At 39.0% G+C, this 288,358-nt stretch overlaps 3 protein-coding genes, 1 long non-coding RNA gene and 1 pseudogene across 54 annotated transcripts; 3 read left to right on the top strand and 2 right to left on the bottom strand.

The window, feature by feature from the left end:
* The first annotated feature begins 22,002 nt into the window (after positions 1 to 22,002).
* Positions 22,003 to 23,936, top strand: LOC102136133 (BRCA1-A complex subunit Abraxas 1-like; annotated as a pseudogene).
* Positions 23,937 to 25,071: 1,135 nt separating this feature from the next.
* LOC135964683 (uncharacterized) lies at positions 25,072 to 28,059 on the bottom strand. Its single transcript, XR_010577208.2, has 3 exons — positions 27,505 to 28,059; positions 26,991 to 27,258; positions 25,072 to 25,330 (listed from the first exon to the last, which is right to left on the bottom strand). It is a non-coding gene; the product is annotated as an uncharacterized lncRNA (long non-coding RNA).
* Positions 28,060 to 28,324: 265 nt separating this feature from the next.
* ASAH1 (N-acylsphingosine amidohydrolase 1) lies at positions 28,325 to 58,495 on the top strand. Of its 2 annotated transcripts, XM_045397962.2 has the most exons (14): positions 28,325 to 28,472; positions 37,681 to 37,727; positions 41,901 to 41,991; positions 43,560 to 43,646; positions 46,154 to 46,232; positions 48,871 to 48,945; positions 50,516 to 50,561; positions 51,607 to 51,751; positions 52,290 to 52,344; positions 52,810 to 52,891; positions 54,878 to 55,009; positions 55,116 to 55,239; positions 56,018 to 56,074; positions 57,305 to 58,495. In XM_045397962.2, the coding sequence occupies exons 1-14, from the start codon at positions 28,395 to 28,397 to the stop codon at positions 57,392 to 57,394; spliced, it is 1,188 nt and encodes a 395-aa protein (XP_045253897.1). In that variant the 5' UTR covers positions 28,325 to 28,394; the 3' UTR covers positions 57,395 to 58,495. The 2 variants fall into 2 exon arrangements, with proteins under 2 accessions (XP_045253897.1, XP_073856488.1); XM_074000387.1 differs by lacking the exons at positions 54,878 to 55,009; positions 55,116 to 55,239.
* A 27,860-nt stretch (positions 58,496 to 86,355) lies between these two features.
* On the bottom strand, positions 86,356 to 195,387 carry PCM1 (pericentriolar material 1). 50 transcript variants are annotated; one of them, XM_045397923.2, is made up of 44 exons: positions 195,184 to 195,387; positions 193,603 to 193,673; positions 184,216 to 184,364; positions 183,756 to 183,937; positions 183,373 to 183,490; positions 181,705 to 181,950; positions 180,082 to 180,351; positions 179,223 to 179,393; positions 178,921 to 179,037; positions 171,381 to 171,558; positions 171,129 to 171,218; positions 167,739 to 167,848; positions 165,311 to 165,527; positions 162,879 to 163,062; positions 161,757 to 161,930; positions 161,099 to 161,256; positions 160,743 to 160,981; positions 158,329 to 158,480; positions 158,053 to 158,182; positions 156,343 to 156,483; positions 155,207 to 155,397; positions 153,712 to 153,912; positions 152,272 to 152,491; positions 152,017 to 152,162; positions 151,323 to 151,513; positions 148,699 to 148,870; positions 145,677 to 146,035; positions 137,511 to 137,675; positions 135,000 to 135,056; positions 132,485 to 132,657; positions 132,018 to 132,146; positions 128,166 to 128,286; positions 126,455 to 126,613; positions 124,601 to 124,737; positions 108,914 to 109,060; positions 105,784 to 105,981; positions 104,883 to 104,942; positions 104,172 to 104,301; positions 103,714 to 103,874; positions 101,250 to 101,322; positions 100,461 to 100,717; positions 89,604 to 89,696; positions 89,399 to 89,513; positions 86,356 to 88,443 (listed from the first exon to the last, which is right to left on the bottom strand). In XM_045397923.2, the coding sequence occupies exons 5-44, from the start codon at positions 183,466 to 183,468 to the stop codon at positions 88,418 to 88,420; spliced, it is 6,354 nt and encodes a 2,117-aa protein (XP_045253858.2). In that variant the 5' UTR covers positions 183,469 to 183,490; positions 183,756 to 183,937; positions 184,216 to 184,364; positions 193,603 to 193,673; positions 195,184 to 195,387; the 3' UTR covers positions 86,356 to 88,417. The 50 variants fall into 50 exon arrangements, with proteins under 50 accessions (XP_045253858.2, XP_045253853.2, XP_045253872.2 ...); XM_045397918.2 differs by having other exon boundaries at positions 193,603 to 193,670; XM_045397937.2 differs by having other exon boundaries at positions 160,743 to 160,978; positions 193,603 to 193,670.
* A 27,048-nt stretch (positions 195,388 to 222,435) lies between these two features.
* Positions 222,436 to 262,251, top strand: FGL1 (fibrinogen like 1). The gene is made up of 8 exons (XM_005562691.5): positions 222,436 to 222,504; positions 232,407 to 232,486; positions 235,017 to 235,197; positions 251,105 to 251,264; positions 251,510 to 251,607; positions 257,640 to 257,728; positions 257,910 to 258,097; positions 261,905 to 262,251. Exons 2-8 carry the CDS (start codon positions 232,424 to 232,426, stop codon positions 262,062 to 262,064), a joined length of 939 nt encoding a protein of 312 aa, XP_005562748.3. The 5' UTR covers positions 222,436 to 222,504; positions 232,407 to 232,423; the 3' UTR covers positions 262,065 to 262,251.
* Positions 262,252 to 288,358: the final 26,107 nt, after the last annotated feature.

The raw sequence follows: 288,358 nt of genomic DNA, 5'->3' as shown, positions 1-288,358 counted from the left end.
ACTCCATCTCAAAAAAAAAAAAAAAAAAAAAAAAGCACAGGCAGAAAAGCAAAAATAAACAAATGGATTATAGCAAACTAAAAAGCTTCTCTGCACAGCAAAGGAAATAGTCAACAAAGTGAAAATACAACATGCAGGATGGGATAAAATATTTGCAAACTACTCATCTGCCAGGAGATTAATATCCAGAATATACAAGGAACTCAAGCATTTAAACAGCAAATAAATCGGTTTAAAAAACAGCAAATGATATAAACAGACATTTCTCAAAATAAAACCTATATATGGCCAAGAAATATATTTTTAAAATGCTCAGCAACATCACTAATCATCAGGGAAATGCAAATCAAAACCACAATCAGATATAATCTTGCCCTGGTTAGGATGGCTATTACCAAAAATGCAAAAAATAAATGCTAGCAAGGGTGTAGAGAAAAGCGAATTCTTATACACTGTTGGTAGGAATGTGAATTAATACAGCCACTATGGAAAACAGTATAGAGGTTCCTTTCAAAGCTACAAATAGGGGCCAGGCGTGGTGGCTCACTCCTGTAATCCCAGCACTTTGGGAGGCCGAGGTGGGTTATCACTTGAGGTCAAGAGTTCAAGACCAGCCTGGCCAACATGGAGAAACTCTGTCTCTATTAAAAATACGAAAAATTAGCCAAGTGTGGTGGTGAGCACCTGTAATCCCATCTATTCAGGAGGCTGAGGCAGGAGAGTCACTTGAACCTGGGAGGCAGAAGTTGCAGTGAGCTGAGATCATGTCACTGCACTCCAGCCTGGGTGACAGAGTGAGATATCGTCTCAAAAAAAAAAAAAAAAAAAAGAATTCCATATGATCCAGATCTCTACTGGGCATTCCAAGAAGAAGGAAATCAGTATATGAAAAACATATCTGCACCCCCATGCTTTTTGCCACACTAAATTGACAATAGCCAAGATATGGAATCAACCTAGGTGTCCAGTGGATGAATGGATAAAGAAAATGTGTCATATATACATAATGGAATACCATTCAGCCATAAAAAAGAATAAAATTCTGACATTCATGACAACATGGATGAAACTGGAGGATATTATGTGAAGTGAGATAAACTAGGGACACCACATGTTCTTACTCTTTTGTAGAAACTGAAAAAAAAAAAGATGATCTCATAGATATAAAAACTAGAACAGAGGATATTAGAGGCAGAAAAGGGTAGAGGGAAGGGGGTGACATGAGAGATTTATTAAAGGACATAAATTACAACTAAATAGGAGGAATAGTTCTGATGTTCTATGGCACTATAGGGTGACTATAGTTAGTTAACAATAATATACAGTTTCAAATAGCTAGAAAGAGGATATTGAATTTCCAAACACAAAGAAGTGATAAATATATGAGATGATGAATATGCTAATTACCTTAATCTGATCATTATACATTACATGTATTACAACATACTTTGTACCCCATAATGAACAATTATGTGTAAATATTTTAAAACTTTAAAAATTTTTAAATATTTTAAAAAGAATGAAAAATGGTAAGTACACAGACAAACTCAGAATACTATAACACTGTAATTGTGGTATGCAATCCACTTATAACTCTAGAATGAAGACTAAAAGACAAGTCTATCAAAAATTACAATAGCTACAGCAACCTATTAAGAGACAGGCAATATAAACATCTGTAAATTGAGATGCCAGAAAGTGAAAATGTTGGAGGATGGCATTAAAGCCTAGAGTTTTGAAGTTTTTTCCCTGTTTGATTGTTTTTATTCTTTTCTCTGTGATCAATAATCAGCTGTTCAAAATAATTTGTTGTATCTTAGATGTTTTTGTAAGCCTCATGGTAACCACAAATCAAAAGCCTTCAAGAAATACACTAAAAATAAAAAATGACAAATTAAACCATACTACTAGAGAAAATCACTTAACCACAAAGGAATATGGTGACAAAGGAAGAGAAGAGTTACAAAACAACGAGAAAAGAGGTAACAAAATGGCATTAATGAGTTCTTACCTGTCAGTAATAACACTAAATGTAAATAGACTAAATTCTCCAATTAAAAGGTATAGAGTTATTGAATTGATACAGAAACAAACCCAACTATATGCTGTCTTAAAAAAAAAAAATCCCTCTTCACCCATAAAGACACACATAGACTGGAAGGGAGAGAATAGGAAAAGATATTCTATGTAAATCCAAACCAAGAAAGAGTAGGAGTAGCTATCCTTTCATCAGATAAGATAGACTACAAGTCGAAGACTATAACAACAGGCAAAGAAGGGTTACTATGTAATAATAAAGGAGTTGATTCATCAAGAGGTTAGAACGATTATAAATATGCACCCAACACAGGTGCACCCCAGTATATAAAGCAAACATTAATAGATCTAAAAGGAGAGGGAGAGTGTAAAACTCTAATAATGGTAGAGAATTTCAATACCATACTCTCAGTAATGCACAGATCTTCCAGATAGAAAATTAACAAACAAATAATCAGCATTAAATTCCACATGAGACCAAATAGGCCTAACTGACATTTACAGAACATTTCAGCCAAACACTTCAGAATACACATTCCTCTCATCAGAACATGAAACATTCTCTAGAATAGACCATTGTGAGGCCACAAAACAAGTCTCAGCAGTTTCAGAAGTCAAAATCATATAAATTATCTTTTCTGATCATAATGGAATAAAACTAGAGATCAATAACAGGAGGAACCTTGGAAACTACACAAGCACATGGAAATTAGACAACATGCTCCTAAATAATCAATGGGTCAATGAAGAAATTAAAAGAAAAATTATTACAAATGAGTATAAGAATGCAAAATACCATAATCTGTGGAATACAGCAAAAGTAGTGCCAAGAGAGAAGTTTATAACAATAAACACCCACATCAAAAAAGAAGAAAGGTCGAGTGTAGTGGCTCATGCCTGTAATCCCAGAACTTTGGGAGGCCAAGGTGGGTGGATCATTTGAGGTCAAGAATTCGAGACCAGCCTGGCCAACATGGAGAAACCCTGTCTCTAGTAAAAATAAAAAAATTAACTGGATGTGGTGGTAGATGCCTGTAATCCCAGCTACTAGGGAGGGTGAGGCAGGAGAATCGCTTGAACCCTGGAGGCAGAGATTGCAGTGAGCCACCATCATGCCACCTGAACTCCAGCCTGGATGACAGAGCAAGACTCCATCTCAAAAAAAAGGAAAAACTTCAATAAACAACCAAATTATGCACTTCCAGGAACTAAAAGTTCAAGAACAAACCCAACCCAAATTTATCAGAAGAAAAGATTTAATAAAAATTAGAGCAGAAATAAATGAAAATGAGGCTGCAAAAATACCAAAGATCAATGAAACATAAAGTCAGTTTTTTGAAATGACAAACAAAATTGACAAACCTTTAGCTAGACCAACAGAAGGAAGAAAGAAAAGAGACAAAGTCAGAAACAGAACAGGAGACTTAACAACTAATACCTAGGAATACAAAGAAGCATTAGAGAATATTATGAACAACTATACACCAATAAATTGGGAAACCTAGAAAAAAATGGAAAAATTCCTGGACACATTCAACCAACATATGACAATATTGAACCATAAGAAGTAGAAAATCTGGGGATTCCAATAATGAGTAACAAGATTAAAGCCATAATAGAAAATCTCTCATCCAATGAAATCCCAGGACCTGATGGCTACACTGCTGAATTCTACCAAGCAGTTAAAGAATAACTAATATCAATGGGATTTTCTTTTCCATCACATTTTCTGGCTGCAAATTTTCCAAACTTTTATGCTCTATTTTCCTTTTGAAACTGAATGCCTTTAACAGCACCCAAGTCACCTCTTGTATGCTTTGCTGCTTGGAAGTTTCTTTGGCCAGATACCCTAAATCATCTCTCTCAAGTTCAAAGTTTCCCATATCTCTAGGGCAGGGGAAAAATGCCACCAGTCTCTTTGCTAAAACATAACAAGAGTCACCTTTGCTCCAGTTCCCTTTGAATTCAAAGGAATTGAAATCAAAATCTCAAAGAGATATCTTCACACCCATGTTCATTGCAGCATTTTTCATAATAGTCAGGAGATGACAATGACCTAAATGTTCAAATGAATGACAAATGAATGAATTTGACACAATGGACTATTATTCGGCCTTAAAAAATGATGAAATCTTGTGTATTTTCTACACTGTGGACAAACCTGGAAGACATGCTAAGTGAAATAAACCAGATGCAAGGGGACAAATGCTACATAATGCCATTTGTATTAGGCTGTTTTTGCATGGCTATAAAGAAATACCTGAGACTGGGTAATTCATAAGAAAAGAAGTTTAATTGACTCACAGTTCTGCGGGATATACAGGAAGCATGGTGCTGGCATCTGCTTGGCTTAGGGAGGCCTCAGGAAGCTTACAATCATGGCATAAGCAAAGGGAGAGCAGGAGCAAAAAGGAGAGAAAGAAGATGGGGGAAGTACCACACACTGTTAAATGACCATATCTCACAAGAACACACTGTCATGAAGACAGCACCAAGCCATGAAGGGTCCAACCCTGTGATCTAAGCACCTCCCACCAGGTCCCACCTCCAGCGCTGGAGATTACGGTTCAACATGAGATGTGGGCAGGACATCTAAACTGTATTATTTCTTACCTGGCCCCTCCCAAATGTCCTTCTCACATTAATTGCAAAATAGAATCATGCCGTCCCAATTGTCTCCCAAAGTCTTAACTCATTTCAGCATTAACCCAAAAGTCCAAAGTCTCATCTGTGACAAAGCAAGTCCATTTCACCTATGAGTCTATAAAATCAAAGACAAGTTATTTACTTCCAAGGTACAATGGGAATATCAACACTGGGTCAACATTCCCATTCCAAAAAGGAGAAAGTAGTCAAAAGAAAGTGAGTATAGGCCCCATGCAAGTTCTAAACCCAGCAGGACAGTCATTAAATCTTAAAGCTCCACAATAATCTATTTTGACTCCATATCCCACATCCAGGGCACACTGATGAAAGGGGTGGACTCCTAAGGCCCTGGGAAGCTCTGCCTCTGTGGTTTGCAGGGTTCAGCCTCCACTGCTGCTCTCATGGTTTGTTGAGTATCTGCAGCTTTTCCAGGTGCAGGGCACAAGCTTCCAGTGGCTCTACCGCTCTGGGGTCTGGAGGACAGTAACCCCTTTCTAACAGCTCCACTAGGTAGTGCCCCACTGGGGACTCTGTGGAGGCTTCAGCCTCATGTTTCCCCTTGGCACTGCCCTAGTAGAAAACTCTCTGTGACAGCTCTGCCCTGCAGCAGACTTCTGCCTGGGCACCCAGGCTTTTCCATACATCCTCTGAAATCTAGGCAGAGGCTGCCATATCTCTTTTACTGTTGCATTCTGTGCACCTACAAGCTTAACACAACGTGGAAGCTGCCAAGGCTTAGAGCTTGCCCCCATGGAGCTATGGCCTGAGCTGTATTTGGGCTCCTTTGAACAAGGGCTAGAGCTAGAACAGTGGGAATGTGGGGAACAGTGTCTTGAGACTGAGCAGGGAAGTGGGGCCTTGGGCCTGGCCTGTGAAACCATTCTTCGCTCCTTGGCTTCTAGGTCTGTGAAGGGAGGGACTGCCGTGAAACTTTCTGAAATGCCTTCAAGGCCTTTTCTCCGTTATCTTGGCTATTAGCACTTGGCTCCCTTTCTCTTGGCAAATTTTTCTAGCAAGTGGTTACTCCACAGCCTCCTCAAATTTCTCTCCTGAGAAAAAGCTTTTTCTGTCTGCCAACGTCTGCTTGTTGCCACATGTCCAGGCTGCCAATTTTCCAAACTTTTACACTGTGCTTCCCTTTTAAAATTTAAATTCCAACTTTAAATCAATTTCTATGCTCCCACATCTGAACATAGGTTGTAAGAAGCAGCCAGACCACATTTTGAATACTTTGTGGCTTAGAAGTTTCTTCCTCCAGATACCCTAAATCATCAGGCTTTAGTTCAAACTTCCACAGATCCCTACGGCATGAACAGAATACAGCCAAGTTCTTTGCTAAGGCACAACATACATGACCTTTGTCCAGTTCCCAATAAATTCTTTATTTCCACCTGAGACCTCATCAGCATGGACTTCACTGTCCTTATCACTATCCAGCATTTTGGTCACAACCATTTAACCAGTCTATAAGAAGTTCTAAATTTTCCCTCATCTTCCTGTCTTTTTCTGAATCCTCCAAACTCTTCCAACCTCTGCTTGTTACCCAATTCTAAAGTCACTTCCATAATTTCAGGTATCTTTATATCAATGCCTCACTCCTTGATACCAATTTTATGCATTAGGCCATTTTTGCATCACTATAAGGAAATGCCTGAGACTAGGTAATTTATAAGAAAAGAGGTTTAGTTGGCTCATGGTTCTGCAGGCTGTAGAGGAAGTACAGCACCTTCAGCAGCTTCTGGGGAGGCCTTAGGAGGCTCACAATCATGGCAGAAGGCAAAGGGGGAGTAGGGATCTCATATAGCAAAAGCAATAGCAAGAGGGAAAGAAAGGGGGGAGGGTGTGCAACACAGTTTTACATGACCGGATATCATGAGAACTCACTATCACAAAAAGCACCATGCGTGAGGGGTCTACCCCCATGATCTAAACATTTCCCACAGGTCCCACCTCCAGCACTGGGGATTACAACTCAGCATGAGATTTGGGCAGCACATCCAAACCATATCACATTTCTATGATGAATCTAAAACAATCAAATTTATAGAAGGTGAGTAGAATGGTGGTTGCCAAAGGCTGAGAGAAGGGGAAATGGAAAGGTGTTAGTCAAACGGTACTGATATGGTTTGGCTGTGTCCCCACACCAATCTCATCTTGAATGGTAGCTCCCATAATACCCACATGTCACCGGAGGGCTCTAGTGGGAGGTAACTGAATCATGGGGACAGGTCTTTTCTGTGCTATTCTCATGATAGTGAATAAGTCTCATGAGATCTGATGGTTTTATAAAGAGGAGTTCCCCTGCACATACTCTCTTGCTTGCCACCATGTAGGATGTGACTTGCTCCTCTTTGCCTTCCGCCATTATTGTGAGACCTCCCCAGCCATGTGGAACTGTGAGTCAAATAAACCTGTTTCCTTTATTTGGAAATATTAAAGGCATTTCTTTATTAGCAGCATGAAAATGGACTAATAAAGGTATGAAGTGTTGTCCATACAAGATAAATAAGTCCTAGAGATCTACTGTACAGCATAGTGCCTATAGAAACAATACTATATTGTATGCTTAAAATTTTGCTAAAATGGTTGATCTTATATGAAGTCTTATCACAAAAACAATAATACTAATTAAGAGGTCAGAAGGAAACTTTTTGAGGTGACAGATAGGCTTATGGCATAGATTATAGTGATTATGCCATGGATATATGTTAATCTCTGAACTCACCAAGTTGTATGCATTAATAATGTAAAGATTTTCACATGTCCAAAATAATTTTTTAAGGATTATTTTTTAAATGACATGAGGAAGCAATGAAAATACAAGCTGCATTCTGGGAGAAGATATTGGCAGTACATTTAACTGATAAAGGATTAGTGTTTATGATACATAAAGAGCAACTGTGCATGAGTTACAAAGAAAAAATTAGCTTAATTTTAAAAAATAGGCCAAAACCAACAGGTATTTTAACAAGAGAAAACATGAAAGGCCATAAAGATATGAGTAAATATTCAGCCTTTTCAACAGCTGTGGACTGGTAATATTTAACAACTGGTCCTCCAGTGTGAGGAAGTCCTGACTTGTAGTATTTGCTTATTTCTGTGTGGTAAATATCATAGACTATTCAAGTTACCAGTGTTAAGAGCCAACTTCAACACCCAATGCTTTAATAACTAGGGAACTGCAAAATAAAGCTTCAGTGAGATAGCATTTGCAGTCACCAAACTGGTAAAAATTTAAAAGTCAGTTAAAACCAGAGTTGGCAAGAATAGGAAACAATGGGAACTTTCATCCATTGTTTGTCATAGTAAGTGGGATTCATCACTTTGGTTGATTATCTGCATATTCCACAACTCATAGATTCCACTTTTTTGAACCTTTGCATTTAAGTTATGGACTCAATGTTGGTGTCCAAGAATAGATTTTATCTTTCCTACACAATTCTGATAAAAGAAAATAAAGGGTTGTGGTTGGCTTAGCTGTGCTTCTGATTCTTTACTAGAGAAAAAACAAAAATCCAGAAACGTTAGAGCCTGGAGAATAGAGAAAAAACCTATCTCAGACATAAGATAAAAACCTAATCCCCAGGTATTTCACCCTTAGGTCTTTGACCTAACCCTTCTTCCAGAACCCACGCTTTTTCCAATGCCCATCACATTAGAGACTTTTTACATATAGGTCGGAGAATGAGAGCACCATTTCTATGTATATAAAGAGAGCAAGAGAGAGAAAAAAAGAAATTAAAGAAGTGTGGTTGAGGAAAGAAAAGTCGTGTTAGAATGTGAATGCATTTTTCCACAAAGTACTGTTATTTAGAGAGGCTAGTTCCTCAGCTCTAAAAATAGTCAATAAATCAATCATCAACATATTTATTATGCACCTAAGCTATGTCAGGCATTGTGCTAGATATTGCAAATATGCTGATAAATGACATAGACATGATTTCTGTCTTGATAGAGTTTACAGATTCTTAAGGAAGTCAGACATTAAACAATTCATAAATGACCAATCAAATAATTGTAAGTGTACAAAGTACTGACAAGGAAAATTACAGGATATTTGAGAATTGATTGATAGGGTGAACAAACTTGGTTTGGAGAAATGTAGGTCAGGGAAGGCTTCACTAAGGAGGGCAGGAATTAAGCTCAACTCTGAGGGATGAGTAGGAGTTATAAGTACGAAGACTCACATAGGAGAAAATATTCTGTGCATTGGAATCCCGTGAGCAGGAACACTGAGATAGGAGACAGCAGGGTGTCTTGGAGGAACTGCTTTTTGGCTGGAAGCGAATGAATGAAGAAGAGTGATAAAAAAGCCAGAGAGGAAGTCGGACCCAGTCTGGCTTCTGAGCAGAGCCTTTGGAGCCGTGTTGAGAATTCTGACTATGGTCATCAGAGTAAGGGGATATCACTAAAAGGCATTAAGCTGGGAAGTGATATTGTCAGATTTGCATTTCTAGAAGATCATTCTGGTTGCAGTTTAGAGGATGTTTTGAAGAGTGAGAGAGTCCATGTAGGAATTCACTGCAGTGGTAGGGAAAGAAACGATGGTAGCCTAGACCAGGATGTCGGCAGGGAGGGTGGAAAGAAGATGACAGATTTGAGAATTGTTTAAAACAATTAACTGTCTTAATGATTAGAATTAAATGTAGGTGATAAAGGAAAGATGGAAGTCAAGGCAACTTCTAAATTTCAGGCTTGAGCATGAAAGTAGATGATAATGCTATCTACTGAGATGGAGGATGAACAGATTTGAAAGGAGGGAAAACTGATGAACTCCTTTTCTGACTCATCTCAGGTCACTTATCAAATGTCACATAAAGAAATCAGACACAGAATCTAGACACAGAAGCTTTGAGAGGGAATGAAATCACCCTGGGAGACAATGTAGACTAATACAAGTTAGATAGGACAGAGACCAAGGATTTCCAGCACTAGTGTGATTTAGTAGAGGAGGAGGCTGTGAAAGACTATGGAAATGAAGTCAAGGAAAGGTGCAGAAAACCAGTAGATGGAGTATAATGGAAGCCATAAAAGGTAAACTTTTTATGGAAGAGGAAGTGGTCAATTTTATCCAATGTACCGAAGGATCTAATAAAATGAAAATTATCTTTTGCTTTACAGAGCTCACCAGGTACCTCAGTAACAGCATTTTTGGCAGAGTTGTTGGCGCAATATCCAGATGGAGAAGTATTGGTGGGTGAGTTAGAGGTGAGGAAATAAATATAATAAAGTCAGTTCAACACTTTTAAACTTAAAGCAACAGTAAATAAATGCAAAATATTTTTGTATTATGTAGACAGGGTAAGTTTTTATTTTGCCAAGCAGAAATGTTTTTAGTTCTACCTACTACTGTCATTATTTTATTAAAAAGCATTGAATTTCAGAAAACTGGGAAGGATATAAAAGAATAATGAACAGTCTTCAGGAGAAAATAGTAACCTTAATCTGACTCATATCTATAACTTGCTATATGAGTAAATATGGACAACATTAGCTCATTTCCTTTTTATTTTGCTACGGACACCTAAAAATATCTCCTGATGGTCTTATAGTCCATGAGTCAGTATTTGGGAATTTCCAGTGTAGTTTTCTTTTGAGGACTTTGGCTATGAATGAGGGAGAGTGAGGTTAGTAACAGATCCAGGGAAGACTTTTTCTTAACATAGAAGAGACTTGAGTATGTGTAAATGTTAATATCAAGAAGCCAGTAGAAAGCAAGAGGCTGAAGATGCAAGAAAGATAAGTCATAATTTATGGCATGGTATTCCAGAAAAGGAAGAAGAGATTGACCTTAAACAGAAGGGGCAACCTCTCCATTGTAGCAGGAGAGAAGTAGAAACGGATAGAGACACATGTAGACCATATGTAGAGTTGATGGCAGAAAATTGAGGCAATTCGCTTCTGAAATTTATATTTTCTCCATGAAGAAGACATTGTAATCTAAGAGCAATAGAAGAAATAATAGACAAAGTTTTGAGAAGGTTTCAAAGAGTTAAGAGAGATAACATGCCTGAGAATCACAGATTTGCTGCATAGTATTGAGGGCTCGGTAGATTGTCTGCCATAAATTTATAATGACACCTAATCTGCTGAATAGAAGTCAATAGTCCAGGTGTAGGTATACACAAGATATAGATAGTTGTATTCATCCAGGGTTGGGGTTTTACAGAATAGGCAGTGAAAGGACAAAACGGGAGAAAGTTTAATGTACTGGCAAGTTAGTGGTTAAAACGGTGGCCCATGGAACCTAAGCTGCAGAGGAGAGGAAGAAAGCAGATAGGTTGATGAAAACAGAAAAATCTATTGGAGGAGAATATTTCACTGACCCCTTTGCAGGACTGGCGACAGGGGTGCCTCATTTACTCTGCCTGCCATTCTCAATTTCTCACAGGAGGGAGCGCACGAGCAAACAAGGCAGGAACTGGGGTGCACAAGCACTGGAACCGACCAGCCACTTTGGCACCAGCGAGATCAAACTCCACTCACTCAGACCACTGTGTTCCACCCGACAGGAGCGAACACACAGGTGAGTAGGTACAGGAGCTACAGCGAGCGCTTTTGGGCACCCCAGGAGCAAACTCCATGCAGACCCCAGGCGGCAATGAACCGGCAGGGGTGCCTGCAACTCCCAAAGCCCCAGAGGGTATGTTACAGTGCTCTTTCAGCTCTGCCACCCGTGGACAGCTTGAGTGTTAAAAGCTCAGTGGGCCCTCTGCCCTTTTGCATGAGGTGGCTGCCCTCCTCTGGTGAGGGCAAAGGGCCAGTGTAACAGCCTTTTATATCAGCGCTGATGGTTCCTGAGCTCTTGTCTGGCATCCAGGAGAAATGAGGTCATACAAACAAATCGAAGGATGGTAAATGCAGGAATTTGATTGCCGATGAAAGTGGCTCTCAGCAGGAAGGGGAGCTGAAAAGAGGATGGTACTCTTTCCCCGGAGTCCACCCATCTCTGGCTGGATTCTTCTCCAAAGTTATGTCATCAAGCTGTCCCTCTGAAGTCCAGCTGCTTCTCTCTAACGTCCAGCTGTTTCTCCTCCCTGCTGGCTGAGTCTGGGGTCTTTATAGGCATAGGATGGGGTGGGGCAGGCCATCGTAGTTTAGGAAAAGACAACATTCAAGCAGGAAAACAGGGATATAAGTTCTCACTTTAGGCAGTGGTTTCAAGTTTTTCAGCTTGAGGGTGATGCTTCACCAGGGATCTGCCTGTCTGCCTAGAATTTCTCTGCCTCCTGCCTCTATCATTGTATCACTATCAAAGAACAGATATAATTGGGTGAAACATCTAGAAAGCTAAGAAGCCGATACTCTAGATATAGCTGTTTGTGTGTAAGATAGGTATCTTCCATTCTAGTCCTTCCTTTTTATAGACTACTTTATATCTGAATTTTATGGCTTACGTAAAGTTTTATGATCTGACCTGGAAATTTAGTAGAAGTGGTGAGGTACATACCTCAAAATCAGAAAACAGACACAGTAGCATAAGCTGAGTCTCAGATTTCTCATCCATAAGATGGGGATAATAACAGAACTTACTTTATATTTGTATGAAAAATGCATATTGACTTTCCAACACCCAACTTAAAGACATCTGGAAATTCATTTGCAGTCTAGTCATTTATTACATTATTTTAGACACTAGTTGGGTTAGGATGTCAATGCAGTTATTTTAGGTAGCTCATTTATTCAGTGAATATTCACTGAGTGCTACTACATGCCAAACATTGCTCTAGCTGCTGACAATATGGCAGTAAACAAAACAAAAATCTCTGTCCTCATGGAGCTTGCATTCTAGTCAGAGAGAGACAGATGCTAAACAAATAAAAAATATGTACTACATCAGGGGGTGATAGTGTTTGGAGTCAGGTAAAGTAGAGTAAGGAGGATAGGGAGTATGTTCTGAGTCCCACCTTATACCCGTCATCTACAATGCTATAGGAAGGCCTCACTAATAAGGGGCCACTCGAGCATTTGGGTGTGCCACATGGGCATCTGGGAAAGTACATTCCAAACAAAGGCAGCAGTAGGTGCGTCAAGGAGAGTATATTTGGCACATTTGAAGTCCAGAAAGAAGGCCAATGTGATTGGAGTACTGTGAGAAAACGGGAAAGTGGTAGAATATAAGATAGACTGGTTGGATCAAAGCAGCCTTGTGGGCCATGGTAAGATAATTGACTTTAGGCTGGGCATGATGGCTCACACCTGTAATCCCAGTACTTTGTGAGGCCAAGGTGGGTGGATCACCTGAGGTTAGGAGTTCGAGACCAGCCTGGCCAACATGGTAAAACCCTATTCTCAACTAAAAACATAAAAATTAACCAGGCGTGATGTGCACCTGTAGTCCCAGCTACTCAGGAGGCTGAGGCAGGAGAATCGCTTGAATCCAGGAGGTGGAGGTTGCAGTGAGCTGAGATAGCACCACTGCACTCTAGCCTAGGAGACAGAGCACGACTCTATCTCGAAAAAAAAAAAAAAAAAAAAAGATCTGAGTGGGGTGAGGTGGAGTCGTTGAGGGGACCTTGGGGCCAGGAGTGACATGCTCTGATTTTTGTGGAGATTAGATGGGGGATGGGAGAAAGCGGGGATACCGGTTACAAGGTGGCTACAATAATCCAGATAAGAGTAACCTGGAAGAAAAGCAGAAGTAGAAAGTGGTGAGAAGTGGTCGGATTCTGGGTATCATATATTTTGAAGGTAAAGCTAATAGGATTTGCTGGTGCATTAATTATGTGGTAAGAAAGGGAAAAATGAAAGTGACTGTAAGATTTTTTGGCCTAAACAAACTAGAAAGATGAACGTGCCATTTACTGAGATAGGGAAGATTTGGGAAAGAGACAGTGTATAAGAAAATAGGTTCTTTTTTATTTTTATTTATTTATTTATTTAGAGACCGAGTTTCATTCTTGTTGCCTTAGCTGGAGTGCAATGGCGCAGTCTTGGCTCACTGCAGCCTCCACGTACCGGGTTCAAGCGATTCTCTTCCCTCAACCTCCTGAGTAGCTGGGATTACAGGCACATGCCAGTCTTCCAGCTAATTTTTGTATTTTTTAGTAGAGACAGGGTTTTGCCACATTGGCCAGGCTGGTCTCGAACTCCTAACCTCAGGTGATCCACCTGCCTCAGCCTCCCAGCATGGTAGGATTACAGGCATGAGTCACTGTGCCTGGCCCATAAGTTCTTTTTTAGACAGGACACATTTAAGATGCCTATTAGATATCCAAAGTAGATGAGGCTGAGAAGCAGCTACATATAAGAATCTGAATTCAGAGGACAGGTCTGAGCTAGTGATATAAATTTGGAAATCACTGTCTTCGTCCATTTGTGCTGCTGTAACAGAGTACCTGACATTGGGCAATTTATAAAGAACAGATAATTATTTTCTCAGTTTTGGAGGTTAAGTCCAAGATCAAGAGCACAGCCTCTGGTGCAGCCTTCTTACTGTGTTCTCATCTGGTAGAAAGAAGAAGAGCAAAAGATGCCAAATGCTTGGTGAAGCCTTTTTATTTTTTATTTTTATTTTTGAGGTGAAACCCATTTTTATTTGTTAAATAACCATTTATATTTTCTTTTTTTTGTAAATTTTACTTTAAGTTCCAGGATACATGTGCAGAATAAGCAGGTTTGTTACATAGGTAAACATATGCCATAGTGGGTTGCCGCACCTATCAACCCATCACCTAGGTATTAAGCCCCACATGCATTATCTATTTATCCTGATGCTCTCCATCCCCTCACCCTACCCTGACAGGCCCCAGTGTGTGATGTTCCCCTCCCTATGTCCATGTGTTCTCATTGTTCAGCTCCCATTTATGAGTGAGAACATGCAGTGTTTGGTATTCTGTTCCTGTGTTAGTTTGCTGAGGATGATGGCTGAGAAGCCTTTTTAATAAAGGCCTTAATTCCATTCATAAGGGAGAAACCTTCATGACTTAATCACCTCTTCAAGAAGCCACCTCTTATTATCAGCACACTGGCAACACCTGAATTTTGGAGGGGATGCATTTAAACCATAGTTGTCATCAGTATTCAGATGGGACTAAAGTCATGAGAGTGAATGAGGTCACATTAAGTGGTGAGCACAGACAAAGAAAAAACGTCTGATGACCAGGCCCTAGGGTATCCCTGCATATAGAGGTCAGTTGATGAGGAGAAACCAACAGACTATTCAAAATGTGGCCAATGAGTAAGGGAAGAATCAAAAGAGTGGTACCCCAGAAGCAAAATGATGTAAATATTCCAGTGTCTAAGATATAACCATGGAACTGGGTATTTGAGGTAAAATGGCATCCAAGAACATTTTCAGAAGTCAAGAAACGAGAATACTGGAAAGGTTGTCTTTGTGGATGTTGAAATCACCAAGAATGTTGCCAAGAGTCACATTTAAAAGAGCGACAGTGAGTCAGGAGTCAAAACCTTCAAGGAGTGAGGAGAAGCAGGGTACCCCAGAGGTCTACAGGTAATTACAGCGTGATGGCAAGTCAAGTAATTGTGAATGTTCTGGAATGCTGAAGTTTCCAAGTCAAGTAATTGTGAATGTTCTGGAATTTGAAGTTTCCAAGTCGAGTAATTGTTAATGTTCTGGAATGTTGAAGTTTCCAAGTTGAGTAATTGTGAATGCTCTACAATGTTGAAGTTTCCAAGTCAAGTAACTGTGAATGTTCTGGAATGTTGAAGTTTCCAAGTCAAGTAACTGTGAATATTTTGGGTGATGGTAACAATTAGGTTGGCTATATGAAAGTGTTAATATTCAAATACATTTTACCTACAAAAATGGTAATTTTATATCTTCAACCACATATAACAGAACATGTATAAAATATGTTTCAGTTGAAGTTGCCTTTATAAGTCTATATATATAAGGGGACTTCAAAAAGTCCATGGAAAATGCATGCTACAAAAAAAACTATGCATGATTTCAAAATTTGTTTGCACCAAAATAAACTCATACTATCTTGCTGTAATATGTCTCAAAGGATCTAGCTGGAGGTACTAAGAAGAAGTAGTCAGTTAGAAAACAGTCTCTATCTGAGCAACACAAATTCTGTAAAATTGAAGCAAGAATATCAAATTTACAGTAAAGCTTTGGTGGAAGAACAGTGAAATCACAAATGCTTTACAAAAAGTTTATGGTGACAATGCCCCCAAAGAAAGCAGCAGTTCACAAACAAATAACTCAATTTAAAAACGGATGAGACAGAGTTGAAGAGGAAACCCACAGTGCCAGATCATTATATCCATTTGTGAGACAAAAATTCATCACCTTCATGCCCTAGTTGAAGAGGACTAACAATTAACAGCACAAATAACAGCCAACAGCATAGACATCTCACTGGTTCAGCTTACACAATTACAAATGAAAAATTAAAGTTGAGCAAACCTTCCACTCAGTGGATGCCAAAACCATTACACCCAGATCAGCTGCAGTCAACAGCAGATCTTTTAAATGAACTTATTTTTTAGGAGTTTCACTCTTGTTGTCCTGGCTGGAGTGCAATGGCACGATCTTGGCTCACCACAACCTCCGCCTCCCAGGTTCAAGCAATCCCCCCTAGTAGCTGGGATTATAGGCATGTGCCACCACACCTGGCTAATTATATATTTTTAGTAGAGACGGGGTTTCTCCATGTTGGTCAGGCTGGTCTCAAACTCCCAACCTCAGGTGATTCGCCTGCCTTGGCCTCCCAAAGTGCTGGGATTACAGGCGTGAGCCACTGCGCCCGGCCTTAAATGAACATTTTAAACAAGTGAGATCAAGATGCTGAAGCATTTATTTGAAGAACTATAACAGGATGGCTTTACCAGAAGGATCCTGAATACAAGGCACGATCAAAGCAGTGGCTTCCAAGAATTGCAAATGGTGCAGTCAAAGCAAAAGCAGACCAGGCCAGGCGCGGTGGCTTACACCTGTAATCCCAGCACTTTGGGAGGTGGAGGCAGGTGGACTTCCGGCCAGGAGTTTGAGACCAGCCTGGCCAACATGGTGAAGCCTCATCTCTCCTAAAAATACAAAAGTTAAGCCAGGTGCAGTGACTCACACCTGTAATCTCAGTACTTTGGGAGGCCGAGGCAGGTGGATCATTTGACGTCAGGAGTTTGAGACCCTGCTCGTCAACACGGTGAGAGCCTGTCTCTACTAAAAATACAAAAATTATCCAGGTGTGGTGGCACGCACCTGTAATCCCAGCTGCTCCGGAGGCTGAGGCATGAGAATTGCTTGAGCCTGGGAGACGGAGGTTGCTGTGAGCCGAGATGGCGCCACTGCACTCCAGCCTGGGTGACAGAGCGATACTCCATCTCCAAAAAATAATAATAAAATAAAAATATAAATATACAAAATTAGGAGTGCTGGTGCATGTCTGTAATCCCAGCTACTTGGGAGGCTGAGGCAGGTGAAGTGTTTGTATCTGGGAGGTGGAGAGTACAGGTGCAGTGAGCCAAGATTGCGCCACTGCACTCCAGCCGGGGCGACAGAACAAGACTCTCTCCAAAAACAAAGCAGTCAAGAGCAAAGATCATGGCAACAGTTCTTTGTGATGCTCAAGGCATTTCGCTTGTTGATTTTCTAGAGGGCCAAAAAATGACAACATCTCCTTATTATTAGAGTATTTTGAGAAAGCAAAGCTTTAGCAGAAAAATGCCCAGGAGATTCACCAGAGTCCTTCTTCACCATGACAATGCTCCTGCCCATTCATCTCATCAAACAAGGGCAATTTTGCAAGAGCTTCCACGGGAAATCTTTCTGACTTCTTTTTGTTTCCTAATCTTAAAAAATCTGTAAAGGGCACCCATTTTTCTACAGTTAATAAAGACTGCATTGACATGGTTAAATTCCCGGGACCCTCATTTTTTTTAAGGATGGACTAAATGGCTGGTATCGCTGACAATAGTGTCTTGACCTTGATGGTGCTTACGTTAAGAAATAAAGTTTATACTTTTTGTCCTTTAACTTCATTTTTCATGAACTTTTTGAAGTTCCCTTGTATATATGTTATATTCTTTTTCACTTGCAAACTCCCTGAGATCTGGAACTTGTATTTCACTGCATATGTATCATCCATAACACCTAGTAATCTGCTCTTCATTTAATGGTCGTTTAGTACTTTCTGTACACACATTATTACTATAATTGTTATTGTTGGCTTCTCTTGTCATTTCAGGGTGACTGTCATACTCCTCACCTTTCTGAGCCGGGAAACAGTTGAGAAATATACGCAGGCATTAGAAATATACACAGATTAGATTCTGCTTTCTTGTTCATTAAGCTGAAACAGAGAAAACAATTTTGACCTCAGGCCAAAATGGAATTCCAACACCTTCTACTTTGGAATGAACTTGTGTACTCAGTCATTAGACAAATGCAAATGACTTTTCAGGGGCACAGTCAATTTCTAACAGGAGGGGAGTGAGCTGAGGGCAGGGTGAGGATGGAGGCGTAGGGACCGGATGTGCACCCTGCTGGCAGGAAGTGCTTACAGGCGCCATTCCTTGACTGCCTTCTCTCTAGGTCTCCCAGAGCTCTCATTTTAGAGTGCTTTCTTCCAAATCTTCACAGCCATTATGTTATAACGTCATGATTTTAAAGTGTGTTGGTGATGTGTCACTTTGGGAAGATGTGGTCAAAGGCAACAACTACTTTCACGTCCACTCTTGTCATCCAAGGCTTCACTCATTGGATGACGTTCACTCTTGTCATCCAAGGCTTGCTGCAGTGGGATTACCACTGTGGGCAGGCAGATCTACTACTGTGGGTAGGCAGATCTGAATGAGAGTGCCAGAAGAGAAGCCAGGCCATGCATGTTCGGTGATCTTTTCAACTAATTACCAATTAGATACATCTCTCCTTCCCTAGGGAAACATGAATGGAGGAGATTGCAAAGAAAGGTGGACGTTTTTTTCCGAAAACATCTGATGCTAGATCCAGGTTTTGTGACACCTGAATCTTATGCAATTTGAGTGGTCCTCCTTAAGGAAAAGAATACAAAATTACAAGTATAAAATTTGGTAAAAGGCTGGGAAGGGGCATGAGCAAGTGAAGGTACTAAAACTTAAGCTTCATAGATTTACTGTATATCCACTTCTCAACAAGGGAGAAATGTCTATTTTTATGTATCAGTTAGGATGCTCTCAGATACAAAAATTTAACTTGCAAGCAAACCAACTTGTCCAAGCTTCAATAACAGAGTAGTGGCTGATGTAAATGAAGAGTCCAGTTGTTGGACAGGATCTGGGGTTGGTTGATCTAGCATCTTGACAATGTCATCAATGACCCAGTTTCTTTCCATCTTTCCACTGTGCACTCCACAGTATCAATTTCATCTTAGGCGGCTCCCTTCAGGTTTATAGCATGCATGCCAGCAGCAATGGGGATTCCTAGCTTCCTCTTTCATATTAGAAGAGAGAAGGCAAGGCCGAGCACGGTGGCTCACGCCTGTAACCCCAGTACTTTGGGAGGCCTAGGCAAGTGGATCACCTGAGGTCAGGAATTTGAGACCAGCCTGGCCAACATGGTGAAGCCCCATCTCTACTAAAAATACAAAAAATTAGCCAGGCGGGGTGGCGGGTGCCTGTAATCCCAGCTATTCAGGAGGCTGAGGTGGGAGAATTGCTTGAACCTGGGAGGCAGAGTTTGCAGTGAGCCAAGACTGTGCCACTGCACTCCAGCCTGGGCAACAAGAACAAAACTCTGCCTCAAAAAAAGAAAAAAAGAAAAAAAAAAAAAAGAGAGAGAGATGACAATTGCCTCAATTATAGAGCAAACATCCTGAGCTTCAAACCATGGCCTGTTTGGTTTAAGTGCCTGAGTGACTAAGGCCTAAGCCAAGCACTGTGGCAAGAGGTATAAGGAGACTTTAAATGTCGTAAGCCAATTGAGGCTCGCCCCGAGAGATAAGGGTAAGAATGTGTCTCATCTAAGTCACATACGGGCCACATAATGAACAGTGGAATTGAGGCTGGTGAAACATTCCCAATGTACAATATGCAACCAGATGGTAGAGCCTGGAAGAATGAGTGAAATGTATTGAAGTTTCAAGCTACTTTTTGGATTTACACGTTCTCCTCCATCTTTATTTTTCTCTACCACTAGACTGAAAGTCCAGGAGGGCAGGAATCATTTGATCACTGTTACCCAGCACCTACATTAAGAGATCAATATGTGTGACAGACTAAATGAATTTAGCATGAACTTATTACTCTAATTATTTTTGTAAAATGGAACTATGAAAAATGAAACTATGTGGAAATATGAAGTCCAAATGGCAAAAACATTGAGAGATGATCACATTTGAGTTAAACTGAAAATAATTTTGGGGTCAGAACCCTAGGTCTCATCAAGAAAAGTGGAAATAGAACAAAGTATTTTTTTAAGTGGCTCTTCAAATTCCAACATGTTTCGGGTGTCAGGTTCAATGAGACATGAAAAATGTTTCAATAGAAACAGAAAGGTAAGTGCAAAGTAAAGAATAATTAACATGGGGGGGAAGGGAGGGAGAGCATTAGGACAAATGCCTAATGTATGTAGGGCTTAAAACCTAGATGATAAGTTGATAGGTGCAGCAAACCACATGGCACATGTATACCTGTGTAACAAACATGCATGTTCTGCACATGTATCGCAGTATTTAAATTTTTTTTAAAAAGAATAATATAACTATTTTATTTTGATATCATATGGAGGAACAATTACATTAAATGTGAGCACTAAATTTATAGTTTTGTAGTGGAATAAAATACAGTATCAATATACCTCAAGCTGAAGGTGATGATTTAACATTTTTTATCATCTAAAAATAAAACAAGCTGGGCACAGTGGCTCACGCCTGTAATCCCAGCACTTTGGGAGGCCAAGGTGGGAGGATCACTTGAGCCCAGGAGTTCGAGACCAGCCTGGGCACCACAGGGAGACCCTGTCTGCAAATGAAAAAAATCAGCTGGGCATGGTGGCTTGTGCCTGTAGTCTCAACTACTCAGGAGGCTAAGGCGGGAGGATAGCTTGAGCCCAGGAGGTTGAAGCTCAAGCTATTCTCCTGTACCACTGTACTCCAGCCCGGGTGACAAAGTGAGAGAGACCCTGTCTCAAGAAAATAAAAGAGAACTAAAAATAAAACATCTTTTTTGGTGTGATAAAGCTGCTACAGAAAAAGAAACAATAATTTTGTATGGTTTCTGATTTTCCATTTTTAAACATCTTTTATCATCTAGATCCCTTCCTGAAGAGTTGAACAAAAACCTGTTTGAAACTCAGAATACATTTTAAATATATTAAGCCTTGAAAAAATTAAGTAACCCATTGGTGTGGGGAAAAGAAAGAGAGATCAGACTGTTACTGTGTCTATATAGAAAGTAGACATAAGAGACTCCATTTTGTTCTGTATTTGAGATGCTGTTAATCTGTGAGCCTACCCCCAACCCTGTCCTTGCAAGAGACACCTGCTGTGGTGACTCAAGGTTTAATGGATTTGGGCTGTGCAGGGTGTGCTTTGTTAAACAAGTGCCTGAAGGCAGCTTGCTGGTTAAAAGTCATCACCATTCTCTTAATCTCAAGTACCCAGGGACACATACACTGCGGAAGGTCACAGGGACCTCTGCCTAGGAAAGCTAGGTATTGTCCAAGGTTTCTCCCCATGTGATAGTCTGAAATATGGCCTCGTGGGAAGGGAAAGACCTGATTGTCCCCCAGCCTGACACCCGTGAAGGGTCTGTGCTGAGGAGGACTAGTGTAAGAGGAAAGAAGGCCTCTTGGCAGTTGAGATAGAGAAAAGCATCTGTCTCCTGCCCGTCCCTGGGCAATGGAACATCTCGGTGTAAAACCCCATTGTATGTTCTGTTTACTGAGATGGGAGAAAACTGCCTTAGGGCTGAAGGTGGGATGTGCTAACAGCAAGGCTACTCTTTATACACTAAAAAGGTTTATGGAGATGTTTGCATATGCGTATCAAGGCACAGCACTTTTCCTTAAACTTACTCATGTCACAGAGATCTTTATTCATATGTCTTACTGCTGACCTTCTCCCTGTGATGATCCTATTATCCTGCCACTTCCCTTTTCCTAAGATGGTAAAGATAATGATCAATAAGTACTGAGGGAACTCAGAGACCGGTGCTGGCGCGGGTCCTCTGTATGCTGAGCGCCGGTTCCCTGGGCCCACTTTTTCTTTCTCCATACTTTGTCTCTGTGTCTCATTTCTTTTCTCAAGTCTCTCGTTCCACCTAATGAGGAATGCCCACAGGTGTGAAGGGGCAGGCCACCCCTTCGTATTGGTGAATACTTCTGTTAAAATGTTTATTTCTTGGCCCTCTCCTGCAGCCTGAGGCGGCGGCAGCATGGAGGGCCAGAGCACGTCGGTGGCGCTCTCGGGCTTTGTGCTCAGCGTACTCCCCTTCCAGCACCTCAGTACGGACTCAGAGACAGTATTCTTGGGGAAGTAAAAATTGAAGCCAAAAATAGTATTACTGGGGCCGGGCACGGTGGCTCACTCTTGTAATCCCAGCACTTTGGGAGGCCGAGGTGGGCGTATCACAAGGTCAGGAGTTCGAGACCAGCCTGGCCAACACAGTGAAACGTTGTCTCTACTAAGAATACAAAAATTAGCTGGGCGTGGTGGCAGGCACCTGTAATCTCTGTAATCTCTACTAAGAATACAAAAATTAGCCGAGCGTGGTGGCGGGCGCCTGTAATCCCAGCTACTCAGGAGGCTGAGGCAGGAAAATTGCTTGAATCCGGGAGGCAGAGGTTGCAGTGAGCCAAGATCGGGCCACTGCACTCCAACCTGGGTGACAGAGCTAGACTCCACCTCAAAAAAAAAAAGCATTACTGATTCCCAAATGGATGATGTTGAAGTTGTTTATACAATTGACATTGAGAAATATATTCCATGCTATCAGCTTTTTAGCTTTGATAATTCTTCAGGTGAAGTAAAGGAGCAAGCACTGAAGAAAATATTATCAAATGTCACAGAATGTGGTAGGTTGGTACAAATTCCATCGTCATTCAGATCAGATCATCACATTTAGAGAGAGACTGCTTCACAAAAACTTGCAGGAGCGTTTTTCAAACCAAGACCTTGTTTTTCTGCTATGAACACCAAGTATCATAACAGAAAGCTGCTCTACTCATCGACTGGAACATGCCTTATATAAACCTCAAAAAGGACTTTTTCACAGGGTTTTAGTGGTTGCCAACCTGGGCATGTCTGAACAACTAGGTTATAAAACTGTATCATGTTCCTGTATGTCCGCTGGTTTTAGCCGAGCACTACAAACACACAGCTCTAAATTTTTGGAAGATGGATCCTTAAAGGAGGTACACAAGATAAAAGAAATGTATGCTTCATTACAAGAGGAATTAAGAGTATATGCAAAAAAGTGGAAGACAGTGAACAAGCAGTAGATAAACTAGTAAAGGATGTAAACAGATTAAAAAGAGAAATTGAAAAAAGGAGATGAGCCCAGAGTCAGGCAGCACAAGAGAAGAGAATCCAAAAACCCTCAGGAGAACATTTTTCTTTGTCAAGCATTACGGACCTTTTTTCCAGAATCTAAATTTCTTCATTCATGTGTTATGTCTTTAAAAAATAGACATGTTTCTAAAGGTAGCTGTAACAACAACCACTATCTCGATGTTGTAGACAATCTGAACTTAATGGTAGAACACACTGACATTCCTGAAGCTAGTCCAGCTAGTACACCACAAATGATTAAGCATAAAGCCTTAGACTTAGCTGGCAATTCAAGAGATCATGGCGGGCGGATCACGAGGTCAGGAGATCAAGACCATCCCGGCTAACACGGTGAAACCCCGTCTTTACTAAAAATAAAAAAATTAGCCGGGCGCGGTGGCGGGCGCCTGTACTCCCAGCTACTCGGGAGGCTGAGGCAGGAGAATGGTGTGAACCCAGAAGGTGGAGCTGGCAATGAGCCGAGATAGTGCCACTGCACTCCAGCCTGGACAACAGAGCAAGACTCGTGTCAAAAAAAAGAGATCATGGCTGTTAGACACACAAGACAAACCATCTAAAACAGATACTGATAGTAGTAACCAAAAAAAAAAAAAAAAAAAAAAGCATCCAAAATGAGCAGCCCAGAAACAGCTGAAGAGACTGAAAAAGATGAAGGTTTTGGTGAACATTCACCGTCTCCCACGTTTTGATCCTTTTAACCTTAAAAGGACATTTTTTAATTTGGCTGATGGGTAAAGCCAAACATTTTTATTGTTTTTACTAGGTTGAGCTACTTGCTTACCTAGTAAAGGTAAGTTCATTTGTTTTTACTATGTTCACCTGTTTGCAGTAATCCACAGATAAGTCTTAGTGCATTTATTTTACAAAGTACTTTTTTGAACATCAGATGCTTTTATTTCCAAACCTTTTTTCACCTTTCAATAAGTTGTTGGGGGAAAGGCTTACACAGACACATTCTTTAGAATTGGAAAAGTGAGGCCAGGCACAGTGGCTCACAGCTATACTCCCAGCACTTCGGGAAGACAAGGCAGGAGGACTGATTGAGGTCAGGATTTAGAGACCAGCCTGGGCAACACAGAACCATCTCATTAAAAAAGAAAAGTATCAGAAAAGCAAGAATAGCCTCATTTTCACAATGTGGGAAGAAATTTATATGAAAGTTTATCTGAGTCATTAAAATTCTCCTTAAGTGATAATTTTTTAGAAGTACACTATGGCTAGAGTTGCCAGATATAATGCTGTGTATCACGCAATAAATTTGCAAAACATGATCTAAAATTTAAATTTGTCCTACATTTGTACTTGCTAAATCTGGCAGCCTTAATTATTATGCAACTATAACCCAACACAAACAGTAATGTCTCCCCTACTTTAGAGTCCTTTGCCCGAAATTTAGCAAATCCATAATTTTGAGTACAGTATAAGCCTGGTAATCCAGTGTGTTTGGGACAGGTCAGTGGAACTCAGAACTGATACATATATACATACATGTTTATCACCTTCAGTGTCTATTAGATATAAATCATCTTTTTATGTAAAAGATACTACTGGTTTGAGGATAGACTTGTCTAGGAATATTTTGTCTTCTTGTTGACAGCACCACTATACATCCCAATGTAACATTTCTACAAAGGGAGGATCTCTTAACCAGGCGTACTTACATTTGCTAGTTAGAAAATCATTCTGAGCAGTTTTAACTCCCTTCAATTGAATGGTGTATTACATTATATGAGCTATCTGGGGACCAGATATAATGACAGTCATACAGAACCACTTTTATTCAACATATGTAAAATGTGATAACATTTTAAATAAGCGACCTGCTTAATGAACCTTGATTGATATGAAGGGGAAGTGTCATTCTTTATGTCACTCCTGAAACACTTTTCTATCCAAAGGTTGGTTTGAGTCAGTATTGGCATCATACAAGCACTTACTATAAAAAAAGTTTATTAGTGGCAATGTGATAGAATTTATTCCCGATATCTGATGTTATAAACTTTAGGGTCCCTAAAATATGCAGGATCCTTGTATGTAACCGGCATAAACCCCGTGAAGAGATAATTAAAGTTCTTGACAAAGCATAATAAGCACAATTTCAGCTAGCTCAATTCAGTTGTTGAGGTACTCTTACCCATTATTTGAGCTCTCTTAATTACTTTTGTGATTTCTTTGTTTCTTCCCACAAAGACCTGTAAAATAAAAAGCTTCCTTATTCATAAAAAATGTCAATAAAGTTAAAAAAATTTCTCTAACTGAAACATTATTTCCATATCTCTTGACCTTTTAGTACACATTTTTGTATATTCAGTTTTACTAAATCAAGTCAAACCTGTTCCAAGTAATGTGGTGTTATATGCGATAGGCTTCATTTAGGGTGGGGTGGCTAGGTTGCAATGCTTTTAAATCAAGGCTCCACCTCAGGAACCTAGGAATGTTAGGTGGGAGATTAGGAAGTCCATGGCTTGCCAAGAACTTCAGCTATTCCATAAACAATCTGATTACATATCCTGACTCTTGCACGCTAAACAGGTTATCCAAGTCTTAAACTTGATGCTTCTTTGCAGTATTGAGCCACCCTTTCCATGGACACAATCATGCATTTGTACATTTAAATACCATTTTCTATGAACAGATCAGTATGCCAAAAACCACTGCAAAGTCTCCTACACACACCTTGCCTTGACCTTCTGTACATTTCTAGTATTAAAGAATGGTGTAGGCAAAAAAAAAGATATATGTGTAAGAAAAAAAAGACATGCCGGGCGCAGTGGCTCACGCCTGTAATCCCCACATTTTGGGAGGCCGAGGCGGGCGTATCACGAGATCAGAGGATTGGGACCGTCCTGGCTAACACAGTGAAACCCTAAAAATTTAGTGAAACTACTAAAAATACAAAAAAATTAGCCAGGCGTGGTGGTGGGCGCCTGTAGTCCCAGCTACTCGGGAGGCAGGAGAATGGCGTGAACCTGGGGGGCAGAGCTTGCAGTGAGCCGAGATCACGCCACTGCACTCCAGCCTGGGCGACAAAGTGAGACTCCGTCTCAAAAAAAAGACATGCATAAAATGGTTTAATTTTAGGGAAGTAGATTTACATTTTATCTGAAAAGAATATCAGTATATAATAGGCCTTTGAAAGTTAGATGCATAGTTCTACGAAAGTGGTGCCTAAGAATAGTATGTCAATCGACACATTTTTTCCATAAAGAAACTGATTTTGCTAGACTACCTAATCACCAATTAACATCCTCTTGCACGGAAAAAATATGCTTGGTGACATGTTTAAATCACGCTTAAGAGTACTGAAGAGGAATGATCTTCAAATCAAATAGCTATTTGATTTAGTAATAACAACTAAAAGATGGGAATTTTCTTCTTGGCACACTTATTTTAAGCTCCAAGGTAATTCAATAGATTCAACATTTAACACGTGTATTCAACATTACACAATTTTTTTCTGGAGTGAAATGGCTCTGAATGCCTTACAGAATTTGCCCTGCTCTCCTTAACTCTCTTACTTGATCTATTAATACTTCTTTCTTCTTTTCCCCTTGTTCCTTCTGTGCCAGACCCACACACGTCTGCTGTAACTGAACATGCCAGGCACATTCTCCCTTTTAAGCCTTTTAACAGCTGCTGTCTCTGCCTAGAATACTCTTTCTTGGGCACACACAAAACTAGCTTCCTGGCCTCCCTCAAACTTCTGCTCAAACTTCACCTCCTTAATCATGTCTATCTGTCCCTCTTATTTAAAACTGTGACTCTACCACTTCTGATCTCCACATTTGATGCTCCTGGCCCCCCCTTTTTCTCCACAGCATTTATCACTAACATCCCATGTAATTTTCTTACCTATTATGTTTATTGCCCATTTCTCACCTAGAATATAAGCCTCAGCGTGGAAGAACTTTGTCTTTTTGTTGTTCACTGCTTATCCCCAGAGTCAGGAGACATGCTTGGCACATTGTAGGTCCGCAGTAAATATTTTTTGAATTAATAACGAGTATTTCTACCATCTGCTAGCTTACTGTTCATGCAGGAACTCAAATGTGTTTTAAGCATGTGGTATGTTTCAAAAGTCAAACTTCCTCCTTAAGGAGAACACTGTCATCTACTCCCCCTTTAAAAAAAAAATAGGAAAAAAAGTAAAACAAAACATCACCTTCTCATTTCCCCACCTCCAACAAAAAGATTGTTGAGTTTTCTAAAGAAATAATACAAATGGATAATGGAGATTTCGGTAGCGTGCTGAGCTTCATCAAAGCACTAAAACAATGCTGCTTGAGACTTCAGAGGCTCAACCAGGAAGTGCAACCCAGAGGGCAGGATTTCCTGCAGGACTTTGAAATCCAACCCGGTCACCTACCCTCGCGACTGCGTCCACGGACGGCACGAAAGCCAAGCGAGTCTCCCTGCCGAGCTACTCGCTTCCGCCGCCTCCCAGGCTGAGCTTTGCCCCGCCCACCTGAGTCCTTCGCCAGTTAGGAGGAAACGCAGCCGCTTAATGAACGGCAGAGTTTGGCTGGGAGATAAGGCTCGCGGGTCCCACCTGGCCTCCTCCCCAAGTCTAAGCGCGCTTTTCACCGAGGCCTCAATTCTGGAATTTGGCAGCTCTGCTGTGAAAGCCCAAGTGGGTAACCAACAGCCTGGAGGACCCGAGTGGATTCGTTTCTCTCTTCCTCCTCGGCCACTCAACTGCTTCTTGTCGCTGACCCCGCGGTGGGGATGAATAACTCAACTCATTTCGGGCCCGCTTTCCTCAGAGGGCAAAGATGGGTCAGGGTGGGATGTTACATTGGTGTTGAGACTCTTTGGATCCGTTTGGTGGGTATCGAGGACACTTGAATACCCGAGACAGGTTGCACCCCCCTGCCGGAGGCGCCCCGGCGAAGCTGCGCGGGTGATGCTCCCGGCCCCACCCACGGGGCGGGGCTCCGGCTCGGTCCGACCAGTGCCCGCGGTGGGGGAGGGCGATGGATCAGGCCACGCGCCAGGGGCGAGCGCGACTCTCCTGCTGCTGCTCCCTTCCCAGCCTGGAAGGCGCCCTCTCTCTCTATGCCACCCTTTTCACGGCACTGAAAAGCCCCGTCCTCTCCGTCCAGTCCTGCCTCCTCCGAGTGCTCCCCTACTGCCTGGGATGGTGCGGTCCCAGGTCGCGGGTCACGCGGCGGAGGGGGGCGTGGCCTGCCCTCGGCCCAGGCGGCTCTTCTGTTTGCCTCTGCTGGCGTCCGAGGAGTGGCGTTGGTCCCCGGAGCGATGCTGGGCCGGAGTCGCCTCGCCTTAGTCCTCCTGGCTGCCGCCGTCAGCTGTGCTGTCGCGCAGCACGCGCCGCCGGTGAGTGAGCTTGAGCCGAGGCGCAGAGAGGGGCGTGCAGGTGCGGGCGCGGATGGAGGCGCAGGTGTGGCGGGGCGGGCGGGGACGAGGAACACCTGGTGCTGGACAGCGTCTTTTCGGGGGTCTGCGGTTTCGTGCGCGGGGATGTGGGTTCAAAGCGGGCTGGTGAACTCCGTCCTCGGTTGATTCGGTGCTACCTGGATGGAACTAGAACACCTTTAAAGGAAATCCTGATCTCTGCAGGATACCTGGAAGTGATTCGCATATTCGCAAATTTGAGTGAGTGTACTTGAATAACCAGTTCCAGGCCCTTGCATTTTGAACTGTTTAAATAAAATGTTCCGGTAGACCTGTGTGCATTACTCACTCAAGGACAAACTGCCTGATGGCCAGGTGCTTTCTTCCGAAGTTCAGGAGCTCAGCTCAGGATACTGCAGGGCCCTGGGAAACGCTGAGTGGCCCCAAGCCTGGGCAGTGCTAGCAGCCCTGGGCATGCCCCATAGGGCCCCCTGTGGCCTTTTGCACCCAAGTCATGGGATCGCCTGTCCCGTGGCTCTTTCCCAAGAGCAAGTCACAGGGCCACGGACTTCCTAACTGCGAGAGACAGTGAGGGACTAGCGTGACCCTTTTATTTTACACAAGAGGAAGTAGACCTAGAGTGAGAAAATCTTTAGCCAGAGGTTACACTATTGTTTACTGAACATGCCTAACGCCCGAGTACTCTTGACGCTAGTACTCTTTCATAATTCATTTCTTTATAAAGCAGTCAGACTGCGTTTGTCTTTGCCAACAGACCGGATAAGTAGGAACCTGGCGCATCTGGCCTGAGGCTGAATATGAGATGGTCTTGAATAGCTTAGGTAGGTTATTGAAAGTGGAGGCAAGATGTACTTTCTCTTCTTTTATACCTGTAAGGAGAAATTCTTTAAAATCATGTTGGGATATGACTTAGCCTTTAAAACTGATATAATGTTTAGCAGATAAAAGTAGAATCCAGAATAGTATATACAGTTTTTCTTGTAATAGAAAAATGCACAGAACATATATGCGGACTCGATTGAAAGGCCGTAAAATAAAATTGCTCTACCGTGGGTAGGGAATTAATTTGCTTGAGGGTAGCTGGTATTACCGGAATTTTGAAAGAGTTTGATACTTTGCTACTGTCAGGGCCCTTCATTCAAAGACCACCAGGAACACACTATGAGTTGAACAAATTGGGTTTAGTGTTCTTTGAGGCAAATAAGAACACACACCACGAGCGACGGTGGATTATAGAAAAAAACCCATTACAGAATTTGAACTTTGGTTGCATGATTTGGGGTAAGACTAAGGAACCGGGCTTTGCTGTAGATAGAATGCTGTTAGACGAGTTGATGGGTGCAGCACACCAACATGGCACATGTATACATATGTAACAAACCTGCACGTTGTGCACATGTACCCTAGAACTTAAAGTATAATTAAAAAAAAAAAAAGGCAATTCTATGACTAAGGAAGCAATAGTCATTCTACTTAGCAAGAGAAGGGGATGCTTGGTGTTTTGTGCGTTGCAGGTGACCTTGTTTTTGTCTGTGCTTGGACAAAATCCTCAAGTGGCATTGCTTTGTCTTTCTTTGTCACGTCTCCAAATAATCTTATCCGAGGTAGCTATCTGTGAGATTGTTTATGTCCAGGAGGAAAACAGAGCTTACCGGGCTGTGAGTGTCAGATGGGCTTGTAATAATATTGAGATATAGCTGTGGAACTCAGAGCAGTTTCAGGTGTTGGAGGCTGTTTTTTCTTCTTTCTCAATAGCTTTATTTATTCTAGCAAAAGTATTTTGATAGCTATTTTCAGAAGAAGAATCAACAACCTCTCAATGGATGTAATAGTTCTTACCTAGAACAGCGATTAGCAAAGTCTAGTCTGGCCACTGGTGTCAGTTTGGGAAGCTGTTTTCAATGAAATCAGAAAAGTAAGAATGCAAAACTAAAATTATTAATTTAGAATGTTAATCTTTATTCTGATTGTATGGACTTCCAGTTTTCATTGTTACTAACACGTTCTTAAAAATCAGCTAACGGCAGAGGTAGATGTTGTGGGCATGGAATTTGTTTTGTTTTAACATCTCCATTTGACAGAATAAAAATTTGGACCCTCCTGTGCCAAGGCCTCATTAATTTTTTTTACTGGCCTGGAGAATCCTGGGATCCATGGGCCAAAAGGACCTTTAGAACCTTAGAGAAGTTCCATGACTTCATTCTCTGAGAAGAAGAAGCAGTTTTTTGGTTGGAGTCATTATATGATAAACTATTGCCTCGTGGTAGCAAAAGATATTTCAAAACTACTTTTGATAAATATGAATAATGAGAACTGGCTTTAAATTGGAAACAAGTCATTTGATTTGGAACATCTGTAGGGATTTTTTGTTTGTTTTTGAGACTTTTCACAATATTCATATGTTAAGGTCCTCCTGAGTTTTTCTTCGTTATTGAATTTTTTAGGAGCCTATTAAGAGATGATGGTGAAGACAGTGGCACAAGAACTGTCTGGAGAGACAGCACCAGATGACATCATCCAGGGTTCTTTAGACTCTTACTAAGGATTCAGAAATTTATCCTAAAAAATGGGAGAATCTGGAACCAGCCAATGGGAGGCCATTAAATGGTTTTAGCCAAGATAACATTTTCACTTTAAAAAGATGAGTCTGGATTGGAGGGCAGCAAGGGTAGATGTGAGGAGACTGGTCTAGAAAAGAAACAGGGTGCATTGAAGGATGGTGGCACCAGGGGTGAGGGAGAGAAGTAGATGTTCTAGAAAACAATCAGGAGGGCAAATGAGCAGAAGGAAGGATTGGGTGACGATGAGGGAGTGAGGTGTCAGCGTGACCTGCACATTACCGAAGTGCTTCACTGGGCGAATGGTGGCATCAGTGCCAGGGAACATGGGGAGGGGAAAGCTTGGGGGCTAAAGAATGGGGATCGTTTTCATTTGGGGTATGTGTTAAATCTCAGGTGGCAGAGAAACATTCAGCAGGCCACTCGTTCTGGCCCTCAGAAGAGAGACACTGAGAGTCATTGGCATAATGATATTATTTGAAGCCCTTGGAGCAGATGAACTCACCTAGAAAGAGGACTAGAGAAAGAGAAGAAAAGAGAACTAGGCAAAGGCTAAGTAACTTGCACATGTATGTGTCAGGAAGAGGAGAAATTGCCAAAGTTAAAACAGGGCAGGCTGGGCACGGTGGCTCACGCCTGTAATCCCAGCACTTTGGGAGGCCAACGCGGGTGGATCACCTGAGGTCAGGAGTTTGAGACCAGCCTGCCCAACATGGGGAAACCCCATCTCTACTAAAAATACAAAAATTAGCTGGGCATAGTGGCTCAGGCCTGTAGTCCCAGCTACTCAGGAGGCTGAGGCGGTAGAATTGCTTGAACCTGGAAGGCAGAGGTTGCAGTGAGCCAAGCCTGGGCAATGAGGGAGACTTCACACACACACACACACACACACACACACACACACACACACACAGCAAAGCAAAACAAAACAGAAGAGTAAGTGGGACAGGAAGTTCAGGGAAGAGACTAGGATGGGTTAACTATGTTGAATATTATTGAGATGTCAACAGTATTATGATACTAGGCAACTGGAGGTCATTGGTCACCTCGGCCAGAGCAGTGTTGGGGGCAGAAAATAGCTTGCAGTAGGCTGAGGGTGATCGGCAGGAAAGGAACTAGAGGGGAGAGATGGCTGCTCTCAGTAATAAGTCTGACCCACTTCTTTTATTTTTATTTTTATTTATTATTATTTATTTATTTATTTATTTTGAGACTGAGTCTTGCTCTGTCACCCAGGCTGGAGTGCAGTGGCCGGATCTCAGCTCAATGCAAGCTCCGCCTCCCGGGTTCACGCCATTCTCCTGCCTCAGCCTCTGGAGTAGCTAGGACTACAGGCGTCCGCCACCACGCCCGGCTAGTGTTTTGTATTTTTTTTTTTTTTTTTTTTTTTTTTTGAGAGGAAGTCTTGCTCTGTCGCCCGGGCTGGCGTGCAGTGGCCGGATCTCAGCTCACTGCAAGCTCCGCCTCCCGGGTTTACGCCATTCTCCTGCCTCAGCCTCCCGAGTAGCTGGGATTACAGGCGCCCGCCACCTCACCCGGCTAGTTTTTTGTATTTCTTTAGTAGAGATGGGGTTTCACCGTGTTAGCCAGGATGGTCTCGATCTCCTGACCTCGTGATCCGCCCGTCTCGGCCTCCCGAAGTGCTGGGATTACAGGCTTGAGCCACCGCGCCCGGCCCTGACCCACTTCTTAAGATGTGTGAAGATGAAACATAATGGCTTAGTAATTAATTGCCAAAGTAAACTTATTTTTATGCATCAACTTCTCATATGAGTTAACAGCATATGTCAACATTGTTGACATTGGCTATTGAATCAGCTTTAGCAATGATTTTCACACAGTTGCCAGAAATCTCATAGACCGCATCTGGCCGAGGAATTTATTGTGCTTCATCTGCTTTTCCCTACTTCTCCCAAAGAAGGAACACACAGGTGTAATCTTTTCACTTATTCAAAAATACTGCTTGCCTACTATGTGTGCCTGACTCCTACATGCTGGGAATGCGTCCGCCAATGAGATAGATGAGGTCCTTCCTCTCATGGAGGGTTTATTCACATTCCTTTGGCTTAAATATCAGTAGCGTAATAGGATGCCATTGCATCAAAGCCCAGAAGACAAGTGAAAACATTGACAAGCTCATGTGACTTGTTATACACATAAGAAACCTTCCTCTTCGCATTCAGTGTTTCTGCTGAGTTGTACATAAGAGGACATTATAGGAAAAACTTATCTGGAAAATAGTTGTTGATGAATTCAAGAATTGAATGAAAAATTGTCTTGCGAGAGTCGTTTGGCTTCTGATGGGTATGAAAACTGACGAGGTATATAATTTTAGATTATCTTTCATTGTCTCTTTCTGAGTATTTGAATAAGACAAGCACACAAGGGCTTTCTGGACTTTTAAAGTTCATTGTTAGACGCATACATTTCATTGAGGGTCTCCTAATTCTGTAGGGCTCAAATATTTTAAGGAGCTGTACAAGTTATGTCATTTTTTAAGGGTCTAGAGCATTCATTGAGACAATGAAATACTATTGTCTTTATATTTTTGTGTTTTTTAGAACGTTACGTTCAGTAGCTCTGTAATTAGTTTCTCTTAATGAATGGGGAGGACAAAGAGGCTTAAGTTTCTATCAAATAACCAGAAAAATTAGAGAATTTGCTGACCCAAGCAGTCTTTTAAAAACACTTTCCAGAGAGTTTCTTTCTTTCTTTTTTTTTTTTTTTTTTTGAGACAGAGTCTCGCTGTGTCACCCAGGCTGGAGCGCGGTGGTACTATCTTGTCTCACTGCAACCTCCACCTTCTGGGTTCAAGGGATTCTCCTACCTCAGCCTCCCGAGTACCTAGGATTACAGGCACATGCCACCACACCCAGCTAATTTTTGCATTTTTAGTAGTGACGAGGTTTTGCCATGTTGGCCAGACTAGCCTTGAACTCCTGACCTCAGGTGATCCACCCACCTCAGCCTCCCAAAGTGCTGGAATTACAGGCATGAACCACCACACCTGGCCTAGAGAGCTTCACATGCATGGAAACATCAGATTTTTACCAGTTCTGTCCACTCTGAGGAGACAACTAGGGGGCAGGGAGAAAGGCAGGGAAGGGGAGGGAGAGAGAGGGAAAGAGAAAGAGAGGGACTGGGGGGAGAGGGTTAGAGAGAATTAATTCTAAGTTGGATTTTGTTTCCTGTGATAGGGTGTAACATAGTATACCATCCCGACCACATAATCTCTGTTCATGTCATCTGTTTCTAATATTTATGTATCATCTATTTAAGTTTCTACTTACCTTAATAGAGTTGTCTGTAATCAAAAGTGTGTATAAAGTTGGGGATAGTAAGAAACTTTAAATAACATTAAATAAGTTCATTATAATTCTGTTTTAGGGCTACTCATGGGTTTTGAAGCTGTGTCTCCCTATAGAATTCTTTTTTGAGGGTGAAGAAGTAGCTCTTTTTTCCACCCTACCCCTAAAACTAACCATTTTGCATAAATGACTTAGGCGTTCATGCCATGTGAGTCCCTGAAATACTGTAGTCTCATAGCTGCTGACTTTCTTATTTTCTCTCACATTTATCCCGTTTTCTTGCCATCACATTCTATGCCGATTTCATGTTTGTTTATTGCAACCAAGAGTCATTATCAACCTCAGACTCCCACATGTATTGTTGCTAGCTTGCTCTTTAGCTGTTACTTCTGGGGCAGGTCACATTCTCTGCTAATCCTTGACAGAGCATTTTCAACTTTGCTCACAGTAAGGAATGTGCCTGTAATCTGATGTTTATTTTGGCTTTGGAACCCAGGGTGTGCAAATTTAATTATTAGGGAGGGATAGAAGTCATTAATTTGCCGAGTTGATTCTAGTGGTCATCAGAAGCCCTGAACTAAGTGCAGATTATTGTTAGGAATTAAAGTGAGGCATTGGTTTTATTATCTCTGTGGGAAGCTGTTCGATAGAGCAGGGGAAGCCATTGACTCTGATTCGGTCACCAGCTGTGTAACTTTCTGCAAGCCACTAATGGAGCAGGGTCTTATGTCCACAACGTGGTCATAAAATTAAGCACTTGGGTTAAGTACGCATCACAGTATTCCCAACTCATAGGAAAACAATGGTCAGATAAACAAGAAAATACAGAGCGGAGTATCTCATCACAGCAGCATTTATTTATAAATTTTACAAAGTAAAATTAAGCTGCAACCCAAATAAGTGTCTAAGTAGCTCATTTATTAGCAAAATAAGGAAAGCCATTTACCAACGGTGGGTTAACTAAATTGTATTCGATTGTAGCAGCAGAAGTATTGTGTCCAGGGAAAATGAAATTATTTTACATGTCGTTAAATGAGAACCCTTGTCCTGGACTTCGGGAGCAACATCAATATCAATTAAAGAACAAAGCATGTGATTTTGAATGATTTTTCTTGACTCTCAACGTACCGATAACTGATCAGTTGTTGATATTTATTAGATGATCAGTGCCAAGTTTGAAGTGACTGAAGAATTAGCCTCTGAATCTGTGTAAAACAACTATAGGCGAGGATGTTTTCAAAGAAGTTGAGAAAATAGTGATTCCCTTTAACCTGAAATGGAATCTGCCAAGATATATACAAATTGACAGTGGTAATATTTGTGAGTAGAAAATGCTGAGTTGAGTAAATTCACAAAACTTGGGAACATGCAAGGTGTTTAAAGCTTATGGTTATTTATTAGAGGATTCCTTTTCAGGTACTTTATGGAAAGTATTGGAATCTCATGTGTTATTGAACCAGCAGTGTAAACCATGAGCTTCATTTACTCTTGTGGATATAACTATCATCATTTCTGTGAATTTTTGTCAGAAATAGAGGCCAGATATCCTGATGTCTCTTGTGACAGAGCCATTAGATGTCTTGGTAGCTATGAAGTTTTGCAGTCTTCGAGTTCACATTTGAGACTGAAGTTTTTCTAAACAAGAACTGCCCCCAGCCACTATTATTGAACATGAATGGCTTTGGAAATTAGCTTTTGCTACAGACTTGTTATTGTTTCTTAATGAATTCAACCCAAAATTATAAGACAAAGCCACACATATATGAGAAACTTATACTGTGGTAAGGCAAATTTGACAGCTAATGTTTGAATCACAGGTAATGTCAACCTACTGTATATATTCCCCTTGTTACCAAAGTTAAAACAAGATGCTAGACCCCCATTCTTACACGGCTTTGCAGCAGATACATTTTCTGAGCTCAAGCTACAATTCCAAGACTTTTCTTACCTACTCTACTTTATCTTATTTTGGGTTTGTACTTTTTTAAAACAATTATTTTACTTTCACAGTACTGGTTCTCCAGAGGAAAGGAGATAAATACACTTGATACGTTGAATGAGTAACAAAAGAACCATAAATCTATGTGGACTTTTTTGGATAAGTTTAGGAGAAGATTCTATTTTGCCACGAAGCTTGGAGAACTCTCCCTAAAACAGTCTCGTTCATTCATTGTCTCAGGCAGTGACCTCAGTGTTGGGGGCCATCCTCGCCTCAAGGAGCACAGTCTGGTATTGATGAGGAACATGAACAAATGATTATAACGCAGTGTCATAAACGTGGTGATGTGCATGTGTACAAATGCTGTGAGAGTATAAATGAGGGTATGACTATTTTTATATGGAAGATAGATGGAGACTTCACAAGAAAGAAAATACTTGAACTGAATCTTGGAAGTTAGAACCAGCAGTAAGGAAAAGGCGTTCTAGCAAGAGGGAATAGCACAGGCACGGGCTTGGAAGGGTAAGAGATCATAGGAAGTGCTTGCATAAGTACTAAGGGGAGTGTCAGGAGATGAGGCTGGGATGGTAAGTTATGGAAAGATGATGAAGGGCCCTGTGCTGTGTGCCCTGAAAATCTGGTTTGGGAGGCAAATCCCAGGACAGGTTGCAATACACATGGCTGGTAAGTTCAGATAACACATCCTATCAGGTCATTTACTTTTAGTGCTAAGTCAGCCTCTCTAACATAAACATTTTCCATCTGCTTTGTTACATTTGTTTGTTACTCGATATATTTGCAATATTAGAGCCAAATTATAACACCTAGCACTTTCGCAAATTGAATTGAAACTGAAAATCCACTTAATGGTGTAGGATTTTACAAGTTTTCTTGGAAGGAAAAGACTTCTTTTAAGAGGCATTGAAGCCGGGCACGGTGGCTCACGCCTGTAATCCCAGCACTTTGGGAGGCTGAGGTGGGCGGATCACGAGGTCAGGAGATCGAGACCATCCTGGCAAACACGGTGAAACCCCATCTCTACGGAAAATACAAAAAAATTAGCTGGGCGTGGTGGCGGGCGCCTGTAGTCCCAGTTTCTAGAGAGGCTGAGGCAGGAGAATGGCATGAACCCCGGAGGTGACGGAGCTTGCAGTGAGCGGAGATCGCGCCACTGCATGCACTCCAGCCTGGGCAACAGAGCGAGACTCCGTCTCAAAAAAAAAAAAAAAAAAGAGGCATTGAAATGGTATAAAAGAGCAAAATCAGACTTGATTTTGTCTTCACAGATTAACTACTTTTGAAATTGCTTATTCCATTAGCAAGCATTTGTTATTTTCTGAAACTTAATTTTCTTTGCTTTTTAGTGGACAGAAGACTGCAGAAAATCAACCTATCCTCCGTCAGGACCAACGTGAGTAAACATCAGATGATGGAAACTCCCTTTGACCTTTGCGAAGTTTCTCCTCTCTGTAATAATTGCTCATAAACTAATGGTAGTGAATAAAATCTTAAGTCATGTTTTCCATTCTGAGACAGAGGTTTGTTTCTCAGGTTTGTGTATTATGCATTTGGCTGAGATCTTGGACAAATATGAAAATATCTTCCGATTCAAATGCCCATTGCTAGCCTATCACAATCAGCGGAAAGAAAAACATTTTCAGCCAGGCGCGGTGGCTCAGGCCTGTAATCACAGCACTTTGGGAGGCTGAGGCGGGTGGATCACGAGGTCAGGAGATCGAGACCATCCTGGCAAACGGTGAAATCCCGTGTCTACTAAAAATAAAAAAAATTATCCAGGCGTGGTGACGGGTGCCTGTAGTCCCAGCTACTTGGGAGGCTGCGGCAGGAGAATGGCGTGAACCTGGGAGGTGGAGCTTGCAGTGAGCAGAGATCACTCCACTGCACTCCAGCCTGGGCGACAGAGCGAGACTCCGTCTCCAAAAAAAGAAAAAAAGGATTTTCATTCTCCACTAAATTCTTCTGTCTACCACGAAGTGTTTTTCTCATCTTTGACAAATATAAGGGCTGTATTTGAAATAACCTGTGATTCTCTGTGGTGCCTGGATTATAAACCACCAAATTATTTTGGAACAAAAAAGCATAGGACCCCATATGTGATACGTTCTCAAAATAAAGCTTGGCACAACAGAGCTATCGAGGACAGAACAGGATTGGAACACCTAAGAGGAGGACCAGTGTCATGATTCACTGTGTTTAACATTAATATTTTTAGTCTAGATTTTGGTCTTTGCAAATCCTCAGTGTTTAAATGGGCCTGTGAGAAAGCCATAATAACAGCTTGCAGACCCAGAGGGTACAGAACAGAGAAAAGAAGGAACAAGTATAGGGGATGGTGATCTTACTCTCCTACACTGCCCTCTCGCTGAAAGTAGCCTGCTGGTTGTAGGGGAAAACAGTACAACTCTGTCAGGTGATATCAAGATGACATTCTCAGTTTCTGCAACGTTCCAAATTATATATGTTGTACTGCTGTTGTCTAAAGGATGTATTCTAAATAGCTTCTGTCCCGGATAGCGTGAAACTATAATAAACTAAATTATTTTGACTTACTCGCCTTTATGTAGAAAGAGGCCAGTATTTGGCAGGAAGTAATTTAGAGGTAACCCGTTTGGATGGTGTTCGGGGCCCGTGTTCATTCCAGTTCTTTCTTCAATGGCCTGCTCTCTGAAAGTCTTCCTTTCTGTCATCACTGGCATCCTTCTGGTCTTCAGTGACATGTTTGCCTTACCAATTGATTGTGTGTCTCAGCTGGTCTTACTGGCCCGATTCATTGAACATTTAATGAGGTGCCTTCCATGTTTAAGGCCGTTTCTACTCTCTTTTAGGTGCACTTTACATGTGTCTGTAAATTGAATGCCCTGTAATTGGAAACCATAAACCTTTGTTGATTGGGCATTTTACTGATTCCTTATTGCCATGTGCGTGTGAGTGTGTGTCTACATACGCACATACGTACCTACACATACACATACATATATACCCCTGAACACATACACATGTATACGTAGACATAACGTGTGTTTCTTTCCTTGCCTTCATTTTTCTGCTAGGTTACTTTTTACCACACCAGCCTGCTTTCCTACACAAAAAGCCCCAGCTTTGCTCTCATCCTTCTCCTCTCTGAACTCTTATCAGTGGATCTTGAGATCTAGGAGATAAGTGTGGTATTTATATACCTCTGAATGACAAACAGTTGTCCTGTCCTGTGAGATCATCCTTTTCAATTAAGCGCATAGATTTGAGCAGCATCCATGGGCAAATATGAGGAAAGAAAAAGATAACCTGTTTGGCCAGCATGGCTAGTCAAACCAATGCTGGAGATAAAGGAACTGATAGCCAGGTCACCCCTGAATCCATCTGAGTCGCATTCAGCATTTCTTTCCCACTGCTCACCGGGTGGCTAGCACCTGCTTTCTTATTTGTAAATGTGTGTGTTGTGTCACTTGGACTAGTTTCCATGCGACCCGGGTAGCCATGTGGGTTCAGGCGATGTTACTGATGTTATGAATCGCATGGACATTGCAAACACTAAGTCTCGAAAATGATGAAATGATATTTCTTGTTTGCAGTGAAGTAGGAAAATACACTGTGATAACTACCGTTGATTGAATGCCAGTGCTGCTAAGTGTTTTTTGTTTTGTTTTGGGTTTTTTTTGCATTTTTCATGTAGTGTCTTCGCTGCTATTATAAGGTGGATGCTCTTTTATTCTTATGGGGAAATTGAGGCGCACAAGTTAAATACTGAAATGTTTTAGAAAACTGTTTAATGAGACGTAAAATGTGCGATTGTGACTAAGCTTTAGCTATTAAAATAATTTTGTTTATTGGATTAACCAGTTCTCTCAAATTCTAATTAGCGCAGGTTTGATGGTAGAGAGGTCTGTGTAGTCTTATCCCCACTTCATTGTAATCCCTTCATTGTCTGTCCGTTGTGTTGCGTTCATCCCTCTTCATCGCCTCTGGGAGATCCATGAGCCTACCCAAGACTCGGCTGAAAAAGGATCAGGATTTTATGGCAGATACAGAGGCATGATTTGGGATTGGTTGTGTGTTATGAGGTGAGGAGCAGCTGATTGGAGTTCACAGGGACGACGTGCATTGCTCCAACAGGCCGCTGAGTTATCTGTGCTACTAAACATAGAAATCTAAGTGCACACTTGAAGGGAGAGGGAAGGCTAGTAACACCTGCCCGTAATATGGATGGGGAACAATAATTACTTACTGAATTGTGGGACAAAATTTTACATGCAAAATTATGGTCCATCAGAAATGGAATTAATTTGTCGTGATGAAAAGCTTTTTTTCTGGAATATAAGTATTGTAGTATTTCATGTAGATATCAGCTCCTAGACAATGGGGAACTTGAAAATGCTTTGAGAAGAAGAAAATTCATTCACTGTGATTTTGTTTAAATGTACGTTTCCAAAATTGAGTATGCTTTTCTTTTGTCTAAATCACAACCTGGGTGTCTGCTAGTTAACAGTTTCATAAAACCTCATACACGTACCAGGGCCCCCAGTTACACAGCATTATTTAGAGAACGAAGTAATTATTTATGACAGTGGAAATATAAATAGAACCACAGTTCATGACTTAGGTAATAGCCCATCTCCAGCTATGGACATAAATCTAGATAACATTTCTATTTAGGTGACTGGTGTCATTGTGGCACATACCAGAGTCACCCTACCCGTCTCAGGAGCAGATCAGTGGAACAGATGATGATTATTTTTAGGCATAGGTTTATACTGATAAACCACGAAATGGCACACCCTTAAAAGCTATTTCAGTTTAGTAACAAGGGCCGGAAAATAATATTCCTATAGCAACAAAAATAGTTATAGAATTCATCCACCAGAGATACGGCCCAGCTCCCTTGATAAGTGAGTGGATGTTGCTATATCCTCAGAAATTGCTACTCGTAAGTTAAAGAGTAGGAAGTTGGAGAAAGGATATGACAGAATATGGCTCGGGCTTGGACTTTGTACAGAAAAATGAGAAGAGAAGAGGTATATAATAGGGAAGATGAGGATGGCTGACAGAATCATGAAGGTTCTTGAAGCTGGTCATGGGAAGATAATACATGTTGCTACTCTGGGGCTTAGAGGGTGATGATCTTCCTGAAGCCAACACTGGAGACAATGGTTTGGCAATGGTGTTACACTCACTGAGAGAATTCTGAAACTGGAAATCAATTGGAGAATTGTCCAGAGCCTAGACTAAATCTTTGCAGATATTTAGGAGAAAAAAAATGGGAGGTATTTCCCATCAGTGATAATTAGGTTAGAGCTCTTAAGCCATAGTTGATTTTTTCATAGAAAACCAATTCACATGAACCTTCCCTACTAGATCATTCTATTCCAAGATTTCTGTGACCACTTACGATTGTGTGCTCAACCTAGAAGTACTAGGTAGAGAATGAACTGTCTTTCCAAATGTTGGTTTGGGTAATCAAATTGGACACTGTCGTTAAGACTATGCCTCTCATATATCCTTATAGATGTTATCTAACCCTCTCAAAAAACCCTTTCATCATTTCAAGATGATACACCTCTCATTACAGGTACAGAGGTCCAGCTCCATGGTACACCATAAATCTTGATTTACCACCCTACAAAAGATGGCATGAATTGATGGTTGACAAGGCACCAATGGTATGCTATGATGCTTAAATCTTTTATTTATTTTTTATTTTACTTATTTATTTATTTATTTATTTATTTGAGACAGAGTCTCACTCTGTCACCCAGGCTGGAGTGCAGTGGCACGATCTCAGCTCACCGCAACCTCCGCCTCTTGGGTTCAAGCAAGTCCCCCACCTCAGCTTCCCGAATAGCTGGAATTTACAGGCACCTGCCACCATGCCGGCTAATTTTTGTATTTTTAGTAGAGACAAGATTTTGCCATGTTGCCCAAGCTGATCTCCAACTCCTGACCTCAAGTGATCCTCCCGCCTTGGCCTGCCAAAGTGCTGGGATTATAGGCATGAGCCACCATGCCTGGCCATATTTTTTATTTTATTTATTTATTTTCCCCCCAAGGACTGTGAAGATTGAGTGTTAAATCTTTTATTTCTAACTTTATTAAATATTATTGTATTTTTAAAAGAACACTTCATGAAATTACCCACAGAATATGCTTTTGATACCTTTCTGCTACATACAGTAAATGACAGTAGAGGAAAAGAAGTCATTCCTCTGTAGCCTTTGTTCTGTTTTGTAAACTTTATCTTGGTTTCTTTCCCTTTATGTCATCTCCCTTCATGTAAATCATTAAGAATTAAATTCACTTTAAAGATAAAATTAGACTTACTGTATTAATATATTAATTGAGGCCAGGCATGGTGGCTCATGCCTGTAATCAATCCCAGTACTTTGGGAGGCTGAGGAAGGCGGATCACCTGAGGTCAGAAGTTCAAGACCAGCCTGGCCAACATGGTGAAACCCCATCTCTATTAAAAATACAAAAATTAAACCAGGCGCAGTGGCTCCCGCCTATAATCCCTGCACTTTGGAAGGCTGAGGTGGGTGGATCACAGGGTCAGGAGTTTGAGACCAGCCTAGCCAAGATGATGAAACCCTGTCTCTACTAAAAATACAAAAATTAGCCAGGTATGGTGGTGTATGCCTGTAGTCCCAGCTACTTGGGAGGCTGAGGCAAGAGAATTGCTTGAACCCGGGAGGCGGAGGTTGCGGTGAGCCAAGATCGTGCCATTGCACTCCAGCCTGGGTGGCAACAGTGAAACTCCATGTTGCCCAAGCTGATTTCCAACTCTTAAAAAAAAAAAAAATACAAAAATTAGCTGGGCATGGTGATGCACGCTTGTAATCCCAGCTACTTGGGAGGGTGAGGCAGGAGAATCCCTTGAACCCGGGAGGCAGAGATTGCAGTGAGCCGAGATGGTGCTACTGCACTCCAGCCTGGGTGACAGAGCGAGACCCTGTTTTAAAAATACATATATTTATATTTTTATATTTATATATATAAATATATATATTTAATTATATTTTTATATATTTAATTATATTTATATATATTTAATTATATTTATATATATTTAATTATTTATATATATTTATAAATATATATTTTATATTTATATTTTATATATATATAAAAATTGTCAAATAGCACTCTCTTTTACCTACATATGGGTAAGCCAAAAGGTAATCTTGACAGCATTTCATTATATCTTTTAGTAAGCATTTTATTTATTTTTCAGCTAAAAGTTATAGTGAATTCTCTGAAGAATATGGTAAATACATTCGTCCCAAGTGGAAAAGTTATGCAGATAGTGGATGAAAAATTGGTAAGAAATATTATTTCTCACAATAAATGTTAAGCACATACACATTACACACAAAAATCAGAAAATGCTCTGGTATTTATTTAAGGGCATAATTCAACAGCCTCTTCGCTGGGACTGGGATAGATGTGCGTGAATCTAGCTCACTGTGAGAACTTCAGAGGGACTTAAATTTGGGGGATTGGTCATATTAGGGTAACAGCATAGCAAATTATGGTTTCGTAAAAGGATGGGACTACATTACGACACTGGGCAGATAAACATCCTTCATCTGGGAATATGGTGTTTCCTTCCCTTTATCAGTGAGTTCACTATTGAAGACTTGGTTTTTTTTCTTAGGTATCTCAGGGACATTCAGAGATTTTTTTTCCTAGATATGACCAAATTATGACCAAATGATGTACTCAGCCTGGCCCCCTATTCTGTAGAGTTCCTTGATAGCTCTGACCCCAAAACTCATTTGGGTTGAGTGTTTCTGCGCAATCACCAAACCATTTCATTTTCATCCTGGTCATACAGGAAGACTCCCATTTCTCACTCCATTTCTCAGCCCCGTTTTTGTTAACGCAGAACCAATGAAACACCTAGGGCCTGGCCCCTAGAACTGTTAAAGGGATCCTCATTGCACTTGATGGCAGATTTTGGGCACTAATGACATTTGGGGTTGGGCAGCATTTTTTTTTTTTTTTTTTGAGACCTCACTCCTCTCACTCTGTAGCCCAAGCTGGAGTGCAGTGGCGTGATCATAGCTCATAGCTGCCTTGATCTGCCAGACTCAAGGGATCCTCCTGCCTCAACTTCCTGAGTAGCTGGAACTACAGTCATGTGCCACAACACCCAGCTAATTTTCTGAATTTTTAGTAGAGACGGAGGCTTGCTATGTCATCCAGGCTGGTCTCCCAACTCCTGGGCTCAAGCGATCCTCCCGCCTCAGCCTCCCAAAGTGTTCTCCCAAAGTGTTGGGATCATACGTGTGAACTGCCATGCCCCGCCTAGGTTGGATATTTCTTTGTCATGGGGCTGTCCTACACATTTCAGGATGCCCGGCCTGGGGTGGGTATCTCTTTGTGGCAGGGCTGTCCTCTACATTTCAGGATGCCCAGTCTGGAATGGGTATCTATCTCTTTGTTGCAGGGCTGTCCTCTACATTTCAGGATGCCCAACCTGGGGGTGGGTATCTCTTTGTCATGGGGCTGTCCTGTGCATTGCAGGATGGCCCTTACCCAGGGATGCTGGTAACACCCCCTCAGTTGTGACAACCAAAAATGTCCTTAGATATTTCCGAATCTCCCATGGTTGAGAATCATTGCCCTAGTGGCTGAGTGCTCTGGGCACATCCTCCCTATGACACTAGTACCTGCCAAGCACCAAACCCATTATCCCTCATGTTCATGCTCTCAGAGCTTTTGTTTCAGGCTATCCTTTATGTTCAAACTTACCAGACTTCCTCAAAACAAAAAACGCTGGCAGGAGCAAAAGAGGATGAGGTCCCCACGTACCCCATATGCCTTAATCTCCCCTCTACTCTGAATGTTATCAGGGAGGGCAGCATTGCAGAGTGTTTTTGTGCCACGCCTTGGAATCGGACAATACTGGGTTTTAAGGCTGGATCAGTCACATTGTAGCTGTGTGTCCTAGGGAAAGTTCCTTAACCTATGAAACCTCAGTTTTCTCATCAGGGAGAATAATACTTACTAATATGTATTTCATATGGGTGGTTGTAAGGATTAAATGACATACTGTGTATAAAGCATAGTGCTTGGATGTAATAAGTGTTTAATAAATACCCATTGTCACATTTGTTTGTTAAATGGCTGGAACATTCCACTTGGGCAATGCTTTGAGTTCCTAGGGGGAAAAAAAATAATATGCTTAGGTGACATTGCATATAATTACCAAGTTGGTTTAAAAAATGAGATTTGTGAATTTTAAACACATTATCTCAGCAAAAGGCTGTGAACTTAAGTTGTGATCTAGATGTTAATAGTTGCCATTGAGAATAAATATATGATGTCCACCACTGAATTTGCTTAAAGTCTATGGTTTGCTAAGAGAATGCAGTTACTTCATGTTAGCCAAAGATCAGCCATTAACCATGACACAAGGCTGTGGATAGACTAGTTCAGGTTTATCTCCGTGCGTGTGGGAAGGAAATGGTAAGAAGGGTATGTGCCAATGGCTACAGGGTGAATTCATGCAGAGACACAAGGAGTGCTTGTTTTGATGTTTTTGTGGTGTGGGTCAGGTTATGTCATCCAGGTGGAATTACTCTCGTTCCTGCCTTCGCTGGAGAACGATGGAAAAATAAGACAGGAAAAACAATCTGAGAATCTGGTCTATAGTATATTATATAGAATCTTTTTATAACCACATGATGTAAAAATGCTTTAAAAAATAACTCCTATCACTTATTGTGATAGCAGTATTTAGAACAAATTATATGTCAAAGAACTAGATTTCAAACTATGTTTTTTAGGTTAAATGCTTTTATTAATATATTTGTTTTCCAGCCTGGCCTACTTGGCAACTTTCCTGGCCCTTTTGAAGAGGAAATGAAGGGTATCGCCGCTGTTACTGATATACCTTTAGGTAAAGTTCACTTAGAAGCTTTTAAAAAAAAAGTAATTAAACTCTTTTACAAATTTCCATTGAGGTGTGATATACATACAGCAAAGTGCACAGGTCTCACGTATACAGCTCAGTGAAGCTTCAGAAATGCATACATGCACGTAGCCATGACTCAGATCAAGATACGGAAGAGCCCAGCACTCCACAGTGCTCCATCATGCCCCTTTGCAGAAAATACTGCCTCCTCCAGTAACCACTATTCTGACGCCACCGTAGATTAGTTTTGCCTCTTCGTGAACTTTATATAAGTAGAACTGAATGATATGAACTGTTGTGTGTGATTCTTGTGCTTTCGTTATGGGTAGTGTGCTACTCCATGAACAGGGTATTTGAGTTGTTTTCAGATATGCAATATTAAGAATAGATGAATTGTAAACATTCTAGTACATTTTTGGGGGTCTGTGTGCTCATTTTTCTGGATATATACCTAGGAAGTGAACCGTTGGGTTATAGAGTAATTGTATGTTTAGCCTTGTAGATTCTGCCAATTTTCCACAGTGATTCCAGCAGTTGACAATCAGCAGAGTGTGATTCAGTTTTCTCCACTTGATAATTCTCCTCGTAAGAGTGTCGGTCTTGTCTTTTTCCTTTTTTTCTTTGATAGTGTCAGTCTTTACTTGAGCCTTTTTGTTGAGTGTCACAGTATCCCATTTTAGTTTCAATTTGCATTTCCTCGATGACTAATGAGATTGAACACTTTCTTGACTTTTTTTTTTTTTTTGGTTTCTTTGTTTCTTTTAGAGAAGGGCTTGTTAAGGTCTTTTGCCCTTTTAAAAATTAGATTGAAGGAATTCTTTACATACTTTGAATATAAGCCCTTTGTCAGATGTATGGATTCTGAATATCTGCTCCTAGTCTGTGACTTTCATTTTTATTTTCTTACTGGTGTCTTTTGATGAACAGACATTTTTAATTTTAGTGAAGTCTAATACCTCAGTCTTCTCTTTTATGAGCAGTGCCTTTTGTATCCATTTAAGAAATCTTGGCCTAGGCCAAAGTCGTATATATGCTTATGTATTTTCTTCCAGATGTTTAATGTTTACTTTTGACATTTAGGCCTATGATCTATTTTGAATTATTTTTGTATATGCTATATGACTTGAGGGTCAAGGTTCAGGATTTTCTCATATGGTATATCCAGTTAAACACTATTAATTCGGAAGGCTATCCTTTCCTCAGCAAATTGCAGTGGTGTCTTTGATATAAGTGTACAATACACATATATACACACACACACACACATGTGTATATGTATATACAAACAGGTGATTATATATATGTTGTTTTGTTTGGAGAATTACTGTTAAGTTTCATTTACCTCTTTGTCTTTCCTTGTATCAATGCTATTCTACCTCAGTTACTAAAGCTTTATAGTAAGTCTTAAAATTAGGTAGTATAATTTTTCCAACTTTGTTTTTCTCAACATTTATTTAGGTTATTGATTTCTCTGAGCAGTATCTTTTGTTTTCAGGGAGAAGGCCTTGCATGTCATTCATTAAAATTATTCTTAGATATGGATGGTTTGGGAAGCTATTATTAAAATTTCAATTTAAGCTTCATGGCATGTAACGAAAAAGATTTTCCCCACGACCCCAAAAGTTTTATCTTTAAGCTACCAAAGCAGTAGTGTCGTTATTTTAAAAAGCCAATAGTACCTTCATTTTATAAGAGAGATGATTGAGAATTTGTGAAAATCAGTGGCCAGTTTTGTGTGCTGCTTCTTTAAAAAAATGATTTAAAAGATAGTCAACATACTGGAAATAGCTGCTAACTGCCTTTATGAAAAACACGTCTAATTCCTTTATTATGTAAAGAACTCTAGCAAATCAATACCAAATATAAATACCTTCTGGATTAAGAAGAATAACATGATGTATAAGTGATGTAAATTTATATAATTATAAATTATTATAAATTTATAATAAAATAAGTAGAATTTCACCAAATTAGAAATTTAATGGAAATAAAATAAGCATTGGATTCGGGTGAAAAAAACATGTTAAGCTTAACATGTTAATGTTAAATAGGATGGAAATGAAATGTATTACCTATCTTTGAATTAAATGCTAAATAGCAGTATTATACATTTTGGGAAAGTATTCAAAAAATAAAATGCCCTAGAATGGAGTGTCTTGGCAGCTCTGTACTAATTTTATTAATAGTTATTGATTAATAGTTCTTGAATATCTTTTTTCACCTTAGAAATTTTAGTCACAGTTTAAAAATCTGGGCAAAATATATTTCAAGCAAACAGCCAAGAGCCAGTTGTATTAAATGATCGTATTTATGCTCCCAAAAGAAAAATCAAAATGAAGCATGTTGACAAACATTTTTGACATGATGCTGGGGAACAGGTGCAACTTGCCCAGATGTTCAGCTGGTCCAAAGGGTGCCTCCTTGGTGACTTGTTTCATCTTGAGTCTAGAGAGTCCCAGCCGGGGAAGAAAACCACTGTCCAGCTGGCCGTTCCAGCACAGATCCACTGGCCAAAACACACACTCACACAATGAAAATACTTAAACTTTTTCTTAAAACAAATTTTTCTCCCATCGTCATGGTTCTGTATATTAACACAAAATTTTCCTTTCTTTTCTCATAGGAGAGATTATTTCATACAATATTTTTTACGAGTTTTTTACCCTTTGTACTTCGATAGTAGCAGAAGACAAAAAAGGTAATTGTGCACTCAGGGAGGGTGGGCAGTATGAAGCACTACATAAAGAAGAATCTTCTAAATAAATGGAATTAGAACTTCTAAACTTTGGGCTTGCTACATAAATTCTGTGTGTGTTGCATAGAGCTTTTTATTTCTTGGCAAATTTTTTTTTTTTTTTTTTTTTTTTTTGAGACGGAATCTCGCTCTGTCGCCCAGGCTGGAGTGCAGTGGCCGGATCTCAGGTCACTGCAAGCTCCGCCTCCCGGGTTCACGCCATTCTCCTGCCTCAGCCTCCTGAGTAGCTGGGACTACAGGCGCCCACCACCTCGCCCAGCTAGTTTTTTGTATTTTTCAGTAGAGACGGGGTTTCACCATGTTAGCCAGGATGGTCTCGATCTCCTGACCTCGTGATCCTCCCGCCTTGGCCTCCCAAAGTGCTGGGATTACAGGCGTGAGCCACCGCGCCCGGCCTATTTCTTGGTAAATTTTTATGAGTGTACTGAAAATTCTCCTTATTTTAAGACTACTATACTGCCTATTAAAGTTGAATTGAAACATGCCAAAAACCTGGAAGAAATGTTTCAGGGCTAGAAACATTCTTCTTTTCCTCATAGTCTATTTATACCCATCCACATGATTTAATAGAAGTGCTCGCAGGAAGTACTTCCTTATCTTCATGTATGTCATGACATCTGTCCTTTTCTTGAGGCCCAGAACACACATTCTCTCATCCTTTCCCAGCCAGGTGACCCAGTGTGTACCAGCCTCACTTTCTCATATTTTTCCTAACTGGTCCCCAGAGTACAAAGCACAGGACAACTTCGCTAACTCACCGTGATCTTCGACCTATTCTCTGGGTATAAATCTGCCTGTACCTTACCCTTGAGGTGTCCTGCTCTAGGGGATGATGCCTGAAGGGGAACATTGGATGAATCCCAGTAATTGAGGCTCAGATTTCTGTGTCCTGGTAGAACCATGTGATAGTGAAACAAAATAGGACCATTGATTCCTTTTCCCATATTCTGATCTTACCTGAAACCTGTGCTCTCAGATTTTGTGGGGTTGTCTGGCAGATTGACAGTGACAACAGTCCCATCTAGTGAAGGCTTAGGATATTAGGATGTTTCTTACTTCTTATTGTTTGAAGAAACAGTTGTAAATATAAATTAATCAAAATTAGAGGCCAGACATGGTGGCTTACACCTGTGATCCTAGCACTTTGGGAGGCCGAGGCGGGTGGATCATCTGAGGTCAGGAGTTTGAGACCAGCGTGGCCAACATGGTGAAACCCCATCTCTACTAAAAAAAAAAAAAAATACAAAAAAAAACTAGCCAGGTATGGTGACATGTGTCTGTAATCCCAACTATGTGGAAGGCTGAGGCACCAGAATTGCTTGAACCTGGGAGGCAAAGGTTGCAGTGAGCTGAGATCGCACCACTGCACTCCCGATCGCACCACTGCACTCCATTCTGGGCAACAGAATGAGACTCTGTCTCAAAAATAAATTAGTTAATCAAAGTTAATTGTCCAGCTTTGATTTAGAATCTTAACTGCTATTACACGTCTCTTTTGTCTACCTTTAAATAGGTCATCTAATACATGGGAGAAACATGGATTTTGGAGTATTTCTTGGGTAAGTAAAGAACACAGGGTCAGGCATGGTGGCTCACACCTGTAATCCCAGCACTTTGGGAGACTAAGGCCAGTGGATCACAAGATCAGGAGTTTAAGACCAGCCTGGCCAAGATGGTGAAATCCCATCTCTACTAAAAATACAAAAATTAGCCAGGTGTGGTGGCCGGCACCTGTAATCCCAGCTACTTGGGAGGCTGAGGCAGAGAATTGCTTGAACCTAGGAGGCAGAGGTTGCAGTGAGCCAAGATCCTGCCACTGAGCTCCAGCTTGGGTTATAGAGCCAGACTCCATCTAAAAAAAAAAAAAAAAAAAGCCGGGCGCGTGGCTCACGCCTGTAATCTCAGCACTTTGGGAGGCCGAGACGGGCAGATCATGAGGTCGGGAGATCAAGACCACCCTGGCTAACACGGTGAAACCCCGTCTCTACTAAAAATACAAAAATTAGCCGGGCGCGGTGGTGGGCACCTGTAGTCCCGGCTACTCGGGAGGCTGAGGCAGGAGAATGGCGTGAACCTGGGAGGCAGAGCTTGCAGTGAGTGGAGATCAGGCCGCTGCACTCCAGCCTGGGTGACAGAGCGAGACTCCATCTCAAAAAAAAAACCACAGGAACTGTTTAATTCTGTAAGAAGAGTAGTTTGTATTACATTAATGAAAAATAAGTCTCAAGTCACACCCAAAATGTGATCATAAGTGAAGATAAATGGATTACTGAGTGTTGAGACAAGAGGGGCACACTCTTCTATTGTATGTGTCCATCTTGACCTTTCTGAAAAAATAAGAGTGTTGTAATTAGCATTCTGTGTTTGAATCTGAGGCTCACTATTTATAAGCTGTGTGATATTGGGAGAGTTACCCGACTTCTGTGAACCTCAGTTTTATCGTTTGGAAAACAGGATAAAGGTATCATATTGTAAAGGTCTTGTTAGGATTGATCATGGTGACTCGGTAGATAAAGCTCCCAGTGTAATGCCTGGCCCTCATCATCATGTTCATCATTATTATCACTGTGTTTCTTAAATGCCACTGAAACTTGTCTTTTGTAGGTGGAACATAAATAATGATACCTGGGTCATAACTGAGGAACTAAAACCTTTAACGGTGAATTTGGACTTCCAAAGAAACAACAAAACTGTCTTCAAGGCTTCAAGCTTTGCTGGCTATGTGGGCATGTTAACAGGATTCAAACCAGTAAGGACTCTGTTGTTAAATAATTACACAGGTAGCTTTTTGTCCTATTACTGTTATGTAAAAGGTGAAATCTAAGAATATGAGGACCTAAAGGGAATATGAAGCCCCATTTCATCCCCTTGTACTTCTTGTCACTTCATAGGTATGAGATCCCGTGGTAGAGACGAGTAGAAAGGAAATGGAGGTTTCTGAGCCTGTTCTAGGATAAAGAGCATGTGGCCGGGTGTCAAGGGCTGGGAGTCACAATCTGGGATCTGGTCCTGGGTCTGCCACTCACTTAGGCAAGTCAGGCGTTCATTCTCTGACCTTCAGTTTCCTGTCCAAAAAACGTAGCCAGTGATACCCCACCTACTTATGTCACATACTAGAATCAGAAATGCTTTGAACTTTTTAAAAAGCCTTGCATGGTTTTGATTTTTTTTTTGCCTTCCCCATTACCCAAGCTAGGCCTTTATATCCCACTCTGAAGTACAGTGGTGACAGGGCCTTAAAGCTCATGGTTGATGTTTCTGACTTCGTTGCTTTGTCTTTTTCTCAGGGACTGTTCAGTCTTACACTGAATGAACGTTTCAGTGTAAATGGTGGTTATCTGGGTAAGTAGAGCATTCTCAAGTGAAATGGGAATCTCAGAGCTTTTTTTATGAAGATGACTGGACTGTGCTTTCTGGTTACATAGTCCAACCTCTTCCGGTTCCTAACTGGTTACAAAGTCTAACCTCTTCTGGTTCCCGACTGGTTACATTGTCCACCCTCTTCCGGTTCTTGACTGGTTACAAAGTCCAGCCACTTCCGGTTCCTGACTGGTTACATAGTCCAGCCTCTTCCGGTTCCTGACTGGTTACATAGTCCATCCTCTTCCGGTTCCTGATAGTTACATAGTCCAGCCTCTTCCGTTTCCTGACGGTTACATAGTCCAGCCTCTTCTGGTTCCTGACTGGTTACATAGTACAGCCTCTTCCGGTTGCTGACTGGTTACACTGTCCAGCCTCTTCCGGTTCCTGACTGGTTATATAGTCTAACCTCTTCGAGTTCCTGACAGTGTGTTCGATCTCTTCCAGGTATTCTAGAATGGATTTTGGGAAAGAAAGATGCCATGTGGATAGGGTTTCTCACTAGAACAGTTCTGGAAAATAGCACAAGGTAAAGTGTTTCGTTGCTTTACTATCAAATATTTATTTAAAATTACTCATATTTAAAAATAAAAATATTTGTTAAGCTCCAGCTTAACAATTCTTTGAGGAGCTATTGCAGAGTTTCTTAGGTGAACCTCTGAGACTCGTGGAATTGTTCATGTTTTCTTTGTGCATATTGTGTGTTTTATAGCAAAGAAATGAATTACTTAAAATTAGCACTAGGGATACTGACATTCTGAGAGGCACCTATGAATATTTTTGGTGTACAGAAAAAAAAATCACCCACACACAGAACAACATCGTACAGTAAAGTCTTCATTTAAATGGTAGTACAGACCAGGCACAGTGGCTTATGCCTGTAATCCTAACAATTTGGGAGGCTGAGACTGGCAGATCACTTGACCCCAGGGGTTTGAGACCAGTCTGAGCAACATGGCGAAATCCTGTCTCTACAGAAAATACAGAAATTAGCCAGGCATGGTGGCACATGCCTGTAGTCCCAGCTACTCAGGAGGCTGAGGTGGGAGGATCACCTGAGCCCAAGGAGGTCGAGACTGCAGTGAACTGGCATCAGTCCACTGCACTTCACCCTGGGTGACAGAGTAAGACTCTATCTCAAAAAAACAAAATAAATAAATACAAAATGTAGTACATATTAGCCTGTAAGTTATATCCTGCTTTGGTATAGAAATCTTACAATAGCAAAACTACCCTTTCCTTCATTCAGCCTGCACTGCGTCCAAATAAATGGGCATCAATCCTACTTTTAATACTTCCCAGGGAATAAGATTTAATGTTAGTAGTGTTCTTTGATAACCCACTTCAATTTTCTTTTCTTTTTTTTTTTTTTTTTTTTTTTGGAGACGGAGTCGCGCTCTGTCGCCCAGGTTGGAGTGCAGTGGCGGGATCTCGGCTCACTGCAAGCTCCGCCCCCCGGGTTCACGCCATTCTCCTGTCTCAGCCTCCCGAGTAGCTGGGACTACAGGCGCCCGCCACCTCGCCCGGCTAGTTTTTTTGTATTTTTTAGTAGAGACGGGGTTTCACCGTGTTAGCCAGGATGGTCTCGATCTCCTGACCTCGTGATCCGCCCGTCTCGGCCTCCCAAAGTGCTGGGATTACAGGCTTGCGCCACTGCGCCCGGCCACTTCAATTTTCAATAGTCCTAATTTTCAAGAAGGTTTACTTTCTATTCTCTAAGTCCTATATACTGTAATATTATTTCCCTTTGTTCTATTGTTCAGTGAAAGGCATGGACAGTAAGGGTGGAAGATGATCTCTGGAGGCCACTTTGTTTCTCCTTCAGATTAGAGGGACTTCCTAAGATTCCCACTTCCCATCTCAGTGTTCACCATACAGGGTCAGGGATTGGTTTTCCCAGAGTCATTGCTCACCATCCTTTTTTACAAATCACTTTGTGGCTGGGCGTGGTGGCTCATGCCTGTAATCCCAGCACTTTGGGAGGCAAAGGCAAGAGTATCGCACCCAGGAGTTCAAGACTAGCCTTGGCAACATAGTGAGACCCCATCTCTAAAAATAAAAATAAATAAAGAATACGTTCCTTAGATACTTGTTTTCCTTTAGTTTCTACAGAGCTAAACATTTCCATTCTAAGTCATCTAAAAATGTTTCCCACCATCATCCTCAGCAAACTAACACAGGAACTGAAAACCAAACACCGCATGTTCTCACTCATAATGGGAGCTGAACAAAGACAACATGTGAACACAGGGAGGGAAACATCATACACAGGGCCTTTCGGGGGGTGGGGTAAAAGGGGAAGGAGAGCATTAGGACAAATACCTAATGCATGTAGGGCTTGAAACCTAGATAATGGGTTGATGGGTGCAGCAAACCACCATAGCACATGTATACCTATGTAACAAACCTGCATGTTCAGCACATGTATCCCAGAACTTAAAGTAAAACTTATAAATGAAGTTATTTAGTGAATTTAAAAAAAGTTTCATTTTTCTTTTTAAATGTTTCTATATAGTTATGAGGAAGCCAAGAATATATTGACCAAGACCAAGATACTGGCCCCAGCCTACTTTATCCTGGGAGGCAACCAGTCTGGGGAGGGTTGTGTGATTACACGAGACAGAAAGGAATCATTGGATGTATATGAGTAAGTAGATTTGTTAAAGCGAAAGAAGTAGAAGCAAAAGCATATACTGACATACTTTGAGTTTTAAGGCTGTAGCCTAAAAGGGAATCTCTCTTTTTGTATCTAGACTCGATGCTAAGCAGGGTAGATGGTATGTGGTACAAACAAATTATGACCGTTGGAAAAATCCCTTCTTCCTTGATGATCGCAGAACGCCTGCAAAGATGTGTCTGAACCGCACCACCCAAGAGGTACCTTTGCAGGGTCATCTTTAGAAAGAAACTGTTGCCACGAAACGTTCTCTTGGTTCTCCATTTTTTTTTTGGCCTTCAAGTAATTTATAAACCTCCTGTTACTCGTAGTATCTCTGGTCACTCTCCACTGATTTTTTGTTTTGTTTTTTTAACTTAAAGAGCAAAGTCGTGCTGTACTTTCCCTTTCTGGTTCTAATGCGGGATACCACTCTGAAGTTAAATAACGAACAGGCATTTTTTTATTTTAAATTTAAGAATTTAAAAAGGGGAATGAGAGACAGGAAAGTAATCCATTAAAACTGTTACCTGTGTTTCTAACAGTGACTCCCATAGAAAGTCTACTGCAGGGATGGAGGGGAGGTTGATTAAAGAATGTCTGGACCGGGCGCGGTGGCTCATGCCTGTAATCCCATCACTTTGGGAGGCCGAGGCGGGTGGATCATGAGTTCAGGAGATTAAGACCATACTGGCTCACACAGTGATACCCCGTGTCTACTAAATATACAAAAAAAATTAGCCGGGCGTGGTGGCGGGCGCCTGTAGTCCCAGCTACTCGGGAGGCTGAGGCAGGAGAATGGCGTGAACCCGGGAGGCGGAGCTTGCAGTGAGCCGAGATCGCACCACTGCATTCCAGCCTGGGCGACAGAGTGAAACTCCGTCTCAAAAAAAAAAAAAAAAAAAAAGAATGTCTTGGTTTCTAGTGACCCATGTGTGTAGATAAGGCTGTTGACTTCGTATTTAACTTACTGAACAAAACCTTTTATGTGTGTTTTAGAATATCTCATTTGAAAACATGTATGATGTCCTGTCAACAAAACCTGTCCTCAACAAGGTATTTTAAATATTATATGTTTATTTGCCTTAAGGGAAAGAATTTGGCCCTGTGTTTTATCTTTCTCTGTTATCTTTGATCAGTTTGAACACAGAAATAATGTTCACCTTAGGGCTGATTTTCTACAAAATGTTTTTGTGTGGCTAAAACTCTATTTTGGAATACAACAAAGAAAATGATCACTGAGGCTTGATAGGTCAGAGTATTGTTTCTAGCTTTATTTACATGGCAACTGAATTAAGTCTAGCATTTTATTCTTAAGCGGTATCTATTAAAAATCTCACACTATATAACTAACACCTAAACGTCGACAAAGCAAAGTCTGAAGTCCATTTTCAGACGGAGCTCTGTGTCTTGGTGGGTTAGGGTTTCCCTTAAACTTTACTACATTTGTTTATCTTTTCCCTACACTATAGATTTTTAAACATGCAAAAAGTTTCCTAATCATCCCACCACTTGCTAACAGTCATTCCCTGAATGTTCTGAATATGCCCCCTTAATTATGCCATGTGTTCCTTCTTTTTTTGGTCCTTTTCCATAGCTCTCCCTAACGTAAACATGCCACCTTGCCAGGACAAATCCCTCCTGGCCTTTAGCATCCAGGTCATCCTGGCTCTCGCAGGAAGCCTGCCTTCAGTTCATGGGCCCTACCATACTTGGCGTTTTCCCTACATCATCTTTGAGCAAGTCACCATCTCGTGACCGTAGTTTGTGTGAACCATGAGTTTAGGTGTGTGCCTTGTGATCTGGGTGCCTGCAGTTTCCCCCACTGTATTGGAAATGCTTTAAGGATAGGGATAGCCAAAGCTCCACGGTTTATACTCCATAGGACACCCGGAGGCCTCCCAGGACTGCCAGCTGTGCGTCGAGGAGGGTTAAGGCAGTCTTCAAGCACTGGGGGTGAAGCAATGTGCTGTCAGGAATAAGCTCCTGTAAGGAGCTGGAGATCATTTCCTGAGCCTTTTTATATTCATTACGGGAAACAGTGATCCTGTTGAAGTTGGTTGCTTTAATTATTTGATGAGACTATATAATGATTAGCTAATTTTACATTATACTATATTAATATAAATATATATATTATATAACATGCTTTGCATATATTAACATTATATTATTTAATATTCAATAACTTCCTAAAGCAAATTCTGCAAGTATAGAAATGCTAATATATATCAGAACATCTCTGAATTGAAAACGTCCTTAAAGTAAAAATAACTTTTCTTTCAGCTGACCGTGTTCACAACCTTGATAGATGTTACCAAAGATCAATTTGAAACTTACATGCGGGACTGCCCTGACCCTTGTATAGGTTGGTGAGCACACGCCTGGTCTACAGAACGCGGCCTCTGAAACATGAAGACACCACCTCCATGTGACTGGATACTGCAGCTCTCTGATCCTCCGAAGACTAAGACTCGGGGCAGGTTCTCTTTGAGTCACAAGCTTGTCTTCCTGCAGCTGTTGACAATTGACAGACTTTTTTTTTTTTTTTTTGCCCTATCGGTTGATTTTTTTATCTTATTTACAGTAAGATTTTTATCTTATTTACAGATAACGTCTTTAGGGCAAGTAAAACAATCATCTAGAATTCATTGAGTTGTGTTTCACTTTGACATTTGGGGATCTGGTGGGCATTCGAACCACGGTGAGCTCCACCTCCGTGGAATAAATGGAGATTCAGCGTGGGTACTGAATCCAGCACATCTGTGTGAGTAACGGAACAGTAAACACTCCACATTCTTCCGTTTTTCACTTTCACCTACATATTTGTATGTTTTTCTGTATAACAGCCTTTTCCTTCCGGTTCTAACTACTGTTAAAATTAATATGCCATTACCTTTGCTGTTAGTGACAGCAGTATGATTTTATTACATATGATTAGAGGGATGAGACAGACATTCACCTGTATGTTACTTTTAATGGGCAAAAAATGGGCCTTTGATTCTAAATAGCACTTTCAGGGGTTCAAGAAGTAATCAGTATGCAAGGCAGTCTTTTATACAATAATTGAAGTGTTCCCTTTTTCATAATTCCTCTACATCCCAGTAACCCTAAGGAAGTTGCTAACTTAAAAAACCGCATCCTAGTTTCTGTGAATTTAGTAAATAAACAAAGACGTGGAAAATAGGAAGTGAACCCATTATTTTAAATTCTCGTAAGTAGCATTCATGTAATAAACAGGTTTTTAGTTTGTTCTTCATATTGACATGTCATTTGAAAGAAATGTTAGTAGTTACTAAAATTATGTTACTCTGTTTTTCAGAAATCAAAGTACTTATGAAAAGTACTAACAGAACTTGTTAACCTTTCTAACCTTCACCATTAACTGTGAAATATATGCCATTTGTGCACATGTGTCCACTTCATTTTGTATAATCACAGTTGTGTTCCTGACACTCAATAAACAGTCATTGGAAAGAGTGCCAGTCAGCAGTCATGCATGCTGATTGGGTGTGTACATCTGTGTTGGTTTGAAGGTGGGGGGTTATTATCGAGAAATACAAGCTGAACATCGTATCTGAATTAAATAACAAGGGTTATGTAAGTGGGTTATTAAATATGACTAAACGGTCACAATCTTACTCTTACATGACTAATACCACTTCTTAACCAGATACTATCAACCCAATTTGCAGGCCTTTAAAGGCAGTTTTTCCCCCAGACAGGAGGTGCTTCCACAAAACTTTAGTGATTCCAAGATTACTTTAGTGAAGCGAGAGGAATTATAAGAGGATTTACATTAAAATAGGATTCGATTAATGAAAAAAAAGTTTACTCAGATTTTCTACCTCTTATAAAAATGAAGTCAGGTAAACTTGTTGTGTTTTTTTATTAATGTAGTAATCTTTGATATGCCTGATAGTAAAGAGGTGAGATGCTCATTGTTTCAGACCAATTTCTCAGGAGTAAATCACAGTTCACAAGAAATAACAGGTGTTAAGATTTTAAGAAGTAATTGTTTAGTGGTAAAGCAGTTTTAAAATAGGATATACAGGATAAGCCTATTTATATAACACTTTATACATGTACTTATGCATAACTAGATACACATCTAGAATATCAAAAGATGACTGGGAGGATATTATCCAAAATGCCGACTGTAGTTCCCATTGGGTAATGGTAAGTGCTATTTTAATTTGGAGAGGACAAAACTTAGTAGCCATTGGACATTAATGAGACCATTTTTAGAAATACTATTAAAAAAAAAAAAAAGTCCAGGTTGAATCCAAAGCATGGGCTATATCTCATATCCCTGCCTAGGTTTTGGGAGTTTGATTTTGAATGGAAGGCTAAATCCTACCTGTATTCCTTCACACATGGAGCTCCTCAGTCACTCATCTTAATTAAAGCTCCTACTTACCCATTTATGTACCAGGCCTTGTGCTTGATAACATGCTTGACCTAGATTACCTCCTCAGCAAACCCCGGTATCACTTGTAATCACACTTGCCAACCATGGAACAAAGGGTAACTTGATGAAAGTTGCATTAATAGAAGGGCTTAGAGCCAGACTTTCAGCCAGGTGTGTCCAACTCCTGTGCTCTTATCATGACACCCGAGTTCTTTTTTTTTTTTTTTTTTTTTGAGACGGAGTCTCGCTCTGTCGCTCAGGCTGCAGTGCAGTGGCCAGATCTCAGCTCACAGCAAGCTCCGCCTCCCGGGTTCACACCATTCTCCTGCCTCAGCCTCCCGAGTAGCTGGGACTACAGGCGCCCACCACCTCACCTGGCTAGTTTTTTGTATTTTTTAGTAGAGACGGGGTTTCACCGTGTTAGCCAGGATGGTCTCGATCTCCTGACGTCGTGATCCGCCCATCTTGGCCTCCCAAAGTGCTAGAATAGGCTTGAGCCACTGCGCCCAGCCCCAAATTCTTTTTTTTTTTTTTTTTTTGAGACAGAGTCTCTCTCTGTTGCCCAGTCTGGAGTGCAGTGGCGTAATCTTGGCTCACTGCAAGCTCCACCTCCCCGGTTCACGCCATTCTCCTGCCTCAGCCTCCTGTCACCATGCCCAGCTTTTTTTTTTTTTTTTTTTTTTTTTTTTTGTATTTTTAGTAGAGACAGGGTTTCACCGTGTTCACCAGGATGGTCTCAACCTCCTGACCTCGTCATCCGCCTGCCTCGGCCTCCCAAAGTGCTGGGATTACAGGCATGAGCCATCACACCTGGCCCCCGGCCTGAATTCTTAACTTTGCAAGTAGGATTGAGAAACAGCTCTGTCCTGTGAGACCCACACTTCTTCTGCCGTGGACCAGGCCACCATGCTGAGCCTGGACACCACTGTGTCACTGCCTTCTACTTGTTCTATGTCGATTATTAATGTTCCCATAGGGATCAGAAACCCTTTGGTGTTAGGAGCTGACGGGTCACTTGTTTCTGACTACCCTGAGGCTGAATCATGCTCAGCTTGTGGGGAATGCGTTAAGAGCACCTCAGTCTTTCTGTGGCTGTGACCCAGGAGTACATGAAAAATATGAAACGTTCTGAAATTTTTAAAAAGTCACTGTAAAAGCTCACACAGTCATTATTGATAGTCTCACAAAGTGAAGGATAGTTTTTGTTTATTGGTGACAATTTACGAAATAGTTGCCAGCTTAGCATCACATATGACAGATGTGGCCAGCAGCTCCAGACCACACCGAGCTGCATGCTGGCCCCATCTACAAGCCTGGGGAAGTGTGGCTGGGCTCCTCAGCCTTCACAACCTGTGGAGGTTGGTCAACTCACATGAAAATCAGTCCTCTCTTTCCCTGGCACTCCCTCCCTCTTATGTTGATAAAGTGGGTTTCCCAGCCAGGTGGCACAGGGGATTCTAGACTGGTGTGTGTTGGGCAATTCTCTGGCGGTTCTTGACACCTTCAAGGATGCTTGTCTAGGCAGAGGACAGATTAGTTTCCTGACTACGGTAATAAAGGTCATCGTCTACCTGTAAGGCAAAGGTTGGATGAGTTGGTTGGACAAGAAGCCCGTCTTGTAACTCGAGGGGTTTCCTGAGCTTGGGGTTCCTCAGCTAGGATACAGATGATATATCATAAATTGGGTTGTCACACATCACCTCCTTGGGGGACTTAAAGGGTGGCACATGGAATTCCCAGAGTAATACAGTCCTTTGCCTTTGACCCAGGAGTCTGCCAGCATCCAGGAAGCTGTGGCAGGCTAGGTCACGAGCTTGCAAGCAGGGTAAAATCTCAGGCGTTTCACAGTGTCTCAGCCTTTGGGGCAGCTGGGCAGGGTCTAGGCATGCCAGCCCCCGGGTGGCTCCAACAGCCCTGGCTTCGTCTGGGGCTCCTTGAAGGGCAGGCTTGCACAGTGATATGGTTTGGCCCTGTGTCTCACCCAAATCTCATCTCGATTTGTCAGGGGAGGGACCAGGTGGAGTTGATTGGAGCATGGGGGTGGTTTCCCCCATGCTGTTCTCGTGATAGTGAGTGAGCTCTCGCCAGAGCTGATGGTTTTAAACTGTGGCACTTCCTCGTTCTCCGACTTGCTTCTCTCCTGCTGCCTTGTGAAGGTGTCTCCTTTCCCCCTTGCCTTCTGCCACGATGGTCAGTTTCCTGAGGCCTCCCCAGCCATGCGGAACTGTGAGTCAATTAAACCTCTTTCCTTTATAACTTAGCAGTGTGAAAACGGACTACTACAGAGTGGATAGACTGCACCTCTCTGTGGTCTCACAGGCTGGGAAAGGAGGTGTGGCGCATGCACGGTATGGAGAAAGTTAGTAAAAATCACTGGCCCTGTGGACCAGAAGAGACCTGGGCCAACTAGGTTTTGCCTCTGTCAAATATAAAATCCACGTAAAGATACCTAACCATTCAGCCCTCACTGGGGGCCCTCTCGATTGCTTTTCACCAAGACCCAAACCTGGCTTGGTCATCCCAGTCCTCAGTGGTAGCAATAACACCTGGAACTTGTTGCTCCCATTGCAAGGTTGAGCAATAGCACCTGTCCTGCAGATCTCACAGACAAGCAGCCTGTGGCACAGCTGGAGTTTGTTCCAGGTGCGCGGAGCCCAGCACACAGCCCCGCTGCAGAGGTTGGAGGGAGGTGCAGAGGCAGTGTGGGCTCCTGGTGGATTCAGCTCCAGGCAGTAGCCCAAACATTTACTTCACATGTGTCTGATTCCTGTGTCCATTTGTAGCTGACAGGCCAATCTGGAGGCATCTCAGCTGGCTGCTTGTGACTGTTGTAACATTTCAAATGCTATCTGCAAAATAGGACATTGTTATTTTAAAATACTTGATTGGTATTTTTTCTTTTCTCCTTTTATTTCCCCCCCCCCCCCTTTTTTTTTTTTTTTTGAGACAGTCATGCTCTGTTGCCCAGGCTGGAGCACAGTGGCGCCATCTTGGCTCACTGCAGCGGCCACCTCCCAGGTTCAAGCAATTCTCCTGCTTCATCCTCCAGAGTAGCTGGGATTACAGGCAGCCACCACAACGGCCAGCTAAATTTTGTGCTTTTAGTAGAGATGGAGTTTCACTGTGTTGGCCAGCTGATCTTGAATTCCTGACCTCAAGTGAGGTGTCCGCCTCAGCCTCCCAAAGTGCTGAGGTTACAGGCATGAGCCACCGCGCCTGGCCGATATGGAAATTTTGATTGAATTCAAAACTCTTCCCAAGGTAATTTAGTAGTACATGTATCAATGAAAGTAAAAAAAAAAAAAAAAAAATTAGTTTTCAAATGTAATTCCAGTTTCTGTAAATCCTTGAATGCTTATACAACAGTTTTAAATTTAGCAATTAGGCATACAAATTGATCCTTAATGATTTTTCTAAAATTTGAGGAGATCATAAAGTCGTGGCCAAGAATTGTGTATAGCAATTTCAAACGGAAAACAGGTTATAAAAGCATGTTAAGAAAATGGCTGGGCTCTGTTGCTCACGCCTGTAATCCTAGCACTTTGGGAGGCAGAGGTGGGTGCATTGCCTGAACTCAAGAGTTCAAGACAAGCTTGGGTAACATGGGGAAACCCAGTCTCTACATAAAATACAAAAAATCAGCTGGGCAAGGTGCCAGGCGTCTGTAATCCCAGCTACTCAGGAGGCTGAGGCACGAGAATTGCTTGAACCCAGGAGGCAGAGGTTGCAGTGAGCCAAGATCATGCCACTCCACTCCAGCCTGGGCAACAAAGTGAAACTCTGTCTCAAAAATAAATAAATAAAATAAAATAAAAAAAATATATATATATAGTTTTGCATTTTTGACATGTAATATCTCCCCTGATACCTTCTGTTCATGACTTAGACATTTCATAATTAATAAAAAGAAAATGTAATGAATTTTTCACCAAGTCCCTTATCCCCTGTCGTTTACAAACACGATCCTTTTCAGTATGTACTGCAACACGCAAACAGGCCAAAAGATAACCAATCTCTTATTGTTTCCATTGCTTCATCACCACCTGGGTGACCAGCGACGCATGACTTAACTCCTTGCATCCGCATGTCTGCCTTTGTAAAATGAGGGTTTAAATCCAGTTTTCTCTAAGGATTCCACTAGCTTGGTAAATCTCGATTCAAATTGCATCTCAGTTTGGCAGGGAATCCAGTAGAAGCCAACACCCAGATGTGGTTGGACTTGTCAGAACCGTTGGAGTCTTTGTTAGTCATACACGTGCATGGGTGAAATCCAATCAAAACTTTCATATCAAGTATTTAAAAATGATGCTCTACTTGGCAGAAAGCACACGGTTTGGGCAGTCATGGGCAAGTAGCCAAGATGCCTCCAAACTGGCCTGTGAGCTGCAAATGACATTTTATACATGTATAACATATACAAAATATGATGTATATTTTATATACATATATACAATTTATATATACACATACGTATAATTTGTACACACGCACATTTACAGTAAATATGCTTAAATGTGAAACCATAGTACCTAGTTCAATGCCAACCCTCGTTGAATGTCAGAAAAACACAGTAAGGCTGGGCATGGTGGCTCACACCTGTAATCCCAGCACTTTGGGAGGCCAAGGCAGGAACATTACATGAGGCCAGAAGTTTGAGACCAGCCTGGACAACATTGTGAGACTTCATGTCTACTAAAAATCAAAAAATAATTAGCTGGGCATTGCAGCGTGCACCTGTGTCCCGGCTACTCAGGAGGCTGAGGCGGGAGGAGCACTTGAGCCTGGGAGATGGAGGCTGCAGTGAACTATGATTGCGCCACTGCACTCCAGCCTGGGTGACACAGCAAGACTCTGTCTCAATTAAAAAAAAAAAAATATATATATATATATATATATAACATTATGTTCTATGATAGTTTAGTGGCCTACACAAATTCAGCTCTTCCCATGTTGTGGATATGAAATAATGAGGCGGGGTTGATAGCATTATTTCACAATATTATGATAAGAGGAGTTTTAAGAAGTCAACTGCAAGGCCATGCACGTCCAATGCTGTGTGTGGGTGAGTGAAATCTCCTTATGCCAAGGAGCTATAGCCAAGGGGAGATTACTTGATGCATACACCAGTTCTTGCTTTTCACCTGCTCGGTACAATGGGCCATACATGTTACTAAATGGAATAAGTAAGACTTTTCATCTTAGTTACTGAGAAAAAGTATTCCTTGGTAAAGCAAACACCCAGTGATTGGCTCTGTTATTAGAGAATTAAGTTTACTGTCTTAGTATAGAAAATCAAGTTTCAGTAGTTGAGTTTCATTACATTTTTGTTTCTGATTGTTATAGTTGCTGGGTGGGAACAATGTGTAAAGTTTTCACTTGTTTGCCTTCAAGGGTACTGACTTCATTTTATATATATATATACACATGCACACACTCTCATGTATGTGTGTGTATATGTCTCTCAGACACATATGCAGTAGTTTTTAAGTGACTACATTCATTGCCAATGAGCAATGGTGTATATAAGGGACTCGAGACTTGTTCTGGTGTTGTCTCTGCCACTCAGTTTTCCTATATTTAAAATGTGAGGAAACTAAGGCACTATGAAAGATCTTTGATACTTGCAAAATTTTTAGGGCTGTCAAAGACCAAGGGACCATGAAAAGTTGACAGCCCTTTGTTGTTTGGCTGGGTTTTTTTAACCAAAAGAATATAGAAATCTATAACAATCATATTAATATGTATTGAACAATACTACTGTTTTATAGACCAGATAAATTAATATTTTTCAAATCATTCTCCATGTGGAGAATCTGCCATGGCCAAAACAATCTAATAATATTAAAAATATTTCCCTATCATCTCCTTAAGTTCTCAATATGCTAAAAGCTAATATGATGGATTTTTTAAAATCTTAAGTGGTTGTTTAGGAAAAGATATTATAGTTCTCATTTTTTAAAATCATATAATCGATAGACTATTCTTCTGAACCCAAGATTTCAAAGGCTGAGTACAGGTGCTTAGTTAACTTGCATTTCTTTTTTCAACTTAATTACGTAAGAACAGTGACAAATCTAGCATTAAAAATAATGAAGCGTGACCAAGCATAGTGGCTCACGCCTGTAATCCTAACTTTGGGAGGCCAAGGCAGGTGGATCGCCTGAGCTCAGGAGTTCAAGACCAGCCCGGGCAATACAATGAAACCCCATCTCTACTAAAATACAAATCTTAGCTTGGTGCGCTGGAGGGTGCCTGTAGTCCCCGTTACTGGGGAGGCTAAGGCAAGAGAATGGCTTCAACCTGGGAGGCAGAGGTTACAGTGAGCCGAGATTGTGCCACAGAACTCCAGCCTGGGTGACAGAGCGAGACTCTGTCTCAAAAAAATAAAATACACAAGAGCTAATAAAAAAAATTCAAGTGGTTTATTAGAATCAAGACCAAAGCAATTGTTATTTGCTGTATCGTTCTGTATAAAATACTTTAAAATGAAATTTTAAAATAACCATTTGTAGACGTGCCAACATAGTGATAATACAAGTGTAAGATTTAAAAAATTATTTTATTTTTCCATAAATTATTGGGGTACAGGTAGTATTTGGTTACATGAGTACGTTTTTAGTGGTGAATTGTGAGATTCTGGTGCACCCATCACCTGAGCAGTATACACTGCACCGTATTTGTTGTCTTTTCTCTCTCACCACCTCCCACTCTTCCCCACAAGTTCCCACATTCCTGAGTTACTTCACTTAGAATAATAGTCTCCAGTCTCATCCAGGTCACTGCAAATGCTGTTAATTCATTCATTTTTATGGCTGAGTAGTATTCCATCATATATGTATATATATACACACACATATATATATACACACACACACACACACACCCATACCACAGTTTATCCACTTGCTGATTGATGGGCATTTGGATTGGTTCCACGATTTTGCAATTGTGAATTATGTGGCTATAAACATGCGTGTGCCAAGTATCTATTTCGAATATGACCTCTTTTCCCCTGAGTAGATACCCAGTAGTGGGATTGCTGGATCAAATGGTAGTTCTACTTTTAGCTCTTTAAGGCATCTCCACACTGTTTTCCATAGTGGCTGTACTAGTTTACATTCCCAGCAGTAGTGCAGAAGTGTTTGCTGATCACCACATCCATGCCAATATCTACTATTTCTGATTCTTTGATTACGGCCATTCTTGCAGGAGTGAGGTGGTATTGCCCTGTGGTTTTGATTTGCATTTCCCTGATCATTAGTGATGCTGAGCATTTTTTCATATGTTTGGCCATGTGTATATCTTCTTTTGAGAATTGTCTATTCATGTTCTTAGCCCACTTTTTGATGGGATTGGTTTTTTTTCTTACTAATTTGTTTGAGTTCGTTGTAAATTCTGGTTATTAGTCCATTGTCAGATACATAGATTGTGAAGATTTTCTCCCACTATGTGGGTTGTCTGTTTACTCTGCTGACTGTTGCTTTTGCCATGCAAAAGCTCTTTAGTTTAATTAGGTCCCAGCTATTTCTCTTTGTTTTAATTGCAATTGCTTTTGGTTTTTTTTTTTTTTTTTTTTTTTGAGATGGAGTCTCGCTCTGTCTCCCAGGCTGGAGTGCAGTGGCCGGATCTCAGCTCACTGCAAGCTCCGCCTCCCGGGTTCAGGCCATTCTCCTGCCTCAGCCTCCCGAGTAGCTGGGACTACAGGCACCCGCCACCTCGCCCGGATAGTTTTTTGTATTTTTTTTAGTAGAGACGGGGTTTCACTGTGTTAGCCAGGATGGTCTCGATCTCCCGACCTCGTGATCCACCCGTCTCGGCCTCCCAAAGTGCTGGGATTACAGGCTTGAGCCACCGCGCCCGGCCTGGGTTTTTGTTTTGTTTTGTTTTTTGTTTTTGTTTTTTTTTGAGACGGAGTCTCGCTGTGTGGCCCAGGCTGGAGTGCAGTGGCCCGATCTCGGCTCACTGCAGGCTCCACCTCCCGGGTTCACGCCATTCTCCCGCCTCAGCCTCCGAGTAGCTGGGACTACAGGCGCCCGCCACCACGCCCGGCTAGTTTTTTGTATTTTTAGTAGAGACGGGGTTTCACTGTGTTAGCCAGGATGGTCTCGATCTCCTGACCTTGTGATCCACCCACCTCGGCCTCCCAAAGTGCTGGGATTACAGACTTGAGCCACCGCGCCCGGCCGCTTTTGGGTTTTTGACCATGAAATCCTTGCCTAAGCCACTGTCAAGAAGGGTTTTTCCAATGTTATCTTCTAGAATTTTTATGGTTTTAGGTTTAAGTCCTTAATCCAACTTGAGTTGATTTTTGTATAAGGTGAGAGATGAGGATCCAGTTTAATTCTCCGACATGTGGCTAGCCAATTATCCCAGCACCATTTGTTGAAAAGGGTGTCCTTTCCCCACTATGTTTTTGTTTGCTTTGTTGAAGATCAGTTGGTTGTAAGTATTTCGGTTTATTTCTGGGTTGTCTATTCTATTCCATTGGTCTATGTGCCTATGACAAATTTATTTAGAAGAAATATTTTCTTATCTTTTCATGCTTTGCTTTAGATATTGCTACAAACTTTAATAGTAATTTCAAATTTTGACTAGTAAAGTTATGTGAACCACGTACAGCAAAATAAAGGATTTCATTTGTTAGACTTGTTTGCAGAGATAGCACCTTAAGCTTCCATTAGATCTGTTTTTATCAGGTTATCTTATCTCTGAGCTACTTGACACCCTCTCTGTCTCATCGAGCACAATCATTTAAAAACCACTGAGCTAGGTTGTCTTAAAATTTTCTTTAAAATATGCAAATAATATATTTATCTTTTTTGATACAACATTTAACAAAATAGAAGTCTCCCCCTTACTTAACTCTTCCAAATTCTACTCCCCTCCCCAGAGGAAACCTCTTACCCATATTCTCTGTTTGGCTTTGCGTTCCTGTTTGTTTGTTTTTGAGATGGAATCTCACTCTGTCACCTAGGCTGGAGTGCAATCGCACAATCTCGGTTCATTGCAACCTCCGCCTCCCGAGTTCAAGCGATTCTCTTGCCTCAGCCTCCCAAGTAAATGAGATTACAGGCATCTGCCACCACACCTAACTAATTTTTGTATTTTAGTAGAGATGGGGTTTCACCATGTTGGCCAGGCTGGTCTTGAATTCCTGACCTCAGGTGATCCACCTACCTCAGACTCTCAAAGTGCTAAGATTACAGGCATGAGCCACTGCACCTGGGCTGTTTGTTTGTTTTGAGAAAGGGTCTCACTCTGTCACCCAGGCTGGAATGCAGTGGCACAATCATGGCTCACTGCAGCCTCAACATCCTGGGTGCAAGCAGTCCTCTCACCTCAGCCTTCCGAGTTGCTGGGGCTACAGGAATGCACCACCATGCCCTGCTTCTTTTTAGTTTTTGTAGAGACGAGGTCTCATTATTTTGCCCAGGCTGGTCTCGAACTCCTAGGCTCAAGCGATCCTCCCACCTCAGCGTCCCAAAGTGTTGGGATTACAGGCATGTGCCACTACACATGGCTTTTGTTTTTCCTTCACAGTATGGACCTCTTTCCATGTGACTGTTTATAGATTTTTATCATCTTTTTTAACTGCTTTGAAGGATTCCAAGATATATTGATGGACATTTAGTTTGTTTTCAGAGCTCTGCAGTTATAAGTAATGCTGCAGTGAACATCCTATGTATACATATCTAACAGTTTATAGAACAGATAACAGATACACAATAAAGAATAGATGTGGTTAGGTGCGAATTTATTCTGTAAGCTACTACTGAAGCACTTTCCAAAATGTCTAAATCACTGCACACTCCCAGCAGTGGGGAGAAAGCCTTTTTCCCCAGACACTCAGAAACAGTAATTACCATAGCTAATTAATCTATGACGTCAGTGAACACACTTGGAAGAGTGACAGAATTACTCTATTCCCATCACCACGTTCATTTGCACAGATTCCTAGGGCACCCTGAAAAGACATTCCTGGGGAGATGGGGCCGACAGGACTACAACCCTAATCTGGCAAAGGGTCCATTGTGACTACTGATGCACAGGTGCCTGTGTCAGGGCAAGTGAAAGAAGGGACATCAGAACAGAGAACCCTCTAACCTGGGAAATCTGATCTGTAACGGTAGCAAAAAAGAATGTGATTGTGACTCCCATGTTAAACACAAAAGACTCTTGGCAGTTGCCCTATGTTCCAAGCCACTATTTTTGACCAAGATCAAATCAATAGCCTGTAACCCTTACACTTCATGTTGAATTCAACCAGCTCAACACTGAGTGAAAACCATGGAAGGCACTGTACTGGGCTGGCTAACACACAGCCCCTTCCCTGAAGGATCATACAGCCCAAGATGGGAGTTAGGAGAGTAAATCACTCATTGGGATTGGCCATGATGGGAGTTTGCACACGGTAAACACAGAAATGAGAAACTACAGCCCAAAAGGGAGGGCTGGAGAAGAACAAAGCCTTAAAGAATGAGCAGGAGTTCGATGGAAAAAGAAGGAAATAAGTCGTTTGACTGACAGAGAAAAAGTGTGTGTATGAAGTATGGAAGCATGAAACAGTACGACCAGTTTGGAGAACTACAAGTTTTCAAGTGCTTGCAGCAACACAAGGATAGAGAGGTCAACAGATGGGTCTAGGGATCTATAATTGCAATTTCATAAATCATGTTGGAAAAATAAATTTACTTAACATTCACACCACCCTCATGGTTGCTGAGTCACTGAATTCCAGAAGCCTCTGGGGACAACAACTCATTCTAGCAGAGGAAAAGGAAAAAGATGCTACTCTGTCCTCGAAGTTACCGGTTAGAGACAGAACCAGGCTGAAGCGACCCAGTGGTCTTACTCATAAGGGCAAGATGAGGTTCTGTGATACTCTTCTTTGATGTGGTGTTCTTCTTTGAATGCTCTCCTAACTATCCAGGGGACTGCTTTTAACATGACTGCAATCTTACAAGTACAAATGGGCCAGCACCCTTCTCCATATCCTTTCTAACCACCTGCAACTCAGTGAAGAAACAAACTCTGCAACTCCCATTTATTCATTCAACAAAACATATAGGCAGACAAATGTCATCACAACTTAGGCTTCCAGGCAGGATGAAGTAGCAGGAGTCAGATTCACCTTCTACCTGATACCACAGAAAAACCAGACAAAATATACGAAATGAAGATTTTTAAGACATTGGATATGAGATATCTGAAAGGTGAGAAACAAGGAGAGCCCTGCTTGCCCCAGCCTACTGCCTGGAGAGTTTGCATGCCATGGAGCAGAAAGAGGGAGCAATGGCACAGCCTGGGGTATCTCGAAGTGTGATGGAACTGGGTGTGAGTAGCAGAGGCAGCTAAAGATTACAGGGCAAGGGCTGGGTGCGGAGAATAGCTACAGAAATACAAAAATATCCACACCCAATAATGTAAAATATATAATATCTGGCATCCAGTCAAAAGTTACCAGGCATACAAACAAGCAGAAAAATATGGTTCCTAATGAGGGAAAAAAAATCAATTAATGAAAATCAGCCAGAAATAACACAGATGATAGAATTAGCAGACAAGGATGTTACAATAGTTACTATAATTGTACCCCAGTGCTCAAGAAGCTAGAGGAAAGATTAAGTTATAGAAACATGGCAGATATGGAAAATACTCAAACCTGATACGGGGCAAATATGAAAGCCATACAGCTAATATCATACTTAATGGTGAAATACATTTCTGCTAAGATTGAGAACAAGGGATTGTTGCCCACTCTTACCACTTCTATCAACATTGTACTGGTTGTTTCAGCCAGTGCAACCAGGCAAGAAAAAAGAAGTAAAAGGCATCCAGATTTAAAAGAAAGATATAAAATTGTTTTTATTTGAAGATAACATGATCATCTCTGTAGGCAACCTTTGGAATCTACACAACATTTTCAAAATTACTAGGATCAATAAGTGAGTTTAACAAGGTTGCAGGATGCAGGATCTCTGTATAAAATCAATTATATTTCTGTCTTCTAGCAATGAATAACCAGAAATTGAAATACAAAACAATACCATCAGTGATGCAGGAAACTGAGAGTTTGCAATAGATGGAATAATGGCCCCCAAAAATGTCTATGTCCTAATCCCTGGAACCTGAGCATATGTTTCCCTACATGGCAAATGGAACTTTGCAGATGTGATTAAGGACCTGCAATGAGGGGGTTTATCCAAGTGGACCTAATCTAATCACATGGAGAGCAGATACTTTTTTTCTGCTCTGTCAGAGGTGTGACTCCAAGAAGGGTTGGAGTGAGATGCAGTTCTGCTGACTTTGAAGATGGAAAAAGGAAGCCATGAGCCCAGGAATGTGTGTGGCTTCCAGAAGCTGGGATGTACAAGGAAATGGTTATCTCCTTGGGTCCCTAGAAAGGAAGGCAGACCTGCTGACACCTTGATGTTAGCCCATGTGATCCATGCTGTAATTCTAATCTATAGAGAACTGTAATATACATTTGTTGTTTTAAACCACTAAGCCTGTGGTAATTTTTAATGGTAGCAATAGCAATCCAAATAGGATAAATCTGCACATTGTATGTAAATCCTACACACTGAATACTATAAAACATAGCTGACAGGAATTAGACAAAACTTAGAGATACCATGTTCATGGAAGACTTGATGTTAAGATGAAAATTCTCAAACTGATCTGTAGATTCAAACAAATCCCAAACAAAATTTCAGAAGATCTTCTAGTAGAAATTGCTGATTCTAAGGTTCATATAGAAATGCAAAGTACCTAGAATAGTTGAAGAAACCTTGAAAATTGAAAAGTTGGAGGACTTACACTACCTATTTATTATAATAAAGTTATAGTGAGGAAAACAGTGTGCTAATGGTATAAAGACAGACAAATATATCAGTAGAACTGAAAAGAGTCCAAAAGTAGATCCACACACATAATATAGTCAATTGATTTTCAACAAAGGTGCAAATGGAATTCAGTAGAGAAACGACAAGCGTTTTCAACAGTGATGCTGGGACAACTGGATATTCAAATGCAAATAAATGAACATTAATGAAAACCTCACACATACACAAAAACTAATTCATAATTGATCAGGCTGGGCACTGTGGTCCACACTAGTAATCCTAGCACTTTGGGAAGCCGAGGCAGGAAGATTGCTTGAGCCCAGGAGTTCAAGACCAGCCTGGGCAACATGGCAAGACCCTGTCTCTACAAAAAATTAGCCAGGCATGGTAGTGCATGCCTGTGGTCCCAACTACTTGGGAAGCTGAGGTGGGAGGATCACTTGAGTCCAGGGAGGTTGGTAGGGTTTTGCTCTGTGTCCCCACCCAAATCTCATCTTGAATTGTACTCTCATAATCCCCACATGTTATGGGAGGGACCCAGTAGGAGATAATTGGAATCAAGGTTTTCCCCAAACAGTTGTTTCCCCCAAACAGTTCTCATGGTAGTGAGTAAGTCTCATGAGATCTGATCATTTTATCAGGGGTTTCTGCTTTTGCATCTTCCTCATTTTCTCTTGCTGCCGCTATGGAAGAAGTGCCTTTTGCCTTCTGCCATGATTCTGAGGCCTCCCCAGCCATGTGGAACTGTAAGTCCAATTAAACCTCTTTTTCTTCCCAGTCTCGGGTATGTCTTTATCAGCAGTGTAAAAATGGAGTAATACAGAGGTCAAGACTGCAGTGAGCCGTGATCGTGCCACTGCACTCCAGCCTGGGTGACAGAGCAAGACCCTGCCACAAAAAATTAAAAACGTTTTTTTAATTGATCAGTGAACTATAAAGCCTTTAGAAGAACACAGGGGAACATTTTTGTGACCCTCGGTTAGGGAAAATTTTCTTAGATATAATGCTAAAAGCATGATGCTTAAGAGGAAAAAATTAATACATTGGACTTCATCAAAATCAAGAACTTAAGCTCTTCAATAGGCACCAAAAAGAAAATGAAAAAACAAGCCTCAGAGAGAAAATGTCTGCAAAACACTTTATTAGATAAAGAACTTGTATCTATAGTACATATAAAACTCACAACTCAAAAATAAGAAACCCGACAACCTGTTTTGAAAATGGACAAAATATTTGGACACTTCACCAAAAAGATATATGGGTACCAAACAATAAGAAAACAACCGGAGGGGCGTGGTGGCTCACGATTGTAATTCCATCACTTTGGGAGTCCGAGGTGGGTGGATCATGAGGTCGAGACCATCCTGAGTAACATGGTAAAATCCCATTTCTACTAAAAATAAAAAATTAGCTGGGTATGGTGGCATGCCCCTGTAGTCCCAGCTACTCGGGAGGCTGAGGCAGGAGAATCACTTGAACCCTGGAGGCGGAAGTTGCAGTGAGCCCAGATTGTGCCGCTGCACTCCAACCTGGGCGACTGAGTGAGACTCTGTCTCAATAAAAAAAAAAGAAAAAAAAAAAGAAAACCTATTTTTTTTAATGTGCAAAATATTTGAATACTTCAAAGACAATATATAGTTGGTAAATAAGCACATGAAAAGCTGTTCAATATCACTAGTTATTAGGGAAACACAGGTCAAAACCATAATGGGATACCACTACACATGTACTAGAAAGTCTAAAAATTGCAAAGACTGATAATACAAAGTACTGGCAGGGATGTGGAGCACTGGGATTTTCCAAGTGTAAAGGTGGAATAATGTAAAATGGTACTTTGGAAACAGATTAGGCAGTTTCTTTTAAAGTTAAATACACACACTTAGCATATGATAAAGCCATTCCACTCCTAGGTATTTACTCACGGGAAATGAAAGCATGTCTACACAAAAACGTGTACAAAATTTTTCAGTAACAGGTTTACTTGTACTAGCCCCAAACCAGAAACAACCCAAATATGCATCAAGACATTAATGAATAAACAAATTAGTATATCCATACTATGGAATACTATTCAGCAATACAAGGCAATGAAGTATCAGTACTTGCTACAACATGAGTGAATGTCAAAATATAATGCTGAGTGAAGAAAGCCAGACCAGAAAACATGTATACTGTATGGTTACATTTAGATAGATTTCTAGCAAATGCAAACTAATCTGTGGTGACAGTAAGTCAGGGGTTGTCTGGAGACAGGGATAGGTAGGGGAAAGGTGAGAGGGAGGGATTACAAAAGGGCATCGGGAAACTTTTGGGAAGATAGGTACGTTTATTATCCTGATTGTAGTGACAGTGTTACGTGTGTCAAACAGCAAATTGTACATTTTAAAGTATACTTGATTATATGTCAATTATCCCTCAGTAAAGGTGTGAAAAATGTATTGAGAATACATTCAACAGTACAGGTGGTTGGCTAGGTATTGGAGATACCATGTTGAACAAAAAAGACAAGGCAAGGTCTCTGTCTTCATGGATTTTAAGATATGAAGCAAAGAATCCTTCCCTCCATTTATGTCATCAGTTGCCTCTTCTGCCCACATACTTCTTCTCTCTGGTGATTACTGTGTGACAGGAGCAAAGTGTTATCACCAACAGGGTTTCTTAAATCGTCGTCTCAGGCAAGGGCTGCTAGAGTTGATCTAAGAGTTTGAAACTAGAGTGTGCAGCTATTTGGAATAGGATGTAATTCTCTTATTTCTGTTTACAGAGAAAGTTGTAATGATTTTTGTGCTTAGAAAAAGCCCATTCATTTTCCTCAGAAGAGCCAGCACTGGGTTCATAACAGAGGCTCAATTCAAAGACACCTAAGAAGACATCAAGAAGAGTATAAATGTGTTATTTGGCTACAGGTGAAGAGGCTGGATATTCTATTTCTAGTTGTGGCTTCCAATTTTCCATGTGAACCTTGGGGTTGGGTGTGAGGGGATGTGAGTGGTAACTAATGGCAGGTCTGGGGCAAGAGTAGTGAATACCTCTTACAAGAGTAATACAAGAGTAATGAATACAATGAATACAAGAATACAAGAGTAATGAATACCTCAAGAGTAAGGTTTAACTCACATGCTAAGGCAAATTCTTTAAACATACTGGGGTGCAGAATGGTTTGTGTCAGCATGGATCGCACACAATCCATCAAAAAGTGGCTGATTACAGGGTCAGTGAGGCATTTATAGGCTTTTTGTTTTTCTTGTTTTGAGACAGCCTCTCCTTCTGTCACCCAGGCTGTAGTGCAGTGGCGTGATCTCGGCTCACTACAACCTCCGCCTCCCAAGTTCAAGCGATTCTCCTGCCTCAGCCTCCCGAGTAGCTGGGATTACAGGAGCCCACCACCACGCCCAGCTAATTTTTGTACTTTTAGTAGAGATGGGGTTTCACCATGCTGGCCAGGCTGGTCCTAACTCCTGGACTTCAGGTGATCCGCCCGCCTCAGCCTCACAAAGTGCTGGGTTTACAGGTGTGCACCACCATGCCCGGCCCACAGGCTTTAAATTCGGGCAACAGCTACTCTTGACTGGTTGGTAGCATCACCACGAGCACTATGAGCAGGCAGGCAACCCACTGACTGGGTTGGAAGAGTTGGGGAACTGTACCAATATTTATTCCTTTTCTTAAAATTTTTGTGTAGTATTTGACACATACAAAAGCATATAAGTAAGGTATAGCTAAAGCATGAAGCACAATAATGAAACAACAGTATCAAACCCACTATCAACTCACTCACACTGAAATTACCATGTTTCTTCTCATGCCTTTCTCATTATTCTCAGACAGAATCACTCTCTTAAATTTCCATCTTTAGCCCTTCCATGCTTAAAAAAAAAAAATCAGTGCAAATGTGTATTTTCCTTACCCATGTTATTAGTTTTTTTTGAGCAATATGAAGATAGAATCATACATATATAATCTTCTGTGACTGCTCCTTTGTTCAACATTGTTTTTAAGATCTGTCCATATTCTTACTATAGCAAAATCTATCAATCTTTTCTTTTATGGATTGTTTTTGTGTCTAAAAAATCTTTCCTTACCTCAAAGTAAAAAATCTTCTGTATTTTCTTAATCAGGTTTTCTCTTGCACATTTGTCTTTAATTCACATGGAGCTGGGTTTTATGTATGATGAGAGACAAGGGAGATAATTTTATTCTTTTCTACATGGATAATCACTGAACAGCATGTAGTGATTAGTTCCTCCTTTCACTACTGCTTTATAATATTCTCTATCAAGTATAAGACCTTATATATGCTTGAATTCCTTCTATTATTCAGTTTGTCCATCCCTGGACCTAGGTATACTATCTCTAAGCACTACAGGTTTATGATAAGATTTTATATTTGGTAGGGCGACCACTGCCCCTTCGTGAGTTCTTTTGCTTCCAAAGTATCTTGGCTATTTGGGGGCATTTGATATTCCCTATTACTTTTACAATTAGTTTATCAATTCCTTGAAAACCTATGTTGGAATTTTGATTTTTTCCCCAAGCTTTATTTTAGAATCAGAGGGTACATGTGCAGATTTGTTAAAAAGGTACACCGTGTGGTGCTGAGTTCTGGGGTATGAAGGAACCTATCACCCACATTGGGTGAGCCAAGAACCCAATAGGTTGATATTTAGCCCTTGATTGCTCCTGCTCTATCCTCTCTAATGGTCCCCAGTGTCTTTTGTTCCCATCTTTATGTCCATGTGCGCCCAGTGTTTGGCTCCCACTTATAACCTCATTATAAAGTATTTGATTTTTGTTTCTGCATTAGTTCACTTAGGGTAACAGCCTCCAGCTGCATACATGTTGCTGCAAAGGACATCATTTTTGTTCTTTTTATGGCTGCATAGTATTCCACAGTATGTGTGTATATATATATATATATATAATATTTTCTTTGCCCAATCTACTGTTAATGGGCATCTGGGTTGATTTCATGTCTTTGCTGTTGTGAGTGGTGCTATATTGAACATACAGGCGCATGGCTCTTTCTGGTAGAATAATTTATTTTCCTTTGGGTATGTATCCCGTAATGGGATTGCTGGGTTGAATGGCAGTTTACCTGTTACTTAGTTCTTTGAGAAATCTCCAAAATGTTTTCTACTGTAGCTGGACTAATTTACAAGGACTTTTGATTTTGATTGCATCAGTCTTCAGGTCAATTTGGGGAAAACTGAAATCTATACATTAGAGTTGTATTCTCAAAAAATATTGTACATCTCTCCATTTATTGAGATCTTCCTTAATGACTCAAAAAACTTAATAATTTGTCCATCTTTTGTACATTTATATCTTGTATTTGTAAGTTTTAATTTTAAATAACTTTCAAAGCATTGCTTATTAACTGCTGATGTGTAAAAATGATTTTTAAATTATCACCTTACATAACACAATTCTGCTAACCACACTTTTTCAAATGATTTGTCTGTATATTTGGGTTTTCTTTGTTGACAACAAATCATCTGTGAATAATGGCAGTTTTTTCTTTCCAAATTCTTACACATTTTATTTTCTTGCCTTACAATGTTGGGTAAAACCTATAATACAGTGGAATGTAAGTTATACTTAGGGACATTCGTTTCTTTTTCATGGTTTTAAAAGAGACTGTGTCTAATTTTTTAAACTAGAGTTAAGTTCTCAAATCAGTGAGGCATATAGTGTCTAGCAACAGGATAGAGTTCCACATATATGCTCTTTCCTTCATCCTTTCTCTTCTAATTAAAGTGCCAGAGAAGAATGATGGTAAGGGTGGGGAAGTAGAATAGCCTGTGAGTTGATATACTATTGACCACTTTCATTGCATTTCTTCTCAATGGTGGCCTGATTATTTTTTTCTCTGTTATTACCCTTTTGAGCTTACCCTTATTTTACAATTAAACTTGACATTTTCCAGTGGAAGTAGAATGCAGAATTTTAAAAATTCCATTGAAAAGCCACAATCAGAGTTATTGCCAGCTATTATAATATTAAAGACCTTCAGTAATTATAATGTAAGTTCAGAAAGATTTCAAATTAACCTTTTCCTCTACCTGAACTTCTTTGTATAATTTTTCCTTGATAAGTCCGCTGCTTTGCTGATTTGATACTGCATTCCACATAAAAAGAATCTTCTTAACTTGACATAGAGACAACCTTCAAAGGGCTTGACCATTCACTGATGTCCTACTTAAACCTTGTTGGAAATACAGTGTCACTGGAAAGTTGACACAAATTTATATGCCCCCCCACCCCCACCCCAGACCCCCCCCCAAAAAATATATATATATAGAGAGAGAGAGAGATGAAGAAACTAACCCTCTAAAAAATAGCAAATAGGAAACAGCACTGTTTGAGGTGGAAAATGTAGGCAGACGATGGTGGCTTAACATTTTTATAATATTGTAGGCTATTCCCTGAGCTCCCATTTGATCAGCATATTCTATACAGTCAAAAATGACAGACACTAATACTGTTCTTTCTCCTCTGCCCTACTCAACCAAACTCTGCAGTTACAGAGAAATACCAAGGGCAAGGTTCTATTTACCTTTGAGGCCAAAGTGTTGATAAGGTTGGCCCTGCCCTGTACTCCTCTCACATCTAGGATCCTCAATAACAATAAATATTTTGTGAACACTTGGGATATGTGGCTATTTGGAGAGGTACACAGAGTAGAAACCATTTGCTTTGAAGAGCTGACATCAAGTTGTTTTTGTTTCCCTTAAGCTAGAGGTTCATTGAACCACCAGGCAGTAATAACTGTTGTGATTTAATAACGATTATCCCTTTTCTAGAACAACAACATATTTGGAAAAATCTACCTAATCCTTTCCCTTTTAACATATCAGTATCTGACACTGAAATAAGCAATGCTGGAATACTGTGGATAGCTACTGTACAGCAAGTATTAGGACGATTGAGTTATCCTAGTGGTAAATGTTGTAGGCAATAATACACAAAGCTAACAAATACCACCAATGCTGTGCCAGGCCCTGTTTGGTTGCTAGGGATACAGTGTTGAACAAGTTTGACTCCTTAACAAGGAGACAGATATGAATATACTAATCATGATAGTTTCAGATGGTGATAAGTATAGGAAGAAAAAAATGATGGGATAGAGAATAACTGAAGGGTGTGAGGCAAACTTGATGGAAACTACAAACTCACATAGGCTCAATGAACCCCAAGCATGATACACAAATCCACATATACACAGGCATATCATATTCAAATTGCTGAAAAGTGCACATTACACAGAGAAGAAAAATGACAGCAGTCTGCTTTCCAAAAAACTATGCCAGAAAATAAAATGGCATTGCTAATGTGTTAAAAGAAAAAAAAATGTTTAACTATATTTCTATATTGAATCAAAGACCTAGATGAAGGGAAAACTATATAATGTTCATGGATTGGAAAACTCAGTATTGTTCACATTTCCATTCCTCCAATTAATCTATAAGTTCAATGCAATACCAATAAAACTCCCAGCAGGTTTTTGGATTGTGAAAACGGAAATTGAAAATACAAAACATGAAAATGAAAAGAACATAGCCAAAAGAGTCTGTGAAAGAACAAAGCTAGAGGATTTATGTTTCTTTTTTTGTGTGTGTCAGCAAGATGAAGAGAAACTTTATTGTTAGAACAGCTCAGAGGAGATTTTCTTTTCTTCTATATCCCAAGTCATCAAGCAAGGACTTAGGTTTCTTAATTTCAAGACTTACTATAAAGCTATAATAGTCAAGACAGTGTAATACTGATGTAACAATAGACATATAAATCAACAGAACATAACAGAAACTCCAGACATAGAGCCACACATATATGGTCAATTGATTTCGACAAAGGTGACAATAGGAAAAGTCCTTTCAACAAATGAAGGCACTGGATTTCTATATAGCAGAAAAATAAAACCTGATCCTTACCTCACACCATACCAAAAAAAATTACTTAAAATAGATGATAGACCTTAAATATGTAGGACAAAGAATTATTATCCATATATTTTATATATATAAATAATTCTTAAATCTTAAGTATTTATTATTAGGATTTCTAGCAATTAAATTGCTATGCCAAAGACTGTATCTTGAACTTTTTAGTGCACATTGCCAAACTACAGGTGGCATGAATTTTTCTGGACCTTTTAGTGGGAAATCAGGGAAGGGGTCTCTTTCCAGAAACCCTTAGGAGATATTCTTAAATTTGACTAAAAGCCTAGTTTTTTTGAAGGTTTTCCAATGATTAGTTTAAAATCTATTGTTGTGTCTTATCATTGGATTCACTGCATTTTAAACTTAAATTTCATGTTAATTTCAAATTATATCAACTAATATGACTTACCTATTAGCAGACTTGGGATAAGCATACATTTGCATTTTCCTCAGCTGAAACTTTTCTCTCTGAAAAGTACTATTATAGGAATATTCCACTGTTTTTGTTAAAACTGTTGAAGTGAAGAAGAATCCATTTGCCATAGTTAAATAAGATGTCCAATCCTTCTTAGTAAAACATACTGACGACCTTGAATCTCTCTTCGAAATACTCAAATTTACTTGTTTATGTAACAGATATTGAAAACATTCTACATTCCAGGTTCTGCTTGAAGACAAGAAATACTGCAGTGAACAAAGCAGAGAAAAATTCCTACCCTTAAAGAACTTACATTCTTTAATGATAGACTGGAGAAAGACATAAAATAAGTAAAATATTGTTAATTGTGGATAATATGGAGAAAAATAAGCTGAGGGCAAGAAGATAAAAATAAATTATGGGGAGATACAATTTTAGGTTGGATACATAAAGAACATTCACTAAACGTCTGCCATAAAAATATCTGAGGAAAGAACATTCTAAGTAGCGGTAACAGTAAATGCAAAAGGCCCTGCATGTGATGATGCCTGGCACATCTGAACAGCAAAGAGGTCAGCATGACTGAAGCTCAGGGAAAATAAGAAAGGAAGAGGTAGAGAATCGTCCTGTAGGGCCTTCTGAAGTGATTGTTGCTTTTACTTGGAATAAAATAGGAAGCTACTGGTATCATCTGAACAGTATCACTTTGGTTGCTGTGCTGAGACTAGATTATAGAAAGTCTAGGAAGTGAGGGGTCTGGCCATTAGGAGGTTGCTACAGGAATCGAGGCAAGAGATAAGAGTGACTTGAATAAAGATGGTAGTGGAAGAGGTAGGGAAAACCAGCTAGATTCGACTTACTTTTTAAAGGTGGAGATGACCATATCTACTGAAGGGCTGGAGGAAGGGTTTGGGAGAAAGAGTTGCGCCACAGACAATGTGAAGGGGTTTGTCTTAAGAAAGCAGAAGGATGGAATTGCCACTTATTAAGATAAGAAGACTAGAACAATCAGATGTGGGGCAACCAACAGCTCCATTTTAACACGTCAATATCTGATATCTGTGTGAACCTTAACATAAACTTTAACATACTTCCATATGAATTTTTTGAATCTTACCATACAGAAATACTGTAATGCCAAGGGTGGAAGACAAACTTAAAATATCATTTAGTTGTTTACATTTAAGGTTGGAGAATGGACTACAATAACTGACTTTAGTTTTTCACAGCCTAGGAGTGGGAAGAAAAAGTTTAGAGTAGTACACTTCTTCTGTGCTGTCGACTAAGTAGCATGCCCCAAGAAGACTTGAGGAACAACAAGAAGTCCCTATTTTTTTTCAGGCAGTGCCACCATGCCAAGGGAAGTCCAGAAGCCTCAAGTCGTAGAAAATGCACAAAATTGGGGTCACCTGAATCCTTGTAATTTAATCCCAATTTCATTACAAAATAAAGTCACTATGGTTTTTCACTTTATTTGCTGGGACTTCAATAAACACTGATAATTATTTGTATAATTGCTCACTCACTAATTTCCATTTTTAATTCTTTTTATAAGTCTTCCTTTGAAAATACTAAAAGCATCCTTGGATCTAGGATAATTCTTCCTTCATTTCACAGATAGGAAAATGAAGAACAGAAAGGGTAAAACAACATTAGCAGGGTTGTTTTTTGTTTTTTTTGCATTGTACATTTCCAAATGTAATAGAAACGCTATCTCTTTGTTGCTTTATTATAATACTGTCCAAATACTGCCTGGTAAGGAATTTTAGGTTAAAACCAAAAGCATTCTAACATATATCTAATGTATATATGACTGCTAATATTGATAGAAGAAAGAAACTAAACTATGTAAAGTTACGTAAATTGAACTTTTGAATCCTGATAAGCCCTGGAAGAGTATAGAACTTTTCTACATAAAAATTGAGACTGACCACTAAAACTATCAGATAATAAGCTTCGGAATTATATGAAATACAAAATACATATATTCATTTGGCTAGAAAATACTTACTACCTGAAATACATGTTTTTTTTTTAAGCTATTGTATACTCAAATTCAATGGAAATCGATGGACCACAAAAATAGGTTATTAGTGATTCATCTATTGAATACTTGTGTAATATAAATTTGACAACTGGTGATGGTTAAAGATAAGGTAGGGAAGGGCAGAAAAAAATAGGCATAATTACATATAATCCAAGGTAAACTTGAAAATCATAATCCAAAAAGCTATTTGAAATACTGATTTTATAACTTAAAATTCATTATCTGTGTCTTAAATATTTTGGGGGAAGAGTGAGGGAACAGAAAGATGGGAAATGGCAAAGCTGACACTGGGGGTAAACTGCCCATCTGAGATCTATTATAATGAAGGCCCTTTAGTCTCTGTCTCCTAAGAATAGGAAAATCTACAAAAAAAAAGTATATAGCCAGAACATGTTGACAAAGGACACACAGAAGCAACTGTGGGTTCTGGTGGAGAATCAGTGTTTAAAACTGCCCTGGAAATTGATTTAATGATACGTTGGTTAGAACATTGAAAAGAAAGCAAAACCACACCAGGTTGAGCGTCCCAAACCCAAAGATCTGAAATGGTCCAAAATGCAAAACCTTTTCAGTGCCGACATGATGCTCAAAGGAAATGCTGACTGAAGCATTGTGAACTGTAGATTTGAGATGCTCAACCGGTATAAATACTCCAAAACCTGAAAGAAAAAAAAATCACAAATCCAGAACTTAAGCCATACTGAGTTGTCCTTTTTCCTCCAACATAGGTAATTTGTATAGCACTTATACTCAAAACATTCTTATGAACATTATTTCATTGAACAGAATAACCTATACCAATTCCCAGTCTTGGGAAAATCCGAATATAACTGACACAATAGCTGATGGTCACACTAGTGAGTGAAATTTTTATAACTAGCAATGGAGATGGGGTAACTCTAAATTTGTATCCAGTCTCACTAAAAGTGAGGTTTAACACAAATGTTGAAAACTGCTAGTGTGAAATGACATAGCTCTTTGCATCTTTCAAAGCTTTTTTGTGATCTGATCCACAGAAAAGCTCTAGGCAGGAAGCTATTTATTAAAGGTGAGGATTCCTACCAAAATAATATTTGCAATTATATGATTTGTTTTAAAATTAATCATGTGATTTGTTACACCTACATATGGGGATAGACAACTAACTACACTTTGGAAAAGTCTTAAGGCAAGAAATACATTTAGCATGTAAAAGAGATATAATAGAACTCTGTTGCATAGAAACTTTATACTGTGATTAGTTTTTAAAACAAGCAAATCAAGAGCTCTCTAAATTGCTGGCCCAAAATTTATTTTGTTACAGATTTTTCTAAGCCTGTAAACAGGAAATGAACTGGTAAAATTTTTAGAAGTGTACACATATATTATGTATATACATGCACATACACATACACAGGTTGAATATTGCTCATCTGAAGTGCCTGGAAATGTCTTTTGGATTTTTAAAATTTTTGAATATTTATATTTACTGGTTGAGCATCCCAGATAAAAAAATCCAAAATCCCAAATGCCCCAATAAACATTTCCTTTGAGGGTCATGTCAGCACTTAAAGTTTTGGATTTTGGAGCATTTCCAACTATGGATACTGAATCTCTTTGTGTACATGTGTGCGTGCATGTGTGCATCAAAGTAATTTGGAGGCACAGAGCTCCCTTCTGTTCCTTAATTTTCAGAAAATGATACCAGTGAATCTGAGGAAGTAACCAGACATGTAAAGACACGGACTGTAAGAGTAATAATTAGAGTTGTACAAGAACAACAGGAAATGCTGGCTCTTCCAGTCAAGATGACTTAGAAACTTTATTTGTATAGTGAAATAAGGGAAATCTAGAGTCAGTCTCTTTTTGACAGATAAGCTGATTAAAGAAAGTTGGACAGGCCAGGCACGGTGGCTCACACCTGTAATCCCAGCACTTTCGGAGGCCAAGGCAGGTGGATCATGAGGTCAGGAGTTCGAGACCAGCCTGGACAACATGGCGAAACCCCATCTCTACTAAAAATACAAAAAATAAGCCAGGCATGGTGGCAGGCGCCTGTAGTCCCAGCTACTCGGGAGGCTGAGGCAGGAGAAATGCTTGAACCTGGGAGGCGGAGGTTACAGTGAGCCGAGATTACGCCACTGCACTCCAGCCTAGGCAACGGAGCAAGACTCTGTCTTTAAAAAAAAAAAAAAAAAAAAAAAAAGGTTGGACAAGAAACGAGTCTATTTTTGAGTAAATGTAAGAATGTTCTCTCTAGAGTATACCTGTTATTCATGCTTTTTATTTGCTGTATTTTATGATGCTTTGACATCTTTAGATGCTTGCTGGTCAAAGAGGAACCACCCCATTCAGGGTCTCTCTCTTAGCCACAGCAAAGCTTCCTTGAGATAGCAAAGGTCTTTCTTAGAGATAGCAAAGGGCTCAGCCACGAGCAGGTCTTTCATATACATACCTATCAATCCCAAGTCTATAGCCCCAACCACACTCCTTATCTAATTCTTGCACACCAAGCCACTATTTCTCCATCCTAAATCATCCTAGGACAAGGTCCCAGAAAATTAGACACCATCCCGATGGCCCACCAGTATTATTCAAACAAGCCAATCTTAAACCATTTACTCTACCCTGCCTGGCCTTTCCTAAGGAAACCTCAATAAAGGATCTAGCTAGTCTTGCCCCTTGCTCCTTATGCTATCTGACCAAAATTTGGTGCTTTCCCCATGACCCTATATAGCATGTGGTAACCCAAGTTCTTTTTTTCTTTGAGACAGAGTCTCACTGTATCACTAAGGATGGAGTGCAGTGGCGTGATCTTGGCTCACTGCAGCCTCCACCTCCCAGGTTCAAGCGATTCTCCTGCCTCAGCTTCCTGAGTAGCTCGGATTACAGGCGTGTGCCACTTACGCCCGGCTAATTTTTGTATTTTTTCGTAGAGACAAGTGTTTTGCTATGTTGGCCAGGCTGGTCTTGAACTCCTGACCTTGGGTGATCCGCCCGCCTTGGCATCCCCAAGTACTGGGATTACAGGCGTGAGCCACTGCACTGGCAGTAACCCACTCTCAGGCCTTTAAGTATAATAAACTTACTTCTTTCAAGTTTATTCTTCCTGTGGCCATTGACTTCTACCATACCATTATTCAACATATACATTATTATTATTATTATTATTTTTTGGGATGGAGTGTCGCTCTGTTGCCCAGGCTGGAGTGCAGCAGCGCGATCTCAGCTCACTGCAAGTTCCGCCTCCCGGGTTCACGCCATTCTCCTGCCTCAGCCTCCCGAGTAGCTGGGAGTATAGGTGCCCGCCACCACACCCGGCTACTTTTTTGTATTTTTAGTAGAGACAGGATTTCACCGTGTTAGCCAGGATAGTCTCAATCTCCTGACCTTGTGAGCCGCCCGCCTCGGCCTCCCAAAGTGCTGGGATTACAGGCGTGAGCAACTGTGCCCGGCCAACATGTACATTCTTCAAACAGTATATAAAACAAATATAACTAAGAAATAATAAAGTGTCTGTTCACTATAAAAACAAAAAAATCTCAAGTTCAATCAGCTTTCTGGCTGACACATCATTTTTCATGTTCTGTTTTTTTTGTTGTTGTTTGTTTTACATTTAAAACTGTCAAGCACCACTGTGGAATAAATTCTGAAACATAAGTGAGTATGTGAATTTAAATGAAAATACAATTCAGAGTTGTATACAGGATATATATTTATTACCAGTGAAAAAGCATTTAACCAAAGTCAGTGGTACAAAATACAAAGAGTACCTCAACAGTCCGGTCAGCTCATTATTTTAGGCATTATCTCAACCTGCATAAAATTCTCTCTCACTCAGTTTGACCTTTTCTCCCTCTATCTGTAACCAAAATTTTTAACTTCAAAATTAGGACAAATAGGAATATTAAATGCCTAACCCTTCAGCAATAGTTTACTAAACAGATTAAATAAATATATCTGCTCTCAAACCCTAGGTATTTTAAAACTAAATTATCTACTAAAATAGAAAAACAATAGACTTAGATTAATAGCAGCTGTAACACAAGTCAAATAAGCAATTTTGATAAGGTTTGTAAGTACTATGGTAATAACTAAGATATAAATACAATTTTTTCACTTTAATATGCATGCAGAGAGAGAGACACACACAATATGTAAGGCTTGGCTTGAGTACCAAAACAAAGTATTTACCCTTTCCTGCTTAAAGTCTAGAAAATAAAGAATTTGAGTATGCATGTAACATAACTTATTGTTCCAATTTCCCTGAAGTTAGAGCACCTGGATAAGAACTTCTAATTCTGAACTGGTAATTTTCTGAATAGGTTTTATTAAAATTGGAGATATACTGTCTTCCATAATTTAAGTAGCAATACAGTAAATGTCCTCGTAGAGAAATCCTCATTTAATACTCCTTGAACGGACATTACACTGAGGTATACAGCAACTTTTTTTTTTTTTTTTTTTAAGATGGAGTCTCGCTCTGTCACCAGGCTGGAGTACAGTGGCATGATCTCGGCTCACTGCAACCTGCAACCTTCATCTCCCAGGTTCAACCTATTCTTCTGCCTCAGGCTCCCAAGTAGCTGGGACTACAGGTGTGCGCCACCTCTCCCAGCTAATTTTTGTATTTTCAGTAGAGATGGGGTTTCACCATGTTGGCCAAGATGGTCTCGATCTCTTGCCCTCATGATCTGCCCGCCTCAGCCTCCCAAAGTGCTGGGATTACAGGAGTGAGCCATGGTGCCTGGGCAGCAAGTAACAATTTTAAAGGAATACTCAACAAGTTCTTTTTTTATGGGGTATTTCAGTTGTTAACAAAGTTAAAATACTTATTGGAACTAATTCTTCATATTCGAGGAAGAATCTATAAGGTTGACTAATTCATTGTTATCTGGGTTTTTGAAGCTTTACTGGGTATATGGAGAATCTGGGATAAAAAGTAAATCACCTTTCAAAGCTGATTTACTTCAAGTCACATAAACTTTCAATACTTCACCTGCAAATGTGCTTCAACCTCACTACACACAAAAGAAACTGCTATGCTTTGGCTTTAAATTACCATCTCAATAGCCAAGTTTATCAGAAGACATATAGAATCTTACTATTTTATTATAGAAATTTAGTTCTACTTATTCCCACTTGAAAAATGAAAATTAATCAATGGATTAATAAATATTCTGTAACTTCACAGGTATCCTGGATACCTTGATAATCTGCCCTATTCTTATACAGGAATAGGACCTGCAGGTATCTAAAAGAACATTAGACCCAACAGCAGCAACACTGGCATTATTTGGAAGACTGGCCTAATAGATGGGCTTTATAACAAATAATATATTTCTCTAACTCTTAACCACTGCTCTTTTCTGAGCAGCCTAAAATTATATAAAACATTGACTTGCTGTAAGAATTCAACATAATTTCCAAAAAAGATACTTTATAGATGAGTCCAAACTTTATTTAAAACTACATTTTAAATTCGTTACCAAACATCACAATGGGGAAAAAAATCAAGACCAAAGAAGGAAAAAAAACAAAAAAAAACAAAAAAAAAAACACCACAGTGTGTCAAGGCTTAAATCTGTCCAGAATTCAGTTTCTGATGTTTTATACTGTGGGGAGAAATGACCATACCTATCAAAAAAGCAGTGTCAAACTAATTTACATTTTTATACAGATCAGATGTTTATTTAGTATTGTTTTCATATATGCATTGACTATGTAAGGACAGAGTTAGATGAGCCTCTGAAGACATCTCATATACTCTGGGCTCCCACCGTTTCTGAAAAACAGAATAATAATGCTTTATAAATTACTTATCAAATTACTAGAATTTAACATTGTGCTCTGCCATTAAAGTTTTTACTTTTAATATAAGGTTATTATAAAAGAAATCCTAATTTAGCTTGCTAATACAATTCCCTAATAGCACACGGTAAAAAAAGAATAGGTGAGGTTTCTGATTCAATATGGCAGAGTGAGTACATCCTGTCTCTCTAAAAACACTGCACTAGGAATAGAAAAGAACTATAGAATAGAATAAATCTAGACCAACAAAGAAGACTGGTTGGGAGAAAACAGAACAGGGGATATCAACAAATTACCAGAATGCTCAATGCAGACGGAAGCATACCCAAAGAGAGTGGAGGAAGCTGCAGCTCAAACACTTGCAATAGGCTGTAGCTGAGAAGGGTACCATATTCTAACAGGTAGAAGTGGACTGAAAACTCAGAAATTAACTGAAGGTCTGATACCTGAAGGGTCTTTCCTTCTCACTCCATTTCCAGGAAAAACAAAAACAACGAGATATCATGTGATTTTCATCAACTGATGAACTGATGGAGAACAACAAAAAGAAAAAACCCTTTGACCCTGATGCAAGAAACACTGAATGGCTCAAGAGCTGTGTTATTAGACTCATACAGAAAGAAATCTGAGGCTACTGAGACTATTGCTTGGCTCTACAATGAATGATATTTATATAGAAGCATCCTCAGAGAAAGTGCAGAACCATTTAATTCTATTACAAAAACAAAATATTAGTATATTTAATAGCCTTAGTAATGTAAGAATATGGGTAAAACTGAACAGAGAACCTGGAAGAAAGTAGAGGAGCAGCAGCAAGGGATAATGACCAAAGTTGATGGAACAAAACGCACATATACTTAACCAAACTAAAAAGTAAAAAATAGAACAACCAAAAATAATATGGCAAGATTTAAATAGATAACTCTTACCGGGTTCTTTTAGTGTCTGAGAATTTCCAGCTAATTCTTCAGTCTGCAGTTCACATATTTCACCAGATAAATGGTTTTTCTGTTCTTCTTCTACCATTTTCTTCCTTATATCTGCCTTTGGAATGAAAATTAAAAATACAAATCATTTTTCATTTTAACAATATTTGTTATATAAAGACAAGTTTAATTAAAGACAGACAAATACCTCTGAATATATTGTCAGTTTCAGTGGTAAATCTTCAACTTTTACAAAATCTTCTTCATCAGACTTTTGACTTATATTACCAGATTCTGCTTCCTGTAATTTAATGGAAAAAAAAAATACGTACTCTAGATCCAAACCAAAGTCACCCATGTGAAGAAATAGTGAATTATTTTATCAGTAATTCTATCATATTTCGTTTTCTTCTACAATCAGCTCTATGAATAATTTGGAAATAAGGAGTTCATAGGAAAAGCTACATATCACAGCTGTGAAACATACTGTCAAGCTGTTACCATTTTGTCAAAAAAAAAAAAAACACAAAAATGGTGGCGGGGAGGGGAGGGCAGTTTATACATGCCGAAGAAACAGCAGTTACAACCAGGACTCAAAACACTAGAAAGACAACTCTTGTTTCTTCATACGTTTACTGAACACGTAAGAGCCATATCGGGCAGAATGTAAGTAACCACTTACAAACTTTTCAATGTATCAACTCTGATGGCGCTCAGTTAGAAAGCTGATGTATGAATTCAGTAAGTGTCTTTTGTGATCACCTCAAACTGTTTTTCCTAAACTTGAACTTTTTTTTTTCTCCTAGTTCTCCCTTCTCATTTTTAATAGTATCATAATTCTACCAATTATCCAAGAAGAAATCGTAGGTTTTTCTTCTTCTTGTGGTATTTTTCACTCATCATGCTCCTGTTCAGCTCATATTTCATACTTATACAATAGTAGATCCCCTAATCTAGCTTGACAATATATCCTATAGTCATCAGATTAATCTTCACAGTCCATAAATAGGACCATTTCACTTCTTTGCACAAAAACATTCAGTAGGATCCCTGACTAAAATTCAAAGTCAAGAGCTTTTATAACCTACCTCTGACTTAATTTCAATTAAATATCTTCTATGGCAACTCTACACAATGATCACATGAAAAGAATAAATCTAACCTGTAATTGAAATTTCAGAGTTTTAAATGTATAATTGTACTGGTAGTGAGGCAAACAAAAGAGTTAAAAGAGTTATTCTTTGTACTAATGTTTTCTAAAGATTATAAGGCCCCTAAAAATTATGAAGTCATAACTGTAAATGTATCTTTAAGAATTTTTTTTTTTTTTTTTAAGACACAGGGCCTCACTCTTACCCAGACTGGAATGCAGTGGGGGCAATCACAGTTCACCACAGCCTAGAACTCCTGGGCTCAAGTGATCCTCCCGCCTCAGCCTCCTGAGTAGCTAGGACCACAAGCAAGCACTATCATGCTTGGCTAATTTTTAATTTTTTGTAGAGACAGAGTCTTAGTATGTTGCCCAGGCTGCTCTCAAACTCCTTTTAGTTCTATCCAACAAAAGCATTGATTGGAAATCACCCAAGTTAAGTTTCACTTATGTTTGCAGTTTTAAAACAAGTCACACTGTTTTAAAGGCCTTTGTTTTATGGGGGTTTTGGTCAGGGATTTTTCAGGCCTGATCTCCATTTTAATTTTGCTTTAACAATTCCCCCCTTTTGGCTTGAGGGTGGCCAAATGGAGTAGCATTATCCTGTTACCACTACTGACGCAGATGCTGGGATGAAAAGTCAGGTAAAGTTGTTATCAAAAGGTATGTTGAGATTCAGTCATGCAGCCTCCATCAAGATTTACATAGTCAGTGTTAGTTTCCCTGATGGCAGTCATGTGACGTGTCAGTGGTTGCTGGAAAGCATTTAAACCCCTTGTGGGGATATAAGGCACAAGGGAAGAAAACACAGTAACTGTAGCAAGAACTGAAAAATCTCTCTAAGCAAAGATTCCCAGGGGCCAAAATTTAACCAACCGAATAAATCAATGGAGGAGGCCTTGCTTATCTGATTAAAAAAATGATTTATTAAGATCTTTTAAATTTGGGGCAACAATATCTGATTAACATAAAAACAATACTTTTCACCAAAGCTCATCCCTGTGAGCAGCTAAACTTCTACTGGAGTTCCAGTGAGGCCAAATCACTCATCTCAGATTGTACTGCTTGAAGAGTATCGAAAGTATCATTAAAACTTTTTTTCAAGAGTTGCTGAAATATTCATAAGCGATTTTTCCAATTCAGAGGCTGCCAGCTAAAGAAAAAAGGATTTTAGGAAATAACAAAATCTAGAACTCCTTCATATATTTGAGTTTGGGAGATCACAGGGAGTTCTTTTTTAAGGGGTCACTTTATGTACACACAATCCCAGGTTAAGAATTTCACTACCATTTCATATCTGGTCAGTTTAGGTAGGAAATAGCCCAAACCACAGTGTCCAGATCATATAGGTGAAAACATTTATATATTTTGTTGCCATACAAGATGAATAACTCAGTATTACTGAGAGAAAGGGGCAAAGGAGATCCTATTACCCACCAACTGGGAATGATGTGATTGTCATGGTTATTCTTTGTCATATCTGCATCTGCACATTGCCAGGTAGAATGGTTATGATTCTATTAATGGAAGAGGAATAAAAAACACTTCTATGTATTACATATGGGTACCATCACCAAATAAGGATGACTTACTTCCTTTTCAAATACGCCCTCAATATTGATCTAAAAAACCCTATTGTACATAGTGAAACTATAGGGGTATTCCATTTGCCTCTAGAATTTGAACCAATGTCAGTTTCAGTCAGTTCTCTACTAATACAGTCAACGGTATTATGGTGAAGTTCTGATTTTAAATATGTGTCATTATACAGGAGAGCAGTCTCCATAATTTGTGTTAAACCAAAAAGTTTGACTGCAGATAGGGAGACTGGAACCCTGGCTAGATTAGGCCCAGTTCTATTAAGGTTTTCTGTCCATGGTGATAAAATTACCAGCAATAAAATCAATAGTAGTTACAGAACATACCTTTGCTTCTAATAACTTCTTCCTAGTGCCAAGTCAGTCAATCATAAATATCAACCAACCTGCCAGGGGAAGGATACCAAACCTCTTCATAAAACCAGTTTCCTGAACTGCTCACCCAAGTGTGTACGGCAATAGATTTCAGTATTATTTGTGATTCCATTCATCTACATGACTACATGGCCAGCAACTGCTTTGGTTGAGAGTGGCTATGCTTTCAACATCAGACCTTAGAGGATATTCGGTTTGAGTAGGAAAAGTTCCTAACAAAAGTTTGAACATTATGTGTTAATGCAAAACCAAAACAAATCTTAATGAGAAAAGTTATATGTAGTCTTGTTCCACTGTGGTGGGAAGTTGTTTACTTCGTGATGCCACCTGCTCCTAGGGAAGGCTTTCCCTTAGATATCTTTAAGTTACCTATAGGTTGCCAAGTCCAAGAGTCTAAGGAAGCTCTCTCTACTTGAGAGAGATGGACCCAAGGCTCAAAACCCTGAAGTTTTGCTGCATCGTGAGTAGTAAGAATCGTCTGGTACAGTCCTTTCCAATGAGACTCAAGGGCTGTTGTTTCCAAAAGATCCAATCTCCACATTCTAAGTTATGGAAGCCAGTCATGGATCATCATTGGTACACAGTTCACAAAAAGCCTCCTTCAGCTGGTGGAAATAGACTTTTGCATAATCCATTAAGGTCTTGGAGTATTGAGTCATTTCAGAGCTAACAAATACAGGTTATACATGGGGTTCTACTACTAAAGGCATAGGTCTTCCAGTTATTTCATAAGGGGTCAAATTTGAGTTTTTCTGTAGGGGTTGATCTAATTGCCATTAGGGCCAGTGGTAACATTTTTGACCAAGGTAATCCAGTTGACAATTTTGCTCATTTTAGTTTCAAGATATCATTTGTCCATTCAAGCTTTCCAGAAGAAAGAGGGTAAGGGCAATGGTAGTGTCACCGACTTTGAAAATCTTGTTTATTCGATAACCTGTTCGGGAAAATCAGTTCCCTTATCACTGGAGATCTCTCCAGAAATACCCCATAAAGGAAATACATTTCCTAAAAACCTTTTGCTACTGTTGTGGCATCAGCCTTTTAAGTCCCAAGCTATCCTGAAAACAGGTACACTAACACAAGAATATACTGATATCTCATTGTGGGTGGCTAATGAATGAAATCCATCTGCAGACCTACAAATGGTCTAGCAGGTGGTAGAAATCTTAAGGGTCTTTCCGGCTTTATGAGTTTGACAAGTCACACTGTTATAAGCCATTTCTGCTTTCATCATCTTTTTCATAATCTGAACCATTTTTCTTCACCATGATAGTTGGTAGAGTGCAGGGCCTTTAATAATAATGGCAGTTTGAAGGACTCAGGAAGGACCACCTGGCTGTCTGGGCCTTCAGTAAGTTCTTATTGAGCATTAAATTTGCTTCCTTTAAGATTCCATGGCCGGGTGCTGTGGCTCAAGCCTGTAATCCCAGCACTTTGGGAGGCCGAGACGGGCGGATCACGAGGTCAGGAGATCGAGACCATCCTGGCTAACATGGTGAAACACCGTCTCTACTAAAAAAAAATACAAAAAACTAGCCGGGCGAGGTGGCGGGCGCCTGTAGTCCCAGCTACTCGGGAGGCTGAGGCAGGAGAATGGCGTAAACCCGGGAGGCGGAGCTTGCAGTGAGCCGAGATCGCGCCACTGCACTCCAGCCTGGGTGACAGAGCCAGACTCCGTCTCAAAAAAAAAAAAAAAAAAAAGATTCCATTTTTGTTGTTTCAACTCAGGTGCACAGCATTGTTTACTGAACAAATTATCCTGAGTGATCTGATCTTGGTCAGTTCTGTGGAGTTCATTCAAAATGCACATTTTGTCAATGTCAGACTTGGCCATAAAAGTCCACACATGCATTTCCTTGATACTCAGATTTAGTCCTATGAGCATGAGCATCATTTTTATTAGCTACTTGTGAGGGCAGCAGAATAGCTGAAAGCAGCTCATCTGGCAGAGGTCCAGTACTGATGGAGGTTCCACTACAAGGTAGAAACCCTCTTTGTTTCCACAACATTCCAAAATCATCACTCACTCCAAAGGCATACCAGTTATCTGTATAAATGAAGACTGATTTGCATTTTGCTATATGGTAAGGCTTAGATCACGTAATTCTTTGGGTTCTCCTGACTTAAGTTGAGGAAGAGTTCCCTTTTCTATTAGTTCATATTGAGTTGTTACAGCATGTCCTGCTCAGTATTTCTCCTCTACAGTTTTATCATAGGATCCAACAATAAAATGTATTTATTCAGAATCATCTAATGAAGTTTTCCATAAGTCAGTGTGAGGAGTCAATAGTTAGGACACCACACATACACACAGTTACGGTCTTCCTAATGTTCGGACAGAGGCAGCAAGTGGTAGGGTTAAGCAGATTCACGTCTGAGATAGAGATTAGAAGGTGACAGGAGAAGGATATCATAAAATGTTAGTCTACTTATTAAGACATGTTGGATCTGACTGGAATATAATAAGCTTTCAACTGCATGTGAAACCTGTAGGTAACATTTATTCCATAATACTAGGTCACGTAAAGTTTCTACCAATTTAGCTGCTGCTGTCACTGCTTTTAGATTGTTTAGATATGCTCTGACAATTCGATTTAACTGTAACCTATAATAAGTAATGGGTCAATAGCTTCCTCCACATTTCTGAGTAAAGACTCCTAAGGACGGATTATCACATTTGATAATCACAAAGTGAAAGGTTTTAAATAATTAGGGTGTCTTGAACTTGGAGGAGGTTATAAGGCCAGTTGTATTTTATTGAAAGCTTGTTCATCATTATCTTCCCATGGCAAAGCTGGGACAGAGATTTTTCTAAGTTCAGACAAGGGGGAAGCCAGCAGAGAAATTTGGGATTCAAGATCTACAGTATTCCATAAGACCAATGAACTCCCTTAACTGCCTTAGTTGGGGGCCAAGGGAACCCTTGGATTGTTTTTATTATTTCAGTTAAGAGGAAAATTCCCTCTGCAGTCAGATCATGTCCTATGTAATGGACCTTTACTCTAGAGCAGGGATCCCCAACCCCCAGTACTGGTCCAGGGTCTGTTAGTAACCAGGCCAAACAGCAGGAGGTGAGTGGTGGGGGAGAGCCAGCAAGCCTAGCTTCACCTTTATTTAAACCTACTCCCATCACTCACATTCTCGCCTGATCTCCGCCTCCTGTCAGATCACTGGTGGCAACAGATTCTCGTAGGAGCTCGAACCCTATGGTGAACTGCGCATGCTAGAGATCTAGGTTGTGTGCTCCTTATGAGACTCTAATGCCTCATGCTGTGTCATTATCTCCCATCATCCCCAGATGTGACCATCTAGTTTCAGGAAGACAAGCTCAGGGCTCCCACTGATTTTACATTGCGGTGAGTTGTATACCAATTTCATTATATAACACAATAATAGAAATAAAGTATACAATAAAGGTAATGCGTTTCAGTCATCCTGAAACCATCCCCCTTACCCAGTCTATGGAAAAATTGTCTTCCATGAAACCAGTCCCTGGTACCAAAAAGGCTGGGGACAGCAGCTCTAAAGTTTTGCCATTGAAGCCTTATGTCCCTCGTAAGCTAAAAGTGTAAAAGATGATCTACATATAGACAGAATACAATTTCTAGAGAATTGTAAGGTTGACAGGTCTTGGTATAATGTCTGAGAAAAACAAGATAGAGCTTCAGCGAACCCCTGTGGCATTGCAGTCCAAGTATATTGCTGGTTTTTTCAGGTACAAGCAGAGAACTACTGGCTTACTGGAATATTAAAAAAGGCCAAGCAAAGATCTATCACACTGTGAACCATTTAGAATCTGTAGGCACGTTAGAAAACAAAGTGTTAGGATTTGGAATAGCAGGAAATCTTGGATTGACAATTTTATTTAATGCACGTTAAGTCTTGAACAAATCTCCAACTTTGTCATATATATATGTATATATGTGGGTATACATTATATATGTGTGTGTGTATATTATATATGTGTATATATATTACATATGTATATACGTGTGTGTGTGTGTGTGTGTGTATATATGTTTTGAGACGGAATCTCGCTCTCTGGCCAGGCTGGAGTGCAGTGGCGCAATCTCGGAACACTGCAACCTCCACCTCCTGGGTTCAAGCATTTCTCCTGCCTCAGCCTCCTGAGTAGCTGGGACTACAGGCATGCATCACCACACCCAGCTAATTTTTATATTTTTAGTAGAGACGGGGTTTCACCATGTTGGTCAGGATGGTCTCAATCTCTTGACCTCATGATCAGCCTGCCTCAGCCTCCCAAAGTACTGGGATTACAGGCGTGATAGATTTTTTATCCGCAGGATTAGAGTATTATAGAGACAAGTACAAGGAATTGTTTTATTAAATCCTCTATAATTGGGTAAAGCCTTTGGATTGCCTCTGACTCTAGGGGGCATTACGGCAATTTAGGCAATGGCTTAAAGTAATATATTTGGATTTTTATAGGCTTACCACTTTTAACCTTCTCTTTGTCAGCTGAGTAACAAGTCCACAAACATCTGGGTATTTCAGAAAGGTCTGGGTTGGTATAAGAGTGAGTTTCAATATGATCAATTCCTGCTTGTAGGAAACAGAGCAGTTCAGGTTTAGAAGGGTCAGGAAGCTCTAAAATTAACTTTCCTTCCAGAGAGAACTTTACGTGCCCTCTCAATTTATTGTCATACTGTAGGAAGGCATGCTTTTCTGAGATTGGTCCAAGCGTCATTTGGACTGGTTCACAGGGGATTCTCTGAACTTGATTGGAAACGTGACATACTTTCTTTCCTCCAAGGGATTGGCTGATTTACTAGGATGGGGTTGAAAGTGGATAAGGTATCCACCAACACTGTACACGACTCCCACTGATGCTGATCTTAGTTTCCCCATGTTTATTTAAGGTCTTATGGAGAATAACATACCAGAGACTTGATGTCCCATTGGTGTTACTGTCTTCAGAGTCAAGCCCTTGGGAACTTTTTATTTTTTTGAGATGGACTTTTGCTCTTGTTACCCAGGCTGGAGTGCAATGGCACGATCTTGGCTCATGACAACCTCCACCCACCAGGTTCAAGTGATTCTCCTGCCTCAGCCATCCAAGTAGCTGGGATTACAGGCATGCACCACCATACCCAGCTAATTTTGTATTTTTAGCAGAGATGGGGTTTCTTCATGTTGGTTAGGCTGGTCTTGAACTCCTGACCTCAGGTGATCCGCCTGCCTTGGCCTTCCAAAGGGCTGGGATCACAGGTGTGAACCACTGTTCCCGACCAGCCTGGGAACTTCATCTAATGAGGAAATAGTCTGGCTCAAAACGGGTAGGTCCATTAGAGGACTGGTCAAGAGTGGACAATCTTTTCTTCAATGACCTGTTTACAGACACTGATTTTTTTCTAGTTCTAACGTTCTCTCAAAATGTTCAGCTATAGTGACTAATTTAGCCGTATCAGTGACTTGCCATCCAATCTTGTGTTTTTTAATCAAGGGACCAGAGTCTAGTCAGAGACTATTAATGAATAAAACCATAAAAACCATTTCAATTCCCACAGGAATTTCAAGACCAGAATGTTTAAAAAATGAGATTTCCAATCTAGCTGTGTAATCAGAAACAGACTGAACTTTTTGGACTAGTCAATCTTCTGTGGAAAGACCATGGGATAGCTTCTAGATGTTTTCCGGTTGTTGTAGTAGCATCTTTTGGGCTATCCACAGAAGTAGCTCTTAAAGGGTTGGCAATACTCTTCTGAGGCTTATGCCATCCTGCCATAATCATCCATTAACCTGCTTCCGCAGCGGCTAATATCATGCGTATCAACTGACAGAAATCAGGAAGCCCAGGGTCATTCTAATTCTAAATTCCTCAGCAAACTGTTTTGGATTTTCCTTGGGATTTGGAAAATCTTTTGCTATGGCTCTGAGTTCAGCTTTTGACCCAGAAGTAAAAGTAGTTACAGGAGCCAGACCTCAGTGTGCTGGCTGAGGGTCTAAGTAAGCAAAGCATTAGCCCAACTTCCTTTCTGTCACATCATCCAGAGTGAAAGGGTAATTGTGCAAAAGAATTAAGATGACTGAACAAATGGGTTATTGGATTCAGAATAATTAGAGGAGGATAAGCAGAGTAACAGGTCAGAGTGAAGTCACTCCCTACATATAATTCATTTTATTTTTGTTGTCAATTCATTGCTTAAGCTTTTCATCTGTCTTATTTGCCTTTAGTAAGGAATCTTTTACAGAGGCAATTTTGGAATTATGTCTTTTAGAAGCCTCTATACACAAATCAAAAATTGCTTCCCACTGTTTCTGAGGCGTTTGGGATCCCTTCTTTTCTAATGTTCCCATAAACAATTTTACCTAGATTAAAACTTCTCCACTGTAACTTTAACTCTTCTCTGATAAAGTGTAACATGAAGTTTCATGTTCATAATTTCTAAACATAAAATTTGCTAGAGTTCTAGAAAGAGGGGTCCCAGACTCCTCAGGTGTTAATTAACCCATAATACTCTATTTTTCTAAACTTCACCTACCTGAGGCTGCCAACTGGACCCAGTCTAGTTACTGTCAAACATCTAGTTCGACCTCTGGATCCAGTAAAAAATAAAATTACTCGGCTGGGTGTGGTGGTTCATGCCTGTAATCCCAGGACTTTCGGAGGCTGAGGCAGGCGGATCATAAGGTCCTTCCTGGCTAACACAGTGAAACCCTGTCTCTACTAAAAATAGAAAAAATTAGCCAGGCTTGGTGGCACGCAGCTGTAATCCCAGCAACTCGAGAGGCTAAGTCAGGAGAATCACTTGAACCCAGGAGGCAGAGGTTGCAGTGAGCCAAGATCGCGCCACTGCACTCCAGCCTGGGCAACAGAGCAAGACTCCGTCTCAAAAAAAAAATAAAATAAAATAAAATTACTCAAATAAACTCAGAGACCTCAGGACACAAACTGTGGAGCCTGAAATCCGAGAGGGACTTACTCAGGACCTCCAGATGCAGCGAGAAAGCAGTGAGCACAATGGGCACCTTTTGCCTGGTTCCTTGATGCTTCCAGAGGCCACAGGGGGTCTCTTTCAAATCCCACTCTGACACCAAACTGTAAAAGACAAATCTGAGGCACAATAAAATTTTAGAGTTCATTTGAGTAAGAAGCAATTCAGGAACTGGGAACACCAGACCAAAAGAGATTTAGTGTTCCACTGACAAAAATATCAGAGACAAGTATTTATTTGGAAAATGTGGAAGTAAAATAAATTATTTGCTTGGTTTGCAATTAGAAAACTGTCTTTTATCAGGTGCCTTCTCAGAAAGTCCCTAGTCATATCCGTATGTTAGCTGGCTACTTATGAGAGGCTGGGGTTAAGCTTTGGTTCTAACATAAGCATCTATCAGAAATGACCCAAGTGAAGTTTCACTTATGATTGCAATTTCAGCAAGATTAATTATTTTTAAGGCATTTGCTTTTCTCTGCTCAAATATTTTTCAGACCTGGGCTCCACTTGAATTTTCATTTAATACTATCATGAGTACAGATTTCCTAGTCTTTTTTTCCTTTTTTAATCACTCACTGTATAAAGATTGTGTTGTCAAACTGTTTTATTTCCTATCTCAAGTGTAAACCTTTAGGTTTACTGAAAATTTGCAATATATTCTAAACAGTTGAGAAGAATAGGTAGTATAAAGGATAAATGATGATTCATGTACCATTACCACTTCAGATCCGAACTTAAAATGAATTCTTTTTATCTCTTTGGTTCTCAAAATTATAAAACATAAAACAGCTCGTGGGTTTTGAGATGGTCATCTTAATTTACTCTTACCCTTCTGCTAAAGTTTAAGTGTGAATTAGAAAAATGTTCCAACATGTTCTAAACCTAAACACAAAATGGTTTACATGCTGCGAATGCTAATCTGAAAAATGAAGAAATACGCACAGAAATGAAAAGTAAAAATATTTGGAAATGTAAATGATACGTACATAGTCATTCACTAACACTGGAGATTCAGTATCAGGACTTCCAGCCAGAGAGCTTTCAGGAGTTTCCTGAGCAGATTTAACTTCTTTGACTCTAGGCACTAAAGGTTCCATTTCAGGTAAAGGTAACGGCAAAGGGTTAGGCTCTGCAGTTGAATCAACAGTAGCAGGTGAGTCCTTATGGGAAGCACTATTTAAAGGTTGCTCATCTTCCAAGATATTGAGGTAACAGGGTTTCACAGGAGAGTTATCTTGGTCATCTGTCATCAAAAGAAAGTCTTAATATTAATGTAATGCAAAAAATGTTAAATTTTACTATTTTACTAATAAAGACAATATGCATGAGTAAGAGCAATCAAGACACTTGAGACCAAAGAGAAAAGGCAACTACAAATTTTCCTTATCATTGGTTCCCAAATTTAGTTGGTCAAAATCACCTGGGAGCATTTTAAGAATCAAATTCCTGAAATCCACATTTCTAACAAATCAGGACTTTCAGGAACAAGGCCTACAAATGGCTTTTTAAAATCTCCCATATTTGTATCTAAAAATGCTCTTTACAGAATTTTTGTCTGTGCAGGTAAATACTTGTCACCTTTTCTTTATTGTTGTTTACAGAAACAAATTCTTATGTTTTCTACAAAGGATTTATACGGAGAAGAAAAATACACATCAGGTCCAAAGTACTTTCAAACTAAGAATTTGGTGTTTTCTGTTTTGTTTTTTTTTTTTTAGCTTTTAAGCAAATAAAAGAAATTATCTTAAAATCAAAGACTTATTTAGATTTGTTACCTTTACTAGTGGCTTCTTGTTCCAGTGGGACATTTTTGCTTTCTGCTGTCTTCTGAAAGTCATGTTGTAGGACCTAAAAGGGAAAAATGTTTTAATAGCAGGGCCTGAAATATATGGTCACTATAAAAGAGATGATTACCAATGTGTAGTTTTTGTCCAACCCAAGAACTTCATACAAACAAATTTAAAAGTATCTTCTAAAACTATCTCAAGAAGGAGGCTTTGGTTGTGATTTCAAGATGGCTAAGTTAAAGGGTTTCCTTCTTTTCTTAAAAAAAAACACACAAAAAATAATACAGCTGAAATAAATAGACTGCATTGTTCATTTTTTTTCAGACTCTAAAAGACACTTAATGCAGCCAAAAAGGGAATGAAGGAGGAAGTGAGGACAGGAAGATGAACAAAGTTAAATGCCTTCAGCAGGGAGAGGAAACAAAAATTGAGATTCACCTCATAACTGTAAGTAACAGATCTAGAAAGGAAGGCATATGATGTTCGGGCAGGAGCTGGTGATGAAACGGTGGTGGTGGTGGTAGTCGTTTAAAACTAAGGAACATGTGACTACGTAGGTTCTCTCCTTCAACCTCAACAGAAAATGGCAGATTATATCTTAGAGAAATTAAACTAGTGAGCCGCAGACCTGGGGCTACTGGGAGTAGAGGTGGAGAGACAAATGAGGACACAGTAAAGTATCGGATTGGTGTAAAAGTAATTGTGGGTTTTGCCATTGAAAAAACGACCAAAACCACAATTACTTCTGCACCAACCTAAATAGAATACTGAAAACAGAATAATCTAGTGCATGCCTGTAAAACGGTGGGACCTCAGCCCCATTCCCAATCTAGCTTCAGAATACCAGCAGCCAAGCTTATATACTCCAGGCAGGACAGTGAAGGATCCTAATTTGGAGAATCTAAACCACCTCAAAGAAAAGACCAATAGATACTGACATTTACAAGTTTCTAGGAATACGCTGGCTGTCTCCCCAAATGCCCTACCTACAGTGAAGCCCAAAAGAGCCTTAACGTGCTTTTTGGTATATCATTGTTTAATATAAACAACCAAGGTTCAGCAGACATTTGAAAACAGAAGATAATGCTTCTGTGAAATAACAGGGCACTACAAAAAAGTAATAAAAAAACTGTTTAGAAGTTAAAAATACGACAGCTGAAATAAAAATAATTTCATGCAAGTATTAAAATCTCTCAAGGTAAAACCAAAAGATAACGAAAAGAGGAGAAAATTAAAAGATTAATCCATGAGTACTAATAATATCTGATAATATTAAGTACAGAAGGAGAGAAAATGGTGTGGCAGTAATAAACAGAATTTAAAAATTTACCAAGTTGAAAACAATCACTGAGTATCCACTGCAAATAATGAAAAAATACCCCAACAAGGCACATCACAGTAAAATGTCAAACTCCAGAGGAAAAGATCTAGACTAGGGAGGAAAATAACATAAAAAAGTACCCCTTCATCCATAGAATGTATGTTCCAAAACTGTGGATAGTACCAAACCCCATTTATACTGTTTTTCCCCATAAATACTTATCTATGATAAAGTTTAATTTATAAATTGAGCACAGTGAGAGATTAACAATAACTAATAATAAAACAGAACAATTCTCTTGTGCTTTGGGGCCATTAATAAGGGCTGTTTGAACACTGTGATACTGCAAATCTATCTGCTTACCCTAGATGGCTATTAAGTGATTAACAAGCAGGTAGTGTACACAGTGTAGACATGTTGGATAATGGAATGACTCACAACTCAAATAGGAAGGAGTGGGCTGGTGTGAGATTTAATCACACCACTAAAAACAGTGTATAATTTAAAATGTATAAACTATTGGATGGGTGTGGTGGCTCACGTCTGTAATCCCAGAATTTTGGGGGGAGGCTGAGGTGGGAGGATCGCTTGAGCTCAGGAGTTTGAGGATATGAGCAGTGAGCTACAATTACACCACTGCACTCTAGCCCAGAAGACTGAGCAAGACCCTGTCTCTGAAAAACAATTATAAAAAAACCCCTGGTATTTCAGATTTTAATAAGCATATTAATCAGGCTTCCATTCATGAAAGCTGAAAATTTATTTTATTTATTTATTTATTTATATTTGAGACGGAGTCTTGCTCTGCCACCCAGGCTGGGGTGCAGTGGCCGGATCTCAGCTCACTGCAAGCTCCGCCTCCCAGGTTCACGCCATTCTCCTGCCTCAGCCTCCCGAGTAGCTGGGACTACAGGCGCCCGCCACCTCGCCCGGCTAATTTTTTTGTATTTTTTAGTAGAGACGGGGTTTCACTGTGCTAGCCAGGATGGTCTCGATCTCCTGACCTCGTGATCCGCCCGTCTCGGCCTCCCAAAGTGCTGGGATTACAGGCGTGAGCCACCGCGCCCAGCCAAAAGCTGAAAATTTAGAAGGATCTACTTTGAGTAGTTAAAATAAGGCTAATGAGAATACCTGTTCATCATGTTCATTTTCTTCGGTAGCTTCAGTGTTAGCCTGAAGGGAAGTCTGGACATCCACGGGGCCTTCTTCAAATTCTTCCATTTCTTCCTCCTCATTTTCATCTTCTCCACTTCCATAATTAGTTAAAGCCTGAGTTTCAGCTTTAGACAAATCTAAGTTGATTAACACACAATTTTTAGTAGATTTCAGCACATAATCTTAACAACGGCTACCATTTATTGCATTCCTGCCTGGCACAGATGCTTTATATACAGTATCTGAAATCTTCAAACAGTATGTATTAGAAAACGTACAGTGCAGAAAGGCCGGATAATTCAGGGTTACAGTGAAATTCAAAATCAGAGTTCTTTGACACTTAATTCTATACTTGTTATACTCCACCAAACTGTTCCAATAAATGACCTACAAAAAACTAAAATATAAAGATAGTACAGAGCCTTTAAACTTACTAATAGACACTGGACATCCTTCACTTTCTTCATCTTCCTCTTGATCAGAAATATCAGATCTTATATTTTTGGGACCATCATACACCTCAGATGTTTGAGTCTGCTTAACTGTTTCAGTTTCATCCTTGTCCTAGACACAAATATATTTGAGTAATTAATTCCTTAAAGTACATGTGTAAAAGCTATATAGTAAGTCTATCATATTAATAATGATCATTATCTAATAAAAAACACAAAGAACCATTTTTAATAGTCTAGTTTTATTTTTAAAACAAAAAAATCTGTCAGAAAAAAGGTCATTTGATGATACAGTCTGCTTTCAAACATTAAGGTAAAAGCTGTTAAAATACTTTTATATTGTTTCAAAAGCATTATTTTTAGGCTTTTTTTTTTTCCTTTTTGAGGCAGAGTCTTACTCTGTTGCCAAGGCTGGAATGCAGTGGCATGATCTCAGCTCAATACCACGTCCACCTCCCAGGTTCAAGTAATTCTCCTGCCTCAGCCTCCTGAGTAGCTGGTACTACAGGTGCGCACCACTACATCTGGCTAATTTTTGTATTTTTAGTAAGGACGGGGTTTCACCATGTTGGCCAGGCTGGTCTGGAACTCCTGACCTCATGATCCACCCGCCTTGGCCTCCCAAAGTGCTGGGATTACAGGCTTCAGACACTGCCCGGCCATATTTTTAGGCAAAAATTAATTAGCACATACTTTGTCTTCATCATCAATCTCTCCAGCAGGTGAGCCATGATCTTCAAGAATCCTTTTGGCCTTTAAAACAAACCAATTACACAGAATTTAGCAATATACTTAGACACATACTTACATATTTAGCAGTTCTCATGTCTAGTACTGGGATTATAGACCTGAGCCTATCCTGTATTACTTTCTAATCATTTATTACAGTATCATGCTTTTAAGCTCTTAGCAATGTCTAAAATTTATTTATATCCAGAAAATAAATATCATGAAAAGTGTGAAATGGATAGCTTGATTTCGTCTACTTTAGATTGTAAGGAAAAAGAACCATCTCTTTCTATTTGGGTCTTGGCTTATTTCCTTCTCATAAAAGAGGGTCAGGAAAAGGCTTCCTGGTATGCCTCAAGTTGAGGCAGAATAGTCATCCAATCTCACGTGATCAAAATTAATTTGACAAGGTAGAACAAACTACAGGGATGTAAAACCAAAGCCCTAACTAATAAGCATTTGTGTTAACTGGGAGTGACCTCTGGGTAATGCATATTCTCCAAGAATCTACAGGGATTGATAACAACCATGGCAGGCAGCTGGGTCTGTTCCAGGACCAGATCCCAGTCCTCCTCTCCTCTTTTGAGACCTGAATACAGGACAGTAATGTGAACTAGTTATCTGACAATTATCTGACAATGTACATTTAACATCAATTTCTGTCTGCATTCCTGATCTTGAGCAACTGCTGTTACTCCTCAAATTCCATAAGTGACTAGCATATGTAATGACTTATAATGTGATTAACTGGTATTACAAAAAACAACTACTTTTGCTGAGGTAAAATGTGATTTCAGTTAATAATAATGATTAAGAACTGTATTTATGTGCCAATTATCCTAAAATCAAAATGAATGTGATCTACCTCTTTGGCGTAAGACTGTATCACTCCAGCTGCTTCTATTTTCCTTTTGCATCTCTGTTTAACAGTTATACTATTATTATCCAAATCTTGCATAAGCTTAAAGAAAGCCAATTCATTGAACAACACTTCAGATATCTCTACAAGAAGATCTTCTCCACAGTCTTTCAGTTTTCTGCCAGCAAATTTTGCCAGTGAATCCTATTTAAACATAAACCAAATAATTTAAAGAGAGTGAACTTCAATTACTTTTAAGTACTGAAAAACTTAAAACTAATGTTTATGATTACTAAGGAAAGATAGGTTAGTATTAGTAAAGAATACTGCTATATTACTAAGTAGGAATGTTGTTAGTCCTGCTTAAAGAGTATATACAAGGGAAGGACATATATGGTCATCTATATTTAGTCACTATTTGATGTAACTGCTGGGCACAAATGTATTCAGACAGGGATTTCTGATACCAGAAAGCTCCCTGACAGTACAGGAGATACTATTTATTGCTGTAGTATATGTGTAAGTGCTATAAAAGGAAAAGACAAAATCTTCCACCTCTAAATGTACCATTAGTATACTTTTAAAGATTCCTTCTTTACTTAAGCCAACCATTCTAATTTAAATTTTTCTTCAAAAGTAAACTTAAGTTCTATTCAAGTTGATATACAGGATCATGTAAAATAAAACAGGATTTCAAGACCCTCTACATTTATATTATATCAAGGAGGAAATTAAGCCCTGGCAACTTGAACGTTGGTGATTTCTCCTTAGACAATACATTAACTCTCTTCCTCATTGTTCTTGTTCTGTAAATGACTAGGAGACATCAGAGACCAGACCTCCTGCCTTCTAACCACTGATCTTTGTTACCGATTAACTGCCTCCTTTACTATGCATTAAGCCTTATATAGAAAGATGATGAAATTCTGTTAAGCTTCCCTAAACTCTCTCCAGATAAATTAGCAGTCCCCAACCTTTCTGGCACCAGGACCTGGTTTCACGGAAGACAATGTTTCCCTCAAACATAGGTTGGGGGAAGGTTTCAGAATGATTCAAGCACATTACATTGATTATGCCCTTTATTACACTGTAACATATAGTGAAATAACTATACAACTCACCATAATGTAGAATCAGTGGGAGCCCTGAGCTTATTTTCCTGCAACTAGATGATCTCATTTGGGGGTGATGGGAGACAGTGACAGGTCAGGAATTAGATTCTCATAAGGAGCATGTAACCTAGATCCCTCACACGTGCAGTTCACAGAAGGGTTCACTCTCCTATGAGAATCTAATATGCTGCTGCTGATCTTACAGGAGGTGGAGCTCAGGCAGTAATGAGAGCCATGAGGAGCAACTGTAAATACAGACGAAGCTTTGCTCACTCGCCTGCTGCTCACCAGCCTGGGGGTTGGGGACCCCTGATATAATGATCCCAAACTGCTGATGTCTATTCTTTGGAATCTGTGCTTCCCAGGCAGCTATCCCTCACACACTGCGCTTGAATCAACTCTCTCTAAGTAGATTCTGACCCTTTTGATTATTTTAGGTTGAGAATCTTCAAATAAGTATACTCTAAACATTTTTAGTAAAACCACTCCTCTTTTTCTTTCTAAAAATATGGACTACACTATTTAGCAAACAGGCAAACAACTATGATGTTCAATGCCTAACCCTCTCTCCCACCAAAAGACTATCTTATCTAGTACAATTATGGTAAAAACGTACATATGCTGGGTGCTCTGTGGGAAAAAAAATCCTGAACGGGTTTCAGAAGGAAAAATGTAGAAGACGGTAATTTAAGCTCTAGCTCATAAAAATTTTTCAACACTCTGGGCAATATTTAATATAAATTTACTTTTATTCTTCATGTATGTCCTCTTGTGGAAAAATCAAGAATGGGATAAAAGAAAAGCAGTCAAACCTCAGACTGAGAAAAAAAGTCTTATTTCCAAATTAATACTTTGGGATCTACCCACAATTATCATAGAAGGCAAAACTGAGGAAGGGCTACATGGATCTTAATAAAAAATATTTAAATGATTATTTATCTTTTAGTGTTATTCTAAAATGGAGGTTCCTACAATGCACAACACCACTGATGTCTTATAGTCCTTATAAATTATCTATTAGTACTAATTACTAATTAGTACTAATGGGGCCAGGACAATTTATACTTTAGTCTTAATACTAACAAAATGGAAAATTACAGCGATATAAATTTGCATCAAGCCCAAGGAAAAAGTTAATACCGATTATCTAAAACCAGTTTAAACAAAGAAATAAGAAACAAGGCAAAGTTTCATTAGAAAATTTTGTAATAAAGACGAAAAGAAAAATGTGTCACCTAATGTAGAGTAAAAATACGTATCACTGAACTGTCTCAATGGGAAAATACTCGGGTAAACATAAAGATGTTTGTCATAAGGAATAAACAAGGTAATTTTATTAACACTAACATGGGATTTCTCAACCTTGGCCCTACTGACATTTAGGACCAGATAATACTTTGTTGTGGGGGACTGTCCCATGTACTGTCAAATGTTTATCAAGATTCTTCCTGGTCTCCACCCATTAGTTGCCAGTACCTGGCCTCCTCTCAGCCCTCCCTACCTTCTTCACACCACTTGCTCTGATAAACAAAATGTCTGCAGACACTGCTAAATGTCTCCCAGTAGGCAAATTCTCCCCCAGTTACTGACTTACTATAATTTAAGCGTACTGATACAGCCTAAAAAGTCTCTACAACCAGCTGGTCTCTGGCTTCCGAAATTTCCCAGATTAGTCAAATTACTTTACCAATTATTTTAGAAACAGTCACAGAATACTTTCTAAACATTTCAAACTAAAAACGTTTTCATTGAGAAGATAAACCAAACCAATAAAAGCTTGTAAGAGATATGCCTTAGACATGACCAAATTAAATGAAGATACTAACAGGGCCTAATAATACAATATTATTTTAACCAAGTGACAACCTAAAAAGTATTAAAACATCATCCCAAATGGATGCTAGATTGGATGTCCACCTGAATAAATTGTACAATGCAAGAAAAGGCCTCACTGTGCCCCCGCCCCCCACAAAAACCTTACCACATAGTACATATTGGTAAATCATACAAGTATAAACTCTTACCTGTAATATACTTCCAAGTTGTTTATGAAAGAACTTTACAAACTCTTTGCTCTCATCATTTTGCTGGGTAAGGGTCAAAACCATGCGCCTTACTGAAGTTAAAAGTTGCGAGGAGCATACTTCATCCATGTGCTCCTGAGAAAAATCCTAGTTGGTTAGAATATAAACTTACCTATTGTTTAAAAAAAGAAAATCAATCCACATAATATAAAATGTTAATTTTTAATTTTCTTGCACAGATGCTCCTCAATTTTCAGATACCCGTTTAGAAATATTCATAAGAAAAGCCAAACTCCTACTTTATTCATACACATTGAGAGGTTTGGCAATTTTGACCCATGAAAGCAGATGATAAGCCAGTAAAAGAACTGGCTGATCCAGTACTTTTCACCACTTCCTTTCTGTACCTTTCTATACCTTAAGGAGAACTATTCATGCTACAGCTTCCATTTTGCCAATCTTTCTGTTTTCAGTTAATTTCAAATACTCTTACAAGCATACTCACCTTCTACCCAATTCCCTATTATTTTCTAACTCAGGGTTTCTCAACCTTCGCATTATTGACATCCTGTGCATTGCAGGATATTTAGCATCATCCTGGCCTTTACCCACTAGATGCCAGTAACACCTCCTCCCTACACCACCTCAACAACTAAAAGTATCTTTCAACATTCTGGAATGTCTTGAGGGTTAACATCACCCCCTTGCTACTTTCTTAACAAATCGCTTCAGTCAAGCGTCTCTTCTTAAACTTTCTTAAGAAACAGGTGTGAGCTACCAAATAATATGAATCACGGTTAAGTTTCTGAGGTCAACCCCATAAATCATATCAAGTAATCTCAAGGTTCTAATCCTTCTTCTTCTTGTAAATCCATTTAAGCAAATCCTATAATCTTTTTCAGTTCAGTTTTCTCCCAACCCCATAAAATTTACAAAATAAGGGAGCCAAACTAGATGATGTTCAAGGTCCCTTCTCAGACTTAAGCTCATTTAAAATAATGTATGTGTCAAGACAGGTGACTAAAAAAAAAACAAACTCTGCCTGTCTTCAGAGAGTCAAATACTAATGCAGGAGTCAGATATGTACATAAATAATCACAATAAGCTCTGTGCTGTCTGGTAGATAACACTTTTTTAACTGCAGGGATTCTCATTTATCACAAAATACAGTGGCTCACAGAAGACATTACTTACTGAACAATTAAAAAAATATATATATATATATTTTTTGAGACGGAGTCTTGCTCTGTCGCCCAGGCTGGAGTGCAGTGGCGCGATCTCGGCTCACTGCAAGCTCCGCCTCCCGGGTTCACGCCATTCTCCTGCCTCAGCCTCCTGAATAGCTGGGACTACAGGCACCCGCCACCTCGCCCGGCTAGTTTTTTCGTATTTTTTATTAGAGACGGGGTTTCACTGTGTTTGCCAGGATGGTCTCGATCTCCTGACCTCGTGATCCGGTCGTCTCGGCCTCCCAAAGTGCTGGGATTACAGGCTTGAGCCACCGCGCCCGGCCATAAATATTTTTTAAAAGCACCCACCAGGTGCTCTAAGGAGCTATAGGAGCATATTGGAGACAACAACAAATATTTTTGAAGAAATATTTCAGTCAGGCAGAAAAGAGTTAAAGTATTTTACATCTTGGATAGATAAGACAACTTGTACAAACGGCTAATATGTGAAAAAGTAAAAGTAGATACGGGAAATGCTGAATAATGTGAAGTGAATGTACCTAGATGGAGAGTAGCTAGGACGGGAAAGCACACCAGATCCAGCGGTGAAGCCGCTTGAAGACTAAGGAGTTTGGGTAGGATATGGCTTAGTAAAAATGCACTTCATGCCTACTTCATGCCTATTAAGACAGGTAGTCTAAGCAAAAGGTAAGAACATGAATTTAGGTTATGCTACTGGAAAGAAGAAAGTGAAGTGAAACTGATGACCCAAAGGAGAAGAACACATTTTTGACTCACTAGTAATGGCATAAAGAGAGTCAAGAAGTCTAACTCAGGTGACTGGGTATAATGCTGCCTGGGCATAATTAACAAAAAAAGTTCTACAGTCCTACAAAAAAACTCAAGATTTGAAGTGAAATGAGACATCATAAATAGTTAAAATCAGATTATTAGTTCTACTCTGTTTACTTGCCTCAGAAACTTTTTGAAATGCTAAATTATTTATTATTTCATTTCCTCATGAAACGAAATCACTTAAATCAGGGCTATACAGGTAAAGTGAGGAGGAACAATTTAGATTTTAAACAAGGTAACAAGATAAGTCTTGTGTTTTAGGTAACTCTAGAAATGCCAGTAGCGCTTAAAAGGTCAAGTGGAAAACCTATTAAAGAGTGTCACTAGCCAATTTAGCCAGCTAAAATACCATTAATTTCCTAACATCTTAGACATTTAAGAAAAATCACTTTAAAAAAAATGTAATGCTTTTAAATTCAAGACTTTTTAAACATTTCAGAAAATCAAGGTGATTTCTATTTTGCTCAAGTATTAAATATTTTATTATATGACAGTTTCTGAGCAGATAATATGTAACTTACATAATTTTTCCATCAAATCAGACACAAAATAGTAAAAACAATCAATTTCCTAATTGAAGGCTACACTCCCTAAGCATAAAGATAAATCATTCAGTTTTTTTTAACCCTTATAAAATAACTGTATATATCAAATACATATTACTACAATTATACCTAATTTAGTTTTTAAAAGACATGTTTACAAGTATTTATTGTACTATTAATGCTAAAATTTTGGCCTAAGATGAAAGCAAGCAACAACCGAGAAAATTTAAATCAATTCACTTGAGGCAATGGTTTCAAACTCTGAGATAAAAATCTATTTTAAAAATCTACATTCTTAAAATTTATAAGTATATTCTTTTATGGAAGGTAAATATATACATAGATTTATAAGTAACAGGAAATAAATTCACAGAACAGTTGGTAAAACTGATATATTTATGCCTTATCCCTCAAATTCTTTTTATCCAGTATCTTAAGTACTTCTTGGCTGTAGGTACTATGAGATACTATTCTAGGGAGGAGATACAAGTAATTATGATCCTTTGTCATAAGCGCTATAATGAAGGCATGAACCCAGTATCTCAGGTAGAGTGAAGAGAGGAAGGAATTCTGCCTGTAAACACATGCAACAACATTTGCACTGGCTCCTGAAAAACAGGAGAAACTGACAGAGGAAGAGGAGAAGGTCATTCTCCGTAAAAGACGCAATGTGGGTGATGTGCCTTTTTCAATCATGTCAAGTAGGACACAAGGTTTAAGAGACCAGACCATGCTGTAAAAGGTTTTGTGAGTGATACTGAACCTGGTCTTTATCCTATGGGTCAGCTGTTTTCACACTTACAGAGTCTAAAGAGCTCAACTACAGTTGAGGGTTGAAGAGTCCAGTCATTTATTAATTCATTAATGTTTACTGAGTGTCTACGATGTGCAGTTATTATTTTCGGACAGTGACCAAAAGAGATCAACATCTCAGACGTCATGGATCTTGTATTTTAGTATGGAGAGGCAGATAAATATTACATAGGTGAAAGGTGGCATGCAAGCATTATGAAGGTAAAGGAAAGCAGGTAAAGGATAAGGGAGAGGTTTACTCAGCAACAGTTAACATTTGACCAAACACTTGAGGAGTTCAAGAGAACAAGCCATGCAGGTAGGTATCTGAAGGAAGAGCATTCCAGGTAGAGGTATTAGCAAGTGCCAAGGCCTTAGAAGTGCTAACAACTCTACTAGGAGGGTTGAAAGGTTAGAAGCAGCAGCAAAAGGACAGTAAGGCCATTTAGGAACTATTGCAATTGCCCAGAACAAGGCTAAGTGTTTCTGTTTTTAGATGGAATAATCTGGACACTATCAGCTGACTTTTTCCTCTGTTGTAAAGTCAGATACTCTGCTGTATCTTCAGAGAAAGCAGTTTGTACATGTGCTTTCTCAAAGATCTCTCTTCTCTCAAAACATTTCAAAAAAAGCAATTACTTCTGCTGAGGGAAGAAATATAAGCACACTGAAAGCAATTCTCTGTGGTACATGTCTTACCAAGAGAAGTATGAGTACGTTATACGAAACTAGCCCAGTGACAATGTATTTTGTAGTTTACCATATCTGGATGAAAAGATAACAATTACTTTTCACTTCTAATTGTTAAAATTTCCATTTTAAATTAGAATGTAATGAGTGCCATCTCAGAAGTCCTGTCTTCCTATTCCATTTGTTGCACGTCTCCATCTGCCCTGATCAATGTTATTAAATAAAATTAACAGTACTGCTTACCAGTCTGACACTTTCAATGTTGATGGAAATATAAACTGGTTAGTTTCTCTGAAGGACAATTTAGCATGTCTCAAAAGCTTTAAAAATGTTTATGACCTTTGAACTAAAAATTTTGTGTCTAAAAATTGTTTCTAAAGAAACAAAAGTAAACAGATTGTCCTCAATCATTGAAGAAGTGTTTATAATAGTGGAAAAGAAACCAGAATAAACACAAATATTTAACAATAGGGACTGAAAAATTAATTAATAGAAAATTGTATTCTATGACTACTTGACCTCATAGCAGCCATCAACATAACTCCTTGCAGTCCTTCTTGGTCAACTCTGGCTCTGCTTTTGTACAACTTACAAATGCTGAATCACCTGGTCCCACATCCCAGTTGAAGGCCTCTGTCTATTCTCACATCAAATGACCTGGCTTTAGGCAGCAGCTACATGCTATGAACTACCTTATGTCTATCTCCAGCTGTGCCTGGAATTCGCTGAGTAACCAAATGACTACTTGACTGCTCTCTGGTTGTCTAAAAGTTCAATTTTAAAGTCCAAAATAAAACTCTCGGCTGGCACGGTGGCTCGAGCCTATAATCCCAGCACTTTGGGAGGCCCAGGCGGGTGCATCACTTGAGGTCACAAGTTCAAGGCCAGCATGGTCAACATAGGGAAACACCATCTCTACTAAAAATACAAAAATAAGCCGGGCATGGTGGCACGCACCTGTAGTCCCAGCTACTTGGGAGGCTGAGGCAGGAGAATCACTTAAACCAAGGAGGCAGAGGTTACAGTAAGCCGAGGTCGCGCCACTGCATTCCAGCCTGGGTAACAGAGTGACCCTCTGTTTCAAACCACCGCCCCCCCCCCACCAAAAAAGAACTCTTCATCTCCCCCTTCTCCCAAGCCTTCTTCATTTCAGTAAATCGTATTTCCTCCCAGCCAGTTTTCTCTATCTCCCGACACTCTAACCATTAGTAGGACCTACTGATTTCCTAACTATATCCCAATTATGTATTTCTTTACACCACCCGAATCTAAGCCGTTATCATTTCTCTTCTGGTCTCACTGCGCTCCTGACCCCCTTATAATCAATTTTCTAAAAACAAAGCAGACTTAGTTTCTCTCCTGCTTAAAACCTTCTAGGAGTTTCCCTTCAAACTTTGAGCAAAGTCCAAACTTCTAATCATGGCCTGTAATACTTTACACAATTAGCCCTCGCCTCCCTTTCAACTTAGTCTCATACAAATATCCTCCAACCATATAGGCTTTCCCTCTACTTCCTTCAACATGTGAAGCTAATTCCTACCTTAAGGCCATTGCACTCTGTCTGGAATGATCCTGGTTTACACTGGCTCCTTAGTCATGTCTCTGCTTAAATGTTCCCTTATTAGAAGCTTTCCCTGATCACCCAATATAAAACAGACACCATCATATTGTCAAATTTTAATTATGTGCATGGCCCGTATCATTACCTGATATACAGTTACTTAAATGTCTTATATTTACTTATGTTACTTCAGTCTATATTCCTACTCTAGCATGCAAACTCCATGAGAGCAAAGGCCTTGTTCACTGCTAGGTCTGCCAAACCTGGCATTAAGTAGGCATTTTATAAATATTTTGGAATGAATGTTGTGGAACCATTAAAAAAAAAAAAAAGACAGGGGCAGAGCAAGATGGCAGAACAGAAGCCTCTACCAATCATCTTCCCCTTCTGGAACACCAAATTTTAACTACTACACACCAAAAAAAGCACCATAATAAGAAGAAAACCAGGTGAGTAATGATGGTACTTGCTTTTAACGTCCTATTGCTGAAAGGGGCACTAAAGAGGGTAGGAAAGACTGTCTTGAATTGCTGACGCCACCCTTCCTCCAACCCCAGGCAGCACTGACTGCAGCAGTGCAAGTGACTCCTTCTGCTTCAGGAGACGAGAGCAAGGAATAAAAAGGACTTTGTGTTGCATCTTGCATACCAGGTCAGCTCCAGCTACAGCAGGACACAGGCAGAGTCGTGAGGTCCCCATTCCAGGCCCTAGCTCCAAGATGACATTTTTAGACACACTCTGGCCCAAAAGGAAATCCACTGCCTTAAAGGGAAGGACCCAGTCCTGGAAGGCTTAATCTTGGCTTAATCTTAACCTGCTGACTCAAGAGGCTTTGGACCTTGAATAACTGACAGTGACACCCATGTAGTATGCCACGGGCCTTGGGTGAGACTCAGAGATGTTCTGGCTTCAGGTGAGGCCCAACGTATACTGAGCTGTGGTGGCTATGGTGAAAGATTCCTTCTGCTTGAGAAAAGGAGAGGAAAAAGGGGACTTTGTCTGGCACCTGAGGTACCAGTGCGATCACACTGGGGTAGAGCACTAAGCAGGCTCTTGGGATCCACAATTCAAGAACTTGGCACCTGCCCTGGGCCAGAGGAGAGCCCACTGCCCTGAAGGGTGAGTCCCAGGCCTGGCAGCATTCACCACAAGCTGACTAAAAAGCCCTTGGGCTTTAAATGAATGTTAGCAGAACTCATGGGCCGGTGGTGGTGGTGGAAGCCACCAGGAGAGGCTCTGCTGCCTATGGAAAGCAGAGGTAAGAGTGGGAAGGACTTTGTCTTGTGGCTTTAAGGCCAGTTTAGCCACAGAAGGACAGAATACCAGGTAGATGTCTAAGCTCAAGGACGGAATCTGTGGACCCGATAGGGACCTGGGGGAACTCACTGCCCTGAAGGGAAAGACACAAACCTGGCTGGCTTCCCCACCCGCTAATGGTAGGAGCCCTAGGGCCTTGAGCGAATTTAGGCGGTAGCCAGGTAGCGGTTACAGAGGGTCTTGGGCAAGCCCCAGTGCTGTGCTGTGCTGGCTTTAGGTATGACCCAGCATAGTCCCAGGGGTAGTCACCATACAGGTGCCTCCATCACCCCATCTCCAGCTCCAGGCATTTCATAACAGAGATTCCATTTATTTGAGAAAAAATAAAGGAAGAGAACAAAAGTTTCCGCCTGGTAATTCAGAGAATTATTCTGGATCTTATCCAAAATCACCAAAGTGGTACACCTCTACGAGTCTGCAAAAACCACAGTGTTTTTGGGCTTGGGACCCAAGTCCCTTTGAATACCTGGAAAGCTTTCCCAAGAAAAATGGCACAAACAAGCCCAAACTGTGAGGCCTACAAAAAATATCTAACTCTCAATGCCCAGACACCGACAAACATCCACAAGCATCAAGGTCATACAGAAAATCATGACCTCAACAAAGGGACCAAATAAGGCACTAGTGGCCAATCCAGGAGAAACAGAGAGATGTGACCTTTCAGACAGAGAATTCAAAATAGCTGTTTTGAGGAAACTCAAAGAAATTCAAGATAGGAAGGGAATTCAGATTTTTTTTTTTTTTCAGACGGAGCCTTGCTCTGTCACCCAGGCTAGAGTGCAGTGGCACAAGCTTGGCTCGCTGCAACCTCCACCTCCCGGGTTCAAGCGATTCTCCTGCCTCAGCCTCCCGAGTAGCCATCATTATAGGTGCGTACCACCATGTCCAGCTATTTTTTTTTTTTGTATGTTGTGGTAGACGCGCGGTTTCACTGTGTTGACCAGGCTGCTCTCAAATTCCTGACCTCAAGTGATCACCCGCCTCGGCCTCCCAAAGTGCTGGGATCACAGGTGTAAGCCATAGCACCTGGCTGGGAATTCAGAATTCTGTATTCATAGATAAATTTAACAAACAGATTGAAATAATTTAAAAGAATCAAGCAGAAATTCTAGAGCTGAAAAACGCAACTGACATACTAAAGAATGCATCAATCTCTTAATAGAATTGATCAAGCTAAATAATTAGCTTGAAGATAGGCTCTTTGAAAACACAATTTTAGGAGACAAAAGAAAAAAAATAAAAAACAATAAAGCACACCTACAGGATCTGGAAAATAACCTCTATAGGACAAATCTAAGTTATTGGCCTTAAAGAGGGGGTAGAGAGAGATAGGTAGAAAGATTAACAACATTCAAGTACAAGAAGGTTACAGAAAACCAAGATAGTTTAATTCAAACAAGACTATCTCATGGCATTTAATAATCAAACTCGCAAACATGAAGGATAAAGGTCCCTAAAAGCGGCAAGAGAAAAGAAACAACATATAATAGAGTTCCAATATATCTGACAGTAGACTTGTCACTAGAATCCTTACAGGTCAGGAGACAGTGTCATGACATATTTCCAGTGGTGAAGGAAGAAAACTTTTACCCTAGAATAGTACATCCAGAAAAAATATCCTTCAAACATGAAGGAGAAATACCTTCCCAGACAAAAGCTGAGGGATTTCATCAACACCAGACTTGTCTGACAAGAAATACTAAATATTAAATACTTTCTTTCCGTCTAAAAGAAGACATTAATGAGCAGTAAGTTATCATGTGAAGGTACAAAACTCACCAGTAATAGAAAGTACACAGAATATTATAACACTGTAATTGTGGTGTGTAAACTACTCTTAAGTGGAAAGACAAAATGATGATCAATATAAAATCAAATACATATATATCAATATAAAATATATATTATCAATATAAAACCAATCAAAAATAGTACTACAACAACTTTTCAAGACACAGTACAATAAGATATAAAGAGAAACAACAAAAAGTTAAAAAGCAGGGGAACAAAGTTAACATTTACATGAGTTTTCATTTTGTTAGCTTGTTTGTTTATGCAGTCAGTGTTATCAGTTTAAAATACTGGGTTACAAGACAGTATTTGCTATCCTCATGGTAACCTCAAATCCAAAAGAATATATGTAACAGACATGAAAACAATAATGCATGTTAAAAAACAAGAAAAGCATGAGCAAACCAAACCCAAAACAGAAGAAATAATAAAGATCAAAGCAGAAATAAATGAAATTGAAATAAAGAAAACACAAAAGAGCAACGAAACAAAAAGTTGGTATTTTAAAAGATACATAAAATTGGCAAACCATTAACCAGACTAAGAAATAAAAGATAAAAAACCCAAATAATATCAGAGATGAAAAGGGAGACATTACAACCAATACCTCGGAATTCAACAATACATTAAAAAGACGATCCATCATGACCAAGTGGGATTTATCCCAGGGATGCAAGGATGGTTCAACATAGGTAAATCAATCATTGTAATATATATTGTCAACAGAATGAAGGACAAAACCCATATGATCATTTTAACCAATGCTGAAAAACCATCTGATTCCTGATAAAAGCCCTCAAAAAACTGGGTATAGAAGAAACATACCTCAACATACTAGAATCCATATACAACAGACCCATAGCTAATATTATACAAAATGGGGAAAAACTAAAACCCATTCCTTTATGATCTGGAACACAATAGGGATGCCCACTTTCACCACTGTTATTCAACATAGTCCTGCAAGTCCTAGCTAGAGTAATCAGACAAGAGAAAGAAATAAAGGGAATCCAAATTGGAAAGGAAGAATCAAATTATCCTTGTTTGTTTATAATATATATAATCTTATACTTGGAAAAGCCTAAAGACTCCACAAGAATACTATTAGAACCGATCAACAAATTCAGTAAAGTTGCAGCATATAAAGCCAACACACAAAAATCAGCAGCATTTCCATATGCCAACAGTAATCTCATTTACAACAGACACAAATAAAATTAAATATCTAAGAATTAACCAAATAAGTGAAAGATCTCTACAATGAAAACTATAAAACACTGATGAAAAGAAATTTTAAAAGACACAAAAATGGAAAGATATTCCATGTTCATGGATTGGAAAATCAGTATTCTTAAAATGTCTGGGAATAGGAACAGCTCCAGCCTCCAGCTCCCAGCGTGAGCGACACAGAAGACAGGCGATTTCTGCATTTTCAACTGAGGTACCGGGTTCATCTCATTAGGGCATGTCGGACAGTTGGCCCTGGTCCATGGGTGCAGCCCCACCAGCGAGAGCTGAAGCAGGGCGAGGCATCGCCTCACCTGGGAAGCGCAAGGGGTAAGGGAATTCCTTTTCCTAACCAAAGGAAATTGAGACACACAACACCTGGAAAATCGGGTAACTCCCACCCGAATACCACGCCTTACCAAGGGTCTTAACAAACAGCGCACACCAGGAGATAATATCCCACACCTGGCCCAGAGGATCCCATGCCCACGGAGCCTCCCTCATTGCTAGCACAGCAATCTGAGATCTAACTGCAAGGCGGCAGTGAGGCTGAGGAGGGGCGCCCGCCATTGCTGAGGCTTAAGTAGGTAAACAAAGCCACTGGGAAGCTCGAATTGGGTGGAGCCCACCGCAGCTCAAGGAGGCCGGCCTGCCTCTATAGACTCCTCCTCTGGGGACAGGGCATAGCTAAACAAAAAGCAGCAGAAACCTCGGCAGAGGTAAATGCCCCTGTCTGACAGCTTTTAAGACAGCAGTGGATATCCCAGCACAGAGGTTGAGATCTGAGAACAGACAGACTGCCTGCTCAAGTGGGTCCCTGACCCGAGTGGCCTAACTGGGAGACATGCCCCACTAGGTGCAGACCGACACCTCACACCTCACACGGCAGGGTACACCCCTGAGACGAAGATTCCAGAGCAACAATCAGACAGCAACACTCGCTGTTCAGCAATATTCTATCTTCTGCAGCCTCTGCTGCTGATGACACTCAGGCAAACAGGGTCTGGAGTGGACCTCAAGCAAACTCCAACAGACCTACAGCTGAGGGTCCTGACTGTTAGAAGGAAAAGTAACAAACAGAAAGGACACCCACACCAAAAACCCATCAGTACATCACCATCGTCAAAGACCAAAGGCAGATAAAACCACAAAGATGGGTAAAAAGCAGGGCAGAAAAGCTGGAAATTCAAAAAATCAGAGCGCATCTCCCCCTCCAAAGGAATGCAGCTCATCACCAGCAATGGAACAAAGCTGGACGGAGAATGACTTTGACAAGTCGAGAGAAGAAGGCTTCAATCCATCAAACTTCTCAGAGCTAAAGGAGGAACTACGTAACCAGCGCAAAGAAACTAAACATCTTGAAAAAAGAATGGATGAATGGATAACTAATCAATGCAGAGAAGACCTTAAAAGAACTGATAGAGATGAAAACCATAACACAAGAACTACATGACAAATGCACAAGCTTCAGTAACCGACTCGATCAACTGGAAGAAAGAGTATCAGTAACTGAAGATCAAATGAATGAAATGAAGCGAGAAGAGAAGTGTAGAGAAAAAAAGAGTAAAAAGAAATGAACAAAGCCTCCAAGAAATATGGGATTATGTGAAAAGACCAAATCTACGTCTGATTGGTGTGCCTGAAAGTGATGGGGAAAATGGAACCAAGTTGGAAAACACTCTGCAGGATATCATCCAGGAGAACTTCCCCAACCTAGTAAGGCAGGCCAACATTCAAATTCAGGAAATACAGAGAATGGCACAAAGATACTCCTCGAGAAGAGCAATTCCAAGACACACAATTGTCAGATTCACCGAAGTTGAAATGAAGGAAAAAATGTTAAGGGCAGCCAGAGAGAAAGGTCAGGTTACACACAAAGGGAAGCCCATCAGACTAACAGCAGATCTCTTGGCAGAAACTCTCCAAGCCAGAAGAGAGTGGGGGCCAATATTCAACATTCTTAAAGAAAAGAATTTTAAGCCCAGAATTTCATATCCAGCCAAACTAAGTATCATAAGTGACGGAGAAATAAAATCCTTTACAGACAAGCAAATGCTTAGAGATTTTGTCACCACCAGGCCTGCCCTACAAGAGATCCTGAAGGAAGCACTAAATATGGAAAGGAACAACAGGTACCAGCCATTGCAAAAACACGTCAAAATGTAAAGTCAATCAATGCTAGGAAGAAACTGCATCAACTAGCGAGCAAAATAACCAGCTAGTATCATAATGACAGGATCAAGTTCACACATAACAATATTAACCTTAAATGTGAATGGACTAAATGGTCCAATTAAAAGACACAGACTGGCAAATTGGATAAAGAGTCAAGACCCATCAGTTTGCTGCATTCAAGAGACCCATCTCACATGCAGAGACACACATAGGCTCAGAATAAAGAGATGGAGGAAGATCTACCAAGCAAATGGAAAACAAAAAAAGCAGGGGTTGCAATCCTAGTCTCTGATAAAACAGACTTTAAACCATCAAAGATCAAAAGAGACAAAGAAGACCATTACATAATGGTAAAGCGATCAATTCATCAGGAAGAGCTAACTATCCTAAATATATATGCACCCAATACAGGAGCACCCAGATTCATAAAGGAAGTCCTTAGAGACTTACCAAGAGACTTAGAGACTCCCATACAATAATAATGGGAGACTTTAACACCCCACTGTCAACATTAGACAAGATCAACGAGACAGAAAGTTAACAAGGATATCCAGGAATTGAACTCAACTCTGCACCAAGCGGACCTAATAAGACATCTACAGAACCCTCCACCCCAAATCAACAGAATATACATTCTTCTCAGCACCACATCACACTTATTCCAAAATTGACCACGTAGTTGGAAGTAAAGCACTCCTCAGCAAATGTAAAACAACAGAAATTATCACAAACTGTCTCTCAGACCACAGTGCAATCAAACTAGAACTCAGGACTAAGAAACTCAATCAAAACCGCTCAACTACATGGAAACTGAACAACCTGCTCCTGAATGACTACTGGGTACATAATGAAATGAAGGCAGAAATAAAGATGTTCTTTGAAACCAATAAGAACAAAGGTACAACATACCAGAATCTCTGGGACACATTTAAAGCAGTGTGTAGAGGGAAATTTATTCCTCAAGGATCTAGAACTAGAAATACCATTTGACCCAGCCATCCCCTTACTGGGGATATACCCAGAGGATTGTAAGTCATGCTGCTATAAAGACACACGCACACGTATGTTTATTGCGGCACTATTCACAATAGCAAAGACTTGGAATCAACCCAAATGTCCATCAGTGACAGACTGGATTAAGAAAATGTGGCACATATACACCATGGAAAACTATGCAGCCATAAAAAAGGATGAGTTCGTGTCCTTTGTAGGGACATGGATGCAGCTGGAAACCATCATGCTCAGCAAACTATCGCAAGAACAGAAAACCAAATACCGCATGTTCTCACTCATAGGTGGGAATTGAACAATGAGATCACTTGGACACAGGAAGGGGATCATCACACACTGGGTCCTATTGTGGGGAGGGTGTGGGGGAAGGGACAGCATTAGGAGATATACCTAATGCAAATGACGAGTTAATGGGTGCAGCACACCAACATGGCACATGTATACATATGTAACAAACCTGCACGCTGTGCGCATGTACCCTAGAACTTAAAGTATTAAAAAAAAAAAAAAGTCTGTACTCCCCAAAGCAATCTACAGATTCAATGCAATTGTGATCAAAATACCAATGACATTCTTCACAGAATTAGAAAAAAGAATCCTAAAATTTATATAGCACCACAAAAAAAGCTGAGAATAGACAAAGCTATCCTGAGCAAAAAGAACAAAACTAGAAGAATCACGTTACCTGCCTTCAAATTATACTACACAGCTATAGTAACCAAAACAGCATGGTACTGGCATAAAAACAACAGACACATAGACCAATAGAACAAAGAACTCAGAAACAAATGCACATACCTACAATAAACTCATTTTCAACAAAGGTGCCAAGAACATACACTGGGGAAAAGACAGTCTCTTCACAGTAAACAGTGTTGGGATAAATGGATATCCATAAGCAAAAGAATGAAACTAGACCTCTATCTCTCACCATATACAAAAGTCAAATCAAAATGGATTAAAGACATAAATCTAAGACCTCATACTATGAAACTACTATATGAAAACAGTGGGGAAACTCTGCAGGACATTGGTCTAGGCAAAAATTTCTTGAGTAATATCCCACAAGCACTGGCAACCAAAGCAAAAGAAGACAAACGGGATCACATCAAGTTAAAAAGCTTCTGCACAACAAAAGAAACAACAAAGTGAAAAGACAACCCACAGAATGAGAGAAAATATGTGTAAACCATCCATCTGACAAGGGATTAATAACCAGCATTATATAAAGAGTTCAAACAACTCTACAGGAAAAAATCTAATAATCTAATTTAAAAATGTGCAAAAGATCTGAATACACATTTCTCAAAAGTCCACATACAAATAGCAAACAGGCATATAAAAGGTTCTCAACATGATCACAGAAATGCAAATCAAAACTACAACGAGAAATCATCTCACCTGTTAAAATGGCACTTATCCCAAAGACAGGTAATAACAAATGCTGGTTAGGATGTGGAAACTCACCAGAAAAGGAAACTCTCATACACTGCTGGTGGGAATGTAAATTAGTACAACCCCTCTGAAGAACAGTTTAGAAGTTGCTCAAGAAACTAAAAATAGAGCTAGAGCTATCATATGATCCAGCAATCCCACTGCTGGGTATATACAGAAAAGAAAGGACATCAGTGTATTAAAGGGGTATCTGCACACCCATGTTAGTTGCAGTGCTGTTCACAACAACCAAGATTTGGAAGCAACCTAAGTGTCCATCAACAGATGAACGGATAAAGAAAATGTGGTACATACACACAATGGAGTACTATTCAGTCATAAAAAATAATGAGACCTTGTCATCTGCAACAACGTGGATGGAACTGGAGGTCATTATGTTAAGTGAAGTTAGCCAGGCACAGAAAGACAAACTTCTTTCTGTTTGTCTTTGTTCTCACTTGTGGGAGCTAAAAATTAAAACAATTTAACTCATGGAGATGAAGTGTACAAGGATGGTTACCAGAGGCTATGAAGGGCAGTAGGGAATAGGGGAGATGGTTAATGGGTACAAAAAGTAGAACGAATGAATAAGATGCATTATTTAACAGCACAATAGGGTGACTACAGTCAATAATTTATACATTTAAAAATAAAAGAGTATAACTGGATTGTATGCAACACAAAGGTTAAATGCTTGAGGGGATGGATACCCCATTTACCATGATGGGATTATTACATATTGCATGCCTATATCAAACTATTTCACATACCCCATAAATATATACATCTACTAAATACTCACAAAAATAAAAAATAAAATAAAATAAAAATAAAGGTAATAAATCCTGAAAAAATGCAGTAGAAAAATAATGATCTAGAAAGAAGTTTACGGTACAGTAAATGAAAAAAGCAGAATATGCACATGTGTACAAAATATTACTGAAAGGTTTACAGAATGTTGGTACGGCAAGCAAAACGTTGGCAGGGTAAAAAAATTATGGGTGATAGTTTTTTTTTCTTTTGTTTACCTATACCATTGAACTTTATCACAATAAGGTCTTTTGTACGAATTAAAAAACAAAACACAAAGTTTTGTTTATTTTTTAAAATAACTGCTTACCTTCAAAAAGGGAATGACTTCTTTCATAATTGCTTTAATTTGCCGGTCCAGCTGCTGAGTATCAATTCTAGGACATGGGACGGTAGAAACTTCACTTACAGGTTGTTGTGAACTATGATTTTCAATAATGGGAGTTTCTAATTTTTAAAAAGAAAACGATACATTAGCATAAAAAAGCCTATTATATATACATATATGCCTTAATGTTGAAATTTAAAGAATATTAAATTCTGATTTTATGCTAATACAAAGAAACATGTTTGTACTTTTAGCACCCCTATCAATTAAAGTAGTAAGAAAACGACTATATCACATATTTAAAATTTTTATACAGAATTAGTACTTCTAATCAATAAAACATATACCTTCTAAATCGAGTAACTGAAATCACAAAAATTCTAGAAGATAACACTGGAAAAATCCTTCTAGACACTGACTTAGGCAAAGACGTCATGACCAAGAACCCAAAAGCAAATGCAATAAAAACAAAGATAAACAGATGGAACTTAAAAAGTTTCTGCACAGCAAAAGAAATAATCATCTGAGTAAACAGACAACCCACAAAGTGTGAGAAAGTCTTTGTAAACTATGCATCTGACAAAGGACTAATACCCAGAATCTACAAAGAACTCAAATCAGCAAAAAAAAAAAAAAAAAAAGAAAAAAAGAAAAAAAAATCCCATCAAAAAGGGGGCTAAGGCCAGGTGTGGTGGCTCACAACTGTAATCCCAGCACATTGGGAGGCCGAGGTGGGCGGACCACTTGAGACCAGGAGTTCAAGACCAGCCTGGACAATATGCTGAAATCCCATCTCTACTAAAAAATACAAAACTTAGCTGGGCTTGGTGGCACATGCCTATAATCCCTGCTACTTGGGAGGCTGAGGCACGGTTCAGCCTGGCAGGCAGAAGATGCAGTGAGTTGAGGTTGTGTGACTGCACTCTAGCCTGGACAACAGAGCAAGACTGTGCTCAGATTAAAAAAAAAAAAAATAGTAGTAGTAGTAATAGTAGGCTAAGGATATAGACTATTCTCAAAAGAAGATACAGAAATGGCCATCAAACATATGAAAAAATGCTCAAAATCACTAATTATCAGGGAAATGAAAATCAAAGCACAAACTACAATGTGATACCATACTACTCCTGCAAGAATGGCCATAATTTAAAAATAAAAAAATAAGAGACGTTTAGTGTGGACATGGTAAAAAGGGAACACTTTGACAGTGCTGGTTGGCATGTAAACTAGTACAACCACTACGGAAAACAGTATGAAGATCTACCATTTGATCCAGCAATCCTACTACTAGGTATCTGCTGAGAAGAAGTCATTATATGAAAAAGATACTTGCATGAGCATGTTTATAGCAGCACAATCTGCAGTTGCAAAATATGGAACCAGCTCAAATGCCCATCAATCAACGAGTGGATAAAGAAAATGTGGTATATGTATGTATGTGTAGATATATACATATATTTATTTATACACCACAGCATACTACTTAACCATAAAAAGGAACAAAGTAATGGCATTCGCAGCTATCTGGATAGAGTTGGAGACCATTAATCTAAGCGATGTAACTCAGGAATGGAAAACCAAACATTGCACATGCTTACTCATAAGTGGTAGCTAAGGTATGAGGATGCAAAGGCATAAGCAGGATACAATGGACTTTGGGGTTTCAGGGAAAAGGGTGGGAAGCGGATGAGGGATAAAAGACTACACACTGGTTACAGTGTATACTGCTCAGGTGATGGGTGCACCAAAATCTCAGAAATCACCACTAAAGAACTTATTCATGTAACCAAACACCACCTGTTCCCCCCAAAACCTACTGAAAACAAAAATATATACCTTCTAAATTATTAACTGTAGTACTTGCATCAGCACCATCTTCATCCTCAATAATCCTGCAGGTGCATCTCATATTTGAGTTACTTTCAGCCTCAGTCTTCATGCGCTCATATTCCCTCATTCTGGCTAATGCTTGATCTAAGTGAATCACGGTGTTACCTGTATTTGGAACAAAAATAGTTTCTGAGTATGTAAAAGTGAACTTTTTCATATACTCCTCAAAATGCATTAATTAAAAAATGTCCAAACAAAAGGAAGGAAAATTAGCTTCAACAAGTTCTACACACTACACTACTTGAGTACTTCATATACATTATCAAACTTATTTAATCCTTAGAATAATCCTATAAAGTACATGACATTACTTTCATTCGCAGAAAACCTAAGTGAGTTGCTCAAGGTTTCACAGACAGTTCAATGTAGGAACAGGGCTTTAAACTTAGTTATCAAACTGTGAAGCCCATATTTATTTCACTACATTTTGCTGTTTCATTTAAACAATACAAGTAAATTCCAAAATGTCATGCAAATTCTGATGAAAACAATGCAACCTAAAACAAGCAAATTAGGTAAGAAAAAGGCCTATCAATGAAATTTCCCAATTCTATGTCTACTTCAGACACAGCTAGTGGTGCAGGGTTGTAAGAAGAAAAAAAAAAAAATCAATAAATGAAAGAAAATACATAGGAGTCAAAGTATTCTGGCAACTCAGAAAGGGAGGGACAACCTAAGGGAAGAGGGTTGGCCAGCTATACAGTCATTTTTCTCTGTAATGGGATGAACTCAATGCAGACCCAAATAAGTATTTACTTAGAAGTCAGCTAAGGCTCAGAGTCCTCAATAATTACAATAAGCAAAAGGAATACTTTTGTTTGGGCAAACAGCAGAAATGTAATGACAGGGCAAGGCTAAGCCATTTTCTTTATAGTGGAAAAATACCTTTGAAATTATCTAAATCTTCTCCTCATCACGTGAACAAACACTAGGGTAACAGGACATTTACATTATTTTATGAACTAAGTGCCCCGGATGGCAGAATGACTGAATTCTCAGGTATCTTTTGATTGGCCACAGCCTAGAAATGTATCAAGTATCTATATATTTTTCTTTTCCTTAAATTTCCTTTCCAAGTCTAGGACTCGAGTTTTTTCTCCTTTGGGGTCTGGCAACCCTCTAAACCTCTTTTGTTTTACAGCTGATGGGAGAGGAAAAAAAAAAAACAAAACAAAACCAACCATGTGTTATGCCTGAGAGTTACTTGAGGTTTTCACTACAGGTTATTTAAGAAATTTGACTGATTACCTCAAATTATAAACTTAACATTTTTATTAAAAATATGATTAGATGAGGACTGCATTGTTCCCATGAATTAACTAGATGACCTTAAACGATGACCTTTCCTTTAAGGAAAAGGAAATTAACATTTTCTGAACTCAAGCAAGTAAGTTCCATTATATTTTCACAAAAACATAGCAAGGTAGGTAAGATTCCCATTTCCTTAGTATATGCAGAGAGTCAAAAATGTCGGATGATTTGTCCACAGGGTTGAGTCAGAAGATTTTTGATTTTAGACTGACAGACAATTAAGTCCATATTCTTTCAACCACACACACTTCACCTTTCTAGACTTTTGTTTCCCTATCAATGCAATTCAAAGACTGGACCAGATAAACTTAAAGTTGTTTCTAAGATTATAAAAAACCCTGCTTACCTAGATCATCTGTTGCAAAAGGCTCAAAATTTGATGATACAGACAGGACACTAGCATTATCAGCATCATTCTGCTCACTTATTTTATGTGTTTCTCTTTCAAAGTTCTTCTCAAAAGTTTCCTAAGTTACAGTAAAACAAACAAACAAAAATCACTAGTACTTCTTTTAAGAATTTCACATTAAGGATTTAACAGAGATAACTAAGTATTTACATAAAATTGTACACCTAAAAGATATTCATAAGTTTCCTCAGTATTCTGTCCAAACAAGATAATATAACCAAAGTTATTAAATGTTGAATAGAGTCACAGAGAACAGTAACAGAAGTAGCCTTGCAGAGTATTTGTTATTATGTAGATAAACATACACAAACACAGCTACTGATTAAATTCTAATTTGGCAAAGTTAACATTTTTAATTATTTCTCTACTCTCAGGGACATTCTCCTATCTCCAAACGCTAACAATGTCTGGTAGCTTACTCTACCTGGCTGTCTCACATCTCTAGGAAAAAATATCACAACATCATTTGCATTTTTTAAAATAAACTTTATTGAAATATAATTTATATGCAATGCACTCACTTTAAAAGTACAGTTTGATAAGTTTTGACAAATATATACACTCATGTAACCAGATTCCCTAAAGACCATTTCCATTGGCCCAGGATGTTTCTTCACACCCCTCTACAGTCAATCTCCACCACACCCTACTCATGATTTCTATCACTGTAGATCAGTTCTGCTGATTGTAGAACTTCATACAAATGGAACCAGCCAGTATACACTCTTCGTTGTCTTGACTTCTTTCACTTAGTATGTTTCTGAAATGATTCCATGCTGTGTGTTTCAGAAGTTCATTATTTTTTAATGGCTGCATATATTCCACTGTATAGAAATACCACAGTTTGTTTATCCATTTATCTCTTGATGCTTCAGTTTGAGGCTATCATGACTAAAGATGCTATGAACATTAACGTACAGTGTTTTTGTGACACATATTTTCATTTCTCTTGGATGAACACCTAGAAGAGAAATTGCTGGGTCACATGCCACGTTTATGTTTGTAAGAAACTGCCAAACTGCTTTCCAAGTGGTTGTGCAATTTTACATTCTCATAAGGACTGTGAGGGTTCCAACTGTTCCACATTCTCACCAACACTTCTTATTGTCAATCTTTTCATTTTAGCCATTCTCGATGTGAAGTGGTATTTTCTGTGGCTTTAATTTGCATACTAGCCATTCATATATCTTCTTTCATTAAGTGCCTGTTCAAATCTCTTGCCCAGTTTTTAATGAGTTGTCTTACAACTGAGTTGTAAGCTTTATATAGTCTAGATACCAGACAGTTGTCAGATGTACATACTGGGATTATTTTCCCATAAGAGTATCTTTTGAAAACCAGAAAATTCCTATTTTTGTCAAGTCTAATTTATTAATTTCTTCTTTTATAGTTAGTGCTTTCTGTGCCCTAAGAAAACTTGGCCTATGTCAAGGTCATAATTTTCTCCCATTTTATTTTAAAAGTTTTAATAGTGTTGGCTTTTACAGGACTTTAGGTCATTTCAAATTAATTTTGTTTATAGTGGCAGGGTGTCTCACATTTTGATTATGACATTTTACAGTTGTGTTCTTTCCCTTAACTACTGATCTTTTTAAAGTTTCCTATCTTCAATTATGAAATCAAAGATTCGTCCCTGATTAAAGGAAATGTGGACATTAAGGAACATATTTTAGAAATAGGGAAACAATTTTTTTACTTCTTCAAGTAAGACTTGAAGACAGATGTGTTTTTACCATTTTATTATCATCAGGAGCAGGAGACGCAAAGTGTGTTCTTCTTCTTAAACCTCAATGTCTCCACTCCATCCTCCTTGACTTAAACTCCCAGACACCTAGTTTCACTTTCATTTCTCTCTTCCCTGGGCAAGACAGGTATCTCTTACACATCTTAATATATCTTTGTAAAAGCTTCAAAAATGGAGCTCAAGAAGCATAGAAGCATCTAGAGAATGAGGCTCTAAATCTGCCCAATACAAAAAACACCACATGGCTATTTAAATAAAATTTAAAACTTAGTTCCTCAGTCATAATAGCTACACTTCAAGTACTTGCTAGCATGTGGCTAATGACTACAGCATTAGAAAATGCAGACATAAAATAATTCCATCACTATAGAAAGTTCTACTGGATACTGCTGCTTCAGATCTGTGAGTGTCAACACTGGATGTTGTTGTGCTGCTGATTAACCGGCATTAGTAAAGGGAAGATGCTGACCTTAATGCTGAGTTTAAGTTTTGGAAGAAATATCAAAGAACTGATTTAGTCACTTAATTAAAGTAATACTAAACACAATTACTATCCCAAGTCCTTACTTGTCAAGTAGTATAGCATCTTTAAATTTCATTTGATTTTAAAACCTTCTTAGGTTAACTTTATCCTAAATTGTAGCTCAACTTTCAAAATGTGCTATCAATGGTGAAAACCAATGTGCTACAATCTCTTAAAATAAATCAAAGTAATGCTGCCTGTATAAAACTTGGATAAAAGTGAAAGCACTGGAATTAAGGATATAAAATTATTGAAAAATACATCTAGGAATGGAGACTGTTCATTCTCTCTCAAGTTATTTCAATGCCCAATAAACCTTAATATAATTTAACAACTATTTTTTATGTATTTAAGCAGATCGCATTTCATTTCCAACAAAAAGGAATACACAATTTTCAATTAGTTGTAATAACAATCCAAAGGAGCAAATACTTAAACACTACTTCACATTTCACATTGCAAAGTTAATTAAAACCATGTAGTTTTTAGACACAGCTTTATGTTATAGTACTAAAGAAGTTAGAGTCCAGTGGGAAAACATTTAAACACAAAAGATGAGCTAGGGAACTATTATTTTAAATATGAGAAGTTAAAGAGCAAAAATTCAGAAAAACTCAGAAAATTACTGTATCTGAAGAGGCAAGACAATCCTTTGAGGAAACACTGTCTTCAGAAAAAATTTAGTATTAACACTTCAACAAAAGGCAGAAACAGTAACTTCCAACTCTCTACCTATAGCCGATATTTGCTAATCAACTATGGAACTCTTACCCACATAACTCCAGGTGCTAGAGTTGTCATTAAAAAAAGGAACGTATTTGCTATCCCACGACCACATAAAATATTTTACAATAAAAGCAAGGCCTGAACCTTGAAATAGGTGATTCCCAAACACCTAGCACATTATCTCCTCAGTATACTAGCAGTTTTCTCACGGTTATTCAATCAGTGATGTGCTAAGTGCTATTTGGAGGACACAGCTTACTAAATTTATACCATTCTCCTCAGCACTCTTCTCCATTTCCAGGTCCTTTTTATTCTATTCAAAATTTTCTCCATCAACTGGAATACATCAAATCACAAGTTTTTTCCTGGAAGACTTTCTTTTGTCTAGGCTTTTTTTTTTTAACCCAAAGACCTGATTTATCCTATATTTATTCATTCAAGGGTTTTTAGTGTAATCTCATTGCTGTCTGTTTTACTAAGTATCTTAAATAAATACAACATACATTTGTAAACGTCTTTTAAGAGTCAGCCTCTATACTGGGTAATAATGACATAAATATGGCTATCTTAGACCTCATAAGCTATCATACATACCTAATTTTTGGTGTCTGCTACCATATTTTGATTGCATATTATAACTTGCCCTCAAAATAAAATAACACATTATACCCAGGTTTTAAAAAAAGCTGAAAAACAAGTATATTAGGTCTACCTACAATTTGACAATAACCTATTTAACTTTTATTTGCTGCATACTAAAATTATGTCTACAGTTCACTAATCATTATCAGCTTACATCATCAGTAGTAGCAAGGCTCTCACTAGGAGTAAGTTCTGAGTTTGACGCTATCCAAGTACCAGAGTTTACTGACTTTACATTTTCTCCTTTTTCATGGCTCTCAGAAATATGTCTGGATACTATGTCCTAAATAAGAAAATAAGATCATTATTTACATAAAACATACATGCTTAATCATTCATTTATATTACAGATTCAAAAGTAAAAGCAGATGGAAGGAAAAATGTACTGTTTCTACCCTCACAGGTTAAGTGTGAAGAAGTAGACAAAACACTGAAAAGGTACTCAAAAAAATACTTTAATGCTACTTAAGCTATACAAAAATTTTAAACAAAACGTCAAGAAAGCACACAGAGAACAGATCAAAATTCATATGGTACATGCTTCAGTCTAAGAAAGCAACCAGATGTAATCATGAAGAAGGTAATAATAGGGTAGGAAAAATTATGTTAGGTACCAGATACCTGCAATGCATATAAAGCCCTCTGTCTCAAGTAGTCTGTATTAAGTAGCTGAAGCTCATGGAAGAGTTCAATAAGAAAATGTGGACGAGATTCATTTTGAGAAATTAATGTAGCTACTTCAGAATAAATAGTATCTCGCAAAGCTTCAAACATGGAAAAATCACTCCCAGTTTCTGGAATACATAAAAGACCAGAAAGTTAATATCGATGAAATACCTTCATGACAACTTTTATTAGCTAACATCATTACTCTCAGCTTTAAATTACCTAAAAATTCTATTTTAGACAATTCTATTTCAGAGCTTTTAAAGAAGAAAAGAAGCTTAATATTACCAATATAAATAAAATCTTAAGATATCAAGATATGTATTTTATACTAAAAATAAAATGTTAATGCATGAATAATATTACCTAGCATTATTAGCATTATTAAGAATCATATTTATTTCTGGTCATATAAAATATACAGAAAATATTATACATTTTATGGGAAACATCAGTGAAAATCTTTCAACACTAAGAAATAAGCTAAGTGCTCATTTCTTTTTTGCTTTTGCTAATATGAACTTCATTACAGAAAAGGAAGTTTGTATATTTTGTTAATGTTAAAAAGAATAAACTGAATGTTGCCAATTAAAACTACTAGATTAAGGTTTATCCAATATAGTCTAATTATCAAATCTCATACATCACAAAGAAAAGTGCTATGCTGATGAGTAACCAAATTTGTAACCTAACATAATAGGTCAATTTCACTACTGTGTCTTATTTACATACTCAGTGTATATTGGAGCAGGCAAGTAACCCAACTGAAGTTTTCAGTTTCACAGAATCTAGGCATCACTCTATTATTTAGCTACAATTTGGCTATATTTACTTGTTGATAACACAAAATTATCACACTCAAAGGTATCCAGTTATACCCTTAATTTTAAGAGGGCAAATTAGGAACTGTTCCCATTTTGAGTTGTCTGTGGGATAAAAAATCTCAAAGTAGTTCTAGCTATCAAATTCTGTAAACTCTAGTTCAACAAAAGAACCACAAATAGCTAGTAAAATATTCAAGTTCTGCAAAAATCAATGATAAGTTTCTAAGAAAGAGAATTTAAAATATTGAGTATTTTAATATATTGTGCTTTCAAATAAGTATATATACAAGATTATAAAAACTCATTTTTGTGAGAGGGATAAAAAAAATGCAGAAAGAATGTGCTCTAACAGAAAAATTTTCCACTACTCGGCTAATAATATCTTCAGGTCTCAATTTCCACAAGCATAAAATAATAACATAACTAATACAAGGTATTAACAGAAAATAATTATATATAACAAATATGCAACTTCCCTATTTTGCCTCAGTTACAGGTATAAAATGAAGTGATACACTAAGTTCTCCTAATAGTTTTAAAGTATGAACTGTTACAAAAATAACACTTATTATAATAAGCAGGAACCAAAACTATCTCCGTAAGAAATCTCTACTAATGGGAAAAATCCAGGTAAAAAGAATTTGATAAGCAAACTTTCAACTTGTATACTATAGTGCAGTTTAATCATACTTAATTAAAAAAATTCATTTCAAAGCCACAAGAACTGTTTAATGACATATTTAATACCTCTGTATGTGATAAAATTATCAATCTAAATTGCATATTAAAAATTAAATTATTCTCAAATAATGAATATGCCAAACACAAGCTTCATTCCCCCACCACTTCTGCAGTCAAGAGGTGGAAAGTTTATGCCAGTTTCTCCTCCTGAACTGAAATTGATTAGCTTTGGCTAGAAAAATCCCTAATCTTAATCAGGTTTCTCTAATTCCATCCTGTTTTTATATCCTATTTTCAGAGTTCTTTCTTTTCAAAGTGCTACTGATATACTCAGCTTTGTCAGTTATGGGTCCTTGTTTTATATCTTTAGATTCCCCTAAAGGTTCCATTCAAACTGGCTTTTACATTTCATTCATGTAAAGCTGCAGGAGGAGTTAAAAAAAATTTACATCTCTAAATCATAAAGAACCATATTTAATGAGAATACTTATATTAAAGACTAAAATAGTATTTGGGAATCTTTGTAATTTCCATGATCTTTATTTATCACAGTCTTTGCATGTAATAAATAGTTGTTTTGTTTGATGACTTATTTTTCTAAGATGTTGACTGAAAAGGAAAAATAAACTATAAAACTGTATTTCTAGTTCTAAGAAATATTAATGCTTTGAAGAAGTACAAAATAACCTCAAATCAAGTACTAAACCATAAAAAAGGTTTCTATTACACTTATGTGTTAGGTTACATACACTAACAGAATATGAAAACAAAAGCAGCCAATTTTACCAAGAATTATAAATGAAAGGCTTCAGAATTTTATGAATATAAATTATCTTTTACAATAGTCACATAACATATATACTCTAAGCTAAATCTAAAAAAGAAAAAAATCAGAACAATAAAACTTTTAGGACCAATGGGAAAAAATTAACAAAAGTGGACACCAAAACTACGCAGATTGTTACCTGGCGGTTCATTGCATGCATTTCTGTTAGACTGCTGTAGTATTCTCCTAGCATGTGCTGTAGGAAAGGGCAGACATAAGGATGAACATAAAATGTGTATGAGTAGTAAAGACAGGGTCTATAACATGAATAAGTGAATGAAAAAAAGAAATAAGCAAATTTCTTTAAAATTGTTTGCCTGAACTAAGGCTTATGCTCTACTTAAAAATAATCTCAAAGAAAAAAATCTCAAAAGGTTTGCTATAAACCTATATTAAGGCAACTTATGATGACTATCATAATAAACTTCTATCATTCATTTTTAGAAGCATACACATCAAGGTGAACCTCCCACAACACCCACGGGAGAAGAGGACTGCGTAATTTAATACTAGCAGTCATATTATGCTATACTCTAATAATCATATGTTATGAGTAGAGTTACAAAAAGTAACATGCCTTACATGCTATAAAGAATTCTAGGTTAATGATTAAAACTAAAAATAAATCTTTTCAGGGCTGGGTGCAGTGGCTCACGCCTGTAATCCCAGCACTTTGGGAGGCCAAGGCGGACAGATCACGAGATCAGGAGATGGAGACCATCCTGGCTAACACAGTGAAACCCTGTCTCTACTAAAAATACAAAAAATTAGCCAGGCGTGGTGGCACGCGCCTGTAGTCCCAGCTATTCGGGAGGCTGAGGCAAGAGAATTGCTTGAACCTGGGAGGCAGAGATTGTAGTGAGCTGAGGTCGCACCACTGCACTCCAGCATGGGTGACAGGGCGAGACTCCGTCTCAAAAATTTTTTTTTAAAAATCTTTTCAGAATGTAAATATGTAAACTTGTGCATATTTATACTATTCAAACATTTTTTAATTCACCAAAATTCAATCATTATATTTCTCTAAGTAACAGTAATAGGGCCTGAAGTACTATGACCAATTAAGACTTTCAGTTTAGTGTCCTTCTTCGACCTCTACCTGACTGTTTATTTTTTGAAGATATCACTATTTGGTAGAGAGAGTAAAAGGAGATGAAAATTATAAAATTTTAGTAAAATTCTGGGATCAGGAGAACAGGATTGATATTTTTGCAGAAAGGAACACAGACTTAACAGAAGCCCAGCTTCTAAGTTCAGCTTTACCACTTCCTAGCAATGTGAGCTTAAGAAATTCATTTCAAAATGCAAACAAATGTGATGTTTCTTTTCTGATTACAAAATGTAAATGCTCATGAGTTTAAAGATGATAAAACCACTATTAACATTTTGATGCATTTTCTTCCAGCCTTTTTGCATTCAAATTTTCGTCTGTACATAGTTGAGATCATACTGTTGAGACAATGCTAAATCTTAATTTCTTTTTTTTTTCCCCTTTGGTTTTCTTAGGTTGGATTACTACAAGTACAATTACTGGATTAAGGGCGTGACTTTTGAAACTTTCCAGAAAAGTTGTACCAGTTTATATTACTGAGCCTTTATGAGTACTGAAAAACAAAACAAAAAGTGCCCTCTCTTTGACTATGTTTCCTCTGAAAAATGGAAATCAAACCAACTCAGCGTTATGAGGCTCAAATGAGATTTGTTGGTAATTTGAAAATAATGGAGCATGGCACAAAAGATAGCTGCTATTATCATTTTTAAGCAAAAAACGCATGCATTTTACACTAATGCCAATGAAAGCTACTAGATTAAGGTCTACCCAGTATAGTCTACTGTCATGTTATTGCCTCTCTCTCTCCATATTTCTTTGGGATATTCTTTACAAATTAGGAAACTACTGGTGCTTACTTAAGTATTATTTGCTGCCAAGGGACTCAAAAAGTGACAAACAGGGAAATACTATAATAATGTGATTAAGGCAACAAAGTAGGTTTATACAAGCTACAAGGAAAACAGGAGAAAGGGGAAACTATCCGAGCTTGGATTAGAATGGAGTTCCAGAATTAAAATTGTATTAAGAGTCCAGCAGAGAAATGAACTTACAAAAAAGGTAGAAAGGACTTGAGATAGAAAAATAGCTACCGAGGCAAGAAAGAATGTGATAGCTATACAAAAACTTCAGTTCAGTGCCACACAAAGAAAAAAGTGCAAAGCAGAAGGTGTTGAGAAATGAGTCTGGAAAGGCAGGAAGCAATCAAATCCCTGATGGCCATGTATGTTCCGTGAAGGCATTCAGACTTTATCCTGTAGGCACAGTGAGCCAAAGGATTGAAGCAGGGGATGACATGATTTCCTAACTAATTCTTAATCAGATAAGATATTCAGAATTTGAAATGAGGAGTTCCACAACTGTAAATATCCTTTGTTTAGAATTTTATTAAAACGTGTTCAAAACTATTAAACAGTATAACAAAAAATATTTTCAGTTTCTATTTCTCAGTATCAAGGAATGTGCACTATAATTTCCACTATAAAACCTTCCACATGATAGATATGTGTGATACACCAATTTTAAAACCTGCTTTATTACAGCTTTTCAAATCTAAGCTGAAAACCTCCTTATATTAATGCAAACCAAAAAAGAACATACCTGAAGATATTTCTGTAGACCTATTACATTTTATTATTTTTTCCAGTTGCTCATGATTCTTTCTGCTGAATACTTTTGCTTGAACAGGCTCTTCAGTCTGGGCTGAATGTCTGTTCCTACTTTTGCAAGGTTCACATGTGCTAGACATACTGGCACTTTCATACCCTTGAGTAAAAAAAGTGACAACTGTTATCAGTTGCAACTAACTCACACTAAAAGGGAAATCGGTTTCCACAGTCAAACAGTACAGGTAACTCAATTTAGAATGCTAGGAAGGCCTGGTATAAACAGGACACAAAACAGTAAATATGTCTTGGAGGTATCTTTGCAATACCCTTTGGAAGCATGAGGTAACAGTAATAAATCTAACCTTCACTGTTCTTTGATACTCATCTTAATGAGTATATTCCAATTCGAAGTATATGGCAGACCTTAAATGACCCCAAATCTCTACTAGAATTCCAAGTTAGCAATTTTTAATATTAGGAAACATAAGAATTACATCCGATATATACAAATATCCATTATAGAGGGAGAGTAGTCAAATATATTTACCTTTCTTATCTTTTATGTGACATGACTTAAGAGGTCTTACCCATCAATAGGTTATACATATATTCTACAAAATGTTCAAGTTTTTAAAATATTTTGGTATATACACAAGGTAGAAATTCTTTTTTTTTTTTTTGGTTCCACATGGATAGGTGGCTATACCTACCCTCTTTCCACTGAATTAAAATATACATCGGTCAATATACTAAATTCCAATATTTGGGGTTTTATTTTTGGACATTTTATCTGTTCAACTTACCTATTCCAATGCCATTTTCATTCACTTAGAAACACAAGTTATACGGTATGATCAAATATCTGCTAAGGCAAGTCCTACTAGCTTCACTTTTTTCTTGACTATTCTGGGGCACCTGTCCTTCCATATAAGCTTTGAAGTTTTTATTTGTATTTTTTCAACTTTAAAAACCATCTCTGGGGACTCAAAATGGAATCAAATTAAAAGTATGTGTTCATCTGGAGAGAACTGGAATTTAATAATCTTACGCATTTCCATCTTTTCCATCTTAAGAACATGGTTATGTTTTTATATTTGTTCAATCTTTCTGACGTTCTTCAAAAATACAGCTTTTTATAGACCTAGTACTTTCCTTGTTAAATCTGTTCCTTACGTTTTACCGCCCCCCACTCAAACACTTTTGACTACTACTGTGAGAAGGGCATTCCTCTCCACTTTCATCCTACTGGATATTACAATAGAGAAAAATATTCACACACTTATTCCACAACCAGTCACTTTTAACAGTTTACCTTGTAACTCTAGGAGTTACTTTCCAGTATCTCTTGGGCTTAGTATATAAAAATGCCACTAGAAAAAACACATAAAATTTGTTTCCTTCCTTTTCCAATATTTATTACAATTATAATTCCAATTATTTGACATAATGCTTCCCAAATAATGATAAATAATGTTGGTGGTACAGAAGGAATCCCTGTTTAGTTCCTAATTGAGACAGAAATATCTCTGGAGTATTTTCATTTACAATGGTGCACACTGGCTAACAGTCTTTACTACACTTAAATAACTGCCTTTGTTTTCCTTTTTTTTAATTTTCTTTTGAGACTGAGTCTCATTCTGTTGCCAATCTTGGCTCATTGCAACCTCCACCTACCAGGCTCAAACAGTCCACCTGCCTCACCCTCCCAAAGTGCTGGGATTACAGACATAACTATCTTCTTATACCCATTTTACTTCAAATTCCCATGAGAATAGCTTCAAATTTTATCTAATCTGCTATGATTATGACTTTTGTCCCTTTGCTAGAATAAATCATGTTGACAGATTTCCTGGTAACAAATCATCATTACATGTCTGTAGATAGTCTAGTGTAGATTGTCTAGAATTCTTTTGATACAATGGCAGATTCAATGTGCTAATATTTTATTTTTACTTTTGAATTTATATTAGTGAGACTGATCTACTGTTTCCTTTATTAAACTGTTCTCTCTTGTCTTTATCTTCCCTTGTATAAAGATCTCTTATGATTCATAGGTTGTTTCTTCAGGTTTCCTCAAATAGGATCAACTAGTATCTCCTTTTCATTCTGACACGTGGAGGGTCCTTTGGCTGAGTACAAGGTTCTTGAGTTGCAGTTCTTTGTCAACTGTGTAGCGTCATTCCACCTTTTTCTACTTCTACTTGTGTGGTAAGGAAGATTGCCTGGTGTTGCCCTGGTTCTTTTTCTTTGTATGCAACTTGGTCTTTCATGTGGAAGCTTAGAGGATTTTTACTTTTTCCTTGGAATTCAGGGATTTTTACCAGACTCTGCATAGGTGTTTGTGTGTTTCCCTCACTTCTCTCCTGGCTAGACAACTGTCAGCTGTTCTGATCTGCAGTCTCAAGTCTTTCTTCATCCCATCTATTATTTAGTTATTGCTTGTCCACCTGTTTTGTTTTTTTTTTTTTCTCCTTTAGAACTTCTTGTAAGCCTCTAATTGTTTTCTCTTGATTTTATCTGTTAGTACTTTCTTTCCATTTAATGACATATTCTTCCCCTTGATTTTCTAGGCCAGTAATTTGGAACCTAATAGCACGTGTCCTCTTTTTCAAATAATCTAAACATTAAAACTTAGTTATTTTTTCTCTAGTTCTAAAGAATTTGCTATAATTCAATCTGTTTATGTGCCCTTATTATTTTGTTCAAGCATATTTGTTCAATATTTTGTTCAATAATTCTATTTTCACTAGGTTTTGCCTGTTCCAGTGGTCTACTTCTGTTTTCTCTCTGGTAACTAGGTCCCTTTTATATGCACTGTTATCTTCATTGGCCTAGTCATGACTCTCACCTTCTCTTAAGGCTGGACCCAAATGCTGGATAGCTTTAATGATGGCAAGATGAGGGTGCATGGAAGTCTCATTGCTGTGGTCAGGCAACATTTTCGCTAGCAAGTTGTCAGTCCCTCATCAAGACTATGGGAGGAATCTTCTCTACTGCTTAGTTTCTTCAGCTGTGAAGACTAATGCTCTCCCATGTACAGGGTTAAGGAAGGCTGCCACCTACTCACTCAATAACCCTTCTACCAACTAGTAGCTTGAAGTAGCAAAACATTGCTACTCTTGGGGGTAAGGGGAAGGGTCAATAATAGGAGGAATTGCACAGATCTCCTCCATCATAGCTTTCTCCAAGAATCATGGAGATCGGACTACGCTACTGACACTCTAGGAAAGAGCCAGCAGACCCTAAAGCCTTGCTTGCATCTTCCAGATCACTGCAGGTCGACTAATAACAAATAATTTCCCAAAACACTGTCAATTTATTATCTGTGATATCCCATCTAGATTCAACCCTCCCTCTCTGTTTCCAAGGTCATCACATAAGACTTCATCATCTCAAATTTAGGTTCCAAGTTTTTTCACTGGTCTCTCAGACTAAAGTTTAGCCTTTGCCACCCAGTCTCCATGAAATTTACTAAAAGGCCTCTTGATTATTATTGATCTTAATATAAAACCAGCAATAAAGGGTATGAGTGCCAAAAGTAATATGTAAAATGACATGACTGGTAGTATATTGCTCACTTAATAACATACAATGATTCTAAAGAAAAAAATTTTAAGTATGTTATTCTAACATGAACATTTATATAAGTGAAATGAAACATTTAAATGCTGTTACTATATCAGATGAAAAATGCTGAATAAATTTTAACCAAAATTAAAATACAGGTAATGTGGTATATACAACATTCTCACTGGGGAGTCACAATAGGTACTTTAAAAAGGCATACACACAGTCATCCTCCAAAATAGCTAAAACTGTGAAGAGAAGCAGGCTATAATTATTAAGATGCTACAAAAAGAGAAAAAAAGAAAAAAAAAACTATGGTTTTATATATGAGTCCCAAATTAAAAACATCAAAGGCTACATTTCCAAAGTTAAGGTACTAATGTGTGACTGAATTCTTTCTCTCCTGGATACCTTGACAGTAATCATCTGGGAAGAGTAGAATTAATGAAGGTTAATAATACTTCTGAGAAACACTGGCTAGGCCAGAAAGTATAACAATAGCAAGAGTAACACATGATGCTTATTACTGAGGGTAACTGTGATGAGAGATAAGGATGTTATCTCCTATGCCACTTCACTACTCTTTCCCTTTCTCATTCTGTTTTTCTCAGCATGGGGGGCTGACATTACTAGAAGAAACAGTACTTCTACTTGGGCCTCCACTGAAGGGAAACAGATCAGCCATGGCACTCTAGAGACCTTGCACATGTGCAGAGAGGTTAAGGTCTGAATCACAGTACAAGCTGTCTTGGCAGAAGGCCACAGAATCATCCTGCAACATGGGCAAGAGAGGCTTGTGAGAAGTTGCTATGTGGATGAACATTTTCCACTCACCTCCCTCTTGCCCTGAGATGCTTCTGTCAGGAGAGTTTCCCATCTCCTCTCAGGTTCTAATGAAACATTAGACCTTTCTTCCTCACCCTTGTACAGTACATTTGCAGACTAAGAACAGGCTTAGCTGCAGTACAGCAATGATTCCTCAGCAACACGGTGTCCCACCATCCAAGGGACAATCATTAGCCAGCCCCTTTTATTTTGGTGTCACTCTTTTCAAGTGTGAAACAAGGGACACAGAGAAATGGCCCCTTGGACTACTCTTTTCTCTGCCTAAGTAATTAATAAATGACTAAATTCAAAAAGTCTACTGGTTGTTTACCAGCCAAATCTGTCAGGCCTTGCCTTGCCTAATGTTTCACATCCGTTTCATGTCCATCTTCATTAGCGAGCAACAGGAAAGGGAGGAAGGAAGAAATGAAAAGATTCAAGGACAGTAAGAACCCAGAAGTCAGTACCTTAACAGTTCTATCCAATTTTCCAAGAAAAGAGTGAAGAAAATCTAGGCTCCTACTCTCTAATATCATCAGAAGAGTACAGTGTAACCGAATAATACGTCTGGTAACAGAAAAACTCAGTAAGGCAGGAAATCACCTTCTACTCATAAGGTCTAAGTCTGAACTCAAGTTTAAAAGATGATTATTACATAATTTATATATTCTTACCTCACATGCAATATGTATTTTCACATATAAAGACCTTCTAAAGATTAAAACACATTTCCATCATGGGAAACAAAGTTAAATGAGATTTATGAAGCTACTTCTGAAAGAATGTGACCATGCACAAAAAACACATATATATTTGGATCACTCTAGTAAGTATGGGACAGTATAACTGGCTGTACTATATCTCTCAGGACAGCAATGTAATTCCCACTATGCTGAAATATTTGTCATATCTGTTCCCAATTCCTCTCCTCCTGCTTCTTTCCCACTCTATATTTACTGTAGTAACAATTTGAAAGGCTTTCTACACTTTTCCCCACCCACCTCTATTTACCACTTCCTTTAAGATACAATAAAAATTGGCCAGGCGCAGTGTCTCACATTTGTAATCCCAGCACTTTGGGAGGCCGTAGGGGGCAGATCACCTGAGGTTGGGAGTTCAAGACCAGCCTGACCAACATGGAGAAACCCCGTCTTTACTGAAAATACAAAATTAGCCAGGCATGGTGGCGCATGCCCGTAATCCCAGCTACTCAGGATGCTGAGGCAGGATAATTGCTTGAATACGGGAGGTGGAGGTTAAAGATGCGTAAAAATCCTTTTTTCTAACAAATCTTGACCATTCCTATAGCACAAAAGGAATAAAAACCACATAAACCAGTGGTCCAGTTCAGTACTTTTCAGACTTTCAAGTACATATCTTCATATCAAAAATCTTGCTAAAATGCATACGGAAGAAAAATACATACTGATTTAGTTGGCCCAAAAGCATGCATTTCTAATAATCTCCCAGATGATGTAACGCTGCTTGTCCACGGTTCAGATTTTGAATAGCAAGGATTTAGCTAATTTGATTTTATCCCATATTACTTTGGCTCTGCTATGTATAGTTTGATTCTGCTATCAAGCCTTTTATTTGTGTGTGTGTGCCTTAAAGCAGGGCACTCACTAACAGGTGGTCTTGAATGCTTGCTGAGCAAACTGACTCTATGTTTCCAGCAGGTATTTTCATACCTCAATATGAAGGAAAAGAGCACAAAGATCAGAATGTCAATCTTTATCTTGAAGTTAAAAGGCTGAACTACGTATTTGGAAAAGTAATTCCCCAGAATAAAGGAGTTTCAAAAAACTAAAAACATACCAGCATTTTTAGGGTTAGGTGGTCATAACCATAAATTAGCTAAGGTTCCTCTAAAATCTGCTACTTGAAGTATAGTCCACAGACCAATATTGGCAACACAAGAGAGTCTGTTAGGAAGGCAGACTCTCACGTCCCTTCCAAGCCAAATGAATCAAGAATCTGCACTTAAACTGTATTCCTAAGGAGATTTGTGTCAAACACTCAAGTTTAAGAAGTGTTGCCCTATCAGATTCAAATTAACTATTTGAATGAGACGATGCTGAAATTTAAAATGTCAGTTTTTCTTCATTTATTTATATGACAAAGAGCATCTTTGTGGGGGCAAAGCACTAGGAAATAGAAAGTTCTGAGTTGCATAACGGCCCTGTCTCAAAATGGCCATTATCTACTTAAATCTTCTCTGGTAGCACCAAGAGTAATCTTGGAAAAGCACAGTAACTTTCTGAATAGCTTCAGATTACCAATTAATTTACTAAATAAACCAGCTTCTCCTAAACCTTTATAACCAGAAAATTACTTCAAGGCTGATAATGTGCATGCTAAGAAAAATGTCACCCCTTTCACTACTGTTCAAATTTGCTTTTTAAACCATCAGTCAGATTCTTCACCTGGGCTTCAAGGTAGGAGCCAAGGACTTCAAGGATAGATGAATTACTGAAATTTTTAAAAATGTGCCAACATTCTCTTTTATATCTGTGGTTTTCATTAGATTTTTCAAAGGTTTCATTATGCAAAAGTGATTAAGATGAAGGCTGCCAAAGTTTACAAGTGTATTTTTTTACTACAGGATTTCTCAGGGCCTTTACTATACTTGTATGTGTTGTGAACTCCCAAGAAAGGGAGTTAGCAGTGTGCAATGCATTTCAAACTTTCTGATTATAAGCCTGGAATACTTTGTTCTTAAACACCAATTTTTTTTTTCCAGAGTCTTGCTTTGTCACCCAGGCTGGGCGTACAGTGGCATGATGTTGGCTCACTGCAACCTCTGCCTCCCAGGTTCAAGCGATTCTTATGTCTCAGCCTCCTGAGTAGCTGGATTACAGGCACGCCCACCACACCCGGCTAATTTTTGTATTTTTAGTAGAGATGGGGTTTCACCATTTGGACAGGCTGGTCTCGAACTCCTCATCTAAGGTGATTCACTTGCCTCAGCTTCCCAACTTGCTGGGATTACAGGCATGAGCCACCGCACCTGGCCTTAAGCACCAAATATTATCTCCTTAAACTCAGAACAACATTTCAAGGCCACAGCCCATCCTTTGCAAACATAAAAAGAATATCCTTCAGCTGTAACACTGCAGATTTTAGCTAATAAAACTATTTTTAACCTAGTATACTTCAGTAAATAATTCAAAAATCACAGAAAATATATTTTTCTAAGAGGTATGAAGCTAACACCATAAAGAAAACTTCAAAAAAAATTTTAAAAGAACTTTGATACTCAATGGCAAGATTGAGTAAAATATAAGTTTAGCTCCAGGAGGACTAAAGCCAGCCTGTTTTGAAACTGTTTTATCTATATGATATTCAAAAACTACAATATATTTAAGAAGACCACTTTTCCTTAAACGCACCAATCAAGAATCCATCTAAAAGTCATGACCAAATAGTTGGATGCAGGATCCAATACAATAGCAAAAGAGAAAAAAGAGTAAAATGCGGGCATTTTGGCAATTTTTCAAGAACTTACAAAATTGAAGCTTTAAGAAGCACCAAAAATAAATGCCATGTTTTACAACATTAATCCAGAAAATTAAACCCTATTTCAAATATTATTTTGTAAAAAAAAAAAAAAATTACATATAAAGGTAACTAAAAATGACTGTTCAACTAAGTCTAGCACAGCACCTGCACATCTAGCCTTTCTGAAACTATATATATGTCAACATGTCAAAGTAAGATTACCAACATTTACACTGATCAACATTCAACAAATTTCAACACTTACTGATGTTTTTAACTCTGCTCTTCAGCTGAGTAGAATTCCTCTTCTTACTTTTTGACTTGGGAGTTTTATCTTTAGATGCCAGGCTGGCCTGTGCAGATGCTTTTCTTGTCTTGAATGTTTTAGTCACTGTTGTTGGATCTACTGGATCAGGCATACTGCTAAAGCTTTCCAATGATTCTTCATCAAAATGGCGTCTTCTTCCGTTTGTATCTACTTGATTTTTGCGGTTACTATTTGTAGATTTTTCTACAGACACTGCAAATCCAGTCTTGATAAACGGTTTCTCTACTTCACCTTCTTGGTCATATAACCATGGTGTCCTACTGCTTTCCACCTCCTCTTCAGGCAGTTTTTTATTCCTTACCAACGAAAACAAGTTTTTTTAAGTTTACAATTACAGATTTCTTTATTTACAAAAACTCCAAATATACTGAATTTATAGTCTACTCTTGAGCAGATTTAGGTGAATGAAACTGTCAAAAGGCCACAGAAATGTTTTCACAAACATACACTTTAAATATGCAAATACCACATAAGCTAAGGTACTAAATCAGTTTTAATTCTGGACCCATCTCACTAAACCACTTTTACTGGCAAAAGTTCCTTATCAAAGATCTAGCATTCACAATGGAAAACAGTGGGAAAGAAAAATCAGGCTAGCTGCAGTGGCTCACGCTTGTAATCCCAGCACTTTGGAAGGCCAAGGCAGGAGGACTGCTTGAGCCCAGGAGTTCAAGACCAGCCTGGGCAAGACGGTGAGACACCGTTTCTACAAAAAATTTTAAAAATGAGCCAGGCACAGAAGCATGTGCCTCCAGTCCTAGACATTCAGGAGGTTGAGGCGGGAGGATCCCCTGAGCCCAGGAATTCAAGGAGGCAGCTAGCTATGATCATGCCAACTGCATTTCTGGCTGGGTAACAAAGTTAGACCCTGTCTCTAGAAAAAAACAACAAAAAGAAAAATCAAAGGAAGATGGGACATAAAAGAACAAAAAGCTGGAAGAACGGCTCAGAAAGAGCTACAGGAGAGGGCTTGGGAACATACATGGATTTGTGTTCACCTAAAGCAGTTCAAGCAAAACAAGAATTTGGTGAAAACAATTGGTCATTCAACCAGTAATTTATTTCTCCACTCCTTAAGTCCATAGTTCTATTAGTCTACTGTCATTTCCCAAATTTTATCTGCTGAACACTAGCATCCCTTAATGTTTAATAGGTACTCATCGGTCATCTAGGCTGGGGAGAAAACAAGTAAAACAAAGTTAAACAGGTCTGTAAAGTATCTCAGAACTTTTAATATGCCAACACGCTTTATAAATCTCTTAAGAGTGCTAGTGAGCAAGAAGTCCAAAACTTTATCACAGAACCTAGCGTGAACACCACCACTGCTCCTAAGAATAGTCTGGGAGACAGTGACCTATAGGATTTAACTCAAGACAAGGGTTAGAAACCTGTAACTTACAGGCCAAATTCAGCCTGCTGCCTGTTTCCACATGGCCTCTGAGAGCTAAAAATGGCTTTTATATTCTTAAATAGTTGGAAGAAAAAAATTAAAATAAAAAAGTTTGTGACAAATGAAAATTATATAAAATTAAAATTTCAGTGCCCATAAATAAAGTGTTTTTGGAGAACACAGCCATACTCATGTTTACATATTGTCTATGGTTGCTATTGTGCAAAACTGTCACAGATGAATGGCTGTGATAAACACCATATGGCCAGCAAGGCCTAAAATACTAACTAGTCTTTTATAGGAAAAGTTTTCTGACCCCTGAGTAAGACTACAGGATTTTATCTGACTTCTTATCTCTAGTCATTTAATTCCACGAAATTACAATAGTTGAGATTTTGGGAAAGGAGGTCTAATCTGAAGTAAGCCAAATATCTAAAATAATTAGACATTCAGATCCATCCTAAAAAAGACATAAGTAACTAATTTAAAACCAGAGTAATTTTTTACTATCAATTATATAAAAAACATGGAAAATAATGAAGTGGGGACATTTTGGTAGGAAGGTCTATTCACTGAAGCTTTGAATAAATGTTTACTGCTTGTGATGGATATTCATTCAACAATCATTTCTGAATAGCAACTGTGAGCTAACACTGTGTTAGGCTTCTGACAATAGAATACCTTTATAGAGCAACGTGAGATTTAACAGGAAAAAACAGAACAACTAAAAAAAGGAATCAACAAAGTAAGGGATGTTAATCACAGGATTCCTAGTGGTGAATATAAAGTTGGAGTTCTCAGAGTTACTGGTTAATCAAGTTAAAAAAAAAAAAAAAATCCCAGTTAATGATTAGGTAATTAAACAGTATCAAAATGCTAATGGAAGAGCCTGAGACAGTCCTAATCACACAGCTAAAGACAACTATAATGTGAATTATATATATTTTTACAGAGTAGAAAAGACAATCAGAGAGATATATCTGAGAGATTAAGTTCAACTGAGCCAATCTTTCACATTGAGTCAAAAATTGTGTTTCAGAAGATTACAGCATTAAAAAATAATAAATGTAAGAAACAGAGGAAAAAGAAATCCTAACTATGATTAATACCATGCATCCTCAAAACTTATGAGGCAAAAGTTGTTTTTATAATCTAATAGTACTCAACATTATATTTGAATAGGCTTTAGGAAGTGATTCTAATCAAGAGCTAGGAATCAAAAAAAGGGATCATCACTTAACAACTATCTTCTAGCAGTTAATATTAGTTTCCAGCCCTAAGTCAGTGAACAGCAAACTGGTTTAACCTTAAGACAGGTATCAAATCAGAGACTAAAGAAATCCTATGAGTTATGCCACATCCTTTCAAACTTAACTTTTCGTGTACCAGGGTTACAAGGAAGTATCTGGCATCTTATCTACTGATACATCAAAGTTTCATGTTTCCAACATCATCAAGCCAAATCATCACAAATGTCCTCCCTAGTTGCGTTTTCAAATTACATATAATTAGATGTAATCACAAAAGTGAATGTTTAAGCAATGAAAGACTATGTTTACAATCAGGTACCTTGCTTTCTCTGCTCCAATAGAGGAACTGCTTTCAAAAGGTTTTGGAAAAGCCATATATTCTGTTTTTCCTGAAGAATTCTGGGCTAAGGGTTGCTGCTGTTCACTGGGTGTAGAGATATTCTGACAAAAATCTCCGAAATTAGAAGGAAATAAAGGGCTGAAATTCATACCTAATCAGTAAAATCAATGGGTAAGAGAAAAATAAAGAAATGTCTTTAGCTTTAAAATGAAATTAAAAAAGTTTTAATTAAATATGCCATTCAAATCCACCAAAACAAAAAATTGTTAATTAAAAAAAAAAGCTAATATTTATCCAATCACTGTTTACAGCTCAGGCCACTATGTTTTAGGCATTGATCAAAGACAACAAATAATCCCCACTCCCTTAAGAGCTAAAAGTTAGAAATAATAGTACCTGACATGTATCAATTACTGGGTGACACACACTACTGCAGGCACTTTACATGTTATTTGGTTTAATACTTAAAACGTTATAAAATAGATACTGCACTCATTTTACCATTGAGAAACTAGGGTTAGAGATCAAATGTCTAATAAATGAAAAAGACGGTTAGATCTCGGGTCTGTATTACTCCTATGCTTATGTTGTTTCTACTCTATTTTTATTGGGAAAGTAGAATATAATTAAATACTTACCAAATACTGTTATGAATCAGAGGTATTTGCAAGAGGATACTAACAACGTGGGGGGAAAGAGACTGGGAAGGTTTCACAAAAATTGTACTATTTACAAACAATGAAGAGCCTTTATATACAGTTGGTGTGGGTATGAAGTATATTTTAGTAAAAAGGAAGAGCATTTGCAATTTCTTATTACTTAAAAGTCTACTCATGTGATGTTTGCTGCCAATATTGACACCCAAGAACTAAAAAGCCTGTTAAATTTTTTATGCCACACTGTCTTGAAAGTCTCATTAAGAAAAAAACACTATGGTATACATATATATACACACACACATATATATATACACACGCACACATATACATCCATATATATACACATTGCTGGGCATAACACTAAAATATAAATATATAAGAAGTATTGAGTACATACATATTGTGATATATACATACACACACACACACTCACATATTCACAAAGCCCTCTCAACCTTTTTTCTCCTCTTGTATTCCCTGTCAACACCTTTAACTCCTCCTCATGATTCACCTCATATAATCAGTCACTTAACTTATTCACTCTATCACTAAAATGTCTTTCAGTCACTCCTTTTTCTTGATCCCTACTGACAAGGCCTAAGGCCAAGCTATCATTCTTTCTATATTATTATGACAGTCTTCTGTTCACCAGCTATATCTTCCACTCCTTTCCTCCAACTTCTGAACACTTTCACCAGTGTAATCTTTCTAAAATATAAATTTCATGTTATCCCTTGCTCAGTCCTTCAATGGCACCCTCGTCTGCAATATAAAACCTAAGCTTCTTTGCACATCATAACATGTCTCTGCCACTCTTCAACCACATCAATTACTCTTCCCCTAAATACTAGCCACGCTTAAATACCTCTAAATTCCGAGTGATGTACTATTTCATTGCTTTATAACTCTAAGTGTTTTTATTTATTAGAAAGCCCTTTCATTTCTAATCCCTCTGGAATTAAATTCTATTCATTCTTTAGTTTAAATATCACTTTTTTTTGGGGGGGGGGGACTGATTTGGTGACACTCCCCAGCATTTGCACCACTGTTATGGCACCCGTGGCACTGTACTGTAAGCATTCATTAATAGCATCCTCACTAGACCCTGAATTCCTTGAAGGATCAGTTACTCATCTTCAGATCCCAGTAACTCACATCATGTCTGGTATGTAATGAGTACAGAAAAAAAACATCCAAAGAAAAGCTTAAGCTAAATGTGCTCTCCTTTAGTCTATTACTATCTACCTAACAAGACATGGTACTCCTCTAGAAGAGCACTGTCTTACTCATCTTTACTCTCCCAGCGTTTTACATAGTGCCTAGTATACAGCAGCCAATGAACAGGTTAATTCTCTTTCCTCTTAATAAATAGTTGAAGCAATCATTCCTAAGTAGTTTACTTAATTTCATTAGAAATCATATTATTAAAGTTTGGTTTAAAAGAAACAAAGTAGGCTGGGCGCAGTGGCTCATGCCTGTAATCCCAGCACCATGGGAGGCCAAGGCAGGCAGATCACCTGAGGTCGGGAGTTTGAGACCAGCCTGACCAACATAGAGAAACCCCGTCTCTACTAAAAATACAAAATTAGCCAGGCGTGGTGGCATATGCCTGTAATCCCAGCTACTTGGGAGGCTGAGGCTGAGGCAGGAGAATCCCTTGAACCTGGGAGGCAGAGGTTGCCGTGAGCCAAGATCGCATCATTGTACTCCAGCCTGGGCAAGAAGAATGAAACTCCGCCTCAAAGAAATATATATATATATACACACACACACACACACATATATATGTATATGTGTATATATATATAGAAAAGAGTTTGCAACTTTCTTTGCAAACATTCCCTACTCCATTCCAAAAGAAAATGTTAAAACATCTATGCAAGAGACAAATTATGTTCTCAAACACTGCTTTTATTTATTTTCTCTTCAGGTTAAGTCACCTACCTGGTGCAAATGATGAAAAGTTAGTAAATGCAGGTATATTGAAGAGATTTACAGGCTGTGTTGGAAAGCTGAAAGGACAAAATAGACTGGGAGAAGGAGGGTGCGATGCACTACTGCCTCTTTCCTTGCTTCCAGGTTTTTCTGGATGCTGATTTTGTTGGCGCATAAGCTCATTTAACATTTGTTTCAACCTACAAAAATTTAAGTCAGTAATCTAAAAATCAGTTATATTACCATATGTAAAGTACATTCAGGAAGAATACATGTAAAAAATGATTCAAAAGCATGCAGACAAACTGCTCTGATACTATAATAATATGTGCTTGGTCTATAGGCTTAATTCAATAACCTTCCCTCTGGAACAAGAAATGAACTTAGTACTTCTGTCCGACAGTCAGTAAAACTCTAAGAAACTCACTTTTTTGTTTGTTTATAGCTTCACTGTAGTACAATTTATACACTATAAAATTTGCCAAAATGTAAGTGTAAAATTTAGTAACATAAATTTATAAAAACAGAAATCCATGGTATTAAAAGGAAACATAAGGCAAATCACCACTCATAAAATTCTCAAGGGACAGAGAACGTCCAAATATGCAATTTGGTCTTGCTCTTTTCTCCCAGAAGCTAATTGTAAAACATTTGCTCAATGTTAGCTCTTACACAGTCGCAATACTTCTAAGAAACAGATTACCTCTGAACATTATTCTGTTGCCATGTTAGCTGAGTGTAGCACTGGTTCAACTGGTGCATTATGAAGTGTACTTGAGGAGATGCAACATTGCTGGGCATAACACTGTAAGGACCCGTGAGAAGAGTTTGTAGCAGACAAGATAGAGTCTATTGAAAGAAAATATTTGTTAATAGTTACTGATGACTTGAGAAAAATTTGTATTGCTTCCACAGTTATAAAAATAGAAGAAAAATATACTTTCACAGCAAATTTTACCTGCTGGTCTTGCATCAAAGTCTGACAAATATTGACACTAAAATCAAGCTGTTTCTTCAGCTGATTGATTTGTTCTTGCCATTGTTCTTTCTCTTCTACGTAAGAGAGCTCTGACACCCAACGGAGGTTTTCTTGCCGTTGCATGCTGATATTCTGTTGCCTTGTCTTGGCTAAAGGACGATAATTTTCATCTGCTGAAAAAGGGCAATTGTTCTTCCACCTAACAAAAGATTGAAAGCATTAAGTCATCACACAGAATAATTTGGTTTTAAAAATACAGCAATAAACTCTGATACTCTGGCCTACGGGCCAATATTCTCTTTTAAATTCCAAGAATATATAAAGTATTAAAAAATATAGAGGGAGGAGAAAGTCCCGATCTTTAGCTTTGTACAATTATCAGTTTTCATTAGTTTCCAGTCTTTTTCATTAATGTTTTTACACAGAAGTGTCCATATAATTAAGTATTCTGCAAAATAAAAATATTCATTATGTCACAAGTACTTTTCCATTCTTCATGCTTTCAGTTCGACCACATAGCATTTCATCAAGTGGACTACCGTATCTACTTCACCATCTTTAATTCACGAACAAATTTTCAGTTATAATTATTAGTAACAATGTGATAATATCTTTGTTGACAGACCCTTTTCACTATCTACAATTTATTTTTGGTTAATTCTCAATAACACAAGTGAAGACTGATCCAGTTTACCTGTATCTATTGGAACAACATTCTTGTAGAATAATAAAGTATCTATCTGTTCTTTGTGCCTGGTTCCTAGCACAGAGTTTGTAAAACCCTTGGAATCCTCCAAGTGACAGTGTCTTCTGTTATACAAAACAAGCCCCTTTCAACCAGATCTGAATTTTTGCTAATGAGACCAATCACCAACAGTCAACAATTTTTATCAAATGTGCCTAAGCAATGAAATCTCCTAAAAAACCCTAAACAGAGTTCGGCCAGCTTCTTGGTCAGTGAACACATCGAAGTGCTGGGGAGGGTGCGACACAGAGGAAAGCATGGAAGCTCTGCACACCTGCCCAAAACATACATTGTCCTAATGCACCTCTTCCATTTGGCTGTTCAGAATCCTTTATAAGAAATGAGAAAATATAAGTGTTTTCCTGTATTTTGTGAGTTGTTCTAGCAAATAAACCTGAAGGGGGTTGTAAGAACTCCCAAATTTCTAGCCACGTTGGACAGAAGTGTGGGTAACATGGGGACCAAGTACTTGAAACTGAAGTCTGAAGTGAGGGCAGTCTTACCGAACTGAGCCCCTTAACTTGTGGGGTCTGCACTAACTGAATAGTTAGTGTAAAAACTGAATTGAATTGTAGGACATTCGGTTGGCTTGCAGAATTGCAGAAGTGCTTGCTGTCAGTCAAAAAGACCTGGACCTCTGAAATTAAGCACAAAATTAAAATACTGAAACTAACCTATTTTTAGTTTCCTTTCCACTGTAGGAGTTATGATTCACACTGTTAGAAGGATACACAGAAAAGTTATCGTTGGAACTGGCATCTTGCTCTTCTTCCTCCTCTTCATCTGTCCGAACAATTCCTTCAGAAAGGTAACCGTCTTCATCTCCTTCTTCATCTAGTGCACACTGGGTAGACCCTCCCCAAGTTGCCATTGTTCTAGTGATTAAGAGACATAAAACAGATGTCATTCTGGAGATAAGTTAAATACTCTGCCACCTACTATGTGCCAAACATTGTTTCAAACATAAATATACATGTCTGTATATAAAATTTCATTTAATCACAGTAACTATGGTATGGGTGGCATTCTCCCTATTGCTGTTAAATAGAATATGTTTAGTTTGCCTACCTGAAAACAATTCTTCCAACAAATTTAAATAATCATCATATCCCCTGGGACTATTTCCCAAAGTTAAACTGCCCTTAACTTTTCCCTGAGGGAGTTTTCAAGATCAGTGCCATTCAGCAGATCTTTCTATAATTATGGCAATAATCTGTATCTGTGCTATCCAATACAGCAGCTGCTAGGTACACATGGCTACTGAGCACTTAAAATGTAGCTAGTATGACTGAGAAAATAACTTTTTAATTTCATTTGATTTAAATTTAAATAACCACATATAACTAGTGGCTGCCATACTGAACAGCAAAACTCCAGACCAATGATTCTGAAACCAGATGCTCATCAAAACTATCTGAAGAACTCTGCAGAGGAACACAGGTGTAGTACCCAGGACAGAATAAAATATTGAAGATACAGTCTCATCAGTAAAATGCATATTGGGACTCCAAGAATAGAAGTAGTTCATCTGAGAAGAGAGTAGGGCTTGGTGCAAAATTCCAGAAATTCCAGAAATGCCATCTGAGGATATCAAAAGGGAAGGTCATGAACACATCTAAATTTCAATATTTTAGATATGGGTATTACCATATAGCTAAATAATTCACTGATCTTACAGACGACCAACTCTTAGAAATATTCTAAATATGGACATTTTAAACTGAAATCCTAAAAACTAAATTATTATTATAATATAAAAACTATATTATTATTATAATAAAATGATCCTTAAGAACCTTACAAACAGCAGATACTCAATTTAAGCAAAAAACTGTTTATTTCTGGCTTGACAGAAAAGCACTACAAAATATCAAGTGTTTTCTTTTTATAAACTTAAGAAAATAAGGCTTATACATACAAGAAAATCTGTATCACCATTTGATCAAGTGCCATAGAAATTTAAGACAAAAGAGAAAGCTGATGCTACAAGAAGTCATAACAGAAAGTGGATGGATTCAGTTAACTTGGGTCACAAAGGTGGTAGTTAAATAGTAGCCTCACTGAAATAGATTTGTGCTGTCGTGTAGAGGATAAATGTGGCTGCCTAGCCTACAGGTCAATCTTCGGCAGGTGACATTTTTAGAAAAGTGATTTATGCAGCTCTCTTACTTTTCTGTTCTACTTTGCTGAGGAGTACATAGATTCTCAGATCCATCACTTCTCAATGACACAGCCACTGGAGATGCAGTTTCAGCTAGACCTTGCCTCCTCTGATGTTCAGCCATCAGAGCTTCAAGCTGCTTTCTTCTCTGTCGCAGCTCTTCCCTCAACATTTCATGTCTTCTCATTTCTGACCACAACTATTTTTTTTAAGAAACCAGAGTTAAGTAAATATTTGGATTTGCTGTAACCTAAAAGAGTAAAAGACTAATAATATTGTCAGTATCAACAAAGCTTTCTATTCTCATTCTCTCCTTTTCACACTAAGATGTCCATGAAGGTTAAAATAATAATTTAGTTATGAATACGAAAAAATTAGGCAATCTTTTTTTTTTTTTTTTTGAGACAGAGTCTTACTCTGTCACCTGGGCTAGAGTGCAGTGGCGTGATCTCGGCTCACCGCAACCTCTGCCTCTCAGATTCAAGTGATTCTCCTGCCTCAGCCTCCCAAGTTACTGGGATTACAGGTGCCCACCACTACGCCCAGCTAATTTTTTTGTATTTTTTAGTAGAGACAGGGTATTACCATGTTGGCCAGGCTGGTCTTGAATTCCTGACCTCATGATCTGCCCACCTCAGCCTCCCAAAGTGCTAGGATTATAGGTGTGAGTCACCACACCTGGCCTATTAATTCTTAATAGAAACAAGCAGAATTCAAATATACTTTAGAAACTATTTAGGAAAAATTATATTTTCTACAAATTACATATAAATAAAATGTCAAAGGACGGGTCTAACTGAAATGATTACTATTTGTTGCTACTACCCCCCTATACATTTCTGCCAAATATTTACTAATAAAGAACATGAATATTTTTAAAAGATAATTACTTTTTAGAAGTTATTAAAAACTTAATTTTCAATTAAAGTTTAAAAATCAAAATGTTTTGTCTTTTTTATATTCTTATAATCTACAATTACATTTTTGTGTCTACTAAAAAAGGCACAAAACAGACTACCATTTACAAACATGTTTCAAGGATATTCAGTTTCCTTTCTTAAGATGTGCCTTACTGAAGAACAAAAAAAAAAAGGCGAAAAAAAAAAAGACTAACTCAGGAACAACAGAGTACAATTTACAATACCTCATTATCTACTATTGAAGAATCTTCAGGCTCAAAAACAGATTTGCTTGTACTGGTCTCGTGTTGATTAACAGTTGGGGTGGAAGTAACAGCTGGCATATATTTTTTGGTGGGACAATTACCCGCACTAGCAGCTGACAGCTAAAAAGGAATTCACAAAAAAAGTTACAAGGAATTAAAGCAATTATATTAATTTAATAAAAGCAGGTACTTTAAATATGGCACTAGGGCTCTAGTGCCATATTTAATCTGCTATCACACCCCAATTACCATCATCATCCAGATAACTTGAAATAAGAAAACAAAGATGAAAACACAAGCTGAGGCTGACAAACACAAGCCCTCAGGAACAACAGAAACAATAGGGATAAAACATAATGGAAAATTTTGTATACTCAACCCAACTTTGCAACTTATTTCTCTAGACATTATTTAGATTGGAGACAAGGAAAGAAAAAGGATTAAAGTAGGAAAGGCAAGGGTTTAGAAAATAAACACATTTGATGTGTTTTCCTTTCTTTGAAAACACAACCTAACTGAAGATAAAGCTACCCAATAAACTCTGGGAAAACATCAGAAGGAATTATTATCCCCTTCCCATATTATTGATTATTTGATATCATCAAAGATATTTTCTTTTTTGTTTTTTTTTTTGTTTGTTTCTTTCTTTTTGAGACTGAGTCTCGCTCTGTCGCCCAGGGTAGAGTACAGTGGCGAGATCTTGGCTCACTGCAAGCTCTGCTTCCTGGGTTCAGGCCATTCTCCTGCCTCAGCCTCCCAAGTAGCTGGGACTACAGGCGCCTGCCACGACATCTGGCTAATTTTTTTTGTATTTTTAGTAGAGTCGGGGTTTCACCGTGTTAGCCAGGAAGGTCTTGATCTCCTGACCTCATGATCTGCCCACCTCAGCCTCCCAAAGTGCTGGGATTACAGGTGTGAGCCACTGTGCCCAGCCTCTTATTTTCTGTTCAATCTCAAGACCCATGTATAGGGTACTAGTTAATAAGCAAAAGTATATACAACTTACTCTTTAAACCACATACAATTATTTTCCTTAGATAACTTACAGTGGTTTAAAGATTTTATTATATTATTTCAGGCCAGTAAAAGATGCAAATGCTGGTCCATAACTGCAAAAGTCAAACCAGTATATTTTAATATAATAAACAATTATGAGTACACATGTTCTGAATCTATGGCCAGCCAGCCCTATAAGAATGAAAATAATCAGAGAGTCAATTCCTATGTGCTATCTTTTATACTGTAAATGTATACCCCCAGCTCTTCATCAGTTCATCCACTTCATTAATCACAAAATTACTAGACATAATTCTGTCACCTTAATATTAGAAAAAAGAGTACTTTCTCACGCCTGTAATTCCAGCACTTTGGGAGGCTGAGGCAGGCGAATCACGAGGTCAGGAGATCGAGCCCATCCTGGCTAATACGGTGAAACCTGTCTCTACTAAAACTACAAATAATTAGCCGGGTGTGGTGGTGGGTGCCTGTAGTCCCAGCTACTCAGGAGGCTGAGGCAGGAGAATGACGCAAACCTGGGAGGCAGAGCTTGCAGTGAGCTGAGATCGCACCACTGCACTCCAGCCTGGGCAACAGAGCAAGACTCCGTCTCAAAAAAAAAAGAGTACTTTCAGTTGACATCAGATTTTAAACATCTTTTTTCAGACAAGTAGAAATAAATTTCATAATTACCTGTAAGTCAGGGCATGCCATTTGCAATGCTTGAATTTTCTCCTGAATGTCAATCAGTTTCTTTCTTTCTTCCTGCAACTGTTTTAGCTCTCTCTGTTGCTGCTGTAGTTTAGCCTCATAAAATTTCTCTCTACAATTAAATTGACATTATATTTATGGACAATAAAATCTGATGAAGCATTAGGCACAACATAACATAGTACCTAGCTGAGTACCTTCTCCAAAACAGGCACTAAATTCTTACTATATTAAATGAAGGCCAAAAGCTTAACATACCTCGTCTTTTCATTTACTCCAGTATCTTTCTGTGTTTTATTGGCATTTCCTCTAGTGTTATTTGAATTTTGCTTGGTGTCTTCTTCTGCTGGGTAGAAGTCATCCAAATTTGACATATTGGCAGAGATAACTCCTTGAGCTGCATCATCATCCTGAAAGAGCATCTTTACATTAAAACAGTCTTGATACCTAAAGATATTATCCAATTCACACCTTAGTAAATACCACTGGTCTGTAAAATTTACGTTAAAATATTAAAGCAGTAAAGAAAGCATGTTTGTATACATGTTTACACGTGTTCTATACACATTTGTTTACACACGTTTGTATTTGCATACATGTTTATCTCACCTCAACAACTCTTCTTATAATTGAGAAATTTGGAAAAGGCCAATTCCATTAATGGTTAAACAAGCTACAGTATATCAATAAAATAAAATGTAATCAATGTGTGGAGAAATGAACTCTCATATAAAATATAAAAAATATGAAAAATGTAAAATATTTTTTAAAAATATTTAAAATTTTAAAATATAAAAAAATATAGAAAAATATAAATACATATCAAAAATTCTGTACATATAGAAATATAAATACACATGGAAATACATATAGAAAATTGCTCTCTAGAAAAATAATTGTTCTAGAGACCAATTAAGTTGTGTCCTTTAAAATGTACACAAACTCTTGACATAGTAGTTCCACTTCCCCAAATCTTTCTTAAAAAACACAAATGCACAGAAGCTTGTGCAAGTATGTTTTTTGGTGCATTGTTTCTAAATAGTGAAAGACAGAAAAGTATATATTAACTAGATGCTATTACACATTAACTAAATTAAGGTTCTTCAATATACAGAAACTATACTGCAACTAAAAATAACTACATGTATTGTGTGTATATATATACAGTATTAACATTTTATAATTATCATATCTGTGTTTCTTAATTACTTATAATTATATAGAACTATATATACCGACATGAAAGTTCTCTGACAGGATGTGGAGTGGGGAAAAAAGCTACAATACTTAGTGTATTATACATACAATGTGTAAAAACAAAGAAACATAGCACAAAACATCAAGTATTTTTTTTAAAATAGGTGCATAGTAATGTACCTAACTGCACAGAAAAGACCTAGCAACTTCAGTGAAGAAGAATGGGATTATTAATGGAGGTGAAGAGGGAGTTTACTAGTATTATGTACTTTTTTTGCCTGTAATCTGAGCAATTTGGGAAGCCAAGGTGGGAGAAATGCTTGAGGCCAGGAGTTCAAGACCAGCCTGGCCAATATGGTGAAATTCCATCTGTACTAAAAATACAAAATTAGCCAGGTGTGGTGGTACATGTCTGTAATTCCAGCTACTTGGGAGGCTGAAGCAGAAGAATCGCTTGAACCCGGGAGATGGAGGTTGCAGTGAGCCAAAATCATGCCACTGCACTCCAACCTGGGTACAGAGCAAGACCTTGTCCCCAACAAATAAATAAATAAAAATAAAAATACGTACTTTTTTTGAACTGAGAGAGCACATTCCCCTTTCACTTAAGTAATTCAAAGTATATAGCATTTCAAAAGAAACTGTTAATAAAACTTGAGTTTTTCATACACAAAAACTATTTTATATGATTTATATACACAACACCTTTATAATGTGCTAATAGTTATGTAATTAACTATAATTTTATTACTGCATATACAATTATAAGTGTATGCATATTTTGTGTTAATCGTTATGTAATTAACTATAACTGTATATTTTTACATTTGTATAAACATACAATAGCATATTTATACAATTATAGTTAACTGCATAACAATTAACACAAAATATGTATAAACTGCTTTTTTAAATTTATGATTAATAGTTCTAACTTTAACCTTACTGAATAACATATGGTTTTTCTTTTACATACAGTAGGTTAAGATCTCAGGCTCTGGTATCAGGAAGTCTGAATTCTGGCTTGGACAGTCATATAAACTTTGGCAATTAAGATCTCTTTAACCTATTTAATATCTAGCTCATTGAGATGCTGCAAGTTCTACATAAGGCCAGAGTTGTCAGCAAAACAAAAACAACAAAACCTCTTCTGTTTCTGTAAATAAAAACAGCTATACTGTTTATAATAAAGCTATGTTGGCAAATAATCATTCTCATTTATGTATTATGTATGGCTGCTTTTGCATTGTGAAGTTGTGACACAGACTGTATTGCCGCAAAGCCTCAACTATCTAACCAACTCACTCTTAATTTAAAAAGGTTGCTGACCTCTGACGTACAGAGCGTAAAGTGCTAAAAATTTAAACCTCACATGTATATTAGTATAATTAAACCAAAGTAATTATCATACACACATTTTACTTAAGACTATACTATCTGACAAACAGGTTTTTAGAAGACCAAGCAGTATTTACCTGTACCATAGCAACAAGATCTTGTAACTGTCTAAGTTTCTGTTTTGCAGCCATAAGTCTGTTGATCTTCTGTTCAAATTCAGCATCTTCCGGATGCTCATCAACCAGACTGCTCCTGTGACTAGATAACGAAGCTCCACTGACTCCCTCCTCCTCTGCTTCTTCCTCCTCTTCCTCATCATCTTCACCTTGTGCAACATGAATCTCCTGTTCTCCTTCTCTATTATATCGACAATCTGCTGAAAACATGCATAATTAAAATTGGTAATTTAAAAAATAAATTTGAGAGCACACATGAACAAAAACCCACTTTGTAAGAACACAGCTAAATTATCTGTAAATACAGTCAGTCATACCTAAAGAAGGAGGCACATTTAGAGCCCTTATGTTGGCAGCAGATCTGTTGTTAATTTCACAATTAGAATTAACTGTTCTCCCATCTCTATTATTAGAAACACATTGTACATTACTATTACTATTTACTTCATTCCAAGTGGAAGCTACTTGTGGATTTCTAGAAGAAAGAAAACAGCCTGAAGTTATTTAAGGCACAAAAAAAGAGAGAAAAGAAATCAAAGTTTAGAACTGCTAATAAAATAACTCCAAACCAAGAACATGGTTGGCTATTCCATTAAAATTCAAATTGAATAATCGACTCCTGCTTTTCATTAACTTGTGCATATGTGATATTTAAGTAGAAAAACATCTGAAAAAAATGAAAATTACACCTAAAAATAAAGAGACAGCAAAATGCTAAGTTACAGACATCTCATGATTTACTCAAATTCAATCTAACAAACAGCAAATTTACTCAACAATTGTACTCCATACTTCTCTATTCATTTTTCTTCACAGGGCAAAGATGATTACACTGACCAAAATAGTAGACTTACAAGAAAAAAGCTTAAATAAAAGGCAAATAGTAAATACTCTAATGAAGTATTTTTGTTTCCACATTAAAAGTATCAAGATAGAATGAATATGCTGGAAAAACATCCCAAAAATAGTTCTTACCGAATGTTAGTAACAGGCTCAGAATTTTCATGCTCAGAATCATATTCTGACTCTTCAGTTTCTTCATCTTTCCTGTTTTCATTCACAGCATCTGTCATCATGTCTGATGTTTGTTCATAATAATGAACTAATTCTCTTAGCTCATTCAATCTCTTTCGAACTTCATTTAACTTTCTGATAAACAAAAAATTTATAAGATTTACACCCATTTTAGCAAATTAATGCAGACATTATTTTCATATAATAGCAGCTAACACAAACAAAATTTAGACCTAATGAAATATCCACCTGGTGTACTATCCAGGGGGTATGATTTTAAACTAATGAGTTTAATGCCAAGTACGGCTTACTCAAAATCTCACATTTTTTTTTTTATGCTGTGTTAGGGACAAAAGCATAAGAAAATCAATTTCAATTTAATTGTTCATTTTAAGCAGGTGTAAATGTTAATAGCACAAAACTTGATGTCAAAAATATTTCTAGGTTTCTCAAGTATCAAAAGTGTGAAGTACTACTCAAACACTACCTCTCAGGCAAATCAGGTATACAGACATTACTGAGCATGTATAGAAGGTTCTTGATTTGTCTGCACATATGAGATTTATACACTACATACTACGTTTACCAAAAATAAGAATTAAGTTTGCTGAGTTCTGAATGTAAGTGCCAGGAACTGTGCCAACATTTTTTAATGAAAACATATTTCTGAACAGGTGTATTATTATCCCTATTTTGCAGATGAGGAAATACAGGCTTAGTAAGGCTAAGTTATTTGTACACGGTAACACAGCCTTGTGTGATACAATTTCAGGGCTGTCTCATTCTACAGCCTGGTCTCTAAACCATCTGAATACAGAAATATTCTAACTGTAGTCTTATTTTTTATCCTTTATTTGAAAAACAAGAAAGTAGTTATCTGTTCACAGAAACTGTGTTACATCACATCTCTTAGACAACTCAAATTATACACATACAACACACACACACCTCTTCTACCTATCACTTAAGAATGTTTACAAAATTAAATCTCGTTTTGCCAGAATTTTCAACACAAAGGAAAAAAAACATTTATCCCTATTATTTAACTTTAATCTATGTAAACAATGATTGTAAATGTTTTACTGGAGTTTTTCAGATGGATTGAGATGGACTTCATTTTCACTCTCATTCTGAGAGACTAAAGCAGCAGAAGGATAAGGACCAGATGATGTGAGGCTACTGGACTCTCCATTGACAACCGGTGCCAAGCCTACAGGAGCAGAGGGAGCTGAAGTACTTCTCTGATCCATACTCCTTTGTGGAGAGGCTGAAGAAGGCACACAAAAAAATTTTCTTTAAATCACCAGTTACTATACACAAACACTTACAGTTGGCTTTAATACCGAAAAATAAAAAGCAAAAATGATTAACAACTTAGTTTCTGCAGATTTAAATTTTAGAAACTTGTTTATTAACTTACTCCACAATTAAACACATCAAAATGCACACAGAAGACACGTTTACCTCTTTCTTCCAGAGACTCCATCACCTTTACATTATAACCACCGGGTTAAAACAGAAAGGAAAGAAGAAGAAAAGATGGAAATTGACAAGAATAATGATATTCTACCTTGGAAAACTAACTAGAGGAGAACTCTAGTTAGTTTTAACTAACGACTAAATTTGGTAACTAACTTGATAAACTTGGTTCTAGGTTAAGTTAAACAGGGCCACTATGAATGATGTGCAGTACTCAATCTGTAATTTTTATCAGGTAGTTGAAGCCGATTAGGTCTTCATCGGTTTTTCATACCCACAGACCAGAGAAGTTACATCTGGACACCAAGAAGGAACTTGTCTTGCTCCAGGAGAGAAAGAACAGTGTTAAAAAGACCATGGTACCTCAAACTATGAAATATTAAACAGCAATAAAAATCTGCTAATTAGACAATGGCTAATCCTCCATGGTCCTTGAACTAAATTTAATTACTTTCTATTTAACTTCTTTTACTATCAAATATAAATCATGCTTAAGAGGAATTAAAGATTAAGAATTTCTGCACTTCTCTACCTCCTACCATTTCAAAGATGCTGTCATTTACCAGTATCTTTCTCACAAGAATCATCATTATTTGTTGTTCACTTTAGTACCACAATTCCTGTGGGTGGTTTCCAGTAGTCTCCTCATTCTATTCCTTGACCATTCTACCTTTTGCTGCTGTTCTCACACTGCTTCCCAGTGAGGAAAAAAATGGCCTTTAAGAGTCATCAGCACACAGAGTGCTACTTTATGAATACAAAATTGACCACGAGGACTTAAGTGCAACTTTCACGTTTTTTTTTTTTTTTTTTCGAGACGGAGTTTTGCTCTTGTTGCCTAGGCTGGAGTGCAATGGCACAATCTCGGCTCACCACAACCTCCGCCTCCCAGATTCAAGTGATTCTCCTGCCTCAGCCTCCAGAGTAGCTGGGACTACAGGCATGCACCACCACGCCCAGCTAATTTTGTATTTTTAGTAGAGATGGGGTATCTCAATGTTGGTCAGGCTGGTCTCGAACTCCCGACCTCAGGTGATCCACCCACCTTGGCCTCCCAAAGTGCTGGGATTACAGGCATGAGCCACCGCGCCCGGCCCACATGTTAAGTTTTTCTTAGTTGTGTTCATGTGTTTGTGAAGGATAAAAACTGGGATTATACTCGAGAGGAGAAGAGACTAGCAGAAGTCAGGGAAGAGAAAGGATATGTTTTAGGGCAGGAATATTAAGGTTCTTTTGTGGGTGGAAAAGAAAAAGGAGATATGTGGATAATAAGGACCAGAGGCTCCAGAGAAAATGGTTTTGTTGTTTCAAAATCCCTATTTTCTTTAATTAGACAACAGCTAGAATGTTTAAAGACTAGTTGGAAGTTGCCCCTTCAATTTCTAATGCTCGAGCCTCTATTATTATTTGGATAAGAGACAGGAGCCATGTTTGAAAATGTTAAGGAACTGAAGACTAGATCTGATTTAGATGAAGAAGGTTAAGTATGTGTGGAACAAAAAAGATAGGTCCTGAAGTTACAGCTGTCTGAGATGATTATATATTTTTAAAAAATGAATACAAGTTCAGCAGTTAGAAGTTCTGGACTCTCCATACTAAACCATATATACAAGTTTTTCACAGATTTTTTTTTTTTTAAATCAACACTCTATGTTTCATAGTTTTGGGTTTTTAAATCAAAGTACTAACTGGATTAACTTTTAAGGCAAAATTTTGAATATGTTAAAAAAACAGTATTATTATGTGCACGTATCAAATATTACCTTCTCTTCTACCTTTCCCTTATTAAAATCCTACTAATTTTTCAAGGTCCAAATGTATTGCTTCCCTTTTCTGAATTATAAAACTGATTTACCACGTATTTCACTTTTATATATATTGGCTTGTAACTTAAAAACTTTTCAAATATAGGTCTGAAGTCCCTACAAATATTTTTGAGGAGCTACGTGTTCATTCCCCAAATGCTAAATTTATTATGTGACAGTATATATATTTCTGTGTCTTATACCCAACACTGCTGAACCAGATTTACTCACATGATGAATTGTTAAGATGCTGATCTCGAAGTGTATGAAGTTCTCCAAGCAATTTGTCCATTTTTTGTTTCTTTTCCTGCAGCACTCTCATTTTGCTAAACAATTGGACTTTCTCATCAGGTAAACGTTCTGAAGCTGATGGATTCCTGCTCTGGGAAACCTCCCTAGTTAATGAAAGACTTTCTGCCTGTCTTCTATTGTCTGGAACAGCTGGAGGCTTATTAAAAAACAAAAACAATAAAAGAAGAAGAATAAAGACTAAGGCAATTAAATGTATTCTCACTTTTTAAATGCACAAATATCCTTTATAAAGAGAAAGAAATATTTGCTAGGTTGTGCTGGTAGGTAAGTATATACTCTTACTATTCCCAAATTAAATATGGTTTCCTGATATGCCACTATTAACACATGAAATCATCCCTCAGTATCGGTGAGGGATTGGTTCAAGGACCCCTGGGGACACCAAAAACAGCAGATACTCAAATCCCTTATATAGAATGGTACAGTATTTGCATATAATCTATACACATCCTCCTATATACTTTAAATCAGCTCTAGATTACTTATAATACCTAATACAATATAAACACTATGTAAATAGTTGTTAAATTTTTAAATTTGCATTTAAAACATTGTTATTTTTCCCCCAAAAATATTGCCGATCCATGGTTGGTTGAATCCACAGATGTGGAACCCACAGATACTGAGAGCTGACTCTACATGGTTTTACATACACATAACCACACAGAGGTCTTGGATTCACTAGCCATCATTACTTGAATCAAAAGTAGTAACAATGCCACGTTATATAAAATAAACCTTCAAAAATCTCATTCTCTCTCTTGCCTTCTTTCTAGAACTACCACTGTAAACTTTAACTTCTTAACCTATCAGTTTTTCCCATCACTTCTCTCTCATGGTTTTTTTTTTTTTTTTTTTTTGACAGAGTCTCACTTTGTGGCCCAGGCTAGAGTGTAGTGGTATGATCTCAGCTCACTGAAACCTCCGTCTCATGGGTTCAAGTGATTCTCCTGCCTCTCGAGTAGCTGGGATTACAGGTACCTGCCACCATGCCTGGCTAATCTTTCCATTTTTAGTTGAGACGGAACATTTTTAGTTCACCATGTTGGCCAGGCTGGTCTCAAACTCCTGACCTCAGGTGATCTACCCGCCTTGGCCTCCCAAAGTGCTGGGATTACAGGCGTAAGCAACCGCGTCCGGCCCTCTTTTTTTTTTTTTAAATTATGAAACATTTCAAGAATCCATTAGGGCTTAGGAAATAATAAGAAAACCTCCCATTATGCTTAGTCAAATTTTAAGATTTTCCCATATTTGCATCAATTATTTTAAGAAAAATATAACATTACAGATTTAAGTAAAGCTCTGCTTGTACCCTTTCCAATGTCACTACCCACGCCAAAGGTAACTCCAACCTGGAATCAGGTATCTACCATTCATATGTTTTTATTTTCTAATGCCTATGTATACATACGCTCAAAATATAGACTTTTTAAAAAATAAGGTAAGTGGTATCCTTCTTAAACTTGAATTCTGTATTCATTAGCAATGGCTTATTTACTGTAACTGCTGTAAAGAATTTCACTCTAGATAAGAATTCATTAGCCCATTTGTGTTCATGGACATTTGGGCTGTTTCTGTTTTTTTTTTGCTATTAACACAGAGTTGCCATGAACATTCTTTTATCTATCTTCTCGTGAACATGTGACAGTTTCTCTAAAGTAGGCCCCAGGTCTACCAGAAAAAATTTACTAGGTACTGCTATATAACTCTCCAAAGTGGTTGGGCCATATTCTCATTTTCACTTGGTCAGCAAGAAGACAAGAGACACTGCATCTTCAATCATACTCACTTCCAATGGAGAGGTATTAATTCATCCTTTCTTACCCAAGGCCCACATACTGAAAATCTGCATTTATATCACTTACAAAGTGCATCAAATTAAAACACTCACTAACTCTCAAATTAAGAACTTTCTTAAAATTGTTAGTAAATTATTCCTTCAAATGAGAATTCCAAGGTTGTATGGAGTCCCATGTATCTAGTCGAAGGACAGAGATTTAAAGCAGTCTTAATGGTTGTAGACTATTAAGTCTTGTAAAGGAAAAAACATGTCATCCAGTAGCATACAAAGAAAAACTTCACTAATCACTTCATTCAAAGAAAATTCTCCTCTAATTCAGTGATTCTTAAAGTATAGCCCCCAGACCACCGGCATTGGACTGAGACATGGAGAAACCCACCCCAAATCCATGAATCATAATTTTGGAGGTGGGGGGATCCCACCAATTAGAAACCTACACTGCTAAACAATCATGCCAGGTGATATGTATGCTCACTGAAGTTTCAGAATCACTGTTGTAAGTAACGTGATTTTTTAAACTCAACTATACTGAAACACCTAGGTTACCTGAGAATCACGAAGCTGATTATGAAAACGCTGAATTAAGTCATTCAGTTCTTCATTTAGTTCAGATGTTATACTGACGCCAGATAAGCTACCTGCGGTTTCTGCAACAACTGGAAAGAAATTAATAACTATTGATTAATATAAATAAAACACCTTTTTTAATCTCTGAGAAGCTAAAAATAACTTTTAAAAAAAAACCTTGAAACTAGTTAACAATCCTATCTATCTGCCAACAATCATTTTATTAGAAGTTTCCATCTAACTTAAAAATGAAGGGATGGTCACAAAACTCTAGTAAAGTGATTCATCTTTTTCTGTCCCAACATACAAGGAGGGTTACTATTACATCCCAATAGCAGTGACTCAGTGGAGCAGGTCTGTCTAAGGTCAGTGGGGAGTGGAAGGGAAAGTGATAGTGTAAAAAAGCACAGCTGATTCTGACAGGTTTCCATCTCCATGCTCTTGAATAGAATCAATTCCCTGGTAGAGCAGCTGGCAAACTTTTCTTAAAGGTTCAAATAGTAAATATGTTAGGCTTTGTGGGAAATACAGTTTTTGTCTCAACCACCCAGATCTGCTTTTACAGGGTAAAAGCAACCACAGACAATGTAAACAAATGGGTATGGCTGTGTTCCCTAAAACTTTATTTCAGGGCCGGGCGTGGTGGCTCAAGCCTGTAATCCCAGCACTTTGGGAGGCCGAGACGGGCGGATCACGAGGTCAGGAGATCGAGACCATTCTGGCGAACACGGTGAAACCCCGTCTCTACTAAAAAAAATACAAAAAACTAGCCGGGCGAGGCAGCGGGCGCCTGTAGTCCTAGCTACTCGGGAGGCTGAGGCAGGAGAATGGCGTAAACCCGGGGGGCGGAGCTTGCAGTGAGCTGAGATCTGGCCACTGCACTCTAGCCCGGGCAACAGAGCCAGACTCCGTCTCAAAAAAAAAAAAAAAAAAAACTTTATTTCAGGCAATGAGCCAAACTCAGCTGACAAAAGTTTGCTGACCCCTGCAATAAAATGGATAATTTATTGACGTGACTGTTTGTGATACAAGTCATACTAAAAGACTGTGGTTTTTATCTTCTTAATTTAAAAATAATGTCCCCATATTCATAAAGCAGTTTTGTGACAATAATTTTCATAACAGTTACTGTTCTACTAATGAATAACTCCATCCTTATCCTCACTTGTAACTCTCCAACTCTACAATAGACATCGGTGGCGAGGTACAGTGTCTCACACCTGTAATCCTGAAACTTTGGGAGGCCGAGGTGGGCAGATCACTTGAGCGCAGGAGTTCAGGACCAGCCTGGGCACCACAGTGAGACTCCATCTCTACAAAACTACAAAAATTAGCCCAGCGTGGTACACCACGCCTGTAGTCCTAGCTATTCAGGAGGCTTGGGTGAGAGATTCACCTGAGCCTGGGAGGCAGAGGCTGGAGTGAGTCAGGATCACGCCACTATATTCTAGCCTGGGTTGACACAGCAAGACTGTGTCTCACAAAAAAAAAAAAAAAAAAAAAGGAAAGAAAAAAGACAATTGGTTAAAAATTGCTGCTGTTTTAAAGGAAAACACTACCTTTTTTCCACTGAGAACTGAGAATATCAAGGCTATATGGAATCCTATATATCTAGTCAAATCTCTATGCTGAGAAGAAATTACAGTACTGATAACACATGTAACTTGCTAGTTAAGTGGCGAAAGGGACACGCTTTGAGGTAACATAATTATCCCAAGATAATATCTCATATATCAGATTAAATACTGTAACTGTAGCTTTTCATGGCTGTTCATTAGTATGCCCCTGCAAAATCTCACAAATACAAGACTAAATTTGTTTTAAAATTACTAAGCTAAAATTCTTTTTGAAACAGTATGAAATAAATTCAAACTCATGTGCATTCTACTCCTATTTTCTGACTCATAATAGTGTATTTTTTAAAAAGAAATTATCTGCTTACTTTCAAAAGTTCATATTCAGAAACAGAAACAAGACCCTTGACCTAGAATTCAACAAATGTAATTCTGCTAAAATTCTATATAAATCTAGGCAAGTCACAAACTCTGTAGAGTTCCTTCGCTACAGAACAGAAATAAGAATTAAAGCTCTGAGTAACCTAGAAATCTCTGATGATCAAAGGAGATTATGTAAGTTTAGAGATTAACAGAACTATCAAAGGAAAGCTTTTAAATTTGATATTTCAAACTCGAAAAATATTTAAAAGGTTAGTCATTAACTAAACTAGTATTAGTCATTATGTTAAAGTATTTTGATTATCATTTCTTAAATTATCTATTTTCTAAATATAAAAGCTAATGGTACTTTAAATTTTACAATGGAGAAATGGGGACAAAAATCTTTGTAATTATTACTATATACAGCTATGTAATTATTACAAAACAGTAAGTTATTGGCCAGGCAGGGTGGCTCACGCCTGTAATCCCAGCACTTTGGGAGGCCGAGATGCGCAGATCACGAAGTCAGGAGTTCGAGACCACCCTGACCAACATGATAAAACGCTGACTCTACTAAAAATACAAAAATTAGCCAGGCATGATGGCAGGTGCCTGTAATGCCAGCTACTCAGGAGGCTGAGGCAGGAGAATCGCTTGAACCTGGGAGGCGGAGGTTGCAGTGAGCCAAGATCATGCCATTGCACTCCAGCCTGGGAAAAAGAGCAAGACTCTGTCTCAAAAAAAAACAAAAAGAGTTAAGTTATTTGAAAGTCATAACGTTCCTTATGAAAATGTAAACTTAAATTAAGTATAACAGGGATTAGACAGTTGAGTCAGTGGGCTAGGTTTGGACAGCAGAATAAACTGATGCACAACAGGGCAGCGTCAGTGAGAACCTAAACTGCCTTGCAAAAACAGAGTGCTCAAAGGAGAGAAATTATTATTAGAAGGGAATGGTGGGGAATAGACTACTAGAAAACATAACTTAGTTTTGTTGAGTTTCAATAACTAATCATCTTTTTTTTCAATTTAATGAGACACTAAAATACCTAAGTTTGAAGGTGATGATAAACTTACAAAATCAGATTCAATACTAATAAATTCAATACAACTTTCATCTAAATCACACATGGCTATGAGGAAAAGAGGAAGAAAATTTCTCAGTCTCAGGAAGTATAGACTATAAATACAGTTCTAAAGAGCTAGTATATACAAAAGGATACCTAATTAAAATAACAGCTACTACTAACTTTGAAGACTAAAGATACTTTATAAATTTATTCACTGCCTCACTTAAGGTTTTAACCCTTTCTTGGGAAGCAAGCAAAGAATGACAATCCTAGCTGAATAAAATAGAAAAAAAGGAAATAAATGCATCACAAGCCTTATCAGTCTGAGGTACAAAAACAGAACTACAGCCTGTCTCTTTTACCTCTTAAGGGTACTCTCTGATGAAAAGAAGAGCGATCTGGCTGTCTGCATGGTATAGTATGATGGCCAGGAGTAGTCCCTGCAACCTTTTCTGCATAACCAGAGAAAAGCACAGGAAAGTATAAGCCTCATATAAAGGTTTCTAAACTAGACAACAATCAAGATCTGATTATGTAATAATCAGCATCCACCCTGCAATACAATTATGTATGAGTCTTCCTTGCAAAAAGAATATTCTCAGACTGTGACATACCAGAATCATCCATCACTGCAATAGCTTGCTCTGCTTTATGTTGCAGAGCTAGAAGCGCAGCCTGCCGTCCCTGTAGAGCTCTTAGTTGCTCCTGTTGTTGTAACATTCTTTTTAATAAATCATGTTGTTTCTTCAAATTTTCTATCTCTTCCATAGGCTCCTGCTGAGGATCTCTGGCCTGGAAAATAAGACCAACAATACTCGTATCTGACTATTAAAATCCACGTTGCTGTTTCAACTATCAATGGCAAAGTATACACATTGATAACAAATTATTAAATATACAACCCTAAATATAGTTTTAGCAGACATCAAGAAAAAAGAGTAAGAATAGAATGATAACACAGAGATACAGCCTGCCACTTAAGACTTAGGTAATTTCACAGTAAAAAGCTATATAATCAATGGCTTAGCAGGAATAGGAACGAACAAAAGGAAAAGAAAAAGACACACAAAACATAAAAAAGGCCAAGAGGGATGGGGACACACACACACACACACCCCTAGGCCCCTACAGAAAAGTAGGAGCACATTATGCTGGGTTAATGGGGACACACACACACACACACACACACACACACACACACATATCTAGGCCCCTACAGAAAAGTAGGAGCACATTATGCTGGGTTAATGACCTGAAAGTCTTGTAATCCCAGCACTTTGGGAGGCCGAGGAGGGCAGATCACAAGGTCAGGAGTTTGAGACCAGCCTGACCAACATATGAAACCCCATCTCTACTAAAAATACAAAATTTAGCTGGGTGTGGTGGTGTGCGCCTGTAATCCCAGCTACTCAGGAAGCTGAGGCAGGAGAATCGCTTGAACCCAGGAGGTGGAGATTGCAGTGAGCTGTGACAGACTGCGCCACTGACCGCCAGCCTGGGAGACAGAGCGAGACTCCGTCTCAAAGAAAAAAGAAAAAAAAAAGAACAAAGATTAGAAGTAAAATTTAAAAACAACCACCACCAACCTAGGAAACAGGCACACATACTATTTCTAACAAAGGACTGAAATTTCAAAAATACATTTTTTATTTGATAATCTTATGTAAAAAGATTTTAATTTAATTGTATCACATTATCAGACATATAAGAAAATAACAAATTTTATATTATGTATCAAAGACATCATTATTTTACTCTTAAATTATGCTGATTCATCTGAGTCTGATGACATAAAATGGAAGTAAATACTTCCAAATTCCCTGAAAATGCTAAGAAGTTATCATCTAATCTAAAAGTAGAGGGGATGGATTAAATAAGTGGCACTTACAAAAAATGATGAAATTTTAAGTGTTAATCTTAAAACTGCTCAAAATGTAACCCAACAAGAAAATGGAAAAGCTAAGCAGAGACAAATTTAAATACAACTGGAAACAATATATTACAAGCTAAATTATATATTGAAATGTATACCATAATTGTATTTTTCATCACCAATTTACCTTTTTAAAAGTCTTTTATTTTAAAAGTTCAATGATTTTACCTAATATTTACATAAAATATATCACTTTTGTTTCACTTAGTCAATTTTAAATCTGCACTGCTAACAAATATTGGTTGGGGTTATGTAAATTTTAAATAAACAAATGACTAAAGAGAGCAAAGAAGTTCAAAGATTTCTTTTGAAAGTAAAAATGCACTGATCTACACTTGCTATGCACATTTGATTCCTGCAGAAATTATGGAGCACACAGACGGGCTCAAGAGAAACTCCCTTCTGGGTGACATCCTTTACCAATACTATATAAAAATTTCTTTACCTCCCCACGTAAAACTCATCAGTATTGTGAATAAGCATGAGTAACTGTGGTAGTATTTTACACTTTCACTTGGAAATCAATAAAATAAATAAGTAAACAAATAAGTACAAGGCAAAGAGTTAAATATTCAAGAAAGTTATGATCAAATAGGAAGTTGGCTATAATTAGATTATTTCATGTAAACATCAGAGGTGCCTAGTCAGTGCCTATATATCCTAGACCATCTCTAGACTTCATGAGCATGGGAAACAAATAGGCTACCTGGATTTTGGTAACCCAATATTTATTAGAGGTTTTTCTGTTGTCTTGAACCTCTAAAACTGAAACTTTTAATAAGTATTGTTTACTCAGTTCTCTCCTATCCTATGTAAGGGGAGTTACTTTATAAATATTTACATCCATTTCTGTGGAAATTCATCCTAGTATGGCTTATTTCCAGACAGTTTACATCTTTAGGAAAAAAAAACTTTGAAGGGTAACGGTAATTATCAACAGCTAGCCCTCTCAGAATGCAGCAAAAATAATTTTATAATGATTTCATCAAAGTCAACGGTAAAATGTAAAACCAAACCAAACAGGTACAGATATCAAAGGAATGAGTAAAAAAAAAAATCCCCAGGTTGATCAAATACCCTCTAGCAAAGCATAAATTATAATTAGGAGAAAAAAATTATGCAAATGAGAAAAAAGCATACTTTTTAAAAAGTTCTTTAATCCTTATTAGTCACAAAACTGTGATAACCTAATTATAAAGAATTCTAAGCTATTAAACACAATTATCTTCAGATTTTTCACTAATGCAAAAATGAATTCTCAACAATTTTCAAAATTAGTGAAGTACTACTACTACATAACTTTCACATTCATATAAACATTTCAGACTGATGCTCAGAAAAACTGAGCCAATAGATGGGAGCCTATGATGAAATATACAGAAGAGGAAAAAATAAAAATATCTAGGTAGGAGTAAGAAGATACCAGGAAGATGGCACCTGGCATAGAAATCCAAAAAGGATGCTAGGTGTATATTAATGCTTCAAATACATACTTTTCTTTAAACTTTTTTTGAAAAAGTCACCTTCACCAACTACGTTTTTCGTTTATAGAATAAAAAAATAACTTAGGCATCAAATCCTGAGTTGTAAATATGTAACAGTGCAATTTCAGAGAAGCCTCAATCTTCCTTTCCTCTACTCAACTGAGGTTCCCCTAGTAATTATTAATGGACCCAAATGTATTTTTCCAGCTTCAGATAATTATGTACTTCAATTTCTTAACGTGAAGGGTGAGGAACTGTAAGCCTAGAGAAGATAAAGCTGTGACTTATTCAATGTCACAGTTAAGGGAAATCGGGTTCTTAGGCTCCAGTCTTCTTTACGTCATATTGTCTCCTCCAAATTATGCGCTGGTTTCTAAATACAAAAGTATAAGACATCATATCTGAAGAACCATAGCTAGTTTACAAGACAGGGCAAGCTCACATGAAATAACGAGCAATGATTAAAATAATGGCAAAACACAGGTACAAGGTACAAAGAAAGCTTATAAATTTTAAGAGGTGAGATTAAGTTGGGGGCCATGAGTATAGGAAAATAATGAAGGCATGGCTACTCATAGAAGGCTTTCTTTTGTAAAATTATGCAAGATGTCATCATGTCTTAAAATACTCCGTAAAGTAGAACGTGCCGTTGGTAGGCAGCTCTAGAATATCAATCATTTCATAACATGTGTAAGTCTCAAGGTTGCTTTCAACCCTGAATCTCATGTAAGACCCTCAACTATGTTTTCCGCTATTCTAACAGAAAATACTACATTTTGAAAAGATTCTAAGGAGGAAAAGGGGGTGGGGTGGTGAGAATGACAGTTCCTGCACAGTAGAGAAAAAATAAACACAGGTGGTGGGAATTAAGATTTCTTTCCCTGAAGAAATTAAAATAATTTTGCAAACAGAATACTAACAGAACAACGAGACAGCCTTAAGAATCAACAAAGTCAAACTGGAATAAACACCATAAGCAAATTCAAGACAGAATAGTATTCACCTATAAGGATATTATTCAAAGAAACCTAAAAACAGAAAAGTGGTTTTTAAATTGTATGTAATGCCTTAAGAAAAAAAGAACTGGCAGATACTGTATTAACTGTTAACTCTTAAATTTGCTTGTCACTATTCAGAAGGATTAAAGAGAAGAAACTTCCAAAGGTTACCGATTATGCTTCATGTTTATTTGCTCTTCTCCAATGCTACTAGTTTTTAAAATAATCAGTTACTTTCTTTACTGTTGAAATGGGGAAGCTTTTACTTGATACTTGATGTAGTAAGATTCCCGTAACTAATTTCAAACTGTGCTCCCAAATTCTTGTAGGAACCAGAATAAACAAACACAAAATGCCAAAATATCTAGAGGTTAAGTTTTATCATTTGTAAATAGCCACACACACCCAAAAAAAAAAAAAAACCATAAAATGAGCATGGGAAACAACTAGCCTATCTGGATCTTGGTAAGCCAATATGGGAAAGTGGGAGAGTGTAGTCCTAGGTAATAAACCAGTAATAAAACATATGAAATTAGTCTTACCTATACTCAATTATTAAAATAGTACCTTGCTCCTGCCAACAGATACATGCACTTTTATAAATGATATTTTTATTCAAACTTTTTTTTTTTTGGAGACGGAGTCTCGTTCTGTTGCCCAAGCTGGAGTGCAGTGGTGTGATCTCAGCTCACTGCAACCTCCGCCTCCAGGGTTCACGCGATTCTCCTGCCTCAGCCTCCTGAGTAGCTGGGATTACAGGCTCACACCACCATGCCTGGCTAATTTTTTGTGTATTTTTAGTAGAGACAGGGTTTCACTATGCTGGCCTGACTGGTCTCGATCTCCTGACCTCATGATCCGCCCGCCTCGGCCTCCCAAACTGCTGGGATTTACAGGCATGAGCCACCTTGCCCGGCCTATTCAAACTCTTTTATGTGGAACTACAAATAGTTGTCTTTAACTCTATCTGGAATGCCATTATGCAAATAATGGAAAATTTAAAAACCTTTTAAAAGAAACACTGCAGAAAAAACAAACAAAACAGAGGCCACCAAGTCAGCTGGATAATCTTTCTATAAAAGCAAAGGAAAGGGGTTTCCAAAAACAAAAATATAAACCAAAAAATCCGATACTAAAGTACCACCTAAATTTCTTTATTTTTATTTATTTATTTTTTTTGAGACAGTCTCACTCAGTCACCCATGCTGGAGTGCAGCGGCTCACTGCAACCTACACCTCCTAGGTTTAAGCGATTCTCCTGCCTCATCCTCCTGAGCAGCTGGGATTACAGGCGTGCGCCACCACGCCCGGCTAATTTTTGTGTTTTTAGTAGAGACAGGGTTTCGCCATGTTGGCCAGGCTGGTCCCGAACCCCTGACCTCAGGTGATCCGCCCGCCTCGGCCTCCCAAAGTGCTAGGATCACCACGCCTGGCCCCATCTACATTTATGAACGCGAATATCAGAAACAAAGGGCAACTGACTGATGGCTGAGGTTTAAGAACATGTTATAAAAAAGGGAATAAATTACATTTCAAAACCTCTGTTAATGTAAATTAAAAACAGCTGTCAGATATAATCCATGGAGAGGTATATAAAAAAGTAGAAAAGAAAAACATTAAGGGACAGAAGTTTACTAAAGCAAATTACAGTATGACAACTATATTAACAATATGTAAGTAATAGCAACAACAGAAAAGCAAATAAAGAAGAAGAAATATGAACAAAAGAAGTGCTCATTTAAAGACTTCCCAAGTTAATATTGGAAAGTATACCTTTGAGGGAAATCCATGTTTTCGGCTATATTTCCTATTAGGCCTCAGTTCCCTGTCATTCTGAGGTCTGTCACCTTTCCCTTTCGGACTTGTAGTAACGTCAATGTCTGAAACCTGTTCTTGTGAAGCTGAATTCCCTAGTTTGTCCTCAATGCATGGCCGAACTCTCAGACTAAAAGATGCCTCCTCCTTTATTAAATAGTGTAGCATATTAATTTCTTAACACAAACTCCTGTTTAACATATAAGCCAGCCTTATAAAACAACTTAAAAAGTACTAGTCTACCTTTAAAAAAAAAAAATCAATCCACATCCCCCTCCAAGTGGCAGTAAACTTAGTCTTTTTTTTTTTTTTTTGAGACGGAGTCTCGCTCTGTCGCCCAGGCTGGAGTGCAGTGGCCGGATCTCAGCTCACTGCAAGCTCCGCCTCCCGGGTTTACACCATTCTCCTGCCTCAGCCTCCCGAGTAGCTGGGACTACAGGCGCCCGCCACCTCGCCCGGCTAGTTTTTCGTATTTTTAGTAGAGACGGGGTTTCACCATGTTAGCCAGGATGGTCTCGATCTCCTGACCTTGTGATCCGCCCGTCTCGGCCTCCCAAAGTGCTGGGATTACAGGCTTGAGCCACTGCGCCCGGCCTAGTAAACTTAGTCTTTTAGGTTTTCTGTAGACTAGACTGTTGCTTACTGTAATTAAGCAAGTACCACACCCTGGGTAATTACCACACTACACAACTGTTAAAGCACATTTTTAACATTTATTCTGCTACATGTTATTAGCCAACTTTCATATCATCATTTTATATTATGAAAGAAACTGTCATCACAATGAATACTTTATACAAATTACAATACATCTACACAAGTTCCCACCCCTTCCCAACAGAATTCCTTTACCCACATTGTCCTAACCCTTTCATTTCTGCTGGAATCTAAGGAAGAAATTATGCCTAGCACCACTGTAAATAGAAAAACAATTTCCCCACAGTAAAATCCATTCTTCAACAACTTTGGCTCTCCAAGTATCTCCTGTTGAAAATAATGTAAAGAAAAGAAATTCAAATTGCCTCTTCAAATTAGGAAGGTCCGGGAAGAGAAAGGAGGCAGGTAAGAACTATGCGGTCAATACTAATAGGAAACAAACCTTCAAATTCCTAATGCTGAATGGCATTTTCAGTACCTCAAAACCCGAAGAGATACATGCTTATCCTCTCAAAACAAAAGCTTTACTAATCTGTAATAGGTGTTAAAAGTTTAATAATGCACGGTTATAGGCACACCTGTTTAAAATGCCTAGAAACACCCTAGCATTGAACCACAACAGGTTTTATAAATCTTTCCTCAAAGTTTTGTAAATTACTATTTTTCAGAAAAGCAGTACTTTACTTCAACAAATTTGATTTTGCAAGGTCAGCAATTATAGCATTTTTCTCATTGTGAATAAATCACAATGTAAATGCTATCCTGTCCCATTTACTAGTTTTTATCTCAATTTTTCAGTCATTTGGTTTTGCTCCAGTACTAGGATAGAGTCCAAGAAATGAAAAATTCTGATATCCTTAAGGAGTCCTCAGTGACAAATGAACTTGGTTATTTCCAAAAGACTATATGCTAAGTAATCACTAATGTTGCCTATTGCCCTTAATTCCACCATCAATTTTAACTTGTTTGATGCTTCTTAAAATTAGTGAAGCTTTGCTTAACAAAACAAACTACAAAAACAATGTTTCTATAAATTGAAGATCAAAAATTACATTTTCAAATCAACCATTAAAATTATTTTTAGCGTTAATAAATAAAACTTAACTTCCATGTTTAAATACAGAATACATGCAGCATTAACAATTTGAGGGTTTCTTCCCTGGAATACACTTTTCATTAAGGAACGCCTAGAAAATAACATCTTGAAAACTGGGAGAAAAGTTTAAACCTTCATTTCCAGCACTTTAATTACCAAAAAGCTGCTTACCGTGGTATCTGAAGCCTCAGACTGCACATCTATGTTTAGCGATGTGCTCTCAGCTACAGAACCAGATCCCACAGCTGAATCTATAGTCCGAACATCCTCCTCCTCATTTTCTCTAGCCTGAAATATTTTAGTGGTATAAATCATACAGCTATTAAAATGGGCAATAAAATGTTATAATGGATGGCACGATTTTTTGAAAATATGTTAACTCCTCTGGCGTGGCAACAGAATGTCATCAGTAAATATACACTGAGATACTACAGAAATAACTCAATATACTATTTTAAAAGTCTAATACTTACAAGGATTTTTTTAAGAAATTTCATATATGACTTTTCTTGTTCTTTAAGGTGATCTATTAGATGAGTAAGGCGCTCAACATTAGCAGATCTCTCATTTTTCTCTACAAGATCTTCCCGCATGGAACTAGCTTTAGTAATATAATCACGAATTTGAACAAGCCTGCTTACAATCTGCAGGGGAAATATTTAAAAAAAAAAAAGCATGAAAGCACACAATATATAAAACTGAGGATAATTAGTTCAACAGCAACAGTTTAATTTTTATTTCGAAGATAATGAAAGATACTTGGATTACTGTGTGAATTAATACATGCAAAAAATCGGAATCCAGCTTAGATTTTAATCAAAACATAATTAGTAACACTAAAAACTCCAATCGCTGTCAATTTAAAAATAAATTTAAAAATTTTAATCTACAGTATGTGAAAAATTTTACTTCTACAACTGCACACTAAACTATTTATATAAATTTTCCTAATGTTTACATAAGTTATAAATTATACGTATTATAGTTTTGCAACTACTTTCCAAAAGAATTATATTGCCATTTTTAAACATTCCTACAAAAATCTACTTATCACTTTGCTTCCAATCCCCCTTTACTAAAAACTGGCAATATGCTATATTGCAAATAAACAGAAGCCTTAATTAACCTGAATATGCCATTTCTAAAATTATTTTGGATAAACAGAAATTTACTCTATTTTAAGTAAATCTGGCAGACTAAGGAAGGGGATCAGTGAAGCACTTTAATTCCACCTAACTAAAATTCCTGTGTGCATAACCTAATTTTTTACATCTTCATGTTAGTATTTTGAGCTTTGTGAAAAGAACGAGCAAAAGAAAGAAATGTTATCACCTGGCTGCTCTCCATTGCAGGTTCTCCCCTCCCATCTTCTTCAGACACCTGACAGTTTTGCAAGAGGTCATTACTTAGAGCAGAAGCAAACAACTCTTTACATTGTGCTGATCCAATCGTTTCTCTGTTTGGGGGACTTGTAGATGCATCTTTGCTCTTGTTAGTATTAATCTGCATAGGCAAAAAGTTGAAGGGCTTTCGGTTTTCACTAAGCTGACGTTTGTTGTTAGCAGCTGTTGCTCTACCTTGAGAATCACTTCCAATGCTTCTCTACATATGAAAAAGAAATCAAATCACACAAACATTAATCTTATGACAAAATTTTGTTTTAACCCCAACGTTCTTAGTTTCACCATCAGATATTGATTCAGAAGGTGCGCACAAACAGCTTTGCAGTAAGAACTGAAAGAGTTTTGGTTCTGTAACAGTCTTTCACTAAAATATGAAAATTTGATTAGCATTTTCTAGACTTCATTTTGTTGAGACAATTCAACCGATGAATATGAACAAGATTAGTCTAAATGAAGTACAGGTTGAGTACTCCTTATCCAAAATACTTCGGACAAGAAGTGTTACGAATTTCACTTTTTTTCAAATTTTGGAATATATGCATAAACATGAGATACATCCTGGGAAAGAGACCTAAGTCTAAACATAAAATCCATTTATGTTTCATATGCACCTTATACACATAATCTGAAGGTAATTTTATACAATATTTTTAACAATTTTGTGCACGAAACAAAGTTTTGATTGTGTTTTCACTGTAGCCCGTCACACAAGGTCAGGTGTGAAATTTTCCACTCATATCGGCACTTAAAAAGTTTTGGATTCTGGAGCATTTCAGATTTTCGTGTTAGGGATGCTCAACATGTCCCAGGACCATGGATCACATTTTAACTCATACTGGTTTTTATTACTTGCTTATAGTATTTTTATAGGCTTTGGACCCAATGAATCAATGTAATTAAAGCTGTGTCTATATGAAGAACTGTCTGAAAAAGTATTCAGCTCAGTGCCTGACAGTTAAGTGTTCAATAATTGATAGATACAAATAAATGATACATGATCATCACCAACATCATTATCCGACTTGAATCTACCTTTCTACATTTTTGGAAATGTGTGTGTCTGTATGACATAAAGATCTGACAGTAAAATATTTGTGAAGAATTTATTATCATTTTTACTTGCTTTTAAGATCTAAACTTTATTTTGGTGATCATAAATAGAAAATAGTTCATTCTAAACTTGAGGTAACCCACCACATCCCACACTTAGCCAATGATATATATACTAAACTGGAACTTTCCATTACTTAATATCAATTTTATTCAGTTACTAAAAAGCAAAATTTAGTTTCATAGTAAAATCACTTGAGTTAATCATACAACATAGTATAAAGTCCAGAAATACATGTCTTTAGCAAGTTTAGAAATGAGACTTCATTTCCCTCTAAACAACACAGGACCATCCCCAGTGATGAAAATTCTTTTCGTAGGCACAGACACTTTTTTAAAAAGTCACATAAAAACTCAATTTTCTATTCCTAAGACAAATTATTTAATCCATTTCAAGTATTTCTCACAGTAATAACTTGATTTTTAAAAATAATTCACAAACCTGATCTAAATCACTGAAGTTTATCCGCTGTTTCAGTTTCTCTAATTCTGCCTGCTCTGGGACAGACATCTGACTCATGTATCTGCTGTGTGGGAATGTATGTGGAGTCTTCGTTCTTCGCCTTCCAACTCCCGGTGACGACTCCGGAGAAATATCATTAGTTACTCTTTTATCACTTTCTACACCAAACTTTTTCTTATTCTTTTCTGATGATCTATTTGCTTTCTTCTGTTGGCCACCCCAATCCTTTAAAAAAAGTAAAAGAAAAAGTTAACCTGGTCTCTATCAAACCAGGAAAATAGTTTGGTATAATTAAAAAGTTTTGGTCAGTTTTAAAATTAAAAATGACAAAACATTTTTGACAGACTTACACTCCTAAAGACCATTATTTACTTCTATTAACCCATTTTTCCCTCATTACATCTACCCTAATTTTATAGCCCATCCTTCTGAAAATAGATTATTTTCTTATCAAGATCACTAACAAATACAAATCCTCAAATGCCAACCCTAAAATCAATCTGAGTATTTCCAAGAGGATTTTTTACACTGTTATTTTCTATTATAAATAGAGAAATAAATTAAATACCTTTACTGACCTCCTATAAACTCGGTATGTATCATAAAAAGATCTGAAATCCAATCAACCTAGGTTCTAAAACTAATTACTGTTTTCTGAAAAAACACTCCCCTGCGTGACCCTAGGCTATTTATTTCACTTCCTATAGTCTCAGTTTCCTAATCTCTAAAATAGTGTCACCTTCAAAACAGGATTAAAAAGAATTAGTACCTAGCATTTAGCAAGCAATAAATATAACTTTCATTTTTATAGATAAAAATGTACATGATAATAACTAATATGGAATTACAAAAGTGCTTATAGTTTTAACTGGAAAACATTTTTATTTACTTCATTATACCCACATAACCTAATTCATTCAACAAAAAGGTCTGTAAATTCCCACTTTATCCAATTGGAAGACTCTTTTAGTTACTAGTATAGCAAACCACTTGGGATATTTTCCTTATTTTAACAAAACTCCCTTCTTTACGAATTGTCCTTCCACCCAATCTATGAGTGAATATTTCTGACAACCTGTTACACTACTTACCTCACCCCATCCTCGCCACAGAAGACTGAAAAAAGAAACATATCTAATCCAAATTAGCATAATCATACTTTAAAATTTCAAATTGGAACTAAGAGATAACTAGTCAGTACACAACTGCAACCATAATTAAAAACTTTAGAACGACGGGACAGCCACAGTATATCACATGGACCAGAGGAGAGAAAACTGGTCTGTAAAGAGAAAGCTGTGTTAGGCAGATGCACTCAGAAGCAGAGTTAGGGTGGTGAAAATTCTTGACAACTTTCCAATTCCTTCTCCCAGTCCCTTCCTAAAACCCAGCTGCATGCCTTAAACATGATTTCCATAAAAAAACACTTTTACATCTTTATATAATAGTAAATCTTCTTTCTGGCTTAAAAGCTAACTCAATTTGATTTCTGTGTCTTCAATTAATATAGTAAACAGCCCAGGGACCCTTAATATCTTGGCCAGAAAGTGTTTACAAAGAGCATCGGTGAGCTAAATTTGGTCAGGGGGCAAATTGCATTTTAACATTAATAGCCAACAACACACCATGAAGAGTAAGGTATCATACCATATTGTTGAGCCTGTCATCAACATTCTCATTGCTCCAATTTGGTAAATCCTGATCATTCATGCCATCTTCAAAAGGACCTCCTCCTGTGGCCATACTGGCTTTAACAATTAACTCTCTGCAAAACAAGTTAAGAACTGAGCTTTAACACATAAAAACAAACTCGTTTTTTAAATCACTCCAAGAAGTGTAGCAATACAATCATTGAAGCACTGATTTTATGAACTAAAATGAGGCACTGTCAACCACATCACAAACAAACTGATTTAGCTGCAATAGGCATATTATGATTAAAATGAGTTGGTAGTTGGAATGACAGAGAAAGGAAAATCCCTGAATATACCTTATGCGCACTAGTCTGCATACTAAGTAAGATTACTTACTTAATTCAACACAGTCCCAAAAGGTAGAACAATAAGGTAGGAAAAATGTCATAAACAGCTAGAACCAGAACTTCTCTCAGGAAAGAAAGTATCTCTGTTCTGACAATGGACTTGGGATGAAGATGATACTCTGAATACAGGCATTAGTTCTGTGCCAAAGATTCAAAGAGGGGAGAACTGCGCTGCAAGAAACAAGAAGAAAGTTTGGTTTTATCAGGAAGGAAGGTACGATACTAAGATGATAAGAAAGTGGGGAAAGAGAAGCAGGACTAGGGCCAAAAAATCCAAAAGTGCAGTGGCTAGAAGACATTTTAAGAATAGCGATGCTTACTACCCTACTTTAATTTGTATTAGTGCTTTCTCTAAATCTTGTTAAAGACTACCACACTCAAATCCTCCCCATAAAAATGGGGTTTTTGCTTGTATATGTGAAAATCAAGAAAGGGACTGAATTTCATACCTGGGTCAAAGAGATGAGAAAAAGCATCAGCAATGGTGGAAGTAGAGGTTCAAAGGCAGAGATGATCATCAGAAAATAATATTTCTGCATAATCTTGCGGAAGACTTTGGATTTCTACTAGCTGTGGAATTGTACAGGTTGAAGGGGTGCTAGTTGAAAGAGGAGAGGTTGAGATAATTTTATCTAAAATTCAAGGGACAGGAAAAGCCATTAAACTACAAACAAAAGCACTGACACTCGAAAGAGACAGTTTGGCCAAGGTCATTCAGCAAAAAATGGCAATAAAAAATATTAATAGGCTGGTTGCAGCGGCTCATGCCTGTAATTCCAGCACTTTGAGAGGCTGAGATGAGCAGATCACTTGAGATCAGGAGTTCAAGACCAGCCTGGCCAACATGGTGAAACCCCATCTCTACTAAAAATACAAAATTAGCCGGGCATGGTGGCAGGTGCCTGTAATCCCTGCTACTTGGGAGCCTGAGGCAGGAGAACAGAGGAAGCCAAGGTGTAGTGAGTCAAGATTGCGCCATTGTACTCCAGCCTGGGCAACGAGCGAAACTCCATCTCAAAAAAAAAAAAAATTAAAAATTAAAAATTAAATAGTAATAATTATAAAAACCCAAGTTGCTTTAATTCTGAGATCTTAACTCATCCCATTCACCACAGAAAAAATATCAAAAGGATTATCAACTCTGAAAAAGTACAATTTGTCCCACAGATGTTTTCATGCTAGAATATCTATTAGAATAACACATTACATTAACAAATTATATAGCAAATTAAATTTTATCTCAAAAATGATAAAAATTCAACAAAATATTTATTTTAAAAATCTTAAAAATCACAAATACATTGACCATTCCATTATATTTTACTGTTCATTTTTTTAATGAGCATATATTACTTTAATAATTCTCTAAAGACTTGAAAAGAAGTATATTTTAAACCAATAGTCAACATTATGCTTAAAATAAGACATGAAGGACATCCCTAATAAAGACCAAAATAAAAATGCTACATATCAGTTATTTAGCATTCTTTCAGAAATTCTATCAAGCAGAAAAATATGAAACAAATATTAACAATGAAAAGAGAAAAGGTGGTATTCTTAAAGAGTGTTTTTAAAAATCTAGAGAACATCAAAATATCACCAATACCACTTAGAAAACATAATGGGGAAAAAACGATGCCACTCATAATGGTGACAAATATATAAAATGTCTACGAATAATAAATTGGCTTCATGTCAAGAAGCACTATTAAACTCTATAAAACAATATGGGAGAAAAAATGTGAATAAGTAGAAAAAGTATCTTCCATGATGGGAAAGTAAATATTACAATCAATCACTTTTTCTAAATGTATATTGGCTTAATTTAATTCCAATTAAGATTCCACTGGAATTCTCCTTAGAACTTGACAATTCTAAAATTTATCTGGAAGAATGAATAAGTCAGAAAAAAAGCTACCATCTGTAAAATAAAAGCAAGAATAGCAACAGAGGTCAGGAGGTTAGAAAGCTAATCCAAGTTAGCTGTCTATATAGTTTCAACAATGCCGTCTATATGGTTAAATTAGTACTAGCTGAGGAACAAAAACACTCAAATACATGCAATCAGAAAAATGTGGTTAAGAAAAATTAGTAACAGCTAACACATTTTATTTTGTTTACTATATGCCAAACACCATGCTAAAATATTTTATGTCCATTATGTCATTTAACCCTCACAACAATTCTATGATGTAGGAGTGAGCAATTTGCTAACAGATCTGAAAACCACACATTTAGAGCTTTAACAGTTTTTCTTAGTATTCTTCACCTCAGTCACAGAAGAGAGAAAAAAATGGTTTGAGTCACTACTTTCTCAATTCTCCCAAGGATAGTACATATCCAGAACCATCCATCCCAGACACATAGAAAAAAAGTGAATTCACAGTAAACAACAGATGCCTTAGGGTATTAGAGTTTAATTCTCTCCCAACTGAGAAAGGCTGCCTTATATCACACCATCAAAATAGTCAAAGATTAAAACAGAATTTTAAACATAAGATTTGTAAAAGACAAGAAAATGGAATGCTTTTTAAAACAGAGAACTTACTAAATTGAGAACACAAAGAAATAAAAAATAAAAAGTTCAACAGATTTTATTCATATAAAAGTAAATCCTAAGTGTGCTGAGAATAGTAAATGAGAGCTTGGGAGAAAAAAAATCTGAAAGAGACATGAAGTATAGTTAATACCTTTGTTATACAGAGAATTTGTTTTAAAAAAATAAAACTGGAGAAATACAAGCAAAACAAGTAGTTTGCAAAAAAAAAAAAACACGAATATATAAAGTCCAGTTGCAAATTAAAATAAACTATTACATTTGCTAACTTTCATATAAATTACATATTATCTAATTCTCACGGTAGTAAAGGGAAAATGAAATTCTCTGACACTATATTGAGAATATAAACCAGAATAACATTTCTGGAAAGCATTTAGGCAATACTGTAGCAAGAACTAAAACTGAGTTTTTGACGTAGTAATTCTGCCTCTTCATAAGTAATCTGAGAAAACAACCTTAAATGTGGTGGAAAGAACTATAATGAAGTTATTACGCTATAATTGTGATAAATTAAAATATAACACTAAACGTCAAAGGACAAAAATCAATGCTTTTAGGCAAACTGTACTACACCTGCAGGGTAGAATACTAAGTACCCTTCAAAATATGTAATTATGAAGACTGGACAATATAACCTGTCGTTATATCATGGAAAAAGTAATATAAAAAAGTAAAACAGCTGTATAAAAAATTATATATAAATTTTTTTAAACAAAGCTAAGAAACTTTATTAAAATGCTTTCACAAAAGCAATTATTGGTTACAGGGTAGGCACTGGTGATCTTTCTTCTTTTTTCGGTCTCATGTATTTTCAGGAAACAGTTTACATAATTATTTATACTAGAAATATACTTTAAAACTTTAAAAAAGAATATCCAGAGAAGTACACACAGTGAACCAAAATGACTAATTTAAATATTTTGCAACTACTGTTTTCTACATATCACATAATTTGTAATATTGAAGAATAAAACAAGCATGCAATAGAAGTGATGCCATATTTAAAACTACTAAAAGCAATTGCTTTGAAACATAAATTGGAAGGGAAAATTAAGACATTTAAGTCAAAATTATTACATATCATTTTTATCTTAAAAGAGTATGTTAGCTACACTTTCTATCAATAGAATAATGAAGCAACAGTAAAGTAAGATAAATGTATTAAGAATGTATCTCGGCCGAGGTGCGTGTATCAAGAGGTCAGGAGTTTGAGACCAGCCTGGCCAACATAATGAAATCCCATTTCTTCTAAAAATACAAAAATTAGCCAGGCACGGAGGCACATGCCTGCAGTCCTAGCTACTATGGAGGCTGAGGCAGAAGAATCAATTGAACCCGGGAGGCGGAGGTTGCAGTGTGCTGAGATCACGCCACTGCGCTCCAGCCTGGGCAAGAGCAAGACTCCATCTTAAAAAAAAAAAAAAAACTAGAAAGAATGTTTTACCTTCTATTTTCCTATTACAATAAATTCCCCCTAAAATGCAGAGCTTGTTCCAAAGACCTATTTCTGGTTAATGACTTTGAACACTACTAAAATAAGGTTTTAAAACAATTTTAAAACTGTACACTGTAATTCGTTTGAGAAAAATAGATTTTTTTTTCAATTATTTTAAAAGAAAAATTAGTAAAATCTTATCTAGTAAGTTGGTAAAATAAACAATTTCATCCACTATTACACTGTGACCGCCATGGGGGTAGAATACTTTATAACTTAATAATGATGATACCAAATGTGTTTAAAAGGCACGGTATTAGTATGCCTTTAAAAAGTAAAACTGTAAGTATGAAGCTAAAGAAATTATTGCATATGGATCAATTCTTAACGTATTAACATTCACAACATTTCCCAAAAATTTTAGGTATCTCCCTCATAAGAGGTAACAGCATGTTATTTCTCTCTTCTTTATGCTAACCTCTTTAACCACCTCAATGTCACCATTAAAAATACAGGATCTCTGCCTTCTAAATTTTATTCTGCAAACACATTAATGTAAACTAGTATTCAGAAGTACAGAAAGTATTCCAATAACAAAAAGACTAAGGATGTACAGAATACCAATTCAAGCAAAATTTCTGGGCAGCATCAACAGAACTTGGTGACTATAGTTCCCCCTTGCTGCAGTTTTGTATTGCAGGATTATAGTTACCCACACTCAACCATGGTCAGAAAACAGGTGAGTACAGTATAATACGTTATTCTCAGCGACAAAGACCACATTCTTATAACTTTTATTGCAGTATATTGTTGTGACTATTCTATCTTATTAGTTGTTAACCTTTTACTCTGCCTAATATATAAACTTTATCACAGTATGTACATACAGGAAACAACATACACACAGAGTTTAGTACTACCCACAGTTTCAGGCATGCACTGGGGGTCTATGGAAGGTATCCCTACAGAAAAGGGCAAACTACTGTATTATGACGTGGGCGTTAAGGAAGTGGAGTTAAAGGATAAACCCTAGGTCGCTAGAAACTGCGTATGTGACACACAGTTAAACTGATTAGAAAAGCAACAAGTTTTCTTTGTTGAGAGATGATAAGTTCAAGTTATAAAAATGCTGAGTTTGAGGTGCCTATAGTGCACCCAATTAAACTGTCTAGTTGACAAATAGTGACCTATCTCTCAAGAGAGAAATCAGGGCTGGAGAGTCATCCACTCAAAAAGTGGGACAGAGGACTCAGGGAGACAATAAAGAGTAAGAAAAGACCAGATCTTAAATACACTGGTATTAAATAGAGAGGCAGAGGAAAAGGACATACTAATATACCAATGAGGTACAGAAAGATAGGAGGGAAACCAGGAGAGCCTGTCAAAAGGGGAAAAGTATATCAAGGAGAATGTGATAAGAAACCAAACAGTTACCTTGCCAGATAAAAGAAGGACTGAGAAGTATCGTCCTGGATTTAGCAACACGGTTACTGTTGACCTTGGTGAGAAGTTTCAGCAGGGGTGGTGAGGGTTAATTCCGTAACTGGAATGTATTATTGGGAGGAAGGGGAATAATAAAGGAAGTAATTAGCTAACATTTTTAAGCAATCAGCCTATGATGAGAAGCAAGCAGAGACAGTCATAAAGAAAGTTTTATTAAAACGGAAGTATCGAGTATGTTTACAATGTGTCGGTAAGCAGGGAGATACTGGTCAGGTGTGGTGGCTCATGCTTGTAATCCCAGCACTTTGGGAGGCCGAGGCAGGTGGGTCACCTGAGCCAGGAGTTTGAGACCAGCCTGTCCAAAATGGCAAAACCCTATCTCCACTAAAAATACAAAAATTAGCCAGGTGTGGTGGCACATGCCTGTAACCCCAGCTACTCAGGAGGCTGAGGCAGGAGAATAGCTTGAACCCAGGAGGCGGAGGTTACAGTGAGCTGAGATTGTGCCATGGCACTCCAGCCCGGGCAAAAAGAGAGAAGTTCCATCTCACCAAAAAAAAAAAAAAAAAAGAGGGAGATACTAAAAATGCAAAAGAGAAAGGAGATAAGCAACTAGCATGTGGGCTCTGAGAAACCGGGGGCCACTGGGATCCAGAGCAAAAGACAAACGATTAGCTTTAGACAGGAACAGGAACACCTCTTTAACTGAAAAAAACAAGAAAGGATGGAATCGGTTGTAGGCTGGCTAGCAGCTGTGGTGGTAGGAAACCAAGGGTGCTCCTAAGTGTTGTGAAGTAGGAAGGACTGTACATTAAGTGTGAGGGTGAGACAGCAGTGTCTGCGAGATCGTAGAAAAGTAGGAAAAGGAGAACGACTCTCAACAGCAGTACGGACTCAGGGAAGTGAGAGACTATTCACTGATGTAACAAGTACTACAAATATTTTTTTCCAGCAGTGCTCATAAGCCTCAATATAAACACTCCACTGAATTCATCCAAGGTTGAAATTTTGCCAGGCAAGTTTAACAGAAAGACAGTAAGATAAGAAAGTTGAAGCTATAAGAAAACAATTGGTAGAAGTAATTGATGACAGTACTATGGGCAGCTGAATGGGAATAAAAATAAAATCGTTCTACTTTAAACACACACTTCTACTCATGCTATGCTTTACTAAACAAAGTTGAAACTATTATTTCCAAGTTTCATTTAGCTATTTTTGACAGCCTTAGTGGGCTTATCTTTTATACAAAGACACAAAAATGAAAATATACTATGGCAGTATTAAGCTACTTTCAATGACTAATTTTTTTTTTTTTTTAAAAAAGAAAATCCCGTTAGACTGGGCGCAGTAGCTCACGCCTGTAATCCCAGCACTTTGGGAAGCCAAGGTGGGTGGATCACGAGGTCAGGAGTTGAAGACTAGCCTGACCAACATGGTGAAACCCTGTCTCTACTAAAAATACAAAAATTAGTCAGACGTGGTGGCATGTGCCTGTCATTCCAGCTACTTGGGAGGCTGAGGCAGAAGAATCCCCTGAACCTGGGAGGCAGAGGTTGCAGTGAGCCGAGACTATGCCACTACACTCCAGCCTGAGTGACAAAGCAGACTCCATCACAAAAAAAAAGAATATCCTGTTGCAGGATTCCTACTACAGACATATTATGATAGAGTATCACAGTATTAATTACCATGAAAATACCTACGACTACAGTTTACCTCTCAAATAAGAATATAAGGTAAAGAACAAATTCAAAGTAATCGAATAATCAGGCCAGATGCAGTGGCTCATGCCTGTGATTCCAGAACTTTGGGAAGCCAAGGCGGGCGGATCACTTGATTCGCCTGGTCAACGTGGCGAAACCCTGTCTCTACTAAAAATGCAAATATTAGCCATGTGTGGTGGGGCACACCTGTAATCCCAGCTGTTTGGAAGACTGAGTAAGGAGAATTAATTGCTTGAACTCAGGAGGAGGGGGTTGTAGTGAGCCAAGATGGCACCACTGCACTCCAGCCTGGACAACAGAGCAAGACTCTGTCTCCAAAAAAAAAAAAAAAACCCAAAGTAATCAGTAAAGAAAAAAATTATTTTTTTCTCAAACGGCATTAAATTACTCATAGTCCCCTCTGAAAATATCTATCCAAGACATTCTTGTAATTTTCCTGACAGTAGCTGGCTCATGGTTTCACACTCTACTTCATTCCTTACTTTCATGACCTAAACACTTGCAATGACTTTTCTAAGACTCTGGCCTCAATTCCAATATCCATCTCATCTTCTCTATTCCAATACTGAACTGATCATTTGTTCGGGATCCTGAACTTCTGAAGTTCCTCTTTCTGATCATAAGTTTTTGCATTCTACTTCTCTCACTTTATTCCTGCTGAAACTGCTCTTAGCTTTCCTGAATACTAACAGCCCCTTAATCATTTCTCTCTCCCTGAATCCACCAATCCCTTGATTCCTTACTCAAACCCAAACCCAAGTAAGTCATTCCAAAAAAGCCTTGCTAGCTAGCAACCTTCACTTCCTCACCTACTTGCCTACTGTGTCAACTCAATTCTGGTTAAACCCCACCATCTGTTTTCTCTGCTACTATTCTTAAGCTGTCAAAAAGTGGGAAAATAGTCATAAAACGGCATTAACTGTGATCACTATTAAGGGATGCTACACTCCACATAACACATATACTTTTAAAATGTAAGTTTACTCCATGAGGTAAGGCACCCTGTCTGTTTTGCACACTGCTGTATCTCTAGTACTGTAGCTATTACACAGCACGCTGCAAGGCACTCAATCAAATCCGTAAAAATGAAAGTACTGCTATGTATCTCCGGTTGCCTTCTTAGTTCTCTACTGTGAATCTCACAGCCTTACTACTTTCTCCAAGTCTCAAATCCACTTTCCTCCTTCAGAAGAAAATGGCCAAATCTCCTATTGAAAAAACCCGGGTTTTCCAATTTAACTCAATTACCCTTTATTTTTATTCCTCTTATCCATCATCTTCCCCAATGTGCTAAAAGGAAAATTTTATAACTAATTTTATAATTATTGTTTATTTTACTAAAGCCTACCATACAGCAATCACTCTAGTATTAACTCTCATACACACTCACATGTGACCTTTCCCTTGAGTTCCATTTTTCTTGCCTTGTTTTGTTAGTCTTCCAATTTAAAAAAAACCCACTGAGAAGTATAAATAAGATACCCGTCAACTACCTATTTGTACTTTCTCATAAGTCTCATTTCATATCCTCACAGGAGAGCTATAAAATAAAAATCTGTCTGCTTTTGTGGAAAGTAAGAATATATATTAATTTCTACCAAAAATTTTTTTTTTTTTTTTTTTTTTAAGATGGAGTCTTGCTCTGTCGTCCAGGCTGGAGCGCAGTGGCACAATGTGAGCTCACTGCAACCTCCCCCTCCCAGGTTCACGCCATTTTCCTGCCTCTGCCTCCAGAGTAGCTGGGACTACAGGCGCCTGCCATCACGCCCGGCTAATCTTTTTTGTATTTTTAGTAGAGACGGGGTTTCACCATGTTAGTCAGGATAGTCTCAATCTCCTGACCTCCTCATTCGCCCACCTCAGCCTCCCAAAGTGCTGGGATTATAGGCGTAAGCCACCACATCCAGCCGATTTCTACAAAATTTTCAAAATGAACTTTCTCAAAATTTTAACAGTAGAATTAAATGTAGCTTATTTCTTTCTGAAGTTTTTTATGAAGAGATATTATTTCTAAAAAGCTTTTAACAAACTTCTAATTATCTTTTAGTCATTTTTCCAAACTGTCCTTTGCAAACAATTATTTAACTTCTCCTAGTAAACTTACATTCTACAGCACTGACTTTATTCTACTGGACAGAGAATACCTTTATGTCACTTGCATGTGACTATGCACTAAAAGTAATGTTTAAAGTAATTTTATACCAGGAAAGGGAGATTGAAGTATAAAAAAGAATAATAAAGTAATTTCAAACAACTAAACTTCGGCCAAGGTATAACAAGTTCAAAAAGTAGAGTTCATGAACAGCCAATTAATAGGAATGTTGTAGAAGAGAACCCGAGATTAAATGGATTTGGTAAGAGAGGCTATTCAGTTACAGGACAAATTCAAACAGGTTAAAAAATTCTGAGAAAACAAATAAATTTCAAACGGTACTGCATAAACCATTCTAGTACTTAATAATTAGGAATGACACGGCCTTTCCTAACAAAGACATACGGGCAGGCCAAAGCAGCATGCCGAAAAGCAGAGCAAACAGGGCGGTGAACCCAGAATGTTTGTTTACTAAGCAGAGAGGGTCCTCAGTCATGCACTGTTATTTTGATAGCAGTGTCCACCATAAAGTCGTCTTCAACTCTAATACAAAGGATAATACAGATGATAATGTCAAATTACCTGTTTAGAAACTAGTTTTTGCAGCTCAGAAACTGCTCCTTTCCTGCTCCACACTTCAAAGCTGTTTCCTGCTTAGGATTAAAAATATGTATCACTTAAGTAAATTACTTACACTACGAAATATAGAATAACAAATACGACAGTTTTGGTCTAAAATAGGTTTAGAAAGATCAAAAGAAGGGAACAAATATAATTTATCCATATTTTAAAGTTACCTGAATTCTTTTGGAAAATAGTGTGATATGCATTAATGCTTAAATCCTCCAAACTTCTAAAATCCTACCAAACAGCAAAGTAGTATCTACTTCGGAACAGTATAACAAAGATGGTTAGCCCTAATTATCCTTTAATAGTCTATACCAAAGTTTACTCCTTTGATTGATCGAGCTTCCTGTTACTCAAACTATTTAAGAACCTCGTATATCCGATGATTTTAAAACGCTCTTTTAAAAGCTATTGTACTTCACAATAAAATAACCTTTTCACTACATAAATACTAGGTTTACCTTCAATTCAAAAACTCTGCATTATATTGGTGTTCAGTGGCCCTCACCAGGAAGGTGCTAGGGAAAGAAAGGAGCAGGTGCACCCGAGGCTCTACAACACCCACTCCCGTAACCAGAGAACACCAGCAGGTGGAGTCTGGAAAGCAGTTATGGGGCGGGGGTGGTAGGGGCGCCCAGAAAGCCCGCTTCTTCCAGCGCCCAAACACGAACATTCACCCGTAAGACACACGATACAGACCTCAGCCCGGCCAAAAAAATAAAATAAAATAAACCAGGCGAGTTCCTGGGGAGTGGTCTGAGGAATGCAAAGTTGGCGCGCCCAGCCTCCCTGGCGTGGCCTAATCCCGAAACGTCAGTTTCTGCAAACCAAGCAACGTTTCCCCCAGTCCCACTTGGCATTTACTCTTTCCCGGTTCTAGGCCCAATTCTAACTAGATCTGCAGGAAAGGAGAAAAAAGGGGCAATAATAACTACATTAACATTCCCAGGAACGCCTCCCCCGGCCCCTCGGCTCCTACAGCACCGAGACGGCGGAAATCCTGCAGCTCAAAACCCAACTGCAACTCTTCAGAGTCGCGTCGCTCCTCATCCGCCCTTCTGCACCCGAACTCTGGACACCGAGAGCTCCACAGAATAAAACAGGAGGGAACGCGGGGATGAACTATGGCCACCAAGGCCTGTTTCTCTGAGAACTCGACCCGGTTCCCCTGGCACCCAAACCAGAGCCCCTGCTCCGCTTCCTCCGCCCGCAAGGGGCATTCCCGGAGCCACTGGGACGCGGGGCGGCCTACCCGGCAGGGCCAGCAAGAGGGGCGAGGAGGCAAGAAGGGGGTCCTGCAGTCACCAACGCGTCCCGAGGTGCTCACCCGGGGATTCCGGCGGTCGGTCCTGAGGGAGGGGGCGGACTGTCCGCCTCGGGCACAGGAAGCCCAGGGCAGGAAGACCCGAGAGCCTAGCGAGGAGGCGTGGGCCCGTGGCCAGACCCAACAGGGCCAAGTGTCCCGGAGCCGTTACTCTCCCGCCCCTGGGGCGCGCCGCCCTCGGTTGCCAAGGGCTGGGGACGCGCAGGCATTACCTCTACAAGCAGCAGCCTCTCCCGTCAAGGGCGGAGCGGCGGTCAGCCCCCACGACCCGCCACCGGCAGCGGTCAGCCCTTGGAGACCGCAGCAGAGAGGCCCACACGTTTCCTGGCTGCCTTGGCGCCAATGGCCGCCTTTTCGACCTCAGCTACGCAGCGCCAACCGCCGCAGCCACCGCCATCTTAGGCTCTCATTGTGGTGGGAGAAGAGGGGCGGGGGGACTGCAGAGGGGGGAACGTGCGGCGGAACATGCGCCGTCTCCTCGGCAACGGCCGCGCGGGGGCGAGAACTCGCCCGGGCGGGAGCCGCAGTGCGCTCTACACGCTAGACTGGAGTCATGTGACCCGCCGGAGTCTGTGGTGTCGCTTCTGGCTCTTTAAGTCGAAAACAGATTAAACGAACGAATCCGCCCCCCACGTCCAGGAACTACGTATCCCAGAATGCCACCTAGACCCCGTGTTCTAAACGCCTGCCAACCACAGGTGGAGGACTACAGATCCCAGGATGCTGTGCGCTGCCGGCGCTGATCGCGGAACGTGGGGCCCTAGGCCTATGCGGAAGTGGATTGGTCCCTCAACCAGTGGAGAAAGCCGAGGCGCCATGAAGTTTTTTCGTGGGGGTGTCAGCTCTGGCCGTGCCGGAAGAAGGAGCCAAGACCGGGATCGCTCTTCTGCTCCTTCCTCACCCACAACCCGGTCACGAAGAGGTGGAAACAGAAGGACACTTACAATGTAGTCCAGCCTCTTGATTTTACATATGAGGGGATTGATCCACGGAAGTTAAACAATTTGCCAAACGTCATATGTACTACTGAGTGGGAGAATCATAAATATTGTTGATATTTAATGCTAGTTTTGGTTAATGTCCTTTTTCCTTAAAAGAGCCAGATGATTTTAATCCAAACTTAATTTCAGTAAATTTTCTCTGAATTATCTTTTTATTTATACTCTCCTGTTACAGCTCTATTAAGATTAGTAAATTGGCAGATCCTCTCTTTAAAAAACAAACAAAAATCAATAAAGTGACAAGGCCTTCAATGTACCTGACTGGAAAGTTAAAACACGTGTCAGTTTTAATTGAGCGCAAGGGCATTCTAGTTTTACGCAGTTTAAAATTACGGGATAACTTTTTAAGCAAAATAAAGGTGAAAAGAGGAATTGCTTTCTGGGCCTCAACAACAAAAACAAATTGTTCCCAAAACAGTAGATCTGCATCTCGGTACACAATTCAGATAAAGCTCTTCTAACCCACTGCAATTTGCCACCGTAGGTTCAGTAGTGAGTGCATTGATCGTTTGCACTAATACTCGTTTGTCAGACACTGTTTCCTCATATTCTGTGCGTGTATCGTTAAGTACTGAGGTAGCAAAAATATAGTCCCTGCCGTTGAAGAGCTCATTTTAGTAAAGGACGGAAAAGTGGAGTGTGATGTAAATAAATTTCGTGTTGTAAAAAAAAAGTGCTGTGGCAGCTCAGAACACAGAGCAGCTAAACGCTCAGGTGTTTATTGTAGTCCAGAATGCCCCATCCTAATTCCACCACTCCAGGATCCTGGACAAGCGACATGCCTTTCTGAGCCTTAATTGCGCCGTGTATGAAATTAGGGAGAAGGAATAATACTGTCTACCCTGAAGGGATTTTTTAAAGAATGTTCTTAGAGTTTATTTTATGCCAGGCACAATGTAAAGCCCTTCGGTTGTTGTGATTTTCTTAATCCTGACAGCTACCCTGAAGAGGCTGGTTCTGCATCTGACCTGTTTTAGCAATGAAAGGTTATATAAATCACACTTTTAGCACCTACAAGTGGTAGAGCCTAGATTTAAAAGGAGGTCTGCCTGATTCCTTAAAGATTTTTTTAATTAAATAAAATGCATATGAAAACACTAGTGTATGTTGAGGCCCAAAATATTAGCTATCATCGTTATTTTGTTTTATACATATGTATTATTATTAAACATATGTAGAAACTGTTATCATTAAAACAATTCTAATAAATTCAAAAGTGTGAAATTATAATACCTACTAGTCATTATGTTTTCTGAATTTATGAAGCCCCAGAATGTCAATACTATTGTTTGTTAGGAGGTAGGAGGAATCTGAGAAATATTTACGTTGAAATGTAGAAGCTGTTACCATTAAAATAATTCTAATAAATTCGAAAGCATGAAACTATAATATCTACTAGTCATTATGTTTTCTGAATGTATGAAGCCCCAGAATGTCAGTACTATTGTTTGTTAGGAGGTAGGAGAAATTTGAGAAATATTTACATTGAAAAAGGTTCTCAAACTCAAATATGAGCATTCCTGATCTTTGTAGTTCTCCTACAAAGGAAAAAAAAAAAACCAGAAAGCGACAAAATTATCCCTGGCTTTCAGAAATTTAACATCTATTTTTAGAAACAAACTTTATCAAAATGAGTCAATTTAGTATTAATAGAGTGTCACTATGCCAAACATATGATGTAGACACTGACTGCTTTAGTGATTTAGGTTTTTGAAATAGGGGTGTTCTGTCTCAGAGATAATGATAGCTCTAGGATTTATAGGTAAGATGAAATTAGGGGCAGCAGTCTGTGGAAATGTAGATAGGAAACAGAAGAATGGCCTCTAAGAGATAAACACTGAAACTGCATTTCAGTTTTCCACATTCAAGAGAACAACCTAACACATGTATTAAATATGCAGGGGGTGGAAGTTCCAAATCGCAGAATGATGTTCAAGGAAGTGGGATATACCAAGAACACAGACCACACATCCAGAATAAGCGATGGACAACAAGCAGACTGGCTGATGTAGAGGATTTACATATGGTAAGTGATGGGGAGGTGGCAAGGTTTATTAGCAGGTTGGGGCCAAACTATAGAAAGTCAACTACTTATCTAAAGAGTTTGGGCTTTGTACTTCAAGTAGTGTGAAACCATTTGAGACTTTGGAAGAGGGCAGTGCTGTAATGAAATGGTTATTTGAAGACTTCAATCTAGTGGCAATGTTTTGGAAAGACTAGGAAGACAAGACAAGGAGAACAGGTGCCAACCTGTCATGAAGTAATGAAGGCTTGGCCTGAGGTAGTAGCAGGATGAATAAAGTAAGGGAGTTAAATTTTTATTAATGTAAACTAAATCAGTTGTTAAGATGTGAAAATACTATTTCTGTTTCTTGATATGTGGTAGGTGGTACTAACCAGGTGGTACTTACAAGATAACACAGCCGGGCACGGTGGCTCACGCCTGTAATCCCAGCACTTTGGGAGGCTGAGGCGGGCAGATCTTGAGGTCAGGAGTTCGAGACCAGCCTGACCAACATAGTGCAACCCCGTCTCTACTAAAAATACAAAAATTAGCCAGGCGTGGTGGCATGTGACTGTAATCCCAGCTACTCAGGAGGCTGAGGCAGGAGAATTGCTTGAACCTGGGAGGCGAAGGTAGCGGTGAACCCAGGTCATGCCATTGCACTCTGGCCTGAGCGAGACTCTGTCTCAAAAAAAAAAGCCAAAAACTTGGCGCTATATTGTTTATCTCTTTAATCTTTAGGCTCCTTCTCCACAGATGGATTGTAAGCATGTCTGTAACAGAAACCGAGCCTTTTGTACTTTTTATCCTTTGAAAAGCAAGTTTTCTGCAATACCTAATTTTAACCTGCAGATGGTGATAGAACTTAAAGGGAAGATCTTCAGGGACACTACACTGCTTTATAACTGGATGTTATTTGTTTTCATTATGTGATTTTTTGATACAGCCAAAAGAATATGTAACACACATGTAAACTCTATAGTACAATATTGACAACCGGGTGCATTATACGCCTGTAATCCTAGCTACTTGGGAAGCTGAAGCTGGAAGATCACTTGAGGCCAGTAGCTCCAGAGCAGCCTGAGGAACTTAAGGAGACTGTTTCTACATACATACACAAATACATACATACATACATAAAGTATCATAATGAGCGAAACACTCAAGAACCCACAAACTAACCTTGAATAGAATTTAATCAAAATGTGTCCGGGCAAGGTGGCTCATGCGTGTAATCCCAGCACTTTGGGAGCCCGAGACAGTTGGATCATTTGAGGTCAGGAGTTTGAGACAAGGCAACATGGTGAAACCCCGCCTCTACTACAACTACAAAAATTAGCCTGACATGGTGATGCAAACCTGTAATCCCAGTGAGGCTGAGGCAGGGCAATATCACTTGAGCCTGGGAGGCAGAGGTTGCAGTGAACGGAGATTGTGCCACTGCACTCCAGTCTGGTGACAGAGCAAGACTTCATGTCAAAAAAAAAAAAAAAAAAAAGAACTTAATCAAGATGTTTAAGGACTACTCCCTGCCGCATTTTCTTCAAACTGTTTCTTCTTCTTTGCAGACGTAAATACTATCCGGAATTCAATGTAATTCCTTCATTTTATTCATATGACTATGGATATCCCTAAATAATACGTTTGATTTTGCTTGTTTTCAAGCTTTATATAGATGATATCATACTGAATATATTTTTGCTTGACTTGCTTTTTTCATTCAACATTGTGTTTCTGCGATTCATCCATTTTAATGGGTATAAACCCCAAATTTATTAAAAGAAGAATGTAAAATTAATTTTTGAATATTCCTTAAAAATATGACTTGGCTTTCTGGGTAACTTAATGGAAGAAGAGATTGGTCATGCCAAACGAAGGACTCATTGGAGGCCTCTGACCCAGTTCTTACACATTTTGGTTAAATTTTAGCACTGTTAATTTCTCTACCTTTTAATCTAGCGCAGAGTTTCTTAACCTCGGTACTATTGACAGTTTGGGCTGGGTGATTCTTGTTATGGGGTCGGTCCTGTGCATTCCAGGAGGTTTAGCAACATCCCTGGCCTCTACACACTGTTTACCTAGAGCAAACCCCTGCCCATTGTAAAAACCAAAAATGTCTCCTGGCATTGATTGCCAAGCATCCTCTGGAGTCTGGGGAGGGAAATTTTTTTCCATAACTCTTTTGTTCAGAAACCTAAAGGTTGATGTATATAATCTAATCAACCAGCCATTATATAATTATATCAACTAATTCTATCAAATCCACATGCATAAGTAATGTTTCAAGGCTCTTTTTGCCTTGCTCTGTTTCCCCTATATCTAATTACCAGAACATCTCTCATTACTGCCTAGTTTGGATTCTTTATTATTAGATTTAAAAATATCTAATTACTGCTGTCGACATACAATATTAACGTTTATAACAGTCTAAACTGCCCCTTCCTTCATAACCAGTTTATGTTCTTTTCTTTCAAAAGTCACTCATTTAATAAATATAACCCTTGTGATTCTGACAGTTTCATCTGTAGTTATATTTCATCAGTTGTAACATGGCTTTACTTCTACAGAGTTGTGATTAGTACCTGATTCTTTCTGTATTTTTCTTGTATGTAGGTTTTTATACCGTCTTCTCTATTCACTGAAAATGTGGTCAAAGCTGCAATCATGTAGTAAAATCTTGAGTAAACTGCTTCCTTCCCAAGACACACCAAGTTGGAGAGGTTTAAACAAAGAGATATGAGTAACAACTCTTAAAAACTACGAGGAAAATAATCTATATCTTTTTCCTTGTTTCCAACCAACCCTATACCAAAACAGTTAAACCAGAACTAGATAACTAGATATATGTTGGTAATTAAGTAGAAAAATTGGATAATTACGTGAAGGAGTTCCAAAAATATGGAAATATGGGCTGATATGGATTTTGTTTCCCAATTCATAGGAAAAATGTTAGAAAGGCATGAAAATTAAACCTCAGCTTTTACTTTAAAAACGCTGTTACTCAAAACAAAATGATATGAAATAAGGACTCACAATTGTCGTGGTTATAGGGGATAATCTTGAGTGACTTTATAAAAGATGGTTTCTGGGTCAAATAAGTTTTTATTCACAGAAATAAGGAGAGCTGCAGGTGACAACTAGATTGGCAATATGCATCCATATGGACTAGCAGAGGAGTATGCAGCATGATTGGGGTTGCAATGATCCACATTAAATTCATGGCATTATGTAGGAAAGCTACAGCTGTATATATTATAATTTTTTTTTTTTTTTTGAGATGTAGTCTTACTCTGTTGCCCAAGCTGGAGTGCAGTGGCACAATCTCAGCTCACTACAACCTCTGCCTTCCGGGTTCAAGTGATTCTCCTGCCTCAGCCTCCCAAGTAGCTGAGATTACAGGCACGTGCCACAACACCCAGCTAATTTTTTGTATTTTTAGCAGAAACAGAGTCTCACCGTGTTAGCCAGGATGGTCTCGATCTCCTGACCTCGTGATCCACCCACCTCAGCCTTATACATTTTATTTTACTATAAAAAGGCTTCCACATTGCATTTCTCCTTCCATGAGAAAGATCCCAAAGTCAGGGAAGAACTAGCAAAACATGTGTGAATTCAGATTAACCAGGTAAGAGAGAATGCCCTCTCTTTACCAGAAGAACTAAATAATCTCAAGGGCTAAAAACCAAGGATGTTGGATGGCAGGCCGGTCTATCCAAGACTCTCCCCAGTCTAGATAAGGAAACAAGTAAAATCCTGACAGTGGGTGAAACACACTGGTATTGAGGAGAGGTTTGTGGGTTAAAAAAGGGCCTGGATGTGGGACCAGGTGGTCAAGGACCGGCCTACAGTGTGCCTGTTTAAGGAATAACAATACATGCTTTAGAATAGTGCTTTATTAATATAGTCATGAACCATAAGAATAGCTTGTGCTTAGTCCAACAATATAAGAATCAGGCGGTGAGCTTCCTTGACTGACCACTGAGTGGAACAAACAACCGCGGGAAGTGTGTGGAGCCTCTAAGCAAGAAAGCTTGCTTATTGCTCAGCCTCCCGCTTGAGTCCCTGAACAAAGGTCTCTTGGGAAGGGAAGCGACCCCTGATCCGTTCCCCAGAAGGAACTGCAGGAGGCTGCTTGTAAAAGAGGAGAAGTCCTCAGCGGTAGAGATAAGGAGGAAGTCTTGTGTATCTCCCGCTCCTTCCCAGCGGCGGAGAGCTCTGCTGCTCTGCTGATGGTGCTTGGGAGTGGACCGCCCCTTTGATGCACAGGCCTGTGGTCTGACGGGCTGTCTGCTTTCACGTCCTGTTCTGTTCTGTTCTGTTAACTGCTTAGTTGGACTCTGATGATTATCTGTAAGTTAAACATAGAGTATTAGCTCACATAGTGGAATAGTAAATAATATTAACTTGCTGATGACGCACGCTACCCCCCTGCCACCTCTCCCCATGGTCACCTTATGATCAGCCCACCATCTGCCCACCCTCAGCCGATAGGATCAGAGGAATTGTACTCAATAAACATCAGGGGAATCCGGAGCTCAGGCCCTTCGCAGTTTCCGCGTTGCGATGGACCCCTAGACCCACTTTTGTTAACCCTTGAACTTTGTGTCTTTATCTTTATTTCTTCTCATTCCCTCATCTCCACCGGGAAGGGGAGAACCCGCGTGTGGTGTAGCGGGCTGGTTCCCCTACATCTTTGGTGCCCAACGTGGGCTTCTTGTACCCAGGTGAAGTTACGCCTGAGCGTAGTCATTGCGGAGACCCGTCTGTGGAGGGACTGCCAAGAACGTGTGGTCGGTCTTGAGGTAAGCCTGTGCACTCGGAGTATTCCAGGGACACCGTGTGACAATCGGAAAGTAAGCACTCTGCTTACTTACACTTTATCAAACTCCTCTTAAAGACGGGGAAAATAAAGGCTAGCACAGAAAACTTGATTACTCTGTTTCATACAGTAGAGCAGTATCTTGGTTTCCTGAACAAGGTCCCGTGGATTTAAAAGATTGGGAACAGGTTGGAATTGCCTTAAAACAAGTTCATAAGGAAGGAAAACGTATTCCTCTAACGGTCTGGTCAGACTGTGCTATCGTTAAAGCAGCCTTGGAACCGTTTCAAACGGAAAACGAGGTTTATCCTCCAGCAGAAAGAATTCCAGCGGAGGAAGGCGGTGCTGCTGCCAATATAAATATAAAGGAAGACGAAGGAGGAGAGGATAGTGAAGAAGATTTTGTGGAAAGTACAGACAAACCTGGAGATGACTTAATTTCTTTTGAGGAGCATGTGGGACCTCCAGCTGCTCCTAAAATAGAGAAGCTATTTATGCCAGTATGTTTAAAACAAAGAAGGGCCTTGAGGAGTCTTCGGCTCCTCATTGAGATCGTCTGGAATGGCCGCCTCCAATAAGGCAATGTAACCCGGAACCTTGGAGGTTTGAATCTCAAATTTACCCTGTTTCACGAATGGGTAAATTAGGGGCTCAGGAATCAAGAACACATTTTGCAGCACCAGAACAGCAAAAGGCTGCACTGCCACCTAATGTCACTGAATCACGATTACAAATGGTTATCGGCAGGCTAGGGCAGCTGGAGATTCCGATGCCCGGTAGTTTCCAGTAGTTTTGCAACCCCCACAGCAGCAGGGTGGTGCCCATCAGGTGGTATGGGAACCATATTCTTTCAAACTGCTTACAGATCTCAAAGCAGCTGTTGGTCAGTATGGTCCCAATTCGCCTTTTGTCTGGTCACTTTTACGCTCAGTGACTTAGGAGAAGCAAATGGCCCCGGACGATTGGGAGATTGTAGCAAAAGCCACTCTTTCGCCCTCACAATGTCTTCAATTTAGAACTTGGTGAACCGATGAGGCTCAAAATCAAGATCGAAAAAACCGTGCTGCTAATCCTGTTGTTGCCATTTCACTTGAACAACTGTTGGGAGTTGGGGGCCAATAGGAAACTGTACAACAGCAACTACTGCTTCAGGATGATGCCAGTGAACAAATTCACAGTTGTTGCTTGAGGGCATGCAAAAAAATTCAGGACCCGGGAACTATTTAAATCCTCTTTTAATTCTATCAGACAAGGCTCAAAAGAACCATATCCTGATTTTATTGCTCGTCTTCAAGATGCAGCTCAGAAGGCTCTTACAGATGAAAGTGCCAGGAAGGTGATTGTAGAATTACTGGCTTATGAAAATCCCAACCCTGAATGGCAATCAGCTATTTGCCTTGTGAAAGGAAAGTTTCCGGTGGGAACTGATATAACCAATGAGTATATCAGGGCATGTGATGGAATTAGTGGAATCATGCATAAGGCTATGATAATGGCTCAAGCCATGGCAGGATTAAAGGTGGGAGGCCCAGTGAAAAACTTTTCAGGCAATTGTTATAACTGTGGTCAGTTTGGACATACAAAAAAGGAATGTAAGAACAAATCAAACAATCTAGATCTAATCAAACAAAGGAGCCACCTGGCTTATGTCCCAGGTGCCAGAAGGGTAAACATTGGGCTAAACAGTGTCACTCTAAATTTGATAAAAATGGCCAACCGTTGCAGCCCCAATCGGGAAATGGGAAGAGGGGCCAGCCTCAGGCCCCACTCCAAACGGGGGCATTCCCTCTCCAGCAGTTTGTCCCTCAGTCGGCACCAGTGCCTTTAATCCCTCCAGTGACACAAATACCTTTAGCCCAACCACCACAGTAACACAATTGGTGTCAGCTACAACAGGGAACGCCGGTTTAGATTTATGTTGCACCAGAGCTGTGTCTCTACTTCCAGGGGAACCACCTCAAAAGGTGCCCACTGGAGTATTTGGACCCTAACCTAAGGTAACAGTTGGACTTGTTTTAGGGAGATCTAGTCTAAATTTAAAAGGAATTCAAATTCATACTATAGTGATCGATTCAGATTTCATGGGAGAAATTCAGTTGGTTATTAGTTCTAGTATGCCTTGGAGTGCAAACCCGGGAAATAGAATTGCTCACTTGTTGTTATTACCTTATTATCTAATTGCTGTTATTACCTAAGTAGGAGAAAGTACAGTAAAAAGAGAAAGTGCTTTCGGCAGCACTGATAGCAAAGGAAAAGCAACTTATTGGGTAAATCAGGTTTCTGAAAATAGACCTTTGTGCACAATGACGATTCAGGGAAAACATTTTGAAGGACTTGTCGATACAGGCGCTGATATTTCTATTATAGCCATGGATCAGTGGCCAAAAACATGGCCCAAACAGAGAGCTTCTATGGCTTTAATTGGAATAGGCACGGCATCTGAGGTTTATCAGAGTGTTACAATTTTACACTGTTTAGGACCAGATGGACAGGAAGGCACCATTCAACCTATGATTAATGCCATTCCCATTAATTTGTGGGGAAAAGATTGTTACAACAGTGGGGTACAGAAGTCACCATTCCCTCTACGATTTACAGTTCAGAGAGTCAAAGCGTGATGACTAAGATGGGGTATACTCCTGGAAAAAGATTAGGAAAGAGTGAGGATGGAATAACTCAGCCAATTGAAGCCTCAGTTAAATTTGACGGAAAAGGAATTGGGTACCCTTTTTGGTGTGGTCACTGTTGAGCCTCCAAAGCCCATCCCATTGAAATGGAAAACTCAAAATCCTGGGTTGGTTGATCAGTAAAAACTGCTTCCTCAGCAAAAACTGGAGGCATTACATTCACTAGCAAAAGAGCAGTTAGACAAAGGACATATTGAACCTTCTTTCTCACCATGGAATTCCCAGTTTTTGTAATTCAGAAAAAATCCAATAGATGGTGCATGTTGACCAACCTACGAGCGGTTAATGCAGTCATTCAACTGATGGCGGCTCTCCAACCAGGGTTGCCATCCCTGGCCTTGATTCCAAGAGAATGGCCAATGGTAATAATTGATTTGAAAGATGGTTTTTCACTATTCCTTTGGATCTGCAGGACTTTGAAAAATTTGCATTTACAATACCTGCTATAAATAATAAGGAGCCAGCTACTGGGTATCAGTGGAAAGTTTTACCCCAAGGAATGTTAAACAGTCCTACGATTTGTCAAACTTTCGTTGGGAAGATCATTCAGCCTGTCCGGGATCAGTTTCCTCGTTGTTATATTATTCATTATGTTGATGACATTTTATGTGCTGCTACAAACAGGGACAGACTAATCAAATGTTTTTCTATGTTACAAGAAATGGTGGGGCTTACAGGTCTTGCTATAGTACCACATAAAATCCAAACTACCACACCCTATCATACCTAGGAATGAAGGTGGAGGAGAGAACATTTACACCTCAAAAGGTAGAAATTTGTAAGGAGTCCTTAAAAACTTTAAATGATTTTCAAAAATTATGAGAAGACATTAACTGGATAAGGCCAACCTTAGGAATCCCCACTTATGCAATGACTAACTTGTTTGCTTTGCTGAGAGGGGATCGAAATTTACATAGCAAAAGAACTCTGATGCCTGCGACAACTGAAGAGTTAAGAATAATTGAGGAAACAGTTCAAAGTGCTCAAGTCAGTAGAATAGATCCCAGTGTTCCATTACAGCTCTTGGTGTTCCTACTCTCTATTCTCCTACAGGAGTGATTATTCAAGATGCCGACTTGGTTGAATGGTCTTTTTTACCCCACAGTATGACTAGGACTTTTTCAATTTAAAATAGCTATTCTTATAGGCCAAGCCCGATTAAGAATAGACTCAATGGCACTGATCCAGATAAAATTGTAGTTCCTTTAAACAAAGCACAGGTTCGACGAGCCTTTATAAATTAATCAGAATGGCAGTCATTTAGCTGATTTTGCTGGCCACATAGATAATCATTACCCTAAAACAAAAATTTTTCAGGTCCTAAAATTGACTACCTGGATTTTACCTAAAATAACCAGCTCTATCTCCTTGGAGTGAGCTGTAACTGTCTTTACTGATGGCTCTCAGAATGGAAAAGCAGCTTATACAGGACCAGAAGAAGAGGTTATTCAAACCCACTTTCATTTTGCACAAAGAGCTGAGCTACCAGCAGTTATATCTGTATTGGAAGATTTTGATCAACCTGTTAATATTGTCTCTGACTGTGCCTATGTAGTTCAGGTGACAAAAATGGTAAAAACAGCTTTAATACAATATATTTCTGATGATCAGCTAAATGTTTTGTTTAGTTCACTTCAACAAGCAGTTAGAGTTCGAAATTTTCCTTTTTATATTACACATATTCGAGCTCGCACAAATTTACCAGGACCTTTAACCCAATTAAATAATCAAGCAGATTTATTAGTGACACCTGTTTTAGCAGAGGCTCAAGAATTCCATTCCTTAACTCAGGTAAATGCTGCTGGATTTCATTGACCTGGAAACAAGCTAAAAACATAGTGCAACATTGTCCACAATGCCAGGTGCTACAGCTACCTACTCAAGAACCTGGAGTCAATCCTTGGGGACTTAAACCAAATGCTCTTTGGCAAATGGATGTGACTCATGTCCCATCATTCCGAAAACTTTCTCTTGTGCATGTTACTGTTGATACTTTCTCTCCGTTTATCTGGGCTACATGTCGAACCGGAGAAAGTACAGCTCATGTAAAATGACATTTATGATCTTGTTTTGCAGTCATGAGTGTGCCACAGAAAATGAAAACGGACAGTGGACAAGGATATTGCAGTAAAACTTTTGAAAGTTTTGTTGAGCAATGGAAAATTGTACACACTACAGGAATACCTTGTAACTCCCAAGGTCAGGCCATAGTAGAAAGGGCTAATCGGACTCTTAAGACACAGTTAGAAAAACAAAAGGAAGGGGGAAGTAGTAAGGAGTATACCACACCCCATAGGCAGTTACAATTAGCCCTTTTGACTCTAAATTTTTTTAACATTTCCAGAGATCAGGTCTCCACAGCAGCTGAACAACACTTTTCTGGACAGAAAGTTAATTTACATGAAGGAAAAACGATCTGGTGGAAGGATACCAGAACTAAAAGTTGGGAATTAGGCTAAATTATCACCTGGGGATTTAGGATAAATTATCACCTGGGGCAGGGGTTTTACTTGTGTTTCACCAAGAGACAATCAAACATCCACTTAGATACCCAATAGACGTTTGAAATTCAACAATGAACCCTACACCGACCGGACAGAAGAAAGGGAAGAATCGAAAGAGGAGGAAGACTGGTCCCTCCGACCTGTTCTTTCCGGAGCTGAGAAACATGGCGAAGCTGAGCGTCTCAGAGAAACAACAGAAGACGGAGAAGACTCGCCAGGCTACACCACCGACATGAGGACAGATAAAGAAGCTGACTCAAATGGCAGAGGACAGCCTAAAGGAGAAACAACTGGCAATTACCCCGGGTAATATGATCTTGGCTGCCTTGATGGTAATTACCACTGCGGTAAGTCTCCCCGCTGTCTGGGCTGAACAAAATTTTACATACTGGCTTATGTTCCACTTCCTCCTTTAATTAGGCCAGTTACTTGGATGCATTCCCCTATTGAAGTTTATACAAATGATAGTATTTGGATGCCTGGGCCGGCTGATGATCGCTGTCCTGCACAGCCTGAGGAGGAGGGCGTGTTGATGAATGTAACAGTGAGGTATGAATACGCTCCAATTTGTTTAGGAATTGCTCCTGGATGTTTACCATCGCAAATACAAAGGTGGATGATTTATGTACCTCCTCATAATCGTTCCCAACCTAGTTATCACGTAGTGAGTGGAATGTCTTTCCGACCTATCATGACTGTAAAATCTTATGGGGGTGGTTATTTTCGGTCAAATTTAAAAGTCAAAAATTACAAACCTCACGGACTGGCTGGTCCTAAAAGAAATCCAAAATGGTCAGAAAAACTAGAGATTCTTACTTGGGAGGGTTGTGTAGCAGATGGTGCAGTAGCTTTGCAAAATGATTCTTAGGGAACAATTATAGATTGGGCCGCCAAAGGATCCTTGGCTAGAAATTGCACCGGACAAAATGCTGGGTGTGCTGAGGATTCCTTCATTATAGATCATAGAGAAAGTCCCAATAATCCCCCCACTTTAGTTAGAAGATTGCAATGAGTATATCCATTGAAATGGGAAGATAAAGGTAATGCTCCTCCCCGGGCAAAGATAATTAGTCCAGTCATGGGTCCAGAATATCCAGATTTGTGGAAGTTGCTTATGGCGAATGAGAGTGTAGAAAGGGGAAGCATTATGTGGAACAAGAGGTAATAAGCTACTGTTTACCATGCTTCTTCAGTCTAATCAGTCTATTCCTCTACAAAGTTGTGTTAAACCTCCTTACACGTTAGTTGTTGGAAAACTCATATTTTACTGGACTCTCAAAACATTACTTGTGACAACTGCCATCTGTTTACTTGTATTGATTCTTCTTTTCATATGAGGAATAGCATTTTGCTGGTCCGAGCGCGAGGGGGCGTTTGGATTCCAGTTACTCTTAACAGGCCTTGGGAGGCTTCTCCCTCTATTCATGTAATAACTGGAGTTTTAAAAGGGATTCTTCATCATACAATAAGATTTATTTTTACTTTAATTACTTAGTTGGACTCTGATGATTATCTGTAAGTTAAACATAGAGTATTAGCTCACATAGTGGAATAGTAAATAATATTAACTTGCTGATGACTCACACTACCCCCCTGCCACCTCTCCCCATGGTCATCCTATGATCAGCCCACCATCTGCCCCCTCAGCCGATAGGATCAGAGGAATTGTACTCAATAAACATCAGTGGAATCCGGAGCTCAGGACCTTCGCAGTTTCTGCGTTGCGATGGACCCCTAGACCCACTTTTATTAACTCTTGAACTTTGTGTCTTTGTCTTTATTTCTTTTCTCATTCCCTCGTCTCCACCAGGAAGGGGAGAACCCGCGTGTAGTGTAGCGGGCTGGTTCCCCTACAAGGTCGACCAAACGTTTCCTGTAAAAGACCAGATATTAAATATTTTCAGCATTGTATGCTATACAGTCTGTTGCAACTTCTCAACTCTGCGGTTATAGAACGGAAGCAGCTACGGACAGTATATAAACAAATGAGCATGCCTATATTCCAATTAAACTATTTGTAGACACTGAAATTTAGATTTTATGTAATTTTCACAGGTCATAAGATATTGATCTTTTTGTGATTTTTTTCAACTACTTAAAAATATGAAAATGGACCGTGGGTCCAGTTTAGACAGCGGGCGGTACAATACTTTGCTGACCTCTGATGTAGAGCACTAAACACTTAAGTTCTTAGATAATCAATGTTAGGTAAGAGGAGAAATTAGCAATGGAAGAAAATGCAATTCCTTTACAGGATAGTTATTTTATGAGTACTATTTTGAACTAATAGAAAGGGAGGGTATAAAGCCAGCCAGTGAAACTGAATGATATTTGTAGGTGTTAGTTTGTACCATATATTTTCTTTCTTTCTTTCTTTCTTTCTTTCCTTCCTTCCTTCCTTCCTTCCTTCCTTCCTTCCTTCCTGCCTTCCTGCCTTCCTGCCTTCCTTCCTTCCTTCCTTCCTTCCTTCCTTCCTTCCTTCCCTTCCTTCCTTCCTTCCTTCCTTCCTTCCTTCCTTCCTTCCTTCCTTCCTTCTTTCTTTCTTACTTCCTTTCTTTCTTTTCTTGACAGACTCTCACTCTGTCACCAGGCTGGGGTGCAATGGCACAATCACAGCTCACTGCAACCTCTGCCTCCCAGGTTCAAGCAATTCTCCTCCCTCAGCCTCCCGAGTAGCTGGGACTACAGGCGTGCACCACCATGCCCAGCTAATTTTTCTATTTTTAGAAGAGACAGGATTTCACAATGTTGGCCAGGATGATCTCGATATCTTGATCATGTGATCCATCCACCTCGGCCTCCCAAAGTCTTGGGATTACAGGCGCGAGCCACCGTGCCCAGCCACTGTACCATATATTTTCTTATATCCTGGATTTTGTTTTTCCCCATTCATACTAGAGGTAGGCATGCATTTCCTCCGAGGATTGCCACAGCCAGCAATACTAGAAACAACAGATGAAAAAGATTAAAATCAGAGCAGCTCCCACTCCTCACAATTTGCCTGGGTGGAAAGAGGATGAATTGGTGGGAAATCAAAAGAATGTGATGTTTTCCCTCACATTGCTGAAAAGGAAGAGGGGGAAGGTGCAGCAGCAATCTGTGTAGTCCCTGAGGCTGAGTGTCCCAGTGACTAGAGCAAGAATAGACAGTTGTAGTGACATTATACCAACTTCACACCACCCCAAACCCCAGAAATCATATGCAACCCCCAGACTGGAGACAGACTCTAAATTGTTTGATTTCATGCTGAAATGAGTGGAGAATTAGATTTCCCTCAGCCCATGGAATGGAGCCTTGAAATTCAATTAGAAAACAGAGTGACAGTTATTTCACATGTAAATTGTTGGAAGACACATACCCACTTTACTTACACAGTACAAGTGTCAGTTACCTGAATGCTCTAAAGCCTCGAAGTTGGTGGGGAAGCCATGTTTCCATCACATCTACAGTGGGAAACCTAACCTCCCTTGCTGGCACCTTCCAGGATCTCTGGAGTTAATGTTTTTCTATTAGTTCCTGCTTGTACTGACTTACTGTGATTTCTCTCAAGACTAGCCTCTTTTGGCTGCTCTTTTTCTCCACTCCGCATCATTCCCAAAGCAACAGCAACTTTCCCTTTTCTCAAAATGCCGCGGATACAAGGCATCTCTGCATAGTAGATTCTCACTGAAGATTCAGTGTTAACCATGGAAGGCAGGGGAAGAGGAAGAGGAATTTAGCCTGCAGCAAACACCTTAAAACCGACTATTTACTATTGTGAATAGTGCCACAATAAACATACATGTGCATGTGTGTTTATAGCAGCATGATTTATAATCCTTTGGGTATAAACCCAGTAATGAGATGGCTGGGTCAAATGGTATTTCTAGTTCTAGATCCTTGATGTGGCACCTATACACCATGGGATACTACGCAGCCATAAAAAAGAATGAGTTCATATCCTTTGTAGGGACATGGATGCAGCTGTAAACCATCATTCTCAGCAAACTATTGCAAGAACAGAAAACCAAACACCACATATTCTCACTCATAGGTAGGAATTGAACAATGAGATCACTTGGACACAGGAAGGGAAACATCACACACCGGGTCCTATTGTGGGGAGGGAGTGGGGGGATGGAGAGCATTAGGAGATATACCTAATGTAAATGACGAGTTAATGGGTGCAGCACACCAACATGGCACATGTATGCATATGTAACAAACCTGCATGTTGTGCACATGTACCCTAGAACTTAAAGTATAATAACAACAACAACAACAACAAAACTGACTATTTAAAGATCCTTGCTCTTTAAAGATCCTTGGCCATAGCCCAGAACTTCTCCCTGGCTGCCTCTTGCTCAGCTCCCTGGCATCTTGGTGCATTCCTTCCCCACATCCTCCTCCCCATTCTTATCTCATTCACTCTTCCTTTTTCACCCCTTTCTTCTTGGGTTACCTATGGAAACTCCAAATTCTTCATTAACTCTTCATTAACAGAATAATTTTGCCCTCCTGGTTTCACTGCTGGCCTGTTTCAGCCAGGCCTATTATTAAACACTGTTCTTCCTCTGTGACTACACTAATGAGTATGACCTATTTCCTCACCATGGAGTTCTAAGAAATTATTTCTTCTTTGAATGCTAAAATTAATTGCACAAGGCCCTTAACAATCCTGATTAGCAGATATTATGAGAAGAGATATCTCCATTTTCCTGACATCCCCTCCCGTTATATTCAAGAGAAGAACAGGGCATGGCTAACTCAGTTCTTAGGGGCCAGTTTTCAGTCCAAACCCATAGTGTGGGGAGGAATTAGAGACCACATCCAGTTCTCTAGGATGGTCCCATTTGTTGTTTGTTACATTCCCAACATTTTGTCATTTTTAAAAGCTTTGTCATGTCGTCTGGGGCCATCCATCGCTATCTTCGGCAGCAATAATTCCACTTCTGATCTGGTGAAAGCTTCTCATGGATTGTGTGCGTGTCTGTGTATGTGCTGGATGGGAGAACTGTAGAGGATTGGGAAGATGCGGAGGTAAAGATTCTGGTGATGTTACGCTCCAAGTTCAGGTTGCCCTCTGTGGCTTGGGCTTCCACTCTGCTTCTTTCTTCCACTCTTCACCTCTGGTTCATCTAGATCCCTGCACAGGCTGGAATTATATTCTAAGGGTGAGAACCCCACAGCCTCTGTGTAAAGCTAACAAAGCCCATAGAAAATGGATAAGACCCTGCTTCTAGAACTGTCTACTTCAAGCCAAATCGTGGCATATATGATGTTAAGCAAGTTGCTTGCTCTCTTTATGGCTCAGTCACCTCATTGGGAAAATGGGAATTAAAAATAATAATATATGTCTCAAAGGGCTACTCTGGAGGTTACGTGAGTTAGTACGTAGGAAGTGTTCAGAGAGTACCTGGCTCGTGGTAAGTGATTTCTAAATGTTGACACTTATTTAAGTTTACAGAGAAGGCTCTGTGCCAATACTGACTTGGGACTACAAGGTTTCAGGATCCATTCCCACACTCAGATTTTAACCATTGATTTCAAAGCACCCACACCATGCCAGGTTGGCTGGCTCACGATGAGTTTAGCCATAGGGACTGCCTGAGCTGCTTCTGGATACTGACACTGGGACTAGCTAGATCACCACATAAAAGAAATCAGAGTATAGCTTGTTGATTGTTGACTTGAAGGAAAACTTCCAAGCCTTTTAAGTAGAGAAGTAATGTCTTTCTTTGCATCAAGATAATGTTTTATACTCTGTAGGAGATGGTCTGCATTGGGCAGAAACTGGAAGTAGATTGATCAACCAAGAGAAACCAGTAGATTATGCCAAGGTGATGAAGACATAAATTAAGGTGGCAGCGGCAATCGGGCTGATGGGGAGAGTTTAGTATTCAGAAGGTAGAATCAGCAGAACTTACTAACTAACTGGAAATGCAGGATGAGGAGGAGGAATGTTCTCTGATAATCCCAAGATTTTGAAGTGGGTAGGAGTAAGTGGCGGTTTTGCCAACTCACTATGTTCTGTCGAAGGCAAGCCTTTCTTCCCAAGGGGAGGGAAGGGGAAGGGGAAGAGAAGAGACTATAATAAATTAAGTCTGAGCTAGCAGGCTATTAGACAAACACTTCTGGAGTTACAGAGAGAAGTAATAGCTGGAATGAAATATTTGGGAGTTGTTAAACACTAACATTCTATAAACCAAAAAGGAAAGAATACTCCATAAAGGAAAGATGGAAAACTTGGAGGATACCCAGAGAACTAAGAGGGATGGGTTTTATAAAAGCCTGTGGAGGAAGTTCTGAGGAAGAAGGAGCAGCCTGAGAATTCAGTGAGAAACTCCCATGAGGAGTCTTGTGGCGTCATTGTAAGCAGCTGCAATTGCAGTAAAGGGGTCAGAAGTCACTGGCTTTAATTGAGGAGTTCATGGAAAGACAGACCGTGGAATCAGTGAGTGTGGATTGTCGTCTTAAAAAAATAAGCTTAGTAGAAATGGAGAGAAATAGGAAAGTTGCTAGAGGCAGGGATAAGAGAGGTTTTAGTTTTCTAGGGTTTAATAGACTTGGACTTGTTCATAGAGTGAAAAGGGGAAACAACTGGGGAAGGAAAGGGTAAAGTCAAAAGTGAAAAAGAGGAAGGTAATCAACCTAGCTCTAGAGAAGAAATGAGCTGGGGGTTAAAGCACAGGTGGAAGGATTACACTGCAACAGGTGGAATCAATACTACAGAAGCAACCGTCAAGCACCAAGGGCCTGCGGCTGGTGGATGTCTACCAACTCTTGATCTCCTGCCACCTGAGAGGAGAATTCTGATGTGGGGCTCTCAGAGGTTTCAGTAGGTTGGAACTTTAGTTGTCTATGAGTGTACCCCACTCATTAGATACTTTTTGGCTTTTCTCCCTGTTCCATCTCATTTGTTTATGCTCCCTGGAATCACCTCCCAAATAAACTACTTGCATCCGAATCTTTGTCTCAGGCTCTGCTTTCAGGGAATCCCAATTTAAATAGTTGTTGAGTAAGAACATCATCCCAGACTTTGTGAATCCAGGTCACAAAAATATTTTTCTTATATTTTATCTACTTTCCAACTTTCTTGGTAGCAATTTTGTTCTGCTACAAGGTCTTCCATTACAGATTAAAGAAGTTTCTTTCACCTTTCTTTACTGAAATGTACAACTCTTGTGCTAAAGCATGAATAAATTTGGGAATGTTAGTAAAATGATTTTAGGGGCATTGTATTGTCTGCATCAACATTCACTGCATCCGCATTTCACAAATAGTTCTACATTATTAAGAATAACGTCATGACTGCTTCCTTCGTTCTGTAAAGAATGAGGCAGCAGGCTGGGCATGGTGGCTTCCTCATCTAACATCGGAATTATCTTTATAAGATGAGTTATTGTCTTTGTGTGTACATTGCTGCCTCACTCTTTTTCTTGAAACAGGGTCTCACTCTGTTGCCCAGGCTGGAGTGCAATGGTGTGATCTTGGCTCACTGCAACCTCCACCTCCCAAGTTCAAGTGACCCTCCTGCCTCAGCCTCCCAAGTAGTTGGGATTACAGGCACCCGCCACCATGGCTGGCTGTTTTTGTATTTTTAGTGGAGATGAGATTTCACCATGTTGGCCAGGCTGGTCTTGAACTCCTGACCTCAAGTGATCTGCTCGCCTTGGCCTCCTAAAGTGCTGGGATTACAGGTGTATGCCACCACAGCCAGCCTGCTGCCTTCTTCTTTACAGAATGAATTAAACAGTCATGATGTTGTGTCAAGACAGAAGGAAATGAATATTTGTTGCATATTTTCTATCAGGCATTGTCATAAGCACTTCATGTAAGTTATCAAGTTTAATCAAGTTACCAATTTTGGATATGTACATTATATGCTACTACAAATAGGCGATATTATTATTCCATGCATAATAAATGTTTCCGAGCTTCTATTGTGTGGTGTGCATATGCTGGGTGCTGCGGCTGTTGAAATAAGAAAAAACAAGCCTTGATCTCCCTGGAATGAAAAGAGAAGCTCCAGTACACAATACAGTGATGTGTGATATAAGAGAAGTAAATGCATAGGAGAACATCTAGCCTTGGTGGATGGGCTAGGAGAAGGGCTGGTGGCTAATTAAGACTTATTTCATTCAGAGAGGGTACATAGAAATGAGAATAGGCAAATAAAAAGGTAACAACAATATACATCACAGCAGTGGAAAAGGGTACATGTAATATGGCTAATTCATTGGTGAAAGAGTCATTGGAGATGAAATCTTAGGCTTGCCAAGCATCTTTATTGAACCAGGCAACCTTCCATTAAACTGGACAGATCCCCCCCTTTCATTTATCTTGAAATTTCCTAATTTTGTAGTATGAGAATGGCACATACTATGGAGCTTTTCTTGCTCACAACAGATCCCCCAGCAGCCACATTGACAAGAATTTGTGGGCCAGAGAGTAAAGCTGTGGCCTCAGTGTATGGGTGCCATATATCTAGGTGTACACTGAAATACAGATGGCTGGGCGTAGTGACTCATCCCTGTAATCCCCTTTAGTAGGCCAAGGTGGGCAGATCACGACCATCCTGGCCAACATGGTGATACCCCGTCTCTACTAAAAATACAAAAATTAGCTGGTTATGGTGGTGCATGCCCAAGTCCCAGCTACTCGGGAGGCTAAGGAAAGAAAATTGCTGAAACCCAGGAGGCGGAGGTTGCGGTGAGCTGAGATTGCACCACTGCACTCCAGCCTGGCAACAGAGCAAGACTCTGTCTCAAAAAAAAAGAAAAAAAAAAGAAGGAAAAGAAAAAGAAATACAGATGACTGGGCTAATTGGATTCTCCCTCTTAGGGATATGAGATTTGTATGGAAAGACACAGAGGCCAAAATTCCACTGAAACTAAAACATTTTAAGGGCTGCATACTACAGAATAAATCCAAGAACACATCTTTGAGACATTTTTGGAGCTGTCCTTATTATACTGCCTTCCCTTGGCTTGTATCAGTCTGTCATTGATTCTATTACTTACTTCAGTCAGTATCCCTCCAACAAATCCAATTATTTTTGGTCTAGATGGCTGAAGTTCATTTCTTTAGATTATAAACAACAACAACAAATAAAACTAGTATGAGTGTATGACTCTTAAATGGGGCTTCAATATTTCACAATCTTTGATTGCTGGAGTCAGGCACACAATGTCTATTCTAAAAGTTCTAGAATTTTTCCACAATGTCTCTCTGAGGGGGAAGCAGGAAAAAACATTTCAGTCTTAGAGGAATCATTTTGTGGTGTACTCTTGGTCATGCCTATGGGAGTCAGGTACCCAGCCTTTGTTTTTGAGGGAGTTCTAGTTATTGGCAAAGTCATCCAAGTGCAAGTATAAATTTTTTTTTTTTTTTTTTTTTTTTTTGAGACGGAGTCTCGCTCTGTCGCCCAGGCTGGAGTACAGTGGCCGGATCTCAGCTCACTGCAAGCTCCGCCTCCCGGGTTCACGCCATTCTCCTGCCTCAGCCTCCGGAGTAGCTGGGACTATAGGCGCCCGCCACCTCGCCCGGCTAGATTTTTTTTTTTTTTTTTTGTATTTTTTAGTAGAAACTGGGTTTCACCGTGTTAGCCAGGATGGTCTCGATCTCCTGACCTCGTGATCCACCCGTCTTGGCTTCCCAAAGTGCTGGGATTACAGGCTTGAGCCGCCGCGCCCGGCCGCAAGTATAAATTTTTAAATATAAATTTTAAAGGTTTCATATGCCAGGTTATTGTCCCAAATGCACATGCAAAAAATAAGGTGTGTATGATGAACTAAATGTGGGCCAACAAATTAATCAGAAAGTGTGTGTAATTTTAGACAATGAATTTTTTTGCCTCTCAACCTAATGTACAGTTATTTCCAAGTGAAAGGAGGAAACTGTATCTCAGGGAATTATATTTAGATTGTCTTCCTTTTTCTAAGAAATAAAAACTGAGTTAAAAAAAGGCAAAATTTAAATTCAAATGGGCAAATATATTTTGTCAAATGTATATTTTTACATTTTCTGCTAGAGTTCAGAAGTTTTGTCAGAATAGCTTGCAACCCTGAGGATTCTACTTTCAGACGTTGTCATAGTGGTAGGAATCACGCATTTTCCAATTAGTTGAATACTTCATGAAGCGATAATATTTTAAGAGTCTAAAAACTGAAGAGGCACATATAAAGACTGGATTTAGGCATCAGGATGAAAAGATGCATTGCAAATTCGTCAAAAAAAAAAAAAAAAAAAAAGCAGATACATCATCACTGAGAAGTAGAATGAAAGCAGGTATCTTGTGATACCTTCCATCTTCCGTGTTCCTAAAGGCATATTTTAAAAAGTGGTTTTACTTAACACGAGCTCTTGTTTTCTTTTTCCCCACATATTTTTATACAATATAGCTAAATTTCTTCTTCATGTGTTACGAGTAAAAAATCTGTTTTCTATTACAATTCAACGTGTATTTGGTTGAAATTGTTTTTTAAATGACATGTGACCTTCTGGGGAGATTCTTCTTTAATAAAAAAGATGCTATTATTGAGAAGCATAAAATAAATGCCAGTCTACAGTCCTTGCATACACACAGAAAGAAAAACAAACATATTCCTTAGCAAGAATACTTTTTATTTTTTGTGGTAGAAAAAATAAATAAGAAAACACCTTTTGCTCTTTTCCTGCTAGGGAACCCATTTAAAATTAGTTTGATAATCAGAGGGGAAAAAATACAAACACATAGGTGAGAAAGCTCTGAAAAGATGAGTAGTGAATAAGCATTTCATTTTATCTTAACTGGTATGCAGGGGAGGACACAGGTTGTGTGGAACCTGAAGCTAAGCATTTGGGGGGGATCTGCCAAATGTCTATCAGTAGTACTTTTTACATGCCGAATGTAGCAGGCCTAGAGGGAGAGCAGTCCAGATATGAGCAAAAGAACAGAGGGCTCTGGGAAGGAAGAAACAATGGTACAGTGAGAAAATTCCTTCTGTGGCATTCAGCTTTCCTGTCCAGGAGCCTCAGTTACAGGCAGAGTTCAATCGGAGAAGCAGAGCTTGTAGGATAATAAAGAATTTGACTTAATACAACTGTGGGAGCTGGTTAAGTACTCTTTGAAAGGAAGCTGTCTCCACAGATGATGTTGGAGCTTGAAGTACGAATCGCAGTTAAGTGAGAGCGCAGATGAACGAAACAGAAGCAGGAGCTGGAATCTATGAGGACGGACTGAAACCTGTGTCAGTTCTTGTTGCCTCTGACCCTGGTTGATGTGGGTGTCCTGCAGAAGCCAGACCATTTGTTATGTGCTAAAGGAGGCTCCAAATTATATCGATAGGGAAGTGAAACAGCTGGAGGCTTAGCCACTATCCTAAAGCCAACGAGATACGTGACAGCATGAAGGAGCTACGAAGATGGCTGCCACTTCCTTTCTGCCCGCCAACTGCTCCTAACGGAAAACATCAGGCAAAAGGAATTCTGGGAAGTCTAGTTCAGCTTACCCAAGTTGACACATTACAAAGCACCTCACATTTTCTTGGTTCCTTTTCTTCGTCTTTCTCTTTATCCACCTTTACCCTTATTTTTCTGATTCATATTGTCAGAATCTTTCCCAGAAAGTGTATGTGAATGTGGAACTATTTCCTGAGCATCTATTAATTTAAACTTTCTGCTAGTTACATCAACAATGGTAATATTTAGGTTAACTCACTAGTAAAATTGGTTTAGTTTTATTAATTTTAAAATGCTTCTCCATAGAAATTTCTGAGACCTATATTATGTGCAAATAAATTTTCTAGTTTTTCAGGACTCTGCCTGAGATCACATTGAAACCAACATTTTAGGAAGAATTTGATTACCTCCACCTGAGGAGGCTCTGCTAGTTGTGTGGAATGAAGACTGTTCTTAACAGCCCCTTTCGTTGATACCTACAACACACTCCGTTCTAAACATTTTAATAAAAGGCACATTTGAAGTTTAAAATGTTATTGTCATCAGAGCATGGAGTTTTATAACTCCCATAAAAATGTGCCTCCTGAACTAGGAGTCAAGTTTGGAAAAAATAACCACCAGAAATTTATGCTAGTAGAATACAGTCAAGGATACAAGATTAGTTGTCTGAGTCTAGTTCCTCATGCAGCCTTAAGCAGACATGTTCCTCGCTGCAAGCTGGAGTGGACTGGAGGTGGGGAGATCTGGATTTAAACCTTCCCACGGGGACTGGGTCAAGTATCAAATAGTAGACAGGTGTTCAATCCGGCAGGCACAATACAGGGTCTAGAGGGTCTGGATGAAAATTGTGCTGTAACTGATGTATTAATTGAAGAGTTCTCTGAATAAGGTCTTCCAAAAGGAGAAGGGGAAAAAAAAAATTGACAGTGTCCATTTAATCTGTTTGGGAGCCTCATCAGCCTGATCTTGATGGGACTGTACCTGTGGTCCTATTATATCATTCTTTTCTTGTACTTCTTTCAGCCAGTGATCTCAGGTCTCATTCTCATTTCATAGCTGTGGTGCAATTGTGCAAGGTCACAACTTTTTCTTTTCTTTCTTTCTTTTTTTTTTTAGACAGGGTCTTTCTCTGTCACCCAGGTTGGAGTGCAGTGGCATGACCTCGGCTCACTGCAACCTCCGCCTCTTGAGTTCAAGTAATTCTCCTGCCTCAGTCTCCCGTGTAGCTGGTACCACAGACGCCCACCACCACACCTGGATAATTTTTGTATTTTTAGTAGAAACTAAAAATACAGGGGGTTTTGCCATGTTGGCCAAGCTGGTCTCAAACTCCTGACCTCAGGTGATCTACCTGCCGCAGCCTCCCAAAGTGTTGGGATTACAGGCGTGAGCCACCGCACCGGTCCATAATTTTGACCTTTCTTGGTGATACTTCTTCCACCATGTTATAGCAGTACATCCATGGAGTAATGTTACTCCAAGAAAATTTGGCTTTTGGAATTCCTCCACAAAATATTGGCCCTAGAGTAGTCCTTACTGTCTGATGAGCTTTTGCGAGTTTCTCCTGAGGCAATGATGCCAGCCCAGTTTCCGAAAGACAGCATAGTCTACCTTTAGTAGAGAAGAGCACAGATTCTGAGCAGGATTGCCTTTGAGCCCAGCTACACCTCTTGATAGCTGTGTGACCTCATGCAATTCACTTAAACCTCTGTACCTCAGTTTCCTCATTTGTGAAATGGAGATCATTAACAGTACCTACTCATAGGGCTGTATGGCTGAGTGAGTTGATATAATTACCATTTTTATCACATTATGAGTATACCACATGTTAGCTGCTGTTAGTATTATGTCCCTCCAGTGAGGAAATAAACACAAGGCTAAATTATTGCTTGAATGGGGAGAAAGCTAAAGGCATACGAGAAGGAAAGGTAAGTTTGTATTTCAAAATATGTCATTTTACCACAGAGGTAATTATCGAATTAGCCAAATAATCCCATATTTTTGCTTTTGAAATTTAACATTAGCAGCTTGAATTCTCTACAATTATGAATGTATCATTTCCACTTGTGTGTGTGTGCAAATCACTTCAGCCTAATTGGCTTTTTCTTCTTCTTCTTCTTCTTTCCAGTAAATCAACAGGATTACGTTTCCCTTAATAATTTTCAAAATGTCCACATGAAGGACAGGAAGATGTTTAACGGGAAGACCAAACATCATCAGTGCTCAAGTCCAGTAGATAACAAAGAACAGAAAGAAAACAAAACTTTGGTATTTTACTGGAATCTGAGTGAATAAATAGGGACTACAGGACAAACGGCAAACAACTGCTTGAGTTACATCAGAGAGAAAGAAGAAATGAGGAACTCGGATTTCCAGTATGAAACTGTTATACAATATGATTAATGGAGCTAACAGTTGCCTATTACACTTTAGAAAATCTTCTAGAGGATTTTAAAACAAAAGGAACACCTTGTCCAGAGTATAATTGATGCTTCCAGTTAAATTTCACAATTTTGCACCTCAGGGAATACTTTTGTTTTTCTTAGAGAGCAAATAAACTGACCATGTCACCTTGGCAATTATTAACCTGCCTCATTTTTCATAACTAGGAAAAATTTGGCTTATTTCCATATTTTAGTTGAGATGACATATTAATTCATATATTTATGGGTAAAATGTTATTATCCTTAATACAAAGCAAAGTTTCAGCTGGACTTTGGTTTTACTTAATCTTCAACGGAACAGTATTGATGTTAAAGTACAAAAATTCTCTGAACATAATAATAAGTTTTAAAATATATATATATGTTTATAAAGATATATTATTAGATCTTTCACAAAAAGTCATACAAATGGGGAAAAAAGAAAAATATCAGAGTATTGGAATTTGTCCTTGAATCTCCTCTTTTAGTTTTCTTTCAGTTAAACCAGTGTCCACATGTTTGTTTCTGGATTGAAGCCAGAATCAACATTGTCCCTATTTCTAATCAAATAATGGAGAAATAATGACAAATTCTGAATGCAGTCAGAGGATCCTGGGAAGCAGAGTGTCTGGACGGAGGCTGAGCTGGGTCTCTGACTCATTTCTGACTTTAGGCAAGTTATTTAATGTCTCTGCATTTTTGACATGCTTGTAATAATGCTAATTTATTTCACAGGTGTGATAGTAACCAAAACTCAAGTAACAACCACTAGCTTTTGCAAGAAGTCAGGTTGACTAGCAAGAAGTCTGCTTCTACAACTTGGAGAAGAGATTTAGAATTATGTATCTTTTCTATTTCCTTTACATTTTGAATGAATTGGATGGGAGTTTGATGTAAATGATAGGTTTGCAGTTTCAGTATAAAAAATTAAAAATAAAATGGACTATATGACAATTTTCACTTCAGAAGTAAAAACTTCAGAAACATTTTTCTTTATTGCATTTCTTGGGGGATCAAATATATTTAGCTTTGTAAGGCTTTCAGTGAGTATGGATTCTTAAGAAAAATGCAAAAGCACAGTTATATTCCATTTTCAGAAAGAGGAAAAAATTTGGAAGGAAATAGCTTAAAAGGAGTCTCTAAGCTTGTGTTTATGGGTAAATTTTTAACTCACTGACTTAGGTTATAGTCCATTTGTGAATGTTAATTTATTAGACATACTTCCTTCAATAACTTTTTCCTTCCTTATTGTTTCTTTTATGTATCCTATTATAATGGCTCATTTAAAACATACCAATTTTGAAATGTTTACATTCTACTAATGTACTTCTGTTTTGTAATTGTTTTTTAAAATTACATATTATCTGTAGAACTTTTCATTTACAAATTTAATGTCTTCATCTTTAAATTTAATGCTTTAATGCAGTGTAATTAATTAAATATCTTCATCTTTAAATTTAATGCAGTGTAATTAATTAAATATTTTTTTAAATGTAGTGGGGAAGGAATTAGAATTTATAGCATTAAAATAATTTATGTCAAATAATATAGTCCACTAAAGAACAGCCATTTGAGAACAATTTTAATTTTATAATAATTAAAAGTCTCCAAACTGCCTAAAGCAAAAATATTATAAAAGAAATACAACTAATTGTGCAATAAATTAACAGAATAATTTGATACAACTTTATCATAAGCCAGATGTGCAGAATAAATAGTGGTTTACTATCATGAATGATGGAGACCAGAGTCTTGAAACAAATTCTTAATACCTAGCATTTCTTCAATATTACAGAGAATGTTGGCTAGAATTACAAATGAGGAAAATGGGAAATTTTAGAGAACTTAAGATAGTCTCAGGAATTATTCTAAAGCTAATCAAAGTAATATAATGACTTTCTAAATATATATAATTACATTTTGAAATACTTTATTGTTTATATGCTGCCAGACTAGGGGGTGCCTTTTTGATTTGATTATTGAATTATCTTAATGGCAATGAGATGAACATTTCTGGATATCAAGAAACAGAGGCCTGTCAAAAAAATTTCATTAGCCCTTTATTTTGTACTAAATCTAATGCTAAGCAACATTTATATACCTTATATAATTATATATAATATCTATAATATATACATAATTATTGTAATAATTTTATGTACATACGTACACATTTATACATACAGTGTGCGTAGGTAAAATTATATGATATATAGGTGCATCACCCAGAGCATTTTCTTTTATTTATTTATTTGTTTGTTTTTTGAGATGGATTCTTGCTTTGTTGCCCAGGCTGGAGTGCAGTGGCACGATCTCGGCTCACTGCAAGCTTCGCCTCCCGGGTTTACGCCAGTCTCCTGCCTCAGGCTCCCGAGTAGCTGGGACTACAGGCGCCCGCCACCATGCCCAGCTAATTTTTTTGTATTTTTAGTAGAGATGGGGTTTCACCATGTTCACCAGGATGGTCTGGATCTCCTGACCTCATGATCCGCCCGCCCCCGCCTCCCAAGGTGCTGGGATTACAGGCATGAGCTACTGTGCCTGGCAACCCAGAGCATTTTCAAAACATACTTTCATTTATGCAACAGCCAGAATCAAACACTGGAATAAAAAAATTTTTTTTAAGCTCTAAGTGTTTTTTGTTGTTGTCATTTGTTTGTTTTTTGAGACGGAGTCTCACTCTGTCACCCAGTGCAGTGGTGTGATCTTGGCTCACTGCAACCTCTGCCTCCCAGGTTCAAGCGATTCTCATGCCTCAGCCAACAGAATAGCTGGGATTAAAGGTGTGTGCCCCCACACTTGGCTAATTTCTTTGTATTTTTAGTAGACTGGGTTTCGCTATGTTGGCCATGCTGGTCTCGAACTCCTGACCCAAGTGATCTGCCCTCCTCGGCCTCCCAAAGTGCTGGGATTACAGACGTCAGCCACCACACCTGGCTAAGCTCTAAGTTTTTAAGCTAATATATTCACTTCTGAAATAAAGTACTTGATCCCACAAATGCATAAGAAAACTCGAACAAAATAAAAAAAAATTTCAACAAATAGCATTAAAGCAAAGTCTAAAAGATACAGACATTTCATGACTTTTCATTTTTGACTCCTGAATATGAACTGGGAGTGGATTAAAATAATGAAGATTTATTTCCTATCACATAAAAAAAAAGAGGACATCATTTTTATTTCTGATCCTTAGCAGTTTCATTTATCAAGGAAATATCCTAATCAGTAATCCATTAAATACATTGGCTATTTTCAGTCAGAAGAACAATTTGAGTTAGAGTCACAAATAAATGGTATTTATGTCATATCATTACACTGATTTCCCAGACTAGTGTAAATATAGTTAGTGAAAGTCTCTTTTATTTCTTTAGGCAAACAATTTTCCTTCTCTGAGCCTCGTTTCCTCTAGTGTTGATGATATTTGACTGAATGATGTCACTTCCTTTAATTATGTTTTGTGTGCATGTTCTAGCCTCAGGGAATAAGGCTATTTCTAAAATCTCTTTATATGTTTTTAAAAAATATTTTGTTTTCCATCTTTATTTTTTTTGCTTCCTTATAATAAAATGTTTTTGTTTCTTATTTTCTGTAACATGAAAAATACTTTATGATTTTATGTCTGTGACTATGCAGTTGATTGATTATGTTTAAGAAATTTGCGTAAGGGCATTTATTGTTTTCCTTTTTGCTTCTTGAGTTTTGTGATAAATTTTAAAATTACATAGTTAAAGACACCAGGGTACGAATTTAAAAAGCAACATAGCTATTATAATTTTGCTCAAAAAATATATTTATTGCCAACTGAAAACATGAGTCAAACTAAAACCTTATTATGAGATAGCTATGGTAATGACCTTGGCCCACTGAGACAGCCAACTTTAAATATCTTAGGTATTATATTTTCAGTTATATATTTTCTTTTGGGATTTTATAAATCCAAATATCTTTTTTAAACCAAAATAAGCTATCACATATCAACATGACGTATTTGCAAATCACAAAAAACTTTATGAAAAGCATAGTTCATTAAGAGTTCTTAGTTATTTTTGTTGTTGTTGGAAGGGTGAAGAAGGAGGGAATCTGATAAAGACATAACAACAAACACAAAATAATTTGATCTGCGATAAGCAACTGTGAAATTACAATAACAGATCCTGGGAAGTTCTACAATCCTAATTTAGGTTTACAAGTTTTCTTCTCATCTATTCAATAGATATTTTGTTGAGTACCTGTGCTAGGTTCAGTTGTGCCCCCCAAAATATGTTCATTCCTAACTTTTATTACCTGTGAATGTGATCTCACTTGCAAATAGGGTCTTTGTAGATGTAACTAAGTTAAGATGAGGTCATACTGGATTAGGGCAGACCCTAATCCAATGACTGATGTCCTTATATGAGGAGGGAAATTTAGACACAGAGACACACAGAGGAAAGACAGCCACGTGAAGATGGTATCGGAGAATGGAGTGATATTGCCACAAGTCAAAGGATGTCAAGAATTGCTGGCAACCACTAAATGCTAGAAGAGGCCAGAAAGGATTTTCTCCTGTAGACTTTGAAGGAAGCGTGGCCCTGCTCTTCTTGATTTTGGACTTGTATCCTCCAGAACTGTGAGATAATAACCTCCTCTTGCTTTAGGCCACTCAGTTTATGGTAGTTTGTTATGGCAGGCTCAAGAAACTAGTACAGTACCTAACTATCCACCCAGCATTAGGGCAGTATATATAATAGATGTAGCCCCTCGCCACTTGGCACTTACATTGTAGATGGTGGTTGGAGTGGGTAGACAATAAACACATATATTATAATATTTCATTATATTTGATGATAAGTGCTAAGGAGAAACTTAACCCATTGTAATAAAGATACGGAGTGTCTGGGTGATGTTGTTTGCCTGTGTCTCCACCCAAATCTCATCTTGAATTGTAGTTCTCATAATCCCACATGTTGTGGGACGGACCCGGTAGAAGGTAACTGAATCATGGGGGCAGCTACCTCCATGCTGCTGTTTTCGTGATAGTGAGTTCTCCCCAGATCTGATGGTTTTATAAGGGGCTTTTCCCCCTTTTGCTCGGCACTTCTCCTTCCTGCCATCATGTGAAGAAGGATATGTTTGCTTCCCCTTCCACCATGATTCTAAGTTTCCTGGGGCCTCCCCAGTCATGGCAAACTGTGAGTCAATTAAACTTCTTTCCTTTATTAATTACCCAGTCTCAGGTAGTTCTTTACTGGGTAAATTTATAACATGAGAATGGACTAAGACAACGGGGAACAGTTTTTATTTTATACGTAGTAGTCAGGGAAGGTATCTCTGGGAAGGGAATACCTGAGCAAAGACCTGAAGGATGTCATGGAGCAAACCACAGAGATTTTCAAAAGTGCATTCCAGGTAGAGAGAACAGCAAGCGCAATCGCCCTGAGAAGTCTGTGTATTTCAGGGTGTTTCAAGAATGCCAAAGAGGCATATGTGGCCAGAGCAGGCAAAAATGATGGGAAAGGAGGTATGCTGGGGAGATGAATGCTCACAGATTATGTAAAGCTTTGCTGTTGGACGACCAAATATCCCGGTTTGCCCAGGAAAGGTTCAGTATAGAATGTTGTCTCGTTGTAATTCTAAAAAAATATTCTAGCCGAGGCAGGCGGATCACGAGGTCAGCAGATCGAGACCATTGTGGCTAACACGGTGAAACCCTGCCTCTTCTAAAAATACAAAAAAAAATTAGCTGAGCGTGGTGGCTGGACCTGTAGTCCCAGCTACTCAGGAGGCTGAGGCAGGAGAATGGTGTGAACGCAGGAGGCGGAGCTTGCAGTGAGCCGAGATCGTGCCACTGTACTTCAGCCTGGGTGATCGAGCGAGACTGGTTTGCAAAAATTGGAATCTTCCAATGGTACCTTGGGCCAGACAGTAGCAATAGAGGTAGTAAGAAGTGATTGGATGTTGTATAAATTTTGAACGTAGAGTCTTTTCTTAGGAAAGTTACTTTGCTTCACTATTTTTGCTTCCTTTAGTAAAAAGTAGACATAATTTCTCTTCTACAGGCATCATGAAGATTAGCTGATGGCAAAACCATGAGATTCCATGTGTTGATGATGTGTTAGAAATTTTGTAAATATATTTTAAATGGCACACATTAATGTATTATCATGGGCGGCAGCACTGATATAAAAACAGCTTGTTGCCAATTTGTTGTCTCGTCAAGTAAGCCACAAACAGTATATTTTGAACCTTTTTTTTTTTTTTTGGCATTCATTGTAGTATAAATGGTTATAATGATTTCAGGTGTGTTCTTCCTAGTTAACCAATATGCATTAACTTGAAACAATGAAATTGCGATTTTTCTAAGTCTGAAATGTTCAAACATCTGCCATTTCTTATAGTTCAACCTAATACAGTAAGAAAGGATTAACCAGGCAATAAGGAAAGAGGTTCAGGAGATCTGGGAGGTATTCCCAGAGGATATGTCCAGAGGCTGAATGGTCCTGGGGAAATCGTAAGCATCCCTGTGCTTATTTTCTTATTTTCACTGTGAGGCTAACGAAATAAAATAAAATGGCCAGTTAAAATTTGGCAGTGTTTTGGGGTGTTGTTGCTGTTGTTGTTGTTGTTTGAGATGGAGTCTTGCTCTGTCACCCAGGCTGGAATGCAGTGACACAATCTCAGCTCACTGCAACCTCTGCCTCCCAGGTTCAAGTGATTCTCATGCTTCAACCTCCCGAGTAGCTGGTATTACAGGCATGCACCACCACACCCAGCTAATTTTTGTATTTTTAGTAGCGATGGAGTTTTGTCATGTTGGCCCGGCTGGTCTTGAACTCCTGACCTCTGGTGATCCTCCCACTTCGTCCCCCCAAAGTGCTGAGATTACAGGGATGAGCCACCACACCCAGCCAAAGTTTGGCAGAGTGTTTAGTGACGTCCAAACACAAACACAATATGGTTTCAGATGAATATTCCTTATTTTTCCAATCCACATGTTAGACTTTGGGAAATAGCCCTTGGCCCCTTGATGGATCCTTCAATGTAAGTGCTATTGCAGCCTTGCAGAGCTACATTCTACTTGAAGGGCTAGTAAGTAAGATTGTAGTCTTGCAGAGCTACATTCTACTTGAAGGGCTAGCTCATCTTTATATAATGCCCCAGGCCATGCAGGCTGCTTGGCATCTTTGTGGAAATAGAGTAATTGTCCCAACAAGCTCGTTTAGCAATTACTCTTTGTCATTATTAAAATATTATTCTCTTATTGTGAAGAAAAGATACTAAAGCATGCTGTAGGTCAGTCATTTTCTGGTGACAGGGATTAGAGGACTAGAATCCATTCAATTTTTAAAACTTTACCTAAGAATAGGTAGAAAATATATGCTTGAAATAATCTTATTCTAGTTTATTGTTATTTTATTTTTTTCTAAGCCTTCTTTACAAATATATTTTCCTACTGTAATTCAGTTTAAATGGATGGTTTTTACGGCTTAGTAAAATTATTGACTGTTGATTTATAACTGATACAATCCTTTGTAGTATTCAACGCTCTTGTTGAAAAAATTCAGCCACAATGAATAAGGAGCGTTCCCAAGAACTCCCAGACAAAAAAAGAAAAACAAAAGAAAACATGAAACTACCCCCTGGATCAGAATGAAGATGTATTTGCTCCTAACATCAGATGTCTTTGGTTTAGAATATTTATTTCAACTTGAAATTTTCTTAATTTGTAGACATAATCTTGACATCAGCGAACACGAGATTTTGGACACTATTGCATTGCAAATGATGAGTCTTTAGTGCAGTCAATGTTTTTATCTTAAAGAAAATGATTTTATCTGTCATGATAATAATAAAGGTGACCTAGAAAAGTGTTCCTTAAATAATTCCAAGCTTATTATATTAATTAGCAAATATTAATTGATAGCAAACCTAATCATCTTTTCTTTTAATTTGTTCACTACTTCTGTTCCTTTGCAATCCTATTCTCACCTCATTTTATCTTTTATAAAAATACACAGAGGGTGTCTCTTTTTCACATTGGTAAACGTTTTCAATGTCACAAAGTTAATTTTCTCTATTTTTAATATAAGCAAATATTTTAATATATCCAGTATATTTAATAAGTTACATATTAAAATATCTACTATTTCTATCCCTGGGCCTAACGTAGGTACATACTCAATATATGATTGAATTTTAAAGAAAAAATATTTACTAAAATAAAGAGTGAAATGCCAGAGTTCTTTTAAATTGTTGCTACAAATTATATCATGTGGTTAAAAGGATAACTTTACTAGAAAAATGGGTCTAGAGATACTTTTTTTTTTTTTTTTTTTTTTGGGACGGAATCTTTCACTGTCATCTAGGCTGGAGTGCAGTGGCGGGATCTCGGCTCACTGCAACCTCCACCTCTTGGGTTCAAGCAAGTCTCCTGCCTCAGCCTCCCAAGTAGCTGGGATGACACACGTAGCTATTTTTTGTATTTTTAGTAGAAACAGGATTTCACCATGTTGGCCAGGCTGGTATCAAACTCCTGACCTCGTGATCCACCTGCCTTGGCCTCTTGAAGTGCTGAGATTACAGGCGTGAGCCACCACACCCGGCCCATCTTGATTATTTTGTTCACAATGTTGGATGAGAGGGTTAAGTCATGACTAATTGCTATCATATGAATTTCTGACCAGTGTTGTAATACAGAAATTTGGTGTTTCTCTTCAGACCGTTGGATGTGGACAGGGAATGAAATGTAAAATATGCCTGTCTTCAGAAAGGAAACTTACATTGAAAGAAACAAGCAAAATAGTGTGCCTATACCTTTTATACCTCTCCCAGGTGCATGAAGGAAGCCTGCCAACTGGTGGGCTTCTTTGGAGAGTGATCAGTCAAGGAAATGTCTCCTTTGATGGAAATCCCCCAATATCAGTCTCTGAAGATCTTTTCTGTGAAGTCTGCAGTTCCTCCAGTGAGGAATCCCATGTTCTCTGGCCTGGAAAGTGGTAGGAAGAGTGTAGAGCCGGTTGCCTGACTGCAAGAGAAGTAGCCTGGGAAAGCCTCACCCTTTCTGAACAGTGCCTCTCCCCTCCCCTTCAGTGCTTCTACTGTCATGCCACCTGGAGCATCTCTGGGCAGTCTTAATAGAAAGTAAATCTTCCATATTCTGAAAGAGTATGAGAAGCAGCGTTCACCTGGCTGCTCAGGGTTTAGGTGAGGATCTGACTGTCAGCCCATTTGCCTCTACCTTCACTTCCAAACTAGCAGTGCCTCCAATCCAGGATCCCCTAGAGTGCTACAATGTGACTTCTCTCGCTTCTCATGGGGCTCCTGTCTGCTGCTGCTTTGCCAATTCCCCTACTTCTCTTCTTTTCTCTCCTCTCCTCTCCTCTTCTTTTCTCTCGTTTCTTTTCTTTCTAGACAGGGACTCACTCTGTCACTCAGGCTGAAGTGCATTGGCATGATCTTGGCTCACTGCAACCTCCACCTCCTGGGTTCAAGCAATTCTCCTGCTTCAGCCTCCCGAGTAGCTGGGACTACAGGCGCCTGCCACCGCGTCCAGCTAATTTTTGTATTTTTAGTAGAGACAGGGTTTCTCCATGTTGGCCAGGCTGGTCTCGAGCTCCTGACCTCAAGTGATCTGCCCACCTCAACTTTCCGAAGTTCTGGGATTACAGGTGTGAGCCCCCGCACCAGACCCTCCACATGCTTTTTATCATCTACCAGCTTGCTGACATTACACACTAGTTGTTCTTTACCTTTCTCTTTGACTTTGTCAATTCGCGTCTTTTACAGTTTTTCTTTACTCATTTTCTAGTGGGCTTTGTGAGAAGGAAAGAATTAAATTCATGTGTTCAATCCAACCAAAAGTCCCCAAGTCCTTCTTAACTCTTACCTTCAGAAATACACTTCGCCCATTGTTTTCCCGTAAAAGAGGAAAGTATGTCAGTATAAACAGACTGCAGTTTAAAGCAAGGAAATTACATTTTTCCCTCTGAGAAGGATTTTGCGTCCCGAGGAATAATTCTGTAGAGGCAACAACAGTTATTGGAGTCACCACATGAGTTAAATGCTGGGGATACCAAAATTAGCAAGGTGTGATCTTTGCTTTCAAAAATCTTATTCTAGGCAGTGGCTCATGCCTGTAATCCCAGCATTTTGGGAGGCCAAGGCGGGAGGATCACTTGAGCCCAGGAGTTTGAGACCAGCCTGGGCAACATAGGGAGAAAAAGACGCAAGCTCCGTAAGCAGAGAGACCTGCATGCACATTTTGACTGAGCCCCTTCCTTGTTGTGTAGCATTAGGTAACTGATTAAAATGCTCCTGTGTCTTTCCACAGCATAACACAAACAGCACAATAGGACCGTGAAAAGAACCAGACTCCCTCCTCTGTTACTGTGATGGAACAGGTTCAATTCTAGTTAACACTGAGTGTCATTCTGAGTGGTGAGAGACTGGGAAAGTCTGGGAGAATTTCCTCGGCGACTCTAGGATTAGGGATGGCCCGTGGCTGCATCTGACTTCCTGGAGCTACTTACGTCTGAACTCTGGTCTCATGAAAAATTCAAGGTTCATACATTTATAAAATTCTTTTTATTCTTGCAGTTTTTTCAAAGGGGGACATGGCAAAGATGTTCAGTTTCATCCTTGTTGTCACCGCTCTGATAATGGGCAGGGAAAGTTCGGTAAGCTTATTGTGAAAACTATTGTTATATTTATAATGCCTGCTTTTATCTGAATTTTCTTTCATTTTGCATTAAACCTATAGTGACTTGTCATTGAAAAAACTAAGGCGGAAAAGCAAAGAGGCTGGTGGAAACACTGGACCCGTAGTAAAGCAGCACTTCAAAGAGCTTTACATTTTTATTTTTTGGGAGTCTGAGGCGGGTGGATCACAAGGTCAGGAGTTGGAGACCAGCCTGGCCAATATGGTGAAACCCCGTCTCTACTAAAAAAAAAAAAAAAAAAAAATTATCCGGGCATGATGGCACGCACCCGTAGTCCTAGCTACTCAGGAGGCTGAGGCAGGAGAATCTCTGGAACCCAGGAGGCTGAGATTGCAGTGAGCTGAGATCATGCCACTTCACTCTAGCCTGGGTGACACAGTGAGGCTCCATCTCCAAAAAAAAAAAAATGCTTTATATTTTTTAAAATAAAAAGTATTCACAATAAATAAGTAATTTTTAAAAATTCACTGGAGTTATTTGGTTGGAATATTAGAAATTTGAAACTGTCAATAGTAATTAAAATTAACCTTGGGCTTTTCAGTATTGAAAAGTATAAAACTAACCAGATTATTTGAAAGTAATTACATCGAATTTGTGTTGTCCTTCATTTGTGAATAAAAAAGACAAACATTCACATTCATTCAAAGGTCTTAGAGAAAGAAAACTCCTAGATTTTAAATAAGCTTACTAAATATGTATATGCAGTCTTATAAAAATTGGACATACTTGAATCTGTTCAGTTATTTTAAAATTGCATAGTGTACTATGTTTAACAATATCACAGCTGATCCCCCACTATTGTGAAACAACACAGGACCCAGACACCATAAAATGTTCTTGCTGTTCAATTTTTAGCCTATGTGACTCAAGGTGCTAAGCAAATAACTCTCTCAGAGTGGATAAATCCGAGTGACAGGGAGAGAATAACAAGAGCAAGTAAGAAAGAATCCTAGAGAGGCTGGGCGGCGCCGTGCGTGGCTCACGCCTGTAATCCCAGCACTTTGAGGCCAAGGTGGGTGGATCTCTTGAGACCAGGAGTTGGAGACCAGCGTCTCTTCTAAAAATACAAAAATTAGCCAGGTGTCATGGCACACAACCTGCATAATCCCAGCTACTTACGAGGCTGAAGCACAAGAATCGCTTGAACCAGAGTGGCAGAGGTTGCAGTGAGCTGAGATTGCACCACTGCACTCCAGCCAGGGCAACAGACCGAGACTCTGTCCAAAGAAAGAGAGAAAGAGAGAGAAGGAATCATCCTAGAAAAATGGCTAGGAGAGGTTCCGTGTCTTGGACCTAGGGATGGGAAGAAGGGAAAGAAAGAAAAGAAGAAACAAAAGTAAAGGGAAAGAAAGAAGGAAAGGAAGGAAGGAAGGAAGGAAGGAAGGAAGGAAGGAAGGAAGGAAGGAAGGAAGGAAGGAAGGAAGGAAGGAAGGAAGGAAGGGGCAGCAAGGAAAGGGAGGGAGGAAGGAAAGAAAGAAGGAAGGAAGGGAGGGAGGGAGGGAGGGAGAGAGGTAAGGGGAAAGAAAGGAAAAGAACAAAAGGAAAGAAAGAAAAGAAGATAAAGAAATCATCCTAGAAAAACTGTCTAGGAGAGCTTCTGAGAAAGGAAAGGAAAGAGGAAGGGGAAGGGGAAGGGGAAGGGAGAAATCATCCTAGAAAAATGGCTGGGAGAGGTTCCATGACTTCGACCTAGAGATGGGAGGTAGGGGAGACATAATATATACACACACACACTACATATATATGTATATATACTACAAATATATACACCATATGTATATGTATACCATATATAAATATAAATATATAAACATATATTTGATATAATATAATAAATATAATATAAATATATTATCTAAATTTATATATATAATATATAAATATGTTATATTAGAAATAGAAATATATTTTTATATATTAAGTATATATTATATATTATATATTTAAATTATATATTTTATATATTATATGTATATATTATATATAAAATATATATTTAAATGTATTTATACCAGAGGGCCATTCAAAAATGTCATTTATTATGGGGATTTACATGCCAACGGTACAATTAACTTCTGTAAAGCACATTGCTGTTTAGAAAACACATAAGCAATGTCATGTAGAGACTGAGAGCGTGGTCCTTGAACTGAATTTGAATCCCACCTCCGCTTACCCACTGAGCCCTTTCCTACCTCACGGAATTGTTATGAGGATCAGATGAGACAACTATAAAGCTCCTAGCATGGTGATTCTGATTATTTTATATTATTTGATCTTTTGAGTCCAGGAGTTTTGGCATAAGCCATAATTTCCAATTCTTCAAATAGCAGGTAGTATTAGAACTTTTCAAACCACTTTTTGTATGGAATAATATTCTGAAATGGGAATTGGAGACAAAATGGAATCACTGATTTATCCAAATGTTTAAAAAGCACTTGTTTTCCATGAATATGAGATACATACTCATCTCATCTCACCTGTTTTGCAGGCGCTCGAGGACTGTGCCCAGGAGCAGGTGCGGCTCAGAGCCCAGGTGCGCCTGCTTGAGACCCGGGTCAAACAGCAACAGGTCAAGATCAAGCAGCTTTTGCAGGAGAATGAAGTCCAGTTTCTTGATAAAGGAGAGGAGAATAGTGTCATTGATCTTGGAAGCAAGAGGCAGTATGCAGGTCAGAATGGACTTTTCTTAAGTGTTTCAACAACTTACATTACACACCCATATGCAATGATGGTGCTAGTTATTTGTTTGCTTCAGGTTTTGCTAAAAAGCTTTTCCTATTTCAGTAACAAGCAATATGAAGCATTATATCATTTTTAAATGTCTTCTTTCACACACTACTTTTTTCTGTCTCTGCAGGGGCATTTAATGTGAAAGCTAAATATCTGAGAATTTACATTATTTAATAAGAAATCAGGACAATAGATTGAATACTGATGTACATGGCCAGGCACGGTGGCTCACACCTGTAATCCCAGCACTTTGGGAGGCCTAGGTGGGCGGATTACAAGGTCAGCAAATCCAGACCAGCCTGGCCAATATGGTGAAACCCTGTCTCTACTAAAAATACAAAAATTAGCTGGGCGTGGTGGTGGGTGCCACTAGTCCCAGCTACCTGGGAGGCTGAGGCAGGAGAATCACTTGAACCTTGGAGGTGGAGTTTGCAGTGAGCTGAGATCGTGCCACTGCACTACAGCCTGGGTGACACAGTGAGACTCCGTCTCAAAAAAAAAAAAAAATCTAGTGTACACATGGCAGATTACAACTGGGAATTTTTGCATTTGAGCTTTGTGTTTGTGTATCTTTCCTTGTTACATGTATGCAGTTTTTCCTTCTGAAATCCTAATATGCATATTAGGGTGGCAAATAAGGTAAAAAATAAAGGAGCAGAGAAAGGAAAAAGAACCAGAATTACTAAGGAAAATGAAACAGTAGTTTTTTTATAGGTATATTTATTGGTTTCATAATGTTCCTTTTGATGAGGTCAGTATTTCTCCCGAGAAACTGAATGATTTTAAACTGGCAACACATTACACACATTGCTGCCCATATCATTATTGTCTATGGAAAACTGTTCATTTGAATTCCTCCAGAAGTAAAAGGCATCTTTTAAAGTAAACAAACAATGATTGCCAGAAACAAAAACAATGCTAGCTAGAGCACTTTGTCCATATGTCTACTCAAGCACTACCATGCTACATTGTAATTTCCGGTTATGAGTCTACTGTGGTCAATTAACTGGGCACTTTGTAAGGTCTAAGACGATGTTTAATGTACTTTTATCTCCGTGTTGACTATTAGAGTGCCTAGAACATAGTAGATCCTCATATTCATGAATGAAAGGAAGATAATATATAGGGAGAGGAATAGAAAGATAAGCAAATATAAATTGGGAAATCTATTTGACCGGAATTGAAAGACTGTAGAGGTCAAAGAGATGCCAGTCTTATGGGAAATAGAAACATCTTTATTTTCTGCTTCTAAACATACAATTGTCGGATATAGGAGTTGTGAGAAACTTAGAGCCTATGCTTCAATAAAATACTTCAGGGCACCTGGCTAGCTCAGACTGCAGTGCATGAGGCTCTTAAAATGTTCCCTTTTTCTCTGGGCGCAGTGGCTCACGCCTGTAATCCCAGCACTTTGGGAGGCCAAGGCGGGCGGATCACGAGGTCAGGAGATCGAGACTATCTTGGCTAACACGGTGAAACCCCGTCTCTACTGAAAATACCAAAAAGTTAGCCGGGCGAGGTGGCGGGCGCCTGTAGTCCCAGCTACTCGGGAGGCTGAGGCAGGAGAATGGCGCGAACCCGGGAGGCGGAGCTTGCAGTGAGCCGAGATCGCACCACTGCACTCCAGCCTGGGCGACAAAGCGAGACTGTCTCAAAAAAAAAAAAAAAAAAACACTCCCTTTTTCTCTACCAACATCCTTATCTCCCTCTGCTCAGACTCTTCGCCTTGGGCTCCTGCTTCTCTGTTGACCAGCATCTTGATCCAACCGTCCTACCTCTGGCCCTTAGAGATCAGAAAGAGGCCAGAGTCACTGGTCTGCAGTAATGGGGATGGCTATAGCATGAACATGGCCTGTGCCTCTGGAGCCAAGAGGAACCAGGGATAGTTCGGGTAAAAATGGGCTTGGGAAGCAAACGGACTATCATTCAACGGATGAGCATACAGATTAAGGGATCCCAAAAGTGCCTACAAAGCTGGTCTCAAGGGCAAGGAACTGGTAGAAGAAAGCAGAGCACCATTATTCCAAATGTCAAACCAAGCCCAAGACTCAGGGTGTCTATTCGAATTCCGAGCAGGTTATTGACACGGACTAAAGGGCCAATCACGGCAGGAGACAGCTAATCAGGAGGCAGCTCATCAGATATTTCTTCCCAGGCCTCTACAACCAGTCACGGGAAGACTGAGGCTTAAGTGCTGTGTTAGTCCGTTCTCATACTGCTATAACGAAATACCTGAGGCTGGGTCATTTATAAAGACAAGAGGTTTGATTGACTCCTGGTTCTGCAGGCTGTAAAAGAAGCATAGCAGCGTCTGCTTCTGGAGAGGCCTCAGGGAACTTACAAACAGGGCAGAAGGCAAAGCAGAAGCAGGTACATCTTATGTGGTAGGAGCGGAAGAAAGAGAGAGAGGGAGGAGGTGCCACACTTTTTCAAACAACCAGATCTCACGAGAACTCACTCACTGTACAGTACCAAGGGGGATGGTGCTGAACTATTCCTGAGAACTCCACCCCCATGAGCCAATCGCCTCCCACCAGGCCTTCCCTTCAACACTGGGAATTACAACTCCACATGAGATTTGGTGGGGACACACATCCAAATCATATCAAGAGCTGAAAATCCAGTCCTTGTGTTGACACTGCTGGGGAGCAGATTTGGGAAGCAAGGGGTCACCAAGGAATAAGGCAAGAAATCAGATACTTGGAAATTACAATGCCAAGGTCAGAAGCATTAACTGTACAAGCAGGAGTTAGAAGAGTCCTACAGAGATGGTTCAGATAAAGCATTATAATTATTATAAATATAAGACTGTTATAATAAGACAGATGATAGGAATTCTAGATGACTGTTTTTTGATATAAAAGCCAAAAAAATCAGAATTTCAGTAGATTAACAATATTCTTCATATATTAAGCATGAAGGAGAAAAAGGGTGACTAAAATATGAAATATAAATATAGTTCAGTTGTTCCTTATTTTTAACATATAGGCAAATGCTACTAGAGAGCCTACTAACAACAGATAATAAACAAAATATATAACATAAAAATTGCAATAAAATATAATGTAATACATATTATATTATATAAAATATATAAGAACTTGCTCACATCAAAGTTTATGTTTTTGGTGTCCTTAAATTTAAAACAGTTAAATATTCATATATATAATCTGTAGAAATATAAATTTTTTGTTCTGAGTTACAAGTTGCTTTATTATTACTAAATTAGTTATTTTCTGAATTCCAATTTATCTGATGGTTGAAAACACCCAATTACACACAACCTAGCAATTTGTGCAAACAATGCCCACACCACATGGTTTTATACAGCATATCATTAAACTGTATCTTTTTTTTTTTTTGAAACAGAGTCTCCCTCTGTCACCCAGGCTGGAATGCAGTGGCCGAATCTCAGCTCACTGCAAGCTCCGCCTCCCAGGTTCATGCCATTCTCCTGCCTCAGCCTCCCGAGTAGCTGGGACTACAGGCACCCACCACCACGCCCAGCTAATTTTTTTGTATTTTTTAGTAGAGGCGGGGTTTTACCGTGTTAGCCAGGATGGTCTTGATCTCTTGACCTCGCGATCCGCCCGCCTCGGCCTCCCAAAGTGCTGGGATTGTTATGCCCAGACCGTTTATTCCCCGAAGAAGACCACCAGAGTCCAGAGTCAAAGCTAAGCAGCAAGGATCTTTATTACAGGTTCGAACCTGGAACTCTCACTCCCTCGCGAAACGAGACGGACAGGAGAGCTCCCCCACTGAGCTCCGAGCAGTGTTATATAGTCTAAGAAAAGTGGGCATAGAGTTATTATACAAATCAGATATATGATTGGCTAGTGTTTGAACAAGGCGATTTGGCTAACTATGATTGGTTCCCGCCATTTCTGATATTTCGGTTCAACCTTTGAGGCGGGAGAGCAGGTTTATGGCAGCAAGAGTTTATCTTACTTAAACACGTCTTGTGACCTTGCCTCAGAACTTACAAAATCTCTGGTATGTGCAAAACAAAATCTCTGGTACGTGCAGAAAAACAGGTACTCACAGAACTTACGAAATCTCTGGTATGTGCAAAGATTAGAGAGCAGAACAAAGGGTGTAGCGGGGGGGGCAGGTACACATCTATCTTTGTGTCCTTTCATTTCCCCCTCTCATAAGTAACTGGATGTCCAATCTTGGATTTCCAGAGTCTTATAATGTAGCCTCACTTTCTGGGTGCAGGAGAGGCTGGTGATGGCTACGGAGGACCATTAGTTGCATGGTATCAAACCTTTCTCTGACAAATTGTAAAATCTTATTTACTACACAGGGGCCTATAGTGAATAGAAGCAGTAAAGACATTAGTGGGCCTAAAAGGGGTGCCAGAAGGGAAAACATTGAAGAGCTCCACCAATTGTTAGCGGCTGTAGTGAATTGTTGCTTTTTCATCTCTAAGCTTAGTTTGTGTAGGCGTTGGACTCTTTCCTCAACTAACCCTGACTCATTTATATAGAAACAGCATTCTTCTTTGAGGAACATACAGGTACCTCCTTTCTCAGCCATGAGTAAGTCTAAGGCTCTGCGGTTTTGAAGGGTGACCTTTGCTAGGGAGGTGAGCTGCCGCTGAAGGGAGGCTAGGGAATAGGCGGAGTCTTCCATAGCAACAGAGAATTGTTGTAACAGCTTGTCGTTTTCTATCACGGAGTGTTGTAGGGCCCCTCCTGCTAACCCCGCTGCGACGACAGAGGTGGTTAAGGATATTCCGGCAATTAGTGGTAGAAAAACTGCTCATCTATGTCGCGCAGTTTCAGTTGGGGCGGTCCCTGCCCAGCCTATGAACTCTGCCGGGGTTAGCAGTGTCAGTCGGGGAACTAGGGTAACAGGGATACACAACTGTCCGTCAGAGATGCTTTTGGAAAGAGTCTTTAACAGAGTCATATTACACCAGAAGAACACACCAGGGGGAGCATATATGGGACTATTAGGGTATGCAGCCGATTGGTTGCAAAGGCTGTTGCTAAATGCCGAATAACAGTAGGGATATTTCTCTTGGTATGGGTCACGGTACAGGGCCACATTGGGTATTGTGACTATTGATGAATTAAAATCTGTATAGTTTGTGGGAGGGGAGGCTAGGGGAACAGCAGTTAATGGTGGTCTTCCTAGGGTTGCACACATAAAGCAAGAGGACAGGTCGCCTAAACCAGTGAGGTTGGCGAATGCTAGCCCTTCCTGTAGTAGGGTTAGCCAGGAGAAGGGCTGTAAGTCTTGTGATAGCTTGGTTTCTTGCCTGTGGATTTGTGTATGGATTAAGGGTTGAATCTGGACTACACTTCTCCACAGATATAAGTGGCTACTGGGCCAGGTACTAGTTGATGAGTAATATACTCCTCCATGTTGCGGGGTTGTCCACCGAGAGTCCCATGGGTCTCTAATTATCCAAGTGTAAGTGACGGGAGACTCAGTTTGGTAAAAATACCACCCTTGTTGTTCTCTCCAGTATCGGACAGAGTGCGTCTTACAGTAGCTATATGGGCAACCTGCACTCTGGTGCCACCAATAATTTTTACAATTAGATTCAGTCTGATCATATTCAAAACAGATCACGGGTATTGCTGGTTGGGCAATCTGGAACTTAGTGAAATTGAGGTAAACTATAGTATTACACCCTGAGGGGGGGCAATCTGCACTAGCCAGCAGTTTACCCGCCTGGGGGGTTTCCCCAGGATGAGTTTTGTTTTCATAGAGCCAGAACCTCCAAACATAGGGATTAGACGGCGCAGCAGTGAGGAGAATCAGATGCATAAAGCATAAAAGCATAGGTGAGCTAAACATGGTTACGGCCATGGGGATGACAGCGCAGGGTTAGCTTTAAGGGATTGTTCTCAGCTTTGTCTATAGTCCATGCAACCGGTGCTCCAGATGGCTCGAGAAGGTCGGATGATGGGTCCACCGGCTTGACGTGTGTGTAGTGGATCCACGAAGCGATGCCTTCTACCTTGAGAGCAGTGGGAGTAGTCAGGAGTACTTGCAGTGGTCCTTTCCACCTGGGTTGAAGAGTTTCTTGCCGGTGGCGCTTGACTAGGACCCAGTCTCCTGGCTGGAACGGATGGGGTGTCGGCGGAGGTCCTGCTTCGTATAGTTCTCGTAGTCTGGGCCAAATTTCCTGGTGAATTTTCTGTAAGGCTTGTAAGGAGAACAAGAGCTCAGAGACATTTTCAGTTTCAGGTTTGAGTAAGTCATCTTTTAGACTGGGGACCAGGGGTGGGGGTCTGCCATACATGATTTCATATGGTGTGAGGCCCAGTCTATAAGGGGTATTTCGGGCCCGGAACAGAGCGTAGGGGAGAAGTCTACCCAATTAGTGCCAGTCTCCATGGTCAATTTAGTTAAAGTCTCTTTTAGAGTCCGATTCATCCTTTCTACCTGTCCTGAGCTTTGGGGTCTATAAGCACAATGTAATTTCCAATTTGCCCCAAGAATGGAAGCCAAATCCTGACTTACCTTAGCAACGAAGGCTGGTCCATTGTCTGACCCTATCTGGACGGGAAAGCCATACCTGGGGAGGATTTCTTCCAAAATTTTCTTTGCTACAACCTGAGCAGTTTCTCTCTTAGTTGGGAACGCTTCTGTCCATCCTGAAAAAGTATCTACAAAGACAAGTAAGTACTGATACCCATATTTTCCAGGCTTTATTTCAGTGAAGTCTATTTCCCAATAGACGCCAGGCTTAGTTCCTCTATACCTATTTCCTGCGGCGGTCTGGGTTTGGGGGCAAGCGTTGTTCAGTTGGCAGGCTTTGCAATTTGTTGTGACATCGCTGGCCAATTCAGTAATACGCCTGATTCTGAACTTGGCGTGCCTGATTAAGTCTATCATTCGCCGGGCACCTAGGTGGGTTGTCCGGTGGATATGTTCCAACACCTGCCGTCCTAATTTTTCTGGTAGGATGGTTTGGTCATTTATATCAGTCCACCACCCATTTTGAACCTGTTTTAGGGGAAGCGTGTCCATCCATTCATGATCCTGTTTGGTATAGTCGGGAAAACATGGCAAATTTCTTGGGCCAGGATCAGGGAGCTGGAGTGCGAGGAGCTGACTGGGAGCTCTTGCTATGCTCCTTGCAGTTTGGTCGGCTAAGGAGTTGCCTCGAGCAATTGGCGTAGTTGGTTTCTGATGCCCAGGGCAATGTACGATAGCCAATTTCTTTGGTTTCCACAAAGCAGTTAATAGAGCTAGGATCTCTTGTTTGTTTTTTATTTCTTTGCCTTCAGCTGTTAATAGTCCCCTCTCTCTGTAGATGGCCCCATGTATGTGTGCAGTAGCGAAAGCACAGCGGCTATCCGTGTATACTGTTAGTTTTTTCTCTGCCCTTAGGGTGAGGGCCTGTGTGAGTGCTATCAGTTCGGCTCTTTGGGCCGATGTCCCTGGAGGCAAGGGTTCCGCCCAGATTACCTCAGTCTCTGATGTTACAGCCGCTCCTGCATACCGCTGGCCTTGGTGGACGTAGCTGCTGCCATCAGTGAACCAGATGAGTTCTGTGTCGGGGAGCGGACGATCTTGCAGGTCCTCCCGCACCCCATGCACTTGAGCCAGTATCTCAGTGCACTCATGGGACGGGGCGTCCAAGTCTGGATTTGGCAGCAGTGAAGCAGGGTTTAAAGAGGTTGGGGGCAGAAAAGTTATTCTGAGGGGGTTTAACAGCAGTCCTTGATAGTGGGTGAGCCGGGCGTTACTTATCCATCGGTCCGGCGGCTGCCGGAGGATGCCTTCAATGGCATGCGGGGTGGTAACGCGCAACTCTTGCCCCATGATAAGCTTATCAGCGTCCTGGACCATTAGGGCAGTTGCCGCGATTATCCGGAGGCAGGGTGGCCAGCCGGCAGCCACTGAATCTAATTTCTTTGACAAATATGCAACTGGCCTCTGCCAGGGGCCTAGGTACTGCGTTAACACGGCTTTTGCAACACCTTTACTTTCATCCACGTATAAGTGGAAGGGCTTGGAGACATCAGGGAGCCCTAACGCGGGAGCTGACAACAAGGCAGTTTTGATCTGTTGAAAGGCCAGCTCAGCCTCTTCCGTCCAATTAAAGGGCTGCCGTTCCTTTGTTGCCTGGTATAGGGGCTTGGCTAACTCAGCAAATCCGGGTATCCATAACCTACAGAACCCTGCTGACCCCAGGAATTCTCTCACTTGCCGTGTCGACTGGGGTCTAGGGATACGTAGGACTGTTTCCTTTCGGGCTTTGGTTAGCCAGCGTTGCCCCCCTTTTAATAGGTACCCCAGATAAGTTACCTCCGACTTGCAGATCTGAGCCTTTGTTGCTGAGGCTCAGTAGCCTAGCTCCCCCAGAGTCTTCAAGAGGTCCTCAGTCCCTTGAACACAAGTTTCCGGGGACCTGGCCGCTATTAAGAGATCATCAACATATTGCAAAAGAATTATTTCAGGGTGTTGCCGCCGGTACTCACCCAGATCTTCATGAAGGGCTTCATTGAACAGGGTTGGCGAGTTCTTGAACACTTGTGGCAGCCTGGTCCATGTTAGCTGACCGTTGATGCCCCTCTCAGGATCCGTCCATTGAAATGCAAAGAGTTCTTGACTTTTGGGAGCCAGAGGAAGGCTGAAGAAAGCATCTTTTAGATCAAGAACGGTATACCACTGTTTTTCGGGATGTAAGGCACTCAGAAGGGTGTATGGATTGGGCACAGTGGGATGTATGTCCATGACCCTTTTATTAACTTCTCTTAAATCCTGTACTGGCCTGTAGTCTGTACTGTTGGGTTTACATACAGGTAGCAGTGGAGTATTCCAGGATGAGTGGCAAGCCCGTAGGACTCCCTGGTCTAGGAGTCGGCGGATATGGGGCGTAATTCCTTCTCTTGCCTCCAGGGGCATAGGATATTGCCGAACCCGAACCGGGTCCATCCCTGGCTTAACTTCCACAAATATGGCAGGTCGATGTTTAGCTAGCCCTAAGCCCCCAGTTTCTGCCCACGCTTCAGGGAAACGCTGGAGCCAATAGTCAATTTCCTGATCGGGGGGCTTTTGCTCTTGTTGGAGTCGGTACTCATCTTCTAAGGTGACAGTCAGGATAGATATTGGCCTGTTTTGGGAATCAGTTATCTTGGGCCCTTCTGGCTCAAAGTGGATTTGGGCCCCCATCTTTGTCAGCAAGTCCCTCCCTAGTAGAGGGCAGGGGCTCTCTGGGATGACTAGGAAGGAATGGGAGACTTTTCCTGTTCCTAAGTCCACAGTCCTCTGGGTTGTCCAGAGGTATTTTTGATGCCTGTGGCCCCGTGCACCCAGGATGTTTTCTTAGACATTTTTCCAATTGGTTTGGTTAGGACTGAGCGTTCCGCCCCAGTATCGACCAAGAAATGAACTGGGGACCCCTCCACTTGCAAAGTTACCCTGGGTTCGGGGAGGGGGTCTGAACCCCGTCCTCCCTAGTCAGAGTCCTGGGTAACGAGTACGGAGGTAGGGTTAGCTGGTCTCCGTTTCTTTGGGCAGTCTTTAATCCAGTGGCCACGTTCCTTGCAATAAGCACACTGATCTTTTTTTAATCCTTGCCTAGAGCCTTGCTTTTTCTGCTCTCTGTTTTGGCCATTTCCTGCCTGGGGGAAAGCTGCTACTAAGACTTTGGTCATTTCTTTGGTTGTCTTGAACTGTTTTTCTTCTGGAGTATCCCTATTATTATAAACTCGCTGAGCCATCTGAAGGAGGTCCTGTATCTGCTTTCCTTCTAAACCTTCTAATTTCTGGAGTTTTCTTTTAACATCTGGTGCTGCCTGGTTTACAAAGGACATTACTACCGCACCCTGATTTTCCGATGCTTACGGGTCCATAGGGGTAAACTGTCTGAAAGCTTCCATTAATCTCTCTAAATACACAGCGGGGCTTTCTGTCTTACCTTGTAACACAGAATATACTTTAGCCAAATTGGTGGGCTTGCGAGCTGCAGCCCGGAGACCCGCCATTAGAGTCTGGCGATAAATGGGCAGTCGTCCCCTACCTTCTGCCATGTTGTAGTTCCATCTGGGCCGGGTCAAAGGAAAAGCCGCGTTAATGAGGTCAGGATTTGCAGTTGGCTGGCCGTCATCTCCTGGAACCAGCTTTCTGGCCTCAACTTGGATTCTTTCCCGCTCCTCCGTTGTGAACAGGATTCGGAGGAGCTGTTGACAGTCATCCCAGATCGGCTGGTGAGTAAACATGACACTGTCTAACAATGAGGTTAGATCTTTGGGATTATCGGAGAACCGAGCATTTTGGGACTTCCAATTGTATAAATCACTAGTGGAAAAAGGCCAATACATGAGACGGGAAAGCCCGGTATCATCGAGCGATCCTATTTCTCTGAGAGGCAGGGCTACGGTGGAGTCAGGGAGTCGGGAAGCTTGGTCCCGCAGTACGCGGCCTCGCGTTCGGCCGGCCAGCCCCCCCGGGTTACTTTCGCTCTCGGCAGCTTCCGCTTCTCGGTTTCCCTCTACGGAAGCACCACCCTGGGGGAATGGGTCCTTCGGGACAAGGTGCGGATACGGTGGGGGAAGAGTGGGTTCTAACGTTAGGGGGTCCTGGCTGTCCAGCAGCACAGGGGGCGAGGGAGCAGAGGGAGTCCTTTGTCTTGTAGGTCGTGTTACTAGGACCTTGCAGGGCTCAGGGATGAATGGAGTTACCCAGGGCGGTGGGTTTTCCACAAGATCCTGCCACACTAGAATATAAGGAATTTGATCAGGATGTCCTGACTGCCCTGGCAGGAAAATCTTAGTTTTTACCTTAGTAATAATAGAGAGACAGAAAGTTCCTTCGGAGGGCCACCCTACGCCGAAAGAGGGCCACTCCGAACGGCAGAAAGTAACTAGCTTTCCTTTCTTTAGTTCTACACTTAAGTTATGCCCCCGAGCCTTCACATCCTTGAAATTGGTAACAAGGAGTGAGAGCGACGTGCTCTGGTTGTTGCCCATCTTTGGACTGCTCCTACAAAGAGAAGGAGGGACGAAAATGAGTGTGAAGCAGAGGGAAGTATCCGACAGGTCCAGTCCTGGAAGGGGAAGAAAAGGTTTTATGTTTCGTTTTGGACTTAAACTCAACACTTAACAATAACGGACAGACAGTGACAAACGATGAGCCTTCACGAGCGCGTGTCGGACTTCCGACCTGAGTCAGACGGGGCAACCAAGGATGGAGGCCCCCAGATGGGCACTGGGGGACGTCTCCCACCAGTCCCGAGTGGCTGTCTTTTAGCGCGTCCACCAAGACCGTGCCACTTACAGAACAGACCAATACAGATTACAGATTACAGGTTTCGCGAAATTTCAGGGGGACAGACAGAGATAAAGACAGAGACAGTGACAAAGCCGGCTTACCCAGAGATTAAGATCCATTGACTTGGGGGTCTGGTGGGCTTGGGGGAAATCCCGGACGAGCCCCCATTTGTTATGCCCAGACCGTTTATTCCCCGAAGAAGACCACCAGAGTCCAGAGTCAAAGCTAAGCAGCAAGGATCTTTATTACAGGTTCGAACCTAGAACTCTCACTCGCTCGCGAAACGAGACGGGCAGGAGAGCTCCCCCACTGAGCTCCGAGCAGTGTTATATAGTCTAAGAAAAGTGGGCATAGAGTTATTATACAAATCAGATATATGATTGGCTAGTGTTTGAACAAGGCGATTTGGCTAACTATGATTGGTTCCCGCCATTTCTGATATTTCGGTTCAACCTTTGAGGCGGGAGAGCAGGTTTATGGCAGCAAGAGTTTATCTTAAACACGTCTTGTGACCTTGCCTCAGAACTTACAAAATCTCTGGTATGTGCAAAACAAAATCTCTGGTACGTGCAGAAAAACAGGTACTCACAGAACTTACGAAATCTCTGGTATGTGCAAAGATTAGAGAGCAGAACAAAGGGTGTAGCGGTGGGGGGGCGGGTACACATCTATCTTTGTGTCCTTTCAGGATTACAGGCTTGAGCCACTGCGCCCGGCCTAAACTATCTTTTTTTAAGCATGTGGATGCTAGTGAATTATGAATTCAAAGGTTACTGTATCAATTTCATATTAACTGGTGGCAATCACAAAAATCTGACATCACCACCACTGTTCAGTTGACAAGACCACTGCTCCACCGTCTCCCCTTCTGCAGGAGCCCCCAATCTGCATGAGTGTCTTGAGGCGGGATACAAAGTGGCCTAAGGTGTTGACTCTGAAGCTCGATTTCAAAGTCCACCTGCAAATCTTGCTAGCTGCAGCCTTTGGGCAAATTACATAACCTCTGTGTTTCCCGTATTCCCCATCTGGAGAATGGGAGTGATAAGAATGCTGTGTATTTGTTGTGAGGATTAAAATATATTAAAATTAGTAAATATATTTTGCCCAGGTGCCATGAATCATGCCTATAATCCCCGCACTTTGGGAGGCCAAGGTGGGAGGAACACTTGAGGCCAAGATTTCAAGAACAGCCTGAGCAACAGAGCGAGACCCTAATACTACAAACAACAACAGCAAATTGCCAGGCTCGGTGGTGCATGCATGCAGGAGGATTGCAGGAGGAGTTTGGGGCTGCAGTGAGCTATGATTGCGCCACTCACAATCACTCTGTTACAGCCTGGGTAGCAATGAGACCGTGTCTCTCAAATAAATTAATTAATTAAATTAAATGAGTTAATATATTTAACACAGTAGAGCAAAAGAAGTACTCAATGAATGCCAGCTATCTATGGACATTATTATATCCTTGTTTTCAAGGGAGAGAACCCACTCCCTCTACCCTACAAGAGTATTGCATTCTGTCAATGTGCAATTAACTTAATTGCACATTTAAAAATAACAAAGAGAGCAAAACTGAATTGTTTGTAACACAAAGGATAAATGCTTGAGGGGATGGATACCTCATTTTCCATGATGTGATGATGATGCATTGCATGCCTGTATCAAAATATCACATGTACCCCAATAAATACATACACTTACTATGTACCCACCTTCCTTTATCCTTATATTTTTTTCCTTATGTTGCCTAGAGGTGAGGATGGCGGTAGCAGGGCCAGTTCTGGCATATCCCAGCATGCTCTGGGGAGTGGCAGCTGACCTCTTTTTGTGTTTAGAATGTGGGGTACTTCGTGCCTTCGGTTCTCAGTGTTGAGCCTCAGCCACCATCCTGAGACAACAGGAAAAAGCCCATTTGGCAGGTTGTCATGTCACTTTATGAGCTTAAACATTCAGCCTTCCAACATAGCTTGCTTTCTGCATGATCAGAGAAAGGAGGCACATCACCCAGTTTAATACAGTGTTCGTCAAAACAGAAGGCAGGACGCCTTGGCCTCACTGTAATATTATGTAAATATTCAAAATTCTTTTTCTTAAAAAAAAAACAAAAAAACTCCCATGAACACAAAGCTCTTTAACCTTGTTTTTCTTCTACTGATTCTACAGGGAGTTGAATGGGTCCGAACATTTTGAAAATCACCATTTTAAATATCAAGTTAATATCTTAAATTCTACGTTTTTCAAACTTTCTGCTGTTACAGTTTAAGTCACATTTCCTGAAGCAGGCTTCTTAACCTGTTAGCTATAAGCAAGTTGAACTACTGGTGCTTTTTTGCTTTTTTAATGTTTATTTACTTGTTGGGGGTTTTGTTGTTGTGTTACTGTTTTTATCAGTCGAAAGCTTTTCTTAAATTGTGTTTGGCATTTTCTTCTGGGGAGAAGGAAAATTTTAAAAACAAGACCAAAAAAATAACAAACTCGCAGTTAGCATAAAATAATAACAAGCAGAAAATGTTGGCTGAAACCTCTATATTCACTAAGTTTTCCAGAGGCAAATGTTATAGCTAATCACTTCCATATTTGCCTGGAAAAGAGTTTGACCTTTGTGAGTCTTTAGTATTCAGCTCTTCGGTAGGAAATTAAATGTAAGCAAAAAGCTTCTTCCAAACAGGGCTAAAATCTGCTTACTTTAATAAAAGTTTTGTGCTATACACTTGACTACATGATGTAAACCTTATAACAGCATTGAACTAATTTTAGATAGTCATTTTCTCATTGTTTTGCTTCTTGTTTAATCGCCAAAACAGGATCCTTTTTGTAATTTAGCATGTATTTGAACACTTGTGCTTCTGAATGTTGAAAATAAATATATGAATAAAGTCTAAATCATTACAAAGGTAAACATCTCACCAAAGCAGTAGTATATGATCAGTCCCAGCCATGTGAAGGCTTTATGAAATGACCAAGGTTCTTTCTTTTCTTTTCTCTTCTGATTTCTATGGCCTATTCAACCTACTTAATGTGCAACATAGTTTATCTGTAACAAAACGAGAGAGTTATACATTCGGCAACTTAGTATCAAAACAATGAACATGAAAAAGAACTTTAAAATATACTACAAGAATGGAATTATCCAATCAGAAAAAAAATTTTTAAAAAGGAAATTCACAAAGCGACAGGAGTAAAAGTGTAAGTTGATGATGTCATAATATTTTTATTGAAATGTTTGTAGATGGCTCTTCTTAAGACTATCTGTTTATAGTGGCCACTACTTCATTCATCCTAAAACACAGTTTGCTATGCATCTAAACAATAGAGAGGTCTCTATTTGCCACATTCTCTAAGTCTGTACAGATCAACCTAGGTGAGACCCAATGGGTATTAATTTACATCACCCTCAGGTGGCTTAAGAAACAGGTATCACCTTTTGGCAGGGTGTGGTGGCTCACACCTGTAATCCTATCACTTTGGGAGGCCGAGGTAGGCGGATTGCCTGACCTCAGGAGTTTGAGACCAGCCTGGCCAACATGGCAAAATCCCATCCCTACTAAAAGTACAAAAAAATTACCTGGGTGTGGAGGCACATGCCTGTAATCCCAGCTACTCGGGAGGCTGAGGCAGGAGAATTGCTTGAACCTGGGAAGCAGAGGTTGTAGTGAGCCGAAATCGCACCACTGCACTCCAGCCTGGGTGAAAGAGCAAGACTCTGTCTCAAAGGAGAAAAAAAAAAAAAAAAAAAGAAAGAAACAGATCACTTTTTGGTGACAAAGGGGTAGCATGTTTGCTTCAGTGTTCAAAGAAATACCACAGCAAAAAGGAATTAAGGGATGAAACAAATAGCAGAAGCTTGCCGTTTTTAGCAAAAACATCTAAGAATGTATGGACTTTTAGAAACTTCAGTGAGCTAATAAAAAATCTAATGAGGCTAAGAGGTTATAAGATTTTGAGAAGATTACTATTTCAGGTTCATTTTCAGATGTCCAGCATGATTTCTCATGCTCTAAGTCAAGATAACCTGTAGTAACTTAGTTGTTTGGTGTTAATATTTCTGCTTTCATTTTTAGATTCATGGGTGACATAAATTTTACTATTCCGTCTGATAAAACTGTAAGTTCCACCTAAATATACTGTTGTTAACAGATTACACATAACTTGCTTTTTAACAAAACTCAGAAATTAGGGACTAGGCCAGGCGTGGTAGCTCACACCTGTAATCCCAGCACTTTGGGAGTCTGTGGTGGGAGAAGAGGATTGCTTGAAGCCAGGAGTTCAAGACCAGCCTGGGCAATATAGAGACACTCCCCATCTCTACCAAAAAAAAAAAAAAAAAGTAAAAGAAAAAAGAAGAAACAAACAAAAAACTAGATTCTTACTTCACTCCCTTTTTTTCCTCCATGATTATATCACAGATTCAGGTGGTAACTAGTAGCCAAGAAAAGAAAACTTTCCTCATATCCACTGGAAGATGTACAAGATGCAATTTTAAAACGCTGATTTCTATACCATGTGTTATCCGTCTCCAGTGATATTGAATAGTCTCATTCAGAGGCTCCGCAAGGGGAAAAAAAGACATATAATGAATATTATATTACCTTGTTTTAAAAACAGATTGTTCAGAGATTTTCAATGATGGATATAAGCTCAGTGGATTTTACAAAATCAAACCTCTCCAGAGCCCAGCAGAATTTGCTGTTTATTGTGACATGTCCGATGGAGGAGGATGGACTGTAATTCAGAGACGATCTGATGGCAGCGAGAACTTTAACAGGTGTGCTCACTATGACATAAGAATTTATTTGTAGCAGCAAATGTGAGATTTATAAGTCAAATATTTTGATCATATCCTGAAGTCTATTAATAAGACAGAATTTCATTCTCTCTAAACAAGAATACTGAAAATGAATGAACAAATCAAGAAAATATTGGGGGTGGTGGTAGCATGGGGTGGGTGGTGCTCACTTTGGTACCACAAATGGAGTTTGCTAAAATCAGCTTCCACTTTACATTTTTTAGAGGATGGAATGACTATGAAAATGGCTTTGGAAATTTTGTCCAAAAACATGGTGAATATTGGCTGGGCAATAAAAATCTTCACTTCTTGACCACTCAAGGTAAGGTTTGAATGATGTCAAATTTATTTGGAATACAATAAAAACAACACTACAATTTTTTTTTTTACCAAATTATAGGCAATGGAACTAATTCAATAATTGCTATGATTTACAGATGGTAGTGATAACTTTTGGGCAATAATTCCAAATGTAAAATGTGGCTGCGTAAAATTAGCAACAGAAAAAAAAACTAGAATTAGGTTGGGGGAATTGTTTTCTCATATATATGTATGAGAAATATCTATATATATAGATATATAGATATTTATAGATAGTGATATAGTCTATATAGATATATATATCTATACTTTGTGAGAAGTAATAAATGGCTGTTGATTTTAAGCCAGTAGCTTAAGTATATCAGATATATAGATATATATATCACTATATATATTAGATATATAGATATATATCACTATATATATTAGATATATAGATATATATCACTATATATTAGATATATAGATATATATCACTATATATTAGATATATAGATATATATCACTATATATATTAGATATATAGATATATATCACTATATATATTAGATATATAGATATATAGATCACTATATATATTAGATATATAGATATATAGATCACTATATATTAGATATATAGATATATATATCACTATATATTAGATATGTAGATATATATATCACTATATATATTAGATATATGGATATATATATCACTATATATTAGATATATAGATATATATCACTATATATATTAGATATATAGATATATATCACTATATAAGATATATAGATATATATCACTATATATATTAGATATATAGATATATATATCACTATATATTAGATATATAGATATATATATCACTATATATATTAGATATATAGATATATATATCACTATATATTAGATATATAGATATATATATCACTATATATATTAGATATATAGATATATATATCACTATATATTAGATATATAGATATATATATCACTATATATTAGATATATAGATATATATCACTATATATTAGATATATAGATATATATCACTATATATTAGATATATAGATATATATCACTATATATTAGATATATAGATATATATATCACTATATATTAGATATATAGATATATATCACTATATATTAGATATATAGATATATATATCACTATATATTAGATATATAGATATATATATCACTATATATTAGATATATAGATATATATATCACTATATATTAGATATATAGATATATATCACTATATATTAGATATATAGATATATATATCACTATATATTAGATATATAGATATATATCACTATATATATTAGATATATAGATATATATCACTATATATTATATATAGATATATATCACTATATAGATAATATATAATCTAATATATAGGTATATATCACTATATATTAGATATATAGATATATATCATATATATCACTATATATCTATATAGAATATATAGATATTCTATTTCTGAAAAAGATACAAAATGTCATATACTTTTTTGATGCCTTGAGTTCCCGAAGATTATATATACTGTATCAGTTATCGAATGTCACAATAATACCGTGTAACAATCCCCTTTCAAAGCTAGTGGCTTAAAATCAACAGCCATTTATTACTTCTCACAAATCTGCAGGTTGGCTGGGTGATTTTGCTGATCAGGGCTGGGCTCTGCTGATCATGGCTGGGCTTGCTTATGAATGTGCAATCAACTTCCTGATTGAAGTTGCTGCTCTAGGATGGAAGGATTCCACCGGGCTCCATAGGGTCTCTCATCTTCCAGCTGGCTAGCCTGGACTTGGTCTTGTAGCACACGCAGGGTTCCAGAAAAAAGAGTGGATGTATGTAAGTCTCTTGAGATCTAGGGTCAGAACTGGCACGGAATCATTTTTCTTCTATTGGTGAAAGCAAATTACAGGGGCAGCTCAGACTTTTTTTAAAAAGGAAATAAACAATGGGAGGAGTTACAAAGACATATTATGAGAGGGAGGTGAAAAATTGGGGAACTGGCGCTATTTTTCCAATAAAATACCATAATATATGAAATGTCCATGTTTCCACATACCTCTCATCTTTTATGTTGAAATTTTTTCAAAGATGCAATCAATTTGAAAGAAGTTTCAACCTATCACCTGTATCCTACATTAACATTTTACTTTGCTTGTTTTTATTACGTGTCTATCCATTTGCCCATTACTCAATCCATCCATCAATCCATCTTTTCTGTATATATATTTCAAAGTAAATAGCAGACATCTGGACAATTCTCCCTATATACTTTTAAATTCTTATCTTTAGAGTTTCATATTTGTCTAAAATGTCATTGCTTTGATAACAAATTTTCCAAGCTTCTGTCTCCCATGTTCTTTTGCTCCAATCCATTATCTTCCCTACCTCTGTTGTAGTCTGAGATTACCATCAGTCCCACTCAAGTCTTATCCTGAATCCTTCATAAAAGGCAACTGTAATGCCCAAGAAAGCATGCTAAGTTACACTGCAATTGCATTAAAAATAAAACAGCCGGGCATGGTGGCTCATACCTGTAATCCCAGCACTTTGGGAGGCCGAGGCAGGTGGACCCTATGAGTCCAGGAGTTTGAGACCAGCCTGGTCAATACAGTGAAACCCTGTCTCTACTAAAAATACAAAAATTAGCCAGGCATGGTGGCTCATCCCTGTAATCCCAGCCACTTAGGAGGCTGAGGCAAGAGAATTGCTTGAACCCAAGAGGCAGAGGTTGCAGTGAGCCGAGATTGTGCCAATACACTCTAGCCTGGATGACAGAGTGAGACTCCATCTCTAATAATAATAATAATAATAAATTAATTAAAATAAAACAAGAGTTCATTTTTTCCACCCAAGTTCTGGAAAGCTATTGGTGTTTCTATATTTATAGTAGTAGGATTATGGTTATAAAGTTCTTTGAGACACTAGAATAATAAACATTAGACAGGATGAGTAATCCTAGAAACCTTATACTTTCTTTATATGTCCTTCTTATGATCAGTGCTCTCCAAATTTATATAAGGCTTCCTTTCCTTCAACATATCTATTATTCTAGTTTTAAGTGTTTTACGCCAGATACATAAAATTTGCCATACCAACTTCTGTTTAATTTGCACGTTGATATTTGTCTGGTTTCTTATTGAAACTATGAAAACCCCAGAGCAGTAACCCTTGGCTCTTTCTAAATATATGAAATTCAAACTTATTATTTTTCAAGGTATTATGATGTACATATTTGCCCAGAGGAACTTTGCCAACAAACCTGTTCCCGTTCATATTTCAACTTGGTACTCAGGCTGGCTAATCTCATGGCAGTAAAAATGTATTTTTCAGTACCTAGGCCCACAATCATGTATCCCAATAACCCAGACAATAGGCAGTGCTTTTGTCTCTGCATTCTTTAATTATGAGAGCATTATGGCTAATGAATTACCTCTGGGAATGGCTTTATCCCCACTACATAAATCTTGACTACAAGTAGTGGCCATAAAATTGATTTAGAAATGGTAAATGTAATTTGTTTACTTACTGAACACAGAGGTATTTAAATGGTTAGCCAAAAAACTGAGACTCTATGTCTCTTCTATAATAGAGGTTTTTTTGTTTTGTTTTGTTTTTTGTTTTTTTTGAGACAGATTCTTGCTCTGTCGCCCATGCTGGACTGCCTTGGCTCACTGCAACCCCTGCTTCTTGCTTCAAGCAATTCTCATGCCTCAGCCTCTTGAGTAGCTGGGATTATAGGCGCACACCACCACACCCAGCTAATTTTTGTATTTTTAGCAGAGACGGTGGTCTCACCATGTTGGCCAGGCTGGTTTCAAACTCCTGACTTCAAGTGATCTGCCTGCCTCAGCCTCCCAAAGTGCTAGAATTACAGGTGTGAACCACCGCATCTGGCCTGTAACAGAGTATTTTTAAAGACAGTTGACTTAGCCTGCCTTGCTGCTCTTATACACTCTACAGTCTTGTCTCACATGACCTTTACCACCTTGAGAGAGCTCCCTGGGGCAAGGAAATTGTGGTGCTAAATTAACAAGCCCAAGAGAGGCCCGAATCCCCTCTTAAAGGGACTCCAGTCACGAGGCATCCAGCATTCCCTGCCCCACAGCCCACAGCCTTTTTTTTTTAGATGGAGTCCCGCTCTGCCACTAGGCTGGAGTGCAGTGGCTCAATCTCGGTTTACTGCAACCTCTGCCTCCCGGGTTCAAGCAATTCTCCTGCCTCAGCCTCCTGAGTAGCTGGGATTACAGGCATGCACCACCATGCCCAGCTAATTTTTGTATTTTTAGTAGAGACGGGGTTTCACCATATTGGCCAGGATGGTCTCGATCCCCTGACCCTGTAATCCACCCACCTTGGGTGTGAATAGAGCTTGGATATGCAGCCTTGGATGTCCACAAGGGTATCCAAAGCCCTTTGCTATAAGTGATGGAGATGGGGATGGGAACACAGAAGAGGCCAACCATAGATGCGACCTAGGTGGTAGGACTATTCAGGGACTCTCTTTCCTGGTGCCTCCATAGTCTGGCTTGAAACTCCAAGGAATGTGAGGCTCTAAATTCTAACCTGACCTTACAGGTCATTGTTATATCTTATTTATCAAAGTAGGAGGATAGAACACATATGATCTAATAATTTGATTTATAACCTTCAGTGCCCCAGACAAGAGTTCTGTTTCTGAAAAAGGAAGTCTTTGTTATTTCCAAACAATGGAACAACAACAACAAAAAGATTACTTGAAGGTAGCAACTATTTTAATCATTTTAAAAACGTAATGCTCTTTTATCACCTAGAATTTTTACAGTCATTAAAGTATATCTTTAATGTTTAGAGATTTGTTGTCATCATATATCATTCTTTAGCATATATAAAAGTGAATATATACCCAATACATTGTATTCTTTCTTTTTTTTTCCTGAGATGTAGTCTTGCTCTGTTGCCCAGGCTGGAGTGCAGTGGAGCGATCTTGGCTCACTGCAAGCTCTACCTCCCGGGTTCATGCCATTCTCCTGCCTCAGCCTCCCGAGTAGCTGGGACTACAGGTGCCTGCCACCACGCCCGGCTAATTTTTTATGTATTTTTGGTAGAGACGGGGTTTCACCATGTTAGCCACGATGGTCTTGATCTCCTGACCTCATGATCCGCCTGCCTTGGCCTCCCAAAGTGCTGGGATTACAGGCGTGAGCCACAGTGCCCGGCCCCATTGTATTCTTAAAATGCTTTTACACGTAGATATCAACTCTTCAGAAATACCTTTTTACTCAGAGTCATTGATGTTAGTGTATTTTCCAGTAATTATCATCATCTGCGCCATTGAGAATATTGGTGGTACAGCATTTCTCAAGAATGTTTCCTTGTTGTCTCTGAAATTCTCCAATGACATCCACTCTATAAACTTTGATGTTAGTCTCTTGATCTTATGAGCTATTATCAAAGGAAGGTTTTCAGATAACAATTAGGATTCGTATTTCTTCCTCAAATTATTCTTAAAGGGTTTGCTGGCTGATCTTTTATGCTATCAGGAAAATAACCAAGTTCGGGCATATGCAGGTAATGGCAACTACATTTTACAAACCTAGTGGCTCAGCTACAAAAAAATTACACGATGTCATTAATAGTTGCCATTTATGTTCAAGATCAACATTCTTACTGAAATCAAGAAAAAGAGGACAAACTATTAAACGTAAAAACGTCAGTCCTTTCATTGTTAGATTGATTTAAGTAATGACTTATTTTTTCTGTTGTTCATTATTAAGAGAATTGCACTAGCTTTTACCTCTGAGAGATCTAGTAGACATTTTTTAAATTTAATATTGTATCCATCATTTTCTTACAATACATTACACGATAAAATGTTCATGTTATAAATACAATGGAGTCGCTGTTTAATCCTTGAAAACCAGTTCTTGGCCAAAGGAAATGGTAAAAGTAAAATAGAGCTGTGAATTATTTTTAATCTGCTGTAGTCCGTGTCATGTCACGCATTTTTAAAAATTATAATTTCTTGTTTCATTTTTAGAAGACTACACTTTAAAAATCGACCTTGCAGATTTTGAAAAAAATAGCCGTTATGCACAATATAAGAATTTCAAAGTTGGAGATGAAAAGGTACTACAATTTTCTAATAAGTAAAACCATAAATAAATGCTTAAAATGTGCAATAAAACCCTGGAGTCAGTGGAAATAAAAATACACAATAGAGCCTGTTCTTTTGTTTATGAAATAAACTTCATTTTAAAATGGCCATAGAGGAACTCTACTGACATTAGAAATTGCTCTTTTTCTTTAGAATTTCTATGAGCTGAATATTGGGGAATATTCTGGAACAGCTGGAGATTCCCTTGCGGGGAGTTTTCATCCTGAGGTGCAGTGGTGGGCTACTCACCAAAGAATGAAATTTAGCACGTGGGACAGAGATCATGACAACTATGACGGGAACTGCGCAGAGGAAGATCAGTCTGGCTGGTGGTTTAACAGGTTTGATGTCTTATGAGCATAGTCGTAATGGAGTTGATGATTTCTCACTGATGGGCATTAATTATCAATATAATATGTATGGTCATGTTGGTCTTTATTTATAATATTAGTATTACTAAGTAATCATTAGAATTCTTCAGCAATGAAGTAGTTTTGAGGATTTGTTCATTGTGAACATTAGTAAAGTTTAAATGTCATAGAAATAAATTATTACTTCTACAAAGATCATTTGCAAACTGAATTATGGATGAGTTATAAATAGAAGGCCACAAATTCACACAAAGAAAGAGAGAGCATCTATACATAAGGAGAATATTTGGCATCCTAATAACCAACTAGTTCTTCACCTGACCATATCACACAAAAGAGCCACTGTTATTGCTATGTTTCTGTAGAGTACTACTTTTCAATCACTATGGCTTTCATTAATTCATTGAATCCAAGCCTCTCCCAACACAAAAATTTCCTTAACAATAATCCTGAAAACTAATTCTACCCTCTGACTGAATACATTCGTGTTACTTTAGCAGCAAATTCATTCCATTTTTGATTGTACATATTTGCTTCTTTTTTTACTGATACAAAATATTTTATATATTTCTGGGGTACATGGGCTAATTTTTCAATTTTTGGTAGAGATGGGGTTTTGCCATGTTGCCCAGGCAGGTCTCGAACTCCTGGCCTCATGTGATCCTCCCACCTTGGCCTCCCAAAGTGTTGGGATTACAGGTGTGAGCCACCGCACCCGGCCTAATTCATAAGTTTTAAATCGCACGTCATTCTGAACAGAGATTCACACCATTGGATTCATTCTGCCCAGGAGGTGGGTCACCCCTTTGTCTGGCGTCTCCACACTGAAAGGCCTCCCTGCCCGAGACACTTAGTAGCAGTCTCAGTTATCAGATCCAGTGTTGCGATTTCAGAGTGCTTGTGTTCGAATCATGTTTATTTGATTTAATAATGGTCCCAAAGCCCAAGAGCTGTAATGCTGACATATTGCTATATAATCATAATATTTTATTATTAGTTATTGTTAATCTCTTACTGTGCCTAATTTATAAATTAACTTTATTATAGGTAGTATATTACAGGAAAAAACAGAGAACTACTATAAATTTTTTTTCCCTTACTACACCCACAAGATTTTTCCCCCTAGTGTTCTGAAATTTTACAGTGACATACACTGTTGCGGTCTTCTTTTCATTTACTACAATTAGTACTCAATGGTTCTTTTCAATCTATATGATGTCCTTCAGTTTAGTAAATTTTATTTTCTTTATCTGCTCGTTAGTCACTTTGTAGCTGTTTCAGTTATCAGACTGAGAAAGCATAGTATCGGTATATAGAATTTGGTGTTATCCATAGTTTCAGGCATTCGCTAGGGGTCTTGGAATGTATTCCTTACAGATAAGGGAGTACTACTGCGGTTGTAAAAATAGTCATTTTTTTTTTCTGTATTTTGCTTTTTTAAAAAAATTTTGAGTCCATTTAATATTTGATCATTTGTAAAGGAACTGGAGTATTTCCAATAGTGTGAAGGAGAGAAACAAATTTCTCTCTCCTGCTTTGCAAATTGGAGGTGATGATAGTCTTTTCCTTAGTGGTTTTCCTGTTATTTTAAAAAACCATCTTCTTCACCTGTTCCTACTCCTCCTTTCTTTCCCCCTTGTCCTTGTAAGTTACCATGACATAAAACTTACGTGTAATTCATGAAGTCGTCTGCAAGCATCAACAATGTTTGATTTTGAAAAGAATTCCATATACAGAAATAATTACTAATAGTATCATGAGATCAAACCCATGTACTTTATCCAGCTGACTGGCTTCTCAGGCATCTGAATGAAAACTACCATACATACTAACGTGGGCAAAGGAATGATTTACCTGACTTTAAAGATATGGGTTCAGGGAGAACAAAGAAAGGCAATTCATTGGCTGGAGCCACCCAAGGAGACTGCGTTATCCTTGGAATCAAAGGAGTTGATAAGGCTGTGCAATTGGAAAATCAGTAGGCATTAAGAAAGAGAAAGTAGATTGTTCTAGAAACTTGGTGCTACTTTTACCATGCCTACTATTAGTGAGTTTGACTATCATCTTTTCTTCCTTTTTACTCTTGCTTTTCTTCTGTTCCATAGTTCTTCTAATTTACATGAAATGTTGGCACTTCATAAATACCACCCACCTATAAGATGTTCTTTTTCCATATAGCAAACTAATCACTGTGTGTTGATGTCTTGTCTTTGTTAGCGTAGCATTTCACATGAGCATTCACAGCCACTCCTTCACCAAGGGAACCCCAATCATCCCCCAATCTAGTTTCAAATCCAGGCTGTTCTAAAAATTAAAGGATGCTGGAAAACTTGTCTCAGAATAGTGAAGGTTTCTTATGTTGATCACAGAGTTAGTTTCCTAATGGGATTCAAATCATAGACCAAATATAAAAATACAGTTAGCAGATATCTCTAGATAGACAAATATATGCCAAAATATATATTCTGGAGACTCAATTTACAGTATTTTCTTTTGTAACATTACTTTCCATGCTGTTTTAAAAACACAGTAGGCTTTGACATGTGCAGACTTAACGTACGTATTTTCAATTAATTACCTCCATTTAAACTAGGAGGACTCTGAGAATACTCAGTAGGAGTGGATCGTTAGGCTGATAAGTGATTCAAGCCAGCCACTCAGCCTTTATGGGTAGATTATGTGCTTTTTTGATTCAGTAATTTGGGTTTTTCCATAGATATTCAGAACTCTCTCTTGTGAATGTTCTCCTTCTATCCTAATTCTGACATCTTTTCATTAATTGTATCAATAAAGAAGTATATGGTAATTAATTTCATAATAACACACATAAACTTATTGCATACTCTTACATGTAAATTATACATATCAAGGACAAAATTTACAGACTCCAGAGGAGGAAAGAAACATTTTTTATTGTCGATAACCTAACCATTTTATCTAGATTGGTGCAATATATGTAAAAAATTAACTCAGCAACTAGGAAAAAATGATTATTGGTTGATGGGTGGGAAAACTTTAAATGGTGGTTTAGGTTTTGTTTGCTTACCCTTGAGATTAAAAGAATTGATATGCTAGTAATTTGAAGAAGAGGAGGGAGGGAGTTTGAATTACGAAAGCTAAGTCTTAGCAGCTGATGAACGAACGTGTGAGTGCAAATTATCCAGGAAAGCCAGCCGTAGAGTACCTTGCCCACGTCTTACTTTGCCGACACTCACCTTAGCTCTTGCTAAGTATGAGATTAACACTGTTCTGAGTCAGGAGGTCGTAAGGCTGGAGGTTACAAGGATTGGTTTTTGTTGGCTTGTTTTAATTTTTCATTTAAAGGCAATCAGAAATTGAAATGCTTATTTTTCAATGCACTGTGAGTGGCCTGGGTTGTTTTTTCAGATTTGTTATGGCAGTAAAACTCACCAGTTTAAAATACCCATCTCTGAGGCCAGGCACGGTGGCTTACACCTGTTGTCTCAGCATTTTGGAAGGCTGAGGCAGGAGGATTGCTCGAGCTCGGGAGTTCGAGACCAGTCGGGGCAACATAGAGAGCCCTTGTCTCTATTATTTAAAAAAATTAAAAAATAAAAAATAAAACACAATATCCATCTATTGTAGACATTTCTCAGCTTTTGGAAACTAGTAAATATTTACTTGTCTGAAAAATGGCAGAATTCGTAGTTCAAAAGTTTTGGGTATTTGCTAGCAAAATAAAAGAGTTTCTGAACAATATTTTTCCAGTCTGATTGTTGTTTTCTTTTTTTTTTTCCTCTCCCCTCCTTCCACTAGGTGTCACTCTGCAAACCTGAATGGTTTATACTACACTGGCCCCTACACGGCTAAAACAGACAATGGGATTGTCTGGTACACCTGGCATGGGTGGTGGTATTCTCTGAAATCTGTGGTTATGAAAATTAGGCCAAATGATTTTATTCCAAATGTCATTTAATTGTTGCTGTTGGGCTTTCATTTCTGCAATTCAGCTTTGTTTAAAGTGATTTGAAAAATACTCATTCTGAACATACCATGTGCAATCATAACTGTTGTGATCATTCTTCTCGCTTGCCTTTGTTACTTAATGTACTTTCAGTACAGCAGATATGCGATATTCACCAAATAAACATAGATTGTATTAATATTTATTGAATCCCTGTGTGCAAAAGGCTCTGATACAAGCTTATGTCAGACAAAACACAAAAAGCATAGATTATATACCATGGCTTAGGATATATAAGCATAAATGCATAATAAATTAAGAATGCAATTGGCAAAACACATGACAAAATCTAGCAAATAATGGATTGCCGAATCAGCTGCAGAGACCGTTAATATTATGAGTTGGGATTTGAACTCAGGTTTTGGATTACAGAGTGGAAACTTTTAAGCACAAAATGGGATCTTAATCACTATAAAACACTACTTGTATTTTTAGGAAGTTTATGTAGGTTACACACTTCTCTCACAGGGCTCATTTTAATTCTTATGCCAATCCTGTGAGGTTATTATTATCTCCATTTAACAGAGCTGAGAATTAGTGGGTCTGAGTTTTTGTGACTGCTCAAAGTTACAAAGTAGGGGAACAAGACCTCAAATTCAAGTCTTCTGATGCGAAATCAAATGTTTTGCCACCATCCTATAGCTTCTTCTGGATAGATTTTGGATTGGTGCAGAGAGGGAGAGAACATTTCAAATGAGAGTAAAAGATACTCCAAAAGGCCGGGCACGGTGGCTCACGCCTGTAATCCCAGCACTCGGGGAGGCTGAGGCAGGCGGATCACTTGAGGCCAGGAGTTTGAGACCAGCCTGGCCAATGTGATGAAACCCCATTTCTACTAAAAATACAAAAATTTGCTGGGTGTAGTGGTGTGAGCCTGTAATACCAGCTACTTGGGAGGCTGAGGCAGCAGAACGCTTGAACCTCGGAAGCAGAGGTTGTAGTGAGCTGAGATCGTGCCACTACACTCCAACCTGGCCAACGAAGTGAGACGTCATCTCAGGAAAAAAAAAAAAAAAGATACTCTAAAAAATATTTGTGTGCCAACTACGTGTCAAGCACAGAGAGTTCAAGTCCACACAGAGCTTAGCTTTTTGGTAAATAATCATAGAATCACAAAATATACATAATTTTAAAAGTTGATACGTATGAAGTAAAGGTATGTGCCTGGGAAATGTATACCAGGATGATCTGACCTGGCTTTGGGGTAGGAGATCAGAAAAGCTTCCCAGAACAACTGACTTTTTGAGCTGAGACCTTTTAACAAGGTGTATGTGGGGAGATATTGCAGGCGGAGGGAATCACGTGTGTAAAGTACACAGAGCAGGAAAGTGCTTGGGAACAAAAGATTAGACAGCCAATATAGTTAAGTGATCCTTAAATCCTTAAGCCAAGGATTCTGCCACTTAATAGCTATGTGACCTTGGGTAGGCAACTTGACTTCTCTGAGCCTTAGCTATCTCATCTACAAGATAGTGATTACAATAGTACCTGCCTCATAGGGTTGCTTTGAGAATTATAAAAGTGTAACACTTAGCATAATGCCTCGCACAGAGTGAGCGTTCAATAAGAACTAGGTGTGATGATTTGTGAAGCAGGCATTTGTGATACAGATGCCTCTGAAATCATAGACCACATAAGGATATTAAGGTTAGTTGTCCTTCATTCCCTAAATCAGCGTTTCCCATGCAGCACTTCTCAGATTTAATATCATACAAATCAACCTAAGACTTGTTAAAATGTAACTCTAATTCCAGGATGGAGCCTAATATTTGGGTTTTCTAACAAGGTTCCAGATGATGCAGATACTGCTGGTCTAGAAATTACACTTGGAAAAGCAAAAAGCTAGAGAGCCGTAGTTCTGTGAGACACTGGGAGTTTAGTACAGAAAAAAGAAAAGGGCTGCTTGATCGAATAAATTCAGGAGATGACATACTCAAAAGAATTCCACAGGTTTCTTCTCTTGGGAATTTCGCAGTTCTCTAATTTTCTAATGTGCATTCTGAAGTTCCAAGAAGGACATACGGTTGTACCATTTTTATATCTAATTAAGAGTGTGCTCTGCTGCAAGGTGTAAATCGCCTGATGATGGAAGTCCAAACAAATAAGGATTCATTCATCTTACATAGTGAGAACTCAGGAGGTAAGCAGTTGCTGTCCTATGTTCAGGGCAGCGTGCAGTCTGATGCTGCAATTCATTTAGCCCATCCTTCAAAATTGCAAATTACCTACTGCAGTTCCCGCTTTGAGTTCACGTTAAAAGCAGTAAGAAAAGCGAAGGGTCAACAGACTTCAGTTTATGCCTTGTTGGTCAGAATTGTTTCATATGTTCACTCCGTCTGGAAGTATGATCAGGAAAAAGAAGATTTATTTTTATGATGTCTATAGAATGCTCAGGCAAAGGAGAAATGTTTGCCAGGGTTCTTGATTGTTTTGCAGTGTGGTCTTGTGGGAACAGTGTTCCATAGAACACATGTTGGTAAGCTATAAATAATGGATCATCAGTGACAATTTTAAATACGGACTTAATTGCTCAAGTAGTAGCCTGAAGAACTCACACAATTATGAGATCAAAAGAAGAAAAGCTTTTAAAGGAGAAAAAAAAATGATTCCACAGAGAAGTGGGACGGGAGCTAAACAAATTATGGTGTCGAACCTCAGTATAATAGTTTTTCAATGCAGAAGGAGTGATTTCAAAAATTTAAAATGCCATAAAATAATGGAAGAGAAGTTCTAATGAAAGATCATTGGAGTTAGTGATAACGTTATTTGTGTTCTTAAATCCATTTCAGTGGAATGGTAAGGAGCTCTAGGCCAGGAAATAAAAACAGTTAGAGAGAATAGATTAGGGCCTGGCGCAGTGGCTCACGCTTGTAATCCCGACACTTTCGGAAACGAAGGTGGGCGGATCACCTGAGGTCAGGAGTTGGAGACCGGCCTGGCCAATGTGGTGAAACCCCATCTCCACTAAAAATACAAAAATTAGCTGGGCATCATGATGCATACCTGTAGTCCCAGCTACTCGGGAGGCTGAGGCAGAAGAATTGCTTGAACTGGGGAGGTGGAGGTTGCAGGGAGCCGAGACTGGGCAACTACACTCCAGCCTGGGCGACAGAGTGAGGCTCCTCCTCCTCCAAAAAAAAAAAAAAAAAAAGACAGAATGTAGATAGGTCATTTGAGGAGTTTGGATGTAAAATAGAGAATTTGGACTGATTTTTTCTGAATTAGGAAGACTCCAGCCTAAAATAAATGTCTCCAAAATTTCACCATTAGTGAGTTATTTATTAGGCTTTATCACTTTTTGAAATGCAAAATGCTTTTAATTTGTATCAGCTGATTCCACTTTAAGGTCAACAAACTTATGAGTGTTTTGAATGCCTTGAATGCCTTTTTTTTTTTTTTTTTGATAGAGCAAAGTGTAGAGGAAGTGCAAGAAGCCTTGCATGAACAGAGAATCCACTGGATTACAAACTCTTTATTTCAGAGGCTGCATTCATCTTGTTGACAGTTTTATCTCCAACTCTCCACACAGTGTCTGACACATGACAGGATCTCGAACGTTCTTTGACTGCCTGATTGAAGAACTAAGTAAAAAAGAAACCATGTGGCTAGGCGCGGTAGCTCACGCCTGTAATCCCAGTACTTTGGGAGGCCGAGGCAGGTGGATCACGAGGTCAGGAGATCGAGACCATCCTGGCTAACACGGTGAAACCCCGTTTCTACTAAAAACACAAAAAATTAGCCAGGCGTGGTGGTGGTCGCCTGTGGTCCCAGCTACTCGGGAGACTGAGGCAGGAGAATGGCGTGAACCCGGGAGGCGGAGCTTGCAGTGAGCTGAGATAGCGTCACTGCACTCCAGCCTGGGCAACAGAGCGAGACTCCGTCTCAAAAAAAAAAAAAAAGAAACCATAAAATGAATGTAAAGTGTATAGTCCATAGAAGAGTGCTACTTCATTTGATATTACAGAACTTATGGCCACTGGTTATTTCTATGAATATCAAAATATTGGAACCTACAAAATCAATGTCTAAAAATAGCATCAAAATCAAGATCCTATGTACTTACTTTTTCTTTTTCTTTCCTCATTGCTAGTAAAGAATTTACAAGGGTCGGGCGTGGTGGCTCACGCCTGTAATCGCAGCACGTTGGGAGGCCGAAGTGGCCTGATCACCTGAGGTCAGGAGTTCGAAACCAGCCTGGCCAACATGGTGAAACCCTGTCTCTACTAAAAGTACAAAAATTAGCCGGGCGTGATGGCATACGCTTGTAATCCCAGCTGCTCAGGGGGCTGAGGCAGGAGAATCGCTTGAACACGGGAGGTGGAGGTTGCAGTGAGCCGAGATTGTGCCATTGCACTCCAGCCTGGGCGACAGAGCAAGACTCTATCTCAAAAAAAAAAATAAATAAATAAATAAAAGAAGAAGAAGAATTGACACATGAAAATATCCTATATAATCTTATGCATATAGCAAAGTTTTGTCAGGTGTTTTATCAGGACTGTGAAAAGTAAGTTATGTCCTCATTGATACTTTAAAAAGATTACATATCTCATATATACGTGGAAAAAATCTGCATGTATATGTGATAGTGGTTACCTCAGGGCTTGGAGATGTAATGAAAGGACACTCCTTTTTATATTTCCTACCATTTAATGCTATGAAATATTTTGTCATTTGTACATAGTACATATTTAATAATAATACCTTTTATTTAAGCAAAGTGAATAAAATAGGTTGTTGGTCCTGAAGAAACAAATCAAATGACATTAAGGATATGAGTCTATCAGGTATATTACACGTAGCTTTGGCAATTTAGTTCATTTCAAAAACAAAAACAAAAATCCTGAAGCTAAACTGTTATCAAACTGCGCTGTGAATACAGCAGTCACCAGTCACATGTGGTTCCTGCTTACTTGAAATAAGGCTAGTCCTTATTCAGACGAGCTATAAATATAAAATACACATTGGATTTTGAAGACATAGTATCCCAGAAAAAGAGAAAATACCTCCAAAAATAAGAATAATTTTTAGGTTGTTTACATTGTTAAATAATACTTTGGATGGATGAGGCTAAATAAAATATATTACTAAAACTAATTAGGCCTCTGTACTTTTTAAAAGTCATTATTAGACATGTTAAAATTAGGTATATTGGCCAGACACGGTGGCTCACACCTGTAGTCTCAACACTTCGGGAGGCCGAGGCGGCCAGATCACTTGAGGTCGGGAGCTTGAGACCAGCCTGGCCAACATGGTGAAACCCCGTCTGTACCAAAACCACAAAAATTACCTGGGTGTGGTGGTGCACACCTGTAACTCTGGAGCCGGAGGCACGAGAATTGCTTGAACCTGGGAGGTGGAGGCTGCAGTGAGCTGAGACTGCACCACTGCACACCAGCCTGAATGACAAAGCAAGACGGCCTCAAAAAAAAAAAAAAAAGAAAAAAATTTAAAATTACATATATTGCTCTCATTGCCAGCTTATCTTGTATTTTTATTTAAACAGTAATGCCAAAGAATTTTCATCCACCCTTTATACGGTGTGCCTACAATGTGCATAGATAGTATATGTCTGTTTACATGTGACTATTGAGTGAATTAATGTTTTTAAAAAACTAGATATACTTTTCTTCTTTAAAAAATATATCAAGGCTAGACACAGTGGCTCACGCCCGTAATCCCAGCATTTTGGGAGGCCGACACAGGCAGATCACCTGAGGTCAGAAGTTCGAAACCAGCCTGGCCAACATGGCAAAATCCTGTCTCTACTAAAAATACATAAATTAGCTGGGCGTGGTGGCGGGTGCCTATAATCCCAGCTGCTTGGGAGGCTGAGGCAGGAGAATCACTTGCATCTGGAAGGTGGAAGTTGCAGTGAGCCGAGCCGTCATTGTACTCCAGCCTGGGCGACAGGAGTGAAACTCCGTCTCAAAAAAAAAAGAAAAGAAAAAAATCCGGTCCAACAGTTAAAAAAATAAAACATTTATCAAACACAGTGCCAAGTGTTGCAAATATAGCATACACAAACATGGTTTGCCTTTGAAGAACTTACACCCCATAGGGGAGATGTTTCCTTTATAAAATGCCATTTACAGAGCAATACTGAGCTATTGTAAGCCCCAGATGTCACTACAAACAGGGACTGCTATTGTAAAATCATGTCAAAATCGATTTACCTGGCTTATCAGAAAAAGGCTAAATATTCTTTCATCTTTAATTCATTCTCTTGTAAGGGGTTCCAAAGAGATTTTTTTTCAACTTTTATTTTAGCTTCTGGGGGTACATGTGCAGGTTTGTTACATGAGTAAATTGCATGTCACTGAGTGTTGGTGTATGAATGATCCCATTGCCCAAGTAGTGAGAAGACTACCTAATAGGTAGTTTTCCAACCTTCCCTCCTCTAGTAGTATGCACTGTCTATCGTTGCCATCTTTATGTCCATATGTATTCAATGTGTGTAGCTCCCACTTATAAGTGAGGATACCTGGTGTTTGGTTTTCCATTCCTGCTTAAATTTGCTTAGGACAGTGGCCTTCAGCTGCATCCACATTGCTGCAAATGACATAATTTCATTCCTTTTAATGGCTGTGTAGTATTCCATAGTGTACATGCACCAATTTTGTTTATCCCGTCTATCATTGATGGTCATCCAGGTGGGTTCCATACCTTTGCTATTGTGAACAGTGCTGTGATGAATATATGAGTGCATGTGTCTTTTTTGTAGAATGATTTATTTTCCTTTGGATATATACCCAGTAGTGGGATTGCTGGGTTGAATGGTAGTTATATTTCAAGTTCTTTAAGAAATCTCCAAACTGTAAGCCAGGCACAGTGACTCACACCTGTAATCTCAGCACTTTGGGAGGCCGAGGCGAGTGGATCACCTGAGGTCAGGAGTTCAAAACCAGCCTGGCCAACATGGTGAAACCCTGTTACTACTAAAATACAAAAGTTAGCCGGGTGTGGTAGCGCACACCTGTCGTCTCAGCTACTCAGGAGGCTGTGGCAGGATAGTTGCTTGAACCCAGGAGGCAGAGGTTGCAGTGAACCGAGATCATGCCACTGCACTCCAGTCTGGGCAAGAGTAAGACTCTGTCTCAAAAAAAAAAAAAAAAAAAAAAGGAAAAGAAATAAATCTGCAAACCACTTACTGTTACCCACAGTAGATGAACTAATTGACATTCCTAACAAAATTGTGTAAGTTCTCCCTTTTCTCCAAAACCTCATCAACATCTGTTGTATTTTATAAACACACACCACAAACACACAGACACACACACACACACACACACACACACACACACACACAATGTGTAATGCAATAGCTTTTGGGGTACAAGTGGTTTTTGGTTGCATGGATGAATTGTGTAGTGGTGAATTCTGAGTTTTAGTACACCTATCGCCCGAGTAGTGTACATTGTACCCAATATCCCTCAATCCCCTTCCACTCTCCCCACTTCTGAGCCTCCAAAGGCCATTACATCACTCTATGTCCTTTTGCCTACTTATAGCCTAGCTCCTACTTATAACCAAGAGCATGTGGTATTTGGTTTTCCATTCCTGAGTTACTTCACTTAGAATAATAGCCTCCAGCTCCATCCAAGTTGCCATAAAAGACATTATTTCTTTCTGTTTTATGGCCGAGTAGTATGAGCAATATTCCACAGTGTATATATGCCACATTTTCTTTATCTACTCATCAATTGATGGGCACTTAACTTGGTTCCATATCTTTGCAATTACGCATTGTGCTGTGATAACCATATGTATGCAGTTATCTTTTTGATATAATGAACATTTGTTTCTTCAAATCTTTTTAACAATAGCCCTCCTGACTGATGTCAGGTGATATCTATTGTGATTTTGATTTGCATTTCTCTGATGATTAGTGATATTGAGGATTTGTTCATATATTTGTTGGCTGCATGCACGTCTTTCAGAAGAGATTTTTGAATGGTGGCTTCTAACCTCATCACACACATGTTCCTTAAAATGTACAGACACACACACATTCACACGTGTACCAACCTGGTTTTGAGAACTCCTGATGGCTATGGGTTAGTGATATTATAAGTTTCTGGTTGTGCATGCATGGCTTATCTGTATTCATTTCTTTTTATGTGGGTTTGAACACAAACTAGAAGAATTCTATGTTGGGCACACATTGTGCCATAAGACTATGCTGTTTGTTCACACGTTACAGTATGTGCCAATCATCAAACACTATAGAAGGCACTGATATGATAGAAATAAAAAACAAATAGGAAACAATAATTTTATTTATTTATTTAGAGACAGGGTCTTGCTTTGTTGCCCAGGTTGGAGTGCAGTGGCACACTCATAGCTCACTGCAGCCTCAAAGTCCTGGGCTTCAGTGACCCTCCCACCTCAGCCTCCTGAGTAGCTGGGACTACAGGTGTGTGGCACCACATCTGGCTATGAGAAAATAATTTTAGATGCAGATTCAATTATTGTTTTTCCAGTTACTAAGCCCTAGAGACTATTCCAACTTTAAACATGAGAATTGTTTTTATTATTAATTTTTATCATTTAAAAATTTTTAAAATAAATTTGTTTGTTGCTTTTTAGTTTTCTAATAGGATAAATGGTCTACTTCTGATACTATTAAAAGATTGTCAGGTGCTGAAGATCAGCATTCATAGCCCAAGAAACAACTTGAATTTGGAATGGTCACTTCTCCGAAAGTTAATTTCCTCATCTGTCAAGTGTGGACACTAAAACTGACTTGAAAAAGTTGTTATGTGAGTTGAATTAAGAGATACAGTGAAAAAGCATCTAGCACTGTGTCTGACAACATAGTAGGACATATTGAATCTGACTGAAGAGAGATAAATGAAATTATAAGCAATAATTATGCATTTAATACGTTCATGAGCCCACATATTTACCTCACCATCCAAATTCAAAAATTTTTTTGTTTGTTTTTTGAAGCAGAGTCTTGCTCTCTTGTCCAAGCTGTAGTGCAGTGGCATGATCTCAGCTCACTGCAACCTCCGCTTCCTGGGTTCAAGTGATTCTCCTGTCTCAGCCTCCTGAGTAGCTGGGACTACAGGCACGTGCCACGTCGCCTGGCTAATTTTTTGCATTTTTAGTAGAGATGCGGTTTCACCACATTGGCCAGGCTGGTCTGGAACTCCTGACCTCAAGTGATCTGCGCGCCTCAGCCTCCCAAAGTGCTGGGATTACAGGCGTGAGCGCCCGCACCTGGCCAACAACTTTCAATATTAGCAGAAACAACTGTAGAATAAAATAGGAGTAACATGGACATCATATCAATTCTTATTTCAGTAAATGCATCTTCTTAACTCCTGATACCTGGGGAACTGATTGTGTGTACGTGATACACTATGCGACACACAGTGATGCAATTTGACTCTAGGAATTAAACAACCAAGTTTGCTCCTCTAAAGGTTTTTTAATTTCATATGAGTTTCCTAAATCTAACCTAACCGATCTTGTGATACCAGATGGCTGCTCTTTAATAACACTTAAAAAAATAACCACATAGTTTATTTTTCATCTGATCATAGTGTATTCTCATAGAAAAACTTAAAATGCAGAAATGTTTAAGGGGGAAAAAACAAACACTGTTCATCAACCAGAGCGAACCCAGGTTACCCTTTGGGCATTATTCTTTGTTTTTTTTCTTTTGCTTTGCTAACAACAGTTGGGGAAATGTATTTAATATGTACATTAAATACATTTAATCCTATATAATTTAGGATTACATTGTCCTTTTTTTACTTAATGTAGTACTGTGATTTAACTATGTCTGCAAGTTGTTAAAATATATTTTCATACATAATTTTGAAGTTTCTATAAAACATTATCATAAGGTTCTTCTTCTCATTGTTGACCAATCAAAAATCTTTTAATTATTTTTTAAATATTTAGGCTATTTCCAATTGTTTGTTATAACAATGTTGTAATAAATATATTTCTACACAATAACTTTATGTGTTTTGTTTTCTGAATTATTTGTAAGATAAACTTGCAGAAGTGGAATTGCTTAATTCCTTTCCCAAAAGTTGTGTCAGTTTGACTTTCTTGAGCAGAATAAGGATTTAGGCTTGGCCACCTAAGTAGCCTCATCCCAAATATTCAAAGATTAGTGTTTTCTATTAGAAATAATTTTTAAAATTTTTTCATCATTTTAAACTTTATTCAACCGTAACTCTAATGTATTTAATATTTTACTCTTTTGAATAACCATAGGCAAATTGTTTTATCCTTTAAAGGAAACGTGTGCTAGTTTGATAATGTAACAGTTATTAAGAACTACTCCGTGGGCAAGTATTGTTTTCATATGATGACTTCTTTTCCTCTGGGTAGATACCTAGTGTTAATCCGCATACCTACTATCAATCCCAGTAGTATGATTGCTATCAGTGAGTGGATAAAGAAATTGTGGTATATGTATACCATGGAATACTATTCAGCCATAAAAAGGAATGAAATAGGGCCGGGCGCGGTGGCTCAAGCCTGTAATCCCAGCACTTTGGGAGGCTGAGACGGGCGGATCACGAGGTCAGGAGATCGAGACCATCCTGGTTAATACGGTGAAACCCCGTCTCTACTAAAAAGTACAAAAAACTAGCCGGGCGAGGTGGCGGGCGCCTGTAGTCCCAGCTACTTGGGAGGCTGAGGCAGGAGAATGGCGTGAACCCGGGAGGCGGAGCTTGCAGTGAGCTGAGATCTGGCCACTGCACTCCAGTCTGGGCGACAGAGCAAGACTCCATCTCAAAAAAAAAAAAAAAAAAAAAAAAGGAATGAAATAATGGCATTTGCAGCAACCTGGATGGGAATGGAGACCATTAGTCTAAGTGAAGTAACTCAGGAATGGAAAACCAAACACGGTATGTTCTCACTCATAACTGGGAGATAAGGTATGAGGATGCAAAGGCATAAGAGTGATACAATGGACTTTGGGGACTTGGGAGAAAGGGTAGGAGGGGAAGTGAGGAATAAAAGACTACACATTGGATATAGTGTATACTGCCTGGGTGATGGGTGCACCAAAATCTCACAGATCACTACAAAAGAGCTTACTTATGTAACCAAACAACACCTGTTCCCCCAAAGCCTATGGGGGGAGAAAAAAGAACTACCATGTGTTAGACGCTGTGTGAGATCCCAGTGATGTAGCCATGAGCGTAATCGAGTTCCTGCTCTCAGGACACTGGCAGGTCTGGTTTTGGAGAAAGACAAGTAAACACATAAGCAGTTCCTCTACACCGAGTGATAAACAACATGATCTTGGGTTTTGCTATTGCCCAAGAAGATCTGAGTCAAGCTGTTTGGGGTTTACCTTTTGTCTTTGCCATTTCTTAGGTGGCCAATTCTTTCACATCTCTGTGTTGAATATTCTCATCTCTAAAATATGAATATTATTATAACTATCCCATGGTAGTGTTGAGAGGATTAAATGAGGTAATACCATGCTTGGCACAGAAGTATTTCATAAATATTTGCTATGATGATGATGATAGAGAAGAAGATAACAAAGGAATTTGAAATGGTAAATTGCAGTGCTGTGTGACTTTCATCAATAGTTGAACTTGTAAGACGAGAGGAGATGGTCAGAAGAGGTTTTCCAGAGGAGATAGCATATGAAATAAATTATCAGTCTGGGTAAACTATGTCTTCTAGAAGAGCCCAGCAGTGTGGGTTCTTAACATTACTGGTATTTATAATACTCAAAAATTAGGTATTAAAAATTGGTTTAGATATGATATGGTCCAGTGGGCTCAGGGGAGCCTTAGATTCTGACAACATTCCTCAGGGTTATTACAAAGTCAAGGAAAATCTTTCCCTTTGTCCTTTTATTCAGCACAGCTCAGTTTTTAACCTATTTTATGTTGTTTCTTGTTGTTGTTGTTGTTTGTTTGTTTGTTTGTTTGAGATGGAGTCTTGCTCTGTTCCCCAAGGTGGAGTGCAGTGGCACGATCTTGGCTCAGTGCAACCTCCACCTCCCGGGTTCAAGCAATTCTCCTCTCTCTCTCTCGGCCTCCCAAGTAGTTGGGGCTACAGGTGCACACCACCACGCCTGGGTAATTTTTGTAATTTTAGGAGAGACAGGGTTTCACCATATTGGTCAGGCTGGTGTCATACGCCTGACCTCAGGTGATCCACCCGAAGTACTGCAATTACAGGCAAGAGCCACCGCGCCCAGCCTATTTTACGTATTTTGATTCCACATAACACTTTACAGTTTATGAAAAAGAAAACCTTTCAATCCCTAAAAGAAGGTTAGACTTCTTCTTCATTTTATAGCTCAAGAAAATTTCTGTCCAGGCGTGGTGTCTCACACCTGTAATCCCAGTGCTTTGGGAGGCCAAGGCGGGAGGACAGCTTGAGGCAAGGAGTTTGACACCAGCCTGGCCAACAAAGCAAGAACCCTGTCTCTACAAAAACAATAACAAAAATTAGCTGGATATGGTGGTGTGCATTTATAGTCCTGAGAGTACTTGAGAGGTCAAAGAAGGAGGAGGATCACTTGAGCCCAGTAGTTTGAGGCTGCAGCGAGCTCTGATTGTGCCACTGCATGCCAGCCTGGGCAAGAGAGTGAGACCTTGTCTCAAAAAAAAAAAAAAAAAAAAAAAACAAAAAAAAAAAAACCCAAAAAACAAACAAACAAAAAAAAACTGCATTTTTGAGATGACAGGTATTTCTGGTAATGGAATTTCTTGGTCTCTTGACTCAGAACAATTAACAAGCATTGTAAACCCAAGACTATGTCCTGTGTTCTAATAAATGTCAGCACTTCATTCAAAACACTGCCTTAAAAAGCACATACACCCGGTAAAAACTATGCTGCTTGGTTGGCAAGTCCAAGACAAGCTTCAACCTTTTGAAGAGGATAAGAGCGAATGAAATATTCCATCATAGCAAGCTGACTGAGCCTCGGGAGAAAATGACACAGGGTATTGTCTCCTTAACTCCGGCGGTGTTGGCCCTACTTTCAGTTTCTAGGCCTTTCTAATTATAGATGTGCTGTGTAGCATTGCCTCCACTCGTACCTATAATAATAACAATATTCAGCAGTTAGCATTATCAAAGACCTTTCCAGCTTGAACTAATTAATTCATACAATTCCAACCATCTGGGACAGACAGTATTATTATCCAGGTTTTATAGACACAGAAACACTTCAAAAGACATTTCTCCAAGGTCATACAGTAATTGGAACGGGGCCAGGGGCATATCTTAGAAGAACTAGAATTTTAAGTTTATTAGAAGGTAATAACCTTACCTAGACTGTCTAGATGTAGGGACAATTTGGTATTTTTCTTCAAGGTGCCAAACAGATGCCCCTTTGTTGGATACTACATCACTGGTTTCTGCTGCAGCTTCTCTCCCAGAGAGAATGATCACGCATGTCATGATTTTCTAGAATACTGGGTAATTTTGGAGCTCTTAAAGTTGGCTAACATGTGCCAGCCGTTTCATCTCTTTTACTTCCCTCCTTTATTCCACCTACAGTATCTCTGGACAGTTGAGTGATATTAGAACACAGAGCTCCCGAATTGTAAAATGAAACCTTAGAAAAGTCTGCCAGCTATAAAGCTTTCTCTGTCCTTTTCTGGTGACCAACTAATTGAGATTCTTAGGAATCGTATGTTCTTCAAAGAACATCCTTTATAGAGAATACTAGCTTTTTAATCACTAGGGTTTTTTTTGTTTAAAAAAAAAAAAAAGCTTAAAAATCGCCCATGCTTCCCTAGTTACAGGAAAATTACATTTGAAACTACAGTAAGTAGCTTTGGGGTGGAAAATCACCAATCCCTTTCAACTTGTGTCCTATGCTAATAATTGTGTTTGAAAGAATCTTAATATCCTCAAGCATTTACTCATGTTGAACAGATAGGAAATAAATAACATTTTCTATAAAATAATCTCTTTCTAAAAAGTCAGAAGCAGATAGACTTTTACATAGACAACGATTATGCAAAATAAAGCAATGCCAAATTAAAATAGTGTTTTAACAAGGGCTCCATGTTGACTCAGAGATCAGCAGGATCAGGAAAAAAGAAAACATTGAGAACTTTCGGAGTCTATTAGGAATACAGTGAATGTGATTGAGAATGCTTTCTAAATACGGATCTTCTGAAATCCTGGTTCAAAGAACATCTGTATCTTGTTCGTATGTGAGTCACCACGTGGTAGAATGAGTAACTCAGGGGAACTAGGAGTTTGGAGGAACTGAGTATTTTACTTTCAAGGCTGGTTTCATACCAAGTTTTAAGCCTGGGCTGCTTCATTTTTAACAAGTCCCATAAATAAATCTGATTCACCCCAGAGTTTAAAGATCATTTCTCAATACTTCCCATTCAGAGAAGCTGAGCAGTTTTGATGTATTCTTTTCAGTTCAAGGACAGTCTTTCAGATCAAACCTAAAAGCGATAAAAGTTTATGTGAAAAGTTTGGATTTCTATTCTCATATAGTTTTCTGAAACAGAGCAAGAAAAGAGTAATTCAATGATGCTGACTGTGTGCAGATGGCTATCGGACTTGCTCCCTAAATTCTTCAACAGCCAGATAAGTATCATTTACCTGGAACCAAGACGCTTAGACAGCTGGTAAGTTCCCACTCTCATTCCTCCAGTCAGCAAGCCCGGGCTGGACTACCTGCCAAGAGGCCATGAATGCCAGCTGCTTCATCATTTAATTAAAAATGAATCCCTGGAGCTCATTGATCACTTTAATTTTTTCACAGGAAAATAATGTGCATCAAAGCACAAGTGGCTGGGTGCGGTGGCTCATGCTTGTAATCCCAACACTTTGAGAGGCCAAGGTGGGCGGATCACTTGAGATCAGGAGTTCGAGACCAGCCTGGCCAACATGATGAAACCCTGTCTCTACTAAAACTACAAAAATTAGCCAGGCACAGTGGTGGGTGCCTGTAATCCCAGCTACTCAGGAGTCTAAGGCAAGAGAATCGCTTGAATCCAGGAGGTGGAGGTTACAGTGAGCCGAGATAGCACCACTGCACTCCAGCCTGGGCAACAGAGCATGACTCTGTCTCAAAAAAAAAAAAAAAAAGCTCGAGTTAGGGTGGCACACCACTTTTCTTTACGCCGTCTTCATCAGCATCCAAAACTTCCTGAAACAGTCTGTTTAGAAGCTAAAACTTTTCCATGCCGGTCTCAGGCCCAGAGCAGAAAGAAAATAAAAGAAAGAAATTGGTAAGGTGTGGGCCAGTCTATTTAACCATTTTCGTTTTCAGATGCTCTTTTTTTTTTTATTTGTCTATAACCATAAATAAAACCTGCCAAAACACAGTGCCTTCAATACCGAGATCTGATGAGTCTCCCATTAAGAACACTTTCTGGGCCTGAGTGTATTTTGATGTGCAAATATTTAAAAACAAATATTTGTATATTTTACTTGAAAAAATATTATTTATTCAAATTTCCTAAAGTAAGAGAAAAAAAAAAGTAAGAAGCCTTCCTCTGCATGAAGGAGAAACTTCATGACGTGGTTCATCCAAGAAAGTTCCAACAGGGGTGGGAGATGAAGACACGCTTGTCAGCTTTTTCCAACTCGGGTGTTCATGAGTTTGGCAAGAAGGCAGTGGTGGGGGGGTGGGTGCCAGACCCGAGGCCCTTTAGAGGGTGGCTGTGACCTCTGTTCTGTCATCTTGGTGGGACACTGTGGCCACTGTTTGCAGAGTCAGCTGCAGTTATGTCTCTTTTCCCTGTCTGCACAGTGGGGTCTTACAGAGTGACCGCCTCTGTCTCAGGCAGGATGTTACTGGGAATTTATAGCATATATGTCATTTGTTTTCCCTCTGAAGCTACAGTTGCAAAGGATGCCACTCATAAGCAACGCTCCTCACAGATCAAATCGTGGGTGAATCTAGGCTTCTTCTTTCCCTTCCTTTACCCCTTCCTCCCTAAGATGCTGGCCCAGGACACTGGGACACCCTTGACCTTGGCCTTGAACGTTTGTGCCCCCTCAGCACTTGGCATTCTCTGCATCAGGCTGTTCAGTGTCTTCAGGAGGCTTCATAGGTGGGTCTGGGGCCACGTTCAGTCACTGCCCGCTCTCCCTCTCAGCACTGATGGTTTGGGATTTGTACAGTTTCAGGTGTTGATTCACCAGTGCCTCCTACGGTGCTAATAACGGTGAGCTAGAATGTCTTCCCTTCCTTCTCAGGTAGTGGAAATGCCCTTTAATAATAGTTTATAAAAAACAGCTTTATTTATTTTGGGCCTAACTTCACTGATGGGAATTATTGGGTAGAAAGGAAGGAAACTGTAGTTGGATGCACCTTATAAAGCATATCAAAGACATGGCCACCTACTTTTTCGGTACATTCTACAAAACCTAGGCACACGGGACCTCATTGTCAGGAGAACTTGTTGCAATAGTTCCTGTTCCTTATCATTTGGAAATATTACTATCAAAGCTGAGCCGGAAATTGAATATTGGGTTTACAAAATCCAGTAGAATGAAGGTCTAGAGGTGTGTTTGTTCCTCTGTGTTCAATACAGCAACCGTTAGCGAGGAATATGTATTAACCAAAGACCACTTAGGGAAGGATAGGCAGTATAAGTAGAACACAAACAACATAAACAGAACCATAATCTCTTAGGCCCCTAGTTTTCAGTTTAAGATCAGACTCATCGCGATCTCCTAAAAGGCATGCTTGTTCTCTAAATAAGTTTTCCTGTTCCAGGCTGCCAGATGAGATGTAACTGCCAAGGCAGCCGAATTCACTGCAAGTTTCCAGGATCAGGTTTCCTTGGAACAGGCTCGCACATGGCCTCTGCCTTCTAAAACTGATTGCTTTGCCATGGTGGGTGCTGACTCTGCAAAGTGATCTATCCACACTCTTGCATAATATTTCCAATGGTGGTATAGTTACAGGCGTACGTAGGGCATGCATTTGACTGAGCTACTGGGTTTAATAATTCTCTTTCCTGATGGCCATTAGACTTCCACTATACAAACCTTTAGCTTGATGGTTTAGGTATAAGCAGGACTCTAGAAAAGGAGATGGGGCTATCAATCTCTGTGGGCCTCTGATATCAAAATTTCCATATGACATTACGGTGCAGTGGTCTTCGTTAACTAGAGTTACCTTAAAAAGCTCTATCAAGGGATTAGTTCAACATTTATTTGACAAACATGTTTTGAATAACAGATGGGTTATTAGTCACTGCAACAAAATAACAAAAAATTTAGCTGTGCAGAGTTCATAGTCAAATGCAAGAACACAATAATATAATTAGAATAAAAACATAATAAAATGACGTACAGTCATGTATCACTTAACAACAGGGATACATTCTACGAAACACATCATTAGGTGATTTTGTCATTGTGTGAATGTTGTAGAGTGTACTTACACAAATCTAGATGGCTACAAACCTGTACAACATTTACTGTATGGAATACTGTAGGAAATTATAACACAACGACAAGCATATGTGAATCTAAACATATCTAAATATACAAAGAGTACAGTAAAAATATGGTATTATAATCTTATGGGACCACATTGTACATGCGGTCCACCACTGACCAAAATGTTCTGATGCAGTGTATAACTGTAGGTAAACTTTTGGGTTTTGTTTTACAATAGGAATCCATACAAAGTGCTGTGGAGACTCCAAAGAATAAGGTGCTAGTTAGGTCTGTCTTAGGGCATGGAAAAAGTCATTTTGACAGAATTAATACAATATTATTCACAAAGATGACGTAGCTACCCAAAACAAGCTAAGAAGATCTTGGAGTTCACTAATAGAAGTATAACCATCTTGAAGCTAGAATAGTAGACATAGGTAGTAACTAATTTGGACTTACCCAACTATATATAGAGTACTGGGTTCAATCTGGGACCAATATTTAAAGGATATTAAGAAATCATAGCTCATTCAGAACAGACCATCCACATTGGAGAAGATGAGTAATATTTAGCTCGACTGGAATATCCAGAGAGGACTGCAGAAGAAACATGCTAGCAGTCAGCAAATATCTGGAGGGCTTTTAAATGGAATGATGTATAACATTTATTCCATAAGACTTCAAGAGTAAATTAACAAATGAAAATACATAATGGATGGAAACTGCTAGTATATTAATTTTGACTAAAGTTAGAAAGAACTTCCAAAGAATCCGAGCTATCTAAAAGATAAAATAAACTGCTTCTTGAGTTGATAAGAGTATCCTGGCAGGGTAGACTTAATTGAGGCTGAACCTTCTGTAGAGAATATTGCAAATACACACAAGCATCACCTGGGTGGTTAGGCTGAGTGATCTTCCGTCTCTTCCAAACCTTAGGCTTTATGATTTGGAGTTGTGGTTTTAATATTATGCATTATTTCCAAAACAGAGCAATTAAAGTAGATGGCTGTTCTTTTCATCTGTGCCTTCCAATTGTCTTATGACTCGTGCATGATGGTATTGGGTAATGAATGAGTCACTTAGCAAGTGACAGTCTTCACGTACTACACCAAGGTCTTCGTAGGCATGTAATGAAGGTCAATAAGAATCTCCTCACTCTCAAGCTTGCAGTGAGCCAAGATCGTGCCACTGCACGCCAGCCTGGGCGACTGAGCGAGACTCCGTCTCAAAAAAAAAAAAAAAAAAAAAAAAAGAATCTCCTCATTCTCCACCACCCAGATCTTAGGATTCAAAAACTTTTGAATAAACTATACCAAGAAATGAACAAAGTTGGCACGCTGATGTAGAGCAAAGCCTGGAGTTAAGACTGGGAAAGAAAAAGCATCAGCAAGAGCCAAGCCATGGGGTGAAAGATACAGGGGAGTCCCTCAGCAAGAACAGAGATAAAGTTGATCCTTAACGCAGTGTTTACTGTGTGCCAGATACTGTGCTAGGAGCTTTGTCTCTACTTACTCATCCATCTTACCAATGACCCTGTGAGCTAGGTTTTCTAATAATCACCCCCACCTTGTGACAAATGAAGAAACGGTCAGATAGACGTTAAGTAATAATGCCTAAGATCATGCAGCTAGGAGGCTAGGGTCTGAATTTGGTTACCCTGGCTCTAGAATCTACACACTTAACACCTAATCACACTTTACAAAGTGTCTCTAAGCTGAGGAGAAAGAAATGAGTCATGGAGGAAAGAAATCAAGGCAAGCGTAAAGAAAATTGACTAAGGAATCATACACTAGCAATTTCAATTCTCGAAATTCTACTTTTCAAAGACACGTAAATAACTACCAACATGAAGGTTTTGTGTAAACCCAGTAAAAAAAATTTCTTAACACAATTTTAATTCTCTCTTAGAATCACTTTAATAAATTCACTTTAGAATATCCTTTAGCCAGCTTGACATTCCTGTCTCATAGATCTGACCTGACACTCCGATGATAAAATCCTGAAAAGATTCAGTTTGCAACCATCTGCAGGGACAAAGGGAAGAAAGTACTTCTTATCATCATTGTCTCTGTACCAAAACCCCAGCTCAGCCATGGATAAATGAGGATTCAGGAATCCACAGACTCAGAGCAATTACAAACTATGATGTCCTGCACACGGCTGGATGAGCAGTGGGAGAGTATTTACAATCTCAGAATGATGTTTCACCACGTAAGCCCTTAGCCCTAATCTGCACCTGATACCGGACCTCAAGATAACGTAAGGCTCCATCTTCTCCAGATGCTGGATATTTTACTCCTCCTAATCTGGTATAGTTAGTGGTAAGTGAAGAAAGAGCTTGCAGACACTCTTTATCATTTCTAGTATGCTGTCCTTGCAGAAACCGCAAGTAAAGCTGCTACGCAGAAATTTCAGCCTCTCCTTTCTGCCTAGCCAGCAGGATGTATCCTTGAACTTGAAGGTAGGAGCTGACTGAATTCTACCTTTACCAATTATATTTGATATGTTCCAGTTAAGTTCTACAGAATGCAGCCTATGATATACCAACAGATTATTAACATGCATTAGGGACATCATAAAAATTTTATTTTGGTGGATGTCACCTTTCCAACAATTTCTAAAATTTGTTTACTGAAATCCTACGGGCTAACCCTAACCAAATCCTACCTAGAGCCACTGGGACAATAGACAAATAAAAGTCCAAAGTAAAATTCCAACTATTGCCTGTGAATTCAAGTCCAAATGCCAGGAAGGTGGAGAACTGGCCCACAGGGAATTTTGAGAAACATCTAAAGGCATCTGCAAGCCCTAAGCATGTGTCATTTATTTATACATCGTGTGTTTTAGAACGTGGAAAACCATAAAATTGGACAGAAAACCTCTAATAAGACTCAAAGCCAAGGATTTGTGGTCAGTAGGGGCGCCAAGGGGAGAAGGGTGGGGAATGGTTCCACCCCCTCTTCCTCCAATTTCTGACTCACAAATTTAAAGCAATTAGAAGCAAGCATCTCCTAACAAAAAGCATATTCACTGGGTGAAAGTTATTCAGTATTCTCCCCCAAGTGTCCCACTGATGGAATCATTGCACACCACGGCAGGGGTAAAGCGGAATTTTTCCATACCAATTCCATATTTAGCAAAGGCAGTCAGACCCTTTTGACTAGATTAATACTCAGTACTTTTTCAGTCTTTTAATCTTTCAAAGCTGTAAACATTTAGCATGGAAATATGTATTTTATTATATGCATCAGAATGATTTTGTTTTCTTTTTTATTCAGGTGTAAAGTGTGTGAATCTTAACCTGATGAATTTTCATGTGCATTCATTTGAGCAGAACTACTTAAATCAAGATATAGAACATTCCAGCATCCCAAAGGCTCTGCCACATCTCTTCTCAGTTACTGTTCACTGCCCTTGAACATTGAAGTAATTAGTATTATACTATTCTAAATTTCATCACCATCGTTTTGCCTGTATTTGAACTTCCACACACACACACACACACACACAAACACACACGAGAGTAGGTACTTTTCTGCCTGGCCTCCTTTGCTAAACGTTTTTTCAGTGAGATTCACTCATTTTGTTGCATGCAACAATTGTTTGTTTCTTCCTATTGCTTGTAGTATAATCCATTGTATGAATATACCCCAACTCATTTACCAACTCTACTATTGTTGAGCATTTGGGTTGTTTTTGGGTTTGGTTTATTATGAATATAGTTGCCATGAACATTCCTGGAACATTCTTGTATATTCCTTTTGGTGGACAAAAGCATTAGCTTCTCTTCTGTATGTACCTTGTATGCGGTATACAGATGTTTAGCTTTAGTTTAATCCTGCTAAACTATTTTTCAAAGTTACCTTTCCAGTTTATACCCCCATCAGCAACATATGAGAGTTCTAGTTGCTCCACATTGTCTCCAACGTTTGTTTTGTCAGGCTTTTTGTTTTGTTTTGTTTTTAACTCATCATCTTGATAGGCACATCATGGCATCTCTATGTGGTTTTTTCATAGGCATTTCCCTGATAACTAAGAGACTGAGCACTTTTGCATATACTTATTCCATTACGCCCATTGGGTAACTTCTTTTGGGAAGAATCTATTCAAGTCTTTTGCCCATTTTAAAATTCAGTTGTTGTCTTTTTCTAAGGGTTTGTAGGTTTCCTTTATATATGGATATAAGCTCTGCAAGTATTTTCTCCCAGTCTGTGGCCTGCCTTCTCATTCTCTTTCGATGCGTAGTTCTTGAGTATTTATTAGTTTGGTTTTTGTGGTTAGTGTTTTAAATCACCAGTTGAAGAAATCTTCACCTAACTGCAGAAGGGGACGAATTAAGTACAAGATACATGAAGACTTATCCTATCATTCTGAAGTTATAGCGCTTGGTAGACTTGTCTGACATTCTTTTTTTTTTTTTTTTTTTTTTTTTTTTTTGAGACGGAGTCTTGCTCTGTAGCCCGGGCTGGAGTGCAGTGGCCAGGTCTCAGCTCACTGCAAGCTCCGCCTCCCGGGTTTACGCCATTCTCCTGCCTCAGCCTCCCGAGTAGCTGGGACTACAGGCGCCTGCCACCTCGCCCGGCTAGTTTTTTGTATTTTTAGTAGAGACGGGGTTTCACCGTGTTAGCCAGGATGGTCTCGATCTCCTGACCTCGTGATCCGCCCGTCTCGGCCTCCCAAAGTGCTGGGATTACAGGCTTGAGCCACCGCGCCCGGCCGACATTCTTGATAATTAGTTTCATGTCTATACTAAGCAAACATCCTTAACCATACTATATGATTTGGATGAAAATATTTCTTCCTCCTTATATATTATTTGTATAAGAAAAACATATTAAAAATTACTGGGTTATGGCTGGGCGCAATAGCTCATGCCTGTAATCCCACCATTCTGGGAGGCCGAGCTGGGCAGATCACGTGAGGTCAGGAGTTCAAGACCAACTTGACCAACACTTGACCCGTCTCTACTTAAAATACTAAAATTAGCCGGTGTCATGGCGGGCACCTGTAATCCCAGCTGCTCGGGAAGCTGAGGCATGAGAATCTCTTGCTCTGAAGGCGGGGGTTGCAGTGAACTGAGATCATGCCACTGCACGCCACCCTGAACGACAGAGTGAGACCTTGTCTCAAAAAAAAAAAAAAGGAAAGAAAAAGAAAAAGAAAAATATTACTGGGTTATATGGGGAGAGGGGGTGAATAGGCAGAGCCCAGAGGATTTTTAGGGCAGTGAAATTATTCTGTATACTACAATGGAGGATATATGTCACTATGCATTTGTCAAAACTCGTAGAATATGCCGTATCAAGAATGAACCCAAAAGTATGGGCTTTGGGTGATAATGATGTGTCAACGTAGATTCATTGATTGTTAAGAAATGTGCCACTTGAGGGTGGAATGTTGATTATGGGAGAGATTATGCATGCGTGAAGGCAGGACATACCTCAGAACTCTGTACTTTCTGCTTAATTTTGTTGTAAACTTAAAACTGCCCTAAAAAATAAAGTCTACTTTTATTTATTTAGTTTATCGTTTCAGAAAAACAATTTTTCCTTTCACCAATCCTTTTTATTGATTTTTTTTTCTCTACTTCATTTAGTTCTGCTCTGATCTTTATTATTTATTTTCTTCTACTAATTTTGGGTTTAGTTTGTTCTTGCTTTTTTTAGCTCTTTTAGGTGCATTGCTGGATTGCTAATTTGTAACGTTTCCACTTTTTTGATATAGGCATTTATTGACATAAACTTCCCTCTTATCACTTTTTTTGCTGAATCTTATAGGTTTTGATATGTTCTTTCCATTATTTGTTCCTATAAATTTTTTTATTTCCACCTTAATTTCTTTGTTGACCCAGCGGTCATTCAAGAGTTGTTTAATTTCCATATATTTACATATTTTCCAGAGTTCTCCTTGATTTTTTGTTTTTTTGAATTGTAGTCTCACTCTGTCTCCCAGACTCGACTGCAGTGATGCGATCATGGTTCATTGCAGCCTTGAATTCTTGGGCTCAAGCAATCCTCCCACCTCAATCTTCCTAGTGGCTGGGACTACAGGTGTGTGCCATTACACCCAGCTAACTTTTTTATTTTTTGTAGAGATGGGCTCTCACTATATTGCCCAGGCTGGTCATGAACTCCTCGGTTCAAGTGATCCTCCTGCCTCAGACTCCCAAAGTGTTGGGACTGATAGGCATATTGGCATTGATTTTTTGTTTTATTTATCTATTTATTTATTTATTTATTATTTTTTTGAGCCGGAGTCTCACTCTATCGCCCAGGCTGGAGTGCAGTGGCGAGATCTCGGCTCACTGCAAGCTCCACCTCCCGGGTTCACGCCATTCTCCTGCCTCAGCCTCCCGAGTAGCTGGGACTACAGGTGTCTGCCACCACGCCCAGCTACTTTTTCGTATATTTAGTAGAGATGGGATTTCACCATGTTGACCAGGCTGGTCTTGAACTTCTGATCTCAGGTGATCCACTCGCCTCGGCCTCCCAAAACGCTAGGATTACAGGAGTGAGCCACCATACCCGGCCATTTTAATTTTATTCTATGTGGCCCAAGAATATTTTTTTAAAGTGTTGAGACTTGTTTTGTGGCCTAACATACATTCTATCCTAGAGAATGTTCCATGGGCTGATGAAGAGAATGTATATTTTGCAGTTGTTGGGAAGAATGCTCTGTCAATGTCTGTTGGGTCCACTTGATCTGAAGTCCAATTTAAATGCAATGTTTCTTTGTTGATTTTTCTGTCTAGATAATCTGTCTAATGCTGAGAGTGAGGTATTGACCAAGAAGTAAAAAGAGTATAATATTCAATGAACATTTGGTATATATCATTTGCAATTAAGCTATTACCTGAATTTTTTTTTTTTTTTTGAGATGAAGTTTCATTCTTGTCGCCCAGGCTGGAGTGCAATGGCACGATCTCGGCTCACTGCAACCTCTGCCTCCTGGGTTCAACCAATTCTTCTGCCTCAGCCTCCCAAGTAGCTGGGATTACAGGTGCCCACCACCATGCCCAGCTACTTTTTGTATTTTTAGTAGAGATGGGGTTTCACCGTGTTGGCCATGTGAACTGGTCTCGAACTCCTGACCTCAGATGATCCATCCACTTCAGCCCCTCAAAGTGCTGGGATTATAGGCATGAGCCACCGCACCCAGCCAAGGTATTACCTGAACTTAACAGCCTTATATGCAATGGTCTAACACAAGTACTACATTGTGCGCACACAAAAAAACCGTATCATACAACCAGATAAGTACATGTGTTTTCTCCACATTTATAGAAACTTATATCAGGGCAATATGTTTTTAAAAGTACAAAGGCCCATTTATACAACCCACTAAAGATAGCTAAGGTGTCTGAGGTGAAAAAAGGTTTACCTTCATCTCCAACTTTTAAGAAAAGCAGCAAGCATGGTGATTATGGAAGGGACAGGTATTCAAATCCTGGCTCTATCATTTACTGGCCAACTAACCTTGGACATGTTTCTTAAACCTTTCTGAGCTTCTGTTTTCTCATCTGGAAAATGATAATAATAGTACATATCTCATAGGGTTGTTGGGAAGTGTGAATGAATTAATGCATGTAAATTATTAGTAAGTATTCAATAAATGTTAGATTTTATTATCATCATAGAGTATCACATTTAGCATAGTTACAATTATACTCAGTTTTAGATAAAGAAACAGTTTGAGAAAAGTTAAGCTTACATAATGTTAGCAGTAAAGCTTGTCCTTCAACCCACATTTATTTTTTGTTTTGTTTTGTTATTTTTGAGACAAGGTCTCACTCTGTCACCCAGGCTGGAGTGGAGTGGCACAATCATAGCTGACTGCAGCCTTGACCTCCTGGGCTCAAGTGATCCCGCCACCTCAGCCTCCCGAGTAGCTGGAACTTCAGGTGCACCCACCTGGCTAATTTTTGTATTTTTGGTAGAGACAGGGTTTTGCCATGTTGCCCAGGCTGGTCTCAAACTCCTGGGCTCAAGCAATCCACCCGCCTCAGTCTCCCAAAGTGCTGGGATTGCAGATGTGAGCCACTGCGCCCAGCCCACACCTGTATTTTCATGAGCTTTCAATTCACCATGTGCAAATTGCAAATTGTTTACTCTTCACCAGGCATTGACAGGTCTCAATTTGGGTAAAAGTTAATGAGAAATAAATACAAGAGATACTAAAACTTCTCACAAAACTTCTTGAGCTACACCTTCTATGTATCTCAGTATTAAAACAAACATTTAAATTTATCATCTCTCAAAAAGGGAGTCATTGGTTTAAACTAGATTCAAAGCTCCTTGATGGCAGAGGAGAATCTTCTATGTCATTAGAGTAATCATAATAGCAGAGTGCTGGCTGTGGCGTTGATTTACCGATCACAGAGAAGACTTTATAAAGCAATTTATCTAGAGATGCTGCCTTCAAAACCTGCTACATTTTAGGTTTGTAAAGTTTTGCTTAAATTCTCTAGAGCCTACTGACTTTTTGTTTTCTTTTTTTTTCTTTGAGGTGGAGTTTTGCTCTTGTTGTCCAGGCTGGAGTGCAGTGGCGTGATCTTGGCTCACTGCAACCTCCGCTTCCCTGGTTCAAGTGATTCTCGTGCTTCAGCCTCTGGAGTAGCTGGGATTACAGGTGCCCGCCAGTATGTCCGGCTAATTTTTGTATTTTTAGTAGGGACGGGGTCTCGCCATCTTGGCCAGGCTGGTCTCAAATTCCTGACCTCAGGTGATCCGTCCACCTCGGCCTCCCAAGGTGCTGGGATTACAGGCATGAGCCACCGCGCCCAGCAGACTTCTAATTCATATACATTTTTATTTCTGCTATGGAATGTGAAGTGTTTTACAGCACCAGTGACTCATTGCTGATGTTACTGCTAGAAC

This window comes from Macaca fascicularis, chromosome 8 (assembly GCF_037993035.2).
Source record: "Macaca fascicularis isolate 582-1 chromosome 8, T2T-MFA8v1.1".
Taxonomy (NCBI): Eukaryota; Metazoa; Chordata; class Mammalia; order Primates; family Cercopithecidae; genus Macaca; species Macaca fascicularis.
Note: the sequence above shows the minus strand (reverse complement) of the source record. Positions and strands in the feature narration are given on the sequence as shown.

Bases quoted from the DNA above. Each gene is read 5' to 3' on its own strand.
- ASAH1 (XM_045397962.2), top strand. From the start codon at position 28,395: ATGCTGGGCCGGAGTCGCCTCGCCTTAGTCCTCCTGGCTGCCGCCGTC. The intron at 52,345-52,809 runs GTAAGTAGAGCA...GATCTCTTCCAG, and splicing joins TGTAAATGGTGGTTATCTGG to GTATTCTAGAATGGATTTTG. The intron at 52,892-54,877 runs GTAAAGTGTTTC...GTTTCTATATAG, and splicing joins GTTCTGGAAAATAGCACAAG to TTATGAGGAAGCCAAGAATA.
- PCM1 (XM_045397923.2), bottom strand. From the start codon at position 183,468: ATGGCCACAGGAGGAGGTCCTTTTGAAGATGGCATGAATGATCAGGAT. The intron at 179,038-179,222 runs GTAAGTATTAGA...AAAATATTTCAG, and splicing joins AATTTCTTAAAAAAATCCTT to GCTAGAGAAAATGAGGAGGA. The intron at 155,398-156,342 runs GTATTGTAAATT...TAAAAAAAATAG, and splicing joins CTTCAATAGTAGATAATGAG to TTGTGGTCAGAAATGAGAAG.
- FGL1 (XM_005562691.5), top strand. From the start codon at position 232,424: ATGGCAAAGATGTTCAGTTTCATCCTTGTTGTCACCGCTCTGATAATG. The intron at 235,198-251,104 runs GTCAGAATGGAC...TTTTAAAAACAG, and splicing joins AAGCAAGAGGCAGTATGCAG to ATTGTTCAGAGATTTTCAAT. The intron at 251,265-251,509 runs GTGTGCTCACTA...TACATTTTTTAG, and splicing joins GGCAGCGAGAACTTTAACAG to AGGATGGAATGACTATGAAA.